Genomic DNA, 242,561 nt, shown 5'->3' with positions numbered 1-242,561 from the left:
CAACCTACTCCAAACCTATTTATACGTAGAACACAATTGAGGGTTCATTAACAGGCAATTACAGATCTAGAAGTACGCTTAGAGCGGTATTTACACTTTTCCCGAGGCTGGCCTGAGGCGCCAGAGTAGTTCGGGGCCCCCATCATGGGTACCCGTATTTTGCTCCCAGCTAGAGCCTTGTGCGCCTGTGCATTAGTACGGTCCTGTTAAACACTTGGAGAGAAAATGGATTACATGATCTGGTATTAACCAGATTTTCTATACTGGATTTTTGGTAGTTATCTCTGTATACCACCATTGAATCTGCAGAAAGAGTCGCCGATATTATTTATATTCCCAACTCTGCACCTTTGTAACTATCATCTGTCATATATCCTACGGATACTCACAGAATTTGATAAAATTTCCCCAAAACTAAAGTCTACCTTTAAGCAAATTGCTTTGGTAATAGACAAGTATCATGGGGATTTAGGGTTATGTTTGTTAATTGTAAATAATAGTTATTGGTTCCTTTCATCTAGTAACAATTTTAAGAGTAAATTTATTATTTAAAATTGTATGCATTTTATTATGTTATGTATCATATATGCAGATATATAAAACAATTATGAAACTGCTCGAATGAAAGTTAGACCATCAATAATAATTTTTAAGAAGGATCATTTAAGAAATCTTCATTGAGTTGGATAAAGCTATTATCAGCTAACAAAGTTGTTCGCTAGATGAATGGCATTCAGATAAATTCAAATAATATAATGGTCTTCACTCGTTCAATATTGTGCATTAATTAAGTTCCTGATGTCTGATGACATCACTTCCTTCAATCGCCATTCTCAGGTTGTGTTTTCGTATTTTTTTTAAAAGGGTAACTACTGAATTCTTAACACCCGTAGTTAAACGAAACTTTTTTTGTACAGGCGGTCCCCGGGTTATGAACGGGTTCCCGAGGCTTCCCCATAAGGATAATTAATAATTAAATAATTAAATTAATAATTCGGGAACTAGTTTCTTTCGCGCATGTAAACAAACCCGCACTTCGCCGCATTATTAAAGCAGCTCTTCCCGTTATTTGAAAGTCAAATTTAAGGGCATGGGTCACACTTGCCATGTTTGAAGATTGGTTCTTGAAATGCTGTGGAATGTTTTTGTTCGTAAAAGAAAATTCGCTTTAAAATTCTGCTTGCGCTGGACAATGCTCCTAGACATCCAACATCTTTAGATGACCTTCACCCCTAATGTAAAGGTCGTATTTTTACCACCCAACACTACATCGTTACTACAGCCAATGGACCAGGGGATCATTTCTGCATTTCGGGCTTATTACTTACGGCGTACATTCCCGCAAGCAGTCAGAGCTACGGAAGATGATGATGGGATGACCTTGAGAGAGTTCTGAAAGAATTATAGCGTCCATGATGCCGTCAAAAACATTGCCGATTCTTGGGAGGAAGTGAAGCAATCAACAATTGAAGGGGTGTGGAAGAAACTGTGCCCACAATTCTGTGATGATTTTCGTGGCTTCACAGATGACATTGGCGAAGTCAGAAATGCTGTGGCGGATAGTGGCAATGCACTGCAATTGGACATCCATGAAAATGATGTCATTGACTTACTAGAGTCTCATTCACAAGAATTAATTAACCAATGAAGACCTTATGGAGATAGAGAAGCAGCTGATAGAAACGCAAGAACACGAAGAATCAGAAGATCCAGAGCTAAGAAAGTTTACGACAAAAGAATTAACTGAAGCCTTTCGTCTCACTGAAGCAGGATTTGCTAAGCTTGAGGGGCAAGATCCTAACATCCAGCGGTTTACAAAGGTTTACCGTGCAGTTAGTGAGAACATTAGTTGCTATTAGTTGCTACAAGGCCATTTATGATGAAAACAAAAAAAGAAAAATGCTGTGCAAACAATCCTAGATACCTTTTTCAAAAAACCGACTTCAGTGGTAAGCTTACCTCATCCACAAACAAAATCAAATCCTGATTCTGCAGCACCATCTCCGTTCATCATCTTCCCATTAATATTAGCCTACAGTCTTGCCTCAGAAATTCCCATTCCAGTAAGCAAGACATAGATGAAACCTTAAATATTCTTGTTAGAAATTTCTCCTATCTACTATCTAAACTTTTTGTATAAGTTTGTTTTTATGTTCTGTTTGTTTGAATTAAAATAAAGAACACAATAGTTTCTGTAACTTATTATCACAGTACAGGGGTATTATTATTATTATTATTATTATTATTATTATTATTATTATTATTATTATTATTATTATTATTATTATTATTATTATTAGGAAGAGCAAAAACCAAGGCTTCCCACGACCTGCACCAGTCATAATTCGTCTTAAGCGCAAGTCCACAAGAGACAATCTCATAAAAGCCAGCAGGCAGAAAAAACCAGTTGCCAAGGACTTGAACGCACAGCAAGACAATACACCAATCTTCCTATCCGAATATTTAACACCATTCAACCAGAATCTGTTGTACCAAACAAGAAAAGCAAAAATGGAAAAAAATTACCAATTTTTGTGGACCAGAGATGCCAAGATATTCATAAGGAAGTCACAAACTTCAAAGCCGATACAAATTAAAAGCACAGAAGACATAGAAAGGCTGCCACTGTGAAGAAAAAAGCCTCCTAAATAGTTCAAAAAGAAGCCCACAATAAAAAAAGAACGTGAACCATCAAGACAGATGCAATAACACAGGATATATCGGCAATTTCACTTTGATTCGACCTTTCAGATCATTCATTTGACCTCCCAAAGATCTGCCTACTTCCAACACAGCAACCAAATCAATAACAAATATATGTATATATAACCAGTATCACCCATAGATAAGCTAATTACAAAGCTTCGAGGGTGGAGTTGAGTTACATCCCAGTAGTAGTATTTATCTAACATTATTCACTTAACATTCTGTAATGAATTCTAGTAGTAAACAGAAAATGTGATAGTAATACTTCAGTTATATATTTAAGTTTAAAATTATATATTTAATTTAAAATTTAAATTTAAAAAAATTATTATTATGTAAACTGCAACATAAGTAATATTGTTTAACTTGTGAGTCAATAATAAACACGATTACTATGATTATTATTAATGGTAATAATACACACTCTTTACTCTTGTGTCAATGAGAAATTCTGCAAATGATAATGATATTAAGAGTAATTATAATTCTTACTGAACCATTTTGCAAGAAAAAGATGCATTGTTGCCTAAACATTAGTATATTCATGTAATTATTTGAGAGATAATAAACTATAAAAAAAATTATTATTATTATTATTATTATTATTATTATTATTATTATTATTATTATTATTATTATTATTATTATTATTCTGTATACTCTGTATTCAAAAATTCTGTATAGTCATTATTGTATTATTGTTAATATTAGAAGACCGTGTGTTGTAAATACATAACATAGAAGCAAAAAAGTATTATTAAAAATTTTAATTAAAACCCAATGTAGAAAATGCAGCACTTAGTGCTGAATTCTGTCACTCAAGATGTTTATTGTATGTGTAAATATTTTAACAATCAATAAAAAAAAAAAAAATTATTATTATTACCGCATGTGCGCTGTTCATCAGGGATCCGAGTTATATACAAATCCGACTTAAAGACATTCTCAGGAACGTATCTCGGGGACTGCCTGTACTTGACATAGTACAAAAAACAGTGTAACTGTTGTGTTTAAAAATAATTATGATTTATTTACGACCTTCTATAACAGTGGTTCCCAACCAGTGGCGACCCGTACATAAGCACTGCGACACTGCAGCACCCCCAAGGAAAAAATGAAAAAATTAAATTTTGTTTGTGTTTATAAATAATAACAATGCTTACAACATTATATAAAGTCAATACAACATGTTAAAGGTTATAGCTTATGTTTCGACATTGATTCAATAGTGAATAATTTGAATTGTTCTATTAACGCTTTAGATTACGAAACAAAAGCACTGCGATCTAACGCCGATATTCGTTGGCGCTTGTCATTACACGTCACATCATTCCCACGCTGCCCAAACGGCAGTGTATTTTTAGTATCCTTACGGGCCTTATTTCTGTGAGATATGAAACGTTTATTATGTGCGTGTGTCTGGTGAACTATTTTTTGTAAATTTTATTTTATTTTGTTAAAATAACATATTTATTTATTATCGATACAAGGCTGAATTATGACGAGTGTCACTGTTGAAAATATGAAAAGAATTATATTTTTCCAATTATCGTTACACGAAACAAATGCACTGCGATCTAACGCCGATATTCGTTTGCACTTGTCATTGTTGTTGATACGAAATTTTTATTATTGGTGTTTGTTCGTGGTGAGGATGAAATAGTTTTAATAAAGCAATTTTAAGAGGGAGTTGAATTGAAGTATGGGGGGGGGGGGTGAAAGCATAAAAGACAAAAATTAGGTGCTGAAAAAAAAATTATCATTAAAAATTTTGATGATGTAACTGTTGTATAACGTAAGTAAAGGTTACAATGGTTGCTTTGTTTTTTAAGGAAATACAAAATGCAACTTACAGCCGATCGGCGTTGAAGTCCGACGACAGGTCTTAAGAAGCAGTGTTGGCGGGCGCGCTCTTTCAAGTGATCAGGATTTTACAAGTCCAGTACGCATCGGCAGGAACATGTGTATCTTATGACTTGTTCACTGTATATAATACTATAAATACGTGAGACGTATGAAATCATTTTTAGATTGTTTCTGTGACAAGTAGTTAGCGATCTGATGTAGTGCATAAACATTTTGGTGCATATTCGATACGTAGTTGGTACTTTACTTACATGGATTACACACGAAGGAAATTATTGTTGTTCCAATAAAACAGCAGGTTTCACGTGAGTATTTTTATACCTTTTCTTGTAAAAAATAATTTGATTTAGGTATGTGAGAAATTGCATTCTAGCAATTTTGTAAATTTAACTTTTTTTTACAGATAATATCATGGCTGAACCCAAGAAGAAATGTAGACAATAATATAATATCAAATATTTGAAATACGGCTTTATTTAGTCGCCTACAAACAAACATTACTAATGTGCCTGATTTGCCGAAAAGTTTTTCCAAATGCATCTATGAAGCCTTCAAGACTAGAATAACATTTGACAAAAGTTCATGCTGACAAAAAATATAAGGATTTATCATATTTTCAAGCACTTAAAGAAAAATTTTTGAAACAACCAACGTTGGCAGGTATGTTTTCAGCGGCATCCAAACTAGATGATGGGTTGCGCGCCACTTACATTTCCTTACTGATTACTAAATCGGAAAACCGCATAATGTTGATGAGGAACTAATCCCACCACCTGTTAGTGAGGTCATACGCACTGTACTGCACAAGCCAGCCTTTGATATTATCAAGAAAATTCCTTCGAGCAATAATCCAGTGCAACGAAGAATTGATGAAATCTCCCAGGATGTTGAAGACTCGTTATGTGAGTATTTATTTGAAATATCTACTGTTGAAATTTTTATTTGATATCAAAATATTTAATGTGATTTCATATCAAAATTATGAAAGATTTCTTGAGTCTACCAATCTAATAGTGTTAAATAGGACTTTTAGATGTTATGCTTAATTTCTTATTCCCACAGACGAGCGGCTGCAGGACCTATAGTCAATAAATGTCGTGAGATCAGATGTGAAAATCAAATTAATCTCTTGATATTCTTTAAGGATTGGAGGTTGCAGTACTTAGAGAACAGTGAATGAGGGAAAGCCTATTTCGGGGAGAAGACTGTTCCACATAAGGTAGATGGGATGAAAGATGACTGGGAGTTAGGCTTACAATGACATGAGCATCAACCTCCCAGCATCGTTTTACAGTTGAACTACTGACTCGCCGAACCTGTAGTTCAACTGTAAAACGATGCTGGGAGGTTGATGCTCATGTTATTGGAAGTCTAACAAAAAATGACGGCATGATCGATGCCAGTTTCGCTGCTGAATAGCCTCCAATTTAATATTTGGATTAGTAGGAAAATCTGAATAAAGAGCATCCTATCCTACGACAGTGGTGGCGAACCTATGGCACGCGTGCCAGAGGTGGCAAGCCCGAGATATTTGCTGGCACGTCAACGATTTACACGTGATATCCTTTTATATGCTTATAAATTATTCAACTTTTTTTAATTATTACAATACATACAAGTTAAATTTTGTTTTACAGGAGAGAGCAGCTATGAAGACATGAATTTGATTGGTGCGGTATTAACAAAAGATCACGCGACCGTTTAAAGACAAATCGAACCGACAATTTTTGAGTTCTCAAATGCTCATTCTCTTCAACCGAATTCCATAACATCTGCAACTGTCATAAAAACATTCACTATATATATTTCTTAGTTTTAACACATTCACGAAGGGTGTCGTTCATCGTTCCCACAGAACTCATTACTGGCGGGCTTAATTCACACAACGTTTCAACCCATTATTGGTTTTTATTGCCTTGTTTGCGTTTGAGCTGGAAGGGGAACTCACACAAGCATTATATGGCATGTTTCAATTCGTGGTAGAATTTTATTTGAAGTTAGCCTCTAATCTGTCATAATGACATCGAGAATTTCAAATGCAATCAAACAAACACTTATTTCACGTAATTGAAAAAGTGGACAAGAGTTTTAGTTAGATACTGTGTTTCCGGTGCAACATATGGTTTTGCTTGCCTATACAGTGTAGTTTCTGTGAGAGGGGAAATGCGATTCATTAGTTAGTCGCCGATTTTATTCCAGCTGTCTCTAATTGAATTATTTGTTGAGAAATATATTACACAGACTGCAAGAGCCTCTTCAGGGATACAATAAAACTTTTTTTTTCTTCTTGCATCTACAGTGTATAATGGCTGTTGGGGAGGGCGTGTTTTTTGTGTGGGAAGTATATATATATATATGCAAAATCTTTTAATGTCTTTTTTCGTAAAGTGAAATCAGGGGTGCCAGTTATACGCGAGGGCAAGTTATATTCGACGGTAAGCGTTCGCTGACAAGTCGACATCCTTCTGCTGCTTCCCCAGCTCCGCTGACTTCTATGGTGAGTTACAATGAATAAATATTTTTCTCACTACCGTTTTTTTTTTTTTCTCAAACCAACATCATTAAAATCAATTTAATAATGCAATAATCAATTTTAATACTGAATAATGTTATATAAATTTTTGGTGATCAGAATGGGATATGTCAATAAAACTTACCAGAAGTTAATTTAATGATGTTGGCCTGAGGAAACTACAATATTGTAGCATTAATCCTGTGATTGATAACTAATTTAAATGCGTACTTTTATATTTCTCAACACATGCTACACCGTATACATAAGTGTACTAATACTCTTCATGATTATTCCATAATTAATTATTAATACTTATTTACTAAAATAAATAGCTTCACATCGGCGATACAAAATTATATAAATTAAGTGGATATTAAATCCAACATTATTTCAAAGCCGACTACAGAAACTATAGACGTTTCTTGCGAAATTTGACCAGACATCTTACTGGAATACACTCGCCAAATTTCCCACGAAAATTCTATAGTTACTGTAGTCGGCTTTGAAATAATGTTGGATTTAATATCCACTTAATATTAATACTTATGTTAGTTTAATGTATGAACTTTAAAAAAACGGGAATGGTATTTACGAGTAAGTTTGTTGGAACTGAGCCCTCTAATACAGTAAGAATAAATAAAAATACAATCTAGAAAAAGAATTGAGAACGACTGATCCTTAGGATTCCCTTACTTTTCCCTTTTTAATCGTACATGCGTTCATTATGTATTTCGCACCGCGCATCTGCCAGTAGGCAGAAATATGCAGCGGCAAGTGGGAATTATAAAGATAATTTAATTTAGGCATATAATAAAATGTTGATTTTTTTGAAACTATAAAAAATGCATTTGATTTAAGTTGTGAATTATTTTGTTACAGTTCTACCGAACATGGCTGGCGAAAATAAAAAACGAAAATTATCACAGTCAAGCAGCAGAGAGTTCCAAAGATGGTGGACTAAAGAGTATGGCATGATTAATAAAGACAATAAAGCAATATGCGTTTTATGTTCCGGGACAGTTGTGTGCAGAACGTCGTCAGTAAAACAGCATTATGAGACAAACCATAAATTGTTCCTTGAGAAAAGCAAGGACGAAGAGAAAGAATTTATTGCTTGGGCAATTAAAAATAGGAATATCCAGTCAACAACCCTAATGAAATTTTTTATCGGTCGTTCAAATATAACTGCTGCTAGTTTTTTTTTTTTTTTTGCCTCAAATATAATTGTTAAACACGGGAAACCTTTTAGTGATGGGGAATATATAAAATATAAAAGAAGAATGGTTATAATGCGCACCAATTCTCTTTGAAGATTTTGAAAAACAAGGGGAAAATTATTCAAAGAATAAAAGATATGCCTTTGGCTAGAAACACGGTGAAAGATAGAATCATAGAAATGGCTAAAAAAAAAAAATATATATATATATATATATATATATATAACTCATCAGCAAAAAACAGATATAAAATCTTCTGATTTAATTTCTCTTTGTCTTGATGGGAGTACTGACATAACTGGATCAGCTGGTTTAGCAATTTTTATTCGTTATTGTGTTGGGAATAACATCAAAGAAAAACTGATAAGTTTAATATCAGTAGTAACAACAACAAAAGGAATAGATATTTGCAACGCAGTTGTAAATGCACTTGCTGAAAGAGATATAGATCCCTCCAAAATTGTATCAGTAACTGCTGATGGTGCTCGCAGTATGACTGGAGAGGAAAATGAGTTCGTCAATTTATTTACCAAATATATTGGACATTAAGTTCTGGGTTTTCATTGTATTATACATCAGCAGGTTTTATGCGCAAAGGCTAATTTCAAGACGATATTATTGAGCATTGTAACAAAATCGGTCATTCATTTAATTTTTAAATTTAATTCATTTAAATGAATTAAATGTTAAACTGCAAGGTGTTAACAAGACAATTATTGTCATGTTTGATTTAATCAAAGCATTCGAAGCTAAATTACCAATTTTTAATCGTGACGTCATTTCCAATACCTTCCGATATTTACCAAATACAAAAAAAAAAAAATTCTTTGCAGATCTAGAATCCCATGAAAAAACTGATCAAGTTAAACTGACAAAGGAGTTTTCTACAATTATTCAGTCGATAATCAACGAATTTTCAAGATTTACGCAGTTCAAGCAATTTGCAGAGACATCAAAATTTATTTTGCATCCGGACATCAACAGATAAACTTAATTTGGAGATTTTCGAGTGGCTGAATTTGGAAGATATAGAAATGCAACTAATCGATTTTCAATCTAGCTCTACATGGAAACAAAAGTTTGTCGATTTGAGAAATGACTTGGAAATAATGGAAAATGATCGATTATTGGGGGCAATTAAAAAGAATGCAGAAGAGGAAATATTGAGAACTTGTAATGCCATTCGGAACGTTTCGTAGTATAAAAAAACTAGCGATGGCTATATTATCAATTTTCTCCTCTACATATGTATGCTTGTGAGTCATTATTTTTCGAAATAAATTTTATAAAAGACAGTTTAAGAAATAGAATGACTGATGAATCTAGTTCCGCATGTGTATTACTAACAGTGACAAAATATGAACCTGATATAAAGCATTTGGCATCTAATGTACAACATCAAAAATCTCATTAATAAATTGATAATAGGTTAATATTGATTTGTATACGACAACGTGTATGTCAAATTATGTGTTCATTATTATGAAATTCTATATTAATTTTTAAACTTGTCTTAATAAAATTCTGCAATTAATTTGTATTAATTAATTTGTATTAATTAGTGTTGTATTAATTAGTTGCTGACGTGCCCGGCACGTCAGCAACTCGATTTGTAAACTTTTGGCACGCGGACATGAAAAGGTTCGCCACCACTGTCCTACGACGATCCATTGATATTTGAAGGAAATTAGTAATCCTGTAACAAAGGGAGGGAAATGCTGTGCCAATTGGCTGAGATACCCTCTACACCAAATCTTGTTAAATGCTTTGGAAACGCCATGTACAACAGCATAGATTTCTCCAAACCATTTCATGGTCAGTGTCCAGAATGTAAGCGAGATCTGCTGTGGATCTTAGTTGGTCGAATCCATAAGGTGGTCAGTGTTTAGTTGACAGTTTTCCAGGTGCTGAAGAAGTTTGATGAGTTTTTTCATTACTTTTAGACAGCACTGAAGTGACATTGGTCGATAGTTGATGATAGCATTTTTCATTTATTTTTATTTATTTATTGAAATTGGTCGTGTATGGGCTTGCTTCCTTGCTGTGGAGGTAGATGTCAGCTTAACATAATATGCTACAAAGACTAGGATTTAGTTCAGGAGTACATCTTTTGAGCACAGTTGGTCACATTTACTCGTTTCAAAATTAGGCCTGACTTTGTTAACGATTTTCAAGTGCTGCAAGATTCAGTAAGTTGTGAATGAAGCTCGAGTTTCTATCTCAAGCCACTGACGAATAAGCAGTTTGTTTTTTATTTTTATTTTTTATGTCAGTAGTTGATGGTGCACATAATTTAAGTTGGTGGTTATTCAACTAATGATAAAGCGGATGCGGAAAAGATTGTTTATAGTTTTCTGAGTTTTTAAATTTCTGGATGAGTTGTTGAGGGAAGTTTTTTTTTACTATTTTAATCGCACTGACACTATTTGGATATGAATATACTGTCATTTATTATTTCAGAGATTAAGAGCAGAGGGAACATATTGTGAGAGAAGACCTACTCAGACATGTTGCCTATTCAGAAACATCCAACTTCCCTCCAGGAATGACGTGAGTGTACGTGGCAGCGAGAACATGCGCTTAGGAAGGTGATTAGGAAGCCTCCTAAACACTTTACCGCTAGGTTTGGTCTCGAACACCATCTTACGGCCACCCTACAGAACTGCTATATCTTAAAATCCTGAAAGATGGGAGGTTGTGGCTCTCCACGGTATCTCTGGCATGTTTCTGAAGGATATTTCTTACAATTAATGTTAAAAACCTAATAACCGAAAAGACTACTTTAAGATCAAACACGCCAATTAGCAGGGTGGAGGATTTTACCATCCATTAGCTAGTAAATATACTAGATATACTTACTAGTATATCTAGTTGGCATTTCCTCCGGCTGAAAGATATCCTTTTACAGCAAGAAGACTCGCTGGCGGTCCACTGTCTGGTGAAAACGGACCACACCTTGAGAAGAAGGTTGACTTGACTTGAACAAAAAGACTGTAAATCGCCATCAATTCCACTAAGTAGTAATCCAAACTACTTGATGTGCACACCTCTCGGAGAGAGCGTACAGAACTCTTGAATTGCTCTACCTTACTGTGTATGCCACTAGGTTCTAGTCTTATCTTTTAAGCTTATACAGAAACTTAGTGCGTGGAAATCTGCTAGTCGGCAACATCTAGAATGATGAAGTTTAGACAGGTTCAATGCAGACTCCCTCAGAAGTGCATGAAGTGTGCATGCAATTGGATTGATGTATAAATCGAAGGCTTTTATTCAACGTAGAACCAGTATTTGTTAAACGGAAAGATTAACAAATACCACTGAATTTTATCTGATAAGCTCGCCATTAATTTGTTATGAAAATGATAAAATAGTTGGAATAGCTGCTTTTTTTTCAAGTTAGGATTTATTTCTTAAACTGGAAAAATGTTTGTGAAATGTTGGAAAAAGAATTCATCAAAGATTATTCCCTTCTTTTTTTTTTTATTTATTTTACAGGTATTACATTAGTTCTCAAAAACACATTATGGAGATATGAATATGATTTACGACTAAGACAGCATATCAAAAACCAACTGTACAACTCGATCCGATTGCCCGTTTTCGCCTAAAACGTAGAAATGTATTTTGCAGTTCCATAACTGAAAGGCTTTCAAAGCAGTAAATAATGACAGCTCAGTACTCAGTAAATGGCTCAGTCGAACACGTGACGAATTATTTATTTATTTTTTATTTATTTATTTTTTTTTTATTATCAGAAGCAACAATTTCAACTAAAAGCATCCAATACTGCAATAAACACAGAACAAGAATCCTCTAGCATGATGGGATGAGCATCGACTCAAAGGGCGAGCACGCACGCACACACACACACGCACAGAATGAAATTACCGTTAGTATACTGAGTGTATAATCCAGTGAGAACGTCTACCAATTAATTGGATGATGGAGTTTATGAATCAAAATCTCGGAGCCAGTGATATGAAGCTGGAATAGAAAAAGTTTAGACTGAGAAAGATAATTTTATCAAATTCTTCCTGGAGGCCTAAATTGGCTTAGAAAACTTCCATGTTTGGTCTTTTGAGCAGAATTTCCAGGCTACTCAACTCTCGGCATACCCACGACGCTAATGCACTATAGATTTGCAACCTTTAGGGTTGGATAATCATTCAAATAAAAAATAATGACAATTCTCCTTCATTGGACGATCTCTCGACAAAAAACGTGCGAAATGAATTTTCTAAATCCAATTTGGATTGTCAAAATCTGCATGATAAAATCTGAACTTCTCGCGGAGACTATCTCCGGATGGCATGGCCATGTTCTAAACCTCCACGGATGACCACCTTTCCAACTGGATATTAGCATTAAATTCCTTATGCGGGCATAAGGAAGTTGCGTATTTCAAAAAAAAATTAATTTCAACAATAAAATTATTTTTGCAATGGTTGCATTTGATTCTGTGCTGTGTATGCGTATACTCACTGCATAATGAAAAATAAATAAAAACTGACGATGGTGAAAATGAACACACACACACGAATTGTCAATGATTGATCCAGCACTCGAGGGGATGGATCCATTTAAAAAAAAAAAAACATCTTTGGCAGGAGCTCTTCCCTGAGACTCGTAATCTTCCCTAAGCTTTTGACCCCACTATTTATCACACTTGGGTAACTTGACGAGTAACTGAAGTGTTCAACGACTTCTGTGAAGAATGCAGCTCTGGATTAAAGTCCACATTTCGGTTGGAATCATAGTCCACATTTCTGTTGGAACGAAGGTCTGCGTTTCTACTGGAATTTTGCCAGTTTTGATAACTGGACACAGAGCTGTAGATGGAATTGACCCTTTCGTTTCCATTTGCATTTTCTAAATCATCCTTCGCTTCAAAATTCTTAGCATCTTGTTTCTTGTCGAAATGGTCCAAAAGTTCCTTAGCAGACCAAGATTGAACTGGACTGATCGTGGAGCCCTCTGGTGGCAGTGATTTTGTCACAGAAGACTGACTACCGCTTAATTTAGAGTTTGCGTCTGCATCTAAATTATTATGACTTTTATGAGATTTCTTTCTTTGCCTTGACATTATCAAGAACGCTATTGCAATGCTAATTAAAAGGAATGTAACCCCTATAATGATGCCCACAATCATTCCTATTTCAGAAGTACCTAATCCGGCGATAGCATCGCTAGTACCCCCGCCACTCTCAGAGCCATTGTTCCCAGGTGTGGTTGATGGCGAATCGATTGGGGAAGGAGGAATGGCATTAAAAACCTCGACGACATTGGAAGGGGAGTTTGGATTTCTTGTTGTCCGAACAGCAAAGTAAATGGTTTCATTGTCTCTGTCTTTGATTAGCGTTGTTATTCTTACGGTGCTACCAACATCTTTTGGCATCAAAGAGGGCCCTTGTATGTCTTCAAGTTGCACTCCCTTTTCAAAATTTTGTAGGGCATCCACTCGATTTTCAAACATTCGAATATCGTAATCTAAAACTGTTGAGAAAAGAAACAAATATATTTTAATGTTCATAATGATTACTTGTATATACTAAAATATTGCACTATTATATAAATCTATATTATACTGAAATATAATAAATTCTAATAACACACACAACACGAGTGTATATGGTTGGTCATTTAACTTATGTTCTTATTATTATCAACGTAAAGTGATTTTTTAACACAATATTCCGAGAAATAATCCTGTCTGACACAATACGTTGACTTTGTAATTAATATGTAAAGGACATGCACGACTAGGTGAGAAAATGCACGCTTCGTTGATCATCCAATACATAGTTAATGATTTCCTTACAAATAACATTGATTTAGTTATAGGGGAAAAAAAAAAACCATAGCTAGTAAACAAATTACTTCAGAGTTTTAAAAATTGTGGAGAACTTAACTTTTTTTTGTTCCAAATATCCGTTGTATGATTTATTTCATAATTAAACATTTCGTTCAGGACAGACTGCAGACGAAATATCACTGGGTTATGTTAATGTCAACCATTGCAAACAAATTCAAAAATGTTTGTTTACAATTACCTGTAACTGATTCATGAAATTTTAATTTAAACCTCACATACTAATTAGAAATAAAAGTTAATTTATATATATATATATATATATATATATATATATATATATATATATATATAAATTATTTTTGTCTTCAACTATTGACGTCTGTTAATTAGTTGGAATTTTCGTTCTAAACATCAATTAATATATTCCAGCACTAAATAACTTACTTTAGTAATGTGCGGCGCATGCGCACAAATATACAAAGATAAGAACGCACGCGCTTTCGTTTTCAATATTTTTTTTTTTTAAATAATTGCAAGCGTCAAAAATAAATCAAATAGCGGTGTAAGGTAGTTTCAATCTTAAAAAATAAAAACAATTTAATATATTCTATAAATGTTATGTATATTATAATATACTGCTAATTTATTTTTAAAAAATAGTCTTGTTAAGTTCTATAATTTAATAACACATTACGTACGTTTTTAAGAAATTTTACATGAAAATATAAATAGTGCCGTTTTTTACCCGATAGAAGTTTCCTATTATTATTATTATTCCTGACACCTCCAAGCAGTCGGAAGACTCATCGCGGGAGGACACCTACAACTGTCTCAACCACTACACCGAACCTCTACTACGAATCGTCTCTATCAACGCCATCTACCGCCCACCTCTACCACCACCACCACAACTAGTATTTTTTGTCTGTAAATTGCGTGTGTTCTGAAGGGCCGCTTTGTCTGTATGCGGGATGAAAAACCCAGTTTCCGGGAGAAAAAACCTGCTACCTCCGTATGAGATCGGCTAACTCGCCTTCGATTGAAATCGTCCAGATAAAGATTCCTCCCGTCGCGACGAGAATCGAACTTCGGCCTATTCCAATCGAAGGCCGCAATGTACCGTCGTTCTTCCAATTGTGCTACGGAGGCGCTTTTAGAGTTCACGAAATTAATATAAATTACCTGAAATGCAAATAAATATGTACTTACTGTCATTTGCGTCATAACCATCAGGAGTGGAAAATTCAAGCGTAAATGAACGACTGTCACGAAATGTAGCCCTGAGATCACATATTCTGCTAGGCGGTAAGTTATTTTCGGAAAGTATGTTAATCACGATGAAAGTTCCATAAGTGGCGATTCGATTAAAAGGTGGCGCTGATGTTGCATCACTGACTGGAACAGAGCTACCACAACAGTACTTTGCTAGAATATAAAAAAAAAAAGTTTCATTAATAGTTATTTTAACTTTCTTTGATGTAATTTCTACTTCGATCAAAGACGCGCCTTATACTTTATCGGGAAATAATATGAATGAAGTTCTCCCATTATTAAATGGAAACGATGAGTGTTTTGTAACGTTCTATGAAATTAGAAAAGAAGAGTTGACAAACTAACTTTGATATACCGTATGCCAGCCTACTAATATTCACGTAACAGAGTAGCATGAAAAACCTTTCGACGCTCATAAACTTTGCTAGCAAAGTTCTGAAGCGTTGAGAAGTAACAAACCTCGGGTATACGGCCCTCATAAATTGACCCGACCTTCTAAATTAGTAAATACACACTATGCAATTCCTCTAAACATCTGCTGCGATATTTACCTTTCGGTTAAGAAGGCCTAAATTCAAATTCCGTCTATGATTGGGCTGTTCTGAATTATGGCCGAAACAATTGAACCTATAAGCAGTGGCGTAGCTAGAGCTGTTGCCGTCCGGGGCGGTCCCTGAGTTTGTCGCCCCTCTCAATACACAACAAAAAGTCAAAACGACGTAGAGGGAAATAAATTAAAACACTGTTTATTTTTTAAGTAAAACTTTAATTTCAACATTCTAAAATGTTATTTTTCTTGCTTTTCTGTTAGCAAAATCGTCGGTGACATTGGCGAAGGCCATTTTATAGTAACGCAGGTAATTCTTAATCAAATTTTATTTAGAAAAACTCTTCTCACAACTAGCAACACTTACAGCAATTGTGAGGAAAATTCGCAGTAGTATTACAATATTTGAAACTGAGTTCTCGAGACTGTATTTTAGAATTAACTGCAAAAGTTCAAAAAGGTTCAAAGTGCCGCCCGGGGCGGACCTCCTCCTCCGCACCCCCCCCCCTAGCTACGCCACTGCCTATAAGGGTATTACAGAAATTAATTGAGTGTTCTTCTGACCAGTTTGTCTGTTTTGCGTAAGAAAAGAAAAAACAAATACGAGTTTCCAGAAGGAAATCCTACCACCACTACCGTATGACACTAGCTAAATGAACTTCAAATGAATAGTCTATATAAAGGTTCGCGTTTTTGACGGGACTGAACCTAGGTATTTCCAACCCAAGGGCATCGTCCTTACCACCCGAGCTACACAGGCACTCCTGTCAACTGAAGCGAGGAACTTTTATAACGCTTGCTCAACTGTCAGCGATTTAGAGATCGTACCCTAGAGTGAGCAGGATTTGTATTGTCTTCCTCTAAGACAATACAAACTTGCCGCAGAATACCGCAACTAGCAATGATAATACGCCTGTTCTCGTACTCTTGCTTCCGTTCTTTGATCGTAAATACGCCAATGACAATATGTGCAATCCAACTGTACCTGAGAAATATGTATTTATAAGAACTTTTCAGCTGAAGGTGAGTTATTCGGTTTTATGTGGTGGTGGAAAGGTTTTTTTGTCTAGAAATCTTGCAGTGAAAATGTCCGCAATTAAAAAATATAGGAGCCTTGTGCCCTGGTTCAGTTTTGTTTCTATATATAATAAGTTTGATACAAAACATGAAGTGAAAATTCAAGTTCCGGAATAGCATTTTAATCACTTTACCTAGATTAGATTGTTCATTTGGAGTCAATGCTTGCACAATAATTTGAGTTTCCGGTGTATGGGTGACTTTTATAGTGAGGAAGTAATAACCTTCTGTGCTGAAATCTCTGAAATATCTGGAATAGATACCGTCATTCTTTGTTATATCCGGATCTGAAAAAGAGCAAAGAGATTTTTAAAAAGTGTCTTCGTAATTATATAAAAAAAAAAAAGATTACAAAGATGAAATATGTTCTAGTGATAACTTCATTTGTTTACTATCCTCAATATCCTTAGCTTTTTTTTTTCCCCGAAGAGTAGCGAGTACTTACCTCCGACTCCGTTATCATATAGCAATAGCTGAGTCATCGCACGACTTTCTCTTGGGTGGTAAATAAAGGCGGTCACGTTAGCGTTAATCAAGGGACGATTTCCACTTAATACCCGAGCATATACCACAACAGGACGAGAAGCATCCACCTGTTGAGAAACATTTAAGAAATAGTGAAAACTTTCACGGAATCATTCATGTACTGTACGATACAAAACACTCACTTAGAAATTTGTCATATAACACTACAATATATTCCCTGCTTTCATATTTACTTACATCCTTATTGTTATCAGTGGGATCCGACGTGAGCCTAATCTCAAAACAAGTATGTGAATTTATCAGTTTATTTGTGGTGCACTGACAGTAATACAAATTACAACAAAGATAGCAAAGAATTGCACTCCTGAACACTCCTTGAGATACAAGTGGAATTTCGTAAAGAGAACGTAATTATTTGGTTTTGACACGGAAGTGAGAAATTTCTGAAGCAATAATCATTGTCACTTAAAATTGCATGTCTTTCTCTTAACATGTTAGGATTGATGGCCTGTCTCAACCAAGTGACCTGGATTCGTTTAAAATTAATGAATATCAAGATAGGGCCGTTAATCTACACAATGTAACTGCATTTAGCCTTCTTCGGTAGAATATTTTTTTAAAATATCCTTCGCCTTCTATGAATAAAAATTATAATTCGAAATATATCCAGGAAAAACCAAATGACTACTGCATGGGTAGTTGTTGGGCTTTTACTGTAGTCTAAACTTAACAGAAAGGGCTTGCAATTTATCTTAGACATTTTGAAAAGATTATTTCTTGTTGATTAAAATATTATATTTTCAATTAAATGAATACGTGCTATATATGTATAACACGATTTATTCATGTTATAGTTATATATGTATACAGTGAAGTCCTTTTTCGAGAATCAAAACTTTCTATAATAAATTCGGAAAAATATTAAATACAACAAATTTCGGCTATTTAAGTACAAGGCTGTATTAACTAGTTCAGATTAAGTCCTCAAGGTTGCCTGATATTAGTTATTCGAAGTAAACAGTAAATAATGAATGCAAAAACCTTGTTCTTAAATAACCTCCAGCATTTTCTTTTTCAAGAAAATTTCACACTTAATTTTTTCTTAAGTCACTTCTACCCCATGCAGGATTGCAAACCCATAGCAATTCATGAGCCCTGCTCTAGAAACCAAACATTCATTTTTTTTTAAGTCACCTCAAGCATGTCATAAGCAAGTCGGTGGTCTTCACCGGCCGATGAAAATCATCTATCACCTAAAGATATTTGCAAACATCTTTAGGTGTTACATGCAATGGGATTCGAACCCATAGTTTGTAGTCGGGGAGTGGATACAATCCCTAACTAAAAAGCCCTGGTTGAAGGAGATCTAGAAATCTGTTGAAAATAAGATTTTTCACGTGACTCCCATGAAGGGTTATAAACCTGTAGTGCGTTAGTACACCGTAGATTTAGAATAAATTCAGAATACTTTTTTTATTATTTTTTTTTAATTTCAAATCTGAAGAATTTCGCATAAATTCTTTACAAAAATTATTTACAAAATTAATTTAGTAATATTTGAAACACTTTTGATCTATATATGCATAATTTAAGCAACTGAGATTATCTATTAAGAAAAATTAATGAAAACGTTGAAGAAGGAAAATTTCGAATAAGGATTCAAAGTTCAAATTAAATGAAACTGTAAAGGTATGTTTTTGGAAACATACACACACCCCTACCAGAGAGAAACACAAGAAATTGATCACTATCAGATAGGTGGAACAAAAACACAATTATCTTGAAAAGTCACATGCCTATCATCTAATCGACCGAGTTAAAATAGTTTGTGTCACAGCCTTAATTTACCAGACCGATAATTCACTTATTAATCAGCGGAGAGAATTTTCAGTTTCATATAGATCTCTTTACCTTAAATATTTTTAGGTTATTAAAGCAAAACTATAACACGTTTTTCAAATTAATCATGAATATATGCTACATTAAACCCGCTATCTGTATTGAGTTCTAGTATATCACCACGATTATGGTTGCATTTTTCGATGGAGCTGCTATTGACGATTTTTAGTAAAATAATAATAATAATAATAATAATAATAATAACTTTTATTATTAGTAGTATTATCACTACTTATAGGGGGAAAGACTCTTTATAGCTGTTATCCAATGCATTTTATTCATTTCTTTTTTTAACAAAAATATCCGAGTGAAGTGATTAAATGGGAAGATACAGTCCCCAAAACAGATGCATAGTATCCTGATGGCGCATTAGTCTGGCCATAGAATAAAATACAGTTTACCCTTGAAGAACGCGGGTTTGAACAGCGCGGATCCACTTATACGCGGTTTTTTTTATGATTAAATATACTTTAAAATATTTTGGAGATTTACGACAATTTGAAAAAACTCGCAGACGAACCATGTAGCTTAGAAATACTGAAAAAAATAAAAATAAAATAAGAAAAAGTGAGGTATGTTATGAATGCATAAATATATGCAGATACTATCGTATTTTAGAGGCTCAGTCAGTACAGACAAAGCTTCTTTGGTCGGAAAGACCTGGGTTCGATTCCCATCGGTGACCTGAGGAACCTTTATCTGACGAAAGGTGAGTTAGCCGGTCTCCTATGGAGGTAGGTTTTTTCCGCCCAGAAACTTGGGTTTTTCGTTCCCCAAAACAGGCAAACCGGCCCCGTGAACAGAAGGATTACAGTCATGAATACGTCCCAGCCATATGCCGATCCCGAGCAGGGATAAAGTTGGGGGAGGGGGGGGGGGATTCGAGAAAGCAATGGCGAACTACCCTGTCAAAAATCTCACCAAGAACGTGGGCAATGCCTACAAAGTTACCTAGGATCGGAAACGACTGAAAGGTAAACATCACCACTAGTCTATTTTATCATTTACTACCATAAAGATACAGAAATCTATCATAAAAAGTTAAAATTCATCAAAATTTACGCACACAAACACTTACAGATCGTGTATGGTCATTTGCAGTCGAGAGAAATGTAAACGTAAGGATGCAGTGTTAAATCATAACTGCATAAAATTAACTGTTATTAATTAGTTAAATTAATTAGTATAAAATTTAAAAAATTATAACGAGTCATTGATTAACGTATAGGCCAGGCTACCGCGACGCAATCGTATCGATTTCACTGGGCTACCATAAAGCAATCATATTGCAGCTTTTTCGATATCAATGTAGGAATCGTTATACCTGAAATTCATAAATAAATATGAATTTCTTTTTCAGACTATCTTTTCATTTTTGGTGTCTAGTGTTAGTAATACGTATAACATGTACAGTGTTTTGTATCATATAAGAAAATATTGATGCAGGTACTGACAGATATGCGATTCATCTTGTAAACAGATGAATCGCATGTCTAGAAAAAAGACATTTTCTTTTTTCTAGCTTATTTTATTGTAAGAATGTAGTATATATAATACATGCATGCATACCATACAAAATACGTGTTAATCGACTGTTTATGTTATCGGTAAGGCTTCCGGTCAACAGCAAGCTATTAATAGTTATGTTTTGGGAATCAAAAGTTATACGCGGATTTTCGAACAACGCGGGAGGTTGGCGTCCCTAACCCCCCCCCCGCGTTGTTCATGGGTCAACTGTTGTTTTATTTGACTAACAGACAGATATTGATAGGACGAATATGTTTCCATGTCGATAATAGATTCTTCTTGCAGAGTAGTTATATTTCAAAATAGAATAGGTTATATTTTCAGTGTGTCCTTTTATTTATGTTGAGTCGACTGATATTATTTTGCCTTTTATCAAATTGCATTTTGTTACTATCATACTGCCTGTTAGAGCACACGCATGTCGATGTTCTAGTTTATAAATAACAGAACGCATATTTTATAATCCACATATTTCTTTAAACATTAATAGACTCTTGGTGATGGAAACAAAGCCCACAAAACATTTTAAATTAAATTAGAACTTCTGGGCTTGCTTTTAGTTTAAGAATCTCCGCTCTATTAATCTGTATGCCCGTGTTTTCGAAGCACACAGTTTTGAATATAAATCACGCTAAAAATATCATAACAGCGCCCTTTATTTATATAATAAACTTTTAACCAATTATGAGATAATAAATCAACCAGGTCATGCCGCTTCCCCATAAACTACATCTTAAGAGATGTGTTCTGCCTTTTAATGAAAATCACGTGACGGCCAAAAGCATTTACCATAATGGATGCGTAGTTACTTACAGAATATTAATTTTCTGTAACTAATCAATATCAGTAACCAGAAGATGAACAAAAATTCGAATATTACCTTATTATACGTTTTTGAATGGTGGTGTCTTGAGTTCATTGCAAAAGACGATTGAAAGAGTCAGAATATTGTAAAAATTAAATCTGCTTCCCAATCTTGCATGACTGAAATACGCCATGAATTGTTGTCTATCTGGTGTGGCACATCACCGAACATCTGAGTGACCAAACGGCATCTGTTGATGTCCAATGAATAGACGGATGGATGAATAGTTGTCTGTCTACCAAAAAGGCTTGGATTAATGATCAAATACCAGTGCACGTACACAATTTGTACATCGCCCACCGTTCCTTGACTATTTTTATATTCAGTCGTGTTTGAATTTCATTCCTCTAATCAGCTCGACCCCAAATTCAACCCTTTAAACACTTGCTTAGAAAATGAAGGAAAAGAACACAATATCCTTAATAGTGTTCCAAACAAATTAAACGAAGTTTTTTTAATAGGCACCTTCCATTATCAAATCTCAATTTCATTAATGCGAATAATTAATAGGACCTAGTGACCATGATAACCGGCTAATTGGAATTTTATTAACCATCCATAAACAGTCATATTTAGATGAAATTAAGATATCATACTTAGTGTACTCAGTCAAAGCTGCGAATGTACTCGCTATTACGTCTTAAAACGTCATCCTAAAGGACCGTATTTTGGTTTTTTATTAAATACTGTTTTTAGCACTTAATAAAAGTGCTAAAGCGGTGCTAATTTTCAGGTTATCTAATCTGTAGTAAACTCAGAGATTAACAATTAATAAACGTTTCCAATCCTTTGAATGAAATTATCAAAATAAATAAATAAATAATATATAGTGAATCAAATATAGTGGATAAAAAGTGAATCAAAATACAAAATCATCAAATTTCATTTGTACTTTAGAGAAAAAATAAACAACAATGAATGAAATAAACACGAAAATATTCGGTCTGATTTTACTGGATTTTAACGGAAAAAAATATTTAACAATGAAATAAACATGAAAAAAACTTACAATTTGATTTTCATTCGTTATCCAGCAACTAACTCTTATTGTATCACTCTGCGTTTTTCCTAAAACTTCTATATTTAGGTCCTCGTTATACTCACCTCTTTTAGTGAGATTAACTTGAAACTCACCCTAACAACAACAACAAAAAAGGGATGAATTAATAAACATCAATTAATTAAGATAAAATTAAAACTAAGTTAATAATTAAATAAACAGAATAGTAAACGTCGGTAATAACCCCACTAGATCGCGGAAAGTGTTCTGAGGTATTCTGGATCAAAAAGACAGAATAACATCCCAGGATTAAGGCACTGGCTTGATGGGCGGACGGTGCGTTTCACGTGATTTCACAAATATTCGATGGGATTTAAATCAGGGAAAAGCCAGGGGAGTAATGCTAGAAAATGCTCTTAGAACCGTGTTTAATAAAGTGAACCTTGTGACGAGGGACGTTGTCTTACTGGAAGAGTTCAGGTCTATCGGGCCATAGTCATCATGTAGAGCAATCCGCAAGTAAGAATTAGCGATCAAAGTGTGTTCGATGGGGATGAGAGGACTCAATGATGTCCATACGAACAATCTGTATACTAAGATACCGCGGCAACCGGCCGCGGTATCTTTGTGACAAAAAAAAAAAAAAAAAAGGACCGACACTGGGGTACACGACAGGAAACTATCCAAGAGTCAATCAATAGTATCCAAAATTGTGAAATGGATTCTTGAGGGATGGCAATTTTTTTCGCAACTTTTTTTTTTATACCTGTTCCCCAGTGTCGGTCCTTTTTTTTTTTTTTTTTTTTTGTCACAAAGCATCACAGTGCCTTAGATATACCCTACCCCATGATAATTTTAAGACGAATTCTATGTTGCAGGTATAGTAGCATGATAAAAATAATATACCAATCAAAATAATCGTATAATTATTTTTATGGGTGATATGTGATATAAATGCCAAAGCTAGCAAAAGAAATAATGAAGATGAAAGAATAATAAATAACGAATCTTGTGGTCGAAGAAATGAGAATGGTGATCTACTGGCAACATTTTCTGAAATGGGTAATCTCGTGATAGGAGGAAGCTTATGTAAACATAAAGAAAATACATAAAATGATCTGGATATCACCGGATATGTAAAAACAAAAGTTAAATTGATCTTAGTGCAATCAAAATCGGTTTTAAAAACTCACTCTTAGATGTTAAAGCATAGCGAAGAACTGATGTAGAAGGTGATCGTTACTTAGGGACAGCTAAACTTACGGATGTGTAGGAAGAAGTAAATTAACAATGAAAATGAAGCAATAAAGGAGAAATAATTAACATGATAGAGAAGATTAAAAAGCATGTGGCAATGATAACATAGTTGCAGAAATACTTAAGATAAGTAAAGAAATTGCTGCCGATATGTTGCAAATGATCTTCAGTAGGGATTGAAAAGATTCCCTTATTATTGCCGGCCTAGTGGTTAGCGTATCCGCTCTCCAGCCAAAAGGCTGCGGGTTCGAATCCCGCCGTGAGCATGGATGTTTGCGATTGCCTGTGGAAATAATAGTGGTGTTGGTCGGCGGTAGATGGCGTTGGCGTAGTTGTGGTTGGTAGAGAGTTGTAGAGTGGGTACCCTCCCTCGATGAGTCTTTGGACTCCCTGGTGGTGTTACGTAATAATAATACAGCAAACAACGTCAAAAAAAAACGGTTACAAAAGGTTTTAAGGAGAGGAATGAAATCGAATTTCAACTGGAAGAGCTGCATTAGACGAATGATAGCGTTAATATTATCAAAGCATATGGGTTTACAAATAAAATCAGAATCGCTGAAAAAGTTGGACTTAAAATAAATACGAATAAAACAAAAGTTCGTAAACCTATTAACAAATGCTCAATAGAAATTAAAATTGACCAACAAACAGTAGAAGTTACGAATTTTACATTCTTGGAAGCTAACGTTGATACTGAAGATGGAAATGACAAGGATGTAATAGAAACACTGACGAAAGCAAATAGTGCTCTGAGAAGATTGAATAGTATATATGGAATCCTTCGGACATCATAATAAAACAAAACAACAATCTTCACTAAAACAGTACTATAATCAACTATCAAAAAGCTAGATTGGGAGTCATTCTTAAATTATACATGTAGGTGGGAGGAGAGAGATTGCAATAGTATGATACACGGCACAAAAAACATTTCGTCAAAATTTGAATTGTTCAGATTAAAAATTCTGCGCCTTATCGCATTATAAAAATCATTTTCAATCAAAGATTCTTAAATAAAAACAAAAACCATTAATTATTGATAGCGAAATGCGATAGTACAACGTTAACTAAAAATAGCAAAAAATGCACGTCTTTTGCTAAAAGTTTTCTCCCAAAAATGGAGAAAAAAATGTAATACTTGGGAAAATTGGAGAGGAGAATCAAAAATGAGATGTGTGAATCGTTTAAAGAATATTCAGTATTCATAAAATAATAATAATAAATGAAAAAAAACTAATGGCTTTTACCGTGTCGCCGACGTCAAATATTAAAACGGAATTCACAAGATCTGATACCAGCGCATATGGCTGCTCGGTGTTATTTACTTGGAATGTAACATCACGCCTAAGAAATGGACTTCCCGTTAACAAAGAGCTTCCAAATATTGCAACGCTACTTCCCCGTAGTGTACGATCCAGAGAAAAAGACACGGTGCCGCCTCTTTCGTCCTTCTTCAAGATGGTCTGCTTCACCTTGGAGGAAAGACAACATACAGATCGATGTTAAACTCGAGCTTTAAAGTCTAATTCTGAATTATAAAGTTCTAGTTTTTAGTTTTAAGATTATTTTGAAATATTCTGTTAACGTAAATGTGAAGAACAAATACACGGGAGGCACATCTGCCTCCGATTCTGAGATTATATATATATATATATATATATATATATATATATATATATAAATAAATAAATAAATTTTTTTAATTAATTATTATTGTTGTTGGCCTTCAGACTAGAGTTTGTCTAGAATAGTGACGGCGTGCACTCCATAAATGATCCAAATTCATATTGATACCTGGATGTACAACTAAATATGTTTCAGTTCGGGTTTAAGATGGTGAAGAGAACACCAGAGTACCTGAAGGAAAACAATCCCACAGTCACAGTCCAATACGATACAGCCGATGAACGAAACATTGAATAATCACCATGTCTGGTTTGGCTAGTTTGTATCTATTCATTCATCTTCCTTCCTCGCATAAATTTTCTTGAATTTATTTATTATTGTTAGCACATATTTATATACAAACATATAGCAATAACGAAATATACAACATTAAGAAAAAAAAATTATTTTTTATTGACATATATTTAGGAATTTCAATTGCATGACTTTTCCATAGCATCGAACGTGTTCAAAATCAAAGCTAAGTGGAAAGTCAGAGGGATGACTAAGCTGGGTAACGTTAAAAATAAATAAATAACTACCTAACTCATAATGTACTACGAGTTACTAAATGTTTAAAAATTAAACTCGTTATTATTTTGACAATGAAACTAAAGTCGACTTATTTCATTCTCTTGAACTTGTTTTTAAAAATTTCAGATATCTCATTTATGGATTTGCTAAAACGTAACACAAAATTTAGAGTTACTTCTTGATTTTAAATTATATCCTTTGGCAAGGTACGCGCGGATATTTGAGATCATTTGAGAGAACTCGTGTGTTTATGTTAAAGTAACATGACGCCACTTTCGTCTCAAACAAACCATCAAAAAAAAACGTTTCCAGGTATAGACAAAAACTGACACTGACCTTTGCTGTACCAGAACACACACACAGGATAACGTCTTCAACTAACATTAAAACAGTGGATAGGTATCCATGAGAGGAAAAAAACTGCACGGACCACGAACAAAAAACCACACCACAGCAGAAGCCACCAAATGATAAACGCGAAGAATTTCACAGATCCACGATATGCTAGGGTAGCCGTAAGCTAATGGTTCCCGATCGGCATGAACAAATAGCTCAATATATAATTACATTTGGTGGCTGATGTCTAATATCTATGAAACTTATCTTCGTTTTCTGGTAATAAAACGCAATTAAATTCTTCTTTACATTTAGCTTATAGCTGGGAATGATTTTGACCGCTTTAACACAAAATATATTAATGAAATACTTACTCTTACTGGGAGAGTGCTCTCCCACGAGCGTCCTCTGATAGCCGAACTAAATAAATCCGACATGAGGGAAAATGCATTTATCGAGTCGCTAAGTTGCCGTCTCGGCACAAAAAGAAACTTCCCATAACTCGCTGCAGCCAACTGTTGCAGTGTTGTAGAAAATGGAACCGGAGTCTGCTCTGGATACCAAACAATAAAAAGCATCACTTTTTCTGCCACCAGTTTGTTTTGAAGATCTTGGACTTTTTCCTTCGAAATATCGACCTTAGTTACAAGGATGATAATTCCTCCAGAAGCACTTCCACCATCATTCTTCAGAACCTGGGAGCCAGAAATACAAACATTTTGGATTACATATTTCATTGAATAATATTAAAACGAATACTGAAGTATTTAGTATTAATACTAAATTATAGTAATGATATTGCCGCATTACTTTTCGAACTCTACACTTATGCAGCAAAATGCTTACCCTAATGCTTTCCGATATAGCACTAGCGAGATCAGGCTCAGGATGAGAATCCTCTTCTATCGGAAATTCCACCTGAATTTTGCCCATCACGTCTTTATTGGTTTCTTGTAGATATAAGGTATCATTTCTCTTACTATAGTTAACAATTCCAATCTTGCTTCCTTCAGGAAGTTCGAATTTAATGATTTTAGCCAAAGCTCTGCTTACAATATTGATCTTTTGGATGAAAAAATAAAATAAAATAAAAAATACATGAATAAATAAATACAAATTCTTTAAAAAAAGTTTTAGTCAGCGACCATTGCAATTACAGATTAAATCGATTCAATATTATTATATTTAACTATTAGATTCGATATACACGAAGATTAGTATAACATATACCCATAATTTCCCAACGTTAGCTGGGAAATGTTGGGAAATTGATAGGCCCATAGCAGACGAAACTCTTAGTTTCGTCTGCTATGGGCCTATCAATTTCCCAAGTCTTTTCCAATAGAAGATGGCATCTAGAGACGCAAGCTGAACACAAAAATGTAAATAATTCAAAAGTTAAAAAGATAATAAGCAGGGAAAGGTACTTTCCTAATGCTATATACATATTTGAAAATAAGACAAGCATCGTTGAAAATATGATCGACTTACATCTTTCATGCCATCGACAGCCACAACAATTCTCAGTTTGGACTCTTGCACATATCTGATATTCGTCGGGGGAGGTGACCTCGTCCATCTGTAATATAAAAATATATCATTAGAGTCACATCAGCCAGTTAACAGACAAAAATATGACTGTTTGGGTGAACTAAACACCAGAGTTTCTAGGTGGAAAAGCCCAGTTATCTCCATATGGGATTGGTTAAATCACCAGTTATTTCTCTGTTCATGACAAGAATGGAACTCAAGTCTTTTCCAATGGAAGATGGCAGTTTATTAGAAGTATCGTTTCGGTTTGGTTTTCTATGAAATTTCATAACAACAACGAATTTTTGATTTTAATAACAACATGGCTTTATTCCCAGTCTATGGTTTTTCTAGAACAGTGAGATTTACAATAAATACAGCGTTAACAGAATCGCTAATGGTCATGCTATTCAAGTTTGCAGCCGAGCGAGTATGTTAACCACTCGACCAACTAAATCAGCAAACTAGGTCTTCTTGTTGAGACCTAACCTTCATCTATATTCATGCTGTTTCGGATATCATCCATTAGAGGCAAACCTACCCGCACGACTGAAATCAAAGTTCAAGTCCACTTCTATCAATATCTATCACAGACAGAAGTAAAAGAGCATTGCTTTTATTTAATTATTTATTTGCTCTATGATTATCATGTGATATGTTTTCTTTCCCTTTATTTTTCAAGCTTCTTTATATACAAAATATTCAGGTAAGCATATATATTTGTGCGGTGTGTATGTTGGAATTTATCTGTATATTTAACTTTATGATGCTCTGATTATTATCGACTTAAAACATCATTTTTCTTCTATTTTATGTTTTATTTATCATCTTTATGTTTAAGACAGTATTCCAAGAAAAAACTTTACCTAAAATTGTCTCAACAAATGTTCTGTCCGACACACTTTGTCCTTGCAACTAATTTGAAAGGGGTATGCCCAAACTGAGTCTACAAATCGACAATCTTTTGATTAATAATCATGCCTACATGGTTAAGTTCTCTAACCTGGTTTGTGGAGTGGTTACTTCGTCCAACAGGCTGCAGATTCGAATCCCATTTTACCAAAAAAAAAAGAAGGAAAATAGGACTCCAGTTATCGACAGAAGTAATACCCTTGCTATTTTTACGAAATTTTCTTTGGATCGAAATCATGTAGTAAAACCATTAAGTAGCCTGTCTGGATGGCCAAGTGTATATTTTCTTTTCTAAAGATCTTTTCTAAAGATGTACAATGACCAAACTAGAGTGTAAAGGTTCTAGATCGCCATTTCTTCTTTTTCTCGATCATTCAAAAGTGCTCACCATTTAAAGTTTCAGCAAACAAACCTGGAACTTGAGGCCACAATATTAGATTACACAATTCTACCTACTAAAACGCTGTAACAATTCACTTAAAAAAATATATAAAACCTTCACAACTTTATATAACGCATAACGCTACTTTCAAGATGGGGGAAGCGAAAAAAAAATGCTTTTCATATTCCTCTTTGTCTGTAAAGGAAGTTATTTGGGAAAGGGAGTTTTGTGAGCTATGCGCTTGCCCTCTGGGGGAAGTTGCATTAGTTATGATCAGCTGGGAGTAGAATAGCCTTCGGTCTTCTGTATTTGTGGTACTCTGTTTCGTTGTAATTGACAGCTTGTACGATCAGCGGGTTTGAATGTGAACTTGATTTGATGACGAATTTTTCTGCGAAATCGCGAAGAAGGGAGGAGATGTATGGAATGCGGGTTTCTCGATGAATCTGTGAATTTCTGATAAACCATGGGCCATCTAGAGTCATCCTTAAGCACTTATTTTAGATTCTTTGTAATTTTGAGATGTTTGATGAGAAGTGTGACTCCATGCTGGTGAGGCGTAGGTAATAACTGGTCGTATAACCATCCGGTAATGTTAATTTGTTTTGTAGGTTCAGTTTACTCTTGCGGTTGATCATTGGGTAGAGGTAAGCTATTACCTTGGATATCTTGGAGCCAATGAGTTTGATGTGCTTGTTAAAAAGGAATTTTTTTATCCAGTAGTACCCCAAGATATTTGGTCTCTGATTGCCATGAGATCTTTTGACCGGAGAGCAGGATGTCTTCTTTAATGCAGACCTTTCTTCTATAGAATAACATGGCTGAGCTTTTGAGGGGGTTTACTTGAATCCTCCAGTTGGTGAACCATTTTTTAGTGCGCTGATACTTCCTTGGAGTCTACTGATTGCCAGGCGAGGGCTGAGAGACCTTACTAGAACAGCGGTGTCGTCGGCATAAAGGGCTGTAATGGTTGTTCTTGAATTTAGAGGGATGTCTGATACTTAAATTGAGAACAGTAGTGGGGCCAAAAGAGAGCCTTGAGGTACACCAGCTAGAATTTTGCGACTTGATGAAACAATTCCGTTAATCTTTACTTGCATATATCTTTCACTAAGGTATGAGTTGATAAGTTTTACTAGCGTAATTGGGATGTTGTTTTCTATAAGTCTGAAGATAAGGCCTTGATGCCAGACCTTATCAAAGGCCTTGGCAAAGTCCGAAATCACAGCAGCAGTGTGGAGGTGCCAGTTGAAACCATGGGTGATGTGTTCTGTTAATTGGTGTTGTTGCACTGTGCTATGAGCCTTGCGAAAACCAAATTGTTCATTAGGGATTATTTTATGTTTGTCCACTGCTAGTTGTAGCCTTGTTAGGATGAGTTTTTCTGTTACTTTATCGCGGCTGGAAAGAAGACTGATGAGCCTGTAGCTTTGGGGAGTTGTGGGTTATTACCAGGCTTTTTCAGATGGATGATGTCAATAATTTTCCAAGCTGAGGGAAAATACTGGAGTCATGACATGGAATTGGTTATATTAACTATAGATGAAGTATGGCCTGCCTTGGGAGATTTTATTATTCTATTGGTGATGCCGTCGGGGCCAGGAGCATTTTTATTCTTCAATTGGGATATAATGTTGATTATTTCTGTTGGAGTAGTGGGGTGATGAGATCTGAATTATCCTTAGGCTGTCTTAAGGCTTTTCTGACCTGACGATGAACTTCATATATATTTTTTTTTGGGAGGAGAGGGAGATGGACTGAGTCCTTGACTCTTTATCCCTTCATCTGATTGAAGAAAATCTGTGTGGATAGGGTGTTATTGAGCTATGAGCTTTGATCATGGCAGGAGCAATAGCCGAGCCTCAGTTAAAACTTCATTGGCTACAGAATTGCAATCCATTACCCTCGCTGGCTACCGATTTCAGTCGCCTCATACGATATGCATGGGCTGCAGTGGAGCTGGTATGTAAGTAGAGCGATCCCCCGGACCACTCCCTACAAGTGGCCAAAAGATCGTCCAACTTGGTTCCACTCAGTGACGGGCCCCTCCATCATATTCCAGGGAAAAGCATCCACCGACAAGGACCCTCACGGGCCACGCCAGAGAACATCCTTCCCAGAGACCCAAAATACTCTCGCAGGGCAAACCCCCCGAAATCTAAGCCCCCCCCCCCCCCTCACCAGGAGCAAAATTCAGGAAGAAACCTAAGAGAGCAAAACTCTCGAAATTCTGCGTCCCATTTTAGTCGCCTCTTACGACATGCAAGGGCCACAGTGGCGAGTTTTAAGTAAAGCCCTGTTTAAAAATTAGAACGATCCCTATACCATTTTGGCCAAAAGATCGTCCAACTCAGCATTGGCCCACTCAGTGACAGGCTCATCCTACTACTGAGCAGAGCCGCTCATATTCCAGGGAAAGGCATCCACCGACAAGGCCCACACAGGCCACGCTGGAAAACACCCTCCCAGAGACTTAAAATGCTCTCTCAGGGCAAACCCCCGAAATCTAAGCACCCCCCCCCTCATCGGGAGAAAAATTCCGGAAGAAACCTGAGAGAGCGAAACTTTGTATCCATTTTAGTCGTCTCTTACGAGATGCATGGGTTACAGCGGCGCTGTTGTTATCCGGCCACACGCGTGCTATGAACTTTATTTCAACTTCAACTTTACTGACTCCAAGGTTGAAGCAAGATGCTTTTCATATTCCACACTATCTGAATGGATACAGTGAAGAAAATTGTTTATGAGCAATATGCTCGCCCTGAGAGGGCAAGAGGATTTTAGACCATTTCTTGAAATCACGATGGCTTTAGGTCTTTTGTGTTTGTACCGATCCGTTTCATCATAGTCAGCAGCTTGTTGCACCAGTGGATTGGGATGTGCAGACGTTTTTAGGAAATACTTTGCTGCAAGAGACTGGAGGAAAGAGTATATATAGGGGTTGTCTGTGTCCTGATGAAGTCGAACAACTCTGACAAACCATGGGACGTTCAGAATCATATGAAGGCATTTGTTTTGCACTAGCTGCAATTTGAGGATTTTAGTATCAGCGGTGTGGCTCCATGCTGGCGAAGAATATATGATTATAGGACGAATCATCAGTTTGCAGAGGAGCAGTTCGATTCTGGTGTGTAATTTACTGTTTCTATTTATTAGGGGATAGAGCTGGGCGATGGCTTTTGATGCCTTTGTACACGAGTACTTGATGTGGTGGTTGAAGGTTAATCTTTTGTCCAGCAGTACATCAAGGTATCTGACTTCTGTTTTCCAAGGAATTTTGGTGTTAAACAGGAAGATGTCCCCTGTAGGAGATACTGTTCTTCTGGAGAAGAGCATGGCTATGCTCTTCAAGGGGTTTACTTGTAATCTCCAATTGGAGAACCATTTTTCTAATATTTGTAGGTTTTCTTGGAGATTTTTTGGTGACTAGGTGTGAGCAAAGAGATCTGGTTAGTATCGCTGTGTCATCAGCGTAGAGGGCCAAGGTAGATGATATTGGATTGTGTGGAATATCTGCCATAAATATCAAGAACAGAATTGGAGAACACCAGTAGTATGATTGGATCAACTGTACCATTTGTAGCGGGATGTTAAAGGCGATGAGCTTGTGGAGCAGACCATAATGCCACACCTTATCGAAGGCCTTAGCCATATCCAGAAAGACAGCTCCGGTAAGTTGATGCCAATTGTAGCCTGTGGTAATATAGTCAGTTAATCTATGGATCTGTTTAGTGGTGCAATGATGTTAACGGAATCCAAATTGTTCATTTGGGAGGATATTCAGCTTATTTACTTGGATTGGAGTCTGGTGAGGATGATCCTTTCGGCAATCTTTCCCAGGTTTGAAATCAGGCTAATGGGACGATAATTTTGCGGTAAATGTGGGGTCTTTGACTGGTTTATGAATGGGGGTTATATAAGCCGTTTTCCATGGGGAAGGGAAATATCAGAATCTAATAATCGCGTTGATTATGTTGGTAAGGTGCACAATGGCTCTGCGGGGTAGTAGTTTAATAACTTTATTGGTGATTCCATCTGGACCAGGAGCTTTTTTGTTGTTAACATTCTTAATGATCTCGTAGATTTCTGCTGGTGAAGTAGGGACGATTTGATTAGTACAGGCACCAGGAAGTTTTAGTACATGTCTCACATGACGATGAATTTTATGCAAGTGGTTGAAATTTAAGTTTTCATAAGCAGGTCGACACTGCCTTTCTAAATTTTTTGCAATGGTTTCTGCCTTCTTTGCATCCGTGTGCACAAGGCCCAGATCCGATTGTAGAGGAGGAGGAGATTTGTTTTTGTTTCTGAAATTCCTCAAGAGTCCCCAGATAGTGATCCGCAGGTGAGAAGGAAACCAACTTATCCTCCCTAGTCAATCCATGTGGGCATCTCTCACAGCTCCCCTTTAATCTGTTAAAGCTATCAACTTTTTTTTGCGTAGATGGACTGAGTCCTTGACTCTTTATCCTATCATCTGATTGAGAAAATCGATCAATGGGGTATTATTGAGCTATATAAGCTCTGATCATGTCAGGAGGGTAACAGCAATAGCTGAACTTCAGTTAAAACTTCATTGACTACAGCACTGCCATCCATTACCCTCCCTGGGTACCTATTTTAGTTGCCTCGTACGACATGCATGGGCTGCAGTGGAACTATTCTTATCCCGGCCACCACACGGGGATCATCAACTTTATAGTCCTTATCCTTATAAGGACTGGCTTAAAGGGGCGAAGCAAGAATGCTTTTCATCTTCCCCGTTATCTGTAGAGGACTGTGTAGGGATAAGGTGTTATTGAGCTATTAAAGCTCTGATCATGGCAGGAGGGTAACAGAAATACCCGAGCCTCAGAACTTCATTGGCTACAGCACTGCCATCCATTACCCTCCAAGGGTATTAATCACCGCATCTCATGGTCGATCTTGACTGTAATCAACTTTATATCTTTTTTTTCTCGATATATATATTTCAAGATAAAAAAATTAAAAAAGTGTACTGAATTTTTTAAGCAAATTATTTTGTTTCAAAAATATTTTTCACATTTAATAGCAAATTCTTTAAAATATTAAGGTTTAACACTTTCATTGCCAAGCTGAAAATTGGAATTTCGTGTGGTGGCCAAATTTTTTATATATTTTTATTTAGTTAGCGACGCCCACGCGATAACGCGTGATCGGCCGTTTGGTGAGAGCTCGCATCACGCGTATCGTTCATTGCCAAGCTGAAAATTGGAATTTCGTGTGGTGGCCAAATTTTTTTTATTTTTTTATTTAGTTAGCGACGTCAACGCGATAACGTGTGATCGGCCGTTTGGTGAGAACTCGCATCGTGCGATATCGCGTGATTGGCAATGAACATGTTAAAGTGAGTTTTATTGCTTATTGGTTTGAAAAACATAAAAAATTTATTAGCAATATGGTGAAATGAAAGAAACATGAATGAAAGATGTATGAATGCAAGACACAAGATAGAATTTTAATCATCTTTTTTTTTTTTTTTTTTTACTGTATCTGATTAAAATAAACGAACGTAAAGTAATGCTAGCCATTACATTTTTCCTTTTCTCCTGATTTCTGATTCTCCCTTTCAGTCGTTTTCGATTAGTACAGGCCGTAGGTGACTTTTTAGGCATTGCCCACAAAGTACTCCTAGTGAGATTTTTACAGGGTAGTTCACCATTGCTTTCCCCAAACCCCCAATTTTATCCAGGCTTAGGACTGGCATATGGCTGGGACGTATTAATGACTGTAATCCGTGTGTGTGTGTGTGTGTGTGTGTTCACGGGGCCGGTTTGCCTGCTCTTGGGGACGAAAAACCAGAGTTTTAGGGTGAAAAAATCCTCTACATCCGTATGAGTTAGCCGGTCTCATACGGATGTAGGGGATTTTTTCGAAAGAGACCACATAAAGTTCCTCATGTTACTGATGGGAATCGAACCCAGCTCTTTCCGACCAAAGAGCTTCGTCTATACTGGCTGAGTTACGAAGGCTCTTTTTTCCTTTTCACCCCTCAAATTTGGAAATGTCGTTTTGATAACCGATACAAACATTAAAAACAGCAAAACAAGAAGCAATGCGAAATCATTAAAGTTAAAAATTGACAAAGATCAGAAAAAAACAGCAGACGACATGACAAATTACCAACCTTCGAGGCAAATGATTAGAGATAAATCACACACAGAAAAGGTGAGTTTCATATCACTCAAGCAACATAATTTATTATCGCAAATGCATTTCTAAAGTACATAAAGCCAAAAGCTTTACGTACATTAGAAATTTTTTATGTGACTTCGACTTCTGAAAGGTTATAAACTTACAGCACATTAGTTGCATTCGATGTGCTCAGGGTTTTTGATTTTATTTATTTTAATTTCATTTACTTATTATTTATTTATTTATTTTATTTGTTTATTTTTATTTCACCCATTTGCTTGTTTGTTTGTTTATTTTAATTTTATTGATTGAGTTTTTTTTTTTTTTTCATAATCCATGGCCTTGCTGTTAACAGTTAAACTTGGAACTTTTTCTAACCATTTTGGCCGATTAATTCATCTACCATCTAAAGATAATCACAAATATGTATGAACGTTTCAGTCCTATATACATACTTAAATAATATTTTTAGACATATATAATTTTTACCTTGCTTTTACTAAATCTGGGTGTTTCTCCACGACATCCCATACACTTCTTTCCTTACATAAAACATTCTGTTTGTTAGGGGAGCGCTCATTGTGACTATACCCGTTGTAACCACAGAAGTATTTCATCTGAAAATACAATAAAAATCAGGTTTTTACGTGAAAGGTTTCAGTGATGGATGCTGAACGTTATATGTTAAAGATACCAAGAAATTTTATAAACTTGGTTTTAATCCTATTTTACCAAGTAAGCAAACAAGCAAATAAGCTAAGTTTGCGCCTGAAGTATTTTCAGGTCTGAGGCAACTGGTGGTAAAGGTGGACTAAGCTCTGATCACTGGTCTTAGTATCTCCTATAATGCAAAGCGCATCTCCTTGCGGACATGTATGATGCTATGCATTAAGGGAAGAGCCACTATCCAGAGCGGTTTCGACCTTTATTGAGGTGTGTTTAAGTAAACACATCTCTAAAAATTAGGCAATCCCTCAGACCACTCCCTACGAGTGACCGTCCAACTCAATGTTGTTCCACTCAGTGACAGGCTTACCCCCGTCTCCAAGAAGAACTTCTCAGCATTGGCTCTACCCAGTCGCAGGCACCCCACCACCAGACAGAGCTATAATCTCAGCGATGGTCCCACTCAGATACGGGCAAAAACCTACCCCAAGCAGAGCCTCTCATACCTCAAGGAAAAGGACCACTTCTGAGCAATGCATAAGTAAAGCGGTCTCTAAAAATTAGGTGATCCCCCATATCACTCCCTACAAGTGACTGAAAGATCGTCCAACTCAGCGTTGGATCCACTCAGTGACAGGTTCATCCCACTGCGGATGCTTTTCCAGGGAAAAGCATCCACAGAAATGCCTCTCACGGGCCACGCCGAAAACACCTTCCCTGGAGACTAAAATGCTCTTTCAGAGCAAACCCCCCGAAATCTAAGTTCTCCTCACTGGGAACTGGATTCGGAAGAAACCTGAGAGCAAAGCTCATATTCCTCCCAGGGAAAGCAACCACTTCTGTGCAAAAGTACATCAGCGGGAGCCAAACCCAGAGGTGAATACCAAGGTTGAAGTAATGCAGAACTCATATTTACCTATACGAGTTGCCACAAAGTGCTTTGACCTTATTAAATAAAAATCTCAGGATGAGAGAAAGATGTAGAAAGTTTTAATAAGCAAAGAGATAAGAAAGTCAGTTTGCGCCTGCACGTAGTGTAAGTCTTAGGCAACTCGTGATAAAGGTGGAGTAAGCTCCGATCACTTTTCTTAGTATTTTCCCCTAATGCAAAGCACATCCCATTACGGAGATGTATGCATTAAAGGCAACGGCCACTACCCAGACCGGTTTCGACCTTTATTGAAGTCTCGTCAGTGGGAGCCAGACCTAAAAAGCATCATACATCTCCGTAAGGGGATGTGCTTTGCATTAGGGGAAAATACTAAGAAAAGTGATCGGACCTTACTCCACCTTTACCACGAGTTGCCTAAGACTTGCACTACGTACAGGCGCAAACTTGACTTTCTTATATGTTTGCTTACTTGGGAAAAAGGATTAAAACCTAGCTGATAAAATTGCTTGGTATCTTTAACATAGTATAACATAGTATATACCCAAGGTGAAAAACTTTCCACATATGCAGACTTGGGGTATCATTTGGTATAACCGGCTCTGTAGTTTTTCAATAACACTTTATAAAATTGTCCACATTTTTTTTTTTAAAAAAAAGTCACTTGAGTGGGTTAAATTTTTTTTTCATCTAGTAACTGAAATACATTCATTTTAATTAATTAAATCTAAATGGCTTTAGGTTCCGTATTTCTAAATTTAGAATTACACTAAACACTTGATTTTTTATTGTGTATATTTGTTTCTAATCTTCTTCTTCTCCCGTAGTCCTAAATGGACCGTTGGGTCATTCATAGCTGGTAGATGATAGTCTTGGTTAGCCTCCACATCTCGGTCAGTTGAGAAAGGGAGGAATTTGTCCATATTTTGATGTTATCGGTCCATTTTAATCGAGATCGTCTCTTAACCCTTGGTCCTGGAACGATTCCTTCTAGTGCTTGCTTTGGAATGCCGTTAGCCCTCTCCACATGTCCGAACTATTTCATCTGTCTTCTTCGGATGACTGTCAGAATATTTTCCCTTTTCTCCCATCTATTGAGTCAATCAGTTTTCGGACATTTTCATTGGTTTCGTGAGCGGTATAGGGGGATTCTCAAAAGTCTTCTGTAAGTTTCATTTCAAAAGACAGGAGTCCCCTCCTTCCCTTCCTTCAATAACGTCCAGACCTCACAACCATATAAGAGGACAGAGTTCACCAAGGTATCAATTAGTCTTAGTCTGGTTCTGATTGCTATTCTGTTATCTCCCGGCAATGGTTTTAACTTTTGTAGGGCCACGGTTGCCTTGGCAATTCGGCATTTAATGTTAGTTTTCGAACGACCATCTTGACTCAACGTGCTTCCTAGATAAGTGAACTTGTTTACATTCTCAATTTGTTTATTGCCAATTTGTATCTTTAAGAATTTAATGTCTGATTGTTTTTTGTAGATTTATGTATAATCCGTATTTTTTGAATGTTCCGAAAACACGGCTGGTTATCTCTTGTAAATCTTCTTCACTTTCAGCCAGAAGATCGATATCATCTGCAAAACGTAAGTTATTTATTCTTAGTCCGCCAACTGCTATTCCAGTGTCATATTCATAAAGAGTTTCATCTATGACATATTCCAGAAAACAATTAAAAATAAGAGGGGACAAGATGCATCCCTGTCTTACCCCACGTTCTGCCCGGAATGATTCACTGCTGTAATTTTTAATTTCAATTCTCATATCAGATGAAGAATAAAGAGATTTAATAATCCTAATGATTTTGTTGTCAATACCATAATGTTCTAGAATCTTCCATAATGCCTCGTGCCATATTGAGTCAAAAGCTTTTTGAAGGTCTGAAAAGTTGTGACAGATTATTTTGTTATGTTCTATGTATTTTTCGCCTAGTATGTGTATTGTAAAGATAAGGTCGATTGTGCTTCTAAACTTCCGGAAACCTGCTTGTTCATCTGATAATCTGCTTTCTATTTTCTTTTCGATTCTTGACAATAGTATTTTTAACAGGATTTTGCTTGGATGACTAATAAGGCTTATTGTTCTATACTTGCTACATTTATTGCTAGGTTTTCCCTTTTTAGGAATAGGTACAAGGACAGAAGTTCGCCAATCAGAAGGCCAAGTCTCTGTGTTCCATACGTCCTGGAATAAATTTAGCAAGGTGCCTGTGATGGTGTCACCTCCTTCGCGTATCAGTTCCATTGTGACACCATCAATTCCTGGTGATTTTCCTATTTTTGAGGAGTTAACTGCTGTAATGACTTCTTCTTTTAATATCGGGTAATCTCCTTCCTCCGAACCTCCTGGCAAAATTCCGTCCAAAATATCATCAGTCAATTGAGGGTCCTTTTGAAAAATCTTGGTTGCATAACATTCCCATCTATCAACTATTTTCTGGTTATCCGTGATAGGAGTTCCATCTTCATATTCTATGCTCCAATTAGTTGTAGTAAAAGGTTTGGTTACCTTATTGATAATTTGAAAAGCACTTTTAGAATTATTTTTATTTAAGTCCTCTTCTATATTTTTTCATTCATCCAATATCCATAAGTTTCTAGCATGTTTGATTTCTTTTATAATAATCTTAGTAATATTTTTATACTGTTCTCTATTATCACTGCTATTAATATGTGATTTCAAATATCTTCTTTCGTTGCATAGGTCCAAAATATTTTTGGTTATCCATGATTTCTAATCTAGTAAGCGTAATATAGTCACTGATATAAATCCTGTCTACAACAGAAAATACTATATGAGTTTCATATTTACGTAATTCCACTATCAACTATCTTTGTAATCATTTGCTATTTGTGAAAATGATTATGGTTTGGACGAGGACTTGGAAACCGGAGGATCCCACAAGATTAAAAAAAATAAAATAAAATAAAAAAATAAAAAATACAACCCAAACTACCGATTTTAACAAACAAAACATATACAGTACTAAATATTAATTTGCAATGACATCTTAAGTATATCATAAAAGTGGAATTCAATTCAAAATGATAAGAATATACTAAACAAGAAATCGAATCTAAATTTAAACCGACATATCAAATGTATCATGATATATTTGTCATCGGTCTCAAGAAAAGTTTTGGTATTTTTTTTTTAATAAAAGATATTAATATTGAAAATTTGCTGAACAAATGATACTCCTAAAATGTTTAAAGTAGGAATGAAAAAGTCAAGTTATTTATGGTGATGAAGCATATCTTTTGTAACGACTAGGCCTAAAAGTTAAATTTAACAGAGTTTTAATCGCAGGATATTAATTTACATACTAGTGTAAAAATCTCGGTGGTAAAGATGGTAAATACTTGATAAAAAACTCGATTAGAACACAGACAGTGTGCATTTAAAAATGATGAGCACAAGACAGCGCCCACTCACAGAAAAATTTAACACAGAGAAGATGACTCACGCAAATTTTGGATTTGAAAGAACCGAGAATAAAAAAACAAGACAGGTGCTTTGTATACTGTCGAGAGCTGAAGATCTCTTTCATAATCTCGGTTTAAAGCAGTAACTGAAGATGAGTACTTGCAGGCGCTAATAAATTGTGAGAGTGAGTGATTTTGTTGTCAATACCATAATGTTCTAGAATCTTCCATAATGCCTCGTGCCATATTGAGTCAAAAGCTTTTTGAAGGTCTGAAAAGTTGTGATGACAGATTATTTTGTTATGTTCTATGTATTTTTCGCCTAGTATGTGTATTGTAAAGATATGGTCGATTGTGCTTCTAAACTTCCGGAAACTAAAAATATAGATTTGGTGTTAAATAGACATACTTGTATAGAGCCTCCGTAGCTCCGACAGTATAGACGAAGCCCGTTGGTCGGAAAGACATGGGTTCGATTCCCGTCAGTCGTGAGGAACTTTTATTTGGTTTTCTCTTTCGACTAAAGGTGAGTTAATCGGTCTCATAGGGAGGTGGGGAGTTTTTCTCCTGATAACCCGGGTTTTTCATCCTTCAAAACAGGCAAACCGTGAACACACACCGCTGCAGTCAAAAAATATACTACGGCAAGGAAGACAACGGGAAACCACCCTGCTCATTTCCCTAGTATGGTAGCATGTAGATACTCCCAACAGCCGTATGGCTGAGGGAATAGAATAGGATGGATATATCCATCCTATCCTATTCTATTCTATATATCCTATCCTATATATATATATATATATATATATATATATATATATATTTTCGAGAAATACAGTATTAGAAAGGCCTTTTCAGTTGAAGGTGAGTTGACTGGTCTCAAATGATGGTTTTATTTCTCGAAATTCCGATATTTAAAACAGAGAATACACGCAGTCAGAACATCAATGCACTCGTCCCATAGGCATTCGTTTCTGGGATGTTCATAAACAACAATAACATATGGAAAACTCCTTAAAAAATAAAAATAAATAAATGCTTCTCTTCTTCGAGACAAGCTTTATTCCCATTGTATATATAACTACTACACATGTATAAATGCAGGGAAATCAGATGGTTACTTCAAATAGTATCACAGACCAGAATCTCAGAAGGTAACTAGTTTTACTAGAGGTTATTTTTCGTAGACAACAGTACATAGTCATATATATATATAGGAGAGAAAAAATATTCATCAGATTAGTAGGGAAACTACAAATAATTCTCTTCGTGCGATTTAAAAACTAGAACAATTTTTCCACAATCAACTGCCGTATATAGCATATCCCAATTCTCCAAACCCCCCCCCCTTTATTTACACTAGTTAAACTGTAGCCGTAATGGTAATTAATCTCACATATTGTCCGCGCGGTTCTTATGGGCCCTTGAGAATTTTAGTTGGACCACTTGACATGTCGGCGGTGTGGTAGTTATACGTCCGACTATTAATACGGCCAGTCCCGACGAGAAGGGGAGAGGAGGGATAAGATTCCGAGTGTCTGCGATTTTTAAGGGGCCAGGCGTACGTTTTTTCTGTTTGTTTGTTTGTTTTTTCACTTCAGAGGGCACGGTAAATTCTTTTCCGAAGGACCTACTGGCCGCATATAATACTGTGCGGTATTATATCAGAGGCGTTGACAGTGGATTAAACTACGATCGTATATCAGTTATATTTATTGTTTGTTTGTTTTTCTGAAAAAGAGGGCTTCAAAGGAAAATTTTTCAAGCTTGTCTGCGTTTTATTTTGTTTGAAACTTACACGTTATTGTCGTAATGTGGATTAAATATTGGTATAAATGTAAAGATTCAATCCTGTTTTTCAAAATACAGTATTTCAATTGGCTTATTTCTCGATACACTAGACTTCAACTGGTCATATTTATCCGTAGGAATTATTCTATTTGATTCTTTTGCACTACAATAATGTGCTATCATGCTGTAACTCCGATCTATAATGAAATGAATTTATCAAGGATGAACTTGAGATGGAATGAAAAATGAAATATCTTAACATTAAGATTAAAAAAAAAAAGTTAAATTTATGTATTTAAGGTAATAAAAAGCATTCGTACTGTTTTCAATTCCTACTTACGGTAGGTAGAGCTGGTTGATACATGAAAGAGGACTGAATGTTCTCATTCTGGCTGGACGGCACGAAAAAGCAGGTGTTCTGTGGTAATCCTGCATAATTTATTTCAGGTTTACAACCGCTGGGACCTCTAAAATTAAAATGAAAAATATCACACAATTCTTGTTTATTCTCCAATTCACATATAAACAATTTATAAATTAGTTCTCTTGTCAAGACCTTTTATATATTAAAAAACACTAGGATTAAATAGCTACACATTTCGATTAATGTAATTAGTATGTTTTGCTATTTTTTGATATTTTAATCTTCTTCGATATCTCGATAAAAAATGTAATGTTTAATTGTCGGTTTACCCAGGAAGTGATGTCATATATTACATTTACACGATTTATCACTATAATTTAATTTATTTCTCTAGAAAACAATAAACAAAACTTTATTTTACTTAAAAAAATGCACGTTTTCATTTTGAATATTAAAAAATTCTAAAGTAATTCTAAAAACATAGCATACACCTTTAAAAGTTCCATATCGTATTATTTCAATTTGATTGTGCCCATTTTACTGAATGCTCGAATCGGTGGAGATGAATACTCTTGGAGGGTAATGAATGGCAATGCTGTAGCTAATGAAGTTCTAACTGAGGCTCGGCTATTGCTGTTACTCTCCTGCCATGATCAGAGCTTTAATAGCTCAATAACACCTTAACCCTACACTCTCCTCTACAGATAACGGGGAATATGAAAAGCATTCTTGCTTCGCCCCTTTAAGCCAGTCCTTATAAGGACTATAAGGACTACTGAATGCTCATGAGTGAAGTTGGGGAATCAATCAACCGTGAGATGCGGTGATGGTTGATGATGATGAGGGTAATGAATGGCAATGCTGTAGCAAATGAAGTTCTAACTGAGGCTCGGCTATTGCTGTTACTCTCCTACCATGATCAGAGCTTTAAATGAAGTTCTAACTGAGGCTCGGCTATTGCTGTTACTCTCCTGCCATGACCAGAGCTTTATATAGCTCAATGACCCTACCCTTAGATTAAGGGTAGGGTGTCATTGAGATAACGGGGAATATGAAAAGCATTTTTGCTTCGCCCAATCTAACCAGTGCTTTTTACCATGAATGCGAATAAATATAAACATGAATATACACACAGAAATGTTTCTGAAATAGACCTTCTCTGTCTATTATTCCGAAGGGCCGTATTTTTCATTTATTTTCCGTGAATGTAAATATTTTTATCTGAAGAGGAAATAAAATCTATTCAGATATTCATTTCACTATTGAAGAAACTAAAGAGACAATCGATGCTTGACGAAATTACCTGGAGGACCATCAAATTAGAAATTGGAACGTGATGAGATTGTTCACGTGGAAGTGCATTTAAGAGCGAAGTGACTGAAATGGATGTCGGCATCTCTTTAAATGATTTCACTCTCTTCAGGAAGAGAAAAGTTATTTAGTATTCATTTGGTTCTTTTGTCTAACTTGGAAAGGGAAGGAATAAACATAGACATTCTGTTTTCTTTATTTTTTTAAAACTCGAATTTTCATTAAACAGAAATTATATCCTTAACTTCAGTTTCCAACTAGAAAACGGTAAACTGCTCAGTTCGCATTTACACCATGAAAAAAAAAAAAAAAAAGAAAAAAGCTGATTGTTCTACTAAATTTTGATTACACTAAATCTAAGCTATGGTAATACCAGACGTGCAGCAAATTTACACTGCTGATTATATTGGTTCGTTTCGTTTTTTTCTTCCGCGCTTTTATTATGAGGATCTTTCTGTACCAGATACATCTGACCTTTTCATTCGAGTAGCTTTTACCAAATATTTTGTCTCTGCATTTAGAGAATTAGTATCGATTTCAAACAGCATTGGCTTCCTTCATTGAATTCCAGCTTGCAACTGAATTTCTGTTTTAGTCTCTCATTGATTCTTTTTCTCCTCTTTTTTTTTCTTTCGATTTACAATATTCCTTTCGTCTTTACTCTAAATGCAATTTTTCAAACTGCCATGGCGTTTCTCCTCCCGCAAAAAACAAAGTAAATAAAAAAGTAAAAACATAACAGCCTCATGATCATAACAGGCTCGTTATTCAGTTCCGTATTATACAGTGTCTGATTATTAGGTTACTGGCAAATTCATCGAAAAACAGTTAATCGAAAGACAATTCATCGAATGCAATTCATCGAACAGCAATTCATCGAACGACAATTTAACGAATGGCAATTCGTCGAAAAGGCAATTCATCGAATGACCAATTCATCGAACGACGATTCGTCAAAAATGTAATTCATCGAAAAAACAATTCACCGAAAATTTTTCGATGGATTCTTTCATAATTCATCGAAAAGTCATTTTTCTTTCAAACTATTGTTTAGAAAATGTTCAGTAACAACACGGAACGTTACTTATGATACAGTCCACAGATGGAAGGGGTCATTGAAACGTAATAATTATTTTCTTGAATTTTAGAACATTTAATGTAAGTGTGCATCCTGCTTCTTTGTGCAGATAGCGATTTATCTGTAAGAAGACATTTCGTTCTACCAAATTTTGTCACAATAAATCTGGTCCGATTGAAATTAAAAATTTCATCCAGGCAGAGAGCGGAATTGCAAATATCATTTCGGAACCTCTTTACGCAAATGTCATGATAAAAGTGATCCATTAGGAACTAAAACTGAACCGTGCAGACAGCTTCTTATACTGAAAACTTCTGCGAATTCTGCTAAGTCTGCGAGTTATTGTAATACATAATTTCGACACTTTTCTTTGTAGCCCCGAATATAGCTGAACTGAAAACTGGAACGGTTCGACAATTTTTTGTAAAAGTTGCAAATATGGAATCCGAGTAAAATTTGCCCATTAATAAATGTACGAGGCGCATAATTTTTATCAGTCCTCTTCAACTGAAGGTAAGTTAGTAGGCCTAATACGGAGATGACTAGGCTTTTCCTCCTGAAAATAGGCAAATCAATCCCATGAACAAACACATATATACAGACAGGAAACACTTATCGGACAAGAAAGACAATAAGAATCCATATTGTTCTGTAATTATTCCTTAGTAAAGTAGCATTGCTATACCAACCATCATTATATTGAGGAGGATGAGGGAAAATAGTATTAATCATTAATATCACTGCTACTACTACTAGTACTATTACTACTATTACTACTACTAATAATAATAATAAATTGATTCTTTGATGTAAATATTTTTCACAATATAATAATAAAATATACAGGAATTCAGAGTAACAATATTGGAACAATATTGAAAAATCATTCCTGAAGATTTTTCAACCATGTTTCACTTATTTACTCCTGTTTCTGTTATTCCTCAACGACAGGAGTGCCACATGCACTTGTCTCCCGAATAACCTCGAAAGCAAGTAATTGCAGTTAATAAGGGGAGGAATAGGCTAAGAATACTGATGAGTATATGCGCGGATATATTTCTGGGTTTTGAGGAGGTGATCGGTGCAGTTTGCTAAAAATAAAAGGTTAAAATATTCTCTAGGAAAATAATAAATATGATGAATAAAGATTCGTAAAAAAATAAACCTGTAAACCTTTTAGAAGCATACTCATCTGGTGTTATATTTAGATGAGCAGCGGTTAGAAGTCTTATTCGACTTCTGAAGGATGCCAGTGGTCGGCGGACCACAGTTAGAAAACACAGTGCTAAAGGAATTGGGTTGAGTTACTTTGAATTAAGGCCGAAGCAACTGGCCTTAAATCACTGCGTGTGTTTCCCTATTTGGTTCGCTTGTTTTTCGGCAAGAAAAAAAACAAGTTTCAGGGAGGGAAAACCTTCCATTCTCGTATGAGACAGACTAACTCACCTTCAGGTTAAACACCCTGATAAAGGCTCTTGAAATCCTTTTCAGCAGTTTCATTAAATGAGCTGTAGAATTTTTCTCTTCTCGGTTTCTGCAGTTTTGTAGAAAATAAGTTTAGGATGGAGGACTTTTTTTTATACATTCACACCAAGGTTTTTTTGTAGTCTTCCATTTTCTAGAGATGAGATGTTTCTTAAAGTTGATTTTTCTGTTTTGGAATTTTCGAGTTGGTTCGAAAATATGGCTCAACAATGCGATCATGCATGATCGCATTGTTGAGCCATATTTTCCATGAGGAGACGATTACGAGAGTGGCATACCTAAATATACTAGAGAAATTTGTGTTTCCCCAGATTGAGAATGTGTAGAGCCTCATTTTTCAACATGATGGAGCAATTCCACATTATGGCGACTGCGCAGAACAGGCTTGCTGATGTTGATCAGCCATATACGTCGCAAGTGATTAAATTAATTTCCTGACCACTTTTATGTTATCAAGTATTTCATGATCTAATAAATATACTGTTCGCTATTGCAATGAAATACCAGAAACATTTGTACATAAAAATTATTTCATTTAGAATTAGTGAATTATTTATAATAGTTATAATAATAATAATTATTAGTATTATATGACACCCTCTCAGGAGTACAAGTAATTGAGGAAGGGCCGTTGTTCTACAACTAACCGTCTCCACCATTTCATCCACCAACTACACAGAATGCGTGTACTTATTTTTGTCTGCATGCGGGATGAAAAACTCGAGTTTCCATGAGGAAAAACTCTGCAGCCAAGGTATGAGATGGACTAACTCAGCTTTAGTTGAAAAAGCTCATATAAAGTTCCTCTATCACGACGAGAATCGAACTCAGATCATTTCCTATCGAAAAGCGCAATTCCACCATGTTTATTATACGTATATTCAAGAATGTGTACATGCATAATACCTAGAAGAGAGTCGTCCGTTTTTACCAATGCGAAGTTAGATCATAAAACCCGTTTACTCACTGATAATTTTGTTTATACTTCTGCCTCTTTGAGAATCAAAAACTAATACCGTTTGTTTTTAAAGAAATGAAACTTGTAATAAAAAGATTCGAGATTCATTAGTGTGTTTGTTTTAGGAATTTGCTAACAGTTAGGATTCTACAACAACTAATTTAACTCGTAACAGTGTTCTCGGACCTTCCTTGTCAGCAACAGCATCTGGGTGGAAATTCAGACATTCACATAATAAATGGTGTTTAAATAGTACATGTAAATGAGGGAAAGAAAAGTGAAACGTTCATTGCTAATAAGTAAATAACACTTGTGTAAGGTAATGGAAGAAAAGTCAGTTTGCTGATAAAAGATTTCAAAAACTATATTTCCCCCACTTCTGAATAACGTCGATTAGGTGATAATAGTGCAGTCAACAGTAACAAAATTTCACAAAAAGCGGTTGTCTTTTTGTGAAACTCACTTAGATTTACTTCTCGATGTACTGTATCTGTTTAAATGCAAAACAAGCACCGTGAATTTTGGCAAACGCGATTGTTAAGTGCGAAGTACAAGCGTTCAGAAATGTATCGGTGGTATAGTTCGCCCACCGTTTGTAGGTCCCTGCTTCGCGTCTTTCCAAGAATAGTCGATTCATGCTGAAGGGGAGAAAGAAATAAAGGACGTCCGAATTGGTCGCCAACACGCGAAATCACGTGCTTTATAGGTAAAATTTTCCAACTGTTATACAAGCAACATAGTTAACTACAATAATCATAAAAGAGAAGTTAATTTTCCGACCGGTAATAATAAACAACTCATTCCACAATACGGACTGATTACCCTATTATCGGAATGGATTCTCCTTTTTCTGAGATGCGCAGAAGTGTCGAGGGACCTCTAATCGGTTGGCGAACTATAATTGATGCAATTTTCCTACAAGTTGTGTCAATATTAATTACAATTCACTCATATTAAATTCAAACTTTTACAAGTAAACATTGTCCATTCCATCAAACAGTTAAATTTTAAAAGCTAATATTGGAATTGTTTTTACTCATTCCATGTTTTGAAATGTATGCTTCTATCACTTTCAATCAAGAGACTAATTATATTTACTGGATTTACTCTACCACTACCGCCCACGGTTCTCTCCGTACAAACCATGTAGACATCTTGTACTTGTAATTCATATCTGAACTACAACCGTTCTTGAAGGTAATAAACAGTGTGCGCTGCCGTTTGCTTTTACAGCAGTGGCGTAGCTGTAAAAGCTACGCACCGGGGGGCACTTTGAACCTTTTTGAACTTTTACAGTTAATTCTAAAATGCAGTCTCAAGAATTCATTTGCAAATATTGTAAACTACGAATTTTCCTCACAATTGCTGTAAGTATTGCTGGTTATGAGAGGAGTTTTTCTAAATAAAACTGATTAGGAATTACGTACATTATTATGAAATGAAACAGACTTCGCCAATATCATCGACGATTTTGCTAACAGAAAAGCAAGAAATATAACATTTTGGAATGTTGAAATTAAAGTTTTACTTCAAAAATAAACATAGTGTTTTAATTTATTTCCCTGTACGTCGTTTTGACTTTTTGTAGTATTTTTGGTGTGTATTGAGAGGGGCGGCAAAAGCTCTAGCTACACCACTGTTTTACAGACCGCAAAGTAGGGGATATAATGTTTATTCTCATTATTTCAGGTAGCCGTAGTGTCATTCTCTTTGCTTCTAAGTTCCTAGCGGAACACTTCTGCGAATCACTTATCTGTTCGCAGTTTTTGCTTTCTTGAAATTCCGTTTTTTTTTTTTTTTTTTTTTTTTTTTTTTTTATTAGGTTACTTTTAAGTCAAATTAATTCTTGTTCTTCTTCGTATCATGGATTTTGGGCCAATTCGTCTTTTCCAGGTCAACCCATGTCATCGCTTTCTTTGTCTTTCCATTCTTCTTCTTTTTTTTTTTTTTTTTTTTACATTTATTTTATATCCGTATAGTATTTTTGGCAGTCTACTATTGTCCATTCGATTTATATGTTCTAATAATTTTTGTTTATATTTACTTATATAGAACTTAATTGAGTTCATATTCAGAGATTGAAAAATTTTCTTAATTTGTTTTATGGTCTCACTTGGTCTATCCAGCTCTTTTCTTGAGAAATTTCATTTGCGTTCTTTGAATCCGTTTTTTCATTCTTCTTTTATATGGTCTATGTTTCACTTCCATGTAATAAACTTGGCTTAGACAGAACATGATATAGTTCTGATTCTGGTGTGTTTTTTATCTCAAGGATGGCTTATAAAATATATTAATCAAGATACCGTTTACTTTAACGAAATGTCTATTTTTTTTTATGTTCATTCGCATCCCAGGTATCTGCACGTATTCACTTGCTCTAATATTTTCTTATCTATCACTATTTTAGTTCTTATTATTGGGTTTTCGCCTTTGAAAGCTATTATTTTTGTCTTTACTTGGATATTCCCATATTATACTGTTCTGAAATTTCATTTAATGATCATACTGAAAACTCTGTAGATCATCTTCTGATGTAGCTAATACAATTTGATTCTTTGAAGTCATTAGCCTCTATATACAAGTAGCTCAGACGTGAATTTATTTCACGCGCAAAACTTTGTGTTGCTTACTTGGGAAAAGGACTGAAACCAAGTATATAATTTCTTGGTATCTTTAACGTATAATAAACCCATGGTTAAAAAAATGGTTTAAAAAAAAATTTCTACATCTTACCTTTATCCAGAGATTTTTTTATTAATAAGATCAAGCACCTTTTGTCTACTTGTATATGAGATATATATGACTTCTGAATTACTTCAACCTTGGTATCTCTCCCCGGTCTGGCTCCCGCTGATAAGGCCTCAATAAAGGTCGAAACTGGTTGGTAGCTTGATTCCAGGGGAGCAGAGTTTTTGCTCTCTTAAGGTTTTTGCCTTGGCGAGCTTTGAGCATTCACGGATTTGGATCCATTGGGGTGGCCTGTATTAGGGCTTCCTTGGCTGATGCTTTTCTCTGGAATACGAGCTGTTCTGCTTGGTGGTAGGGTGAGCCCGTCACTGAGCAGAGGCACCGCCGAGTTAAATCATCCTTCAGGTCGCTTAAATAGGGAAACTGGTCTGAGTAGTGACCCTTTCCATTATGCACGCCCGAAAGGGGGGGGGGGTGCTTTGCATTATGGGATTCATACATACTAAGGCGAGTGATATGAAGTCATTAGCCTCTCTATACCAGTAGCTCAGACTTGAATATATTTCACGCACAAAACTTTGTTTTGATTACTTGGGAAAAGGATTAAAAACCAAGTATAGGGAAGTCATTGTTGCTCGCGTCCACAGCGATCCTTAAGGTATAAGTGTCCCCTGGGTGGTGCTAAATGAGCAACAGCAATAGGCAGCCAGTCCATCCTAAGGATCTCTTGGCCAAATTCATGATGTCTAGTGAATACATAAACTAAATATAAAATTTCTTGGCGTCTTTAACGTATAATAAACCCGTGGTAAAAAAAAAAAAAAATTCTATATATATATATATATATATTAAAAAGCAGAGGTGATAGGATACATTCTTCTCATACTCCTTTTGATATGTCTTTTTATTCTGATATTTGTTTTAATTTGACTGCTATTCTATTTCCTGTGTATATTTCGTGAATAAGCTGTAAGAGCTTTTTTAATATATTTAGATTGGCATCATCTTAAATAGGTTTTTGTATTAATTTTCTCAAATGGTTTTTCATAATCAATGAAAGCCACGTCTGTATTTCGTTTAGAAATTTTCTCTTCGCTTTTTCAATTAAGGTTTTTAGAGCGAAAATTGAGTCCGTGCAACATTGGTCTTCCGGAATCCATTCTGTTATTCTGGTAGTTTGATCTCTACAGTACTGGTTAACTTCACTTTTAATATTCCAGCATATAGCAGAATAATTCTACCGTACTTATAGCAGTCATATTTACTTCCTTTTTTTTTAAATAAACGGAATAACCAGTGTTTTTCTCTAAGAGTTTGGAGTTTTGTAGTTGCAAACAAACTAAGGTTCACATTGTATATAACGCATCACATTAAATGCATAGCAGGGGCGAATGCTGGTCTTGAAACTCACGCTTGCTCTTGTTAACATTCCGGGAGTGAGAGGTCTGATTGAAGTCTGATTAGCGGAATAATGAATTACTGACCATTTAAAACTATATATTTAGAAATTTATGTACATTTAATCAAACAAAGACAACATTTATTTTACAAATGATATTCTATCTTTTTCAATTTAGCTACTTGAATACAAATTCTACCCTATGGTTCTTCTTTATGAACTGGTCAATAACATCGTTCATAAAAAATTGGTTGTAACTTAATTTTCCCAAGCAACATGCACGCTTGTAAAGGCTGGCTGAAGGTCACTGGCTAGAGCTACTTTCACTGGGTATGGCATGTGTTTAAGACGACGTGAAGGGAGTGGAAATGGCTATGCGCGCGCATGAAATCACAGTGCTGCAGCTAGGACCTGGAAGCTCACACAACCAAACAAACCAAGGTAGCTTTGACCAGACTAGTAAACATCGGCCTTCGATACAGTGCAACGCTCAATTATTGCCGGGCAAGCTTAAGACGTCTTTTCTGTCTACAAAAATAAAAGCCTAAATGGAATGCTTATAAATGCATGCATTTATTAACAAATAAATATTACTTCTTTCTCAAGTAATGAGCTTGCGCAGCAAGCATGGAGAATTCGCCCCTGATGCATAGTATTTCATTTTTACAGACTATCTAATAAATAAATTAAATAAATAAATTTTAGCCTATTTTTTCTACCCACTACCGGGTGAAGGCCTCTCCCATTGTGGGAGGTTTTGGATCTACTGCTCCCATGGTGACCCAGTCCATATTGGGAGAGGACATAACAAACATCCATGCCTACGTGGGATTCGAACCCACAGCCTGTTGGGGAGAAGCGGAGATGCTAACCACTCGGCCAGCCTATCTATCTAATGCACAGGTATATATAAGAATTCGATACAGAATTTGCTGGGAATGATGAGCATAAAAATATCCTTGACAAATCACATCTACACCCTCCCAAACGGCCAATACGTCTATAGACGTCCAGCTAAATCTAGATTTAATATTAACCTCCCAAACGGCCAATACGTATATAGACGTCCAGCTAATTCTAGATATGATTCACCCCATCTGCTGAAAGGACAGGGATAAGAAGTGTAATTTGACCGTCATGTCCATTAGAAGATGTGATAAACCGCTCACCCCGAAGAGAACAGTTAATCGGATTATCTCACTTCATAGCTGCATCTCAGTTGCCTATAACAAGAAACGCAGTTCCTTGTTCTATCCTGGATAACTGAATCTTAGTTATATTGGATAGACTAAAAATATCGAAATTATTTATAATTTTGTTTTCTCTTTTTATTGTACAATACAATTTGAATGTCTGGACAAAATAAAGATCTTGCATAATTTCTTCACTTAAATATTGCCTTATCTTAGAGAACATATCATTTTTAATTTTTTTGCGCTAATTTTTTTCTAATCGCTTCCTCGACAAAACATTTTTCTTTGTTCTCGAAGAAATTAATTCACGGTAATTATAATTATTTGAAATATTCTTTTAAAAAAAAGAAAAGAAAACCGGCTGCCGACGTTCCAGATTATATATATATATATATATATATATATATATATATATATATATATATATATATATATATATATATATATATATATATATATATATATATATATATATATATACAGGGTGTTCGGGATAAATTTGACATATTTATAATTAATTATATTTTTCCGTAAGTTACATGTATTAACACACACTTCTCTTCATTTAAAAGTTTGGACCCTTCTTCATTCATATACAAGATGTCAGAAAGGATGGATAGCTGGAACCCACCTGAATCATGGAAGAGAATAACTTGTATCATGATGATTCGTGCCCGCCATCAAAATAAGGATATTACGACTGCTGCCCAATGCTCCCTGAATACAGTAAAAACAATCAGGCATGAACTAGAGACTTGCAATGGTGACTACGAGGATGTAGCAAGAAGAAAGATCCCTAGCAGACGATCTGATTGCGTTCGTACAGCAGAATTCCTCGCAAATCTGCAGGAACAGGTGTTGAAGAACCCTGGCATTGGAATTCGGGCTTTGTTCGTGGAGTTGCTAACAGTAGTCAAGCCCTGGATAACAAGGGTAGCCAATGGTAGGCCGTATGTATGGCAGCAGGATTCGGCCCCTTGCCACACCTCTGGGAAAAGTCAAAAATGGTTGTCTGAAAATTTCTACGACTTCACCAGTCCAAATGTTTGGCCTCCAAACTCCCCAGACCTTAACCCCATGGATTATTTTGTTTGGGGCGCAGTTGAAAAAGACACCAATCGCACTTCCAGTAATACAAAAGCCCAGTTAATGGATAAAATTAAAATAGTTTTTACGGCCCTTCCCAGGGAGACTGTAGCATCAGCTTGTTCGAGGTTCCGAAGCAGAATTGAAGCTGTGATCGATGCTAATGGTGGTTATTTTGAGTAAATCTTGTTGATAGTATTGTAATTAACTCTGCCTGTAATGTTTTTTTGTCAATTCATTAAATTTAATAGATACAAAGAAGATTTTCTTTTTCCTTACGAAACTGTCAAATTTATCCCGAACACCCTGTATATATATATATATATATATATATATATATATTTTTTTTTTTTTTTTTTTATTTTTTGTTCAAAATCATCGAAATCGAAGAATACTTCACAGATTTCCTTTTGGTCACGCTTGAGCAACTTTGCTTTATAGAGAATAACATGAAATTCTTTAATCATATCACTAAATTTTTTCTTTATATGGTAACCTACTGTTCTTTGTACTTTCACTTTCTAGGTTTCCTTGTGTAATTGGTCATTACAAAATGAAATTAACAGTTAATGATTTAAATTTATATGTATATATTTTCTGCATAATTCCGATATTTTATTCTCCAATTTTTAAAGTAAGCGATACATTTGCTTATTTTTATCATTCACACACCCGAAAACTGTTTGAAACATAGGTACAGTTTTTATTTAATTCGTTATTTTTCTCTAGTAATTGTTCTACGTAACTTTAATTTTTCAGAAAATATACATATTATTTCCTGATTATTATAAATCAGGAAATAATGTGATATTGGGTAATAAGAGAAATTAATATTTAAAATCACTGTCATCCTTCAAATGCAATATCAGAATAAAGAAAGATTGAAAAAACCAAACAAGAAATTTCTGCCTGTAAAATATTCAGATATTGCTTGAGGCTCTTTAGTGTGCTGCATGCTCTATTGTTCTGTTTCTCAGTGGGGGTTAGTAATCTTCGTTAGCTTAGAGCTGGGAAGAAAGGAATAATTAGTAAGTATGCCCAAGACACAATTCATTTATGATATGGCAAGCAGCAGCAGTAGCAGTAACATTTAGGGTAAGAAATGGAAACTTCGTGAGATGCAGAAAAGTTGGAGCCTTCGCCTATCGAGCAGCTCTTGATCTACCGATGAGGAGAGAAATCTTTCTAGCTCTGAAGATAGCGATTCTGCCTGTACTTTAGATATGTCTTCGTGCAGAAAATGGGTGATCGCCATTGAACGTACACCAGCTTGTCCACGGTTTCCCTTCATAGGTAAGCCAGGAATTACTGAAGACTTTGACTCCAGCAACATTTTAAGCTCTTTCCGTTTATTTTTAGATGATGATATTCTTTCCTTCATAGTGGAACAGACTAACTTTTATGCTTGCCAACAACATCAGTAAGTTGAGTACAGTCCGCATTCTCGCAGTAAACTTTGGAGCCCAATAGATATCAACATGCTCCTTACATTTATAGCACTCTTGATTGTGCAAGGTATCGTGAAAAAGCCCGCTCTCGAAATGTATTGGTCTACAGACTGGATTCTGAACACGCCAATGTTTCGTGATGTTATGACTGAAAAACAGTTCAGTCTCATCGTGAAGTATTTGCATTTTCAGAATAATGAGGAATGCGATCAGGCAACACATCCTTGCCCAGTCCTCAAAAAATTTATGATTTTCTGATGAAAAGCCGTAAGAAATGTAGATCACTCTACGTTCCTGAGAGAGACTTAAGTATCGATGAAAGCCTTATGCCATTCGAAGGTAGACTAAAATGTAAGCAGTGTATTCCCAAAAAGAAAGTGAAGTTTAAAAAAAGTTAAATTTTTTTATGCTTTGTGAATCGGAAAGTGGATATCCTTGGGATTTCAAGCCTTATACGGGAAAGCAAACTGTAATCGAGCATGATAAATACTCGGATCTCCCCTTGACGATGCGTGCAGTAATGCAGCTACTAGACCCTTTACTGGGGAAAGGTTACTGCATTACAGTGGATAATTACTATATGTGTCCTGAACTCACTGATTTGCTTTTTACACATAGTTATGGTACTGTAAATGCAAAAAGGCGAGACAAGCCTTCAGATCTGGCTTCGGGAAAGCTAACGAAGGGGGAAATCCGAGCTTATCAGCTAGGGAAAGTCTTTGCACTACGTTGGAAAGACATAAAAGATGTTTTTCTGCTGTCTTCCCTGCACAATCCATCAACGGAATCCGTAGAGAAGCATGGTTTGAAGAAAGAAAAACCCATTGCTGTGTGTGCATACAATGACACTATGGGTAGAGTCGACAGGTGCGATCAACAGCATTCATTCTACTCTGTAATGAGGAAACAGCATAAAAAATGTTACAAAAAAGTGTTTGGATATATATTGTATTTTGTTATTTGGAACAGTTTCCTCCTGCACAAGAAAAAATGTTTGTCTACCATAACATATCTAGAATACAGAATAGAAATTGCGAAAGCATTGCTGCAAGCACATGCGCCTTCTTCAGCAAGCAGAAAAACAGGCATGCCTGCCAGACATCTGTGGTTGAACGCTGCTAACTCCAACCATTATCCCGAAAATCTACCACCAACGGCTAATAAAAAAAAAACCTGCACGCAAATGTAATGTATGTAATAAAAAAAATATCAGAAAGGAAACAAAAATCTGGTGCCCTGAGTGTAAAACTGCTTTGTGTGTTTACCCTTGCTTTAGGGTGTTCCACACTGTTCAAGAATATTAAATTCTGAACAGTATGAAATAAAAAATGTTTCTTTTCAGGGCCATCAAAACAGTCCTTTTCAAGACTACAAATATTGATAGAGGGATACCTGAATGTACTGTTTCCTTTCATCTTAAAGGCGAATTTTTAAGTTATTTTTATAACACAATGATATTTTCGTATTTTCGAAGGTATAATATATAAGAGGAACTGAAATACTCTTTCCAGTTCCTCTTGAACTGGAAATAGTATTCCAGGTAAAGTATTTCACCAAAAAAATTTAAAAAAATAATATAATAAAATTAATAAATAAAAGATATATATAAATAATAAAGTGAAAATTTTCACCTTGCCAACACTCAACATTGATGTGATATGGGTTCCAAATTTCTTGTTTCGGAGATTGTAATATATGTATATATATTACAAAGTTTTGTAATAAAAATTTCTGCTACAATGAAGTTTGACAGAATCAACAATATTATTACTACCTTATTTCTGTTTCTCGTGTGGGAGAAAAACGGTAAAATGTCACTCTTATAATTATATCAATGTTATAATGGCAACAATAGTAAGAAAAAAATCATTTGCACTTTCTCTTCAAAACACAAAGAAAGAACATTGTAAATTCAGCCAGTGGAAAAGAAAATACTACATATTTTTTTCTTCTCTTATCTGATTTTTTTTTTCTTGTAGTACAAAGAAGAAATCACTGCATATAACATGGAGTATGCAGGAGGGAAAAAAATCTGGAAATTGGTTACAATATAACGAATAGAGAAATCATGTCAGAAAAAATTATTCACGTAAGATTCTAATATCATCAGACATAACATTTTCTTCTAGATTAGATATCTAAAGTAACTAAACCTTTGCTACTATTTTACACTAAAATGAATGGGTATGTTCCCCAAGTGATTTGCGTTTGTAACAGTTGTTTTGAGATCGATTTATGAAATAAATTCTCTGAAATATCTGCAGATTGAATAGGTCTATGCTCCCCCCCCCACCACAAAAATAAAGGTTATGAAACGCATATGCACCTTTTCTTTTAAAATAATTGACCTCTTTTTCAAGATAATTGTATGCAATAATTTCTAATTTTTCGATAATAAAAGTGAAGCTGATCATTATAAATTAAGAAATTATTTTGGCATAAATAATGTATCAACATGTAGAACAATTCACATATTTGGGAAGTAAACTGACATATGACTTGGACTGAAAAAAAAGAAATAAAGATCAGGATTGTAAAGGGAAGAACAAATCTGAAGGCCGTGGATAACATCTAGAAAAGTAAAGTGATCAGCCTGCAAACAATACTAAGAGTACTGGAAACATGCATCTTCAGCGGTGTACTGTACGGATCTGAAACGTGGGTAATAAATAAGGAATCAAGAAAAAGAATTTGGCATTTGAAAGAACTTGTTACAGGAAGATTCTAAGAATAGGATGGGTACAGAAAATCACCAGTGAAGAGCTCTATCAGAAGATACAACCAAAACATAATCTAATGCAGAAGATTATAAAACGGAAGCTGCAATTATTTGGACACATCTGTAGAATGAGTGAGGACCAGAAGATAAAAACATTTATGTTTGGTATTTTGGATGGTTTAAACAGAAGAGGTAGACCATTCAGAGAATGGATAGACGATATAAAAGACTGGTGTGGGATGGTTGTACAAAAACTGCGACACTTGCAGTGGACAAAGAAAGGTGGAAGAAGATAGTGAAACAGGCATCAGACATCAACGGGCAGTGAGACCATGGTTCGTGATGATGATGATGATGTAAAAGAAATGTCAGTATTTCTGTTAGGATATCTGCTAATCAACAATCGAAAAGGAAACAAGACATTCTTGATGTATTCTGCACTACAGTTTGAGGCACTTTAAGTGTTCTCTCTTGTTCTTTCTCAATAGCACTGAGAATAATAAGCCTTTAGCTTTTCCTCCAGCTAAGAGGATATTACCAAGTATTTCTAAGACGTAGATTATTTCAGAAATAGCAACCAACAGCAGAACTAGTAATATTTAGATTTTTTTAAAGAAAAACAGACAAAAATAATACTACTGAACTTTCTTTTGCATGGTATGCATATAAACAATTTTGCATGGCGAAAATATAGCATATTATTTCTAAAATTTCAAATTTCAAATAATTTCAGCAGACAGTAGAACAGCTGATTTTAGATTGCAAATAAATAGTACAGAATTAGAAGCTTCGCGGTATAATCTGATTGTCGTATATCTTTTGTCAAAACGGTAAAATGAAGTAATAGATTTTGAATACTGTCTGGAAAAGCTTTCAAAACTGTAGAAATTTATAGTTATGCAATTGAGTTCCAGGAGAGGATAAGGAGGGGGGGGGGGGGGGCATTAGAAAATCTTCAAAATGAGCAAAAATTTTGAATCATTCCGTATATGATATTTTTCAAATTATATTTTCAACATATCTACGAGGATATGCACTGGATATTATCGTAATGTGCATAATACAAATAAATAAATAAATAAAAGACGAAGGCGAAGAATCACTGCTAAAATATCATTGAATATAAATTTTTGATACAAAAAAGACTCACAATCGGAAACCGAGTAATGCAATTTAGCATTTTAACATTTTCTTATTTTTTGTCTTTATGAACAACAAAGAATCGTTTCTAAAACTGAAATGTGATGATTCATATAATGCTATTTGGCTAGGAACGAAAGCAAAAGGACATATTTATTTCAATAAATATTATTTAAAAATATAAATATTTGATATAATATTTTCAAAGCAAACATTTGAAAATTCTGAAATTCGAAAAAAAATTGTTTCTATATTATGAGTAAAGTGAAAGAACAATCAGTGCAACTCTTCCGGTGCACTGATTTGTAGAATAAAATACACCAAATTTACTATCGCTAAATAGATTCATTGCAAAGGCTGATCGGTGATCATTTCAGGATTGATTATTTTCGCACATGTGAAATTCGTTTCAATTTTTGGGAAGAGACACAATAAATCCTTTTAGAGGCAAAAAAGGTCAAATATCTTAGGACAGTAAAGGAAATTCTAAGCAACACAATAGATGTAAAGACAAGGGGACACAAAGGTCGCTCAGCAACAGTTAATCCACTAATGGCTATAGAATAGCCGTTTCGAGGTTAACAGCGGAGAAAGGTAAACGGCATGATTAAAGGTAGAATGCCAATGAAGTTATGATCCATGAAAAAAGCTAGGGAGAGCTGACTATTTCATCCACATCAGCCGGATGGGGGGGGGGTTAAGCTTAGGCCGTACAGCCTTTCCTGTGTTTGTATTCCTCTATAACACGTATGTATTCTCTTCATCAGTGGCGCACCCAGAGGGGGGACCAGGGGGGGGCCAAAGAAAAAGGAAAAACCACTAGAAAATTTTCCAAAAATCTTTTCCTAATTAAAGTTAATTTTTAAAAATTTATGTTGTGTCGTGTCTTCTATTTCTATACTACTTATGAATTAGCGATCATTGCAGATGCTCAGTCATAGGTTATATGCGATGCGTAGTGTGTATTCTCAATCATCTACTCAACTCCCCTGCCCCCAAGATTAAATCCTGAGTGCGCTACTGTGTCAATATATGTAAATATAAAAAGGAAAAAAACATTATGAGAATTTCTTTATTGTTTAACACAAAATATGAAGATTCAGATTTTTCCTAATACATTGAATTTTTTTTTTGTTTTGTTTTGAAATGAAATATTTTGCAGTAAATACGTTTAAATCTTTCAAAACTTGGTATAGGTCATCTGTGACAGATTTATGAGCATTGTCAAGCTGTATTCCCAGCGGCGTAGGAACATTTTGGCATTGGGGAAGTTTCCAAGGGCGCCAGTGACCTGCTGTGTTACCAAGTGCGTTACATTGCAACTGTCTAATTGTATATTACGAATAGTTATGAATTTGTCTAGACTCTAGAGAGATAAAAGTTTAGCTACGCTGCCGAGTGTTCCACACACACACTCAGATAATCTAATATAGCAAATACTGGAATGATTATTTCCGAATGAGTGGTAATCTCAGCTGTGCTGTGTAATGTTATTAATGGTTGAAGAGAATGGGAGGTGGGGGTAATGGTTAACACTTTGCTAAATTCAACTATGAAACGCAGTCGCGTTTTAATACAGTATCATAGGTTTCAGAAGTTAACTCTGCTATAACATAAAAGTGACCGGTATATTGATTATACAGACAGAGCTTACGAGAATACAATCTTCGGCATTGATCGAAGTTACCTTAGCTTCCTCTACTCAAAAGAACACTTAAAATAACTTGAGAGCTTATGGGGATTGTATTTTCGAAATCTCTCAGGTCAAATTTAGGAAACTTTCATAGTTTCTAGAAATATTCGTTTAGAACTCATTTTGTATCTTAAATAGCCACTATTTCTATGTAATTTATTATTATACAATTTCTTGGCTTGTGACATTTTTCATTTACCTTTGGAAAAGGCGCCATAATTCTAAATTTTTTATTTATTTTTTTATCCCAACGTATGATAGATCATATGGATTCATTCAAGTGCCAACAATCCGGAGCAATCCGCGACCATTTCAGCCGCAAGAAAGAAAAAAAAAAAGAAAAAAAAACTATTTTCCTATACTGATTACTGTGAATAACTTGCGTGTTTCTCATTATTAATGTAGTGCATCCATAGGCATGCTTTTAAAGCAGTATGCCCTAAAAATCAGCCATTGTTGAAGATTCATTTTATTCATCTGTTGCTATATGCAGGGATTATAAAAATTAAGATATTTCAGAAAGGAAGCGCATCGGTAGCATAGCATGATCATTGGAGCTTTTGAAAAATTCGTAGCTATGCTCCTTTTTTAAGTGTCCCATTTTCAATAAAATATCGTGTTAGTGGCACCCTTCTGACACCAGTCCAACCATTGCGTTTCTACCTCTGCATAACGATATATCTCTTAGCCTTAATGGGAAAACGTTTCTGTTATAACAGTCGAAGTTTCCCATGGTAGCATTTAGGCAAAATAGGCAATCGCCTAGGACACAAGCCATGAAGGGGGCAAAATTTCAAGCTATGTTTTATTCATACTTTACTAAAATATCAAAATTAATCTCACACATCACACTATTTAACTCTTGGTTCTTTTTTGTTTTACCTAAATGATTTAAACTTACCGCTATTTAAAATTCAGTTAAGATAAATATTTTAAAACGTTCACATTTTAAAATATTAAATTTCGGTATTTTATAACTTTTTTTTGTAAATGAATTATAACAGAGAATTTTCAAATTAATTAAAAAAGAAAATTAAAAAAAAGTCCTATTAATTTAACCCGAAAGACAATTTTATTTTGTTTAATGTCAATTAGAAACATTTTAGTTTATGAAATAAGGGGCGCACTTGTACACTTTGCCGAGGGCGCAAAATAACCTGGCACCGACAGTGGTAGTACGTGTGATATAACACAAGTTAACGAAATAATTTTGTTACGAAAGATGAACATTGATTTATTTGCCAAGCAACTTTCGTTTACAGTAGCTTGACTTTAGTTATTGTTGAATTAGAACTTCGTTTGAAAAAAGAAATCGGCAAACAACACTGATTAAGTCAGCATGGTGAATACATTTGCAGCGAAATGAATAACCGGTGTGAAGGAAGTTTGGTTTTACAATTTGAAGTGCCATGGCGTTTTTATAAAAGTGGAATGCTCAAAAAAACATAAGCTTATACCGAGAGGCATGGGGTGGGGAATAAAGAAAAAAGAAGACCATGTAATTGCTTGATGTGATAGCCAGAAAAAAGAAAACATCACAGAAATAAAGTGAACAGGAAGTTAGATAGCTCTAACATAATAACTGCCGATACTCCTGTGATTCATTTACCAAGTTATCATTTTAGTCACCTTTAAAATTATCGTGAATTTTTATTTATTTTATTTTTTCCCTCTAACTCTTTAGAATAGCAAAGTGGACACTATCATCTGCTTATTACACATACATACAGAGTATATATTTTAATTCTGACCATTTTGAATTGCATTGTCTTTTAAAATTTGAAATGCATTTTTTAAAATTTTTAATTTTTTTTATTTTATTTTCTGAAACAGTACAACAATTATTATTTATTATTTTATATTTTTTTGAATGGGAGGGGACTTAGAATTTTCCATTTTATTGAAAGGATTTAAGTTATGCACAGTTTAAGAAAACAACGTCTTTCCATTAGAAGCAGACTTAATGCAGCAAGTCAAACTACCGTTTTTGTTTATAGTTTGTTCTGATAAATATTTCTCCTTGCTTTGGGAATCTTCTAAACAGCTAACTTCTTTTGTTTGTTTGTAAGACATTATTGGCGAAAATATTATTTACTACTTTTTATTTATTATTTTTATGTTTTTTAAACTGATGTAACCAAAAAGCTTTAGTGATTATGTTTTAATTTAACGATAACGCGAGAAGCATTTACAGGCCCCAAGTTTAGGGATTTGGGGCCAATAATCCTTCAAACCAGTCTTATGACGTTTCGCTTTATGAAGATCCGTCTTAAACGACGCTTTTCGATTATAACCAGCGCCCATTTATACGATGGGGGGGGGGGAGTTCTGATGATCATCCACAAAAAAAATCAATTAATTTTATGTTTTCTTAGATTAAAATTTTCTTACATTTTAGATTAAAATTTTCTTAGATTAAAAGAAAAAGAACAAATTATCACAATTTGAAACATGCGGTTAAAGGATTTTAAGATATGGTCTTTCTTATAACAGTTACTTTAATATAATATCATTTTTTTTCTAGGTGATTATTAAAACATTCCAGCCTCCCCACCATACAATACAGCAGCAGCCCATAGATGGTTTTTTTTAACAACAATTTCTCCTGTGAACCAATCGCTGCGCGCTTCCGTGGCTGTTTTCAATTAAAACATTCATCGGTTGTTACCTGTAGCGCCCTCAGGATTTAATCTTGGGGGGGGGGGGAGTTGAGTAGGCGATTTGAGAATACACACTATGCATTGCATATACGACCGATGACTGAGCATCTTTCCTTTTTCTTTGGAGACAGCCCCCCCCCCCCCCCCGGGTGCGCCACTGCTTGTTACATCTCTTTAGGTTTGGGTGTTTCGAAAGAAGTCGCGTTACATGACGTACTAAGAATAAAATAATTAAATTTGCTGAGAATGGTGTATCGTAGAGAGGCCATAGGCTAAACTTACTTGGCACTACTGTTGTTAGATTTGTTAAAACAAAATATAAAGTTCTTAGTCAAGTGGGGGGGGGGGAAACACTGGTTAATATTACAGTTATCCGTAAACGTGATAATCTTTTTGACGAAATGAGAAAACTTTTAATGATGGAGATTGGTATGTAAACAGGTCGGCGTGTTCCTTTTAGCCCTGCGATTCAGAATAAGATTTACGTTTTCGAAAATTATTCTAAATAGTTCTTTTGCGTAACTGACGTAGACAAATGCTTTATTCACGTCGTTTACGCACATACATGACTATCTAAAACGTTATTTAGCCATTACATGCATTTTCTGCATTCTGATAAAAAAAAAAAAGGCAGTGGTTCACTATACGGAGGTGGTCTGGAACCTAACATGTCGTACGACCGGGTATGCGTGTGTTATTATTATTATTATTATTATTAGACCTCCCGGGAGTCAATGAATCATATCGGGAGGCCCTCTATTACATACAGCTCATCATATTGTGGCTTGAATGCATTCACTGTCTTCACACCCACTACACTTCCAGGCAACGCATTCCAACCACCCTCAAACTCAACATCATTTACGATCTTCTTATACAATGTCCTCTTGTTCTCCCCTGACTCCACCCATTCTATGAAAAATCTGATACTCATTATTCCGATAATTATCTTAGATATCTTATAAATAATTTAGATATCTCAATGACGTCCCCCCCATGTCCTTTATCCACTAGACTCTACAATGGCATTCCCTGAAGGTGTGTTCATGCTCAGCATTCCAGAGACTAGAAGCCACCATTAGTCAATCGTCTTTGAATCTTTTACAACATATCTTCATCCATTTGAAAATCAAGTAACAAAATCTTGGCATATTAACCCATATGCGGTCTGAATAAAACTTTATAGAATGGAGTCATGACAGCTTTCAGTGCCAGAATGCGCTGTGCAGTCCTCACAATTTTAGCAAAATATCTTCAACATTTCAAATCCTTATCCACTAACATCACCGATGTTGGTGGATAAGGATCTGAAATGTTGCATTTCCTCTAAGATATCTCCCCACCATTCTATATTCTGCTTCCCATCTGTGCCTCCCATACTATTAAATCTTGTGAGGGTGTGCGAAATATTTCTGATAACCACCGTGAGGGAATTGAGTTAGAACCTCGTAACTTACACATTATTCTACATATTCCTCGTGAACTGTTATACACTTGTTACAACGATGCTGCCATTTCGAATCCTCTATTAAAAAAGTCTTTCCCTTTTTGCGTAAACCAGTCCTCAGCTGCAGATATGAATTCATATTTGTATTTTTTTTAAAATTTATTTGGGAATAGGAAATAATCAGATGGGGCTAGGCAGGCCGACCCTACAGAAGGTTAAAAACTTGCATATGCACGGGGCGTCAAATTTTTGGGGGTGGCAAAATTGGCCTAAAGTATACGAAAAATAAATCATAAAAAAAGTCATTTATTCCTTCTCTGTTGAAACCAGACTTCAGGAAGTCGTTAGTTAAATTTTTACATAATAAAACTTCATTGTACTGTAGATATTTTTAAAAATCATAATAATTAAAAGAATGTAGTGTTAAACGGTTAATTCTCTCTTTCTCTCTCTCTCTGTAAAAAATATAGTTTATGACCATTTTTCATTAACTTATGAATTTTTATTAGCCAATGCTGCTATTCAAAATTTATGAATTAAAAGAGTTTTTTATTATTATTATTTTTAATGGGAAGTGGCGGCAAAATATGCTACTGAACAGGGCGACAAAATTTCTAGGGCTGGTCCTGGAGCCAGGTCTGCTGAATATGGTGTTTGAGGTAGACATTGAAATCCCAAGTTGTATATTGACTGTTGGATTTTATAAGCAGGTGCATTGTCCTGCAAAAGCAACACGCCTCTGCTTAGTTTCTCACAACATTTTTCCTTCAGTAACTCCTTCAATTCCTTCAGAGCTGCTGTAACAGTTTCACCTTTTTTGAGTTACTTGGTAAGGATTACACCATCCATATCCTAAAAGACAATGGCACGAACCTTCCCTGCTGACTTTTTAGTTCGAAACTTCTTTGGCCATGAAGAACCTTTGTGTCTCCACTCCATTGACTGTTGTATGTTCTCTGGGTCATAGTGACGAAGCCATGTTTCATCAACGGTCAGAATACGAGCTACAAAATTCGCACCAGATTTCTCAAAATGATCAAAAATCCCTTGAGATGACAGCACATGTTTTCTCTTTTGGTCGGCATTCAAACCTTTGGGGATACTTTGGAGAGTATCTGCATTTCCAGATTTTGTTACATAATGATAGCAACTCGTTCCCTGGATGTCTCCAGAGTCTTTGCGGTGTGTTTGGCTGGCATTTGTTCATCAAGGATCATGGCATGCACTGCGTGGAAGTTTTCAGGTGGATCGCTGTGGAAGGTCTCCAGTCCAGGATGCCCAGCTTTCAATTGTTGGTTATACTGGAAGGCACAGTCCCTTAAATTCTCACCCAATGTTTGGTGAATCTCAGTTGCAGACTTTTCTTGCAGCACGAAAAACCTGACGGCCCGCACCTGTGTGTCTTCGAATTTCTTCAAAACCACTAACATGTTTTCTTACATATCCTAAATGAAAAACAATAATTATTACGATTTCAGGAAACATAGGTGTTAAAGGGTTTTAGATATGGTCTTCCTTGTGGTTTATATCAGAATGCTTTAACATCATTTTGTTCTAGGTGTTTATCAGAACTTTTCAGCCCCCTCCCTCCCTCGTACAGCTTGTTACTTTCAACTGGTCTTTCACCACACAACTAGTGACTTTCTCTTCTGAGATATCGCAAAGACACATGTTGATATATCAACAAGTCCTACATGCTGATTGATATCGAGTTTACCGAATTCCTCATGTATACCTCCAACTCGCTTTCCATCAGTGTTCCTCCTCCCTCCCCACTGACCTCAAGTTCTGTACGATGTTATTTTCACGAGGATGAAATCATTTATGAAATGTTCATTTGACATCTCAACTATATCTGCCTCGGTGGATATCATTCACTGCAACCAGTATGCCCCGCAAAAAAATCGCCCTCACAAAACAATTAAAAAAAAAAATTGCACACACATCTTCACCCCACATGCCTTATAATTCATTTTTCGGTGAACTGTATTTTCGATGAATTGTTGTTTTTCATCAATTGCGTTTCGATGAATTGTGTTTTCGATTAACTGCTGATCGGTGAATTGCTTTTTCGGGGAATTGCCTTTCCGATTAATTTTTTTCGATGAAATGATTTTCGATGAATTGATTATTTGGTGAATTGCTTTTTCGATAAATTGTCGTTCGATGAATTGCGTTCGATGAATTGTCTTTCGGTTAACTGTTTTTCGATGAACTCTCCAGACACCGATTATTATAGCGTACAGACAACCTATGAAAACGGAAATGTCGTGTACTCTTTGGGTTAATTTTCTACAAACTAGCTTTTCCTGCGCGTATTGTAATCCTCCCATTGTCAAAAGTGACTTTCAAATGCAATGCATTGCCTGTCATTTATCCATTGACGTTTCATCCATCAGTGGAATGATGGTCCAAAATGTGCATTCAATTTCTATCTTTGAAACTGCACAAGCAATGGATACATTTTACGTAACTCACTCATGGAGTGGAAATGGTAGATGATTTTAATCGTCTGATCTGAGACCGCCATCCTTCTTATTCGCCATGATTAGTTAGCTGGTTTGGATTTTGTTGAACGCAAGGATAACTAAGATAGGGATAACGCCAATTTGGCATGGCGCCAGTTATCCTGGCGCCATACCAAAGGTTACAGCAATACCTGAGGTAAAAATAAAGAAAGAAAGAAATATAAAAATCTTACTTTCAAGCAAATAAAGTAAAAAGAGTTAAAACTGAAAGTTAAAGTTAATTATAAATATAAGATTCATTTCATTTCGATTACCTTTTCCTGTTTGGATTAAAAGTAGATTAATGTTCTCCATGTCAGGCGAATAGCCTGGCGATGGATAGGAGGAATAGGGTATACTGAAGGGGAAAGAGTAGATTATAGAGGGGAACATAGATATAGGGCAGAAATGGAAATACTCCACATAGCCTTCAAGTACTCTAATAGCATATGGGTCATAAAATAAAAAAAAAGTTGGCTGATAAGGCCTTATAGGAAAGATTAAAGTGAGTGGATCTTCCTCAAAGTAGGGGAAGAAGAGGATAGATCCAGGTGGGGGGGGGGGGGCATGGGAGTGCCACTTCCCTTACACTCAAGATAATTGCCCCTTATGACCCTGTTGGTCCATGAGTCCTTATTCAATATATTCGGACCATCCCATCATATCTGGTGGGCTCACCTGTCCGCTACCCAGGGGACGCACTCTCTAGAGGTCACGGGGTTCCCCGAAATGAATCTATGGAAAACGACCCTGGAATGAAAAAGATAAAATGAAAATGGAAACGACAAAATATAATACATATAGCAAACTGGAACGTAAGAGGAATAGCATATAAAGAAATAGAATTAGACCAAATATTAAATGAAAGAAATTTTAAAATAGCAGTAATCACTGAAACAAAAAAAAAAAAAAAGGGAAAGAAAAAAACTAAAAGGAACCATGAGAACAGAAACATTTAATGTAATATATTGTGGAGTGGACAGAGACCAAAGAGAACAACGAGGTGTTATGATTTGGATTCATAATTTCCTTTCAAAACAGTTAAAACACTATAAATTATGGAATGAACGAATAATAGAAGCTAGAATAAAAATAGATAGATAGAGATTATTTAACAATAATTGGTTTATATGCTCCAGAAGAGGGAAGGGAAGAGAAGAGGATAATATTGAATTTTATAATCAATTACAAACTATATATATAATAAAATAAATAAAAATATTATATAATATTAGCAGAAGACTTAAATGCAAGAATTGGAAACACGAAAATTAATAATAATATAGGAATATATGGAGAACATACTCTAAACAGGAATGGTAAAAAATTGATTGACTTTGTAGTTTATAATAATATAAAAATAAAAAGACCCCGGCCTTCTGCCTAAAATTATAAAGAAAAGAAGAGAACACAATTTAGAAACACATATTGCATTTATTGACTTCGAAAAAGCATTTGACAAAGTTAAAAGAAACATATTATTTAACATATTAAAAGAAAGACAAATAACAAATAATATCCTAAAAGCTATCACAAGTATATATTATTTAACATATTAAAAGAAAGACAAATAACAAATAATATCCTAAAAGCTATCACAAGTATATATGAAAATAATCAAATACAGATAAGATTAAATCACGAGCTATCATATACGAGAGAGAAGGGGTCCGACAGGGATGTCCCCTCTCAGCAACTCTTTTTAATATCTACTTAAATGAAATAATAATAAAATGGAATAAAAATTTACATCAAGGAATTAAACTTTCTCCCACAGTAAACTTAAACACTCTCCTCTTTGCCGACGACCAAATAATAATTACAAATTCTGAAGATAAACTACAGAAAGCTATTTTAGATATAAATGAGATATCCATAGATTATGGTATGATAATATCAACGGAAAAATCAAAAACGATGGCATTTAAAGGACAAGATCTAATAAGAACTAAAATAATAATAGATAACAAAATTTTAGAACAAGTGAATTCATTTAACTACCTAGGATATAGGAAAATGAAAAATATGTAAACGTAAAAATTGCGAAATATTTAAAAATAACAGGTGTAATTAACTCTATATTTAAACCAAACCTAGTTCAAAAACAAACCAGACTAAAAGTATATTCTATTCGATCACAAAAGAAATGAAGAAAGTATGAAAGAATTAATAGAAAAAATTAAAGAATATAAACATAACTGGATGAAACATGTAGGAAGAATGAAAACAGAAAGATTACCAAAACAAGCCTTAAATTACAAACCACTAGGAAAAAGAAAACTAGGACGTCCTCTAAAGAGATTCAGCGATGACTGCTATGGCCGGAATAGGCGACTCTAGGTCTAAATCCTTGACAAGCATGATAATGATAAATATAAGATATTTATATAATTAAATATGATCATACATATATCTCTTTATTAGAGATTAGAAGTCTCAAATGGCTTAGGAAAAAAAAAAAATTCGACGTTTGGTTTCTAAGAGAAAGGATTAACTCTTAGCTTACTCATGCTACTTACAACTTCTCGCGGTATGGTGTGGTTGGATTTGCCATAAAGAAGTACGGTTTGCATTGGCTGTTGCTGTTTTTTTTTTTTTTTTCTGTTGCGCAATTTAATGCACTCACGCATATGCGCATATTGTCAGATATTACGAGACGTGACGATGATAAAAAATATTCTTTGTTATATTGCTAACTAAAGAAATGTGACTTTACGCAAATAGTAACTTGTCATCTGGAAGTATAGTTCATCAAATATAAATGGTTTTTGATCAAATCTCGTATTGGAGATATTAGATCAACATATTTATTTAAATATCTTTTTTTTTTTTTTGAATACTCGGCATCGACTTAATTCTGACGTCCAGATTACGAAATCAAGCAATAGGTGCTTTTCTTTTCTTTTTTTTTTCTATAGATAAGATACGCGTGAGCAAAAACTAAACCATAGCTAATCTAGCTTGAACGGGAAATTTAGATTACGCATCCTGCTGATTTACAACCAGCACTAAAAAATAATTATCCGATTATAAAATTCCAACTCACCTCGTCTCGTAAACAATCTCATCATTAACACAATCGGTTACTAGGATTGAATCATTGCTGTTCTGAATTCTTCCAGGAATCCCATAGTACAAAGGATATCGCTCATCGCCAAGAAAACCATGTTCGTCGAAAACTCCATATCTGTAATGGGCCCATTCGTGAACCAAAACTTTACCTGTAATAACGGCACATATATGTTTATTAGATTTGAAAATAAATATTACAATTAAGAACTAAACTGTAAAAATGCTCAGAATGTCTTACTTTTCACATATTTTTATTAGCAATTAACATTGATCAAATTGACAGACTATAAAATGATAAGCTTGATTGTATATGGTTAGATGTTACGCCTCTGTCGAAATTATCAAGATTCACAGCAGTGACTCAAATCAAATAGTTAGCGAATTCGGAATTACTCTTCCTACAAGAATATCATTACGGCCAAAATTTGACCTGTTTAATTATAGTTTTAAGTTGAATATTAAAACGAGAAATGTATTTTAAGAGATAAAATAATTACCTTTATCATCAAACTCTTTAGCATCGTCCGTGAGAATAAAATCATCCGGGAAATAAATAAATAATCCCTGTTTTCCACAGCCATCATGTTGAAGAGTAAATGGAATGTCCCCGAATGCAGGATTGCTGGGCCCAATTTGGATGTCAGCCTTCTTGAAAATTTCCAGTTCAGCGGGATATACAGAATCGGAAACAGGTTCCCATTTCTCTAGCAGATTCCAGGATTCTGGTATTAGAAATATCACATTCTCGAACAAAAGTCTATTATCGGTAACTGTGAAAAGCACATTTGAAGCAGTTTCGAAAAGATTCTACAAAAAAAAAAAAAAAAAAAAAATATATATATATATATATATATATACTAGAAATAATATTACATGTATTCGATTCTGTTAACGGCAATTACTTTCACATCGAGTTATCATTTGTAATACAACAACCAGAGTTGTGTTACGTGCGTTGTGTGTTAAATTTCTGCCTAGTTTGTTCTTAAAAACGTTCGCATAGTTGCAATGTAAGTTGGAGTCGAATGCATAATATTCTCAAGTAATGGAAAGCATCTTACCACTGAGCAACCGAATCGCCTATTTCGTTCTTGACAGTATGCAGCAGAATCTATTATTGTTATGGAAACAGGAAAGCATAACGTTAAATCAGTCAGTCGGCAAATGAACAATTCTGTATTATATAGGTATTTTTCTTATTTAAGACTCAAGTCGGTGACTCCACGTACCGAAGAGAACTAATAACTGTTGTTATTACAAGAATCATTACAAAAAGACAGAGGATGTACAGAAGATTGTTGTTGTCGTTGTTTTGTTTTTGGACCGGCGGAAGCAACTAAAGTTATTTATGTCCATAAATTACGTGTGTTCTTCTGGTCTATTTGACTGTTTTGCGAGATTAACACCAGATAAATTCTGTGAAGAACTCTGTTCTTCCATACCAGCTAACTAAATTCTTTCGAGTCTTAGACGGGAGTTTTGAGGAATCAGGAGTTTGGTTGCAATTAAGAAGCGGCCACTTGGCTAACATCATTGTTTTAATGGTTAGGAATTCAATTACCCAATAAAATACTAACAAGATCATAATAGCAGCAGCAGCAACAACAACATTAATTATTAAAAATAAATGTCGCAACGCGTTACGGTTGACGAGGCATTGCCTACAAAGGCACAAACACCACGATATGTCTTAAAGATTTATATATGCTAATTCCATTATCAGTTCTCTTTAGCAGAGAACCTCGATTGTATACGAAATTTCGTTTAGTTATGGGAATCTCAAAATCCCACATGAAAACTTTATCTCCTTTATCTCTTTCGCCTGTAGTCGGTATAAATGCTCACGTATTTTTATCGTTTCGAAGTGCGCGATTGTGACCACCTGTTCCTATCATTTAATGTTACACTTCCTGTTGTCAGTCATATATACTCGCATTTGTGATTATGACTGATTGGAATTAAAGATGGTATGAAAGAATCTCGTCTAGTGAAGATGCAGTAGTGGGTTTTTGTTCATGGTGGATGCAAGCTCGGAAGTGTGTTTCTTGGGAAAAGATGGACGTGGTCATTCATATAATCTGTTCTCTCAATACAGAATTTTAATTTATAAATTATAGAGGTCCCTTCCAAAATTCATTCAAAAAATTGTCCACTCCAGTCTGAACATCGATAAAGAACAATTTTTGATCTGTTTTCGTAAATGAGTTTTATCAGTTACTTATGTGTAACACGGCACTGACGTTTAATCAGTAAGAATGGAAGACGCCTACGTATATTTTTTATACCACAGTATAAAAAAGATCCATGTAGTACAGTACGCTATCATAATGTAGTCTAGTGTGGTTGGTGCAGACAATAGCAAAAAGTCATGAGAAAAGGCAATGATATCACGAAGTTCGAAATGGGCATGATCGTTGGGGCAAGAACTGGTGCTGCCATCTCTGATATAACACTCTTTGTTGGCTGCACACGGCTTGCGTTGGTTGAGGTGTGCATAAAATGATTCAAAGCATCACGGAAAGTAGATACTCATTGTGGGCGAATTCAATGTCTCTCGTACGGGCTAGTTGATAGGCGACATTGCAATAGTTTTGATGCCCACAATATAACATGGAAGTGTAGAATAAAGTCCCAGAAGACGATCCATCACAATCCTATACCTATGGGCTTTACAAAAAAAACTGAATACCGACAAAATATTCTCTCGAAGAATGTTCTCTATTGAAAGCGGCTGCGGAATGCCGGCCGAAACCATCATGCACAAATTTAGACCAGTAGAATTACTGTTTTGATTGAGGCTCCCTTCGCTCCCTTGGCGCCTATTAACCAATGTATGAACGGAGCCTCAATCAGAACAGTAATTCTACTGGTCTAAATTTGAAGATATCACGGCTACATCCACAACGATGTCATTATACACATACCGGCCACTGAATTAGAAACCTTTATGCAAATATACGTAAACGTTGCTTACTCATGCACAATACTTGATCTCGTACGTCACCACGTGTTCTAGGCAACTATTTAAGAATGCTGTTGTCAGCAGTATTGATCGTAATGAGAAAAACATAGGATCTTTCAGAGTTCGATAAAGGGTTTATTGTCGATGCTCGTCTGGCTAGAGCCACGAATTTTGAAAACAGAAGAGCTGACTGGTTTCTCAAAAGGTGAGATATCCCGTGTGTTTAATTCTGTAAAAATAACCCACATTGTTTATCTAGGAGGCATAACTGTGGTATTAAGACAGTCTATCAGGAACGAGATCGCCGTCGTTTGAGAAGGCTTGTACGGACAAACAGAACTTCTTGTGTGCAGCAAATGACTGAAGCGTTTAATGAAGGCTGTTCCAGGCTCATATCTCACTGAACTATGAGCAGGGAATTGAAGAGAATCGGTACTGACAGTCGCGTGCCTATACGTAAAATAAGTTTCTAATTCGGTGGTCGGTATGGGTAGATCTAGTGAAATCAAGTTATAAAATTAAGACAGACCGTTATCAGCGCGAAGTGCAATCCAACAAGTAACCATAATTCAATGTTATATTAGTATATAATATCCTGAATAATAAAATGCATCTAAAATTGCAAACAAATTGAATAAAACAGGATTTAACTGAATTTAAAACAGATAATTATTAATTATAAAAATTTTAAATATTATCAAAAGCAAGACATAATGTAATTAACATTTCGGATAATTATATATAATTAGAAAATTGCTTTAAGATAGTGTATGAAAGGACTTTAAATCATAATCTATGATTTAAAGTTTCTGTGGAATCTTTCCAACCAAAGGGTGGGAAAGACTCAGATTCGAATCTTATCTCTGACGAGAGGGACTTTTATCAGGGGCTTTCAATCAAAAGGTGTTAGCTGGTCTCATACGGAGTTGAAAGTTTTTTTCTCCTAGAAACTCGAGTTTGTCTTCCCTCGAACATATATCTACAGACATAGGATACTAACTGCAAGATGGAAGAGATTAGAGCCTCACCATCTTGTCTTTCTATCGCACATTATGGATCTCGGGTGGAGATTCATATTAGTCAACCTCCTGGATGGAGATGACACTGGACAGGAGAGGATAGTGCAACTGGAAGAACTACATAGGACATTGCATCCTTTAGTGAAAATATCCGAGTTAATTTCTCGTTATGGTGACAGAAATCTTCATATGGGCATTTTTCAATTGACGATGAGTTAGCCGATCTCATACGGGAGTAGCAGGGCTTCCCTCCGAAGAAACTCGAGTATGTTATCACGCAGACAAACAAAATATTAGTTGGCGTAGTGTATGGCTGTGGTGTAAGAGCCCTCCAACAGTGAATCCTTGGATTCCTTGAAGATGTCATATGTGATGATAATACTAATAATAAACACTCATTTCCCTAGTGCTTCCTCATTATTCTACCTTTTTCTATCTTCATTCCTCTCTTCTCTCTACAATAACCATGCTCTTCAACAACGAATGAAGACTTCCAACTGTGATGCTTCTTTGAGCTAAAATACCCTTCTAAATGTACGGCATAGTGTGTGTTCGGGAGCTAATTTTAATAATTTTAGGAAATAATAACAAAAATTATTATTTCCTAAAATTATTGCATACTTTATAGATCTTAGGGAATTGTAACTTTACAGGAATTAATACAAATGTTTTGGAAGTTCATTAATTCATATATCACTTTGTTCAACGCCCTTTGAAACGTGTAGAAATAACTAAAATGAAACGTAAATTTTTCCTATTGAAAATGATTTTCTCAGTACTGAAGTATAAAATAACTTCCGGTTTCACTTTCTGTCTGAAAGATAATGATTTATGATAAATATTCATTCATATAAGGCTTTTCATATGATGTAATTAAAATATTCAGCTTATTACGCTCCTTATACTAAAGGCTTTCTTGCATAGGTACTTTTCTAAAACTAACTCCACAACCAACACTTTTGGTACAAGCAGTGACTAATTGTGTTTATTTTAGTTTAGTTTATTTCTCTTTTTTAAATGAGAAATGTTTTGTTTTGTGTAGCAGACAAAGGATTTTATTTCCGGTAATGTTATTATGAAAACACAAGTGAATATGACCTTCCATCCGAGAGAAAACGAAGAAGAAAAAAAAAAAAAAAAAGCGTTAGTCACAACCAGAACGAAGTATGAGCACGACTTAATTATGTTACGAAAGACCCCCCCAAGGTCCTTCAGAACTGTACCCAGCGAAACCGATCGTGTCCTTGTAGTTACGCGCAGGTACGAAGTTTAAAATTTTCTGTTTTGGACTCCCACTTTATGTCATAAAATGGTCTCCTTTTGGTGTCAGTAGATGCGCTGTAATGACCCATCAACGCTGTTCTACCTCTTATGTGCTTTCCTGTTCTACCGACTGGCAACCAGCCAGTAGAACTGGGAAGCAGTTAGTCAATAGTGCCTGCTACCTCTCAAATAGGAACGCCCATGATATGAAGAATAATAGTGCTAGTCGCTCTTAAAGTAGGCTTAGACTGAATGCTTGAATACGATATGTAAGTTATAATCAGTCCACATGAAATAGTCCTACTGTGCGAAACTAACTCAGGTAAATAGACTCATTTTAAAACAAGAGCAACACGCTAAATAACTTTGTATACGGCCGACACAAAGCAGTATAATAAATAAATACATCAAATTACATTACAAAAAATACCGATTATAATTTTTGTGAACTTCACTCAGAAGAATCAAACGCGGTTTTAGTTCCTAGTGCTAAGCAAACATGACACCGCTTACCGATAACATTGAATATTCATTTTAAAGGCTATCGAGTTTCTGATCTCACTGAGAGTAAATAGATACTGTTGATTACTTCACATAAATTCTTGAACATTTTTTTTTTAAAGGACAAGTATTAGTAATTAAATTAACCTGTACAGAATCATCTCGATACCGATTGTAAATATCGTTTGCAATGTAAGTAAAAACAATTCGACTGTGTAGTTTGATTTTCACTCACCAGTGTTTTAAAATGAGCATTGGTTTCGGAAAGGGAGAAACAGCATTAGACGAAATACTAATTGAAATATAAATTATATAAATTTATAGTAAGCTGATAATTATATTATACACCAGTACTATGCAAACATAAACTGATCAAATTATCTAAAACTCACCTTTGTATCGGAAAGTAAGTCACTCCAACGGCTTTCTATAATATCAGGTGAGAAAGCCACCACTATCCCTTTATAACCGTCGTCTGCTACGGTTATGAGATCGCCGTCAACACATACAACGAACAAAATCACTGGAAAATATTTCAATTGCATGTTTTTTTTTCGCAAACGAACTTAGTCTGCAGTTCAGATTTCTTGTAAGCATTAGCTGAGGTGTTATTTAGTGAGATGTTAATGCGCATGGTTGTTACTGATATATGTTTATCACGTTGCTAGGTTCTGTAGATAAAATGAAACAATATCTTACTGATAGTATACTACATAATATGGCTTTATGTGACAACTGGCTGACGTGTTGTGTTTCGGAGTTTAAATCGCATATGTGTTAGTTTAACAATTAAAGGAAGTAATGCATGACGACTGTAACAGCTTATTCTACAAAATGACCCGGCATTCCTTCTACTGACACCATGCTCAGTGTAAATAATTTTCTAGTGAATGGTACGATGTGAACCAATATCCACGTGACCTTAAATTCACCTCGTAAACCTGCGAAGTGTTTGTATTACAAACGAGGGGAGAAAATAAATATCTTAGGCACAAGCTGGCGCGTTGGTCAATGACGGATTACTCGCGCTGTCTAGCGAACCGTATTGGATTTTAATTTGGATAATATTATAAACAAACCCTGTTTATTTCCACTGTTTTGTAACTACGGGTATTGAATAAATAAACAAAAAAATTGAAATTAAAAAAATAAATTAAAGTTACAACATATGTTGTAATGTTTATCGCTTTTTTTTTCATGACTGTAAAAGTATGCTGAAATGGTTATAATCCAGGAATGTATACTACAAAAACCTGTTGTTGTATCATGGAATAAATTTGTCAATAAAGCCAGTGCGGATATTAATATTTTCTTGCTGTAGTTCCAGAACCAAAAGTAAACGGAAAAGCCAATTATCTGATATGAAATTACGTCATATCTCGAAAATTCCTCAACAAACACATACGAGAGTAAAAATAAAATAAAAATCAAGAAAAAAATAGATTTATCCATATATGACAATGGAAAGAAGGGAAGAAGAAGAGGAGTTGTGATAGGAAGGAGAAATTTAGTTTGTTGAAGTGTTGATATGTAGGATCAACATGAGGGGGTGTACTTGGTCAGTAACGAGGTTACCTAGGACACACCACTTCACCTTGGTCAACTGATATCAAGTAGTCCAAGGAAATGCCGGGGAAACATATCTTACTTTGCATAGTGGTCATGAAATTCGTGGCTTTGGCGTCCCGATATCTTTGTCCTTCTGACCGCATGAAATAATAGAAAATAATAATAGTCGAAATAATAGAAATAATAAAAAAATAATAATAGAAAATAATAGTCCCAAAATAATACGATGGGGCCTCTCCGGTATAGACATCTACAGAATACAGACAGATGATTTTTGCTATTACAGTCACTAAATAACTTTTTTTTTTAATTTATATTCGAAAAAATTCTGTACATTATGTAATAATGGAGACAAATTCATTATAGCTACATTTATGCATTTTTTTTTCAGAAGACGCTCTCCAAATTTTGTCCCCCCCCCCTCTCTCTCTTCCCTGGGATCTCCTTCACTGTGGTCCATTCCGCTACGTCACTGAATTCTCACACGATGCCCCGTTTCTTCAGCATTGTCGTGTCCATCCAATACTAATGTTCTCTCGTCCATCTTAGCCATAGCTGCTTTATTGGGACTGGTGGGTGCCCTTGATGTTTGCTATTTTATCACGTTCGGGACAATATCCAATGTCAGATACATCCCTTACAGATTGTACCACACAGTCATTTGACTTGACGATCCGATCTGTTTCATATACTTCTTGCACTGATCACCTGTCTCAGGCCACATGCCCCTGATTTCGACTTGAAGTCTTCTATCACAACATTCTGGGGACACAACATTCAGGTGGCCATCCTAGTAGGACAACGATTTCCGAGATGCACTTCTCGGCACCGTCTGACTCTCGCTTTTCTTCCCGTCGAAGTCGCTCAGTTCATAATCTATGGCCACCACACAGACATAAATGCACAATGACCTGGAGGCAATCGCGGTCACACACACACACATACACACACGTGTGTGTGTGTGTGTGTGACCGCGAAGAACCTTTATAAGGCGTCCCTATAAAGCTTTTCAACTAAAAGTGAGTTAGCCAGTTTCAATACGGAAGTTGCAGGATTTTTCCTTCCTAAATCTCGAGTGTTTCATCCTTCAAGACAAGTAGACAGGCCAGAACACATACCGACATAACAGATACTGCAGATTAACTGCCATATCGTAGCATTTGTTGTTTCAAGTTATTTGACTGTTACCCAACCCACCCATCACCCCCCCCCGACACACACACACACACACACACACACACACACACACACACACACACACACACACACACACACACACCGCAGAAGAATCTTCTGAAATTTGCCAAATTTGGAGCAATCCATGAAAACTTCAGGGGTTGATTCCTTGAATGATTTTAAGTTAAAAAAAAAAAGTTCGCATGAATTATATTTTATATATTAACATGAATTTTATTATATGATTTTAAGTAACAAAATTATATTAACATGAATTTTCTTAACATTAAAATTTATACCGGAATGACGGATATGGCAGCTATAAGAAAAACATATTATTTTATGACATAAATAACAATAAAGCTCTTATAATACTTCTGCAAACTATTTTCCTGTAAACGAAAACAAATATTTAATGTATATATATATATATATTAAATACATCCCCCCCCAACACACAAGCACACACTACGAACAGTTTTAGGAATTTCAAGGTATTCAGATATTCGCTGAGCACTTGTTGCATGATCGCGGTGTACTGGTCGAAGCACCTTATTCTGAATCTAATGATTAATGTCACGTTCCGATACAACATTAAATGATCTAGTTTCTTGCAGACGTTGGTGTGCATCAATAAAAATTTGCCGATTCCGAACAAATATGGTTGGAAAATCTCCATCAGTATTCCTCAACAGAGGCCGCGTGTCTGTCATAAAAACTAATGTGGATGTCACAATCAACATTTTTATAAGGATTTCTAGCAAATCTTTAGTGCATGATACTATATAGTAGTTTAAGGAAATTGGCAATGCTGACAATGCATTAAAATAACTATTTTTGACCATAATGGCATAAAAGACAGCTATATGGAAATAGAAATATTTTCTGGAGACTTACAAAAGAATCTCGGTGTTCATTCAACAAGAATTGCCAGTATGAATAAATTGACTTGGTAATGAAATAATTAAGTTGAATAAACATTTTTTTTTTACTTCTGCAGTTATTTTTTGTATAAATGCATAAACACTAATATCAGAAATTATACACTCATATAAAGAACTTGGAATTGAAGACGTAAGAGGACATTCAATTTAAGAATATGAAATATTCTTAAATTAAAAAATAATAAAATATAAATAATAAATATAATAATAATAATAATAATAATAATAATAATAATAATAAATAAAATAAAAAATAAAAAAATGCAACAAATAAATAAATCAGTTAACACCTGTTATTTCCTTATATGGAGTAGGCGAGGCCTTTATACCCTATCTAGCTTTTGGAGACCGAGTGGGCGGTTCAATCTCCACCGGTAGCCAATCAGAGATAGCTGGCCCATGTCTATCACTAATTATAACAGCCACCGATGAAGAGGCTGGCAAACAAGTGCTGCCATCTCTAACACTAACATGATATGTCACTGTCTGAAATAATGTGGGTACTTCGGTCGATTTTCTTGAGTTTACGAGATGAAAAACCCGAGTTTCCGGGAGGAAAAACCCACTTGCCTGTGCCAGAGATCGACTAACTCGGGAACTGATCGAAGAAAGGCTTAGAAAAAGTTCCTCCACTCGGCGACAACACTTGAACTTAAGTCAAACTTCTAGCGACAAAGCGCAGTGAACGCAAGCGTCACTTCCACTGAGCTACACAGGCCCTTAAAAAAAATGCAATATCTCACATATTTCCCAAATATTAACAATATGTGAAAATATTACATTAATAGTACAACTATCCATAATGATAAATTATAATCAGTTTTAGCTATTATGCATAAGCTTCGTTTTCCCTTGAAAATCAGACTGCTTGCTAAAGGATATCTGACATCAGTTCAATTTTCACGGTATTTCCCACACTGTTCATTGATGAAATCGCAGAGAGAATAGAATCGCAGCCTATCGGCGAAGTTATCAACCATCGCTATAATAAAAGGCAATATTCGCTCCAAATAGATGAATGGCGATTATAGTAGATCTTTTATGGCCCATAAATAGTATGACACCTATCCATAGTTCTCTTACAACATAACAAGATACTGAATGTAGAAATAATGACAAACTTTATTTATTAGATAGGGATAAAAAAAAGACAAATAAACACACAGGAATAATAAAATAAACTTTATTTTATTATCATGCAGTTAGACTTTTATCAGACTAATATCGCAGATTTTCAGAGTGCTTACAAATTCACGGATCAATAGGCATTGTGCAACTCAAGATTTCGCACAGCCAAAACAACAGGCAGGCTTTAGAAGCAACTTCAGTAAATGATCCATATTCCACTTGTACGACAGATTACTGAATGGTGTAATGAATACCAACTCCCATGACGTCTTGGTTTTATTAATAACGAGAAAACCTTTGATTCAGTAAAGACTTGTGCCATGCTTAACAGATACTACGAAATCGACACGTGGATGAACCATATGTTAGACCCATCAAATCAGCATACATCAATGCAATAACAGTTCATTTCAATGGAAACATTTCTTGTGGGGAAATACGAGACACGACAAGGTGACCAAATTCTTCAAACTATTCGTAGCTTGTTTTCAAAAGAAATATTCAAACTTCTTGATTGGGAAGAAAATTATCAGAAAATAAACAGAGAAAGATTTAAGCCACTTACATTGACATATGGTTGTGAAACATAGACATTAATTGTAAAGGAAACTTAAAAACTAAGAAAACTACATTTATTAATGAAAGATGCATATGCTTGGTATTAAGACTGGATCACAAAAGGAATTTTTGGATAAGAAGTCAAATCAAAGCCTATCACGTTTATGGAAAGAGCGAAACATCTACAGTTCCAATGGGTTGAGCATATCGACGACAACACCAATGCTGGATAAAAGAAATACAAGATTCAATTCAATGGAGAGAAAAAACTACAACGATGACCAAATTATGGTGGATTGATAAAATCATTAGATATGCATCTGTGTTTAACACAGGGAAAAAATACAATTGACAGTTTTAGTCAACTTGGAAAAGCCTTCATCCAGAAGTGGATCAATAATGATTGATGATGGTGATTAGACACTAGTGACACATTCCCTTGGTCCCCACATCCTGAAGCGGGCCCCCTACCTGTCACTCAGGTTAAGGACAACACATTGCTATACAGTCTACAGGGTTTAGGATCAATTAGTTTAAATGATAGCACAAAAGTAATATTTATTTAAAAAACTACCAACATCTTCATAATACAAACTAATAATAATCTTCAAAATTACTTCGTATATTTTCTAGCTTTTTACGACGCAAATTTATCAATAATGTCAGTAAAATCAACTTGCTTAGCCAAATAATTTTCGATGCACAAAATTGCTAAGTGATTAAGTCGTTCTTGGCTACTTGTGCTTCTTTGCCATGTTTTTAATGAATTTGCCATTCTGCTGAATGATCTCTCAGCTGAAGAAACAGTAACCGGTATTGTGCAAAATAGTTTAATGGCGAGGCAGATATTGGCAAATATACCTTGCAGGTTTTTGTCATAAATTGCGTTCAGAAGTCTCACCGGACTTGTTTCTGTGCCCAAAACTATCTTAAGAATACTTTTAAGTTGAAAAATTTCATTCAGTAATTCTGACTGGTCTTTTTCATACATATTCACAAGTTTTGCTGCTTTTGCGATAAGTTGACCATCGTCCAAGTTGTTGAAATTTAAAATAGGTGAGAATAATTCACATATATTATATGCTGCTTCAAATCTTGTTTAAATTATTCATAATGAAATCCAATACCGGATAAATTACGAAAATTTTGAAATCTTGTTCAGGTTCTACAGTAGTTTCTCGATTTTCGCAAAATTCAGTTGCACACCGATTTCTTCAGCAACTGCTTTCTTCTTGAACAACACTTTCCCACGAGTGACGTAAGTGTTGTATCTCTTGCACTAATTCTCTTATAAGTGCGGACTCGACACCTTAAGAGATATTCCTTTACTTTGTATAATAATGTTCATATTGTCAATGTTTGCTAATATTTTGTGCCAAAAGACTGCCATTAGCATACGTTTATAAGATCTGAAATATTTTTTCAAGCCTTTAATCGCGTTCAGTGTTGAAGGAGTTAATTCTGTGTCCATCTCTCTCCGAGAATGGCATCTAACACAGCAAGTACACCGGGATGTACTTGCTAAGATGGATAATGGGTTGGAAACGATTGCAAAAGCTAGTAGTCCCTCTCGGCACATATTCATTCATATTTTGTAAAGGTTCTTTTTGTCTTTTGTTAGTCTCACTTAACTTGCCGACGCGACAAGACGGGCCCTCTAATTTCGGGCCCCAGGCTACAGCCATGTCAGTCTCCCCCCCTTGTGGGGGGCCATGCACTTTCCACTCGAGAATCAACAAACATTAAAAGACTCGGGATATTTTGAGAACTATACTTAATGTAGTGAACACAATTCGAGCAAAACCGTTAGGCTATACTCGTTATTCCGTATACATCTGGCACAGCAGATTGGACAAATGAAAGCCTAGATGAAGTGAACCATAAAATTCGAAAATTAATAAGCATGAGGCATGCATTAAATCGGCCAGGTGATGCTGATCGACTTGCAAGAAGAATAGACAGACGTGGTCTACTGCAAGTGAAACAAACTGTTGAAAAAGAACGTCGAAAACAATACTGAGCAAATGTTCCAAGCACTTTCTCAAGGTCTTTTAAAAGCAACAGAAATAAATTCGAAAAAAAAAAAAACAACCAGCAAATTAAAGATGGGAGCACGGGAAAATAAGCACTTACATGGGCAATATCTGCGGGACACCAAAGAAAATATTGCCAAGTCTTGATCTAAAGAAAGAAATTGAATTTTGTTTTATCCGCTGAAGAATAGGCATTAAGAACTACTGCAATTAAAATAAACATTGAGAATATCAAGGCCAATTGAGATCAAGACCAATAAGACAAAATATACTATTGATTTCGCTATAGGCCGGAGATTTCCAGGCATGATCTGGAAAACATACAATAGCAAATTCGTACGAGTGCAGGTCGAGAGATGATTGCTTGAGGCAGAATGTGATGAAAGGAACTCTGGATGCCAGAGTATTAGACATGGTCATAGGATAAGAAGAGCTATTCATAACCAAAAATCACACATTGCCTCCGATTGGGGAAAATGACCATGCGATCTTGACTTGGGAGATTGCAAAATATGAGGAATATTCTGTCAAGAGGGAGTATATGCAGAACAACACGGAAGATGATTATGACAAGTTTAGGAGGAAGCTCGAAGCTGTTCATGACAAAAACCCCTGCAAGGGAAGTATGGTAGTAGTAGGAGATAATCTAGAGGGCATCTAGAGGATGCAATATTCAATTGTATGCGTAAGGTAAAGATATCTAATCCGGTAGTAGTTAGATGGATGAGTAATTTCATTAAGCATAAGCTGCAGAAGAAATATTGTAGAGGGTGTAAGGAGAAAGATGACCAGGAAATTCATGAACAGTACTAGGATCAGGCAAGAAAGGTGACCTTCTTGACCTAAGGAAGGCAAAATCAGATTACAAGAAGCTACCGAACAGGCTAAAAGTAATCCCAGAGTTCTTTCGTTAAATGGCAAGTAAAAATGGAAATGACTGTGGAAGAATAGCCCCTTAATGAGTGCTGATGGTGAAAAGATGACAAAAGCAAATAAAATAGTTCAGTTACTGAGTGACCACTTTGCAAGGATATATCATTTAAGAGGGGTTAATGCTGTGGCATATGTGACAGAGACTTATGGGAGAAAAAAGGTGGATTGGAGGTTCTAATGATACTGGGGAATCTTAATGTAGCAGCTGTGGGATTAGATGGGTATCATCTATCGTTTTGGAAGAATGCGGAAGGGAACTGGAAATGCCTCTGACTAGGTTCTTTAAGTTTCATCTCTGGCAGAGTTCCATGGGAGTAGAAAAAGAGTGCAAAATAATCCCCTTACATGGAAGTGGAAAGAGGGTAAAATTGTTTCACTGCATAAAGGTGGTGATAAGGCTGTAACTTCAAATTATAGGCCAATCTTTATATCTGGAGTTGTGGGGAAAAATACTACAAAGACTGGTGAGAAGGATGAAATGGGTTGATAACACCGCAGTAGCATATTATCAACCAATCAGTATCTCAGAAGTGGTGGTAAAAGTACTGAAAAATTGGTCAAAATAAGACTATAGATAAGAATATGATACTCTATTAGATATTAGAGGAAACATGACTTTGTGAAGGATTGGTCATGCTTTAGTAGCTTTTTTTTTTTTTTTTTTTTAGTTGGGCCCATATACGAGAGGTTGGCTGGTCAACCTTTAGTACTTTAGTACCGTATATGGGTAGTGGAATGGGAAAGGAGAAACTTGTTGACATTCGATTTGAAAGCCAGTATATTGTATTCCTTGGGAAATATATCTTGGGGAAGACTGTTCTACAGTACAGCAGCAGCAGCAGGGATGAAGGAGGAGGAAAAGAAACTTGTTCTGTGGGTTTCAAGGTGTACTGTGAAGGGATATTGGGCGGTGGCTGTACGTGTTCCAATGGGTTTAGTACAGAGTGGGGGAATTATTGATGCTGTTTCAGATGAGCATTTTCCATGAAAATATTTATAGAATATACAAATTGCAGAGACTAAAAGTCTATGTGAAAGTGGAGGGGGGGGGAAGTGAGTTGGTGAGAGATGGATCATTTATCAGTCTAATTGCTCTCCTCTGTATTGAGTCAAGCATTTTGAGGGAGCTTTTTGGACCCCACTCCAAATGTGAGAACAGTATTCGATAGATGGGCGGATTTGTGATTTGTATAAGGTTAAGCTGTTTTGAAGTGAAGTAACGTCTTGAGTGAAAGAGAAAGCCTAGTTTTTAGGAAGCTGAGGATACAATGGTTGTGGTGTGTTTATACCAGGAGAGGCCTGATGTCATGGTAATTCCGAGAAGAGAAATTTCATCTTGCCTGGGAATTTGAGTGTTATCAAATGTAATACTGGGGGAAAATGGTTCTTTTTTGTGGGAAATAAGACAGAACTAGGTTTTACTAGCGTAAGTTGATGAGGTTATCTGAGCCCCATCGGAGGATGTCTTGGAGGTCCGAATTAAGAGAAGTTGTGGTTGATGGTCTGTGAGTTGAAGTGAGTTGTGTAGGGTATGGTTTATCAAATGAAAGGGAGGAGTGCAATGTGCTGTCACCTGTAAAACTGTGTATTGGGTTGGAGGTTAACTGAAGTAGGTCATTGATGTACAGAAGGAAGAGGGTCGGTGAGAGAACTCAACCTTGTAAGACCCCAGCATTAGTTGGATGGTGGGAGGATAGGGAGTCATCTACCATCACACATAGTGTGCGTCCAGACAGGAAGCTGGCAATCCATCTGCAGAAGTCCTGAGACAGTCCAAATGATAGAAGTTTGCTGAGTAAGCCTTTGTGCCAGACCCGGTCAAAGGCTTTAGAGATATCAAGTGCAACTACTTGGAATTCGCCAAATTTTTCCATGGCATATGTCCAAAGATGGGTGATATATGAGAGCAGGTCACCTGTTGATCGGCATCGACGGAATCCATACTGGTGGCCGCTTAATAGCTGAGTACCTCTAGAGTAGGAGTTGAGAATTGATGATTTTCTCCATCACTTTAGATAGGATTATAAAAAGTTTACTAACTTTTTATAATAGAGTAACAGATGAGTTGGATAAAGGAAATGGCTACACGATGATTTTGCTGGATTTTACAAAGGCATTTGACTGAATACCATATGGAATTCTTAACCAAATTAGAAAAAAACGACAATGGATATGGTTGATAAGAGGGTTACTGCTGGACAGATATCAAAAAGCAGATATGGAGGAACAGAATCCAGGAGAAAGCAAGTGACTAATGATCTCCTGCAAGGTTCAGTGCTAGGACAAGTACTGTTTAATTTGTACATAAATGATATAGGAAATAACTTGAAAGGAAATATTCAGTTGTTTGCTGATGATACAAAATTAGATAAAGTAATAGAGAATCAAGGCAATGGGGACAGCTTGCAGGATGATTTAAATAGGCTATCAGTATGGGCAAAAGATAATGGGTATCAATTTAATGTGGAGAAAGGTAAAGTTATGCATTTTGGAATAAATAGATTACAACTTTGCACCATATTGATGGAAGTGTACTCCAGGAAATGAAGCTAGGGAGTTTAGGAGGCGGAGGGATGATTGACAGAGAGTTGAAGTTTAGAGAACATATTGCTAGGGTAGCTCGTAAGATTATTTGGCCATTGAAGAACACACTAACGAATAGAGATAGGGAACTTGTTATTCCTCTTTGTAAGTCCTTGATACATCCATATCTTTATTACTCTGCTCAGGTCTGGTCTCCTGGGTTTCTTGAGGATGAGGAAGTGGTGAAGAGGATTCAGAGGCGAGCGACCACGATAGTGAATTTTGTGGAATAATCTCGGAGGGTAGATCGAAGGTGTGCAAATTGTAGAAGTTGGTTAATAGGCGAAAAAGTATGTGATAGGGGATGTGATAGAAACATTAAGTTACTTAAAGAGTTTTATAGGATTGATATAGGGGAACGTTTCAGCACTTGGTTAGAGAGAGTAGAACAAGAAATCATCCTTGGAAGTTGAGTAAAGATGCAGTTGGTAGGGGTGTGAGAACTAGATTCTTCTCTTGGAGAGTTGCGAATGAATAGATTGGATTGCCAGATTATGGTAGATTGTGTGGATAGTTTGGGTCTCCCGCGATGAGTCTTCGGAATCCATGGAAGTGCCCATACGACAAGAACAACAATAATAATAATAACAAGAAATACAGATTATGCAACTAGATGAACCGATCGGTGATTGTAGCAAAATTGCTCAAACTGATTACAAACACTGCAATGATGAAACGCAAAGATAATTCATTGGTATTTATGCAAAAAAAAAAAAAAAACACGCTTTCCTCATCTCTGACAACTGATGGCAGCATAAAATCGACAAAAATATTAGAAAACGAAACTGAAAATTCTTTAGAATTTTCCTACATAAACTGATCAGCCTTTGACCCACAATAGGCCTGACATTACAGTTATTGAACATCGACGAATGTGGAATATTGACATCACTGTACCCAGTGATAACATCATCAATAACAAAAAACAAATTATCAAATTATGCGCAACAGTTAACACTTTCATTGCCAAGCTGAAAATTGGAATTTCGTGTGGTGGCCAATTTTTTTTAATTTTTTTATTTAGTTAGCGACGTCCACGCAATAACGCGTGATCGGCTGTTTGGTGAGAACTCGCATCGCGTGATCGCGTGATATCGTTCATTGCCAAGCTGAAAATTGGAATTTCGTGTGGTGGCCAACTTTTTTTATTTTTTTTATTTAGTTAACGACGTCCACGCGATAACGCGTGATCGGTCGTTTGGTGAGAGCTCGCATCGCGCGATATCGCGTGGTTGGCAATGAATATGTTAAACATGACAATTTAAATACAATATCATTAAAAAAAAAAAAAAAACTAGCATTACTTGGAAGAGTCCAAGCAAAGTCCCAACAACGATTCTTACATACTTGGGTAGAAATTGAAGTTATATCACTAAACTGTTATGATTATAATATATATTATTCTGGCTATGTTTTGATTGTGATAAATAAATAAATAAATAAATAAAATACGTTAATATAGTTCAGCTAAAATCCTAAATTCCTAATTTCATGAAAATCCTGCAGTCATATTCTCTAGTGTGCTAATAGATAGATCTCTCTGGTTTTTTTTTATTTTTATTTTATTTTACTGAGCCAGTTATTGAGAAAGAAGTTGTCTGCAGTGCTACTTGTTGGGCTTTGGCGATGGGGGAAAAATATTGCCATTGTAAAAAAATAAAACAACAATGTCAGCCAAGTAGCCGCTTCTAAATTTCAGTAAACATCTAGCTTTGTCTCAGTAATCTTCTCGCTTTTTTACATAAAATAATGTAAAAATGATATCTCACTTTAATGAGATATGATTTATTTCTTAAATGAAGTAAGTAAAAGCACTCAAGGAATAACTGGTCGATATTTATTGTATTATGAGAACTGGAGGTGTCTTTGGCATTTTACTTTTTTCTCCCTCTTTTATAAACTGATTTTTGTCTTACGTTGATGCAATTCTCATAATACAATAAATATCGACCAGTTATTCCTTGAGTGCTTTTACTTACTTCATTTAAGAAATAAATCATATCTCATTAAAGTGAGATATCATTTCGTTGAATATTGCAGAGGATAAAACTAGCGGCTCGATCATATTCCTTCTAGAAAGGTAGTTCTAGTCGAATTTTAGCTCTAATTCTTGAAATGAGAATAATTAATGACGACTCCACCGTAATTAACTTAAAAGGATCCCTGTTCATTCTTAACAGAGTTGCTAGATTGGCCATTTAGACGTTCCAAGAGAATGCAAGATTTTTGCTATTTAATAAAATTTATCATATTTATTATACTCGTTCAATTCTCAATTTCTAAGCTATAAGCCTCGGCATCATTCATTCATGTATACTTTCATTCTCTTCCTAGGTCTTTCTATATTTCATTTCCCTACATTTATATTTAATTACTTCTAAAAAATTTCATTTCAGCTGCTTATATTTTATTTCCATCTTTTTTTTCCCTCTCCATCCAACTTTCTAAACCATATAACACTGTTGGTATTGCCATAACTTTGTAAAACTTACGATGAGTAAATAATTCATTCGAGTACTGGAAAAAGCAACACTGAGAATGATACGAAAACATAAGGAGATGTGTAAGATGCTGCCGTAAAATGACTATGGCTCTATTAGTATAATCACTTACATAAATAATAAAACAATAAATACACCAGGACCGGCTCGTGCATAGGCACAGCGGAACTGCAGCAGCCCCAGTTTATCTCGATATATAAATACTGTATATTTATTTATTTTAATTATATTTGCTTGTAATATTTAATTTTATCATCAACAATCCCATACAACTCTCTTATTTTGTATAAAAAATAATAAAAATCCATCTTGTAACCCTTAGGAGGGCGAAGGACGCTAGCAGCGCTGTGTTTACCACAGTGTCATATTGCTACGCGCGCAAGCATATGCACGTCATAGTAAGATGCGAGCTATTAGCGTAATGCAGCACTGTCCGTCGCGCAGTTCCACTGTTGTTTATATGCAGTTTGCACCGGTAGTAGAGTGTTCGTAGTGCTTATCGTGTTTACTCCGTCTCTTTAAATATTTGGACATTACAATTAAAGAATTAAAATTTACCGGCCTGGTTGGCCGAGTGTTTAGCGTATCAGCTCTCCAGCCAAAAGACCCCGAGTTCGAATCCTGCCGTGGGCCTGGATGTTTGTGAGTGTCTGTGGAAGTGGTGGTCGGCGGTAGATGGTGTAGTTGCGATCAGTTAGTGGATTGTGCGGTTGAGACAGAGAGTTGTAGAGCAGGTGCCCTCCCCTCGATGAGTCTTTGAACTCCCTGGAGGTGTCAAATAATTGTAATGTCCAAAAATTGTAAGTCCATTCCTTTAATTACAATTAAAAGAATGGATTTTATTTTTAAGTAATTTTGAATTATACTAAACTGTATAATTTTATCGATAATAAACAATATTTTTTCATGTTTAATTTTTTTTCCATTTTTATCATAATTTTGATATTTTATCCAAAAATGTATACACTGTACTTACAGTGTGTATATATATTTCGAAAGTTGCAGCACCCCCACGATTTCAAGAGACGAGCCGTCACCGAAATACATTAAATATGGTACTCAGTGCCTGATGTGGAGTTCGTTCTAGAAGCTTCATCGTGGAAGCAGAAGGCTTGCAATGTAAAAGTATCACCTGTTTATTCACCATTATTTATTATTTATCTGAACAACTCCAACAGCTAATGAGTAAAAAAAAAAAAAGTTGGGTATGTATTTGAAAACAATCTCGAATGATATAGAGGACATCTGAGATGCTTCCTTTCCTTCGTAATATGGAAAATAAAAGATTTGATAAGGAATATGAAGACAGTCCTACTCTAAAGTTCGCAAAGCCAGTAACTGATTCTAAAATATATACTTCATTGATTTTAAATATGATTAAATATGAAATTATGGCAAATAAAGTAAATACTGGTAAGTGACTAAATAATAATTAAATAATAAATGCTAGTCAAATATTCTCTCTCTCATTTTTTTTTTTTTTTTTGCTGGTAGGGACAAGAGACAGCCATGTAAAAAAGTTTTATCTCATCTTTCCCTTAACCTATTAGCTTAGTAGCTAGTATTAGCTTAGTCCTAGTAACTGAAGCGGATGACACTCATAAAACTGGCTTCTATTATTATATATGAAGCCAAAACTTTAGCTCCATATACACTCTTTAGCCAAAACATTATGATCATCCAGCTTGTTTCCAGCAAATCAAACTGCACAAACGGAAACAGTGGTGCCGGATGTATGGGGGCTTAAGGCATCACTGGATCCTCTAATCGACAAGCACACCTGGACCGCTAATTCTCACCTGAGGAATGTTCCGGACCAGGTATTGCCTACATAACCATGTGGGCAATACCTCGCTCGGTTCGCTGAACGTTATTCTGTCTACTGTACGCCCCCCCACAGATACGAGACCCTTCGACACTTCTGCGCATGTCAGAAGCAGGAGAATCCATTCCGATAATAGGGTAATCAATCCGTCTTCTGGAATGAGTTGTTTATTATTACACGTCGGAAATTTAACTTTTTTTTAAAATGAACATTGTAGATTTTAAAGTGGTAACTATTTTGTTTGTATAAAAGTTGGAAAATTTTACGTATAAAGCACGTGATTTTGCGTGTTTGGTGACCAATTCGTACAGCAGCTTTTTTCTTTTTTCCCTTCAACATGAACTGACTCTTCTTGGCAAGTTGCCAGAATAGGATCTTGGATCTGTGGTCAGACAGTAGTTGGTTCAGAATAGCTCAGGACACCTTCCGTAGACTAGTAGAGTCAATGCCAAGACTCTACGCCAAAGCTGTTTTCTCTGGCAAAGGATGCCCAACACGATTATAGGTGGTCTGGATAGCCATACTGTTTTATCTCATCAGAGTAAATATATTATAATAACTTATTTTAATAATAAATATATTATTAAAATATAAATATATTATAATTTCCTTTGCGAAATCGCGACTCACTTAGTAGCGATTTCGCAAATGAAATTGAAGGATGTGGACATCTTGTATTTTTTGTCGTAAGAGAATTTACAAGAAAAGAAATATTAGCAACAAAATCGATTAAAAACACTGTTATTCTTTATTAAACGTGCATATTTCGATTTTACTACTTTACCTAAACATGTTCATGGCAGCAACTGAAGAAAATTCTAATTCGCAAATGTATATAAGCAACGAAAGATCAAGTAGCCGACTTTATTTTTTCAAGATCTCAAACCAACCAAGAACAGTAATTCTTTCGCTCTGTCTCTCTAAAATTCTCCAATACTTCAGAAGAGCATCGCAACAGCATTTTATTCCAAGAGTGTTCGATTAAATGAGTCCACTCGACTTTTAAATAAGCTACTTCACTAGCGTCATCATCAATTATGGATATATTGAGGAAGACAGATAGCAATAAACGGTCTCGCCTACTCCCTATAAAGGAATAAAAGGAGTTAGCAAATTTTTCGGATATATGAATATATTTTAGGATATATTTTGAAAAATAAAATATATCCAATATTATTTTCAAACAGGGTTACTCGAATTTTCACATAAAACCAAGCGCAAAAATCCTAATAAAGTACTTTGTTACTCATTAATCTATTACTCGCTGTCACCTATTGTCAAGACGTATCTGAGTAGTAGTTTGGTGTATTTTTTGTACACGTGTGTGTGTGTATTCGGGGGGGGGGGGTAACTGTTGATACCACGAGTTTATCATCTAGGAGCATGACCACAGATAAACTAGTGGAAATTACAAATCCTTGGATATTGGGAGCATATCAAATTATTTATCATTTCACAGTTCATTTTCGATTTGTCTCATCGACATTGTTATCTTGGTGCTATGAAAACAACAACAGCGATAACAGAAATTCTGCAGACAGAAAACCCTATAAAAACTGAAATAATAAAAAGCAATAAATAAAAATCCCTGGATTTTTATTTATTGCTTTTTACCTTAACATCTGGACCTTAACATCTTGCCCCTTCCATATTTCGATTTCACATATCAAGCCGAAACGAGATGCTGTCCAGTGCAATACCAGACAATCCCCATTCATTTGACAACACTTATTTATTTCTTAAAAGTTGTCTTTTAAGAGTATTATACACGTCGAATTCTCTCTAGGTTTTTGGCCATAACTTGAGCAAATTTAATCTGTTATAGAACGCCTTTTACTCGTATGTAAGCAGAGTGTTCCAGCTCATTTTTTCCATATCATTTTCCCATTCTCGCTATCTAACATGTTCTTCTATCGCATACTTTCCATAATACATGTTGTTTTCCGACTATTCCACTACAAATAAATAAATGAACGAATCCTATTAACTCTCTACGTTGCTGTATTTTTTATGTTGTTTGACTGATCAATGGTGAGCAAAATTAGAAAGTATAATGCTCATAGAGTAGTTTCGGATGATTTGAATAAATTTGCTATGCAAGGAGAAGAGTGAGAAACAAGGGGGGGGGGGGGTTCAACCTCAAAAAATGTAAGAGTTTTGCATTTTGGCAGCGTTATACTCAAGAAGCAAGGAATCTTGAGATAATATTTAGACAGGAATTTGAAATTCATGAGACACATTACAAAAGCGGAGAACTGACAAGTAAACAAGTTATAAAATGGAATGACAAGTTAAGGACCTGATTATCCCATTATATAAGCCTTATATAACATATTTAAGGTTAAAGATTACGAAATGATGGCAGTTTATCTGCCGTACTCTCTTCCTTAAGTGTCATTAAATATATATTCTGCACACAGTTGCAAGAACCGGAGCTGGCACAGTGCCAAGCAGAGTCAAATCATATTGAAGAGGAGGAAGGAATAAGGCGATGTACGAATCCGTCACCAACGCGGTCTATATATATATATATATTTTTTTTTTTTTTTTTATTGTGAACATAACAATCTTATATACAGGATTAACCGGTTTTTGGTTCTCTGCAGTCAGACAGAGAGGTTACATGCTCATACTCTTGTTGAGATATGTTACATCGAAGTCACTTATAAGGCTAATTACATTTTTTTTTTTAAATAAATTAAAGCCATTAAGAGTTATTTTAACATGATACTGTATAAGAACATAAATGTGGAAGAACATAGAAGTTACTCTTACACAATATTATCTATTAACATGAGAGTGCCAGCTGATTAATTTTCGCACTGTTAAGCACAACAATCCTTCTTTCTTCCCCCTTTCTTTGGGGGAGGAAGGTGTCACTTCTATGCTGGAAAGTGGATTATAATGCAGTCGCCCTGCTCAGCTGGGGGGGTGGGGGGGGGGGGGGGTGGGGGGGGGGGGGGGTGGGGGGGGGGGGGGGTGGGGGGGGGGGGGGGTGGGGGGGGGGGGGGGTGGGGGGGGGGGGGGGTGGGGGGGGGGGGGGGTGGGGGGGGGGGGGGGTGGGGGGGGGGGGGGGTGGGGGGGGGGGGGGGTGGGGGGGGGGGGGGGTGGGGGGGGGGGGGGGTGGGGGGGGGGGGGGGTGGGGGGGGGGGGGGGTGGGGGGGGGGGGGGGTGGGGGGGGGGGGGGGTGGGGGGGGGGGGGGGTGGGGGGGGGGGGGGGTGGGGGGGGGGGGGGGTGGGGGGGGGGGGGGGTGGGGGGGGGGGGGGGTGGGGGGGGGGGGGGGTGGGGGGGGGGGGGGGTGGGGGGGGGGGGGGGTGGGGGGGGGGGGGGGTGGGGGGGGGGGGGGGTGGGGGGGGGGGGGGGTGGGGGGGGGGGGGGGTGGGGGGGGGGGGGGGTGGGGGGGGGGGGGGGTGGGGGGGGGGGGTCCTGAAATATTGGAAGCGTATTAAAATTTATTTTAATGTATATTCTATTGTACATTGTAATTTCCTTAAGCTATTTAGTAAGAAATTATTTTTATTTTCTATTATTATTGTACAAAGCAATTTTAATACCTGGACAAAATAAAGATCCTTGCATAGTTTGTTCACTTCAATAGTGCCTTATCTTGGAGAACCAGTTTCATTTTTAATTTTCTGTGATTCAGATTTCCTGAAGGACGTTCTTGAGCGACTCTGCCTTTATAGAGAATAACATGAAATTCTTTAATGATATCACTAAATTTTTTCTCTTTATATTGTAATCTGCTGTTCTTTGCACTTTCACTTTCTTTGTTTCCCTTTATAATTGGTCATTACAAAATGAAATTAACAGTTATGATTTAAATTGATATGTATATATTTTCTGCTAGTTCAGATATGCTAACTGTATCAGATGTTATAATGCAAAAATAGTAAGAAAAAAATTATTTGTACTTTCTTTTCAAAACACAAAGAAAGAACATTGTAAGTTCACCCAATGAAAAAGAAAATACATATTTTTCTTGTGCTATCCGATTTTTTTCTTGTAGTACAAAGAAGTACTACAAGAAATGATTGATTACATTATAACTAATAGAGAAATCGTGTGAGAAAAAAAAAATATTTGTGTAAGAGTTCTAATATCTGCTGATGTGACAACTCATATATAAATAATTTTTTCTTCTAGTTTAGATACGTGGCATTGTTGAAGTAGCTAAACCTTTGCTACTATTTACACTGAAATGAATGGACATGTTTCCCCAAGTGATTTATGTTTGTAACAGTTGTCTTGCGAATGATTTATAAATTCTGAAATATCCACAGATTGAATAAGTCTAACCTCTCCCTCCCCCCCCAAAAATAAGATTATGCATATGCTTCTTTTCTTTCAAAAATAATTCAAATCCTCTTTTTCAAGATAATTGTATGAAATAATTTATAATGTTTCGATAATAAAAATGAAACTGATCATTACAAATTAAGAACTTATTTTAACATAAAACATTTGTGATGGGGAGGAAGTGGAGAGGATCCAGAGACGAGTGACCAGGATGATAGCAGGTCTGTGGAATGAACCTTATGAGAATAGGTTGAAGATTTGTGGGTTGCAGAGATTGGACGATAGGCAAAGGAGGGGTGATATGATTGAGACATTCATACTGAAGGATTTCTATAAGATTGATCCAGAAGATATTTTTGAAAATATGACTGGTGGTGGGAGGACTAGGGGGCCATGCATGGAAGCTGGGCAAGAGCGTGGTTGACAAGGGTGTTAGAGCTAGGTTTTTTACTTGGACAGTGGTGAATGAGTGGAATAAGCTTCCAGAATCTGTTGTGAGTGCTACGACCGTGAATGAGTTCAAGGCAAGGTATGACATACTGTGTCAATGTCGAATAGTTGTTCTTGACATAATGTTAGGGCCTCCCTCGATGAGTCTGTCGACTCCTTGGAGTTGCCCGGAACAACAATAATAATAATAAATACTGTATCGGCCTGTGAAAGAAATGTCTTCATATTTTCAATCTTTTTTCTATGTTAGGATGTCTACTAATCAACAATTGAAAACAAAACACGACATTCTTGATGTAATTTGCACTACGGCTTGAGGCATTTTAGTGTCCCTTCTGGCTAAGCGTTCTCTCTCTTCTTTCTCAATAGCACTGAGAGTAATCTAAGCCTTTACCCTTTTCCTCCATCTAAGAGGATTACTATCAAGTATTTCTAAGACGTAGATTACTTCAGAAATAGCAACCAGCAGCAGAAGTAGAAGTAAAAATATTTAGATTATTTTAAGAAAAAGAAACAAAAACAATACTACTGAACTTTCTTTTGTGTGGTATGCATATAAACAGTCTTACATGGTGAAAATATAGCATAGTATTTCTAAAATTTCATATAATTTCAGCAGACAGTAGTAGAACAGCTGATTTTAGATTGCAAAGAAAGAGTACAGAATTAGAAGCTTCACAGTACAACAATATTATTGTCTTATTTCTTTTGTCAAAATGGTAAAATGAAGTAATAGCTTTTGAGTACTATATGGAAACGTTTTGAAATCTGTAAAAATTTAGAGTAGTTATGTAATTAACTTCCAGGAGAGAATAAGGAGGGGGCGTAAACATTAGAAAATCTTCAAAATGAGCAGAAATTTTGAATCATTCTGTATATGATATCCTTCATATTGTATTTTCAACATATCTATGATGGTTACGCACTGGATATTATCGTAATGTGCGTCCTACAAAAAAAAAAAAAAGCAAAGAATCCCTGCTAAAATATCATTGGATATAAATTTTTGATACTAAAAAGACTCGCAATCGGAAACCGAGATATGCAATATAACCATGGTGGCCAAACTCTGGCTTGCGAGCCGCATGTGGCTCTTAAGTTTTATTGGCTCAACTAACCAATAAAAATATAATTTTTCTTAATTTTCTAGCAGACAGTTTTTCTGAATGATGATTGGCAATGTAGTTATTTATGTTACCTTGTCAGAAAATTTAAAAAGATACATTACTAAATTTTGTACTTCTTATAATAATAAAAAAGGTAATAATTTAAATATTAATATTTTAATTTTATTCTTCAGTTAATAACCAAATTAACTTCATGACAAAATTTACTGAAGAATTTAAATCTGTAATAGAGGCTAGTTTTAAAATATCATGGAGCATCGCATGTGCAAAATGGCCTTATACTGGAGGGGAATTTATTAGATATAGACCTTTGGAATGTGACTCTTAACAATTTCTGGTAGGTAACTATGGCTCTTGCTGCAAAAACTCTGGCCACTCCTGCAATATAATGTCATTTGTTGTTCATAAAACAAAACAAAAAAAAATAATAATTCGTTTCTAAAACTGAAATGTGATGATCCACATAATGGTATTTTGCTAGGAAAGAAAGCAAAAGCTCATATTTATTTCAATAAATATGTGACATGTTCAATGCACACATTTGAAAATTCGCGAAAATAATTGTTTCTCTATTGTGAGTAAAGTGTAAGAACAACCTGTGCAACTCTTCCGTTGCGCTTATTTGAAGAATAAAATACAGCTATTTTTGCACGTGTGAAATTCGTTTCAATTTGTGGGAAGAAACATGATAAATCATTTTAGAGGCAAAAAAACCAAATATCTCAGGACAGTAACCAAGCAAAACAGTGTGCATAAAGACAGGTGACACAAAAGTCAAGCACTAACAGTTAATCCACTAATAGCTCTAAAATAGCCATAAAGGGATTAACAGCGGAGGGAGGTAATGGCATGATAAAAGATAGAATGCCGATGAGGTTTTGATCCATGCAGAATGCTATGGCAGTCTGGATATTTCGTCCACCTCAGCCGGTAGGGAGGTTAATAAATAAATTGTTCCAGTTGTACCCTGCCCTATAGGAGAAAAATCTCTAGACCTTCTCAACTTCCATAGATGTCCTATCCTTACACTTCATGAAATGAAAAATTTCATCTACAGGTATCCTGTATGACTCAGAAATTTGTAGATGTATTGTATCAATCCTCTTGTTTGTTGGCATCTGCAGTCCACAAATTTTCAATCTTTCTTCATAATTATATTCCACAGTCCTGATATCATTTTATATTCTCAGTTGCACCCTCTCCTTGTATCTGCATCACTTTGGAAAACAGGATACTAGATCTGTGCACTATAGCCCAGATGAGGTCATACCAAAGTCTTGTAAAGAGGCAACATGATTTACTTACTCTTACGTGTCAGTGTTCATTTCAAAATTGTAATTATCCCTCTGAGTTTTATTTGCAGTCTTTGCTATATGGCTTATAAGCTTCATCTTCCTGTGTATTTAGAAGATTTCAGGATCCCTAGCCTGGTCAGTTTCATCTAGTATAATCCTGCCAATATAATATGCTATTGGATATCTCATTACAACAGGGTTCATAACATTACATTTACTAACATGGAACCAGCAGCCTTTTCACATACCCACAATTCCAGCTTATTCAAATCAGTCTACAAGTATTGCATATGTTGGTACATTGACATCATAATACAGTGGTGCCTCATACTTTGAACGCTTCTAACTTTGAGCGTTCCAGAGTTCAAACGCTTGAGAACACAAGAAATCTGATTTGCAGTTTGAACTATAGTCCAGGAACTCAGAGTCATGTAGCATTAGACAGTTTTGGCATGCTTCTCTGAAATTCTCCCACTCACTCCCCCGTGCCTGCGCAGTGTGTGTGTCTGTCTTGATTCGGATTTCGAATGGTTCATAGTTTAAATGGGTTTCTGGAACGAATTAAATACGAACTATGAGACACCACTGTATTTATAATCTAATATAATAAATCTTAATTATGCCAACATTTTGCTTAATTAATATACTGACTAAGCAAATAACATTGTATAAAAATAATGAGACAAAATTTATTTCCATAATTTTTTATATAATGAAGGATCACGATGTTCTCTATTTGGACAGGAAAATTGCGAGGGGGGGGGAACTTGTCATATCTTTCATCATCAAATTCCTGACATCTGCCCTCGAGGGGTGTACAAGATATTATGATAGTACTACGTGAAAAACTTACACCATTACTAACTTCCTATCAACAATTTTTCGGAGTACCGTATATTATCGCGTATAATGCGAACTAGAAATTTTGTTTGAAAACTAGCCCTAAAATGCCATGTCCACGTATAATGCTATCTGTTAATCTTGTTCCATAACATTATAAATAATACAATACAAATTAATGAAAGAAATATTTATTTTAAAACAAAATGTCAAAATCCTTTAAATTCTTCTTCATCTTTTGAGTCGTCAACCATTTCATTTATAAATTCATCTGTTGGGATTGCATCATCAGTGTAGCAGTTGTCGTCATCATCTTCATGCTCTCCAGTTTGTGCGTCATCCTTGCTTTCGTATATGACATGATCTTCGGATCCATCCATCGAATTACTTATTCCACATTTAAGAAATGAGCATTGAATCATTTCAGATGGTATCGAATCCCATGCTTCTTTAACCCAGCTGGTGACTAGGATGATCTCAGGCTACTGAAAATTCCCATCCTTTGTCACCAAACCGGATGACATCCATTCTCTCCATTTTTCACATAAGTGATCTTTAAATGGCTTATTCAAGCTGACATCAAGCGGCTGCAAAACGGAAGTTAGACCACCCGGTATGACTGCTAGGTCTGTACTTAGCTCACGTGCTTTCTCTTTACTTGCCTCTGTTAAATGCGCCCGGAACATATCTCAGACTAGCATGCTTTGTTGACATAACAAGCTACCTGGACATATGTTCCATATTTGATCCAGCCACAATTGTACACCTTCATCCATCCAACCTTTCTGATTGGCACGAACAATTACACCTGGTGGAAATTTCATATGCTTAGGAATTTTCTTCCTTTTAAATATCACTGTTGGCTTTAATTTGGTTGTCTGCCATGCATGCTAGAACAACAGTAAAATGTGTTTTTTCATGTCCCGTTGTTTTTATGAAGACACCCTTTTCATCAACTGAGTTTACTGTCCGATTCCCAGGCATATCACAGTACATCAGCGTCTCATCCATATTGCCAATTTGAGAAAGTTCATATCTGTGACACTTCCGTAATTTTATGATAAATTTATGGAAGGAATGCACTTTTTCTTCAAGCTGCTTTGGTAACTTCTGCACAATTTTTGTTCGGTGTCATAATGTTAATGCTTTGCGTTCCATAAATCTGTTGCACCACCCAGGCAAAGCAAGAAAGGATGAAGCACCTAGTGTGTCCTTGAATTTACCATTCTTGAGTTGTAGAGCTCGAAAACGAATTGCATTTCTTGTTAGTATAACGCCATCTTGTCGTTGCATCAAAATCCATTCATTTAGCTCTTCTTCGAGTTCTGGAAAGGATGCTACATCTCCACGACGGGCACGTTTCGTTTTGGGGATTTTTTTCAAGACTATCTTTTTGCTTACGCCAAAGTCTAATATTACTCTCTGCTACACCAAATTCTCTCATAACAACACTGTTATTATGTTTTTCTGCAAACTGCACGACACGCAATTTAAATCCTGCTTCAAAAGATGAACGTTTACGTTTCTGTTGGCTCATTTTCAGGCTAAGTTTGTTTAATGAATAATATTTAAAATGAACTGTGGTTAAACTGATATACCTAACTGTGCTCTATCATTCGGCGATGGAGAGTGCATCATATCTGCGCATAATGCCAGTAATGTAAGTAGCTTTATGTGCAGATATATGATGCGTGCTCGGTCGCCGAATGCGAGTGGGTCAAGTAGATTGGGTTGCATAGGCATTAGGTAGTATATATTTGTGTGCAAGTCTAATAAGATGTTATATTTTTTAGGATCCGCATTATATGCGGATCCCTAACTTTAAGTAGTATTTTTTACCATTAATTTTTGCATTATACAAGATAATATACGGTAATTACTCAATACATCGAGGATATCTTTTTCTCCAGTGTTCATGTCACCTTTATCATCTCTAACTCCTTTTACAGCACTCTTTCCTCCATTTCTGTGCTTTTTCAACAGCCTCCAGAATATTTTGTCACCTTCCTGATATTTATTTTCTAGGTTCTTACCAAAGTCTTCCCATGACTTTTTAGCTAGTATACATACAGTGTAGCTTTCTTACATTTGTCTCTGTGTTCTCTAAGAGCATAGGTTGACTTATTTACTAGAAACTTTTGATATGCTTTCTTTTCTTTCACTGCCTCTAACATCCTGTGTCTACCACGGAGTTCTGATTTTCCTATTTTTACAGACAACCTTACCACATGCCTCTCTGGCTGAATCAATGTTTTCTTCAGGATTTGCCACTGAATCTCCAAGGTTTGGAGATTCAGTGGCTTCAGGAGATTCTCAAACACTTTCATTTTTCTTGAATAATGTTTGTGTATTTTAGTTTAAAGTTCACATCTGAGAGCTGCTCAACTTGTATTTGCTTTAAAACTTTCTCGTGTCCTTTTTTTAATATGAAGTTCAGTTTTATCCTGCTCAAGATTAAATGGTGATCATTTGCAATTTCAGATCCTCTACACTCTAGTTTCTTGCATCAGTGAGAAAACATCACTATTAACAATAACATAGTCAATGGGACTTTTCTTATTCCTTGCCTCTTCTCTCCATGTGAATTTGTGCACATTTTTATGTTGGAACGTTGTTGTTAGTAATAACCAGCCCATGTCCTGAGCAGAAATCCAACAGATATTTGCCATTATTATTAGCTTTGCTCTTTTCTCCAAATTTTCCCAAAATATTTTTGTATGTCTCACAATCATTTCCTACTCTGCTATTTAGATCCCCAACAAGGACCAGCTTTTCATTGTGTCAGTTGCTTGCTCTAAAGCCTCAAATTCCTCCACTTCTACCTTCTGTGGGACAATTGGCAGAAACTAGTCTCATTGTCCAGTTACCCATTCTGATATTTGTCCACATCACTCTACTTGATATTCGCTGTCATTCAAAAAGATTATTCTCATATTTAGTGTTGAATTCCATAGCTATTCCTTCTTTTCCCTGATTGTTATTGCCTGAATATAGCATTTTGTATTTATTACTTAGAAATATTCACCAGTTTGTCTTTTGTTTCACTCAACTCTTATTATGTTGATCTGGTACTTATCCAATTCTTAGGCTAGTTCTATTTCTTTATTTCTTTGCCATTCAGGCATCTTATGTTGATAGTACTGATCTTAAACTCTGGTGATGTAAAATGGTCTTATATTTTTACGTCCTTTGTAAGAAAAAAATATCCCGTATCTGAAGAAAACAGTCCTGTATCAAGAAGTGAGGTTATGTCATTGGTTACTGGTGAAACTTGTATTTTGAAAAGCTGTAATTCCATAGTTTTCCTTTAATCATTAGTGGTTGGTGCATGTTATTTTGTTGTAAGTTGCGGTGATAGCTACCTTTGAAATGAGAGAGAGAGAGAGAGGACCACAAGCTGTGAGAACCTGTTAGTCCTATTTTGGCACTCTTGCTGGTCATCAATTTTTCCAAATTGCTTTTTTAATAACCTTAAAGCAAGACATGATGTATTATAAAAGGTGATGCTGATTAGCTTTGAAACATCAGTACAATTAAAATATTTTTTTATATCAGCATGCTTATTTATCTTCGTAAGCATTATAATACATATTGCGAATATGCAGTATTGCACTTTCTCACTTAAAAATTAACATCATTCATGAGAACAATTTCCACATAAATATTTTAAACTATTTGTTTTTTTCAGTTATTTTAAGTAATGTGAAGTTATTGTTATACAGAAATGTGTTCCCTTATAGTTGGATTGATTTTGTTATATTTTCTCCAGATTTATCAGTTTCTTAATGCAAAATGTGAAGCATCCCATATGATGAAGCGCAACCCTCGAAAAATTACATGGACTGTGCTCTACAGGAGAAAACACAAAAAAGGTATTGAAGAAGAAACAGCTAAGCGACGGACTCGCAGGACTACTAAATACCAGAGGGCTATTGTTGGAGCAAGTTTGAATGATATAATGGCAAAACGTAACCAAAAACCAGAAGTTAGAAAAGCACAGCGAGAGCAAGCAATAAGGTTAGTAAAACTAATGGAGTACTTGAATTTCATTTAATCTTGATCAAGTTTAAACATCTGGCTACAGTATTGAGCCTTATATGCAAATCAGAAACAAGGGTGCATTATTAAAAATTAAGTAGTTAGTTTTGTCCAAATAATTGAATGAGGAAGTTTTTTTATCTGAATCCCACCACCTTGAAAAGGGTGCATTATTAAAAATTAAGTAGTTAGTTTTGTCCAAATAATTGAATGAGGAAGTTTTTTTATCTGAATCCCACCACCTTGAAAACCTGTTGTACAGAGGGCCATACTTATGCACAGGTGTATGAGGCTCTAGCTTGGGACCCTAAAAAATAATGGCCAATTTAAGGGCCTCAAACAATGAGGGCAGGGACCCCGGAGTACTCCAGTACCTGCGGTCCTGCTCATCTCAGGAAGTGTAATTACAAACCTGGTTGTACATTAGTATTGTGAGCAGGCTTATCTTTTGTTGTCTGTAAATTATAAATATAGCAACACACAACACTAAATTATGGATACATGTGAGGTATGAAACATCAGTACTTTTTTAACATCATTATAATAGGAAGTTTCCTTGATGCTTCCCAATATGATGAAGCGCAATGCTCGAAAAATTACATGGACTGTGCTCTACAGGAGAAAACACAAAAAAGGTATTGATATCACCAAAGTGCTGTCAGAGCTGATAGCACTTTGTTAATATAAGAAATCTAAGGAAAAGGTTCTGAAATGTAATGTAGAAATAGTGATAAGAAATGCTGTTAATTTAATTTGAAGAGAAAGCACTGATATGTAGCCCTTTGTCAATACAGTAAATTGTTTGCTAGATACTAAAAAGCTACATTGTCAAACAGCTAGTTTTGTTTTTAATTCTATTTTGTTGCCATCTCATCTATGAACAGAAAATCAGCTGAGTTGTGTATTCAATGTTTTGTTGTATCAGTTGTGAGTCAACTCTAGCAGTGCAGGAATTAGATGCACTATGCATTCAATAGATTAGTACCATTTTACTAATTTCTATAGATCATCTTCTGATGTAGCTGATATATTTTGATCATCAGCAAATAATAACATATCTATCTTTAATTTAGAGTTTATTTGTATACCCAAATAGGTTATGCTGTTTCCAGATCATTTTTTATATACGAGGGTGGTTTGAAAAGTTCTCGGCCTCGACCATAGATGGCAACACTATCGGCAAGATTTTTTTTTTCTCTCTCTAAGTTGGTACATCTGTCATAAACATGTGAAATTGCAAGTCATTCTATCAAGTATTAATAGTTCATTTTATACAACTGTCTGAAGCAAAAGTGTTATCTGTATTCCTTGAAATGGATAAAATTGAGTATCATGTGGTTATAAAAATCTTTTGTAAAAGAAGGTTTAATGCCAAAAGAAACTCATTCGAAGTTCATAAAAGCCACTCCTTCATTTTCGACAATTAAGAAATTACCAATACCATAAAATGATCAGTTTAATTCAAAACCTCAATATACTCTTACATCTAAGATTCACTTAGCTAATTATCTGGCTGAACATGTGTTTTTATGTATTTCTTTGTTTAAATACTGAGTTCATTCTCGTATTATTATAAGTGACAGTCTCGTATATGGGTTCATTTTGATTATATATATGTTCACCAGATCTCCCTATTCTAGCATTTAAATCCCCTGGTAGTAGTAAATAGTCTGTTTTATCTATGATTTTCTGCAGTTCTTTGTGAAAATTTTTAATGTCTTCTGATGCATATGCCCTGATTACTGTTATGTGACTTGTATATAGTTATTTCTTTGGAACCCTTTGCTTTTTCTTTGTTTCTGTTACTATACCTATCTTTACATTGGCTTGGTTTAGGTGTTCATCAGTGTTTCGAGTCTAATTTCTATTAGTCTTTAAGTTCAGTAGTAGTTATAATATTGTTCTTCATAGATTTGTGTATCATTATGATTAGACTTTCTTTCTTTCTTTTTTTTTTTTTTTTTTATTGTACTATAGATTTGTATATAGTTGTTTCTTTGGTACTCTTTGCTTTTTCTTTGTTTCTGTTACTATACCTATCTTTACATTGGCTTGGTTTAGGTGTTCATCAGTGTTTCGAGTCTAATTTCTATTAGTCTTTAAGTTCAGTAGTAGTTATAATATTGTTCTTCATAGATTTGTGTATCATTATGATTAGACTTTCTTTCTTTCTTTTTTTTTTTTTTTTTTTTTATTGTACTATAGATTTGTATATAGTTGTTTCTTTGGTACTCTTTGCTTTTTCTTTGTTTCTGTTACTATACCTATCTTTACATTGGTTTGGTTTAGGTGTTCATCAAGTTCCTCTTCTTTGTATGCAATGCTGCTTACATTCCAAGTTGCAGTTTTCATTATGTTCCTTCTTTCAATTTCATTTACCTTGTCTGAATCATGGTCGTTTCCCTGATAATCCACCTGGCTTTCTTTTGCTGAAACTTGAATTTCCCCAGGACAGGTTAGGGTAAGTCCAGTGGTAGGGTTGCTATCTAATGCCTCTGGACAGGCAGTTCTAGCAGAATTGCTTTGCTAGGGTTATATTGCTCGTAGCTAGTGCCTTGTTTTGTACTTTTAGAACAGGGTTGACTATGCAAAGGTGAGGTTGGCACTTGGGAGGGAGAGGCTATGTATTGTACTTCACGCCCTGTAGTTGTGAATAATCCTGTACACAAAATGTGGCTTTATAATTATGAAATGTTTACATTACAAAGCTATTTGATCTACATTACTTCTTGTACTACTATTTTCTTGCTCTTAATCTTGGACCTCCATGAAATTAAATCACTTGTTCTTAATTATGTTCTTAGACACTTGCATATGTCATTAATGTTTTCCAAATAATTAAAAAAAAGTATTTAATGTTTTAAAATATCAGTTACCAGTATCATTGGCTGACTGGATAATATGCTTTACAATCCACTAGTCACAGGTTCACATCCCACTACAGGGTTGGAAATTGTTTTGCAAAAAATCTTATTTTTTAAAAATAAGATTTTTTTATAATTTAATAAAGAGCTGCTTTGAGAAAGGGATGGAAGATGCTTTCCTCCTTATAAAAGTTTTCATGCATGTTTGAATTATCATACAATTCTTTGCATTTGCAATGTTTTTATATATTGGTGATGAATAAATCAGATGTTATATGATCAATTAGATACATTTTTGATTACATTCATGAAAGAAAATTCTAAGTAACATTTGTCGTATATTTCTGTCTATAACATTCTAGCAATGTATTCACTGTACGTTGTTTCATTCCGCCCTTCTGAAAGTAAAGACATCGAAATGAATAAAAAAACCTGCTCATTTCAAAGTGCATAAAAATGAATCGATCTGTTTTTCAAAAAAAAAAAAAAAAAGGGAGCTAGAAATTGTCTTAATCATATAAGGGGGACTGGAAAGCAATCAATTTTTTGAACTACATTTTTAATATAAATTTTATTAAAGAAAAAATTAACATTATTCAATTATTTAATCATCATCATCATCAAATTCCTGCCATGTACCCTCAAGGGGTGCTATACAGGATATGACAGTACTATATGAAAAAATTACATCATTACTAACTTCCTATCTACAATTTTCCTCCAAATCAGTCTGTTACTTGTCAAGACTCCAACATTATCAGATCTTATATTTCTATCGTCTAGGGCACTTTGTACCGTATCAATCCACCTATATCTTGGTCTTCCTCTGGGTCGTTTTCCTGCCAACCTGGCAGAGAACACTTGTTTTGCTAATCTTTCCTCTCCCATTCTATTTAAGTGACCATACCATCTGAGATTAGCTCTGCTAACGCATTCCTGGATGCTGACAATGTCAAGTTCTTTCCTAATATCCTCATTTTTAATATGATATTGCCATTGATGCCATCTGTTCACGCCTCTAATCTTTCTCAGGACTCTCATATCTGCGGTCTCTAGTCTTTGGTCAAGTGTTTTACTTCTGACCCAGTTCTCAGATCCATAAGTTAAAACTGGTTTGAACACTGTCTTGTATATAACCAAAATAAAAAATGATGGTACAACAGTTTAGAATTCCTTTTTTCAAAAAAAGTTTTTTCTTTGGAGGCAAAAAATGATATCAAACTCCTTTGTACATCATCTTGCGAATGGAAGTTTTATTTCTTATGCTGTGTTCTAAGGACCTGAATAAGTGATAGTCACTAGGGGCAATATTTGGCGAATATGGAGGATGTGGTAGAAGTTCCCATCCTAACTGCCTAATTTTTTCTTGAGTCATTCTTGCGGAATGTGGTTTTGCATTATCTTCTGCAAAATTTCCCCTTTTCGATTGACAAGCACAGGACGTTTGATTAACAATGCTTGATGTAGTCGCTCTAATTGTTCACAGTAGATGGCTGCTGTGATAGTTTTACCTTGTTCCATGAGTTCGTAATGAATAATTCCATGAATATTCCACCAAATGCACAACAGAACCTTTTGTGGATGAAGTCCATCTTTAGGTGTTGGAATTGGAGTTAGATTTGGAGAAAGCCACTGTTTTTTTTTGCATTTAATTTTCTTATATATCACCCATTTTTTGTCACCAGTTACGACTCATTCCAAAAAGGGGACATTTTGTTGTCTGGTCAACAATGAATTGCAATTCGTCCGTCTCTGTGCTTTATTGTTGTCTGACAGTTCATGCAGTACCCATACCCTGTTTAGGAACCTTGCCATTCTTATATAAGTGCTCTTGGAGAGTTCACCATTATGAATTAAGTTTCTCTGCTAATTCTTGTATGGTTTGTTTTGGATCCGATTCAGCAAGAGTCTTAAGAGCATCGTCATCTAGAGTAAAAGGTCTTCCAGATCGAGGACAATCAGAGAGATAAAAAATTTTTTCTGCAAATCTCCTAAACCATCGCTGACATTTGTTAATCTTCAATAAGTTGAGCAAATGATTTTGGTAACCTCGGTAGCATTCTTTCCTTGGTGAAACAAAAACACCATACAATGACGTAAATGCTGCTTTTCAACTTTAAAGTCCGCCATATTAAAAAAATGATCTAAAATTTAAAAAAAAAATGATTTTTTAAATAAAAAAGTAATTCTAATATTTAAATAAAAATCAAATTTAATAATTTATGTTATTTTTTTTTAAAAAAAACAATCGGCTAAAAACGAACTATTAAAAATGATTGATTACTTTCTGGTCCCACCTTGTATTATGTGATCCTGAAAATAATGGATTGTTTTCCCTTCTACATAGCTTTGGTTTCAGTAACTGCTTGACAAAACATGAGCAATGTCTTGTATGTGTGTGTGTATACTTGGACAAGTACAACTATAAAACAAGTGTAAAATCGTGTATGGAAGGATTTTTATATAAAAATGCCTTATGTACTGATTTTATTGGTAAACGAAATTGCAGTCAATATATTTGTGATTAAATAGAAAAATTTGTTATGTTTAGTAATGTGGAAATAAAGTTTTGTAAATTACTAAATAATGTAACTGCCAAAAGTTATTGTGAAAGAACAAAGAAAGTTAAATGTAAAATAATTTGTGTCAAAACATATTTCCAGACGGATTATCTTATTAACTCATGACCTAGGACAATTGCAATCATGATGGTCAAATATGCACAGGGATTTCCCACCTTAATGCAACGTTTGGAAAAGGTGGTGGGTTCAAAACCACGAAACACCCAAGGGATTAAAACGTAGCAGAACCCAGGGTCAAGCGAGCCAGGTAAAAAGGGGTTGCTACGCCGACACAGGGTTCAGTGAGAATCATGAGGTCAAGGAGACAAGGTGTGGCGACACATAGAGTTACGGCGAGAGGATTACGGTGATGATGAAGGCTACGAAGTAAGTTACGGCAACGAAAGTCACGGGCTACAGAGTCGCAACGGAGCTTTGCCAATTGTCTTCAGGCAGAAGGAAAGGCAGATTAGATGTGTGTGTGTGTGTGGCAGAATAAGTTTGTTTTCAGTTTTGTTTTGGATTCAGGTTTGGAAAAGCTGCCCTGCATTCCAGCTAATAGATGCCAAAAGTGCGAGACAACTAATTTGAGTAGTTTTTAGCAAAAATTATTAGATACCAGATTTTCATGCCACCAAGTTCCTGATGTTTGCAGATAGTAAGAGAAGATCTCACAAATCCCAGAGAAGGTACCCATATGTGTTACCAAGATCAGAAGGTAATAGAAGAAAGTGATTTCAAGAATCTATCAGAGAGAACCAGACAACTGATTCAAAGTAAGATCTTTCTATTGTTTTGCTAGAGACAGAATTGTGATGGTGATTTGTTTAAGGTTTTTGTTTGTAATGATACTTAAGGACTATAGGCATCTAGCTAATCTTTGAATTGTCTTGTCCAGTTATATGTGAAAGAAAACTTAGCAGAATTTAAGGTGATATTTTGTGTGCTTAATATTAGCTAAGCCTGCAATTTGTTTATGAGTTGCCCTAAGTGTGGCTAAATGTTAACAAAAGTAATATCATAGACACGTGGTTTTACAAGAATTGATTACATAAGAGGAGTTATTGTAATTGTAATTTGTGTGTGTAGAGGCTTAAGTGCTGTGAGGACATCATGTTGGAGGCTTAATGGATTTTTTACAACACTCAAAAAGAATTAAAATAGAATTTAATACTTCCTATATTTCGTCCTAGTCACTAGGACACCTACTGGGATTACCAAGACAATTAATGTAACATGCACACAAAAATCTTACAATACTAAGCCCAACCATGTGGGTGACGCTAAAGTCCTATCTAGGTGGAGCGCCCTCTAAGGGCAGTAGTAGATGGCCTGGAATGTAAGGTGGGACCTGGTGATGAGTGTTTTCCAAATCTTCGGAAGCTTAATGCAACCGTATTTATTAAGATTTGGTTGGTTTCTGAGAGCTGCTGCTGCTTCTAAGAAAAGTCTTTCTTTCTTGAATTTGCTGTGGTGGAGCATAGTGATTTTCTTCCACCATGCTTTTTACAAAGTACCCTGTTCCTGTAAGCTGGCGTACTTTGGACAGACAGGTAGATCAGCATCCATCCGCCTGGAGGAACACAAGTCTTACATCTGTAAACACAACTATGGCCATTCAGGCTTGACTGACCATGTTTTCTTTCATGATACTCTGTGGATGGTGTCCAAAACATGGTCAGTCAAGCCTGAATGGCCATAGTTGTGTTTACAGATGTAAGACTTGTGTTCCACCACAAATAGGACTTTAGTGTCACCCACGTGGTTGGGCTTAGTATTGTAAGATTTTTGTGTGCATGTTACATTAATTGTCTTTGTAATCCCTGTAGATGTCCTAGTGACTAGGACGAAATATAGGAAGTATTAAATTCTATTTTAATTCTTTTGAGTGTTGTAAAAAATCCATTAAGCCTCTAACGTGATATTGTAATTGTACTTATGAGTTGCTATTGAAGTATAGAACCTGATTTACTTGAGTTTTTAGTATTGACCTTTTTGTACATTTCTTTGAACACGAATAAATTGTTTTCTTGTTTAAATAATTTGCCTGATTCCTGTTACCAATGTACTGCTCGTTAAATTTGAATCTGTGTGTCCTAGAATAGACATGACTGCAGTATAGAAGTTTTACATTGCTAGATTTAATCATAGGTAAGAGAGAAAAGTTCTGTAATTAACTGAGTGCTTTTCTTCAGAGGGATAATTTTCTCCTATCCATGAATTCTGGTGAAGCAGCTAGAAATCAAATAATTTTCCAAAATTTCAATTTAGAAAAACACCAGTTGTTCAGACAAAGAGATTAGCTCCAATCAGAGGCAATTTCTTGGATCTGAAGGTTTTGCACACGTGAACAATAATATTTGCGGCCTTGAGTAAGGTACTTAAGGGTCAAAGCTATAAAACTGAGAGGAGACCTCCACATAGCCTTTAAAGGAACATGGAGAACCGACCAGGACCTAATGCCCAATCCTCACCTTCGCATGGTGCACCCCGTTGGGTATCTACTTGGATACTGAACGAACGAGGATGGGCTGGCAATTGGGGATTTAGTCGACCAAATTGTATTCTTATTGGCTTAAACCAAAATACAAAAATGATGGTGCAACATGAAAAAATTTCATGCCGGCTGGGGCGTCACCTGGTTAAACAAGGCCCTCGTTGTTTTTCACAAGGAACCAGGGCGAACAGCGAAAAGTCAGCTACTGAAACAAATCTGAAAACACACCCAAACTCAACATCACCAGAGTTAAAGATCGGTACTATCAACATAAGAAGCCTGAATGGCAAATAAATGGAGCTAGCTGAGGAATTAGATAAGTACCAAATCGACATAATAGGGGTAACTGAAACAAAAAAGACAAAAACTGGTGAGATCTTTCTGAGCAATAAATACAAAATGTTATATTCAGGCAATGACAATCAAGGAAAAGAAGAAGTAGCCATAGTGTTCAACACTAAATACGAGGCTAATCTTCTTGAATGGCAGGCAGTCTCAAGTAGAGCGATGTGGGCAAATATGAGAATGGAGAACTGCACAATGAGACCTATTTGTCCTATGGTCCCACAGAAGGTTCTACAGTGGAGGAATTTTTTGATGCTTTAGAAAAAGCAACTGACACAATGAAATGGGAAAAGTTGGTCCTTGTTGGAGATCTAAATAGCAGAGTAGAAAATTATTGTCAGACGTACAAAAATATTTTGGGAAAATTTGGAAAAAAGAGCAAAGTTGATAATATTGGCAAATACCTCTTGGATTTCTGCTCATGACATGGACTGGTTATTATTAACACCATGTTCCAATAAAAATGTGCACAAATTCACATGGAGAGAAGAGGCAAGGAATAAGAAAAGTCTCATTGACTATATTATTGTTAATAGTGATGTTTTCTCTCTGTTGCAGGACACCAGAGTGTACAGAGGATTTGAAATTGGAAGTGATCACTATCTAGTCTTGAGCAAGATAAAATTGAATTTCATATTGAAAAGAATAACATGTATGAAAGTTTTAAAGCGAATAAAAGTTGAGCAGCTCTCAGATGTGAACTGTAGACTAAAATACACAAAGATTATTGAAGAAAAAATGAAAGAGTTTGAGAACAGGAACCAAACCTTGGGGATTCAGTGGCAAGCCTTGAAGAAAATCCTGATTGATTCAGCCAGAGAGGCAGAAAAATCAGACCTCCATGGGGGACACAGGAAGTTAAAGAGGCAGTAAAGGAAAAGAAGAAAGCATATCAAAAGTTCCTGGCAAATAAATCCGCTTGAGCTCTTAGAGAATACAGAGACAAATGTAAGATAGCTATAAACACTGAGTAAAACTAGCTAAACAAAAGTCATGGAAGGACTTTGGCAAGAACATAGAAAATAAATATCAAGAAGTGGTAAGATATTCTGGAGGATGTTGAAGAAGCTTAGAATGGAGGAAAGAGTGCTGTAAAAGGAGTTAGAGATGATAAAGGTGACATGAAAACAGGAGAAAAAGATATTCTTGAAGTATGGAGTAATTACTTCGAAAAATTGCTAAATGAAACAAGCAGTGATAGCACAGTGGTAAAAAACACTGACCAAGCAGGAATACATATCCATACTTGAAGTAGAAAAAGCCATCTTCTTCTACGCGTTATTCCCGCTTCCTATGCAGGGTCCGCGTGTTACTTAGATACGACTTCTTGTTAGTACTACTCCCAACCGACCCGTCGCCTGGTCTGCCGCTGGGGGGGGGGGATATATTTTTTTTGACTGTAGAGGCGTATGTTCACGAGGCCGGTTTGCCTGCTTGCGGGATGAAAAACGCCAGATAAACTGGCGGAAAAAACCCTACTGACCACGCCCAAGACCGGCTAACTTGGCTATGCCTGAGGAAGATCCTCAAATTCCTCATGTCTACAACGGGAATCGAACCTGGGACACTCCTTCCCCAGGCATATGGTTGCGAAGCGCAAAGCCCCTAGGCTAACCGCACGGTAAGTAGAAAAAGCCATCAAAGGCTTGAAATGTGTAAAGGCACAGGAGAGATGATATTCAACCAGAAATGCTGAAGTATGTTGGTATAAAAATCTTACAGTGGCTGCAGTGCTTAGTTCAAAAAGCCTGGACAGAGGGAAGAATCCCCGATGATTGGAGTATTGCTCTCGTAGTACCCATATATAAATAGGGAAATAAAACTGAATGTGAGAGTTACAGAGTATTTCCCTACTGAGTGTTCCTGGCAAGATTTATGCCAGTATACTTGAGAAACGGTTGAGAAGAATTGTGGAAGAAAAGCTTGGTGAAGAACAAGCTGGATTCAGACCAAACAGAGGCTGTCAGGATCAGATCTTCACTTTACGACAAGTAGTTGAGAAAGCATGGGAGTATAACAAAGATCTGTATTTAAGTTTTGTCAATTTGGAAAAGGCATATGACAAGGTGCCAAGAGAGAAGCTATTCAACACGCTACAGTTATATGGTGTCAATGGGGCATTGTATCAAGCAATACTTAGTCTTTGAGTTATAAGTCAGCAGTTAGAATTGAAGTACAGGAAGATGGTTTAATGTTAAAGGAAAGTGGTATTAAACATGATATCAGAATTGGATTTGTTAATGTCAGCTTTATGCGGACGATGTTATACTTCTGAATAAATCCGCTGCACATTTGCAAGATTCCCTGACTAAATTGAATAACTGTTGTAATAGATATGGTATGAAGATCAGCATTAAAAAGACAAAGACAACGAAAATAGGTAGAATTGTTGGAACTGTGGAACAAGTAAAACATTTCAGCTACTTAGGCACGATTTTTAGTGAAGATGATAAATTAAGTATGGAAATAGACAACAGAATCAACAAAACTGATATGGTAGGCAGTCAATTGAATAAATTCATATGGAATAAGAGAGAAATTTGTTGGAACATTAAATTAGCTGTATACAAGACAGTGTTCAAACCAGTTTTAACTTATGACATTGCTTTAACTTTATCAGTTTTAACTTATGTTATTGCCATTGATATGGCTTCAATGGCAATATCATATTAAAAATGATGATATTAGGAAAGAACTTGACATTGTCAGCATCCAGGAATGTGTTAGCAGAGCTAATCTCAGGTGATATGGTCAAACAGAATGGGCGAGGAAAGATTGGCAAAATAAGTGTTCTCTGTCAGGTTGGCAGGGAAATGACCCAGAGGAAGACCAAGATATAGGTGGATTGATATGGTACAGAGTGCCTTAGATGACAGAAATATAAGATCTGATGATGTTGGAGTCGTGACAAGTTACAGACTGACTTGGAGGAAAATTGTAGATAGGAAGTTAGTAATGATGTAAATTTTTCATGTAATACTAACATATCCTGTACACCCCTTGAGGATACATGTCAGGAATTTTATGATGATGAGATAAAAGTGAATTAAGTTGAGTGAGAGGAATGAAGGTTAAGAGATTAAAACAAGCAACGGATAATGTACTCGGAAATATGGCTGTTAAAATTAAAGATAAACAATAATATTTGCAGCCTTGAGATAAGTGAGAACTAATGAAAGTTAAGAGATTAAATCAAGCAATGGATAATATACTCGGAAATACAACTGTTAAGATTAAAGATAAAGTTAAAGATTGATTTGTGTTAAAATTAGGAATAAGTTTTGAAAAAGATAATACAGTAGTTTATATAAGATATAATAAGAGATTTAATATAATTAATTAATCACCAGAAAATTTAACACTAGTACATGACTCTTTGCATTGCATGAATGTGTTAATTGGCTCTTAAGATTATAAATAGAACTACCAACAATCAAATGCCTCCAAGAGAAATCTGATTTGTGAAACTGTGGTTGTCTGATGTCACATATTCAGTAATTTGAAATATAATAGCTATTCAGTTTACAAAATGTTTTGATACCTTGTTGAAAATTAAAAATGTAAAATTAACCATTGAAAATTCATATTAATAAATTATGGACACTACAACTGTTAAGAATTCCTGACATTTCGACCTTTATGCGTGTGTGTGTGTGTGTATATAAAGACAGTCTACATTACATTTCGAACAGTATGCCAAATTGAATGATTTGATCAGCTGTTATTCTGCTGGCCTGACCTCTAGTGGTGGGGAGGAGCCTGCATCAAAGATATATCTTATTTATAACATCGTCAGAGAACAAATTCATATTAATACTTTTAATACATCAATAGTGGTGGTCTAATAATATAGCATACGTGTTTGTTATGTTAAGTCTAATATCTGGATTACTGCAGTTGTGATTATAATTTATAATGAACTCTTAGAACAAAGTTATGTGGGGGTAGAATATCACTGTCCATATTCTTGTGAGTTTTAGACAATCACTGATAAGATTAGGGTGGTTGATTAGAATTTCACAGGCCTTTTTAAATATGCACTCCATGTTTTAGTGTGATGTAGTGAGTAGGTGCCTTTCCAGTCAAATGTTAAGTATTCATGGCATGATCAGAAAGGTCAGACTTACCATAGTTATTAAATTTAATATGTCATTCGTGTTCCTTTTTTTGGGTGGGAATTATGTATCCAGTTAAACCTATATAAGGCAAATTACAGGTGCACTGAATATGGTATGTTCCAGGGTGGGCCAGGGCAGGAGGTAGATCCTTGGAGGAATTGAATAAGTTCTTTAATTTTACAGGAGGTTTAAAGGAGACATTAAGGTTGTATTCTGCATATTTTATATGATATCTCTTTCATTTATAGAATGGCTAGTAATGAAGCAAAAAGGTATCCACTGAGAACTGAAGAAACGAGAAAGGGCTGGCAATTGGGACTTAGGTGAAGAAGAAAAATAAACCCAACATCAGAAGAATTGATGATACAAACCATCAATGTATTGAGGTACTAATGGAAAGGTAATTGAACTTGCAGGTGAATTGGGAAAGTATCATGTGGACATAATTGGCATTACTGAAACATGATGACATAAACGAGTGAGATCTTACTAAATAATAAGTATAGGATGTTATTCGACAATAATGAACAGGGAAAGGAAGGAGTAGCAATAGCATTCAACATCAAGCATGAAGATTGGAAGGAAGGAACTTCTTGATTGGAAGGCAGTTTCAAGTAGACATATATGGGCTAACTTCAAAATGGGGAAATGGACATTGAATCTTATTTGAACATATGGTCCTACAGAAGGTTCTCCCAAGGATGAAGTGGAGGAATTTTTTCAGACAGGTTGAGTAGACAGCTGACATAAAGAAAATGGAATAAATGGTCCTTGTAGATCTAAACAGCAGAGTTGGAAATGAATTCCAGCAGGTATACAGGAACATCTTGGGAAAATTTGGAGAAAAGGACAAAGCTTATAAAGAAAATTTTCTACATTGGGTACACTGCATAATTCAGATGGCCTAGTCAGAAGGTTGAATTCCAAATGATTAGAGTAAAGCTCTCATAGTTCCCATCTGTTTTAAATAAGATTAATTATCTCTTTATTTCAAGCAAATCGAAAAGGAACTTATATTGTCAAGAAGATACGAGCGAAGAATTATGTTCTTTCTTAAGAAAAGTTGTGCACAAATTACTTTTGCTTTCAAATTAAAATGGGTAAGCTAATTAGATTTCTATGGCTACTGTTAAGAGCAGAAGAAATTGTGCCATATACATTTTGAAGTTTGTGTATTCTCATCAGATCCTGTGATCTTGAAGAGAAGACAAGAAATCTTGTGTGGTGTTTATGTTCTTTAACTGTAAAGTTTGTGGGCCCATTTCTCTTTAGAAGATAAGTTTTTATTTATAATACAAATTTGTATATAGTGCTTGCAACACATTTTACACACACTATTAATGCAATACCATAAATTTAAAATAATATTAATTGTTTGTAAATATATTCTTTTTGTATTTTCTTTGTCTCTCATTCACTCTCTTTGGTTAACTTATAATAATGATATCCTGGATCCAAACCTGTGATATTAACTAAAAAGTTAATAAACCACTTAGGGCATTCTACACTGGCATATAATGACAACCAGTGGCTGGATGCAAATGGTGCAGCCACTGACAGGATAGATTATAATTTAATTTTAATTTTTCATAAGAAATTGAGTAAGAAAAGTTAAGAGCCTTTATTTTTTTGAAATACTCTGCAGAATTTCAGTGAGAATATAATGGGAGGTATTGAATATTTTTTTCCAGCCTCAGAAAAGATAACAGAGACTGGAAAATGGGCAGGTGAACAGTTGATTTTATAAAATCGAAGTAAGTTTCATGGAAAAGCAAATACTTTTCTTCACACTTCCAGAAGGCTTGGACTCCTAGAAAATTTTAGTTGCAGAATATTCTAAAAAGCTTGAGTGTGAACCAAATCTCTGGAAAGTATGTAAAGTGAGAATGAAACAGTATCAGAATTTGATGATAACTTGATTAATTTCATTCATACTTTTAGAATTGAAGAATGATGCAGACTACTGAAAAGAAATTGAGCAGTGATATGCAGAAGAATGATGCAGAATACTGAAAAGAAATTTCAATTTTGCAGTGATATTAAGCCTGATTTGTAAAGGACTGTATACAAAGGTGTTATTAATGTTACAGAAGCATTGGGGTTTCCCATTAAGCTTCCATCCTTAAAGCAGGGAAGCTTAATGGGAAGTTTGTAGAGCAGTCAAATTCTTAATTTCCTGTTAATCTCTCGAAACAAAGGAAGTACACAGAATGAGGACTGAATTAACTAAAGAGATGGATTTAAAGTTAAAATGTTTACTGTAACACAAGGAAAGATTTTTAAGATGGTTTCATAATTAAAAGCTGATCTCTCATAGGCAGTAAAAGAGTTTCTGGAAAATGAGACTGATCAGATGTTATGGATGCATTGGTTTGGACATGAAGAATTGTCTTGTGAATCTGTCCAACTAATCCAAACAATCAAAAATCACTTCTTCACAATCCTTCTCATCTCTCTTTAAATATAATGCAAAAAATAGACTAAGTAAAAGCCTTGTTCTCCAGAAGTTTTGTTCTAATCAATCTCAAAGCTTTCTGACTTCAAAAATTTTAACTTTTGCAGAAACCGAACTCAAATATGGTAAAAGGTTTTTGTTGCAAGTATTCCTTAAAATATTGTTTTATACAGGTGCTTTTACTTCAGTAGTGACATTGGAATTATTTTCCTTACTTAAGGATATCTGTCATGAGGTTAATATGCTGAATACAAGGTTAAAAGGGATTTTTTAGTCTGGAGATTAAACCAGAAATTGCCTTTTACTATAGATTTTAATATAAAGGTGTCTCATGGGATGTTAGTTTCTCCTTCCATATCCAGTAATAGTTTTATTATTTTGCTTGGAGAAGAATTCTTATGGATGCAACTATGAATCGGGTACTGCGGCTTTGTTAGGGATAGAATATCAAATGCCCTCATATTCTGCTATACAGTAAAACTCCGAAGTTACGCGGTAGGTGGGACCAACAAAAAGCGCGTAAGTCGAATTCGCGTAACTTGGGGTATAATTTTGCATGATTTATATATACAAATATACAAAATATTAGTTAATTGGGACCAAAGGTTTACAAAAACACCTATATTTTTTAAGAAAGAAATACTGTATAATCATTATTGTAGTTTATTGTACATAAAAAAAAAAAGAAAGTTATTTCGGTGTTGATGGTTTCATAAAATCTAATAGATTCATCTGACAGCATAATGTCTTTTTCTTGTCAACCAAAATTTCTTCATAGCAAGCCAATGATTTTTTTATTCCTTGCCTTGCGGCTACAATTCGTTCCTCGTTAGAATCCATGTCCTCCAAAATCTGTAAACCTTTCTTAATCAAGCTGAGACCTTCTGTTAATTTTGCAATTGTCATGTGCTTTTCTGATAGAACTGGGTCTGAGGTTTCGGTCTCTTCAGTAGCGCTTTGCTCATGCATCTCTATGAGCTTGCCGATTGTAAGCTCCTTGTTATGTGAGTCTAACAGCTCGCTGACATCTTCAATGTTAACTTCTAAATCTAATTGCCTGGCAAGGTTGACAACTTCTTCTATTGCCTCAGCAGCTTGATCGGTTTCTGGCAACATTTCCGTTTCACATTTAAAAAAGGATGGACAAAGTTTTTTCCAGACACTAGTCAAGATTTTTTGGGAAATTTCATCCCAAGAATCTCCGATAATCCTTACAGCATCTAAAACATTAAACTATTTCCAAACCTCTTTAACAGACAGTTGCTCATTTTGCCTCATAGCTTCATTCAGATTTGCAAACGAACGCCATGTGTAGTACGCTTTGAACGTTTTGATAACTCCTTGGTCCATCGGTTGAAGTAAGCTGGTTGTATTTGGAGGCAAGAAAACTACTTTTACACGTGGATCAAAATCAATTAAAGTTGCATGAGAGTGACCAGGTACATTATCAATAATGAGCATAACTTGAAACGGAATTTTTTTTTAAACTGGCAATAACGTTCAACTTCAGGTATGAAGTGATGACCAAACCAGTCTTCAAAAATAGATGTCACCCAAGCTTTAGAATTTGACTTCCAAATCACTGGCAAGCCATCTTTAGATTTTTTTTTAGAGCTCTTGGATTTTCAAAGCAATAAATTAAGAGAGGTTTTAGCTTGCAATCACCAGCTGCATTACTGTCAACCGGTCTTTGGAAGCCTTAAAGCCAGGAAACGTTTTTTCTTCACATATGATGAAAGTTCTCTTAGGCATATTTTTCCAGAACAAGCAGGTCTTGTCTACATTAAATATGGTTTAACTGTTATAGCTACCTTCCTCAGTGATAGCCTTAAGTGTCTCCGGAAACGAAGGCGTAGCCTCTTTATCAGCGCTTGCCACCTCTCCACTTTCTGTGATGCTGCGCCAGTTACAGCTATTTTTAAATTGGTTGAACCAACCATTACTGGCCACGAAATTTTCTTCTTTGGCAGCTTCTCCAGTTTCTACTTTTAACCTCCCAAAAATCAGCTTGGCTTGGCTACATGTTGTCGTTTGATCAACTGGACAATTTTTTACTCTCGCTTGATTATCACACCATAATTTGAGCATCATTTCCGTCTCGCCAATAATCCCATGACGTTTACAAATTATGCTTGAATTCAATAATTGGGCATTTTTCACAGCAGCGAGAATTTTTTCTTTATCTTTTATGATTGTTATTACTGTGGATTCCTGTAGATCGAAATTCTTTGCTAGCTCACAGATTTTCATTCCACCTTCAAAATCCTTAATAATGTTGAGTTTTGTTTCCAAAGTCAATGTTTTTCTTTTCTTGCTAGCTGTAGAAGAATCGGACCTGCTTCTTTTGGATGACATTATTATTTTTTATGTGATAAAATTTTTATCAAGAACATAACATTAAACAATCGCAAGGTTTGTAGACTATAAAAATCATATATGAATGGTGACCGTGCGAAACACATCAGTACTTGTTCACAGCATGTGTGACACTGGCGAATGCGGCTGGCGTAGGAAAGATATGACTAGTGGTGAAGCGGGTCGGGAATATGTACATGTAAGAAACCGCATAACTCCAGATTCACGTAAGTTGGGGTATTGCTGTACTTTCTAGAGTTCCTGATCCATTTTCCCTATTCCAGTGATTTGCTCTTTTGAAGTAGAAATAAGGAATCTTCAGAATTTAAGTGAGAATTCTATTCTATTTGAGTATTTGTTACACAAAATTCTTAATGGAGAAACATTAGAGAATAAGATGAAAGTAATGAAATGCATGAATACTTTGAAAAAGAAGTCTGGTGATTGTTTTTCAGAAGGAATACTAGGACTTTCTCAGACTGTAGAGCATTTGATCACAGTTAAGTCTGAAAAATGAGTATGTTAAGCAGTATCAAACGCCTCTTAAATATGTATTCAGACTGAAAAAGTTGTTACAATATCTGGATGTAGGAATTATAAAACCGTGATCTTAGATATGCTCTTGACCTTAAGGAAATAAGACTTTGTGTAGAATTTCTTGCACCTCAGGGATCCTAGTGAGCTGGAACTTTCCCCATTGGGTAGAAAAAGCAAGGCATTGTTGATCTTCCTCTTTTAAATGTATTTCATAGAAGCACTATTAAGACTAAGTTCTGAAAAGATTTTGGCACCACCTAATTGAGCCAAGAGTTTCCTATGTTATGCAGAGGGTAGTGAAGAGCATAGGAAACTCTTGGCTCAATTAGGTGGTGCCAAAATCTTTTCAGAACTTAGTCTTAATAGTGCTTCTATGAAATACATTTAAAAGAGGAAGATCAACAATGCCTTGCTTTTTCTACCCAATGGGGAAAGTTCCAGCTCACTAGGATCCCTGAGGTGCAAGAAATTCTACACAAAGTTTTCAGACACCTCAAAGTTTTGAAGAGAGTCATGAAAAAGTGTGAATGTGAATTTATCTTGAGTGAGATTTTATATCTAGGTCATCTCATCTCATTTCATTTGAAGGAATAAAACCTGACCCAGATAATCTAAAAACTATCTCTGCTTTCCCTGATCCTAAAACTGTAACATTCCCTCAAAGCACCTCATTTGTTTAACTTTTATCAAAAGTTTATTTCTCATTGTTCTCTTTATTTGAACATTCTCACTAACCTTACAGAGAGGAGTTAGGTTCAGTTGGACTGCCAAAGAATAAAGGGCATTTGCTCTCAAAGCAGTATTGACTAAACCTCCTGTACTGATGCACCAAGAGTTTGGAAATACTTTATATTTTTGCAAAAGCATCACAAGACTGTATTGCAGCTATTACAGAGCAGATGGATAAAGGGAATTTAAAGCCACTAGCTTATTTTATCACTTAGTAGGAAGCTTAATGCTGCAGAAAAGGATTTTTCTATTATAGAAATGGAGATCTCAGCAGTAATTTATTCCTTAAGGAAGATGAAATATTTATAGGTGGTAGGATATTCAAGTCAGATCTGATCACAAGCCATTATCTTTTCTGAACAATTTTAAGAATCAAAGGATTATCAAATGGGTATTGGAAGTACAAGAATTTAATTTAAAAATTTCTTATGTGTTTGGATCTAAAAATGTTGTAGCAGACTGTTTTTTCACTTAGTTATACTATAAATTAAAGATACCGAGAAATCCTTTATCCAAGTGTAAAGCAATTTGCACCTGAAGTATCAGGACTGCGGCAAAGGTGGACTGACTTTGCTCCATTTGTCTTAGTATCCCATAGTGCAAAGCACATCTCCTTGCAGATATGTATAATGCTATGCATTATGGAAGGGGTCACTACCCAGGCCAGTTTCACCCTTTATTGAGGTCTCTCCAGTGGGAGCCAGACCCCAGAGCTGATACTGAGGTTGAAGTAATGCAGAAGTCATATTTTCCTATACCAGTTGCCAAAAGCTGTCCCAATTTATTATTAAATTACTCTGGATTAGAGAAAAGTTGTTGGAAGTTTTTTCACTTGGTTATACTATAAATTAAAGATACCAAGAAATTATATATTTGATTTAACGCTTTATCCAAGTGTTTTCTCTAATCCAGAGTAATTTAATAATAAGGTGTGACATCTTTTGACAACTGGTATAAGAAAATATGACTTCTGCATTTCAACCTTGGTATCACCTCTGGGTATGGCTCCCACTTGAAGAGACCTCAATAAAGATTGAAACCAGTCTGGGTGGTGACCCTTCCCACAATGCATAGTATTATACATGTCTGCAAGGAGATGTAAGTCATATCACCTTTACCGTGAGTTGCTCCCATCCTGAAAATACTTTAGACGCAAACTTTATTTGCTTACACTTGGATAAAGGATTAAACCAAGTATATAATTTCTTGGTATCTTTAATTTATTTGTTGTAGCAGACTGTTTGTCTAGAGTTGCCACAACTGAAGATTCGATGGAAAATACAATTAACCCTGAGAAGGCTACTACTTCTAATGTACATAATAACTCTACTTCCTTTTAAATAACAAAAGTTTAATTCATTTGAAGAACCTAAAAAGCATGGTAATTTAATTGGGGTCAAAAGTATAATCATAAGCATCATGATAAAAGAAATCATAGTTGCAATTTACAAAGCTTTGAGAGCAATTCTAATAAAGATTATGATTTATAACTTTTCATTGATGAGCTGAAGTACAGTATGATATAAAAAAAAAAGTACTGAATAACTACAATGATATATGTTATGGAGTAAACAGGTTTATTAATAAAGAAATATATGTTTATGCATGATATGTACACCCACAACTGTTTGTGGAATCTTGGTCAAATAAAGCATTAGTGATGGTAGACTACATGCTCAAAATAGGCACCTTGTCTTTCAAGACAAGGCGGGGACTACCCATTTCGTAGTGCATTGTAAGGTTTGAGAGCAAGGGTTGGGACATCATGTGATTTTATCCCTTAGTTCCTCAAGGTTTGAAGGCAGGTCATGGTCAAATACCCATTCCTTCAAGGTGTGCAAATCCTAGGTGAACAGAACCAGTTGATGTAATGTTTGCTATTGAAGATCACAGTTACACCACCCTCTTCGATGAGGTAGGGGCCCAATTATGCCATGGCCAGACACTGCACACAATGCAGTGACCTTCTCACTGAAGAGGTTTCTCTTGGACAAATTTAAGAAACTCAAGAAACCTATAGGTTAAGTCTGTTTACATGACCACCTAATTGGAAATGTGCTTCATTTGAGAGCCATATAAATTCATAGATGTTGGCTAGCACACATGCACAGCATTCTCACCATGCAGCATAATCTGCTGCATTGCTGTTAAATACTGACCCACCTGAATGAAGGCGCCCAGCTCCTTAAGGATTCTCTGTTGTGACTGCTTCGCTGTCAAAAATGAATTTCATTGTCTGTTTTTCCATTTTGAAGTTTGCCTTCATAACTTGAAATTGTTTTCCAATCAAGAAGTTTATCTCCATGATTGGTGTTGAATGCTATTGCTACTACCTCCTTTTCCTTGATCGTTATTGCCTGAATAAAAGAAGTATGATCTTTTGGTTTTGTCTTCTGTCTCAGTAACCCTAAGTATGTCCATTTGGTACATTTTCAGTTCATCTGCAGGATCTTTCCATTAATATTACTTGTATTGATGTTTTTTCTCATCTTCAGTTCTTCTAGATGTTGAGTTGGGGTTTATGTTGATTCATATTATAATTTAGCATGATGTGAAATTATGAAAATTTAATAGCAGAAAGAAGTAAAAATAGTAAGCAAGAAAGAAACAGTAAATTAAACTGACAACAGGCAACTGATTCATCTTCACTACATGTTCCACATTAAGACTTTAGAACACTTTTATTAATGAAAGTGTAATGTTTGCCTGCCATGTAAGCATTGTTTCTCCATCTGAATTTCTTCCTAAAGGATGCTTATGCATGTTGCATCCTTTACCAACCTTGAAACTTTTTCACTTTGTATATTTGGCTGGAATGCATTTCCAAAATAGACCTGTTCCATTTAGTTGAATATATGCTTGTGAACTTTTGATGAAAAATTGTGGACTATGTCTTTGAGATTCTGGAACTATCAGAGACTAGTGTTAATATTCCTTGAGATCATCGCTTTTAAAGTGACATAAATGTTTCAGGCAAAAATCTTGAATCAGTTGAGTAGAAAGGAATGTTTCTTTATCCTGATGCTCATTTCATCAATCTAGCATCCTTTCTATTTTTTCCATAACTGCCATTGAATAACAAACTGAAGCCGGTTTTTTTTTTTTTTTTTTTTTTTTTTTTTTTTTTTTTTTCCAGCACTGCCTCTGGTATGAATTTTATATCTTTTATTTTATTTTTATCCCTGCTCCATGTCTTCTCACAGTAGCAAACCCTTCTTTTAAGTTTTATTAAAATTTATATTCCATGGTTCACTGACTTGGGAGGGAGCTACTAACTACAAAACAGGTAAATTAAAATTTATAACAAGCTTCAGTATGTGTGTGTGTGCGCGCCAATCAAAACTAAAATTCCTAAAATATCACAAAATAACATTGATGTGAAATCATATAAGTCAAACATGTGACTCAGGATATTGTAGTGTCTTCTAAAAACACAATGTTTAGAATTTAGGATCATAACAGCTCAAGACATTGTAGGATACTATCCTTAACCAGTGAAAAGTTATAGTAAACGTGTTAGTACTGAGGTGGTAGATAATACAGTAAGATAAACTGCTCCAGAAATTAAACATTTTTATGCCATTTCAGATCTCCACTGTATGGAGAGCAGGTGAAGGAGGACTAAAACTGCTTGGTAGATGTGTTTTTAGATTTCCAAAGTTGGTACAAGTTTTACAAACATCTAGTTTGTGATTGTGAAATTAAAATTTGTGAAGTGCGTAGTATATGAAAAAGATGTTTTCATTTGATAGAAACACTGTAAGAGTGCTGTTTTGTAATTGTTTAAGTGTGCAGTAATAAACTTACATAAGTGGTATAGTTAGACAGTTGAAGACATTGTTTAGTAATTGTGTTAGTCGTGGCTGACCTGTTACATGCAAGAAGGAAGGACTTATTCATTGTAACCATATACTAATATTATATATATGCCAGTTGCTTTATATAATTTTGTTTATGCGAATAGACAAATGTGACAGTGTTTCTAACATTCTGGGTTTTTTGATAATTGAGCGAGTAAGATGCTTACTGTTACTACTTTCATGTTCTGTGTTTGAAGCCAACTTATACTACAAAAAAAAATTTTTTTTTGAATTAAGCGAAACAAAATAAGTAATGTTTTAGAGCTACATGTGCCAGTGACTAATAATACTTTTTTGTAAGCAATGCTAAAACTAGGTATTAAAATCAGTGCATGTATTTCAGAGCTGCTAAGGAGAAGCAGAGAGCCATTAAAGCACAGAAGAAAGCAACACAGGTGCCTCTGAAGGTAAGATACATGTTCTTTGCACTTATGTAATAGTTCACAATAGCAAGCATATAACATTGCATGAGTGTGTTTATTATAATAGACAAGAAATTATATTCTTGTTTTAATTCTATATCTAAACATAATCAAGCATAGTAGTTTGTGCATAAAGTATCTTCATGATTAGGCTGCTTGTATAGAGTTGGCTTCACATTTGTCGCCTTAGTATCATGCATATAGTATATTATTGTTGTGCAGCCTCCTCTACGGAATTGGACCCATCTGTGGATGGCTTCTTCCGGGTCACATTGACTAAAATACCTGTCATCTCTTTAAGAACATTTACTGAGAGTATACTCACAACAGCCACTGGTAGTCTGTTCCACACACACGCAACACATAGTGCAATAAGAACCAGGACCTGGCATTCTTCTTAACCACCCATACTCTTCAGGAGATAAACCTAAGTTCTCCCCTTACTGTCATGAGCAGTAAAATCTCACTTCTCTCTGTAATGTAACATCCACTTACCAACATATGTGCAGTTCCATAACCAGGTATTTAGTTATTCCTTTCTGCTGAATCTTTTCAATTTTCTCCATTAAACCAAAGTGACCATTTTATGCATGTGTGTGTGTGTATTTCTAACTTTTTTAGTTATTTATTTTTATATTTTTTGTTATATATTAACAAAATTTAGCAACTCTGCTCTAGAAATCAAGCATGGAACTTTTATTAGGTCACTTTGCTTCCAATAAGTGAGGCAAGAAGTCTTACACTATGGGATGAAATTCATCTTCCATTTAAAGATATTCATAACCATCCATATTCAGCAGAATCTGCAGACTGTTGGTTGGGCAGTGGATATGTTAACCACTCTACCAGGAAGGCTGGCATAGTCTCATGAAGTAATATCCAAGGACTATAGTCTGTGTGCTTACAAAGCATCGCACAGCTAGAGAAACTTCTTATTCCTCCAAGTTAGTGTTTTTTTCAGCATTGCAGTTGTTTTCAAAGGTGGTCAGTATGTGTGTTTATGGTAGAGTTCAGCTATAGTTCAATGTCCAATGTTGAAAGCCACTTTGAAGCCTCCTTTGACACTTCACGTTCCTGACTAGATTTAGAAAAGTCAAGTTATGGCTGATAGCCATCTCTCTCTCTCTTCTATTGTTGTCCAGGAGCTCATTAATTCTTTAGCCACTAATAGGTGGTCAATGCCATCACATCAATGTGCTCTGTAAGTCTTAACTTTCCTAAATCTCCAGCTTCATTACTTGCTTGTAGCAAATTGTCATTAGTATAATAGTTTGTCTGCAGTTAACAAATAATAGTATTATAAATATATAATTCAGATATAATACAACTAGATTCAGGGATCTATTAACATCTGTCTTGAAGAACATAGGAATACATAAACGATTATCAGTATAAAAAAATCTGGTGATTCAAGTATCTCCATGCAGTGGATTAAACAGAAAAATTGCAGTATATGTAGAGGCCATTACGGGTCCAAAAGACTAATTCTGTAGGTTAACATCAGGATATGTAGGATATCTGCTGTCAGATTATCTTACTTTTTTTTCTTTTTTTTTTTTTAAGCGATGGCTGATTTTATATATATAAATGTATAGAAAAAATGCATTGTTTTTGTAATTGGAAATTTCTTTACTAATGTTTACAATGGCCTGTTCTAAACTGTTTAATTACAATATTTATTAGTAAAAGGTCTCACTTCAAATTAAGTTTTTATTTCTGTAACTTAAACTTGAGAGAAGAAAATATTAAAGTGTTCATGCTATTATAGAGCATATGTATCGCTGCCATTTTACTTACTATATCAGCCAGTTGCATGCTTATGCAAAGTTTGTATTTCCAAATAGGAATTGAATATAGCGAGTGAAAAATAGAATAGTTCTTTTGTTGATCAAAACACAATATATATTCTGAAAGTTGGGGAGAAATGGTTTAAAACGAAAGGATGTTTCTTAAGCCAAAAAAAGTGGAAAAGAGCATTATGAGAGAAAACAGTTATTCCAAAATTAACAAATGAATTTCTTTTAAATGAAGCTAAGTTGGAGTGGATGGATGGTTCCTTTTGGATATGTTAGAGCAGCAAACTTAATTTAGCTAAACATTGTGAACTCAAATGAGTTCACAATGCTTAGCTGAATTAAGTTTGAACTTTTTTTTGTTTGAGGATAAGGAAGTTTCTAGAAGAAAGATAGGAACTTTAAAATTATCTTTATTAAAAATACAAACTGTTAGAGAAGACATGAAAAAGAAACATTATTTTATTCAAGAAAGGTTGCATTCAAATTATTTTTTGTTTTCAAATAAAAGCAGATGAGTTAATTAGATTTCAGTGGCTACTGCCAAGAGAGGAAGAAACTGTACTTTGAAGTTAACTCCCTTTGTGTATTCTCATCAAATCCTGTGATCTTGAAGAGAAGAAAAAATAAATCTTTTTATAATGTTTCTTTATGTATCGTATTAAGTGTGTGGGTCTTTTTCTCTTTAGAACATACGTTTTGGTTGTAATCTGATTTGGATATAACACTTACAAAACAAACATCTTGCACACTATTATGTCCATACAAAGGGTTAAAGCTGTATAACTGAGAGGAGATCTCCACATAGCCTTTAAAAGAATGAGGAGTACCGACCAGGACTTCTGATCTAATGTTCAATCCTCACCTTCTCGTGGTGCACCCTGTTGGGTATCTAGTTGGATACTGAACGAACGAGAATGGGCTGGCAATTTGGGATTTACCCGATCAAATTGTATTCTTATTGGTTAAACCAAAATATAGAATGATGGTACAACATGACAAATTTTCATGCCGGCTGGGGACATCGCCCGGTTAAACAAGGCCTCCGTTGTTTTCGTCAGGGAACAGGGCGAACAGCGAAGAGCCAGCTACTGGAACAAATCTGAAAACACACCCCAACTCAACATCACCAGAGTTAAAGATCGGTTCAACATAAGAAGCCTGAATGCCAAAGAAATGAAGCTAGCGGAGGAATTAGATAAGTACCAAATCAACATAATTGGGGTGACTGAAACAAAAAAGATAAAAACTGGTGAGATCTTTTTGAGCAATAAATACAAAATGTTATATTCAGGAAATGACAATCAAGGAAAAGAAGGAGTAGCCATAGTATTTAACACAAAATACGATGCTCATCTTCTTGAATGGCAGGCAGTGTCAAGTAGAGTGATTTGGGCAAATATCAGAATGGGGAACTGGACAATGAGACTTATTTGTGCCTATGGTCCCCCAGAAGGCTCTACAAAGCCCTGATTGATTCAGCTAGAGAGGCATGTGGTGAAGTTGTCTGCAAGGATAGAAAAATCAGAACTCCATAGTGGACACAGAAAGTTAGAGGCGATGAAGGAAAAGAAGGAAGCATATCAAAAGTTCCTGGCAAATAAGTCAGCTCGTGCTCTTAGAGAATACAGAGACAAATGCAAGAATGCTAAACGAAAGTCATGGGAGTACTTTGGCAAGAATATTATTATTATTACTATTATTACGGGCAACTCCAGGGAGTCATTAGACTCATCGAGGGAGGCCCCAAATCATATTCATCACAACTATTTGACATTCATACAGTATCTATCATACCTCGCCTTAAACTCATTCACTTTCACAGCATCCACCACAGACTCAGGGAGCGCATTCCACTCATTCACTACTCTAAAAGTAAAGAACCCAGCTCTAACACCTTTACTAACCACACTTTTGCCCAGTTTCCATGGATGTCCCCTAGTCCTCCCACAACCAGCCCTGTTCTCAAAAATATCTTCTGAATTAATTTTATAGAAACCCTTCAGTAATTTGAATGTCTCAATCATATCTCCCCTCCTCTGCCTATCAACCAATTTTTGCAACCCACAAATCTTCAACCTGTTCTCATACGGTTCATTCCACAGACCTGCTATCATCTTGGTCACTCGTCTCTGGATCCTCTCCACCTCCTCCCCATCAAGAAGAAACCTAGGTGACCAAATCTGAGCACAGTAGTCTAGATGGGGTCTTATCAAGGCTCGATACAGAGGAACAATAACCTGCTTGTCTCTGCTTGTCAACGTATTCTTCAGCAACCAAGTGATTTGATGAGCTGTTTTGGCCACTTTTGCAATGTGTCCCCTAAATTTCAATTCCTTATCTACTAACACTCCTAAATCTCGTGCCTCATCAATTTCCTGGAGCACGGTTCCACCAATGCAGTAAACTGCCGCCAATCTTTTCACCCCAAAATGCATAACCTTACATTTTGCCACATTAAACTGACATCCATTCTCCTTAGCCCAGACCTCCAATCTATCCAAATCATCCTGCAAAATTTTGACGTCATCTGCATTCACTATTGCCCTACCCAACTTTGCATCATCCGCAAACAAATGAACTGTTCCTCTCAGATCATATCCTATATCATTTATGAACAAATTAAACAGCAGTGGTCCAAGAACAGATCCTTGTGGCACACCACTAGTCACAGGCCGTCTTGTGGACTCTACTCCCGAGTAAACAACTCTCTGATATCTCTCCGTCAACTACCCTCCTATCCATCTCACCAACCCTATGTCCATTCCCATATGCTGCAATTTACTGATTAGAATTCCATGTGGAATCCTGGAATATAGAAAATAAATATCAAGAATGTGGCAAAATATTCTGGAGGTTGTTGAAGAAGCTTAGGAATGGAGGAAAGAGTGATGTAAAAGGAGTTAGAGATGATCAAGGTGACATGAAAATAGGAGAAAAAGATATCCTTGAAGTATGGAGTAATTACTTTGAAAAACTACTAAATGAAACAAGCAGTGATGACAGCACCACAGTGATAAAAAAACACTGCCCAGACATGCAGTCAGGAATACATTGAAGTAGAAAAAGCCATCAAAGTCTTGAAATGTGGAAAGGCAGCAGGAGTAGATGATATTCAACCAGAAATGCTGAAATATGGTGGTATAAAAGTTATGGCTGCACTGCATAATTCAGAAGCCTGGACAGAGGGACGAATTCCCGATAATTGGAGTAGAGCTCTAATAGTACCCATATATAAAAAGGGAAATAAAACTGAATGTGAGAATTAGAGAGGTATTTCCCTACTGAGTGTTCCTGGCAAGATCTATGCAAGTATACTTGAGAAACGGTTGAGAAGAATTGTGGAAGAAAAGGTGGGTGAAGAACAAGCTGGATTCAGGCCAAATAGAGGCTGAATTCATGATCAGATCTACACTTGACCAAAGACTAGCGACCACAGATATTGAGAGTCCTGAGAAAGATTATAGGCGGAACAGATGGCATCAATGGCAATATCATATTAAAAACAAGAATATTAGGATAGAACTTGACATTGTCAGCATCCAGGAATGCGTTAGCAGAGCTAATCTCAGGTGGTATGGTCACTTAAACAGAATGGGCGAAGAAAAATTAGCAAAACGACCCAGGGGAAGACCAAGATATAGGTGGATTGATACGGTGCAAAGTGCCTTAGACGATAGAAATATTAGATCCGATAATGTTGGAGTCTTGACAAGTAACAGACTGATTTGGAGGAAAATAGATAGGAAGTTAGTAATGATGTAATTTTTTTCATGTAGTACTATCATATCATGTACACCCCTTGAGGGTACATGGCAGTAATTTGATGATGATAATTTAATTCATAAGTGAGTTAAGGTGTATTTATTAATCACTAGTCAGTGTCTTTTGTTGTATGCTTATCAAAAAAAAATTTAGTCAAAAAATATATATCAGCATCACTTTTCAGTCAAACAAAGAATTACAAATTACAACTATTACAAATTCTTTGTAATATTTCTTTGTTCATTGAGAATTAAACTTTGCTGTAAACTTATATATTCATTACTGAGCTCACTGCAAACTCATTCTAACAACATGGTCAACCCTTTGCATTGAGCACTAGTGACAGTCTTGCTACTTTTCAAATTAGCAAGGCTAAATTATGGAAGTTCAGTGATAAGTGAACCAAAACTACTTTAGGAAAGTTTGAATTAACTAGGCATAGAACCATTAAGGATGTGGAAACTTGAGAATTTGTATGCTTAAAAGGAAGCAATACTTATTGATATAATCTTGAAATAAATAGTGTATGTTACAGCATTTCCTCTTAATCTCAGATCCACTTGAAACATCTAGACAGAAAAACTTCATCCTAGAGAACATACAAATCACTCGTTTTAGGCTGCTAAAAGTTCTATAACTGTCACGGACACTACAACTAAATAGTTTTTTATGGAATTTGTTATAAACTTCTATATAGGAACCTGTTCCAGGGACCAGATCGTTTCAAGCTCTTTCAGAACTCCAATAAGTAAAGTAATGGTCTCACTGGCTGTCAAAATTTATCTATCACTTTACATTTGCTTGATCATCATCATCAAATTCCTGCCATGTACCCTCAAGGGATGTACAGGATATGATAGTACTACATGAAAAAAATTACATCATTATTAATTTCCTATCTACAATTTTCTTCCAAATCAGTCTGTTACTTGTCAAGACTCCAACATTATCAGATCTTATACTTCTATCGTCTAAGGCACTTTGTACTGTATCAATCCACCTATATCTTGGTCTTCCTCTGGGTCGTTTTCCTGCCAACCTGGCAGAGAACACTTGTTTTGCTAATCTTTCCTCGCCCATTCTGTTTAAGTGACTATACCACCTGAGATTAGCTCTGCTAACGCATTCCTGGATGCTGACAATGTCAAGTTCTTTCCTAATATCCTCATTTTTAGTATGATATTGCCATTGATTCCATCTGTTCATGCCTCTAATCTTTCTTAGGGACTCTCATATCTGTGGTCTCTAGTCTTTGGTCAAGTGTTTTACTTCTGACCCAGCTCTCAGATCCATAAGTTAAAACTGTTTTGATGGGGGGGGGGGGGGGTGGGGGGGGGGGGGGGTGGGGGGGGGGGGGGGTGGGGGGGGGGGGGGGTGGGGGGGGGGGGGGGTGGGGGGGGGGGGGGGTGGGGGGGGGGGGGGGTGGGGGGGGGGGGGGGTGGGGGGGGGGGGGGGTGGGGGGGGGGGGGGGTGGGGGGGGGGGGGGGTGGGGGGGGGGGGGGGTGGGGGGGGGGGGGGGTGGGGGGGGGGGGGGGTGGGGGGGGGGGGGGGTGGGGGGGGGGGGGGGTGGGGGGGGGGGGGGGTGGGGGGGGGGGGGGGTGGGGGGGGGGGGGGGTGGGGGGGGGGGGGGGTGGGGGGGGGGGGGGGTGGGGGGGGGGGGGGGTGGGGGGGGGGGGGGGTGGGGGGGGGGGGGGGTGGGGGGGGGGGGGGGTGGGGGGGGGGGGGGGTGGGGGGGGGGGGGGGTGGGGGGGGGGGGGGGTGGGGGGGGGGGGGGGTGGGGGGGGGGGGGGGTGGGGGGGGGGGGGGGTGGGGGCAAATTGTAGAAGTTGGTTAATAGGCGAAAAAGTATGTGATAGGGGATGTGATAGAAACATTAAGTTACTTAAAGAGTTTTATAGGATTGATATAGGGGAACGTTTCAGCACTTGGTTAGAGAGAGTAGAACAAGAAATCATCCTTGGAAGTTGAGTAAAGATGCAGTTGGTAGGGGTGTGAGAACTAGATTCTTCTCTTGGAGAGTTGCGAATGAATAGATTGGATTGCCAGATTATGGTAGATTGTGTGGATAGTTTGGGTCTCCCGCGATGAGTCTTCGGAATCCATGGAAGTGCCCATACGACAAGAACAACAATAATAATAATAACAAGAAATACAGATTATGCAACTAGATGAACCGATCGGTGATTGTAGCAAAATTGCTCAAACTGATTACAAACACTGCAATGATGAAACGCAAAGATAATTCATTGGTATTTATGCAAAAAAAAAAAAAAACACGCTTTCCTCATCTCTGACAACTGATGGCAGCATAAAATCGACAAAAATATTAGAAAACGAAACTGAAAATTCTTTAGAATTTTCCTACATAAACTGATCAGCCTTTGACCCACAATAGGCCTGACATTACAGTTATTGAACATCGACGAATGTGGAATATTGACATCACTGTACCCAGTGATAACATCATCAATAACAAAAAACAAATTATCAAATTATGCGCAACAGTTAACACTTTCATTGCCAAGCTGAAAATTGGAATTTCGTGTGGTGGCCAATTTTTTTTAATTTTTTTATTTAGTTAGCGACGTCCACGCAATAACGCGTGATCGGCTGTTTGGTGAGAACTCGCATCGCGTGATCGCGTGATATCGTTCATTGCCAAGCTGAAAATTGGAATTTCGTGTGGTGGCCAACTTTTTTTATTTTTTTTATTTAGTTAACGACGTCCACGCGATAACGCGTGATCGGTCGTTTGGTGAGAGCTCGCATCGCGCGATATCGCGTGGTTGGCAATGAATATGTTAAACATGACAATTTAAATACAATATCATTAAAAAAAAAAAAAAACTAGCATTACTTGGAAGAGTCCAAGCAAAGTCCCAACAACGATTCTTACATACTTGGGTAGAAATTGAAGTTATATCACTAAACTGTTATGATTATAATATATATTATTCTGGCTATGTTTTGATTGTGATAAATAAATAAATAAATAAATAAAATACGTTAATATAGTTCAGCTAAAATCCTAAATTCCTAATTTCATGAAAATCCTGCAGTCATATTCTCTAGTGTGCTAATAGATAGATCTCTCTGGTTTTTTTTTATTTTTATTTTATTTTACTGAGCCAGTTATTGAGAAAGAAGTTGTCTGCAGTGCTACTTGTTGGGCTTTGGCGATGGGGAAAAATATTGCCATTGTAAAAAAATAAAACAACAATGTCAGCCAAGTAGCCGCTTCTAAATTTCAGTAAACATCTAGCTTTGTCTCAGTAATCTTCTCGCTTTTTTACATAAAATAATGTAAAAATGATATCTCACTTTAATGAGATATGATTTATTTCTTAAATGAAGTAAGTAAAAGCACTCAAGGAATAACTGGTCGATATTTATTGTATTATGAGAACTGGAGGTGTCTTTGGCATTTTACTTTTTTCTCCCTCTTTTATAAACTGATTTTTGTCTTACGTTGATGCAATTCTCATAATACAATAAATATCGACCAGTTATTCCTTGAGTGCTTTTACTTACTTCATTTAAGAAATAAATCATATCTCATTAAAGTGAGATATCATTTCGTTGAATATTGCAGAGGATAAAACTAGCGGCTCGATCATATTCCTTCTAGAAAGGTAGTTCTAGTCGAATTTTAGCTCTAATTCTTGAAATGAGAATAATTAATGACGACTCCACCGTAATTAACTTAAAAGGATCCCTGTTCATTCTTAACAGAGTTGCTAGATTGGCCATTTAGACGTTCCAAGAGAATGCAAGATTTTTGCTATTTAATAAAATTTATCATATTTATTATACTCGTTCAATTCTCAATTTCTAAGCTATAAGCCTCGGCATCATTCATTCATGTATACTTTCATTCTCTTCCTAGGTCTTTCTATATTTCATTTCCCTACATTTATATTTAATTACTTCTAAAAAATTTCATTTCAGCTGCTTATATTTTATTTCCATCTTTTTTTTCCCTCTCCATCCAACTTTCTAAACCATATAACACTGTTGGTATTGCCATAACTTTGTAAAACTTACGATGAGTAAATAATTCATTCGAGTACTGGAAAAAGCAACACTGAGAATGATACGAAAACATAAGGAGATGTGTAAGATGCTGCCGTAAAATGACTATGGCTCTATTAGTATAATCACTTACATAAATAATAAAACAATAAATACACCAGGACCGGCTCGTGCATAGGCACAGCGGAACTGCAGCAGCCCCAGTTTATCTCGATATATAAATACTGTATATTTATTTATTTTAATTATATTTGCTTGTAATATTTAATTTTATCATCAACAATCCCATACAACTCTCTTATTTTGTATAAAAAATAATAAAAATCCATCTTGTAACCCTTAGGAGGGCGAAGGACGCTAGCAGCGCTGTGTTTACCACAGTGTCATATTGCTACGCGCGCAAGCATATGCACGTCATAGTAAGATGCGAGCTATTAGCGTAATGCAGCACTGTCCGTCGCGCAGTTCCACTGTTGTTTATATGCAGTTTGCACCGGTAGTAGAGTGTTCGTAGTGCTTATCGTGTTTACTCCGTCTCTTTAAATATTTGGACATTACAATTAAAGAATTAAAATTTACCGGCCTGGTTGGCCGAGTGTTTAGCGTATCAGCTCTCCAGCCAAAAGACCCCGAGTTCGAATCCTGCCGTGGGCCTGGATGTTTGTGAGTGTCTGTGGAAGTGGTGGTCGGCGGTAGATGGTGTAGTTGCGATCAGTTAGTGGATTGTGCGGTTGAGACAGAGAGTTGTAGAGCAGGTGCCCTCCCCTCGATGAGTCTTTGAACTCCCTGGAGGTGTCAAATAATTGTAATGTCCAAAAATTGTAAGTCCATTCCTTTAATTACAATTAAAAGAATGGATTTTATTTTTAAGTAATTTTGAATTATACTAAACTGTATAATTTTATCGATAATAAACAATATTTTTTCATGTTTAATTTTTTTTCCATTTTTATCATAATTTTGATATTTTATCCAAAAATGTATACACTGTACTTACAGTGTGTATATATATTTCGAAAGTTGCAGCACCCCCACGATTTCAAGAGACGAGCCGTCACCGAAATACATTAAATATGGTACTCAGTGCCTGATGTGGAGTTCGTTCTAGAAGCTTCATCGTGGAAGCAGAAGGCTTGCAATGTAAAAGTATCACCTGTTTATTCACCATTATTTATTATTTATCTGAACAACTCCAACAGCTAATGAGTAAAAAAAAAAAAAAGTTGGGTATGTATTTGAAAACAATCTCGAATGATATAGAGGACATCTGAGATGCTTCCTTTCCTTCGTAATATGGAAAATAAAAGATTTGATAAGGAATATGAAGACAGTCCTACTCTAAAGTTCGCAAAGCCAGTAACTGATTCTAAAATATATACTTCATTGATTTTAAATATGATTAAATATGAAATTATGGCAAATAAAGTAAATACTGGTAAGTGACTAAATAATAATTAAATAATAAATGCTAGTCAAATATTCTCTCTCTCATTTTTTTTTTTTTTTTTGCTGGTAGGGACAAGAGACAGCCATGTAAAAAAGTTTTATCTCATCTTTCCCTTAACCTATTAGCTTAGTAGCTAGTATTAGCTTAGTCCTAGTAACTGAAGCGGATGACACTCATAAAACTGGCTTCTATTATTATATATGAAGCCAAAACTTTAGCTCCATATACACTCTTTAGCCAAAACATTATGATCATCCAGCTTGTTTCCAGCAAATCAAACTGCACAAACGGAAACAGTGGTGCCGGATGTATGGGGGCTTAAGGCATCACTGGATCCTCTAATCGACAAGCACACCTGGACCGCTAATTCTCACCTGAGGAATGTTCCGGACCAGGTATTGCCTACATAACCATGTGGGCAATACCTCGCTCGGTTCGCTGAACGTTATTCTGTCTACTGTACGCCCCCCACAGATACGAGACCCTTCGACACTTCTGCGCATGTCAGAAGCAGGAGAATCCATTCCGATAATAGGGTAATCAATCCGTCTTCTGGAATGAGTTGTTTATTATTACACGTCGGAAATTTAACTTTTTTTTAAAATGAACATTGTAGATTTTAAAGTGGTAACTATTTTGTTTGTATAAAAGTTGGAAAATTTTACGTATAAAGCACGTGATTTTGCGTGTTTGGTGACCAATTCGTACAGCAGCTTTTTTCTTTTTTCCCTTCAACATGAACTGACTCTTCTTGGCAAGTTGCCAGAATAGGATCTTGGATCTGTGGTCAGACAGTAGTTGGTTCAGAATAGCTCAGGACACCTTCCGTAGACTAGTAGAGTCAATGCCAAGACTCTACGCCAAAGCTGTTTTCTCTGGCAAAGGATGCCCAACACGATTATAGGTGGTCTGGATAGCCATACTGTTTTATCTCATCAGAGTAAATATATTATAATAACTTATTTTAATAATAAATATATTATTAAAATATAAATATATTATAATTTCCTTTGCGAAATCGCGACTCACTTAGTAGCGATTTCGCAAATGAAATTGAAGGATGTGGACATCTTGTATTTTTTGTCGTAAGAGAATTTACAAGAAAAGAAATATTAGCAACAAAATCGATTAAAAACACTGTTATTCTTTATTAAACGTGCATATTTCGATTTTACTACTTTACCTAAACATGTTCATGGCAGCAACTGAAGAAAATTCTAATTCGCAAATGTATATAAGCAACGAAAGATCAAGTAGCCGACTTTATTTTTTCAAGATCTCAAACCAACCAAGAACAGTAATTCTTTCGCTCTGTCTCTCTAAAATTCTCCAATACTTCAGAAGAGCATCGCAACAGCATTTTATTCCAAGAGTGTTCGATTAAATGAGTCCACTCGACTTTTAAATAAGCTACTTCACTAGCGTCATCATCAATTATGGATATATTGGGAAGACAGATAGCAATAAACGGTCTCGCCTACTCCCTATAAAGGAATAAAAGGAGTTAGCAAATTTTTCGGATATATGAATATATTTTAGGATATATTTTGAAAAATAAAATATATCCAATATTATTTTCAAACAGGGTTACTCGAATTTTCACATAAAACCAAGCGCAAAAATCCTAATAAAGTACTTTGTTACTCATTAATCTATTACTCGCTGTCACCTATTGTCAAGACGTATCTGAGTAGTAGTTTGGTGTATTTTTTGTACACGTGTGTGTGTGTATTCGGGGGGGGGGGGTAACTGTTGATACCACGAGTTTATCATCTAGGAGCATGACCACAGATAAACTAGTGGAAATTACAAATCCTTGGATATTGGGAGCATATCAAATTATTTATCATTTCACAGTTCATTTTCGATTTGTCTCATCGACATTGTTATCTTGGTGCTATGAAAACAACAACAGCGATAACAGAAATTCTGCAGACAGAAAACCCTATAAAAACTGAAATAATAAAAGCAATAAATAAAAATCCCTGGATTTTTATTTATTGCTTTTACCTTAACATCTGGACCTTAACATCTTGCCCCTTCCATATTTCGATTTCACATATCAAGCCGAAACGAGATGCTGTCCAGTGCAATACCAGACAATCCCCATTCATTTGACAACACTTATTTATTTCTTAAAAGTTGTCTTTTAAGAGTATTATACACGTCGAATTCTCTCTAGGTTTTTGGCCATAACTTGAGCAAATTTAATCTGTTATAGAACGCCTTTTACTCGTATGTAAGCAGAGTGTTCCAGCTCATTTTTTCCATATCATTTTCCCATTCTCGCTATCTAACATGTTCTTCTATCGCATACTTTCCATAATACATGTTGTTTTCCGACTATTCCACTACAAATAAATAAATGAACGAATCCTATTAACTCTCTACGTTGCTGTATTTTTTATGTTGTTTGACTGATCAATGGTGAGCAAAATTAGAAAGTATAATGCTCATAGAGTAGTTTCGGATGATTTGAATAAATTTGCTATGCAAGGAGAAGAGTGAGAAACAAGGGGGGGGGGGGGTTCAACCTCAAAAAATGTAAGAGTTTTGCATTTTGGCAGCGTTATACTCAAGAAGCAAGGAATCTTGAGATAATATTTAGACAGGAATTTGAAATTCATGAGACACATTACAAAAGCGGAGAACTGACAAGTAAACAAGTTATAAAATGGAATGACAAGTTAAGGACCTGATTATCCCATTATATAAGCCTTATATAACATATTTAAGGTTAAAGATTACGAAATGATGGCAGTTTATCTGCCGTACTCTCTTCCTTAAGTGTCATTAAATATATATTCTGCACACAGTTGCAAGAACCGGAGCTGGCACAGTGCCAAGCAGAGTCAAATCATATTGAAGAGGAGGAAGGAATAAGGCGATGTACGAATCCGTCACCAACGCGGTCTATATATATATATATATTTTTTTTTTTTTTTTTATTGTGAACATAACAATCTTATATACAGGATTAACCGGTTTTTGGTTCTCTGCAGTCAGACAGAGAGGTTACATGCTCATACTCTTGTTGAGATATGTTACATCGAAGTCACTTATAAGGCTAATTACATTTTTTTTTTAAATAAATTAAAGCCATTAAGAGTTATTTTAACATGATACTGTATAAGAACATAAATGTGGAAGAACATAGAAGTTACTCTTACACAATATTATCTATTAACATGAGAGTGCCAGCTGATTAATTTTCGCACTGTTAAGCACAACAATCCTTCTTTCTTCCCCCTTTCTTTGGGGGAGGAAGGTGTCACTTCTATGCTGGAAAGTGGATTATAATGCAGTCGCCCTGCTCAGCCAGGAGTTTATTCCGTGGATTCCATTCTTGGTGGAAAAGATCTAAGGTGTTGTTTTGCCTATGGTGGTGATGCTCGTGTAGGATCCGACTTCTCACCTTTTGTTGGAAGGCTGCAGTCAGTTGGTCAGTTGCCTCTCTCTGTGAAGTTGCTGTGCTGTCTGAGGTAGAAGTTGTATATTACCGCTTTCGCGGTGATGAAAAGGTAATTGCAGAATGAATGGTTATTTGACTCCACATGGACGAGATTGAAATATTCCTCTTCTGTATGAAGATTACCACAGGTAAGAGCTGCCGTTTACCGAGTCAAACTGATTAATTTAGTGTTGACTGGGCATTCCAAGTAGATATGCCGGACCGTTCCTAATTGGTAGCAGAAGAGGCAGTTATCTGAGACGTTTGAGCTAAATTTTCGTAATATAGTAGGAGTAGGTAATATATTATGCCACATTCTCCACTGAATATCTGCGTCAGGTTTGATGGCTCTTGTGCGATATGGTAGATCCCATTGAAATAGTGTTTGATCAGATGATGCAGGATTTTCCAACAAACTGCTTTGGTTCGACTGTTGTGTTAGTGTGCTGTAGATCTTGTTGGTGTTGCTGGGTGTAAGTTTCTCCCATGAGTTATTGGTTTTTATCAGAAAGATAGGCGCCAAAACTTCTGAGTTTGGAGGGCTAAGCCCCACTTCTGTTATGCTATCAGGCATAGCGGCTTGAAAAGCGGCCTTTACGGTGTCTATCTGCTCAGACTCATTCCCATATTCCAGGTTTTCGAGCGAATTTGGAAAGTGCCAGGTGAGGCTTGGAGAAAGAATGTCACCCAAGATCCTCACGTTTCGCCAGCTCCATGGAGGAAAGAAAAATTCTTTCTGAGTGATCGGGCTTCTTACCATCGTGTTGTGAAAGATGGGTTCCATGAGGATTTCAGGTAGGGATGCTGTCTTCACTGTGTGCTGGAGGTTTAGCTTCTTCCATCGTCGAAGGGCATCTTTGTAGAAGTTTGTTAAATTTACAGGTACTTGAGCTGTTGTTATTCTTAAGGTGGTGGAGAGAGAGAGAGACCTCTAGTGGCAGAAGTGAAAATATACTCAGTGGTGCATTTGTGTGATATTTCCTGTTGTAGGGCATTTATGAGAAATCGAGCGCGGAACGTTGTTATCCTGTTGTCATTGGAGACCAACTTTTGTCCTCCATCTTTGAGAGAAGTACATAGCTGGGAGTAGGAAAGCCAGTTTGTTTTATTCCATATGAATCGATATATGGTTGACTTTATTTGTTTGATTGCACTGGTGGCGTAAGAATCTTTAGTGTATGCCAAAGGACACTGGTGGCTATTTGGTTAACGATTATTGTTCTCCCTCTTGTGGAGGCAGAGGCTCGTATTGCTGCCCACTTTCCTAGAACTTGCTTGAAACGCTTGTTTAGTGTTTCCCAGTTCTTATCCACATAAGAGGGTGTGTTTCCTAGGTAAATCCCCAGGTATTTGTTTCCCTCTGTGGACCAGGTACCAGACATTGGGGAATCGGTTCGGTTTTTCCATTTGCCACACCACAGTCCTATGGTTTTATGTGTGTTTAGTTTGGCTCCTGAGGCTGCCTGATATTGTTGGTATGCCATTTGTATGTTATGAAAGTCCTCTTCTTTGCGGGCTATGATTGTAACATCATCAGCATATGCTGTCAGGGTTATGGTTTGGTAGGGAAGTTTAGGGCGGCATGCTTTGAGCAGCATGCTGAGTCTACACAAAAAGGGTTCGATGGCAATTGTGTAAAGAGGACCGGAGAGTGGACAGCCTTGTTTAATACCTCTGCTGCATGGTGCAGTTATGGTAAGCCTGTTGTTTATTTTCATGCAAAACTGTGCCTTGGCATACAACATTTTAATAGAGTGAATGATGCCTCAGCCAAAGCCAAATTCTTTCACGCAGTTGAAGAGGTAAAGGTGTTCAACGCGGTCGAAAGCTTTTTCTTGGTCTAGTGTTACAAGAACCATTGTTTCACTGTTGTTGTTCGCTATGCTTATGAGATCCCTTATGAGGTGTAAGTTTTCGTGGATAGATCTTCCAGGGATGGAATAGCTCTGATGCCTATTTATTATTTCGCTCAGAGCGGGTTTAAGTTTGTTGGCAATGGCTTTGGATATAATTTTGCAGTCGGTGTTTGTGATAGAGATGGGTCTCCAGTTTTCTAGTTTCGTCGCGTCTCCTGTCTTTGGAATGAGTTTGATAACTGATGTTGTCATATTGAGTGGAAAGCCATTGGTATTCGCTTCGACAAATACTCTGTAGAGGATAGGGCCAAGCTGTTCCCAGAAGGACTGATAAAATTCAGTGGTGAGCCCGTCTATGCCAGGAGATTTATCTTTAGGTAAGGAGGTGCAGGCAGTTTTCAGATCGTGTAACGTGATGGGGAGTTCTGTGTTACTCCTTGTTGTTGGTGAGAGTCTTTTCACATCGGAGAGAATTATATTCGTGGCCTCCATAGATGTTGGGTTGGCTTGGTACAAATTTTTGTAGTACTGCAAGGTATATAAGAGGATTTCGTCATGATTTTCTATGATGTTTCCATTATCTGTTTTAATAGCAGATATAGTGGTGCACTCTTGTTGGCGTTTTTCTAGTGAAAAGAAATACTTTGTAGGGGCATCTGCGAAGTTAATATGTTTGCGTCGTGCTCTTATTAGTGCTCCTCTTGCAGAGTACTCTAGGTGTGAGCGTATGGTGGCTTCTAGGAACTGGTATTCCTCAGATTCTGGATGATGCAGTTGCTGTTGTTGTTGCAAATTTTTAAGGGCTGAATGCTTATTCAAATTTCTTCGGTGACTATATTTTTGGGTGAATACCTTAACTTTGGATTTAAAAAGTGACCACCACTCGGAAATTGATTGTGAAGTAGGTATATCTCTGATGAGAGTTTCGATATAGATTTTAGAGGTTCTGAGATATTCTGTATCCTTTAGTAGGCTGTTGTTAAATATCCAGTATGCTCCTCCTTTGTATCTGGTGTGTCCAGGAAAGCAAATGTTAAGAAGGATGGAATCATGGTCTGATGCATGAGATGGATGGTATGTGACTCTCCTGATGTATTGTGTGCATCAATGTGTAGTATCTGTCGAGCAGTGTCTGGTATAGGACACTGGTAGGACCACCTTTGGTTCTCCAGGAGAACATTTTCTCATGTGGGTGCAAGTGTCTGAAGGTGTCAGTCAGCTCGAAGTCATTTATTACATCCTGGAGAAGCTGAGCTAGTGAGTGTCGATGTTCTTGGCATTGCTGTCTGTCCATTGCAGGATCCAGAGTGCACTTGAAATCCCCTGCCAGTATGATGTGGTCATTGACCTTGCTGAGGTGGTTTCACACAAACTCTAGTACCTGCACTGCAAGCTGGTCATTTTGTGGGATGTATATGTTATTGATATATATTTTCTTTCCTGTCTGAGTTGTAATGAGTGCATATATTGCACACCCAGGAAAGGTATCGATTATTTCTACTTTTAGAGCGCTGTTTTTGGTGAATTCCAATGCTGACTCCAGATCCATGAAGTTGTATGGCAGGACAGTAGTGCATGGTATAAGGCCAGTACTTCCAGTGTTGATATGAAGCTTTGCTGTTGCAATGGAAGTTTGTTTCTTTCCTGCAGCATAACTATTTCTGGCTGGTGGGCAAGGATATGCTGCTGGACCAGCCTGTTTCACAGTGGTGTGGCACATCCTCTAGCGTTTAGTGAGAGAAGGTTTATTGAGGTGCTCATTACTTTTATGGTTTTGTTTTATTTGGTGTGGTAATCCTCACATCCTTTACGGGTAGTTACGCTGCCGCTGGGATTCAAGCCCGTTTATCAGGTAGTATATCCTTTTCCTGAGATTTGTGGTTTTTCTCCCTCTTTTTCCTGCCAGAATAATTCTTAATTCTTCCAGCTGGGTGATAAGGCCACTGATGTCAGCGGTGTAGTCACAGGCTGTCAGCAGTTTTTGTGAAGAGCCTCGAACTTTTTTAAGAAAGCTCTGAAGCTGCTCACTTGTAAGTGGGCCTTCAGTGTGAGGAAGACCTGCATTTCCAGTTTCCTCTTCATCATCTGAGGACTCAAGAAGCTCGATCTCTTCATCCCCCCTCTACGGGCTATTGGGAGGGTTCCAGAATGCTTGAAGGCAAAGGTTCCCTGCTGCAGCTGCGCTGGTTTGTCTTTGGCTTTTTTTCCGTTTTTGTTTCTTGCTCCTCTTCGTTATTTGTATCTTTATCAGAGTTAGTTAGTTGTCTGTGTTCCGTTTCCTTTTCTCTAGGATTGCTTTTAATCGATGTTGGTGGAGGTTCTTTCAAAAGTTGGGTTTCTTTGGTGCTACCACTTGATTTTGTCTCCTCGGTACTGGACTGAGAGCTGTTTCCTTGAGATCTTTGTTGTTTGTTAAGGATGCTCTGTTTTTTGGGGTTGGCTGCTTGTTGCTTCTGATTCTCTGATCCGCTAGGGTTGGTAGTATTGTTAACCGGTTTCTCATTTCTGGGTATATACGGGCATAACTTCCTTACATGGCCTCCTTCGTGGCAGTAAAAGCACTGAGCAGCAACAGTAATATAAAAGGTGTGGGGTACTGCGTCTATTTCTGTGTTGATTATTTTGGGTATGGAGCCGATTGTATTGTCGCCAAAGTGCATTAGAGCCTGTCTTCTAAAGCTCTTGATGTGAGCGAATTCAGGCCTAGTTGTAGAGGCGCGTAGCGTTCGGATTTTACCTGTCACTGCGCCGTATTTTGATAGTAATCCGCGAAGCATTTGATGGCTTATTTCCGGTGGGACATTTGACACTGTTACTTTTGTGGGAGCAATTGCGATTGGTGAGACATTCACGTGGCATGCTCCGATGTCTATTCCCTTTTCAATTAATGTCTCAGACCAAGATGCGTTGTTAAAGTACAATTGAACGGTTCCAGCATCTCTTGAAATGTGAGTTATATTTTTTGGGGGAACATGTTGAGCTACTGTGTCTAGATACTTTTCCAGTGGGGTATTTTCGATTGCGAAAATTACAATTCCGTTATCTCGGGAAAAGCAGTTGGCTGGGTGAACGTTTGTGCGCGCGGTGGTCATTGTTGCAGTAGTATTAATTCGCGCGGAAGTATTAGCTACAATGTTAGCATAGGAGACAGAGAGTACTGACCTTTGTCCGTTGTTGTCTGGGGGGGATGAGACTGATGTCTTTTCCTTCTCTGGGGCTGTGGCTGGCGTCTTTTCCTTGATCGGAATTCTGCAACCTTTGACCGATTCCTGCTGAGCTCGGGCGTGGACCGGCTGCTGCTGGTGGTGATATGCTGTGGTTTATACTGGCCATTGCTTCGGGCGAATAAGGGGAAACGCAAGCTATCACAAATTCCCGGTACTCGAAGGCATACCGTTGTAACAATAAGCACACGAACAAAGATTTTAAAATTTAAAATTTAATATAACTTTTCCTAGCTTCACAAATTTAGAAAACTAATTTTTTAACGCGATAGATTAGGTGCTTACGATTATGTAGGTATAAATCTTGAAGTTGATTGACGTATTCGACCGCACAAAATACAACTTTAGGCAAGAGCGACCTTGGACACGTCTGCACACTTCAGCGTCATAGATAGATATAGATAAATAGATAGATAGATCGCCCGAAGAAAGGGCTTCGTGATTCGATTCTAGTCGCCGACTAGAGGAACCTTTTCTAATCTTTTTCTACCGGTTCCAGAGTTAGTCGATCTTTGGTACGAATAAGTGGGTTTTTTTCTCGGAAACTCAAGAAAATCGACCGTAGAACTCACATTATTTTCAGACATTAAAAATATCGTGTTAGGGTTAGGTAGCACGAGATGGCGCACTTGTAAGCCGTCTCATCATTGCATGCCTCTTAATTAGTGATAGCCTTGGGCAAGTTATTTCTGATTGGTTGCCAGTGGAGATTGAACAGCCCACTCAGTCTCCAAAAGTCAGATTGGGCTAAAACGGCCTCGCCTATTCCCTATAAGGGAATAAGAAACATTAGCTGATTTCTCTCTAAGGCATTGACTCCACCAGATGTCGAAGGTCATTCCAGCCATGTCTGCATGGTTAGCTTAGTGACTATTCGCTTCACAACCATTTGCCTGGGGAAGGAGTGTCCTAGGTTCGATTCTTCTCTACGATGACGTGAGGAGCTTAAGGATCTTTCTCAGCCACAGCCAAGTTAGTTGGTCCTGGGCGTGGACAACAGGGTTATCCCCTCCAGTTTACCTGTTTTTTTTTTCATACCAGAAGCAGGAAAACCGGCCCCGTGAACACACAGGCTACATTCATAGGATATAGTACTCAAGCCCTCAGTAAGAGGGGCTCAATCGGTCCTAAGGGGCAGTCGAGGAACGGGGGGAACCTCACACGAATAAATATATAAATTCCAGCTATGCCTCTTGCAGCATTGTCCACAACTGCGCCTTAGACGTCGGTCCCAGATACATGGACCTCATGTCTTGCTCTATGGCATCCCAGAGAGATTGGATCGGATTTTAATCCGGGGAACCTTGGGGAACAGTGGATAGTCCCAAACTCAGATGAATATTCCTCGAGCAATGCCTAGGTGGTTGTGGACTGGTGGGGTGGAACCTTGTCCTGATGCAACAGACCATCAGCTGCATGATGTGCAAAGGCCATGAAAGTATGTAGGTGATCAGCTAGCTCGTAGCATTTAAAGACCTCTCCAGGTACACTAAGTGACCTAATGTGTCACATGAGAAGGCTCCCCAAACCATCACAGAGTCGATCTGCCACGACGGGCCATGGCCATACTGCCAAAGCTACACCCGAATCCCTCCAGTCGTGTAATCTGATGAATCCGGTTATCAGTCGCTCGGTGCGACTGATAACCGGATTCATCAGATTCCACGACTCTGGACCAGTCTGCAGTGGTCCAGTTTTAATGGCCCCGACACCAAGCAAGGCGCAATGCACGACGATAAGCTGTGAACAGTGGTACACGATTAGGGTGTCATCTTTCTTAGCCTATGGTATGCAGGGTATGCCTTAGCGTTTGTAAGCTGATGCTGCTTGGACCTCCGACATGTGATTTGCGCTGCCGTTGTCCTGCGGTTGGTCTCTACGAGCCTGGACAGTCTACGTGGACCCCGGTCAGTAATGGCGTGTGCCGGACATCACTTGCTCGCTTTGCGCTGGTACATCCGTTGATGGTATACTCGCGGTAGACTCTTGAGAACCTAGAGTCTAACGCGATAGAATGATCCATCTGTCTTGCGCCGATAATACGTCCATGATCAAAGTCGCTAAGATCGCCACATTTACGCTGCTGGGAATATGCGATATATGCGATACGCTGTTGGGAATCCCCGATGTCTACCTATTTACCCTCTATGTTCAGTTGGGGTACGTTTCACTCTGTGCGGGGAATGCCAGCGTCAACTTTCCATCATCCCTATTTCTAATATTTTGTCCATAGGAGTTTTCATAGGACAAAAGTAGACAGAATTACAGAGGGCCAGAAGCTGGTTTGGTAGTTTTGTGAATAGATGTTGACCAATGTTTAGAGCTTAGAGGAAAGTGGAGGAAATGATAGTAGTTGGTTCAGTAAAGATCACCCATGAAATGCATACAGAAAACATATCAGGTGGAAACAGAATGTGATGGGAGTGAGTTCGTGAAAGAAAGTTCATCTAAAACAGTTTGCAGGTGGGGAAGGAATGTGTTGTTCACCGTAAAAGACAACTAAGAATTTTTATATACTGGGAAGAAGCCTCTGTATGAGATACTTGAAATATCCTCATAATATCGACGCAGTACTTGCAGTTGAAGGACATAGCAGACCGTGTAGAAAGGATTAGCTGCAGTACTATGGCATTGTGTTGCTCTGAGACCATGCTATTTGGATATGCCCTAAGTCATGGTTATCCAAAGCACCACCCGCAGTGCGATTTTGTGCGGCCCGCCGGGTTTTTGATTTTCACGAGCGCATAAATAAAATAACAATTTGAATCGAATGCGCATTAGATATTTTAATTCTATCACTAATTGATAATCTCGATGTCGATAATTTTATTTGGTGTTTTTACATCAGTATATACCCACGTGTTTTTCAAATATTCAAAGAAGCGTTCTTACACTGTTTTGTTCCAACGCGCATGCTCCGGGCGCTCACGGGGAACGTGAGCGCGCGATTTGTGTTGCTCGTTTATTCAGCTTTCGAGGTTGTGTCGCTGCTACTCACCAAATTATTAGATTCGCATTGTGATGCGGCCCTCGGATATTTTTTTTTCTAATGCGGCCCTCGGATTACCTAAGGTTGGATAGCCCTGGCCCAAGTTATATTCCATTTTGAAATCTAATACATTTTCAAAAATGTTAGGGAAAGGTAGGCGCAAATGTTGTGCAGAGAAAAACACGCTCATTCTTTACATAAAGTATTTTTATTCTGATTTTAACTTATTTTAATTTTAATTTTAATTTTAACTTATCTCGTTTTTTTTTAAATATCTATATATCTATGCTTTTATTTTAAACTTAAATAGCCATGCTTTTTATTAAAACATCTATGCTTTTTTATTTCTTTTGTGTACGATTTAATGATTTATTTGTATGTTACAAAATTAAATGCCATTTAATTTAACTAAATAACATACATAGGATAACTAAAGGTAACTAAAGCGCCTCCGTAGCGCAATTGGAAGAACGACAGTACATTGCGCTCTTCGATTGGAATAGGCCTAAGTTCGATTCTCGTCGCGACGGGAGGAATCTTTATCTGGACGATTTTCAATCGAAGGTGAGTTAGCCGATCTCATACGGAGGTAGCAGGGTTTTTTCTCCCAGCAACTCGGGTTTTTCATCCCGCATACAGACAAATCGGCCCTTCAGAACACACGCAATTTACAGACATAGAATACTAGTTGTAGTGGTGGTGGAGGTGGGCGGTAGATGGCGTTGATGGAGAGGATTCGTAGTAGAGGTTCGGTGTAGTGGTTGAGACAGTTGTAGACGTCCTCCGCGATGAGTCTTCGGACTCCTTGGAGGTGTCAGGAATAATAATAATAATTTTGCGTTGCTTTTATGATAAGGGATAGGAGTAAGTTTACAACTTTTTCATTACAAAACAGGATGTCATTTAATTTAATTTAAAATAAAATTTATTTTACTGTGGTATACGTGTTATTCTATAGTTAAAAGAGGATGTTGTTAAGAAATTTGGAAACTAATATATCAAGGAAAAGACGAGATCAGTGAAAAATCTCTCATCTCCTTGGATGATCCTTCCAAACTATTTCCAGACATATCACACTTTAAACCTTTGAATAAATTAATTTTAATTGTAATTCTTTCCATGTGTATGTCTAAGTTGGAGTCTAATAATAGAAAAGAAAAGAAAAAAAAAACAGTTTCTTTGAAAAACTTCTGGTGTCTTTTTAAATATGCGGTTCGCTTTATCAGAGGCCCTTTATAACATAGTAACAGAAATGGTGGATGAAGGAAATGCATACACTGTAATTTTTCTTGATTTTCCAAAAGCATTTGATAGATTGCTACATCAGATTTAAAATTTTAAATATCAGGCCAGTGGACCGAACGGGCTGCTTGACAGATATCAGAGAGTTATGGAGAGCAGCATCAGGAAGAAGGAAAGGTCACAAGTGAGGTTCCACGGGGCTTAGTATCTGGATTGTCAGTGTACTGATTCTGTCTGATATTATTTCTAAAATTATGAAATATTTCTGATTCGTTAGCAACATCGCTTCTGCTTGTGAAACTGCTTACATTATTCTGCAGTCCTTTAAATTCGATATTGCGCCATTTAAAGCTTCTTCTTCTATTTAATACATAAATATATGAGAACCAACAATTCGAAACAGTGGCTAGCGAAATTTTTAGTTTCAATGGCTACTATTACTAATATAAATAAATAAATTTTTTTTTTTAAAATAAATAAACCGAATAGGCAAGCTCTTAGTTAAAGTTCGTGTTTTTAAGTAGTGCAACTTATGCCAAAGGGTGCATTTTTTATATGCTCTCAGAATCTTTCCGAAACGTTTCATATTTCATATGAAAATAATTTTCTCGTTTCGCTATAAAATTATAAAATTTATAATAATTTCTCTTCCTTTCTTCTTGATAATATTCTCAATAACATGATTAATTCAATTCTATATTTTTAATTTAATTTATTTAATATATTTTTATTTATTTATTTTATCTGTATTTATTTTGCAAAGGGATTATGCGAGAATTCTTATAATATTATTTCTAAAAGTATGTAACGTGTTACAATAATAATAATAATAACAAAGAAAACTTTATATTGAATTAAAGTGATAATCAATAACTACTATATATATTTCAACACGAAAAAAACATTTATTTTGACTTTAAAAAAAAATCAAAAGATATTACAAACCTATTAGCATATTAAGAAAGTGAAAATTGACGCATAAACGAATAGTGGCGCAGAAATTCTCAACTCTTAAGGTGAAGTTCATGAAAGCCTTCAATTTTTAGAGAACGAGATAAAGCATATTGTTACAATTCTCTTTAAGTCAAAGACTCATTGAAGAAGAAATACATTTAACACAAACTATAAACTACATCTCTTTTAAAAAAAAGTAAAAAGTAACTATAATTTTAAATCGTGTGTCTTAAAGCATTTACTTTGAAACATTTGTTCTTTAATAATGACAAATGTTTCTAATAGAACCGCAATTACCTTAAAAGAATTTGTAGACTAGCATCTTGACTACTTGTGGCCCTCTATATTTGCAGTACTCGTAACAAATATTATTATTATTATTATTATTATTATTATTCCTGATACCTCCAAGGAGTCCGAAGACTCATCGCGGGAGGACATCTTCAACGATCTCTACACCTTACCTCTACTACGAATCAACGCCATCTACCGCCCACCTCCAACACCACCACAACTAGTAATTGTTGTCTGTAAATTGCGTGTGTTCTGAAGGGCCGATTTGTATGTATGCGGGATGAAAAACCCGAGTTTCCGGGAGAAAAAACCCTGCTACCTCCGTATGAGATCGGCTAACTCACCATCGACTGAAATCGACCAGATAAAGATTCCTCCCGTCGCGACGAGAATCGAACTTAAGCCTATTCCACTCGAAGGGCGCAATGTACCGTCGTTCTTCCAATTGCGCTACGGAGGCGCTATTAGAAAATTAAATACTACGCATAAATAAATAAGCACTTATCTCAAAATCTCAGTAAAAATTTTACTGAGATTTTGAATTTTATTTATAATATGAGATAAAACTAACACGCAGACCTCTTTTTTATCGGACAGCTGTAATTCCAAACGAAGAACATACATACGCATTCCAAATAAATGTTACCCTTACGTTACCGAAGTAAACAAAGATCGTGTGAAATAGTACTATTACTACTTTCTACTTTCGACAGTAGTTACCAAAAAGAGAGATCAGGAAATGAATAATTTCGTGTAGTTCTAAGAATTTTCGTCTTATTAGAGTTCATAACTCATGAAATTCGGAATATATCAACAAGGAGGAAAAAAATAAAAGACTGATAATAACAAAACATCTGACTCGATGATATTAAACTATATTTCTCTATAACATTTTCGTAGAATGACGGGCCTTGCACTCTTTGATGACTGAGATTCGATTCTAGTCATAATGGCAAGGATCTATTTTCATGGATTGCAGTTGAAGGTGAAGTAGCCAATCTCATATGGATGTGTAGAACGGATTTTCTCCCACCAAACAGGTAAACCCACGTAATTAATAGAAAATACTGTGTAGTAACAGACGATGGATCATGTAGGGTTGTGTAGAGAGTACCCTTACAACATGAGTCATGAGACCCAAAGAGGTGTCATGTAATAATAATATTGGAGAGCTGACCTTGTATCAGTTCATGGTTAAAAATTCTACTAAAAATTAATACTTATCCATTACCACAATCATATAATTTACTTCTTTGTAGGTTCCTTTGGGTCTTTGGCCTCACATTGTACAGTATCACAGTTTGGTAGTCACTTTTCTGTGATTAGGGACATTCAGGTCATCCTAACGTGTTTAGATCCTGAAAGGGTTTTTTTTTTTTTGATATTCTCACTTTGCACATGCATAGAGACAGTGGAATGCGATCATGCTCCCCCCCTCCTCCTTTCACCATAAAGAAAAAAAACTGTGATTTTTTTTTTGTGAAATGCTAAAAAACTATCCATAATTGCACTATAAAAGATTACCACACTGTAGAACTTATGCAACATTCTGTAAATGGCCAAAAAAAAAAAAAAAAATTTAACAGACAAAACTACTATACTAATATAGTAGATGACCTAGTGGTGGTTATGTAATACAGACAGTGGGAATGAATGAAGATAGGCCTTCTGGTGTGTATCGAGAGGGGCGGCAAACTCAAGGACCACTCCATGTGGCAAAAGCTCTAGCTACACCATTGATGGAGGTGTCACGAAATAACAATAATAATCTGCTTAGAGCAATCTCCCTAATAGTATAAGTACCATATCGCGAAACCATGCAATGCCAGGCCCGAAAGTAGGAGATCCTATTATGAAACAGGCAAATAAAACCCACCTTATCTGAAGTGCATTTATAAAGTTGTAAGGATCGTATCTAAAGCTGTCAAGGGTCTACTGACACTGGATGAGAAATAGTAATTTTATTATTTCAGGGAGGACAGCTGTTTCTCCCTGAAAGTTGACTAAAACATTCTCATTGCAAAACAGACAAAGGGTCCGAAGAACAAAGAGACCATTAATCTTCCAATCCTAATAAAAATTGGGCCTTTGTTTGTACAGACCATCGGGCCTTAGCAGAGGATGAGATGAAGTACAGTTTTTATTGAGAGTTTCCTTCAAAACTATTCAACCGGTACCGCACTCTTTTCCAAAATTTTGGCAACTTTCATTCTTCAGAACTCTGCTTAGATACTGGTTTAACCTTTAAAAAAAGCCCATAGTTGTGCAGTTAATGCATACTATTATACCGAAATCAAAATACTGATTTCATTCAAAAAGTAAAGTATTAATGCATTTAGTCCAATCCTCTGCAAATTCAGATGTTTGGAGAGTTTATAATATATTAAACACACAGTATATCTACGTATAATAATTTGCTCTGCTTTAACACACTATTACTAATAATCGGTTTTTATCTACCCTCCTGATTCGCATCGCTTCAAGCCAGCAGATTCGTTGAACTTTCAATCTCCCTTCACGAAGCTGTCTTACCCTATTTTTAAAAGTGGACAATCCCGCATTCTTCCGGCTACTTGTAAGACCGCTCCGTTTCCTGTGCTGTTCGGAATGCGCATCGACTTGAATGCACATTCAAGCGGGGTGACTGTTTCTAACTGATCATTTTATTTATATAAAGTAGTTCGAAAAATAGATTCTTTCTTCTCTGCTAAACATTTGGCACGCTTTATCAAAGGTAAGCATGTGTAGTTTGTAAAGTAAGTAAAATAACTAAAAATAAGATCGAAATAGAATCAAATCTCTCTTGAACCTCTACTGTCACTCCATACTTTTTAAGGTACTTAGGAGTTATGTTTTCACAATAAATCGACACCATTATTAGTTGTAACTGTAAAATATAATAATATAACGTATAATATACATTTAAATTTGTAAAATATAGGTGAAGATTGAACTTCTGTTTTATATCCTTTACTAATTGGTCTGTACCGCATTCTGCTTGACTTGACCTGGAGCGATTTTGGCGTTAGCGTCGTGACTCCGACTACTCTCCTAGCCAATCAAAATAGAGATGACGCACAACCCACGCGCCCATGAAGAATGATTGCTTGATATACTAACGGTTTGCTGCAAAGCTCTTAATTATTTCTTTTATTTTTTATTTATTTATAACTAATTACTACGTAGTTGTAATGAAAGAAAAGCTGTATTTCTCTTTTCTGCGGGGTAGGGAAGGGTAATTCCATTTCTTATAAAAGTTTTCTTGAATTATATTGAAATATAAATAACATTTCAGACAACATAATGTGCTATTGTTGTCAGTCTTTCGTGGAATTTAGACCCTTTCTGTTGGAATACTTTAAAAAAAATTTGTATCGGTGAATGTATTGTGGAACAGCGATTTCTAATTTTCATCGACGTGTGCTTGACTGTGTATGAACATTTTGCATACAGATCACTTCCAGTAAAATAGGCTATCGGGTTTGAAATTCAGCTACAGTATTTTCTTTAAAGTAAATGAAAGGAAAATGTTACAGGTTAAGAGTTCGAAAAGTCGACAACCCCCGCATACACCTTTACCATTCGGTCTGTGAAAGTCTCTGGTGTGTCGGTTATTTAACTTTTTGCTAATCTTACTGGTATATAAAATTACTCTACGAAAGCAGAATGGACTACCAGGAATACAAGGGTAGGGTCTGAAAGTGAACGCGAAGATAGTTCGTCATGAAATTGATGAATTGTCCCACTTTGCCAAATTTAAAGTTAAATATTTAGTGTAATAAAATGTATGGAGCAACAGAATTTATTAATAGTTGATATAATGTGACATAAAAATTTAGACATATTGAAAATAAATATACGTTATACATAAGTATTATATTGCAAATTATGAATGCATATTATGAATTTATTATTTTTATAAAAAAACATAGCGGAGAGGTCCACTGACATTTAAAGTTTTTGGTGGTAAATGAATAAATATCGACAGAATGCTATACATAAGACATCAAAATGTATAATAGTAAAAAAAAAAAAAAAAAAAAAACTTTTTTTTTTTACATGAAACGTTTCTATGTTTTCTGAATCATTTAGCTGTGATTATCCTAATAACGCTTACAATAAGCAAAATCAAGCATCGCAACCTCTGCAGAAATTATATTTACATCATTGAAAAAAAATTGTATGGAACAGTTAATTGCACTACTAGGGTGATAAATGAGAATTCTGATTGACAAGACTAAATCAGAAGTATTATATAATTCATTATCATAGTTTCTCTGTCAGTGTGCTTCAGTGGACTTTATTTTTGTACAAATCTATTCTTGGAATTAATGTGTTATACTTAAAAAAATCCAGAATACTGAAAACTCTCCTAGGGGGAAAAAAGCCATGTCCATACATAAGACAAAACGTTTCTACACTACGTCTGTCCATACATAAGACAAAACGTTTCTGTCATTAAAATCGGAAGATTTTAATGACAGAAAACTTTTTTTATTCAGTTGTATAGCTCAAGATTTTTTTTTTTTTTCACTTTAATATCATCCAACATTTGTATTTGTTCTATTATATTTTAGGTTGCAATGGGACACAAAATGAAAACAAGTTTTGATAGAATCCCTGGAAGTTGCAAAAAGGGAGTGGTGAGTAAAAGGGTAAGAAGTAAGTTTTTTGCATGGAGAGTAGGAGCATGAAATGCATTGCCTGAGAGGGTGGTGAATGTGTAAACAGTGGATGAGTTTAAGGAGTGGTGTGATAGACTTTGTATTGGCCTCCCATTATGAGTCTTGTGACTCCATGGAAGTTGAGAAATAATAACAATTTCAGCCTTGTTTGGAGATGCACACTATTGAATTATATGGATGAGATATATTTCATATATCCAGAACCAGAGTCAAAAGACAATTCATTATACGAAATTCTGAGGTAGAATTGTGAATGGCCTGGGAATTTGAAAGGGACCATGTAATACTAAATTAAAAAAAAAAAAAAAATCAATCTGTCATTAAAATCGGAAGATTTTAATGACAGATTGATTGAAAAGATTTTTTGTATATTAACAAAGAAACTGAATTTCAAAAAGAAGTAGTGAAAGGTGAAAATATGGATAAATAAACTTTTTCCAATAAATATTTCCTTTTTGCCATGCACACTCCACTCATGAACCAGAGTCAAAAGACAATTCATTATACGAAATTCTGAGGTAGAATTGTGAATGGCCTGGGAATTTGAAAGGGACCATGTAATACTAAATTAAAAAAAAAAAAAAAAAAGCTTCAGGTTTTCTGAGAGCTGATGAATGGACCTGAACCCCACATGGTAGCGGATTAATATAAAATGCAGTATTGCAAATTTCATCCTTTTTAGATGAACATTCAATTTTGTGTGTTACCATAACAGAAAAGACTAAATGCTATCTTCTTTTTTTTAAATTTGGCTGCTTTTCACTGATTATAAATACATTAAATTGTTCATCAGCTGCCTTAGGTGTTATTCTGTAAACTTCCACTCTTTTTAATTGCTTTTTTCTTTAAGTATGCCTATCTCTTGACATTTTTTTTTTTGTTTGACTTTACTCAAGGTTCTCTTTCAAATGTCAGAGTAACCGTTCGCATCTAGCTTTCATACAGCAAAAATATATATTTTGCTCCCACTTACGAGACCTTAATAAAGATCAAAACCAGTATGGGTAATGCCCCCCTCCCCTTAATGCATAGCAGTATACATGTCTGCAAGGAGATGTGCTATGCATTATGGGAGATACTGGGACAAGGAGTTGAGAGCTTGATCCACCTTTGCTGCGAGTTGCACTACCTTACCTCAGTCCTGAAGATATTTTCAGGCGTAAACTTTGTTTGCTCACACTGGATCAAGGATTAAACTAAATTTATTATAGTCTAACCAAGTGAAAAATAAACTTTCAATATATATTTTTGTTGTTTTATATATTTCGGAATGTAGGACATTCTGAGTTAACAGTTAAAACTTAACTCCATTGCTAAGCTTTCAGAAAAGCTGTAAATGAACTGCTGAAAAAGTGCTTATTTTATTCAGTTGTATAGCTCAAGATTTTTTTTTTTTTTCACTTTAATATCATCCAACATTTGTATTTGTTCTATTATATTTTAGGTTGCAATGGGACACAAAATGAAAACAAGTTTTGATAGAATCCCTGGAAGTTGCAAAAAGGGAGTGGTGAGTAAAAGGGTAAGAAGTAAGTTTTTTGCATGGAGAGTAGGAGCATGAAATGCATTGCCTGAGAGGGTGGTGAATGTGTAAACAGTGGATGAGTTTAAGGAGTGGTGTGATAGACTTTGTATTGGCCTCCCATTATGAGTCTTGTGACTCCATGGAAGTTGAGAAATAATAACAATTTCAGCCTTGTTTGGAGATGCACACTATTGAATTATATGGATGAGATATATTTCATATACTGGAAATGATGCAGTTTTTGAAAGAAAGATTGGAATAAGGTTTCTGAAACCATGCTGTAAAGATTGTGGATATCCATAGTTTTCACATTACATGTCATCAAAAACTTGCACTCTTTTCATCCCTGAATTTTTTTATATATATTGTTGAAATTGTAATGGTTTGATCAATACAAAAAAAAGGAAAAGAGAGAATTACATACATGACTGTAAAGTATGTGTGCCTGTTACAACACCTCTCTGTGTCGCCAGCAATATCAATTTCCTGATGTGTACCCTCAAGAGGTGTTCGGGCTACTATGACAGCACTACATGATTTAGTTGGCATTATTATTAAGCCCTTATCAACAGTTTTCCTCCAAATTAGTCTGACTTGCAAGCATTTCAATATTGTCATATCTAAGTAACTTCTGATTGAATCAATTCACCTAGACCTTGGTCTTCCTCTGGGTCCCTTTCCTGCCATCTTAGCATGAAACACCTGTTTTGATAACCTTTCCTCACCCATGCTATTTAATTAGCCATACCACCTTAGGTTAGCTCTGCTGACACATTCTTGAAAGCTAATAATGTCGAGTTCCTTTCTAATATCTTCATTTTTAATATGATTCTGTCATTGATGCCATCAGCTCACTCCTCTCATTTTTCTCAGAACTCTCATATCTATAGTCTCTAGTCTTTGATCCAAGGGCTTTATTTCTAACCCAACTCTCAGATGCATAATTTAAAACTGGTTTTTACACTGACATGTATACTGTTAGTTTTGTGTTTAGGTTAATCTCTCTCTTATTCCATATAAATTTATTCAGCTGACTCCCACCACACAGCTTTGTTTATTCTGTTGTCTATTTCAAAAATTTAATTTTCCATCTTCACTAAAAACTGTGCTTAAATAGCTGAAATATTTTACTTGTTCTATTAAGTTCTCCATAGAATGCAGCTAAAGTTTTCTGTATTCTGCCTATTTTCATAGTTTTTGTCTTTTTAGTACTGATTTTCATGCCAAATTTGTTACAGCTATTATATAATTTAGTTAGGGAATCCTGAAGACTTGCACTGGATGTGTTTTAGGAGTACAGCATTATCTGCATAAAGCAAAGAGATAAGTTTGATATCATGTTTAATGCCACTTTTTTTCATAATGTGATTCCTATATATATGATGAATAAAAGTGGAGATAATGTGCATCCTGTCTTACACTTGATTTTAAATCAAACCATTGTCCTGTATTTCCTACAATTCTAACTGCTGATTGACAGTTACATATAGACTGTATATTGCTTTGTATAATGTTCCATTTATTATTATTATTCAGACCTCCATGGAGTCAAAAGACTCATCGTGGGAGGTCCCCCCCCCCCCAAGAAACACAAAGTCTATCATACTATTCCTTAAACTCATTGACCGTTCTCGCTCTCACCACTCCATCAGGCAATGTATTCCACGGTTCAACCACCCTCCATGCAAAGAAACCACTCCTTACCCTCTTGCTCACAGTTTCCTTTCATAACTTCCAGGGATGGCCTCTTGTCATCACTCCTTCCCGCTATTCAACCAAGCGAAATAACTTTCCAGTGTCAACCCTGTAACCACCTCTCAACAGTTTAAAAGTCTCAATCATATCACCTCTCCTTCTATCCACCAAACTGTGCGGTCCACATTCCCTCAGCCGATCCTCATAACCAAAATTGTACAGTCCTGAAACCATCTTTGTCATCCATTTTTGTACCCTTTCCAGGGTTAATTTATCCCCTTCGAATCCTGGAGACCAAATCTGAGAACAATAGTCTAAGTGTGGTCTGATTAGAGACTATTGTTCTCAGATTTGGTTATTGATAACCGTTTTATCTCTGCAGGTCAGTGTCCTTCTCATAATTGCAGCAATCCTCTGTGTTACCTTCACCACCTTTGCAATATGTCCCCTAAATTTCAGGTTTCTATCAATCATCAACCCTAGATCTCTTGTCTCCCCTACTTCCTCCAGTATAACTCCTCCCATAGAGTATGCAGCATCCCATCGATGTTTCCCAAACCTCAAGACCGTACATTTTGCTGCATTAAACTGATACCCCCCATTCATTTGCCCATCTATCTAACTTATTCAAATCCTCTTGCAGGGCTGCAGCATCTGCATTATTACTAATAATCCTTCCCAGCTTCGCATCATCTGCAAACAACTGAATATCCCCTTGCAATCCACTGGCAATGTCATTGATATAAAGGTTAAACAATATAGGTCCTAGTACTGAGCCCTGTGGGACCCCACTTGTAACCCTCTGCCTCCTTGAAACTGCTCCACCATACACAACTCTCTAATACCTATCAGACAGCCAATCCGGAATCCAGTTGACCAATCTGACATCCAGACCCATGTGCTGCAACTTAAATATCAGCTTATCTAAAGTCTAAGAAAATTGCATTATATGCCTTTCCCTCATCTAATGTTCTTGTAACTTTATTATAAAAGGCTAGCATATTGCTAAAACAAGAGCACCCTTTCACAAATCCATGTTGACTCTCACAGGTAGCATTATCCTCATCTTCTCAATGCTGTATACGGTCCCTCACTACTTTCTCCAAGATCTTAACAACTACTGATGACACACAAACTGGCCTATAATTAGACACTTCCAGTCTGTTACCACCCTTATGTAATGGCACTATCTTACCTTCCGTCCATTCCCTGGGCACCTTTCCCGCCACCTGACTTTCATTGAAAAGCCAGGTTAAAGGTACTTCAATTCCCTAGCACATTCTCTCAAAACTCGTGGTGAAATACTATCCAGTCCCAAAGCTTTACTGACATCCAGAGTACTCAGTATCTGAAACACACTCTCCTCCTGTACCTCGAACCTGCCCTATCCCTCTAGCATTAAAACTGACTCCTCTAGGATGAAATACTCCAATAAAGTGTTCATTGAACAATTCCACTATGTCCTCTGCATCAGTCACTCTATTCCCATTTTTATCCCACAATATCATTCTTCCACAGTCATTTCTCCTCTTACTGGCCACATAGCTAAAAAATTCCCTAGGATTTTCTTTGGATCTTAGGGCCAATCTCCTCTCATATTCCAGTTTCGCTTTCCTTACCACACTAGTCACTCTTCTGGCCTGTGTCTTATATTCTTCATGCATCTTCTCTTCACCTGTCTCTTTATATCTCTTCCATAGCCTCTTTTTTGCATGCAATTCCTGTTTAATATTGTTTGTCATCCACTTTACTCCAAATTGTGTCCTCTTCTTCACTCATGGTATACAACTTACCATTGCTGCTAACAAATATTCTTTCACAATTTCCCATGCACTAATGATATCCTGGCCTTCCAATTCCTCCCTCCATGAAACTTCCTGAAGTTGACGTCTAAGACTATTATAATCACCTGCTTTATAATTCCACATAAGTTCCCGTCTCTTTGATACTCCTGCATGTCTATTCATTTTCCAAGTCAAAACCATATGATCACTCTCTCCAACTGGTGGGAGAGATGTCATCTCAGTTATTATCAACTCTTCTGATGCTATAACCAAGTCCAAAACTCTTGAACCTCTTGTTCCTTCTGTTACATGTTGCCTAAGACATTTGTCCCTCAAGAATTCTAGAAATTCCATTCTCCTATTGCTACATGCATCTTCCTCTCTCCAATTTATATTACTGTAGTTAAAATCTCCCATAACAATCATTCTTCTTGCACTTGCCAAACTTAACTGTCTAAACATCTCCTGGTCCCCATCCTCTGTGCTCCTGGGTCTGTAGCAACACCCCACTAAATATCCTGTCTTGCCCACCTCTATCTCACACCATATGCTCTCAAAATCATTTGTCTCACTGCCTTCCAAAGCCTCCACTCTTAGAGGACATAGGTCATCACTTATCATAAGCAGTACTCCACCACCACGCTTTCCCCTCCTATCCTGCCGAAAAATGCTGTATACCTAGCGACTTCTATTCCTGTTATTATATATATATATATATACAATGGCATTCATAACCCCTCTATTTCTGCATGTCAGGGTCCTCTCTGCATCATTGACATTATTCGATGTGACATCTTCACAACTTGTGCATTGTGGGCCCTGAATTTCAGGTCCTTGCCCACCATCACTCCTAGATCTCTCATCTGTCTACTTCCTTTAAAGTTTCCCAACCAAGTGTATACTTTGCATCCCATCATTGCTTACCAAATCTCAAAAACCTTGTACTTTTCACCATCGAACTGATAGTTCCACTTACTTGCCCATTCATGCAATTTATTCAAGTCCTCTTGCAAGGCTACAACATCTGCTTGACTGCATTGCCCTCTCCAGTTTTGCATCATCTGCAAACCGCTGCATATCACTAGTTAAACCCATCCCGATGTCATTAACATGCAAATTGAACAACAATGATAACAAAAATTATATTCCACCAATGAATGGTGATTATCAGAGTCTTGAAACTATATTCAGATTTTTTCAGTAACAATCTTATACTTCATGCTGAAGAGAGAATGACATAGCAAAAAAAGTAGTAGGAGCATAATATTCATTTAGAATATAAGCAGGATAGAAAAAGCTTAGAGATGTATTGTGAACATCATGCTTACAAAAACATGTTACTGTTGATCCTGAGGATGTGATCTCCTCTCCTTTTTTATAGTTAAGCATTTAGATGGGGAAAATCTGAATAATAAAACGTTTACAGGCACATAGCACTCATTGGGAATGTCACCACATATAATTCAAATTCATACCAAACAGTTTTATCAGAAGCATGGATTACTCTTGAAAATAAATATTACTACTATCACTGGATGCAACATATAATCGTTCTATTCTTATTCTGAAATGAAATAAGTCTCAGGAATTTTCTTGATAAAGAGAAGGTACTAATAGGATTTCAGGTCTCTAGGATTCTTTGTTTACTGAGAAATGGACAAACAAGTTTGAAAGAGCCCAAAAAAGTTATTGGCTTGCCCAAAAAAAAGAATTTTATAGTAAGATGTGTTTTCATTCATGTTATTTATCATCTTCAGAATTTCAACTTCGAAAATAAATCATACTTGTTATTCTAAATGATGAGTGCCTTTGCAATGTATCCTGCAAAGTTGCAATAATAGCACACCATTTGCTCTTCATCTGGAAAGAACAAATTGGATTTCATCTAAGATGTGAGCAACTTCTATGAGGCTATTCACTGGAAGGTAGCTACTGTTTTCATATGAAATGGCAAAAAAGAATTTTTTTCTCTCTTTTATCTCTGAAAACTTTGTTTTTTTTTCATCTCACAAAACAAACTGGCCAGATAACATACACAATGTATGGTTTACAGATGTAATTGTAACTAAAAAAAGTTATTTTTCTGTTATTATCTTAATAATGATTATATTTCTATAAAAAATAAGTCACTTGGAAGTAGAAAGTTTTCTTCACTTGGTTCCAAAGTAAATTATATTCTTGTTTAATCCTTTACCCAAGTGTAAGCAAACAGAGTTAGCATGTGAAGTATCTTCACAACTAGGCCACTTGTATATAGAGGCTGAAGTCTAAGATTCTACATGCCCAAAGTTGTTTCCTTACATTTGGGTAAAAGATTAAACAAGAATATAATTTCTTGGTAAGTATAAGTCACGTGGTATCTGGTTGTTTGATTGGCTATATATCTATCATTGATCAATCAGTAAAAGCTCAGCAGAACTGACCGTTTTTAAAATCAGTTTTCAAGACATACTTCAGAATCTCTTTCTTTTTTTCAGGAGAAATTTTTCAGAGGATAGAGAAAGGGACAAGAACAAGAGGCTATCTCTGGAAGTTCAGCAAAAGAGCAAGAAGTAGGTTTTTTATTAATGAGTGCCTTGTCCAAGAGAAAGTTGTAAGAGTGCAGATATAAATTAATTTAAAGAAGGTACAATAGACTTTGACTGAAATTAACATAGTCTTAATTTTGCATGGCCTGTGTTCTACAGAATTGATTCATTTTGATACTATAATTATATACACTGATGCCATGTCCTTAGAAGATGTATCATCAGTGTTGGCAAAATGAGTTAGGTAATTAAACTTTTATAACTATTCCACATAATGTTCGTGCAGTTCATGAAGAAAAGTGAAATATGTTAAATGGCTAAAGCAAGTTTAGTTTTGGAGATGCAATCCACTGATTCACCAAATTTAGGGTTTTCATTAAAATTTTAACATTTTTAATTGATCCATTTAAACAAAATAAAACTATCACCATAGTATATATGCCAGAAACAATTCTAGTTTGTCATTTTAATAACAAATGGTAATACTGTACAAGAATACTTTGTGAAATAACCTTTTTTTTTTTTTTTTTATGACTGCAATTATTTCCCATTTCTTAAGCTTAAGAAAAGTAAAATAAACAGACGGCTTATCTATCAGCATTCTGGATGTCAATAGGCAAACCACTTGTTAGACGGTAAGAGTGGCTGTTGAACTGGTGTCAGAAAATAGTATGTTATCACAATTTTTCTTAGCCTCTTTTAAAGTATTCTTGCATAAATTTTACATGGAATGCTCAGCAAGAAAATTTATAATTCTCACATTCAGTTTTTTTATTATTATTGTTTTTCCGGGCAACTCCAAGGAGTCGACAGACTTATCGAGGGAGGCCCTAACATCATGTTAAGAACAACTATTCGACATTGACACAGTATCTATCATACTTTGCCTTGAACTCATTCACGGTCGTAGCACCCACAACAGACTCTGGAAGCTTATTCCACTCATTCACCACTCTCCAAGTAAAAAACCTAGCTCTAACACCCTTGTCAACCACGCTCTTGCCCAGCTTCCATGCATGGCCCCTAGTCCTCCCACCACCAGTCATATTTTCAAAAATATCTTCTGGATCAATCTTATAGAAACCCTTCAGTAATTTGAATGTCTCAATCATATCACCCCCTTCCTTTGCCTATCGTCCAATCTCTGCAACCCACAAATCTTCAACCTATTCTCATAAGGTTCATTCCACAGACCTTCTTATCATCTTGGTCACTCATCTCTGGATCCTCTCCACTTCCTCCCCATCTCGAAGAAACCCTGGTGCCCATAACTGGGCCCAGTAGTCCAGATCCTTCCCTTTTCATCTCGTAGATGTTTCTACGAGAGCTTTACCTCCACTCATCTGGAATTTGACTTTCTGACCATGCCTTCTGAATTATGCAGTGTAGCCACTATAAAACGTTTTTTCTTATATCTCCATGTTTGAGCATTTCTAGTTGAATATCATCAACTCCATCTGCCTTTCCACATTTTTGGTTTATGATGACTTATTTTTTATATCTTAGTATTGATATGTACTCCTGATTTCATCCCTCATACTGTTTTGTTACTGCTTGTTTGATTTTACAGTCTTGCAAAATAATTATGCAAGAGGACATCCAGAATATCTTCAGTTTTATATCACCTTTATTGTCTCATTCTTTCTTTACAGTATTCTTTCCTTCATTCCTAAGCTTTTCAATAACTTCCAGAAATTCGCATCCTGATATTTACCTTCTGTATCTTACTGATCTTCCCATGAACTTTTGTTTAGTTACTTTTGCACATAGCTTAGCATCTATATGTTTTTCCCCGTATTCTCTCAGAGCACATGCTGTGATGGACAAGGAAGGAATTCAAGGTTGAGCCATAGCTTCCATCTGAGTGTGAAGTTATTAAGCTGAATAAATCACATCTGATTTCTGTGCTGCACAGGTAGTAAACCCAAATTGGAGACAGAGGACTTGAACATACAATGATGAACATTTGTTGAGAAGTTAATATTATAAATTGTAGATTAAGAGTTGCCCAGTCCTGAAATTATTATTATTTGTCACCTCCAGGGAGTCCAAAGACTCATCGAGGGAGAGTGTGCCAACAGCATCGAACGATTGGTCCCCTTCCAACTACTAACTGCGCTCAAACTTACTTAACTGAGCCATTAGTAGCAGAGGCTCTACCAATCGATCAGGTGCAAACCTTGTTTGCTTACACTTGGATAAAGGATTAAACCAAGAATATAATAATTTCTTGGCATCTTTAATTTATAGTATAACCAAGTGGAAAAACTTCCAACATAACTTAATATTAGGACTGCAGAATGTTATGGCAGTAGCAAAAATACCATACACAGAATTTAATATTTATTTGTACATAAATTTAAGAAGGGTAGTGAGATGATACGATGCATGAACCATCGTAATAAAAACCAAGATCTGATGTTAAATCAACTCTGGGCAGCAATACATAATTAATCTATGGATTGATGAATTAGACTATGCAACCAAGTATGCTATATCCAACAGTGACCATGCTCATGATATCTCATTCCAGCATTTACATTGTCATTTCTGTTGAATGAATTAAGAGTTTTATTTAGAAATCTCCTTATCATCATCATCATCATCAAATTCCTGCCATGTACCCTCAAGGGGTGTACAGGATATGACAGTACTACATGAAAAAATTACATCATTACTAACTTCCTATCTACAATTTTCCTCCAAATCAGTCTGTTACTTGTCAAGACTCCAACATTATCAGATCTTATATTTCTATCATCTAAGGCACTTTGTACCATATCAATCCACCTATATCTTGGTCTTCCTCTGGGTCGTTTTCCTGCCAACCTGGCAGAGAACACTTGTTTTGCTAATCTTTCCTCTCCCATTCTATTTAAGTGACCATACCATCTGAGATTAGCTCTGCTAATGCATTCCTGGATGCTGACAATGTCAAGTTCTTTTCTAATATCCTCATTTTTAATATGATATTGCCATTGATGCCATCTGTTCACGCCTCTAATCTTTCTCAGGACTCTCATATCTGCGGTCTCTAGTCTTTGGTCAAGTGTTTTACTTCTGACCCAGCTCTCAGATCCATAAGTTAAAATTGGTTTGAACACAGTCTTGTATACAGCTAATTTAGTGTTCCGACTAATTTCTTTCTTATTCCATATGAATTTATTCAATTGACTTCCCACGATACCAGCTTTGCTGATTCTGTTGTCTATTTCTATATTTAGTTTACCATCTTCAGTAAAAATTGTGCCTAGGTAGCTGAAATGGTTTACTTGTTCCACTCCATTCACAACACAGTTGACATTTTCAATGATTCTGCCTATTTTCATTATCTTTGTCTTTTTATTGCTGACCTTCATACCATATCTATTACAACAGCTATTCAATTTAGTCAGAGAATCTTGCAGACTTGTAGCGGATTTATTTAGAAGTATAACATCATCCGCATAAAGCAAAGAGCTGACATTAACATCTCCAATTTTGATATCAGGTTTAATACCACATTCCTTCATAATGTGATCCATATAGATAATGAATAACAGAGGGGATAATGTACATCCTTGTCTCACACCAGATTTAACATTAAACCATCTTCCTGTACTTCCTTCAATTCTAACTGCTGACTCACAACTCAAATAAAGACTAAGTATTGCTTGATATAATGCCCCATTGACACCATATAACTGCAGCGTATTGAATAGCTTCTCTCTTGGCACCTTGTCATATGCCTTTTCCAAATCGACAAAACTTAAATACAGATCTTTGTTATATTCCCATGCTTTCTCGACTATTTGTCGTAAAGTGAAGATCTGATCCTGACAGCCTCTATTTGGCCTGAATCCAGCTTGTTCTTCACCAAGCTTTTCTTCCACAATTCTTCTCAACCGTTTCTCAAGTATACTTGCATAGATCTTGCCAGGAACACTCAGTAGGGAAATACCTCTGTAATTCTCACATTCAGTTTTATTTCCCTTTTTATATATGGGTACTATGAGAGCTCTACTCCAATCATCGGGAATTTGTCCCTCTGTCCAGGCTTTCTGAACTATGCAGTGCAGCCACTGTAAGACTCTTATACCACCATACTTCAGCATTTCTGGTCGAATATCATCTACTCCTGCTGCCTTTCCACATTTCAAGCCTTTGATGGCTTTTTCTACTTCAAGTATGGATATGTATTCCTCACTGCATGCCTGGTCAGTGTTTTTTATCACTGTGCTGTCATCACTGCTTGTTTCATTTAGCAGTTTTTCAAAGTAATTACTCCATACTTCAAGGATATCTTTTTCTCCTGTTTTCATTACACCTTTATCATCTCTAATTCCTTTTACGGCACTCTTTCCTCCATTCCTAAGCTTCTTCAACAACCTCCAGAATATTTTGCCACCTTCTTGATATTTATTTTCTATATTCTTGCCAAAGTCCTCCCATGACTTTTGTTTAGCTAGTTTTACACACTGTTTAGCTTTCTTACATTTGTCTCTGTATTCTGTAAGAGTAAAAGCTGACTTATTTGCCAGGAACTTTTGATATGCTTTCTTCTTTTCCTTCACTGCCTCTTTAACTTCCTGTGTCCACCAGGGAGTTCTGATTTTTCTATCCTTGCACACAACCTCACCACATGCCTCTCTGGCAGAATCAATCAATGTTTCCTTCAGAGTTTGCCACTGAATCTCCAAGGTTTGATTCCTGTTCTCAAACTCTTTCATTTTCTTTTCAATAATATTTCTGTATTTTAGTCTACAGTTCACATCTGAGAGCTGCTCAACTTTTATTCGCTTTAAAACTTTCTTACATGTTATTCTTTTCAATATGAAATTCAATTTTATCCTGCTCAAGACTAAATAGTGATCACTTCCAATTTCAAATCCTCTGTACACTCTGGTGTCCTGCACCAGGGAGAAAACATCACTATCAACAATAACATAGTCAATGAGACTTTTCTTATTCCTAGCCTCTTCTCTCCATGTGAATTTGTGCACATTTTTATGTTGGAACATGGTGTTAGTAATAACCAGTCCATGTCCTGAGCAGAAATCCAACAGATATTTGCCATTATTATTAGCTTTGCTCTTTTCTCCAAATTTTCCCAAAATATTTTTGTATGTCTCACAATCATTTCCTACTCTACTATTTAGATCCCCAACAAGGATCAACTTTTCCTTTTTCATCGTGTCAGTTGCTTTTTCTAAAGCCTCAAAAAATTCCTCCACTTCTACCTTAGTAGAACCTTCTGTGGGACCATAGGCACAAATATGTCTCATTGTCCAGTTCCCCATTCTCATATTTGCCCACATTACTCTACTTGAGACTGACTGCCATTCAAGAAGATTAGCCTCGTATTTTGTGTTGAATACTATGGCTACTCCTTCTTTTCCTTGATTGTCATTGCCTGAATATAACATTTTGTATTTATTGCTCAGAAAGATCTCACCAGTTTTGGTCTTTTTTGTTTCAGTCACCCCTATTATGTCGATCTGGTACTTATCTAATTCCTCAGCTAGCTCCATTTCTTTGCCATTCAGGCTTCTTACGTTGATAGTACCGATCTTTAACTCTGGTGATGTTGAGTTGGGGTTTGTTTTCAGATTTGTTCCAGTAGCTGACTTTTCGCTGTTCGCCCTGGTTCCCTGGCGAAAACAACAGGGGCCTTGTTTAACCGGGCGACGCCCCAGCCGGCATGAAATTTTGTCATGTTGTACCATCATTTTTTATTTTGGTTTAACCAATATGAATACAATTTGGTCGGCTAAATCCCAAATTGCCAGCCCATCCTCGTTCATTCAGTATCAAAGTAGATACCCAACAGGGTGCACCACGAGAAGGTGAGGATTGGACATTAGGTCAGAAGCCCTGGTCGGTTCTCCGCATTCCTTTAAAGGCTATGTGGAGGTCTCCTCTCAGTTATACAGCTTTGACCCTTAAGCACCCCCCAGGGTGGACTAAGAGTTAGATAATCAGATTCCCTTCTCTAGAAGCCAAATAGCTACTTCACGCCTCCAATGACTATGAGCTCCAAATGAAGGCTGTAGTTAATGATTGCAATAATACCTAAAAAAAGTGATATTTTATGCTAGTTTTTGGTACTGATATACTGGTAATTTTATTAGTAGAATATCAGTATTTTGGCTTTCTAGTCTTAGTTTCTAGAATTAAAAGTCGATTTTTCAATTTGGATATACCCATAAACACAGACTGTTTAAATATACACGTTGCCTGTGTATCACAGTTGAAGTATTTTGGCACTATTTGCTAACTACAAGTGCAGCTATACAGTTTATGATGAAATCACTTACTGAACAAAAAATGCTGCATTAAAATTTCAAGCAGGACAAAAACTAACTGATTTAAAAAGTATTTCTTTATACTATCATAATCACTGAGAGGCCAAAGAAAATTGGAATCACTGAAATAACTATTGGAAGAATTACTTATGCTTTAGTTCAAAGACTTTCTGAAATAGCAGAATATCAAGAATGCAGTATTGAAGCTGAACTCCAGCTCTTCATTTTTATATATGCATGTGATCAAACTAAAGAAGACAAAGATGAACTAAAAATAATGAGCGTGTATTTTCTTGATCACAGAACTAATATAAATAACTATTTGGGAACATTGATCAAGTGTAAACAGATAAGTATTTTAATACTGACTAGTTTCACCAAACTTAAGCTCTTGGCATCGCCAGGGTACAAGCACACTGAGGTTTAAACATATCACAAAATAGATCTTAACTGTAAATTCTAAAAATTATAGTTACAAACTAAAATAGCATTGAATGTGAATAATACACGTATCGCATGTACATGATTTACTAGTTGTTGCTAAGGAACGTTCTATAGCTAGCAGCATTAAAGTTCATTTCTTGTGTATTCAGAGATCTAATTAAGGTTTTCCATATCTCTGAAAGTATTAAACCTTGGTTCCTGTTAAGGTTATCTGTAGTGCGTGCAACTGTGGCTGCTTCTTTAAACATTCGAGAGTGGTAGTCTTCTTCTATGTAAGGGGTACAACTTTTGTCCCACTCAATGATATGGTTTGTTGTGGAGAAATGTGATGACAGGCCTGATATGTCTTGTCTGTTATTTTTAGCATAACCAATGTGTTCCTTCTGCCTAATCTTGAGGCTTCTCGAAGTCTGGCCGATGTAACTTGAACCACATGAGCATGGGATATTATAGACTCCAGCATACTTATAGAAAGGATGGGTATCTTTTGGAGATCGTAGTAGTTTACGAATTGTTTCTATAGGTTTGAATGTACTCTTATTTTGTGTGGTTTGAGGAGATTAGCGAGCTTGTTAGAGATACTGCTCACATACAGAATGGCGATTGTTGTAATATATTGAGTGCCTTCTTGTTCTCTTTGTGGTGGCTCAGAGAAAAGGATTTTGTTGACAAGTCTTCATGGATAGCCATTCAAGACGAGGTTATTAGATATTAATGTTAATTCATCTTGGAGGTCCTTTTCATCTGTTGTAATGTGGAAGCTCTTTTCTTTAGCATGTGTACTATGCTGAGTTTGTGAGAAATGTGGTGTGAGGCGTTAAAATGTAGATAACGTCCTGTATTCGTAGGCTTCCTGTAGACTGATAGGTTCAAAAGGCCATTAACTTGCTTCTTAATTAAGATGTCCAAGAATGGTAGTTGTTTGTCTTTTTCAAGTTCTAGAGAAAATTTAATAGAATGGTGAAAGGAGTTGATTTTATTGAGAAAATCAATTACGTCATCTTTGTTGTGGTTCCATACAATGAAGATATCATCTACATATCTCCACCAAATTATTGGTTTAGGATTTATTTGAGATAGAATTTTATTTTCGAGATCCTCCATAAATAGGTCAGTCAATTGTTGGTAAATAGTTTTCATCCAAGAAAAATAGTTTGAATTTAGGCAATGATTGTACAGTGAGGTTATATCTTGTGGGAATAAATGTTTTCAATGCAACTAAAACAATTTCAGTCCCTACATAAAAACAAAGAGTTGTTAAAAAAAATCTCAAAATTATCAAACAAAAAGATGATTATTTGAAGAGGAGAAAATTACAGAATTGGAAATATTCAGAATTGGCATATCAATGCTTCTTCCTCCAACAAATGTTTTTTGAAATGAGCTTTCTCTGCTATGGGTGGGTGACGTTTGCACAAAAATTCACTCATGACTCAGTCGTGAAATCATTAATGCACTTTGTTTAAAAAAAAAAGTGATCTCAGAATAAAACAAAGGTATGAAATAAAATAGTTTTTTTTTTACCATAGTCTGTTTTTAATAGATATATATTTTTTTTTCACCTATATATATATATATATATATATATATATATTAATGAACATGTTAATTTCTGTCAGAATAAAAATTTACATGTTTATGTATTTTTTATCCAAAATATTTTATTTCAGCTTGATTTTGTTATGCAAAATATTGGTACACAGTGCTATGCCACCCTATGAAAGACCGATATTGGTTCAAGTCTAGTAATCAACTAGAGGAACTCTTTTTCTAGGCCTTTCTTAGGTTTGTTCCCAAGTTAGTCGACCTTTGGCACAGAAAAATAGTCCCCCCCCCTTCAGAAAATCAGATAATCTGCTCTGGCAATAGCCAAGTAGAGCAGTATGCAGGGGACACTGTCAACTGGTAAGGCACTCCGTTACCTCAGCTGAATGTCCTTACTCATTTGAGTTTCCCTTCTCTAGAAGCCAAATAGCTACTTCATGCCTCCAATGCACTTTGGAGCATTGGAGCTCCAAATGAAGGCTGTAGTTAATGATTGCAATAATATCTAAAAAAAGTGATATTTTATGCTAATTTTTGGTAGAGCAGTATGCAGGGGACATTGTCAACTGGTAAGGCACTCCCTTACCTCAGCTGAATGTCCCTACTCATTTGAGTTTCCTGCACCAACTCTAGAATGAAAGATAACCAAGTAGAGGAGGACTCAACTTTTCCATGCCGAAGATTTTATTCTACAGGTCTCTGTTTCTTTGGAACAGTCTTCCATAAATAATTTTTCTCCAAAGAGTACAATGGGATTTCAATTCTTCTTCTTCTTCAGCTTCTCCCACTTAAGTGGGGCCACTGTTGATGATGAGTCTCCTCCACATCCTCCTGTCTTGAGCTGTCACCACATCCAAGTTCTTCATCCTCAAGCCCTCTTCTACCAGCTCCCTCCATCTCTTCTTTGGCCGCCCACGCTTCCTCCTTCCTTGCACATCCATTTGCATGACCCTTCTTCCCACATATTCGTCCTCCCTCCTCATCACATGACCAAACCATCTCAATCTTGCCTCCTGTATCTTCGCTCCTAAGTTCGTAACTTTCACTGTTTCCCTCACATAGTCATTTCTCATACGATCCTTTCTGGTCACACCACATATCCACCTAAGCATTCTCATCTCTGCTACTTCCATCCTGCTGATGTTATTTTTCCTCAGGGCCACAGTTTCTATAGCATACATCATAGCTAGCCTCACTACTGTCCTATAGATTTTGCCTTTCAGATTGATCAGCACCCTCTTATCACATAACACTCCAGTTCCTCCAACCCGCTTGTATCCGGCATCCCACTTCCTTCTCAGCTCCTCCATCTTCTTCCACTGTTGAACCTAAGTATCTAAAGTCCCTCACCTTCCTGATGACATTTCTTTCCAACTCCAGATCTGTCTCCTGGCCGCCGCCAACTGTGCAACGCATATATTCTGTCTTACTTCTGCTCAGTCTCATACCTCTCTCTTCCAGTACTTTTCTCCATCTTTCCAGTTTAGTTCCCACTTCTTCTCTTGAATCTGCACACAGCAATATGTCATCTGCATACAACATTGTCCGAGGCGCATCTTCTCTCACCTCCTCCGTCACCACCTCAATCACAATGTTTAACAGAAACGGACTTAATGCTGACCCTTGGTGCAAGCCAACTGTTACTTGAAAACTTTCTGTCTGTCCCAGACAGGTCCGAACACTTGTCTTCACATTTCTGTACATCTCCAGCACCAACCTGACATATTTCTCTGCAACCTTCTTCTCCCTCTGACACCTCCAGACTTCTTGCCTTGGCACTCTATCGTATGCTTTCTCCAGATCAATAAATGCCAGATGTAGCTCCCGTTCTTTCTCTCGAAACTTTTCCATCATCTGCCGTAACCCAAAGATAGCATCTGTTGTTGATCTACCAGGCATGAAACCAAATTGTTCCTTTGCAATCTCCACCTCCTTCCTCAATCTTCCATCAAGAACCCTTTCTAGGATTTTCATTGTGTAGGACATCAACTTTATTCTTCTGTAATTTTTACACTCTTATGCATCTCCTTTACCCTTGTAGATGGGAACAAGAGTACTCTCCCTCCATTCCTTGGGTATATTTTCCTGTTGGCAAACTTTCATGAACAGGTCCCACAGCAGGTCAATTCCCTCTTCCCCCGGAGCCTTCCATGCCTCCACTGGAACCTTGTTGGGGGCCCACCGATTTTCCATTCCTCATCCTCTTCATGGTCTCCGTCACTTCCACTCTACTGATGTTCTGCACCATCCCCTCAGAAGGCTGCCCATCTCTGTGAGTCCTTGCATTTTCCTCATTCAAAAGTCCCTCAAAGTATATTCTCCATCTGTTTCTTATGTCCACATCCCTCCATAATACTCTTCCTTCAGCGTCTTTGATCTGCCTCACATATAAGATGTCCTTTGCTGCGTTATTTCTACATTTCGCTAGTTGGTAAATTTTTCTCTGTCCTTCCTTTGTTTCTAATTGATCATACAGATCTTGATATGCCATGGCCTTCGCCTGTGCCACAACTCTCTTGGCTTCTTGCTTTCTCTCTCTGTACACCTCTCTGTCCTCTTCCACTCTTGACTCATCCCACTTCTGTTTTGCCTTCCTCTTAGCTGTCACTGCCACTTGTACATCATTATTCCACCACCAACCCTCCTTCTGCTCTCTAATCTTTCCAGATGTCTCACCAAGCACCTCGATTGCACAGCTCAGGATTACTTTTGGATTATGTTTCCACTAATCTTGTACACTTTCCAGTCCATCCGAAATCCTCTCTAACACCCTCTCCCTAAAACGATTCCTCACACTCTCTTCTTTTAAGCAAAACCACTTAATTTTCTTCCTCCCATGGCTTCGAAAAGTTCTTATCTTCGATCTTATTTTAAAGTCTGTGCACAGCAGTCGGTGTTGCTGTGCCACTTGATCTGTTGGAATTACTTTACAATTTGTCACAACCTTAAGATGTTTTCTTCTAGTCAAAATGTAGTCAATTTGTGAACTGTTGTTATCACTCCTAAGTGGTAACAACAATGGGATATCAATATGACAGTAAAAAAAAATATATATTTATCATCATCATCAAATTCTTGTCATGTACCCTCAAGGGGGTCTACAGGATATGATAGTACTACATGAAAATTTTACATCATTACTAACTTCCTATCTACAATTTTCCTCCAAATCAGTCTTCTACTTGTCAAGACTCCAACATTATCAGATCATATATTTCTATTGTCTAAGGCACTTTGTACCGTATCAATCCACCTATATCTTGGTCTTCCTCTGGGTCATTTTCCTGCCAACCTGGCAGAGAACACTTGTTTTGCTTATCTTTCCTTGCCCATTCTGTTTGACCATACCACCTGAGATTAGCTCTGCTAATGCATTCCTGGATGCTGACAATGTCAAGTTCTTTCCTAATATCCTCGTTTTTAATATGATATTGCCATTGATGCCATATCAATGGCAATATCCTAAGTTAAAACTGGTAAAGTTAAAGTAATGTCATAAGTTAAAACTGGTTTGAACACTGTCTTGTATACAGCTAATTTAGTGTTCTGACTAATTTCTCTCTTATTCCATATGAATTTATTCAGTTGACTTCCCACCATACCAGCTTTGCTGATTCTGTTGTCTATTTCCATATTTAATTTACCATCTTCACTAAAAATCATGCCTAAGTAGCTGAAATGTTTTACTTGTTCCACAGGTTCTCCGTTCATATTTTTAACGATTCTGTCTATTTTCATTGTCTTTGTCTTTTTATTGCTGACCTTCAATGCCATATTACAACAGTTATTCAATTTAGTCAGAGAATCTTGCAGACTTCTAGTGGATTTATTTAGAAGTATAACATCGTCCGCATAAAGCAAAGGGCTGACATTAACATCTCCAATTTTGATATGTTTAATACTACTTTTCTTCATAATGTGATCCATATAGATAATGAATAACAGAGGGGATAATGTACATCCTTGTCTCACACTAGATTTAACATTAAACCATCTTCCTGTTCTTCCTTCAATTCTAACTGCTGACTTACAATTCAAATAAAGACTAAGTATTGCTTGATATAATGTCCCATTGACACCATATAACTGTAGCATATTGAATAGCTTCGCTCTCTCTTGCCACCTTGTCATATGCCTTTTCCAGATCGATGAAACTTAAATACAGATCTTTGTTATATTCCCATGATTTCTCAGCTATTTGTTGTAAAGTGAAGATCTGATCCTGACAACCTCTATTTGGCCTAAATCCAGCTTGTTCTTCACCAAGCTTTTCTTCCACAATTCTTCTCAATAGTTTCTCAAATACACTTGCATAAATCCTACCAGGGACACTCAGTAGGGAAATACCTCTGTAAATCTCACATTCAGTTTTATTTCCCTTTTTATATATGGGTACTATGAGAGCTCTACTCCAATCATCTGGAATTCATCCCTCTGTCCAGGCCTTCTGAACTATGCAGTGCAGCCACTGTAAGACTTTTATACCACCATACATCAGCATTTCTGATCTAATATCATCTACTCCTGCTGCCTTTCCACATTTCAAGCCTTTGATGGCTTCTACTTCAAGTATTTATTTATACCGAAATAAATACCAATTTTTCGTTTTGCTGTCATATTGCAATCCCATTGTACTCTTTGGAGCAAAATTATTTATGGAAGACTGTTCCAAAGAAACAGAGATAGGTAGCATGAGATTTTTGGTAGGAAAAAGTAGTCACACACACCTCCAGAAAATTGGATAATCTGCTGGTAATAATCCTGCTTCTACTTGCTAGTCACACCTGGAGAGAGAGACCAAGTAGAGAAATGCAGGGAACACTGTCAAGGCTGCACTTGGATTGGTGTCTGGGCACTCCTTCACCTCAGCTGAATGTCCCCACTCATTTGAGTTTTTGCACTAATTCTAAAATGAAAGATAACCAAGAGATGTTCTGTAGAAAAAATAGTGAAATAAATACCATTTTTTTTTTTGTTTTGTTTTGCTGTGATATTGCAATCCCATTGTACTCCTTGGAGAAAAATTATTAAAGGAAGAGTTCTGTTTTTCTGAAACAGAGATAGGTAGAATGAAAGAGGATGATGAGAATTTGGTCTGGTAGGTTTCAAGCTGGACAGTAAATGCATGTTGATGAGCAGTCGCTTATGGGTTTATAGCATTGGAGAAAGTGGAGGAATGATGGAAGACATTTCAGCAGAACAGCACTCAAAAAAAAAAAAAAACTGTTGAAGAGGCATGAGGCAGAATGTCTGTGAGAAAAGTAGCTGGTGAGAGAAACAGTAGGGAGACATTGGTTAACTGGATTGTCTTCTGGATAGTATATCAGTAGTAAGTTTTCTGGTGTACTACTTCAGATATAAGAAGAATATTCCAAGGTAGGGTAGCTTCCTTTTGGATTTATAGTGTTAGAAGTTAAATATATGCAGAAGAAATTTTTCAGTGCCTGGCAAGGAGCGTGGAATCTCTCCTTGTTCTTTTCCCTTCACTAGACTTTCCATATGATTGTTTTTATTAAAGATGCAAGGGCTTTTTTTTTAAAATGTTGTACAAGTGAAATGAATTGTCGAAGTTATTAAGTGCATTCAGGCCCGGCTGGTGGCATGTGCAATATACACAGGTGCCGCAGAAGATAAGGTGCCTAAAAGATGGCAAAAAATATGAGATAAGAGTTTAAACGAATAACGAATGATACATATAATTATGAATGTATGTCGTCTTCCGTTACGGAAGACGACGTACATTCCGTTGTTAATTCGACTAAAATCCATTCCGTTGTTACGGAATGGATTTTAGCAGGAGTATGATAGCCATTATGTGAATATTAGTGTGGACTTTCTGTTAGTCTTAGGCCTTTATAAAACTGTCCAGATGATGATAATGCAATATAATTCAAGCTTCATTATTAATTTAATTAACAGTTCATTTCAAATTGTTCTATTGTTGTTGAGGTTTGAATCTGATCAAGCCTTGCCTTTCTGTCTTTTAAAAAAAGTTTAATACTTCTTTTTAATTCATATATAATAATGTAGTGCATTTGCATTTTAATACCAGTCTAGTTTTTTGAATTATGTTACATATTTTGACATGCTGTATCATGCTTCTTGAAATTCCACTCTGCTACAAGTTATTGCTTACTTGAAATATGTAAGAGAGGCATCCCCCAACTACTACATTTTTTTTTTACAAGGAAATGGCTTAGCTAGTGATACTACAATCCCAAGGATATAAAACATATGCATAATTAATGCTGAGTGCCACCATCAGTTTAAAAATCAAAGGTGAACATTTTATTTCCTCATCCGTCTAGGACGGGTTGAGTCCCCTCCTAATGAGGGGTTTACTGGCGTATTAATGCAGCCGGTTTGCCACTCCTCTGCTGCATCCCCTAGGGCAATATATTTCTCGCTGTATCTGTGTGTGTTCACGGTGCCGGTTTATGTGCTTGCGGGATGAAAAACCCCAGATAAACTAGGGAAAAAACCCTGCTGTCCATGCCCAAGGCCAGCTAACTTTGGCTATGGCTGAGAAAGAACCTTGAGGTCCTCACGTCTCTGACGGGAATCGAACCTAGGACACTCCTTCCCCAGGCATATGGTTGCGAAGTGCATTGCCACTAGGCTAACCGCACGGACGAACATTTTATTTACTTACTATTAAATAGCATTATTGGGAGAATAGGAAGATTGTAGAAGTCTATAAATAAATAAATAAATTCATAGCTTTATATATACTGATTAAACTTGTTTTTTTTACTATTAATGACTTATTGCATTGCAGTATTATTACACAGAAAATAAATTAGGAAAATGGGCATGTATAATGCAGACAATCTATAAATATTCATTCTATACATGTGAATATTCATTCTATAAATATTATAGAATGAATATTCACAAGTATAGTTTCACTGAAGTAACTGTATGATTTCTGCATCATCATCAGCCAAAGAAACAAAATATCATCGGGTGTATATAACAAAAGAAAAACAGCAATAAACAAAGCATAAAACTGTACTCAAAGATCCTTTCTTTTAAAGTGATAAAATGGTGATCGGTACTCATTCATTATTTGCAGATCTACTACTACATGTACTCTTTTGTAAGGAAATGCTTAGCTGGTAATACTACAATCCTAAGGATATAAAATATATGAGTAACTAGGATTACTGTTGCTGCTGAGTGCCACCATCCAGTTTAAAAATCAAGGTGAGCATTTTACTTATTGTTAAATAGCATTATTGAGAGAAGCGTAGCCTAGATAAGGCTTGAATTCTTTTCAGAATTCAAGTTAGTTATCCCAGATTTAAAAAGTTATCATATTTTGCCTACAGTTTTGTTGTTTGAGGGGAAGGAAACAGGACTAAGTACTGACTTACTGACTTCACATTCTGAAGGTTAAGCATTACCTGTATATGTTGTTAGTTGCTTACATACAGTAACTCTTGATGTTTCTAATGCTATTAACTTCAGTACTAATATGGTAATATATGCATGTATAATAGCCAATGTCTTATCATTTATGTTATTATCAACTATATATCTCCATGAAGCGAAGTCCCAAGACTAATGAGTAAATCAAACGTGTTGTTGTTTATGAGCGCAATATCAGTGAATAAGTTTAAGTAGAGGTCTAATAGGCATTGTGTGAATAACAATTAGCATGGATCTTTCACAATAGTCAGTAGTTCTATTTACGCGTAATTTTTAGGAACGTATCTATTGCGTAAAAAGAGGTTTAGGTGTATGTAAAATTTATTTCTAAAGGCATTGCACAAAAATGTGACAAAATAATACAAACTGATAAGTCATGTAAACTATGATAGCAGCACAGCTTTGTGAAAGAGAGATATTGATTTAGTAATTCAGATACGTTCCTAAAAATTACGCGTAAATAGAATTTGCGTAAAAAGAACTACTGACTCCATAGAAAAAGTGAAGATTGGTTCCAAACCTGAAATATAAGCAAAATAATGAAAAAAACAAACATTAAATTCGTTAGGATCATAAGATTTTTATTTACATTTCATGGAGAACACACATATATATAAAGAATTTTAATAACTTTAAAAAAACATATTTCAATTGTTTGCTAACGAATGTATAAAAACATTATGTTATTCACTATCAGTTTCTGACAATAAACGCGAAAGTTTTCGTGAGACTGTAATATCACTAGAACTACTAGATATGGTATTATCGTCATCGACTTCTGCCTCAACTTGTGGAATTCTTCTTGTCATGTCTTGAACAAAAGTACCATTGGTTGTTTCAGTAGTTTTAGGCATGAAGTCAGTTATTAATCGCTGTGTTGATGCTTTAGATAAGTCGCAATATAATTCTCTGTATGAAGACATTAACAACTTAAGCTTACGTGAAAACTTCCCAGCACATTCTTCATTTGGATCATGTCGGGCAAAATAATTGCCTAAATTACTGGCCAGTTTAAGACCTCCTTTAATAATATCAGCAATAAAAGTAGGATTATCTTGATCATTATCATTAACTTCTTCGCTTTCAGGAGTCTCAGAAACAATCTCCACTATTTCGTCTTTGCTAAGAGGTTTATCAATTAACAATTCTTCGATATCTGCCGAAGTAAGATCATTGAATCCTTCTCCGCCAATTTCACATGCCAAACTTATTATATTGGGGAATTCTGCAGTATGATTGAAGGGAACAGGAGCATTCTCTTTAACACATGTGGGCCAAATAGCTTTCCAGCATGCATTCATAGTTTCTGGTCTCAATTCAGATAACGATAATCGAATCTGATCAATACAATCCATAATTGAAAATTTTTTTCAATTATGGATTGTATTATCATATCAATGGCAATATCATAAGTTAAAACTGGTAAAGTTAAAGTAATGTCATAAGTTAAAACTGGTTTGAACACTGTCTTGTATACAGCTAATTTAGCGTTCAGACTAATTTCTCTGTAATTCCATATGAATTTATTCAATTGACTTCCCACCATACCAGCAGCTTTGCTGATTCTGTTGTCTATTTCTATATTGAATTTACCATCTTCACTAAACATCATGCCTAAGTAGCTGAAATGTTTTACTTGTTCCACAGGTTCTCCATTCACAACACAGTTGACATTTTCAATGATTCTGCCTATTATCATTGTCTTTGTCTTTTTACTGCTGACCTTCATACCATATCTATTACAACAGTTATTCAATTTAGTCAGAGAATCTTGCAGACTTGTAGCAGATTTACATCTCCAGTTTTATATATATATATATTTTTTTTTTTTTTTTTTTTTTTTTCTCATAAACCTACTTACAAAAGTTGTAAATGTACCCTTATATTACTATTGTAGGGAGCTAAGGATTACATTGTCATCCACAACCAGTAGGCTGTTTCAAATCCCGGCGTGGGTGTTTGTTAATGTCTTTATATGGTAGGTGAATTTCCTTGCATGGCAGATGAGATAATTCAGAAAATATCTAACCTTTGTGGTACCTATGATACTAAAGTAATGTAAGGCCTTTTGTGAATGGAATTCACTTGAAAGGTACTAGAGTGCCACTTAGTGAAAGGTCATCATAAGTTACTGCTGAAAAAAATAATTTTATTTTTGAAGCAAAGTAGTGATTTGAATTTGCATTTTGGTATGGTTTTATTATTTTTCATAGCTTACATAACCGAGTGATTGTGGAGATATAACAAGGTGCCGAGAGAAAAGGTATTCGGAACACTACACTGGTATGGAGTCAATGGAACATTATATCAAGCAATACTTAGTCTTTATTTGAGTTGTAAGTCAGCAGTTAGAATTGAAGGAAGTTTAATGTTAAATCTGGTGTCAGACAAGGATGTATATTATCCCCCCTGTTATTCATTATCTATATGGATCACATTATGAAGGAAAGTGGTATTAAACCTGATATCAAGATTGGAAATGTTAATCTCAGCTCTTTGCTTTATGCAGATGATGTTACACTTCTAAATAAATCCGCTACAAGTCTGTAAGATTTGTAGTGGATTTATTTAGAAGTGTAACATCATCTGCATAAAGCAAAGAGCTGAGATTAACATTTCCAATCTTGATATCAGGTTTAATACCACTTTCCTTCATAATGTGATCCATATAGATAATGAATAACAGGGGGGATAATATACATCCTTGTCTGACACCAGATTTAACATTAAACTTCCTTCAATTCTAACTGCTGACTTACAACTCAAATAAAGACTAAGTATTGGTTGATATAATGTTTCATTGACACCATACAACTGTAGTTGTATGGTCAATGGAAGATTCCCAGACTAAATTGAATAAACTATTGTAATAGATATGGTATTGAAGGTCAGCAATAATAAGACAATGAAAATGGGCAAAAGCATTGAAAATATCAACTGCATTGTGAATGGAGAACCTACAGAACAAGTAAAACAATTCAGCTACTTAGGCACGATTTTTAGTGAAGATGGTAAATTAAATATGGAAACAGGCAACAGAATCAACAAAGTTGATATGGTAGGAAGTCAACCGAATAAATTTATATGGAATAAGAGAGAAATTAGTCAAAACACTAAATTAGCTGTATACAAGACATTGTTCAAAACAATTTTAATTTATGGAGCTGAAAGCTGGGTTAGAAGTAATACACTTGACCAAAGACTGGAGACCATAGGTATGAGAGTTCTAAGAAAGATTAGGGATGTGAACAGATGGCAATATCATATTAAAAACGAGGATATTAGGAAGGAAATTGACATTGTTAGCAGAGTTAATCTCATGTGGTATGGTCACTTAAACAGAATGGGAGAGGAAAGATTAGCAAAACAAGTGTTTTCTGTCAGGTTGGCAGCAAAAAGACCCAGAGGAAGACCAAGATATAGGTGGATTGATATGGTAAAAAGTGCCTTAGAAGATAGAAATATATGCTCAGATAATGTTGGAGTCTTGACAGGTAACAGATTGATATGGAGGAAAATTGTAGATAGGAAGTTAGTAATGGTGTAAATTTTTCATTTAGTACTATCATATCCTGTACATATATAATACCCCTCCCATGCGAGGCACCTGTTCGTGGTGGAGGGGGACCTCTCAGTGGTACTGGCCCTTTTCATTCTTCCTCTTTTTCTTTGCTTTTCTTCCCGTATTCTTTACTCTACTTCTCCTGAGTCTCTTTCACTATCGTTTTTTCCAGATCACCATCACTGGGATCCAATACCCTGCTGCCGTGTGGTGTGATCCAGAAAGGAGGATCCTAGTAGTCTTGCACTACTTTGGCCCCTGCTTCGGCAAGACAGGTGATCCTGATGGCCCAGCCAGAATCATTCGGCTAGTGAGCTTGCCTGCAAAGGTCAACGATGTTGCAGTAAGAGTCTCACCCCATGGTCCAGGATCAGGATCCTAGGCTTGCTGTAGTGCCAGTATAGCGTCCGGGGTAGCCCTGGCGTTCCACTCCTGAGCGCAGTCATTACTTGCCAGGAAGTGGGCGTTCATGTGCGGGTGGGGAGCTCTGGTGCCAAACCAAAAGCTTCTTGAGCATGAATCCTTCATCTTCAAATGTTTCAAGGGCCCTAACAAAGTCCCTACCAAGTACTGATACTGTAGATACAGCATATGGAAACAGAAGTAAGAAACAAAAGACATATGATGCTAACAGAAATGTACCAAGATTTTTAATCATTCATGCTACAGATGAAAAACCAATAGGGAAAATGCCACCCTTCTTTATTCAAAAAGGTTTAGAAGGACTGGCAGGACCTCCCAAAACTGTTAAGAAATTGTGTTCTGGTGTTGTCCTTGTGGAAACATTGTGTCAGCAACATTCTGAGAAACTACTGAGAGCAACAACAATGAGTAGAATAGAAATTACAATAACATCTCATAAAACACTTAACTCCAGTAGAGGAGTAATATCAGAATGGGATCTCCTTGATGTTCCTAATGAAGAGATATGTTCAGAACTTAAAGATCAAGGAGTTACAGGTATGAGATGCATCCTGATATGTAGGGATATTCACCTAGTTCCAACCAAGAACACCATCCTTACTTTTGATACACCTAAGCCTCCAACATCTGTAAAAGCAGGGTATCCCAGCTGTCCTGTTAGAATGTACATCCCTAACCCACTGAGATGCTTTAAATCAGAGATCTTGCTGTGCAAAAAAAGCTAAATGTGTCAACTGTCAGGGAGATCATCCAGCTTACTCTCATGCATGTCAGAAATGGGAAGATGAAATAGAAATACAAAGAATTAAAACAGAGCAAAACATAACATACCAGGATGCAAAAAGAAAGCTAGCCACTATCACACCTGCTCTGAGATCCTCTTATGCTGAGAGGGTAACAATTAAGAAAGTGACAGTAGCAAATCAAGCTTGTATGTCTGTTCCACCATCTGATAATTTCACCATACCTGCACCTTATGATCACAAGTACTTCTCTGTTGAGCGCATCAATCACATGATCTATGGCATTACTCCAGAGACAACTCCAAAAATGATCCTACTCAATGAAAACCCACTTGTGAAAAAAATTATGGCAAAGATATCACTTAAACCACCAGATACTCCCACAGAAAAATGGATACTTCAGTACCCAGTGAAAGTAAACTAAACTTAACAACTGACCCTAGCACATCAGACATATTGAATACTCTACCAGAGGAAGAGATGGACACTAGCCATCCATACTTCCCCAAAAAATTGATAAATATAAATATGACAAAGGTAAGCCTGCAACCTCCCAAAAACCAGACAAGTCTGTAAAACCAAAACAATAGGAAAATTTGTACAATGGAACTGTCGTGGATTTTGCCAGAATATCGATGACATCAAGATTTTGTTGTAGAAACACAAACCTTTCTGTTTCTGTCTACAGGAAACATACTTACGACCCAATATGGACCCTATCTTTAAGAATTTCACTGTTGTACACAAGGACTGAACTGGAGGTGGTCTGCACATGGAGGAGTAGCTACCCTAGTGGGTAGTCATATTCCTTTCCATCAGGTCCAACTTAATACTTCTCTGGAAGCAGTAGCGATTTGCTTCTTCTCGGGGTTTCTTATTACAGTATGTTCAGTTTATTTACCACCAAGCGTTAAATGAAATTGATCTTGATTACCTTATCTCACAACTGCCTGAACCCATACTTTTGATGGGTGACTTTAATGGTCATAATACTCTATGGGGTAGTGCCAACACTAATAGACGAGGTCAAATCATTGAAAGAATTCTTGATAATAACAACCTCTCCCTTTTTAAATAATAAACTCAATACTTTCTTCCATATGCCTGCCCATTCATATTCTGCAATTGATCTTACAATATGCTCCCCCTTCATTCTTCCACTGCTCACATGGGACGTTGAAGAGAACATATATGGAAGTGATCACTTTCTTGTTCTCGGCACAATGTCTTCACAGGAACCATGTTCACCACGGATACCTATATGGAAAATGGACCAGGCTGACTGGAACACTTTCTCTCATCTTGCAAAATTTAATGCTTATGCCATCAGTCAAACACCTATCAATGAAGCAGTAAAATATATAACAGAGTGCATTGTCCAGGCAGCAACGGCCTCCATCCCAAAAATATCATCTCTGTTTCCACTCTATCCAAAGCCTTGGTGTAACCCAGAATGTCAGACAGCCAAAAAAGATCAACACAGAGCATGGGATATACTTCGTAGATATCCCACCACATCAAACCTTATAGCTTTCAAGTGTGCTCGAGCCAAAGCACACTATGTGAGGCGTCAGAGTCAAAAACAATCGTGGATCCAATTTACTACATCAATTAATCAAATGACCAGTCCAAAAATTGTATGGGATAAAATCTGGAAAATGAAAGGTAGATATAGAACACATTGTTTGTCTACCTTAGACCATAATGGAAGTGTTATTGCTGATCCCAAAGCCATTGTAGACACTCTGGGAGAAACTTTTGCCAGAATCTCAGCAACAGCTTCATATCCTCCTGAGTTTTTAATTCTGAAAGAACAGCAAGAGAAACAAAGGCTAAATTTTTCTACCAATGTTCTTGAACCATACAATCAGCCATTTGTTAAGGAGGAACTAAAAAGAGCTCTTCTACTATCTCACCCTAGTGCAGTAGGGCCTGATGACATCCATTATGAAATGATGAAACATCTACCATCATCTTCTATGGATCTCCTTCTCTTACTATACAATAGAATACTTGCAGAGGAAGAGTTTCCAAATTCTTGGCATGTCAATTGTCATTGCTATCCTAAAACCAGGAAAAGATCCAACACAAGTAAATAATTATCGACCCATTGCTCTGACCAGCTGTCTTTGTAAGATACTAGAGAAAATGGGCCAAACTTCTCTGGTATTTAGAAAGCAACAATCTTCTCTCCAATACACAGTGTGGGTCCTGTAGACATCACTCAACTTTAGACACATTTGGTTTGTTTAGAAACTTGTATAAAAGATGCATTTCTGAAGCAAGAACACCTTGTTTCAGTTTTTTTTTGACATGGAAAAAGCTTATGACACAGCCTAGAGATATGGCATATTAAAAGACCTCTATAACATGGGTCTTAAAGGACACCTTCCTGTATTAAAAACTTTCTTTCCAGGTGAATTTTCCAAGTCAGAGTGGGAAATACATTATCTTGATCATATCATCAAGAACAGGGTGTTCCCCAAGGCTCTGTCTTAAGTGTGACACTTTTTGCTGTTAAAATTAACTCAAGCACCGAACCGCTTCCTTCCACTGTAGACAATTTTCTATGTGTTGATGACTTCATGATTTACTGCCACTCCCGTAACACGGGGGTAATTGAAAGACAACTTCAGCAAGCAATTGATCATGTTTCTCTATGGGCTCTTAGTAATGGGTTTAGGTTTTTAACAGAAAAAGTATCTGTGTACACTTTTGTTGAAAATGCACTCTTCACTCAGTTCCTGAATTAAGAATGGGATTCACTATTATTTCAGTAGCTACAGAAGCTTGGGACTGATCTTTGACAGTAAACTTACATTTCTAGCACGCATTCGTCAACTAAGAGAAAAGTGCAAGAACGTTGAACCTTCTTCACACTCTATCCTCTACTGAGTGGGGTGCTGATTGAGTTTGATTGCTCCATCTTTATCATGCACTTATACGTTAAAAGCTGGATTATGGATCTCGAGTCTATGGTTCTGCAACACAGAGTAACCTGCGATAGTTGGATTCCATCCATCAGGGTATACGGATAGCTACTGGTGACTTTTGCACATCACCCACTCAGAGTCTTTATGTTGAAGCAAATGAACCAGCTCTATCACTTCGACGGAAACAGTTGTCTCTTAATTATGCCCTAAAGATAAAGTCTCTCACAGATCATCCAACATGGACTAGTCTCTTTTCTCTGCACTGGGAAGCTCGATACCACAGACTTCAAATTGCTATACATCCTTTTGGTATGCGTATTAAAGAGACTATGCAGGTTCTTGGTATAAATGTTGACAGCATTGCCTACACTAAACATAACAGCATCCCTCCATGGCAGGTTTGCACACCATCCTGCAACCATTCACTTTGTCTGCTACAGAAATCTCATACTCCATCTGTATACCTCCAATTGTTTAATGCACACAGAGCAGCACACTCTGATTTCTTGCCTATCTATATTGATGGTTCAAGAACTAATACCTCTTTGGCTGTGCTGCTGTGTTTCCTGACATTATTATCTCCAACCAGATCCCACCTGATTGCAGTAATTATAAAGCAGAGTTACATGCCATTCAGCTTGCACTTGTTCATATAAAAGAAAACTACTATCCAAAGTGTATAATTTATAGACTCAATGAGCTCTTTACAGGCTATCTCCTCTCCTATGCATAATCCACATCCAGTACTTTGAGGTGCTACACCTGTTTCACAAAATGAAATCCTTAATTTTGATGTTCAGTAGTGCTGGATTCCCAGCCACATTGAAATTAAGGGAAATGGGGCTGCAGATGCAGCTGCTAAATCAGCTCAAACTTTCTCCATGTACTGTTTGACAGTACCATATACAGACTACAGACAGTTTATACGATCAAAGCTAATTGCTCAATGGCAGGAAGCATTAACAAACAAATTATATGACATTAAACCTGAAATCAAGCATTGGCATTCTAGGTCAACGAATAAAGAGAAGAGGGGAAGTTGTTCTCACTAGGCTCCGCATAGGTCACAGTCATCTTGCACATTCTTATTTACTGAGAGCTAATGACCCTTCCATGTGTGAAAAATGCAATACACATCTCACTATTTATCATATACTGGTAGAGTACCAGCACTTTGCACGAGAGAGAGGAATCAAATTTGTGTCTATCTGGCCAGACCATATACACTCAGGCAGATGCTGACCGTAGATTGCACGATGTTTTTAATTTTTTACAAAGAATTAATTTATACAAACGCATTTGACTGTAATTTTGTTTATATGTAAATACTGTATTGCTTCACTTAACTTTTTTTACGTATATATATATATATATTAAAATGTAATGTTTTGTGATGTATATATGCAAGAGTTGAGTACTAATGTATATATTATTCATTAGGTTAATTTCTGACCAATCATGTATTTCTGTAGCCTTGTGTTACCTTGTTGTAATTTTGTTAATATGTAAATACCACACTTCTAAACTTAATTTTTATATATACATAATGTATAATAATTCCTCTTTAACTCTGTGTATTGGTGTAATAACATTTGTTATAATCTTATATGTAGATACTGCATTCCTTGGCTTGGTGTTGTACATGCATTTTGTTTATTAACTTATATTGTTGTCTAATTATGTACTGTCTTAAATAGTGCAGTATTTTTGTTTATATGTAGATACTGCATTGCCCAGCTTAACTTTTGTGCATACATATTATTTACTAATTTTTTGGACTAATTATGTATTGCTGTAGGACACCTTGTATATTTGTGTAACCTTCTTCTAATTTTGTTTATATGCAGATACCACATTGCCAAATTTTATTTTTATGCAATACACATTGTATAATAATTCCTTTTTGCCTATTTATGTATGACTGTAAAAACATCTGTTATAATTTTAACTACATGTAGATACTGCATTCCTTGGCTTGGTGTCTTGTACACGCATTTTGTTTATTTAACTTGTATTATTGAGAATTTTTGTACTACTTGAACCTTGTGTGTTGCTGTGCCCTCTGCAGCAATTCTGTTTCTATGTAGATGCTGCTTTGTGGAACCTAATTTTTGTACAGGCATATTGTTTACAATTTTCTTTAACTGCTTATGTATAGTTGTAACCTTAGTATGGCACAGTATGACCTTTGTAGTTTGGAAGAGGAGGATGAGGCTCCTTCAACTACAATACTGTTTCCTGTTGTAACTATGGGCAAAAAAGTTATAAATTTCTTAAATTGTATATTAAAAATTTGTCTCTATTATATATAAAAACTTGCCTACCACGTAGTTCACACTTCATTCACACAAAACAGATGAAACTCAGTAAACAAAAACAGCAACTCATGACAAATGACAGCATCCAATTGGATTGGTTGACACAATAACCAATCATAGCCTCTAGAGGCTGTGAACTACTAGAACACTAAGAATTTGACTTGCTGCACCATCTGTACATCTTTTCAAAGGGCTCAAATCTGTATGTATTTTGGATGCACACCTGGGCTATTAACGAGAATGTGATGCATTGTTTATGCATCTAAAAGTATCCTCTTCATGAAGCATTAGTATATTGTGTTTACTTTTAGAAAATCACACGAAGTCTGGAAACAGTTATGGAAGTCTTTAATGGAAATAAATGCAAAAATATATCAGTGATATTGCCATTTGGTGATTGAGCACCACACACCCTGAATATTCACCCCTGATTTTATATATATAAGCTTTTTTGCCAAATCTAAGTATACCACTGTACATGTATGTATGTATGTACAATGACATGCTTAGATTTGGCAAAAGCTTTTGATGACTGTCACATGACAAGCTGTTTAAATAAACCGAAAGATGGGATTGGATAACAGACTAGTGAGCTGGAATGGTGACTTTCTGTTAAAGATGGATATCAGAAAGTTGTATATGGGGGGGGGGGGGGGCAGCATCATGAAAGAGGAACGTCGCTAGTGGTGTGTTGTAGAAGTCTGTATTTGGGCTGTTGTTTAATTTATATATCAATGATATTGGGATAGGTTTAACTGGTGAATAAGCAGATTATGCAAAATTGGGGAGAATAATGCAGTGTCAAGCAGATGTTATGGCCTTACAGGAGGACATGAATAGATTGTATGAATGGGCAGGTAAATGTAACTGTCAGTTCAATATTGCAAAGTGGTAAGGTTTAGAAATTTGGTAAGCAACAATGGGATGCAAAATATACACTTGGTGGGGAAACTTTAAAGGAGGTAGAAGATATGAGGGATTTAGGAGTGGTGGTGGACAAGACGGGAAAATCAGGAGCCACATTGCACAAGTTGTGAAGTCATCAAATCGGATAATGGCAATGATGTGTGCAGAAATAAAGAAGTTATGATTTCACTGTATAAAGCATAGGTGGCGAACCTATGGCAGGCATGCCAGAGGTGGCACGTCAACAATTTACAGGTGATATCCTTTTATACATTTATAAATGATTCAACTTTTTTTTAATTGTTACAATACATAAAAGTTAAATTTTGTTTTACACCAGAGAGCAGCTATGAAGATGCTCATATGATTGGTGCAGTATTAACAAAAGGTCGTGCGACCCAAAGGCAACCCACAATTGTTGAGTTGAAATGCTAATTCTCTTCAACCGAATTCCATAACATGTGAAACTGTCATAACAACATTCACTATATATTTCTTAGTTTTAACACATTCACGACGGGATGTCGTTTATCATTCTGATGGAACTTCTCTTTATCGGTGGGCTCAACTCGCACAAAGTTTCAACCTTTGGTTGAATTTTATTGCTGCTTGTTTGCATTTGAGCTCGCACAGGAACTACACATGTATTATATGGCATATTTCAATTCGTGGTAGAATTTTATTTGAAGTTAGTCTTTGTGATCTGTCATGATGACATCGAGAATTTCAAATGCAATAAAACAAACACTTAGTTCATGTAATTGAAAAATTGGACAAAAGTTTTTAGTTTGATACTGTATTTCCGGTGCAACATATGGTTTTGCTTGAGTCTATACAGCATAGTTTCTGTAAAAGGGGACATGTGATTCATTAGTTAGCGCCGTTTTTATTCCAGCTATCTCTAATTGCACTATTTGTTGAGAAATATATTACACAGACTGCAAAAGCCTCTGTACCTTAATCAGGGATACAGTAAAACTACTTGTTTTTCTTGCATCTGCAGTATAATGGCTTGGGGAGGGCATGTTGTTAACCACAGGGAGTGAGTTATCACCTCGATGTGAACATGTTTAAACATTTTTCATGTGGGAGGTATATGCAGCACTTTTTAATGTCTTTTTTTGTAAAGTAAAATCAGGGGTACCAGTTAAAGGCGAGAGCGAGTTATTTTTGAGTAAATATGGTAAGCTTTTCGCTGACGAGTTGATATGCTTCTGCTGTTTCCCTTGCTCAGCTAACTTCGATGGTCAGTTACAATGCATAAATATTTTTCTCACTACCGTTTTTTTTTTCCAAACCAATAACAAAAATCAATTGAATAATACAATAATCAATCTTACACTGAATAAAATTATAAATTAAATAAAATATTTAAAAATATTATAAATAAATACATATATATATTATAAATTTATAAATAAGTTAGATTAATTTTCTATTAATTTTTCCCGTATTAAAACTGCCCGGCAGCAAATTGATTGGTAAATTTTTGGCACGCGCACATAAAAAGGTTTGCCACCACTAGTATAAGGCCTTGATCAGACCTCATGTGGATTATTGTGTACAGATTTGGTCATTGGGTTTTCAGGGTGATAGGAATGTGTTAGAAGAGTCCAGAGAAAATTTACAAAGGTGGTCTTTGGAATGTGGAGTATGAAGACAGATTGAAAGGATGTAAATTGCAAAGCTTTGTGAAATAGGAGGAGAGATATGATTGAGAAATAAGTTTAGTCAGGGATTGTTATCAGGTGGGTATGGGAGAAATTTTTCATATAATGATAGAGGTGGGTAGAACAAGAGGCCATTCCTGTTGCAAACTGTATAAGGACAGTAGTGTGAGCAGAGGTGTGAGGAACAGGTTCTTTGTATGGAAAGTTGTTGGTGATTGCAATGTGAATGTAGATACATTAAATCAATTGAAGGCACAGCTGGATGAGCTTTGTGTGTGAGAGTGTGTACCTCCCCCATGATGAGTCTCTAGACTCCATGAAGGTCAGATGTTAATGATACAAAACTGAAACCACATTTTAAAAACCAAACATCAAGCTTATACATTCCATTCCAGGTCTCCAGTAAATAGGGTGGTGTGATAGTCTCATGTTGAGTAATTAATCACCTAGAGGCATTCACAAATGTCCATGATCCCAGAATCCAATTCACTTTAGAAAAAAGAAAACAACAGTTTGCCCTTCTTAGTCAATTTGACTACATTGCCATCCTGATGGATTTTTGGTTCTGTTTAAAACTCACACAAGTAGATACTCACCAACAAGTTGCATTCCCCTCCCTTCACAACAGTCTGGAATTATGAAAACTTTGATTAACTGGACAAAATTGATTTTATCTGATAACAGTGCTCTCACTACTGAACTTAGCTGCATAACACCTTCTTAACCAATGACTACAATCCTCACCAAATCAGAAAAATATTAACACCAAAACATGCCTTATCCCTCCAAAACATAGACTACACTAGATCCATTACTATCTCATATTTGTGGCACATCTGAAAAGCTGGCAAAGATTTTATAAATATATAGCCTTGTGACCACCAATAGACCATATAAAAATTGGTTGTTATCTTCTCCCCCACCAAAGATCAGCTACAGTTCCTAGATCTATCAGGTGATTACAAAGTACCCTTCTACATTGTAATATCCATCCTAAAAATACAAGCATGAATAATCAACATATAAGTCGCATCACCAGATCCAGTATGAAAACAGATGACAGAACAAATCTGATATGGTGAATTATTTGCATTATTTTTATGGAATAAGATAAAGTAGCCTAACACCCTAATTAGCAGTATATAATACTGTTTTCAAAAAAATTTTACTATATGAATCTGAGGGCTAGAATGGAAATAAAACATGAATCGAATGCTGTAGATTACTGTGATTATGTAAGTTCTGAAAAATAAGTAGATGGGTGGTGGTTCAAATGAAGATATGGTTTCAGGTTAATTATTCATTTTATATATTCTTACTCAGGTTAAAAAAAAATTAAACAAAAGGGAAGATGAAAGATTTGCAAAACATATATTTGAAGCAAAAAAAAAAGACCACAGGAGGACTAATAGGTGGGTTGATGGCAGTAACTCTTTTAGTTTGATATTCTTACTGCCCTGGAAGTCATACAGATTACAGAACCATTTGAAGAAAAACTTATGAAAGCACATGGTTAAATCTTAATTATATTGTGTAATCATTGCAATATGTATGTATACCTTGAGGATACATTCCAGGAAATAGCATGATCCCAAAACTATTCATGCACTAGTGCAGAAAATTTATTATAAAGAAAATAGTAACATGCGTCTACTTTGGCTTAAAATTGATTGTTTGAAAAATGCTTTTGATCATTTCACATTATTGAGTGATTAGTTTGATTACATGTTTCCTTATTGTAGTTATCCCAACAGTAAATGAATGTAGCTCTCTCCTGATGTGCCTTTCATAGCAGTCTTTAGAGCAGTGTCTCAAGAAAGGAGGGTAACCAGTGGCATCCTCCAGGATTCTGTTCTTGGTTCCTTGCTGTTTAACTTGTTTGTAAACAGTATATCATGTGGACTGACTGGGGAACTTCAGTTGTTTGCTGATGAGGCAAAGTTGGGGAGAATTATAAGTACCATGGCTGATGTTAATTCCCTTCAGGAAGATTTAATAATAATAATATTAATAATAATAGTAGTGCAGGGAGGGTGAACATGTCATTTGTGTTTGAAAGACCTTGTAAAGTTCAGTCTGACACATTAGTAAAACTTTTCAATTGAAGGTGATTTTCAGTTTCCAGGCAGGATATTCCATGTCTGAAAACTTTAGTCCCCTCCTCTCCAAAACAGGTTGAAGAATGCAGACAATGAAGCTACATTGTCAAAAGTATGGGAATGATAAAAATCAAAATATCTTTTTTATATCTTTTTTTTTTTATAAAGTGTAGGCTTACCTTTGGCCTGCATCACAGCATTTAGTATATAATAAATGTTCTATGTATGTAACAAGTTTCATGAGGAAATTAACCTTCTTTCTTCATGAAGGACTGTCTTGAATTAAGGGATGTTGACTTCTGGAGATAATTCTTCTCATCATTCCACTTCATTGCATAAGTCTTTAGCCAATTTGAGGGCAAAAAAAAGTCTTAATTGACTAGTCCATAACCACAGCCAGCCTAGTTGGCCGAGTGGTTAGCATATCCGTTCTCCAGCTAAAAGGCTGTGGGTTCAAATCCCGCGTGGGCATGGATGTTTGTGAAAATACTAGTGGTGGACAGTAGACATGTCTGGATGGATGAAGTTGAGTGATGGAGACGGAGAGTTGTAGCATAGGTGCCCTTCCTCGATGAGTCTTGGACTCCCTGGAGGTGTCAGATAATAAGAAGACATTGTTATTCTCAAATTAGGCCATAGTAGACCTTGCAGAATCTAGTATCATCTTTGCTGCAAAATTCCATAAGCAGGAAGAGCAGTATTATTCAAAATATGGAAGCACGTCTCTCCATTTATGGTAGTATCGATAAAAACCAGTAAACCAATCCGTATTGCAAAAACATCACTATGCTTTACTGTTGGAACAGTGCATCCCTTCCCTAATCATAGTGCTTGCAGGGCTGCTATCAGATCCAGGTTCTCTCATCTAATTCACTGCTCCAAAATACCATATTTATTCAAATATAACTCACTTTTTTCCTCAAAATGAAAGCTAAAAAAAGCAGGGTGCAAGATATATGTGGGGATTTTCGGAAACTAAAGTTTTCAAGAAGAAACTGAAAATGAGTATGACTTACCAAGAATTTCCTATTCGCTGTTGCTATTTCTTGCCTAGAGAGTGGTTTCCCTGTGTGCATCCTACCCAAATAGTCTCATCTTCTTTCTCATTATTTCATTTCAAGCAAAAGTTGCCAGTAATTTACAAGACTTGAGATAATGAACAATCCGTCACAAATGACTAATCAGAAGTGAAAGCAGAACGTGAAACAGACAGCACTGGTAGGCCAATAGAGATAGAGCAGCTGTGAAGAAGTGCATATGATTGATGCGGTATTAACAAAAGATCGCACGACCAAAAGATAAAAGTAAGCCAACAATTGAGTTGAAATGCTAATTCTCTTCAACCTAATTCCATAATATCTGAAACTGCCATAACAACATTCACTATATATATTAGTTTTAACACGTTCGGTTGAATTTTATTGCTGCTTTGCATTTGAGCTGGTGGGCAAAGTAGATATTGTGTTTTCCAGTGCAACATATGGTTTTGCTTAAGTCTATACAGCATAATTTCTGTAGGAGGGGACATGTGATTCATTAGTTAGTGTTGTTTTTATTCCAGTTGTCTCTAATTGCACTATTTGTTGAGAAATATATTACACAGATTGCAAATGTCTCTGTACCTTATTCAGCGATACAATAAAAATACTTGTTTTTCTTGCATCTGCAGTATAGTGGCTATTGGGGAGGGCAAGTTACTATCGCCCCGACGTGAATGTGTTTAAGCTTTTTTTCATGTGTGAGGTATATTCGAAACTTTTTTTCATAAATTAAAATCAGGGGTGCGAGTTATATTTGAGTAAATATGGTACTTGTCTTCCAATTATCTGGAGTCTAGTTTTTCCAGTTTAAGCATACTTGCACCATATGAGCATGAACTCTTGTTAATCAAAGTTGTTAAGCTCCTCTCCATATACTATTTTAGTTCACACCTAACATGGTGCTTAACAATATCTCCTTTATAAGCATCTTCCTAGAATGCCATCTCATCATTTTCAGAGACTTTATTTTCTTGTTCTTTGATGTGTTCATCTGCTGGAATGTTCAAATACTTTTAGCAACACAGTGCATAATAAATATGGCTCGTGGTTCTTAGTTACCATATTAAAATAACCACAAACTGATCTTGTAATAACCACAAACTGATCTTGATCGTGTTGCAAGTTATTTATCTGTATTTAATGGTATTTTGCAATGCCATGGCATTAAATAATAACTAATATATTTACTTAACTAATAACTCATTAGTATTTTGCTGGATTTTAAATCAGCATCATCAGAGCACAAAATGCTCTGATGATGCTGATTATTCTCATAGTACACAAACAATAATAAGTATAGGAAAGAATGCCATGGACTTTTGTAATGGACAAAAGACTCCAAATCCTAACTTGGCATCCTCTAATACTGAATGAATAAAATTTTTACAGTTGTTGGGTTGTTCTTAAAATGACTTTCCTAAATTTTAGGTAAATTAATTCAGCCATACATATTTGTTGAGATTAGTGTTTCATTTCTATTACTGGTCTATAGCTATCTTTGATACTCCTTCACATGGGATTAATTTTCTTCCATTTAATCCCATGTGAAGGAGTATCAAAATCATCGTCTCCCAGTCCTTACATGCCATTATGATGATAGTAGATGTAATCGTCATGTTCTCTAAAGCAAACGTTAACAGATAATTATACCTGTTTGTAATAGGCTGTTACGGTCAGAAGGTACTTCATATGCTCATATGAAGTTCATATCCTGTAGTATTCTGATCAATTGGGGAACAGCTGAGGAAATTCTGAAGCTTCATTTCTTGAAATGTATTGTTCACCAGATTGCTGTTGTATCATCATGCCAAAACATAGATGTATCTCCATAGAATTCTTTTAGTATAAGTATAACAGAATATCAGTGTACAACACAACATTGGCAGTGAGGACAATAGTGCTCTTCCAAGCACAATTGTTGTGAAGACAAACAACAATGGACACAAATAGGAAGGTGTGATTCTTATGTGAGATGTCTAAGCATTAGTTTCCCATATCTTGGAGAGTCTCTCACAACCATATTTATTTCAGTTAGGTTGTTTTTTAAAAGCAGCTACAGATTCTAAAAAAAATTGTCCTGTTTAAACTTATTACAATAAAGCGTAGTAACTTTCTTCCATTTTATTCTATGGAATAGTAGTCAAGACCATGGTCTGCTAGACTTGACTGTCCATAGTTGTGGCAACTGTGTATTTCTTATGTCCTTTCAAATGGATGTTAGCTGATCTTTCCATAATAGAGTAACTCATAGGAGCAGGGAAACCTTATTATAACAAATTTCAAAGTCAGACTCACCTCAAACTCATTCAGAACACATTGTACCATTCTGCTCACCCACCATTCATCAGATTTAAAAAAAATATATATATATATGACTCTCTTCAGAGTTTATATATAAAATGACAATGAAAACTAGGTGACCAGACTTGGCTATATATAGTAGTCCAGGTATGAATTGGCCAATCCTTTATACACTGGCACAAAAAACCTCCTTAATTAAACATTCACATGTGTGCCATAGTAAAAAATATAATATTTATTTTACAAATGTTTTGTCTTACATATCATATCTTATGGATATGATATGTAAGACATATCATATCCATAAGACATTAGTAACAGCAAAGAATATGGTAAGGAATTTGAGTGCATGTGCCAAATTTGAATCCCTCTGTACAAGTTGCACATTTGTTAAAACTATTGGACTGAAATTATAAATTAATTATTATTATGATACGATGTATTTTACACAATTGGGTATAATAATTTCCCAAACTTTTGGGATCATAAGGCAATCATTGCAATTAAGGTTTGGTGTATGAAGTAGAGCTTCAGTACTTTCTTTGAATAGCCTTTCATGTCTGTACATAGATTTTTGTAAAAGTTTTGTATTTTCTCATTGAATCCTATGGTTTGCATTTTGAATTCCATGCTGAGCCAAGCCCAATTTCTGCAGTTTGATGAGCTGGATGTGGTCTTGATGTTCAAAAATACGTTTGTAGACTGATCTTCCTGTTTGTTGAGGTAGAGGAAGAATGTATCTAATGTGTCTGGGACATGAGAACAAGCTATGATTTTTAAACATGTCCTCTTAACCAGATAGGTTTAAGAGGGCATGTTTAAAAATCATGCCTTCACTGGCTTTGTTGGCCAAGAGGATAGTATCTCTGCTCTCCATCCAGTAGGTGATGGGGTTAGATCCCAGCACAGGCATGGATGTTTGTGAATGTCTTTAGATAGAAGATGAATTTCATTATCCAGCATAAGGCTACCACTCTTCTTATTGGAAATCTGAAGTTGGCTTGAAAATATTGTGTGGGCTCTAGAGCAGGGTGTCTGGATATTGTAAAAAATAATAAGGAAAAAAATAAAGTTTTTTAAAATTCTCTATGTAGAAATTGGCCATGGAAAGAGAAGTTAAAGAACCTGTAAAAACAAATTATACAATCCACATGGATGACAAAAGTATAGATTCATGATGCCAGAGGAGAAATGTTTTTTCAATATATGATATCATACAGGAAGATACTTACAAAAAAAAATGTTAAAACTGAATCATAATATTAGAATTACATATAATTCCTTAAAATTAAATTTTCAGTAAAAGTCTCATAATGGGTGGAATTTTTGATGCAATAAAATGTACGGCCAGTAAGTGATGTTATGTAGTAATATTAATGATATGGTGTTACAAAAAACTCTCTCTCTATAGAGCTATCAGTCTGTTACAAGAAACTGGGTTTTAATATTTTGTTAAAGAGCAATGTCTTTAATAAAATATAAAAAACGTAGTGAAACTGACTAGTTTCACCACCAAAGGATGGATGGCTTCTTCAAGGTAAATAAACCTAAAGGTGATAAGTGAAAAAATACAAATTTTCTTTAAAAAAAAAAAAAACAGAGAGAAATCATTATAGTTAATGCTGTCTCTCAGCTTTTTATAATTTTTCATTTTTAACAATTGAAGCATGAGGAACAGTGAAATATTGCATGCATCATCTGTTTTCTGATTCTTTGGAGACAATTCAATGAAAAGTTGAAATCAGGTATGTTAAGCGAACTGATCAATGATTTTCAAATATCATTTAGCATAAGTTCTAGGTTTCTATTGAGAGAACCATGTGATTTTTTTTAATCTGACATTTTTAGAAAAACAAAGTTTTCTTTTAAGATATGGCATAGTGACTTTGTCCTCTTTGATATCTTGATGGGTGTTGGAAGAGTGGTAAACTAGTCCTGATTTTTCTCCCTGTTATATAAGCAATATTGCTTATATTTATTTCAAAACTTCTGCAAGTCTGATCTATGTAGGGAAGACCACACAAACAAGGGATTTTGTGGATCCTTTGATGTTTGCAGAAGGGATTACTGTTCTTCGAAGAATGAAGAAAGCCGCATATGGTAATAATAGATGTAAAGGCTACTTTGATGTTAAAATTCATATCAAATAACATCTTCAAGTTTGTATCCAGAGTGACTACTAATTACTGCATGCATCGGTACGCAGTTATTCCACAGCTACTAATCACATGTTAAACCACTTCCTTTGCTCAACAAGTCTTCACATGTGTGTGCATGCACACACACATGAATGTTTACATTAGAACTCCAAGGTACCATCTTGATGAAATAAGAGAGAAAAATATGCTTCTTCATTGGCTCTTTCATTTGTTTCATTCACAAGTCACATCATAACATTCAGCAAATCAAACATATTGTAACTTGCAAATGTAATATTTCCCATTTTTCATGTATGAACATGTAGAAACTTAAGCTTGAATTCCATCTACGAGGGTGGTCTGAAAAGTTCTCGGCCTCGGCCATAGATGGCAACACTATCGGCAAGATTTTTTTTTTCTAAGTTGGTACATCTGTCATAAACATTTATGTGAAATTGCAAGTTCATTCTGTCAAATAGTTTGTTTTATACAGCTGTCTGAAGCAAAAGTGTTGTCTGTATCCCTTGAAATGGATAAAATTGAGCATTATGTGGTTATAAAATTCTTTGTAAAAGAATGTTTAATGTCAAAAGAAATTCATTCGAAGTTCATAAAAGTATGGGCACTCTTCTCCTTCATTTTCAACAATTAAGAAATGGGCTGCCGAGTTTAAAAGTGGCCATACCAGCCTTGAAGATGATCTACATGAAGGACGTCCAAAAAGTGTAACACCACCAGAAATCATTGATCAAGTGCACAATATGGTATTTAATGACCGGCGAGTCAAAGTGCATAAAATTGCAGAGATTATAGGCATTTCAAAACAATGTATAGGATATATTTTGCATGAAGAATTGCAAATGAAAAAACTTTGTGCAAGATGGGTGCCGCGCTTGCTCACAGCAGATCAAAAACACACTCGCATGAAAATCTCTGAACAGTGCTTGGAGCATTTTAACAAGAATAAAACTAATTTTGTGCATCAATTTATTACTATGGATGAAAATTGGATTCACCATTGCACACCAGAAGCCAGTTGTTCAGCACCAAAGAAGACAAAGTCAGTTCCATCAGCAGGAAAGGTCATGGCATCGTTGTTTTGGGATGCTAAAAGCATTTTGTTTATTAATTATCTTGAAAAGGGTAAAATAATAACCAGGGAATATTATTCCAATCTTTTAACCAGACTACATGAAAAAATTTGTGAGAAAAGACCTGGTTTGCAGAAGAAAATCATCTTTCATCAGGACAATGCACTTGCCCACAAAAGTGTTTTGGCAATGGGAAAATTAAGGGATCTGCACTATGAATTGTTGGAACATCCATCCTATTCCCCAGATTTGGCTCCCTCTAACTTCTATCTCTTTCCAAAACTAAAACTGTTCCTCTCTGGCCAGCATTTTTTTTTTTTTTAATCGAGAGATGATTGCAGCTGTGGAGGGGTATTTTGCAATCTTACTGAGAACCGCTACAGAGATGGGATAATGACGCTGCAGCATGGCTGGAATAAATATATTAGTCTTAAGGGAGATTATATTGAAAAATTAAAATAATTTTGGAATCCGTTTTTTTCATTGTTAGACCGGGAACTTTTCAGACCATCCTCGTAGAATGCCAAGAACCTTTTATTAAGGCTTTTCAATTGGGTTTATCTCATGCAGAGGTGATGATAGGCTTTCCCCCTCATAGAAAGCTTTCATCCTACAAACTGGCTAGAGAATATGCATTGTTACACATATAATATGCTGTCTCCTAGATGTAGTTGCTTCAGCTATAATCCATCCCAACCAGTCACATTGTAAACTATATGTATGAGTGAAAGACCATAATATAATATATTGTGGTCATATTTCACTCATATATATATTATCTTTGCAACCAAAAAAAAAAAAAAAGTGAATGCTTTGATATTTTAGAGTTATTATACTTTTTTTAAAAAATAAAGTTTATTTTAAAGTTTAAAGATAATATTTATTTATCTTTAGATTTAGAAGAAGTAAAAGAAATTCAGATGTCTCATCCTCCAAATAGACCTCTGTGGTCATGTGAAGAAACTATTGCTCTGATCTCCATTTGGGAAGAAAAAGAGATTCAAGGTGCTTTAAATAATACCGTAAGAAATTACTACATCTATGATTTAATAGCTAGTAAATTAAAAGAAAAAGGCTTCAGTCGCACACCAACACAGTGTCGGATCAAAGTAAAAAATTTAAAAGCAGAATACAAAGCTGCCAAAAATCAGAATCTTAACTTCAAAGATCTTCGAAGGCAATCTAAATATTTGCATTTGTTGGAAAATATTCTGGGACCAAGTACTGAAATTGCCAATCCATCTTCACCACTTTCCTATTTTGATCTTTATAAATATAATGGGACCCCATCAAACATTAGCCATTCTCAAACAGAAAGTAACACTAACTTTCCAGATGCAAATGATATTCAGTTAGTTAATGTCTTTCATCTTAATACTCCACAATATTCAGATGTTTCATGGAGCTCAAATCTAACTGTTCCCTCTTCTGACTCCTTTCAAACAAATTTCACAAATAAAAATGCTGATTATTCATCTTCAACTTCTCTTCCACCTAAAAAAGAAAAGAAAAATGAAAGCTGTCTGGAAGAAACCCCAGAATATAGTCGAGGACCACCAAAGCGCAAACAATCATTCAAAATACCTAAAGAATTTCAAGCACTTAAAAATGTTATGCTTTCTGTGACAAATCAGTTTTTACAATACCAAGAGGCTGCAGAACAAAGGTTTTATAACTTTGAAATAGAACAGATGCAGTATGAGGCTGAAATGGAAAAAAGGAGATTAGAATTTTTTAGGGAAGAAAGTGAAAGGCAAAGCCAAGAAGAGGAACGTAAAGAGCAAAAGATTATGCAAGTATTAGACCATTTGCTTTCTAAGTACCAGAATGTTTCTCATAATGACTCTGACATTGTTGACCATGATATGTGTGTTGTAGAAATTCATGAGGATTCTTAAGTCATCGGTACACAACATCTCTGTAAGAAACACAAGAACTATGTTTAAATGCCATAAGGGTAGAATTATGGTTTGTTTCTACTTTCTTAGTTATCATTCTTAATGTATAATGATGTTGCTTTGTGGCATATATTAAATCACAATGAGTGATAGACCACAGAAGGATCTTCATCAGTCTGTTTATTACGAAATATTATTGTAATAATTATTTAGAAAAATCTAAAAAATTGGAATGCTTAAAAAAGCATTCAGTTTTTTAGAGAAGTAAGACTAGCTAAACTTATGCAATAGAATGGAGATGCCCTTAAAATATCAACAATAAGCTATGTATTAATGTTTTATTTTCTAATTAGGTTGTCATTAGTTGAAATTTTGAGTATATATTATAAAGAATACAAATTTAAACATGCCTCCTGGATATCTTGGTTGGGATTGTTTTAGTATATAGTACTGAAGTTTAAAATTTAGCCTAAAATTAGAGATTGAAAAAATTTTAAAACATTTTAAAAGACTTCTTGGAAGTATGAAATGGGAAGAATGAAACATAAATAAATGGAATGAATTAAAAAAGTCAAATCTAAATTTTTAAAATGTAAGAAATAGAAAGAAAAAAAATACTAAAAATCTGAAATCAACATAACAAACCATCAGTGTGAATAACATTGTACATGACATTGCCCAGAAATCATAAGATAGAAGGTGAAAACTCATAAGTCAGCTGCATGGTTCACAAGATAAATATGCTAAGTGGGAGTTGGTCAGTTTGATAATAAGGGGGAAGTAATTGATCTTATTCAGTTGTTATGAGGGTAAGTTTAGATATGGTCTTTCTTGCCATATCTATGGCAGTTAAATGAGATAAATTTCTCTTCTTACTCTGATGATTTCTGTAAAACAGTCATCCACACTACAGGTATTTAGTTTATTTCTTACTTTTTCAAAATTCAGTTTTGATTATTTTATATTTTAGTTTGTTCCATTTATTTGTTTTGTTCCTCTCATTTTACACTTCCATGCAAATATTTTGTCTTCATGTATTCAGCTCAATTTTATACTCAGTACTATGTACTGAAATCTCTACCTCCCAACATTTAAATATGTTCAGATTTGTACTCTGTAATACACTTAAAATTTCATTAATGATAAATTAATTAGAAAATAAGACATTAATATGTAGCCTCCTGTCAGTCTTTCAAAGGTAGCTATATTCTATTTCATAAGCTTAGCTCGTCATATTTCTCTATCAAACTTTTTAGACGCTATAGGATATATTATATTATCATCATCATCAAATTCCTGACATGTACAATCAAGGAGTATACAGGATATGATAGTACCACATGACAAATTTACATCATTACTAACTTCCTATCTACAATTTTCCTCCAAATCAGTCTGTTACTTGTCAAGACTCCAACATTATCAGATCTTATATTTCTATCGTCTAAGGCACTTTGTACCATATCAATCCACCTATATCTTGGTCTTCCTCTGGGTCATTTTCCTGCCAACCTGGCAGAGAACAATTGTTTTGCTAATCTTTCCTCACCCATTTTGTTTAAGTGACCATACCACCTGAGATTAGCTCTGTTAATGCATTCCTGGATGCTGACAATGTCAAGTTCTTTCCTAATATCTTCGTTTTTAATATGATATTGCCTTTGATGCCATCTGTTCATGCCTCTAATCTTTCTGAGGACTCTCATATTTGTTATCATATCATCTCTAGTCTTTGGTTAAGTGCTTTACGTCTGACCCAGCTCTCAGATCCATAAGTAAAAAACTGGTTTGAACACTGTCTTGTATACAGCTAATTTAGTGTTCTGACTAATTTCTCTCTTATTCCATATGAATTTATTCAATTGACTTCCTACCATACCAGCTTTGTTGATTCTGTTGTCTATTTCCATATTTAATTTACCATCTTCACTAAAAATCGGCCTAAGAAGCTGAAATGTTTTACTTGTTCCACAGGTTCTCCATTCACAACGCAGTTGACATTTTCAACGATTCTGCCTATTTTCATTGTCTTTGTCTTTTTATTGCTGACCTTCATACCATATCTATTACAACAGTTATTCAATTTAGTCAGGGAATCCTGCAGACTTGTAGCAGATTCATTTAGAAGTATGACATCGTCTGCATAAAGCAAAGAGCTGACATTAACATCTCCAATTTTGATATCAGGTTTAATACCACTTTCCTTCATAATGTGATCCATATAGATAATGAATAACAGAGGGGATAATGTACATCCTTGTCTCACACCAGATTTAACATTAAACCATCTTCCTGTACTTACTTCAATCCTAACTGCTGATTTACAACTCAATGGGGCATTATATCAATTGCTTGATATAATGCCCCATTGACACCATATAACTGTAGCGTATTGAATAGCTTCTTTTTTGGCACCTTGTCATATGCCTTTTCCAGATCAGCAAAACTTAAATTCAGATCTTTGTTATATTCCCATGATTGCTCGACTATTTGTCGTAAAGTGAAGATCTGATCCTGACAGCCTCTATTTGGCCTGAATCCAGCTTGTTCTTCACCAAGCTTTTCTTCCACAATTCTTTTCAACCGTTTCTCAAGTATACTAGCATAAATCTTTCATTGTGTCAGTAGCTTTCTCTAGAGCCTCAAAAAAATTCTTCCACTTCTATCTTAGTAGAGCCTTCTGTGGGACCATAGGCACAAATAATTTTCATTGTCCAGTTCCCCATTCTGATATTTGCCCAAATCACTCTACTCGAGACTGCCTGCCATTCAAGAAGATTAGCCTCTTATTTAGTGTTGAATACTATGACTACTCCTTTTCCTTGATGGTCGTTGCCTGAATATAACATTTTGTATTTATTGCTTAGAAAGATCTCACCAGTTTTTGTCTTTTTTGTTTCAGTCACCCCTATTATGTCAATCTGGTACTTATCTAATTCCTCAGCTAGCTCCATTTCTTTGCCATTCAGGCTTCTTATGTTGATAGTACCAATCTTGAACTCTGGTGATTTTGAGTTGGGGTGTATTTTCAGATTTGTTCCAGTCGCTGACTTTTCGCTGTTCACCCTGGTTCCCTGGCAAAAACAACAGGGGCCTTGTTTAACTGGCGACATCCCAGCTGGCATGAAATTTTGTCAAGTTGTACCATCATTTTGTATTTAGGTGTAAGCCAATAAAAATACAATTTGGTCGGCTAAATCCCAAATTGCCAGCCCATCCTCTTTCATTCAGTATCCAGGTAGATACCCAACAGGGTGCACCACGAGAAATTGAGGATTGGACATTAGGTCAGAAACCCTGGTCGGTTCCTCACATTCCTTTAAAGGCTATGTGGAGGTCTCCTCTCAGTTATACAGCTTTGACCCTTATCTTTGGGAGTTTTTCTTCTTTTTTTTTTAATTCTGTGCTATTGTTTCATTTCTCATTTTTTTCCAGTTTCTACAATACTGATACACTTATTTCATTAAATTTTGACTTTCTTGTAATCTGATGCTTTAGCTTAGCCTTCAGTTTCATTTGGCTTGCAAATGGGCTTGACCATTAAGTTTTCCAGGTTGATGTTTGGCTGTTAACTTTTCTCTTTCAAATTTTATATTACTTTTCAGTTTGTATCTCACATATCTCATATCTGTGATCATTTATGTTTTGAATTGATTAAGTATGGGAACATCTTGTACTGTTATCTACCAGTCAAGTTAGCATTATAATAAATTTGTCAAGCACAGTTTACTAAGAACAAACAGACTAAGACTAATAGACAGACTTATGTTAAGTCCTGATGCATATTACCAAACTTTTTTTTTGTTTGGTAATATACATCATCAATCAAACACTTTCAGAGTACATCAATTGTTAATTTTGAATGATATTTTTTGCATTCAAAAAATATATAGAGTAATCCCTTAATTTCCATTTCCAATACCTTTTTTTTAGTTTTCTGTTAATCAGAAATCCTACTCCTGGATTACTTCCATTTTCAGTTTCCTTGTAATAGAATGTGACTACTTTTCACTTCAGTTTGTCCTTCCTTTTGTTAGACTTTTGCTAGTCCAATTAAATCCCACTTATATTTGGCTAGTTTCTCGTCTTCTAATTCTGAGAGGTTATCTTTTGGTGGGAAAAGTTTTATAGCAAGATGTTTCTAGGTTCATCTATGCTTGGCTGTCTAGATCCTTAGCCAGAAGATTCTTAGTACACATACTGCTTCCTTCTTGTACCTCTCTGCCTTGACCTGAGGAACCCTCACCTCCAAATGCCAATCCACGTCAACTTTCCCCAAGTACACCACTACATTCACAATGCATCCACTCTGCTTTTGCATAAAAGAAGTGTTTTTAGACCCCATTTGATTGGCTCTGATATTTTTTGTTTTTCATGTGGAAAAGTTAGGCCCTAACTCATCATGCTGTAAGCAGTAGGTGTAGTGATTGGCAAGACCAGGTAAAAGGAGCAGTTGCCTATTTGATGGTAGCTACTGTGAGAAGGTATATTTTGTGTGTGTGTGTGTGTGTGTGTGTGTGTGTGTGTGTGTGTGTGTAGATAGGCTGGTCACACTTTGTCTGGCTCTCTATCCACTGACTAATCTTGCTAGGGTGGACCTATAAAGAGTTTTACTCTTTGAACCTTGGATTCCCCAACAGTTCTCAGTCACTCTAGAACAGTGCTTCCCAAACTTCTGGATGTCAGGGCCCCCTTTGCAAAAATTAAAATATTTCGCGGCCCCCCTCGAAAAAAAATCGTAATAGAGAGATATATTATTATAATATTTATTGTATTTATATTCAATACAAAACATTCACAGCGAATTTTGCAAAAATCAAATGCATATATTACATTTTTTGCCTCTTACCGTTTGGTTCTGAAGACGCTGCGGGCTGTTCTGGTAAAATATGATGAGTCTGTTTCTGCTTTTTCTGATTGTTCGTGGGATTTTTATTAAATTTTTTATCAGCCACTTTCCATCTCAGGGTTAAATTTTTTAACGTAGAATAGATCAAATAATATCACCACTTACCGATACTGGCACACCGCAGACTGATAACATGAAATTAATGAATATTAATTTCATGTTATATCTGAATAAGATATAACATGAAATTAATCTGAATAAGAGAATTATATCTGAATAAGAGAATCCCCGGACCAAGAACATTTTTCTCTTTTGTGACTTTTCTCCCTTTACGGTAATTAAGCCTAACGCGAAACAGACAGCAAAGGCAGGTTTTTAAAACGTGCATATGATTGGTGCGGTATTAACAAAGGATCGCACAGCCGAAAGATAAAAGCATAGCTGACAATTGAGTTGAAATGCTAACTCTCTTCAACCGAATTCCATATGTGAAACTGCCATAACGTTCATTATATATATATTACTTAGTTTTAACACTTTTACGAATTTTAACACGTTCGGTTGAATTTTATTGCTGCCTTGGGAAATCGAACTCACACACATCTAATTAATAACAATAGTTTTTAGTTAAGATACTGTTTTTGCCCATGCAACATATGGTTTTGTTTCAGTCTATATAGCATAGTTTCTGTATGAGGGGACATGTGATTCACTAATTAGTGTGTTTTTATCCCAGTTGTCTCTAATTGCACTATTTGTTGAGAAATATATTACACAGACTGCTCATACCTTATTCACTGGCATAATAAAAGTACTTGTTTTTATTGCCTCTGCAGTATAGTGGCTTTTAGGGTGCGGGTGTTGTTTACCACTGCAAGCGAGTAACTATGTCCCCACATGAACTTGTTTAAGCTTTTTTTCATGTGTGAAGTATATGCGAAACTTTTATTGGTAACAGAAAACTAGCTCGGATGACAACGATAATATAAAACGAGTTTTGATATGTATATAAAGTCAATATCAGCAGTCCCTGATTGATGAAAGGGACAGGAAGATTTGGAGCTTCCCTGGAGAGCTTTCGAAGTAAATACAATTAACCACTACTTTGAAATGAAACATATGAATAAGCAATATTTACTAATATTCATTAAGCGCCGAAATATGCAGGAAGCAAAGTTTGTGAACCAACACCAATGTGGGAATTTTTCCATTAAAATATAAAAAATAACAAAAAAAAAATAATAAGCTTCTCACGTCGTCGACGGGAATCGAACCTGGAACACTCCTTCCCCAGGCATATGGTCGCGAAGTGCATAGCCACTAGGCTAACTGCGCAGACAATAACACAATGACAATACTGGATGGGTGCAATCACAACTATACTATCTCTAAATGAATACAGGCTGGATACATTATATATATATATAATTTAATTCTGGGATTCCTTAAATGGTGCCATAAAAAGAAATTTTATTATATATATAATCGATCAAAATGCTGTCCCGTTGATTAGCTGCTCTTGTGCGGTGAACAACCTGCTGCAGTGACCCTGCTCATACTGCCATAGGAGAAAGTACATGTTTCACAAATATTTCTTCACTACTTCTTTACTTACTTATATCTCATCACATGATCATAAATGGAAGATTCAAAACCAAGTGCCTGCAAAGTTCATATTTTACATTGATTACAAAAAAAAAAGTCTTCACACAGTGAATTTTAAAATTCAGTTATATTTCACAGCATTTGTTGTGAACATTCAAATGCAGAACCATAATTTAAATTTGTTCAAAAAACCTTATCACTTGTTATGCCATTTGAGCTCAGGGAGTTGTCATGTGAGGTCACCTTACCAACTCAATTCTAATCTACTAATTAATCATTAAATACTTTATTTATTAATTGTGGGTGTCCTCAGGCCAGCTTTTTTGTTTGTTTGTTTGTTTGTTTTATGGGATGAAAGCTTAGGTTTCCAAGATTTAAATACATATTGCTTGAGACTGGTTAATTTGCCTTAAGTTGAAGAGAAGCTCTTATAAATGTTCCCGTCTGGATGAGATTTAAATCCAGGATTTTTTTTTTTCAACCAAAAGATGCATAGCATGTTGTTCATCCAGGGGTACTTACTAAATTGAATCAACATGCTATCACTTTAAAACATCATTAGTAATCATGTGCCCAATTAGGTTGGGTGTGCTGTCATGTGGCTTATGCAACCTGTGCTACAAAATTCACATCAATTTGACTGTATGATTGTATTTTTATTGATGTATGAAAGTTTTAAGAGTGCATAGTGCTGATGTGCTATGCTGATATATCGAAAAGTGTCCTCTTCATGAAGCATTTGAATATAATGTTTAATTTTAGGAATTGTGAAGCCAGGAAACAATGAAAGGAGTTTTTATAACAGGAATAAATGCAAAATTATAATAATGGTGATATTGCTATTCCACAGGTGTGCACACTGCACACATCTATCACACCCGGAATATACACCCCTGAAATAATCCCCTACAAAGTTTTTACATATCTCTGGGGCTCACTAAACTTTTCCATATCTTTCCCCAGCATGGAAAAATTGAACCTATATTTAACCATTTTTGCCAAGATTCTCTTCAGAACTCAAGTGTTTTTTTTTTATTCTGCAAAACAGGCAAACCAGCCAGAACACATGATAGGCTGACCTCATTTTCATTTACTTGGCCATAATTCCAATATCACTCATGTTTCTCTGCTCTTTCTGTTTGTCTAAATTTTCCCAAAAAGTGTGCTTCTTATTTTAAGTAATTAGCATTTTATAAACTCAATCGAGTTAAAAAAAAAAAAAATATGCTAAGCTAACATTTTTTGCATATCTGCACACATCTGTCTAATAAATAAATGTTTTTGTTTTTATAGATAACAGTAATTCAAGTGATACTTGTACAATTCCAATTTCATTTATCACAAACAGATTTAAATACAATTCAGATATAAACAAACAATACTATGGATGCCTTACATAAAAAAATTTTAAGAGTGTTATAAAATTTTCTCCCATGTTGTATAGGCATCCTCAGTATGAAATGAATCAAACAGAATACAGAAGTACACACTTACAGAATAATGGCTATTTTTGCCCATGTTTCATGGGTATCCACAGTATATCCTCAGTGTGAAATGAATCAGAGTTACGCATATGTGCATAACAGAAAAATTCCACATTTCGACACGTTTTAGTAAGGGCAACAACTGTTAATTATTACTAGTTTCAAAATATATAAATAAACAAATAAAAATTAGTAATCACAAGCATAGTTGAGGGATAAACATATCATCATATCTGTTGATAATAATGCCTCACAACTTTCTTTGTAAAGCATTTCCATAAGGATACTCCGTAGCTCAGTTGGTATCATCGATGACCTTTACAAAGAACTGGGTTTGAATCCCATCTAGGACATAAAGCCCCTTCGTAAGGATATTTCAATTGAAAGTGATTTAACCAGTGTCACATGGAGGTGGTAGAATTTTCCTTTGAAAACTTATTTATCATCCCACAAAACAAACCAGCCAGAAAAATACACGAAAATTGACAGACATAATAGTCTTATAGACATATAGCCTTAGTTGCTTTAACTTGAAATAGCCTTTCCATCAGAAATCTGCTTTTGTGTAGGACTCTAGTTTTCTCTGAAAGGATCCTTTTTTATAAGAGATAGCATGTTCCACAAAGACAGATTGCTATATCCATCCATGCACAGTCTTGCCATCATCTGTTTGTCAAAGAATTATTGCTATGAAAACCTTCATCCATTATGTGCATACTCTGTGCTCTACTGAATTCTTATTACATATGAACTAAAATATGCTAAATCTACATTTTTGGTTAATGGTTGAGCAGTCAGAATTAACAGGATTCATTCTTCCTATCAAGAAGAAATTAATTGTATTTTCATCCCTTACATCAAAGGGATGTAAGGGATGAAATATCTGAATGTATCTCTAAAATTCTTAGGTAGCATTTTGTCCTGTCCTCAAAATTTCCTTTCTTCCATCAACCAAAGATATGTTCTCCTCTCCCCCCCCCCCCTTGAACTTTCAGGTGTCAACCTGATTCCTTGTTATATTGGTCTGTCATGTTTTGGTACATGACAGACCTGTTGCTATTTGTTCTTTCAAATGGGAGGAGGATGGGATTGGTTTAATTTTTTTTTTTTTTTTTTTTTTTGATATAGCGAGGATTGTAACATTGGCTAAGAAGGTATTGCAAATGTGGTCAAGTTCAGTAGTGAGGTCACTTATCAGAGCTAATGAATTTTGCTCTGCTATATATGGTTTTAATAATCTCATACTGTTGGGAGGGGGTGGGGATGAATGTGTCTACCAGTGTGTGTGTGTGTAGGTTTTCTGTAAATTTAGAATGCAGGGATCCATGAGACTGGCATATAATTGAAGTGGTTAGGAAGGAGATTTGTTGTTTCCTAATGTGATCTGGATCCTGGCCCAACATTTTTTTAACACATCCAAACAACTTAACATCCCAGGAGATGTTGGTTGTTTAGGTGTTTTAAAAAAAAAATGTTGAGCACATCCAGGCCATAATGATCAAATGGAAAACACATCATCTGCATAGCATATCCAAATAGTGGGCCTATGTGGGGCAGAGTTAAAGGCTTTCCTTTTCAAAAGTATCCAAGAAGTAGTAAGCTTGGAGATGGAGAGAAAGCAGAGGGCACGGGTGTTCCCTTTGTTTGTAGAATTTTCCCTGCCAAATGAAATAGCCAGAGTTAAAGTGAACTTAAATAGGGCTGAGATATCAGGAGAAAATTAAACTTTGATAAGGTTTAAGGTGTCTTTAAGTAGGTAAATAGAGAGAGACATCATAACTGACCATTGTGGCAGTGTTTTGGAATGTGAATTTTCTATACTAGCTTTCAAGTGGAACGAGTTTTTTTTTTTTCATGTGTGAAGGGATATTATTGGTATATTGGGAGAGCACTTTGGCTAAGTTGGACATTATGGCATATTTTGTTTGTGGATTTTTGGTAGCCCATATATCCTGTGTTTAGTGGGGGGGGGGGGATGATCTAGAATTGTATGGTTTTAATTTATTAGTAATTTCAACAAGCCATGAGGTATGTGTAGATCTGTGTATCAGTTGGATATAGTCAAAGGAAAAGTAGGTTGAGCAGTCTTTTAGCAAAGAGGCAAGTTTATGTGTGTAATCATGGAGGTTTAGAACTACAGTAGCATTTCCCTTATCCTCTTTCATAATTACTATTCCATTGTTTTTCTTCACTACCAATAATATTGCATATTCTTGCAGGAGAGGTTACTCTTTTTGATGGTTTTATATATTGGCAACATTCAGTCTGATATTGTTAGCAGTATCAACTAGGAAGGCTGAGAATCCCCCATTCAAACTGAATCATAATTTTTCTGTAGGAATGTTTTTTTTTTAGGTGTTAGTATGCAGTTATGGTCATGAGCAAGTGTGCTAATTGCTTTTGGCTTGAGGATGATAAGTTTACTAAGATTTTTCCAAATGCTGTTGGTAAGTTAGACTACAGTCAAGTGTGACACCAAGGTAACAAGTGCTACTTTCATGGATTAGAGTCTGATTGCAGAAGTCTATTTTTAATTTTCTATAAGGGTGGGGGGTGGGGGGAACCAAGTGAAGGTGAGGATAAGTGGAATTTGACTCGACTGGGCCATTTGGACTTGACCAAAATTCCCATGATCACAGGTGAATATCAGTTCCATCTGCATTTTTGATATGATATGCATCTTAAAAGCCCAGTGAGCCTCCACCTCCCACTTGTTAGGTACTGATGGATAATGCACCTAGTCAGCAGTATCTTAAATGGTAAGTTGTTTTCCTTGCAATATTTTTTAACCTAATGCACAAAATAAAATAATAGAGAAACCAATCATGACAAATTTCTAGAATCATCTATGCTTTTTGTTTGGATTTCCATAAAACATGCCTTTGAAATAGTTTTGAATCTTTGGGGACCTTTTCTATGTTAAGCTAACAATCATTTTATTCTGCAGTCTCCGGCATCATTTTTCAACAAAAAATGTCAGTCTTTCCTTTAATATCTTAAATCGTGGCATAATATTTTCTTCTTCTTGTGATGTGTAAGAACGATCTGGCATTTTTTTTTCTCAAAAGAAACTAGTCTCAATCCATATTAAAAAATGGCTGTAGTAGGCAATTCTAATTTTTGATGATTTCTGCCAAAGTTTTTAAGAACTTCATAGTTGTTGCTGCTGTGTCTGCACCAGCAGCCTTGCTTTTCACTTTGATGTTATGTAGTTTAGCACTTCCCTTAAATCTTTGAAACCATCTATGGCTTGAAATGAATGTATTCCTGATGACATTTTCACCATGTTTGCTTTAGCTCTTAAAAAAGTCTCAAGGCTGCTTTCTCTTGTATAAGCATAAGACTTATTGGCATTAGTTGTTGTTGCATGTCTTCAATCCAGATCAATAATTTTTTTCATTTCTTCTATTAATATACTTTTTTTAAAAAAATGATCGTAGATTGCATTACCACAGAACTTTTCACGTGTCATGTTGCATAATCTGAACTTCATCTTCTATGACAGTTCTCAGTTCAATGCATTCATTTCATAAGCACATGCAATTTATACAAACTTATTACCATTCTTGTGTCATTTAATCATTTTTACTTTGTTTCTATAGTTATCATCTCTTTTTACCACTGTGAAGACATGTATCCTCAGCACTGTTTCTCAGACATATTTAGGGTTTTATTGCTTACAATAAGTACTACATAGGTTCACTAACAAGACACAGCTTCTGCTCACGATAGAAATAAACTGAATGATGACTATCACCCTGACATTAACTAGACACTAAATGCCATTTGTTATGTATGTTCAAAGTGGTGCTTAATAGATGAATCAGCATAACTTGAATCCATGTAAGTCAAGTACTTATTTACTTAGTTTGCAGTTCAATATGAGATGTGATGCTTCCATTGACCAAGACCTTCAAGGCTACAGGAGATGGCTGCTTGTGACCTGTCTGCTCTTCACCTTAACGGTGGGGGAAGGTTGATAACCATTGCTGTACTTGTTAATCCTATGCTGTAGGGACATTGGTAGTTAAGGGTAGCAAGCAGAACAATAGATATATATAGTCTCACTCAGTTGTATTTAAGAGAGGGCAGAATAAAAAAAAAAACAGCCACACCCAGAACTACAAAAGTGGAGGATCAAATTACTCACTACTAGAAATAACACTATACAAGCTATCAGTATGGTCCAAATTCATCTAGTTTTCTTATTCAAAACCACACAAAAACAGCCCCTAAAAAGAAGAGGCATATCTTTTCACATTTGAGTACATTGCTTTTGTGGGAGGGGGGGGGTAAATACTGCAGCTAAACTATGAGAATGCAAACATCACATTTGACTAAACGATTCCAAACATTCACTATCATTATTTCATTCTGATATAGAGATCAAGCTCTGGACATACCCACACAGAATAAGATAAAGGAGAACTAGTATCCTGCAGAGAAGCAAATAAGAAGTAAATAAAATGTACTTTTTAAAAAATTAGTATTCAGGCTCATGTCATATCTCTATAACTATGACTGGATTTTAGTTTATTTATTTATTATGGTTGTTTCCTTCTCACATTTTATTGCATGTATTGTTATCAAACCATATTTTGTGTCTGAATATGTTGTGACAACAGTAATGTATTGCTGTAATTTTTTTTTTTAATTAATATAGCCCACATGCTTTATTTTTACAATTTTAAGCTTCAAGTTGACTCTTTACTATAAAATAGTTATATTATAAATCAAATCATAATACAGTAATATATTTCTTCATTTTTTTCTCTCAGAAGCTCAGGTTTTTCATCCCTGAAAATAACCAAACTAGCTGGAAGAACACACACAATATATAGACATAGGACACCTCAGGAATAAGGATTAGCCAACCTGTTATGTCAAATATATGGTTTCAAACATTGTATATTTGTATATATATTTCAAACACATATATGAAGTGTGGGTCTCTATCCATCAGCATAAATCAGGAGGAGGAGGAATCTCAGCTTGCATTTTATTTCACTGTAACTACTTAATTTCACACTTTTCTTTTTTTTTTTTAAGAGAAGATTTTAGATAAAATCCTGCCTTGTAATCCTTGGTGTATATAGCTCTTGCATCTATTAAATAATTAAATTTGATAAAACAGTATTGTCAAATTTCAGAAATGAAATTGAAAGAGATTATTAACATCTCTTCATACAATTTATTAACACCTTCAGGTGTATGTTAGAGAAAACTTATTTCTTCCTGTTCCTTGTCTCACTAAATAGACTTCACCATAAATATCTGATAAAATATGCATCTGTACATTTCTAGCTTCCTTTTTCTCTTCTTCTTTCTGAATGAATCAGAGCAGTGAAAAATAACGTATCAACTGGTTAAGAATACTTTCATTTTTCCCTTGTGTGTGCACATCAGGTTCAGTGGCTTGTCATGGCTTCTTTGAAATTTTGAATACAATGCTTTGAAAAGGTGGTTAATCTTATCTACATAGTGTATTATAGCTGCTAGTTGCATGTTTTCTTCTGGCTAGTTTACCTGTTTTGTGGGATGAAAAACCAGAGTTTCCAGATAGAGCAGAGGGAAAAACCTGCCATCTCCATAAGGCCAGCCAACTCACCTTCAATTTAAAAGCTCTCATAAAAGTTCTTCGTATCATAGACAGGATTTGAACCCATGGCTTTCCAACCAAAGGTCATTGTTGAAGCAGATTATGCATTTATGTTTCAAAGATAACATCCTTAAGGTGCAAGATAATTCAATATGTTTTTAGCACCTAATTAAAGGAAATGATTACTTCATACACAGTACTGTCAATAGAGGCAGCCTGCCTAATGGTGCGGCTTAATAAGGGTGCTCATTCAGCCATATTGCAGTAGGCGGCGGCGCTGCACTAACAATTCCTGTTAGCATAGTAAGTGTGGAAAGAAGTTCTTCCAAGCCTAAACTGATTAAAAATTATTTGCGAATAGCAATGACCCAAGAAAGATTGGCTGGTCTAGCAACTATATCGATAGAGGCAGACATAGCTTATAATTTAAATTTAGAACAGCTTATCAACAGTTTCATTGTGCATATCCCCGTAGAGCAAACATTTAATTAATATTATTAATTAAATAATAATATAATATAAGACAAAAATTTTCTTATATTTTTGTCTTATATTATACCATCAGGGATGATATTTAATTGTTTGCCTCAGGGTGCGATCTAATCTAGTGACAGCCCTGTTCATCCATATAATTAATATCTATACTAACATTTCACTGATTAACCCAATGCATTCTGCTGAAGGGATTGCATATAGACATTAGCTACTTTTGGTAATAAGGCTGCCCTTGCCTCTGTCTAGTTAGATTAAAACATTATTCAAATGAATGATACTCTCTAGTAATAAAAAGACACCCAAATCTTATAAATTCCTCATTAACATTTATTATTTACAAATTATCCTAGAAATATATAATAAAAACATGCAAATGGTGGATTAGATTAGGTGTTTGGTACAGCTAAAGCAACTAAGGTTGTGAGACCAGTGTATTATGTCTGTTAATTGTGTATCTTCTGGCTGTGTTGCAAGATGAAAACCCAAGTTCCTGCATAGATAGACCATTTGGCTTGTGTGTGAGATCAGCTATTAGTCTATATCTTGATGTAATGAAATATTTGAGCACACATTCTGCATACTCATATACTTCAGATATATTTTTTTAAAAAATTCTGATCATGCTGCCACTCTTCACTATTTTGATCCAGTATTAGTAGCATACTTGTTGCATACCATTGTGAAGCTTTTTTGTCACTATATTAAAACATATATTAAAAATAAAAATAGATATATATATATATTATTATTATTATTATTCGTGACACCTCCAAGGAGTCCGAAGACTCATCGTGGGAGGACACCTACTATTATACAACTGTCTTCACCGAACCTCTACTACCAATCATCTCCATCTACCTGTATGTGGGATGAAAAACAGGTTTCCGGGAGAAAAAACCCTGCCACCTCTGTATGAGATCGGCTAACTCACCTTCGATTGAAAATCGTCCACATAAAGATTCCTCAACTATACCTAGGGTATAGGTATATTAGACGGAATTAACTTTCATTTGCTTCACACTAGATGTAAAAAGGATAAGTCTTACTGGGTTACAACTTCTGCACGTTAATTTAACTTAGGCACATTATCAAAATTCCTGCTAACTAATTACCGTGGGGAAACACAATTCAAAGAAATCTTCACTATGTTAACTGAAATATTAAACTATTTTAGTTAACAAATAGTCAAAAATATTAAACTATTTCAGTATAATATTTTAATATTAAAATATACTAAACTAAAAAATATGAAATATTAAAAGGATAAGTCTTACTGGGTTACAACTTCTGCACATTAAATTCATTTAGGCATATTATCAAAATTCCTGCTAACTAATTACCGTGAGGAAACACAATTCAAAGAAATCTTCACTATGTTAACTGAAATATTAAACACAGAGCTACATAAGTGTTGACACATTAGATTTATGTCATGTACTAATTCCTTATCTTCCACTATGTATTGACTTCAGCTCAGCAGCTTTCTTCCTCTAATCATTAGGAATCTATCGTAATATCAGAATTCCATAGAGGTAGTTTTTAATGCCTATTTATTCCCAGTCCTTTCCTTGTCGATTTTTCCATATATCTCAACTCGCCTTTCGTTACACACAACCAGTCTCTTCGCTGTCCCTAAGCTTTCTCCCCCCTCTTTACTTTCATTTTCCAATTAATTCCATTTATTCTTCCCGCCAAAATCCGGCTCTAGCCAATTCAGCTTATATCTACAGGCTTCTCTCCATATCATAGCTGTTCACATTCTAAGCACGCGTTAACTAAAAGCAACTCTGTTTCTCCTTTACTAGCCAATCAAATTCAATCAGAAGAATTACATAAAATCATATCAGCAGAATTCCACATATTTAGATTCTCTTTCAGAAATAACAAATTAGGTAATAATCCATAGTTCACAGAAAATACATTTAAATATGATAAATACAAATTCTTATAATATATATGCACAGCTTCTTACAACATTAACACAGGAATAAATAAAATAAATTGAATGACATTTTGATACAGAGTCTTTTCATTACCAATACAAATCCCAAAATTATATAATTAAACAATAAGAAAAAAACTCAAAGTAATTATATGAATAATAATTTGCGAGCAAGAGATTAACATCAAATAATATTTACAAGTGTTGCTTAAGTTATGGCAGATTATGTTAAATGTGAATGAAGTATTATAATTCTCAAATATCTTCATTCACAATTTAACATTAGTCAATCAAGCTAAAGATAAATCAGTATAGTTAGATAGATGCATCCCAGCACAAAAAAAGTGGAAAACAAAGACTATATCCAAAGTAATATTGGGTGCCCTTAATACATATTATTATTATTATGATTCAGGACCTCCATGGAGTCATAGGATTCGTCATGGGAGGCCCACCCTATAAAACAAAGTCTATCATACCACTCCTTGAACCCATTCACTGCTCATGCTTTCACCATCATCAGACAATGCATTCCATGGTTCAACCACCTACCATGCAAAGAAACTCTTAGCTATATTTATAAACCTCAGATAACAGGGAAAAAAGAAGGGGAGGAAGAGAACTGCTGATGCGTAAAGTATTTAGAAACAGCATGCATGCTTGACACATGGATGGTTCTTGTTCATGACTTCCTTTCACAACTTCCAGAGATGGTCCCTTGTCCTCGCTCCTTCCACGATTCCGCAAAATGAAAGAACTCCCCAGTGTCAATCCTGTAACTACCTCTCAACAGTTTAAATGTTTCAATCATTTTGCCCATTGCCCAAACTTTTGCATTCCACATTCCCTCAGCCTATCCTCATAACTAACATTGTACAGTCCTGATATCATCTTTGTTATCTACTTCTACACTCTTTCCAAGGTTAATTTATCCCCTTCAAATCCTGTGGACCAAATTTGAGTACAATAGTCCAGGTGTGATCTGATCAGGGCTTTATACAATGGAATGACAACTCTTATCTCTGCTGGTCATTGTCCTTCTCAGTATTGCAGCAATCCTCTGGGTTACCTTCACCACCTTTGCAATATGTGCCCTGAATTTCAGGTTTCTATCAATCATCACCCCCAGATTCCTTGCCTCCCCCACTTCCTCCAGTACAGTGCCTCCAACAGAGTATGCAGTCTCCCATTGATATATCCCAAACTTCAAGACTTTACAGTTAGCTGAATTAAACTGATCCTCATTGCCCATCTGTCCATTTATTCACATCTTGCAGGGCTACAACTATTGCTAATAAACCTTCCTAGCTTTATATCATCTGCAAACAACTGAATATCCCCCCCTGCCCTCCTGCAATCCATTGACAATGCCATTGATATAAAGGTTAAATAATACAGGTCTCAGTACTGAGCCTTCTGGGACCCCACTTGTAACCTTCTGCTTCCTCGATACTGCTCTGCCATACAACTCTCTGATACCTATCAGATAGCCAATCCTGAATCCAGTTCACTAACCTGACATCCAAACCCATGTGCTACAACTTAAATATCAACTTATGTGGTACCCTGTCAAATGCCTTTGTAAAATTAAAAAAAATGGCAGAACATGCCTTTCACTTATCAACTGCTCTTGTCAATCTATTATAAAAGGCAATCAGATTACCAAAACAAGAGCGCCCCTTAACAAATCCATGTGAATCTCACAGATAGCATTACCCTCATCTGCCAATGCTGTAAATGATCTCTCACTAATTTCTCAAAAATCTTAACTGCTGATGAAATACAAACTGGTCTATAGTTTGATACCTCAGGTCTGTTATGCTATCTTACCCTCTTTCCCATGGCCAGACTTTCATTGAAAAGCCAGGTCCACAGAGCTGTCAGCTCTTTAGTACATTCTCTCAAAACCTGTGGCAAAATCACATCCTGTCCCATTGCTTTATTGACATCCAGAGTATTCAGCATTTGAAACATGCTTTCTTCTTGCATTTCTAAATCTTAAACCTCCTACATCCCTCTAGTATTAAAACCTACTTCTCCAGGATGAAATACCCCAATAAAATATTGATCAAACAACTCCACTATGTCCTTTGCATCAGTCACTGTATTTCCATTTTTATCCAACAGTGCCATTCTTCCACAATCATTTATCCTCCAATGAAAAAATTTCTTAGGATTTTCTTTGAATCTCACAGCCAATCTCGTCTCATTTTCTAGTTTTGAATTCCTTACCATTCTATTCAGTCTCTTGGCCTGAGTCTTATATTTCATGCATCTGCTCTCCACCCCTCTTCTTATATCTCTTCTATAACCTCTTTTTTTTTACTGCAGTTTCCATTTGATATTGTTTGTCATCTACTTTACACCAAATTGTGTTCTCTTCTTCACTCATGATATACAACTTGCTATTGCTGCTAATAAATATTTCTTCACAGGTTCCAAAGCACTGATGACATCTCGTCCTTCCAATTCCTTCATCCATAGAACTGCTGCAAGCTGATTTCTAAGATTATTATAATCGCCTGCCTTATAATTCTTTGATACTCCTGCATGTCTATTCATCTTTCAAATCAAAACCACATAAGTCACTCTCTCCAACTGAGGGCATAGATGCCATCTCAGTTATAATCTGATCTTCTGATGCTATGACCAAATCTAAAACTCTTGAATCTCTTGTTTCTTCTACTGTATGTTGCCTAAGACATTTATCTCTCAAGAATTCTAGAAATTCCATTCCCTTACTACTACATGCAGTTTCCTCTTCCCAAGTTATATTGCTGTAGTTAAAAGTGACCATAACAATCATTCTTTTTGCACTTGCCAACTCCACTGCCTAAACATTTGATCTTCACTCTCTACTTTCCCTGGCTTATAGCAACACCCCACTAAATATCCTGCCCTGCTCATCTCTACCTTACTCCATATGCTCTCAAAACCATTAGTGCCATTGCTCTCCAAATCCTCTACTCTGAGAAGACATAACTCATCACTTATCATAAGCAGTACTCCACCACTACATTTGCCCTTCCTATCCTGCCAAAAAATGTTATACCCGGCTACTTCTGTTCTTGTCAGTATATCATTTTCCATCAACCATGTTTCAGAGATCCAAATAATCTTTGAACTGGCTTATTAGATGTTATAAGCACCAGCAATTCATCTCCTTTATTCTGGATACTCCTAGCATTAGTATAAAGAATCAAGGCATCGTCACTGTTTCTATGTGGTTGGTAGCAGGATGCCACCCCTGCTATCATTGACACACTGATTTCTTCGGAGAACAACATTCTCTTCAGATGCCTGTGTTCTTCCTCATTCAGATGCAAGCTGTCTCTTGCATACCGTTCCTTTCTGTCCTCAAATGTCTTCCAAGTAATCCTTTATTGGGTAGTCTTAGTTGGGCTTTATTGAGGTGGAAAATTGCTTCAATGTGAAAGTAGATTCTAATCAAATTTGCTACTTAAAAATATCTAATAGTAACATTCCAATATTAAATAGTAAGGTTTTCCTGTAATTTGATTATCTAGAATTATTAATTTAAGAAAAAAATATTGCTGGGTAATTGTTGATTGCATCAATATCTGTAGTATTGCACTTTTATTTTATACTGTAAATTAAATTTTAGCCTAAAATAGAACGTGTTTTCTCTTGTTGGCAATTTTGTTTGAAATAAATGAACATGTCTTCATGGCATTAAAATATATCTTTCCATCAGTGTGTTGCATCCCTAGCCATTAAATTATTTTTATATAGATTATGTCTGTATTCTCTTTTACAGTATTAAAGGAATTAAAAATAAAAAATAAGCAATAATATCAACATAGATTCACTAATTTATCCTCCCAGTTATCAAAGATAACTGGGAGGACACTTCCACATGGTCTGTAAGGAATGTGGAGAACCAACTGGAATTTCTAACAAAATGTCCAGTCCTTGCTCTTTTTTATAGTGCATGCAATTACATGAATCCTGGATACTGAACAAGAAAAAAAAAAAAAAAGATGGGCTAACAATTATGGATTTAGTCAAATAAATTGAACTCTGTATTGGCTTAAATCAATTAATTCAATGAATTCATGCCAGCTGACATGTTACATAGTTAAATAAGGCCCACACTGTTTTTGTCAAGGAGCCAGGACAAGCAGCAAAAAGTCAGTTACTGGAACAAACAAAATTGATGTCCATCTTCAATTCATTAACAGAATTGAAGATGGACACCATTGACATAAGTATTAATGGCAGGGGAAAAAAGTTAAAATTGGCAGTCAGCATAATTGATGTTACCTAGACAAGAAGACTAAAACAGGTTATAATCTGGTAAATAATAAATAAGATGTTATTCATGCAGTAGTGATTGGGGAAAGGAAAGAGTAGTATAGCATTCATTCAACATTGAACAAGATAAACTTCTTGAATGGTAGGTAATTTCAAGTAGTTATGTGTACATTCAGAGTGGACAAAAGTCCTATTGGACAATGACTTTTGTCCTTTCTTTCAGAGTTACATGGTGATCATTTTACCATAATGAAGACTTCTTTGTGCACGTGGTCTCAAAGAAAGTTCTACTAAAAGAAGCAGAGGAATTTATCAAATCATTAAATAAGGCAGCTGGCATATGGAAAAGAAAGCAGATGCTTACTGCTATCATTATTCATTTCTAATAAGAATGAGTAATGGTAAGTGTCTGCTGGCTTTCTGTTCATGACATGATTTAGCCATCTTCTGAATGAGCTTCCAATGAGGATAACTTGCAAGCAGTCTATCCTCTGTGGAATTCATTATAGTATATTTTCAGAGCATAATCAGAAGGGACATCAGAAGAACAATGGTTATTTGTTCTGATGTCCTTTGGGTATAGGAATTGGCAACTTAACAGGACATTTTGGAGTGACTAAGTAAGGTATTCTTCAGGAACTTTTTTTTCTTCTTAACAAAGAGAGGCAAAAAATTATAAATAGTATGGGCTATATCTTTTAATTCTGGAATAATTTCCATATTTGATAGATTTTTATAAATAACTGTAAATAGATATTCATTAGGAATGCAATTTGCATTATTAATGTTAATAAATAAAATATTGTATATACTTCATGTTTATCTTCAGTGAACATCTCATCTTCGTGAGTTGTCATAGCTAGTTTTATGTCATTATTAAACTGCGGTGCAATTTTATAGTAATGAAAAATTTATACCACAACCATCTAAATCCGACCACCACTAATTCTCTTCAGTACATCCAAGAATAAATGATACAATTTAATAATGGCATAGACAATCCATCCCACTGATAATCACTTGATCTCAGGAAGCTGATTCATCATTGAAAACATTTAATTTAAATACACAAGATGGTAAGATTGTTTAAATTAATCTTGCTTAGTTGTATGTAGCTTTCTTGGATTTCACAGTGAAGTAAACTCAGTACTGAACTGTGTGCATTTCATATAAACTGGAATTTTAAAGGTTTAAACTTTATTACTGTCTTCTAATTGAACTTAAATTCTAGAAGATGTACTGATTAATAGATAAGATAAGCAAAATTATATAAAGAATCTTGCTACTCATGTTAAACTAAAAATTCATTTCCTTTGATCAGAGTATCATTCTGCTTGTGTCAATAAAAATATGTATACTGTTGCTTTGGAACATAACCATCATTTGAATTTTTACATATGCTGTATTATTTAAATAAAACATATATATTATATGCTTGTGCTCCTTGATTTAAAATTACTGTATACCAGCATTAAATTAACATAATATCTTTATTTTATCTTACACCAGAAAGATTTTTATAAATCTGATTGGTAATTTATTATATGAACACTCTCCTTTTCATGTTTCATAAAATTGATTTTGTTTAAATGACAGTTTTTGAAGATATTTGTTTTGTTTTGTGATTGTTTTTTAATTTTTTTACAAGATAATTTCAGCGAGTATTCATCTTCCTACTGTAAAGAATAATAAAATAGTAAAATACTAATCCTACCGAATTTCAAAACAGCTGTCAGGTCAGCGAAACCTAACGTAAGCACTAATAAAGGGCGAACATACAAACTCATGGGTAGAGCTTGTCTTTTAAGTAGTGCAAACCAAGTTAATGGATGCCAATGTTCTCATAAGCTCTATGGAAATTTTCAAAACTTTTTAAAGTTTCTTTCTATGGCTATAAAATATAGGTGGATCCATATCTTTCATTTTTACATCTTACTATGCCAAATTGAAGCCTTCAGGTCTAGATTTCTGTAATTATAATTTTAATATTTTTATTTTAGCTTTCAAATGAATCAATCTGAAGTTTGGAAACACTTTAAGAAATAAAATGAAGCACCAATGAAATTAATGTCCAAAGCAGATTTCATAAAAGGAATTGAGTAATATTAGACGAATAAGGCATTTAGAAGAACAATGTACATTAATCATGTTTTAAAACAAGGGGGCTGAGGAAAATACAGAACTTTGAAATAGTTCAAAAGAATTAAGGCTGATAAGTCAATTTTAAACTTTTGTAAATCATAAAAATTAAATGAGATCTTAAATAGATTGGCCTCCCAAAGATGGAATCTCAGTTCAAACAATTGCCAATAGTTTTTTTTGATATGCAAATCAGTTTGAAAGTAGAATTATGTATTACCAAAGAACCAGTCAGATATCTTAATATTGGATATTTATATGAGAACATGAAGAAGAGCAAATATCAAAATTAAATAATTAGCAGCATCAGATCATTGTTTTAATCTTACTTTGAATGAGTGGACCAGTATTGGAAATATCTTTCAGTACTGTTCATTCAGAAGATGCAAAAATTTTTAATTTAGGATTAGTTCATATATACTTGGAAAAATGTGCATCGGTTGCTATTCAAAATATTGTGGACTTATAAATGAAAGCATTTGTAATAATTCTGTAAAACATGGCTGTAGCAACAAATGGTTGCAGAAATTTGGATGTTAAAGCTTTGAAAATTTACTCTGGCTAATCTTGCAATTGATGATGCATTTATTAGCTAATGTGCACTAGCAGTTTGTTATGTAAAAAATATAAAAAAATTGAATACTTTTAAAAATATATACTGAAAATTTAAATGGCTATTATTAAAAATTAAATATTTGAATATATTTAAAATCAATGTTCATGAGCAAAATGTATAATACAGGGACTTGGAAAAAAAAAAAAAAAAGAAAAGAAACGTCTCGAGTCCCAGGAACAGAAAAATAGATGAAACTCAGTCAAACTCTGCATTCCTTAAAAGGTTATGTGGAAGTCTCCTTGCAGTTATCTAACTTTGACTCTTAAGCAAAGAATAAGAATTAACCTTTGTGTTAATTCTATGTATAGTATATTAACACAATGGGTAAGCTAAAGCTCAGATAATTGAGAACAATTTTTCCAGCCACTTCTTAGTCTCCTGAGCAGGGTGGTGGTTTCATAATTGGCAATAAAAACAATGAAAATAATAATCAAACAAAGTTTGCTTACACTTGGATGAAGGATTAAACCAAGAATATAATTTCTTGGAATCTTTAATTTATAATATAACCTAGTAGAAAAACCTCCAACAAATGAAAATCATCTACCACCTAAAGACATTCCACAAACATTCATGCCATATTGGGATTTGAACCACCAGCATTTTTATTGTTATTATACCCCCCCCCCCCCCTTCAGTAGTTATTTCACAGTTGGTCATATCACCCTGCCAGGGTGGTACTCATTTTATGGTAAAAACCAGTATACATAATAGTGGGGGGGGGATGTACTATTCCTATGAAGTTGCTTATGTACATGAGCAAGGGATATGATCTGATGGACTTTGAAAAAAGGTGATTGTAAGGTACCAGCTGAAGAATAGTGTGTAAAAAACCACTAGATATTGTGAACTGTTCACAGGTTACTGTAATTAAGGTATTCTAACAAGGAAACCTGGAAAGAGGAATCATCCCAATATTATGGTCTGCTGGACCATGATATCCAGATGCAATAACAACCAAAATTCTCTTCCAGCCTGCCACAGATTCTCAGTTGAGTTCAGTTCTGTGAGTGGCAAATAAGATATGGTCACATCACCTCTTGTGCTTTTAGAATTATTCTTGCATGACAGGGCCTTGTGACACGATACATTATCCTAACGAAATTAACCATTACTGCATGGATAAATTGTGCACATGAAGGTTACACCTGATTGGCATCAATGTTCAAGTAGGCTATAGGATTCAGACATTACCATACTGGAGTTTGGGGGAGGGGAGGAGTTGAAATCATCTGCTGCTATGTCTCTCCTTGACAGGATCTGGTATAAGACTTTAATATGCTCCTTTGTAGACTAATATTGAATTGGATTGCCTTTTTATTACTTGTAGTCTAATGTTCTAATTACAGTTATTTTACCTCTTTGTCAGGCTCTCATATAAGCAAGCTGTCTCTGGCTATAGGAATGTTGTTGCCTACACTTTTTTAACATAAATTCCACCCTCTAAACCTATCATATACATTAGTATCATCGTTTAGATAATCTAGAGACCAAACCTGGCTCTTTTTCAAGTGCCATGTTTAGTCTCTAGATTATCACTTCAAGTCTCCAATATGGGCTTTTAGGAACACTGGGCAAGCAACTGAGATGTGTTTTAAAGTTGCCGCTTCCTTTAGAGGTAATGCAAGCCCTGCAGATGAGGGCCTCTCTGGAGGTCATTAATCTTTTGAATAGGAAGGAGATAGACTTAAAAATATATAACAGAATAAAAAAAATTAAATTTTTTTTTTTTATTTACAAATTATTTCTCACTTTTTCCAATCCAGTAGGATGAAACTATGAATTTATATAGTGTTAATAATCAAAAGAGCGAAAGTACGATAGACAACTGTCGCCATCTCGTAATCTTAAATTAATTTTGTTGTCTCAAACAATGTGAGCACTGTGGTTTCATTTTCTGAGAGAAATAACCCCCACATGCCTAGACTGTATTTCTAGGTTGGTGAATTTTTAGGCTCTAAATGAACCTCTAGTTCATTTAGAGCATACATTATGAATTCATTTTTAATCCTTAATGTGTTACAGTTAATTAATAGTAACCCTTCTCATAATGCATCGCATTATATATATGTCTAGGAGATGTGCTTTGCATTATGGGATATTAAGGCAAGTGATGTGAAGTCATTAGCCTCTCTCTATATATATATATACACACACACACACACGAGTTATCCCGGTCCTGAAAACTGAAAATAGTTCAGGCGCAAACTTGTTTGCTTACACAAAGATTAAACCAAGTATATAATTTCTTGGTATCTTTAATTTATAATTAACGATTGTGTATTGCACCTGAGCCTCCATAGTTCAGTTGATTTGGGCAATGGCCTTTGGTTGGAAAAATGGATTCGAATCCCATGCAGTACGCGAAAAACTTATCAGAATTTTTCATCTGAAGGTAAGTTAGCCAGTCGCATATATCAGAATTTTTCATCTGAAGGTAAGTTAGCTGGTCGCATATAGAAGTGGCAAGATGTTTTCCTCCTAGACGTTCAGGGTTTTCATGCAGCAAACAGACAAAAGCAGCCAGTACATTACATGTGCTGGCTGCTTTTGTATGGGCATATGAGAATAAGGATTAACCATCGTCTTCTGCCGTATCTGGTTTTGCAAGCCTGCCAGGTATATGGTGTAGGTCTATGCAAGTGCAAACATAACATAGGAAGGAAGGCAGGTATTGTAATTAATACCTTAATTACACATACCGACCGCTGAATTAGAAATCTCTATTAAAACAAACCTTTATATAGATATACAAAATGCACTCATGCAGTGTATATTCAAAATACTTGGTTGTGTCACCAAGTGTTCCAGGCAACTATTTAAGAATACTGCTGGTCAGTAATCGCTAACAGTGTTGATCACAATGGGAAAAACAAAGGATCCTTCGGAATCCGATAAAGAGATTATTGTGGATGTCTGTCTGGCTGAAGCCACAGTTTTGAAAATAGCAAAGCTCACTGGTTTCTCAAAAGGTAAGATATCTCTAGTGTTTAACCAGTGGAAAAATTACCCACATTGCTTGTCTAAAAGAGGTGCAACTCTGATCTTAAGACAGTATGTCAGGAACGAGATTGCCATCATCTGAGAAGGCTTGTAAGGACAAACAGAACTTCTTGTATACAGTAAGTGACCAAAAAAAAAAAGTGACTAAGTGACCAAAGCATTTAATGAAATCTGTTCCCACTGACATCTCACTGAACTATGCCCAGGGAATTGAAGAGGATTGGTATTGGTAGTCACATACCTATATGAAACCACTGATTTCTGTGAAGAACCAGAAAGTTTGTCTACAGCAGTGTCAGGAACACTGACTGGCCACTGGAAAAAAAAAATCACTTAATTCGACAAGTCAGGGTACACCTGTACCAGTAGCAGGCAGAGTGGGGGGCCCCCAATCAGCAGTAAACTCAGCTTGCCTTGTAAACACAACTCAAGGTTCTGGTGGTGGTGACATGGTGTGTGACATGCTCTGTTGACATGGAACAGGTCCCCTGATATTGCTGGAAGGTCAAGTGTCCTCCAAGAAATATCTGAACATTGTTGCCGATAAAGTCCAACCTGCAGTGTTCACTTTTTATCCAGCAGGTGATGGTTGTTTCATAGACAACAGTGCTACTGTCCATTGTACAATTGTTCAGCAGTAGTTTTCAGTGAGAATGACAGTAACTTCCAACATTTTCCCTGGCCACCACAAAGCCTGGATCTGAACCCTATTGAGAATGTATGGGGCATGTTAGAAAAACAGATCTGACTGCAAAGTCCGCTTCTGTGAATTCTGAGAAAGTTATAGAACTGTCTGGTGAACGTTTGGTGTGTTGTGTTGTAGACGTAGTTGAAAGATAACACATTGTGGCATCTATGCCAAACTGCATATGGGCTGTAATTCGGGCTAAAGGAAGTCAACAAGGTATTCAATACAGGTTTCTAATTCAGTTGCTGGTATGTGTAAAGATTGATCTTTAATTTTTAGTTTCTGAAATGTTCATAACATTCCAGTGTGTCAAAAAATGTTGAAAATACTTTTTTGATTTATTCTTGTACAATGACCAAAGAGAATGGAAGAGAGATCATGATCCCCAAAAATTTGAGCTGGTGGATCATGAAGAAGATGTTAAAAATTAAAGGAAATAGTGTAATTGCTGCTTTTTAAATAACGAAACAAATAGATCTTTATAGAATTTTATAACCTTGGTTTTAATCCTTTTTCCCAAGTAAGCAAACAGACAAGTAAGTCAAACTTTACCATCTTAATCCATCTTTACCACGAGTTGCCTTGGTGTCGCACCACCACCATAAGTCTTGAACCACATTCAGGTGCAAACTTGACTTGTCTGTTTGCTTACTTGGGAAAAAGGATTAAAACCAAGGTTATAAAATTACTTGGTATCTTTAACATATATATACATATGTAGAAAGTTTTTTACCTTGGGTATACTACACATTCAAGATACCAAGCAATTTTATAAACTTGGTTTTAATCCTTTTTCCCAAGTAAGCAAACAGACAAGTCAAGTTTGCACCTGAACTATGTTCAGGTCAAAGGCAACTCATGGTAAAGGTGATATAAGCTCTGATCACTTTTCCCTTAGTATCTCCCCTATATAAACTTGGTTATTTTATAAAACCAAGTTTGCAAAATTGCTTGGTATCTTGAACGTATAGTATATAGTATGCTTGGTATCTTGAATGTATAGTATATAGTATACCCAAGGTAAAAAACTTTCTACATCTTTCTCTCATCCTGAGATTTTTATTTAAAAAGGTCAAAAGCACCTTGTGGCAACTTGTATAGGTAAAATTTATAACCTCTGCATTCTTCAACCTTGGCATTTCTGGGTCTGGCTCCCACTGATGAGACCTCAAAGGTCGAAATCGGTCTGGGTAGTAGCCCTTTCCTTTAATGCATAGCATTATACATCTCCACATGGGGATGTGCTTTGCATTAGGGGAGATACTAAGGGAAAGTGATCAGAGCTTACTCCACCTTTACCACGAGTTGCCTCAGACCTGAACATAGTTCAAATGCAAACTTGATTTGTCTGTTTGCTTACTTGGGAAAAAGGATTAAAACCAAGTTTATAAAATTGCTTGGTATCTTGAACATATATATAAATATATATAAATATATACATATAATATTTATTTATTTAAATTAAAGATATTTTGATCTCATGAAAGGCTTTTATTTATAGATATAGATTTCATTTTAGTCGCCAAGTGGATGAGTTTTTTCTAGGTCTTGCTTTCAGCTGGTTCTCGAAATAGTTGATCTCTGGCACAGAAATCTATCTCTCTCCCAGAAATTCAGGTTTTTAACCCCTCAACTCAAAAAATGACTGTAGAATACACTATTACAGACAATAATACAGGTGTTAATTTGAGGATCATCAGATGACAGTAAATGTCTGTCCTACCCTATCTCCAATGCTTGTAAAGTCATCGATAATCACGGGATGTTTTCGATGGCAGCTAAGGGTGAAGGCCGACCACCTCAATTTCTAAAACGTTAAAATATGAATAGAAGAATATTTAGTTTTCACTTAAAAGAATTCCACCTACTCTCCTGAATGAATTAAAGGTGATAGATTATTTATTTAATCCTGTAAAGCTCGTTTATTTTATAATACCCCTCCTCATTTCTGTCAGATATCTAGAGCAGCGTTTCTCAAGCTTTCTAAGCCCAAGGACCAGTAAAATGCCTAAAACAATTCTACAGACCACTAACTTACAGAGCATAGCTGGGAGGGGGGGGAGATCCGCCCTAGGTGGCACTTTTTTGGCATTTAAGAAATCTTGCCATACTGTCTATAAAGCAGCAACTGAGTGATGAAATAGACTTCGACGATTTCGCGAACAGAAAAGCAAGAAAAATAATATTTTAGAATGTTGGAATTAAAGTTTTACTTCAAAAATAAATAGTGTTTTTAATTTATTTCCCTATACGTCATTTTGACTTTTTGAAATTTTTTTTTAAAAACCTATGTAGGAATTACCAACATTTCTGAAAAACTGTGCCATTTATAACATAATAAATAATAAATCTAAAAGAATGGTTTGAATACATATGGAAACAATTAAATTGGAAGTAAAAGATTAAAAGTGTATCATCATTGAACAATGTTTTAATTTTTATTAAACAAATAAATAATATGATCTAATTATGTTAGTACTTACTTTTAATGAGATGGTTGAGCTTCTCGGCCTTTGCAGAGTTGCTGGATATCTGGCTCAATATTGGTCAACTTTAGTCGAAGATCGGCACACACACCAAGACGATTTTAATATTTTGTTTTTATTTGAAGGAGCGATGAAAATCCTTTCTCACAAAGATAGGTTTTAGAAAACTGCATGACGATTTTCAATGCTTCTTCAGAAAATTCGGGAAATTCACTTCTCACCGAAGGCGAGATCCAAAATCGAGCAAATCCAAGATCATGGAATTGCATTTTAAGTCCACTGTCACTTGAAAGCTCAATTAAATTAACTTATTTTTTTCGATAACGAAAGGTCGTTCTCATGACTGCAAGCCTGAAATGGATTGCGAACCCACAGAAATTTCTGATAAAAGTTATTTGGAAAATATGTTTCAAAATTCCGTTTCAGATGTTTGAGGTGGTCACAAATCTTTTCCAGAAACTCAGAATCAACAAAATATCTTTTTCCACTAAAAAGGATTCCAATGTTGGAAAAGGTACAAATTGTCTGTCTTTTACATATTTAAAATTTTTTCTTTAATACCCTTATTTTGTCATAGGCATCAATAACAGTTAAAGAATTTCCCTGAAGGGAGAGATTTAGTTCATTTAATTTCGAAAAAATGCTGAAAGATAGGATAGTGTTGATAACCATGCTTCATCAACAAGGAGTGGTGCAAAATCAGAATTACGTTCAGTTACAAATGATAAAACTTCGTGCCTTAATTGAAATAACTTTGTTAGTACTTTGCCCCTGGGAAGCCAGCGAATTTCAGAATAAAGCAAAAGTTGTATATATTCACTGCCCATTTCATCACAGAGTACTGAAAATAACCTGCTATTTAAAGGTCGAGCTTTAATAAAATTAACTAGCTTTACAAAGTTGTATAGCACAGTTTTAAATTCTGGTGGCATTTAAATCTGTGCTATGCAACGCTTTCGTCAAGGAAGTAGCTCTGGATATGAATTGGGTACAATGTACCCAATTCGTATCCGGAGCTACTTCCTTGACCATAGAAACAACCCCACTGCCTGCCTGTAAGGGCACGAGCTCCATCCGAACAGAAGCCCATGCATTTTTCCCACTGGATCCCTTTGTGTATTATGTAATTATTGAGAATGTGAAATATTTCTTCTCCAGTTATTCGGAATGGCAAAGTTCTACAAAGGAGAATATCATCATGAATGTTGTTATCATGCACATATCTTACGTAGCATATTAACTGCACATCATTTGTAACATCAGTATTCTCGTCTATTTGTAACGCATAATAAGGGCTCTTCTTAACTCTTTCGATTACCTGAGATTCTCCGTCACCTGCCATATCATTAATTCTGCTACCGACAGTGTCATTTGAAAGAGGAATCAAATCAACATCTTTTAGTCACTTGTTGCCAAATATAGTTTTAACCACATCTTTTATAGCTGGAAGTAGCAAATTTTCTCCGATAGAATGAGGTTTCCCTGTTTTCCCTATGCGCAAACTTAAAAGATAGGATGCTTCCAGTGCCTTCCTATTAATGGAACCCATGACCAAAACTATATCTTTCCCATGAATTAATGTCCCTAAGCGTCGCTGAAAAAATTCACTTGGCTTATTTTTCACATCACAATGTTTAGTTTCTAAATGTCGTCGGAGTTTTGCAGGTTTCATACGCTCTTTTGGCAACACTTCATAACACAAAACACATTGAGGTTCACTTTCATCTCCACACCAAGTAAACCCGAATTCCAAATATGAACTGTTATATTTCCTATTATGAACTATTATATGTGGATAACATGTTCACTTCAAATCTGACAAAACAGCAAGGAAAGACGGAAGCAATAAAACTGTATTGTTGTTCACCTCACCCCTCTTTTATTATTCTTCATTCTGTCGCTAAATTTGTAGCAGCAGAGTAGCGCCAGAATGACAAATAATAAACGAAGGGTGAAGTGAACAACAATACAGTTTTATTGCTTCCCCTTTGAACATTCTGAAGCTATTTTTTTTTTAAATTATTCAATTTTAATTTTTTTTTGTTTGGATAATTAAAAAATATATATTTATTTATTTAATTTAAGTCTGCCTGCGGACCACCTGTTCCATCGTCGTGGGCCACAGGGTTGAGAAACACTGATCTAGAGCAGCGATTTTAAACCGGTGTGCCGCGAGAGGTCTTCAGGTGTACCGCGAGATTTATGAAAACAAATTAATTGAAAGAAATAATAATAATTATTATTATTATTATTATTTTAACGGTGTCTCCATGGAGTCAAAAGACTCATCGCGGGAGACCCGACATTGACACACTAACCATTATTTACACAATACCTGTCATACCTCTCCTTAAATTCATTCACAGTTGAAGCATTCACAACCAGTTCTGGCAAAGCATTCCACCCATTCACAACCCTCCAAGTAAAAAATCTAGTCCTAACACCCTTGTTAACCACACTCTTACACAATCTCCAGGGATGACCCCTCGTTCTCTCACATCCTGCATTGGTCTTAAGAATATCATCAGTATCAATCCTGTAAAATCCCTTTAACAATTTAAATACCTCTATCATATCTCCTCTCCTACGTCTATCAGCTAGTTTTTGGAGCCCACAGATCATCAATCTATCCTCATAGGGAACATCCCACAGACCTGCAACAATCTTTGTAACCCTCCTCTGAATCCTTTCTACCACTTCCGCATCACCAAGAAATCCTGGCGACCAGATCTGTGCACAATAGTCCAAATGCGGCCTTATTAATGCCTTATAGAGTGGAATAATAACTTCCCTATCCCTGCTTGTTAGTGTGTTCCTCAACAACCATGTAATTTGATGTGATGTTTTGGCAATCTTAGCAATATGCCCTTTAAACTTAAGTTCTCTGTCCACAATAACTCCCAAGTCTCTTATCTCATCAACTTCCTGCAGTTCAGTTCCGTTAATATAGTAAACAGCATGCGATTTCATCCTCCCGAAGTGCATCACCTTACACTTAGCCACGTTGAACTGACAGCCATTTACCTCAGTCCATAGCGTCAGCCTATTTAAGTCATCCTGTAAAATATCCACATCATTTGAATTGATTATCGCTCTTCCCAATTTTGCATCATCAGCAAACAAGTGGATATTTCCATTCAAGGTATTTCCAATATCATTGATGTACAAATTAAACAATAGAGGACCAAGAACTGAGCCCTGAGGTACACCACTAGTCACTTGCCTTTTCCTGGACTCAGCTCCTCCGTAAACCACTCTTTGATATCTGTCCGCCAGCCATCCTTTAATCCAAATCACCATCTTCGGATCCAAACCCATTTGCTCTAATTTATGTAACAGAGTTCCATGTGGAATCCTGTCAAAAGCCTTTGCAAAGTCAAGCAGTATCACTGAGTAAGGATTTCCTTTATCCAACTCCACTGTTACTTTATTATAGAACGTAAGCAAATTACTTAGGCAAGACCTACCTTTCACAAAACCATGTTGCCCCTTATAAAGTATCATATTGCTGTCCACCCAGTCCTGAATTCTAATTTTAACTAATTTCTCCAAAATCTTAACCACCACTCCAGATATATTGATTGGTCTATAATTTGCAACATCAGTCTTAGAGCCTCCCTTGTGCAATGGAACTATTTTCCCCTCTTTCCACTCTATTGGCACTTTACCAGAACTGAGGCTTAAATTAAACATCCTGGTTAGAGGAGTTGCTAATTCTCTTGCACATTCTCGTAACACATGGGCCGATATGCCATCTAACCCAATGGCAGTGTTAGCATTAAGGTTCTTTAATATATTAAGCACCTCAATTTCATCTATCTCTATACTCTCATCTGTCAATGGCACATCTGACACTGCACTATCACTACGAAGATGGTACACTTTTGCGAAATGATCACTAAGCAACTCAACTATTTGATTAGCTTCAGTAATTTCCTTACCATCAACACTTTTTAAAGTAATCTTTCCATGGATATTCTTCCTTTTACTAGCCACATAGCGAAAGAACTCTTTAGGGTTTCTTTTGGATTCATCAGCTAGTTTCCTCTCATAATTAGCTTTGGCTTTCCTTACCATACAGGTTACTCTCTTTGCCTGTACCTTATATTGCTCATTGGAACGCTCATCACCTTTTTCTTTATATGTCTTCCACAATTTTCTTTATCTGCAACTCTTGTTTAATAGTATTAGTCATCCATTTTACTCCTACTTGATTTCTCCTTCTGACTCTGGGAATACAGTCTGATACAGTTTTCTTCAAATACTCCTTGAGAATCTCCCACGCACCATCAACATCTCTCCCCTTGAATTTCTCATGCCATAATACAGCTGAAAGCTGACTTCTCAGCTTGCCATAATCACCAGCCTTGTAATTCCACATATACCCATTCTTATTAGAATATTCAGTACGTCTTTCAATCTCCCAGGTCAAGACCACATGATCGCTTTCCCCAAGTGGAGACAATGTAACTAAATTACTTATTGATATGTTCTCCGATGTTATGACCAGATCTAACACTCTAGAATCTCTTGTCCCTTCCATCACATGCTGTCTCAGGTAATTATCTCTTAACAAATGTATAAACTCCATTTCCGTTGTTCCTTGTGACCATTCCTTCCCCCAATCTATGTCCCCAAAGTTAAAATCCCCCATAATAATATCATAATGTCATAATTTGCGCATTTATTTATTAGTCTGGTCTTCCCTCTTCTTGTGTGTGTGTAAATCAATCGAAATTATGCCTATTTTTTGCCAGATCATCAAAAAAAAATTAAAATAATATATTTTTAGTGTGCCGTATTATGGAAAAGGTTGAAAATCATCTAGAGCAGTGCTTCCCAAACTGTGGACCGCGGCCCCCTTTGGGGCCGTTAGTTTTGTTGAGGGGGGGCCGTGAAATAAAACAAATTTAAAATGTTTTAAGACTAAGTAGATTTTTTTTAATCTTAAAAGAAACGTATTTAAGTTTTATTATTTCTTTTTTGTTATTTTTTATATTTTAATGGAAAAAATCACACCTTGGTGTTGGTTCACAAATTTTGCTTCCTGCGTATTTCGGCGCTTAATGAATATTAGTAAATATATGCTTATTCATATAAGTTTCATTTCAAAGGTATTGATAAGAAGCACAAAAAAAGTCTACGAATACAAAATATTACACTCATTTAAAACGGCCAAATTTTTCGTGCTTTAAATTAATGTTTCATTGCTAGTGTACACAGATGCGAGCGATGCGCGGGTAAGAAATACGCTTGGGGTACAGGGTGACTGCGCTGATCACATGCATCAGAACTATAAACGCTGGGGATTCCTTTATTCACGTAATTCACTAATTTCATCTTGTTAGTCTGTGGTGTGCGGGTATCGGAAAGTGGTGCTATTATTTGATCTTTTCTACGTCAAAAATTTAACCCTGAGATGGATACGTTTCATGTGCTTGTACTGCAAATGTACAATAATATATTTATGTATATAAAAATAAGATAATGTGCCATGTCAAATATGTATGTAAGATGCTAAAAATGTAGTGTTTGCATTTGATTTTTGCACTATTCGCTGTGTATGTTTTGTAGTGAATATAAATACAATAAATATTATAATAATATATGTCTGTTTACGATTTTTTTTTCGATGAGGGGGGGGGGCAATGAAATATTTTAATTTTTCCAAAGAGGCATTTACATCCATAAGTTTGGGAAACACTGATCTAGAGAATTCAGCTTTTCCTTTAGGTGGCTTATCTTTAGCGCAGACAGTGGTTTCAACGTTCTTTGGTTAGAATATTTACGAGTAACTCCGACCGATAAAGCTTGCTGTGCAGTTTTGGGAGCAGATGCTCGCGAACAGGCTCACTTTATTTCCTCACAAATAATTTTTTTTTTTTTTACATTTTCCTCTCCTTACCTTTTCTTTTTAAAACTTTTGCTCGGTACCATTGATCACTTCCTCATGTACGAAGAGTTTATTTAAGCATAAACTTACTCCATTAGATACAAGTACTAGGAAGCATGAAACAGGGATGTGTGTTTGTGTGTCCATTGAAATTATAACCCAGACAAAAAAATGAAAACTTGACAAGAAACACAAGTTAAAAATTAGTTTGAAAGGATATTCAAGGGCCATACTTTTGTAGGCAAATTATTAAAATATGAATAGAAGAATATTTAGTTTTCATCTATTTAAAAGAAAAAAAATGAAAAGCCACTGATTGTTTAGCATACGCAAGCGTACTAAAATTTGTCTCGCTATCGCATTACTTAAAAGACACGGTCTTCAATGACCATATTTTTCCATTCAATGATTATCTCAATTAATCAAGAACTGTTGCAGGTATTCCAACTTCCTATCTAATCAATAGCCGCGATGAACTTGAATTTTATTCTAAGCGGTTAAGATATGAATAAAATTCGAATCTTTTGACAAGATGTAAGCAGTGATTGAGCCAGGCTTATTTTTGGGAGGGGAGGAATAACAAATATTAGGTTAGAGAGCTATTTAAAAAAGATGCATATTTAAGTTTTTTATTTTTGTTTTTCGAATATAATTATCGTTTGCTAATAATAATACTACTAGTAACTTTTTTGTTGTTGTTGTGTTTCTTGCTACTTAATTCGCAATATATTCCACCAAAGAAAACAAAATCTAGAATACCAATAAAGTACGCGAAAGTATTTTTGTGGATCCCCGATGTTTCCAATAAATCATTGCAAATAAGAAAAGCAAAAATAGATAGTTTTAGCACTTTTTTTTTTTAACACTAGGTGTCATTTTGTGATAGAGTATGAGCTAGCCAGTATCCTACGTGGTACACATCGCAGTATTTAAAATGAAAAATAATAGAAATTCTATTAATGTATTTTAATAAAATTATTTTTCAGTCGATATCCCTGCTATCTCTACCTTTCCTGAACTTAAAGCCTAGATCTCTTCCTGTATTTACGTATATCAATGCGATACCTAAATATTTCCTCATTTCAAAACTAGTTTTATATTAGTTATACTATATAACTTAAATAAAGGGCCAATAGGCTTTACTTCGGCGATGTAACATTATTTAAATTAAGGGGATATTAAATCCCACATTGTTTCAAAACCGAATGAGAAACTCAAAAATCGGAATCAAAGAGTTTCATACCGAATATAGTAGACTATACAAGTATCGGCGGATACTGGTGTAAACTAAAGCACGTAGTACAAACTAGGACAACTCGTAGCAAAGGTGAGTAAAGCTCTGATCACTATTCTTAGTATTTCCCATAATGTAAAACACATCTCCTGGGAGATGTATGATGTTATACATTATGGTGAAAGGTCGCTACCCAGACCGGTTTCAACCTTTATTGAGGTCTCATCAGTGAGTAGGTAGACCAAATCAATACTGAGAGTATAGCGAAAAGAACTTACATACTTTGCTATACGAGCTGTCAGGACGGTGCACCCATTAAATTACTTAAATAAAGAGTGGTCTACTCACTGATGAGACCTCAATAAAGGTTGAAACCGGTCTGGATAGTGACTTTCCACCATAATGTATAACATCATACATCTCCCAGGAGGTGTTTTACATTATGGGAAATATTAAGAATAGTGATCAGAACTTTACCCACCTTTGCTACGAGTTGCCCTAGTTTGTACTATGTGCTTTAGCTTACGTTACAATCCGCCGATACTTTTATATAGTCTACTGTATTTGGTATGAAACTCTTTGATTCCGATCTTTGAGTTTCTTATTCAGTTTTGAAACAATATGGGATTTAATATCCCCTTAATTTAAATACTATATAACTCCTATACTATATAAAATTCCACACATTAGTTTTTTTGTTTTTTTTTAAATGTATTCTCCCTCTTGACTAAGTTCGGGAAAGTTTTTAAATTATATTTTGCTACACTCAACAAGAAGGTAATCCCTTCCACTGGATAAATTTATGTTCTTGTCTGTCAGTGCCAGCCGTTGTTCCTTGAACTAATGACCTTCCCGGTGCATCTCTACACACCCTATCATCCTCATCCGACAACACACCCCTCCGCAACCCGAACAATGAGTACTACCAACAGTTTACTTACTGCCTGGCAGTGACGAAGGCCAGATGTTGTTTGCGACATGAGGTTAATCCCCGGCGCGAGGATACAAGCACTTACAACTTGGCTTTGCCCTACTATCGTCCTTGTATGACCCCGCTTGGCCTTGTTCCTGTAAAACCATTGTACCGGCGTCCTTGTGTCAATCGAAATAACCTCGAATTGAAAAGATCTAGGTCACAAAAGAAGTTTCAGTAGTGACCTTTGTCTCCGTCACACATCGCTTGTTAGCCCCTGTACATGTACCTGGAAAACGATAAATGTACAGAGAAAGATAAATAGGAAATAGGAGAAAACAATTCACTTAGGTTTCCAAATATAGAGAACGAAGCTTGGTTAACTCGGTGAGGAATTTCTCATTTGGCAGAAGAACGATACTGATGTTTACTAAACTGTGTTTTGCTCTTACTGTAAACAAAGACAGAGAATATGACACAATAAATTTAGTTAAAAAAGCATTCACTTTTATTGTTGGTTTCCGTTGGTGCACTAAGGAAACATAAAATCCACTACTGAGTAAATTGCAAGTTTATAAAAGCAATAAAAGATGTAATATATTTTTTTATTTAATTATTAGCTTAAAGTGTCAAAACAGCTAGATTAACATCATAAAGAAATGGATAACCATATCTTATGATTATAAAATATGGCTGACTGGTACACTAAAACTGATAAAGATAATCTTGAATTATCACTGTTGTATATTAAAATACAGTAATACAGTACACGTATACAAAGTAAACAAAGCAATTCTTTTCCCTCTCTATTTATTTTTATATAAAGGAAAAACGTTACAGAAATGAATTTAGAATAAAACTAGCAGGTTTAAAATTTGAGGAAAGGATAGCATTACATGCTTTTAGAAAAGATGAATCTTTATGTGGGCTTTTTCGATTGAATACGGATTAGCCGATCTCATACGGAGGTAACAGGTTTTTTTTTTCCTCCCAGAAACTCGGGTGTTTCATCCCGCATACAAGGAAATCGTCATGAGAACACACACAATTAAACAGACAATATATACTAGGGCGGTGGTCAGTAGATGGCGCTGTGTGTTGATTAGTAGTTGGAGGATCAAGTAATGGAGACGGTGAGTTATGGAGTAGTGTGCCCTCCCACAATGAGTCCTTGAAGGTGTCACTTAATAATAATAATAATGATATTTGAATATGAATTTTTATGGTTAATTTTCTTTAGGAGTACCCCTTGTATGTCATTGGCTTTTAACTCAATTTTTAGAACATTACTGATGTTTTAAAGACAGGTGGATGAAGAATATAAGGAAGGAATAATTTTGGACATCCCTTTGTAGGATGTTCCTGGTTGTCTTCTTATTGAGCAGGATCTGGCATATGGAGATAAGCATTTATATTACTCTTGAAGTATGACTGAAAGGAAGAGGGGGGGTTGGAAATGTGGAGATAGAGAGATATGGGAGAATATGGGTAAGACAAAAAGGTATGTGAATTTCAGTGGCGGCCCGTACATAAGCACTGCGACACTGCAGCACCCCCAAGGAAAAAATTAAAAAATTAAATTTTGTTTGTGTTTATAAATAATAACAATGCTTACAACATTATATAAATGCAATACAACATGTTAAAGGTTACAGCTTATGTTTTGACATTGATTGAATAGTTAATAATTGGAATTGTTCGATTAACACTTTAGATTACGACACAAATGCACTGCGATCTAACGCCGATATTAGTTTGCTCTTGTCATTGCACGTTAAGCAATTCCCAACTGCAACTGCTCAAACGGCAGTGTATTTTTAATAAGCTTATGCACCGTATTTCTGTGAGATATGAAACGTTTATTATTGGCGCGTGTTCGTGGTGAACTATTTTTTTTTTGTAAATCTTATTCTATTTTATTAAAATAACATATAATTATTTATTTATTATAGATACAAGGCTGAATTATGACGAGTGTCACTGTTGAAAATATGAAAAGAATTATTTTTTTTCAATTATCGTTACACGAAACAAATGCACTGCGATCTAACGCTGATCTTCGTTTGCAGTTGTCATTGCTATTGATACGAAACATTTATTATTGGTTTTTATTCGTGGTGAGGATGAAATATTTTTAATAAAGCAATTTTTAATATGTAAATTTATTTATTAATAAATTCGTTACTGATTAGAAAAAAAAGTTTTTTTTTTTTTTTTTTTTTTTTTTTTTTTGTATATGCAGCACCCCCACTTAAAAATTTCACCGGCCGCCACTGGTGAATTTAAAACCATGATTTCAAAAGTGGGCTGTGAATTCTTTTTGGGAAGAAGGTGAAAGATATATTTTTTTTTTGGGGGGGGGGGATAGAAAATGATGAAACAACATTATGAGAAAAAATTTCTTGCAAAATGTAATGCTCACGAATATTAGGTTTCAGTTTGAACAAACGTAGAAATATAAACAGGTAAAATGAATATAGGATATGTGAAGTTTATCCCATATTCATTTTACCTGTTTCATGAATTCTTCTTTCTTGAAGAACTATGTGCAATTAGTTATCGTAAAAAATCGATCTGATTAGCTCCTAACTACTACTACATAATGTGAATAAAACTCATGAAATGCGCATCGTGTAATCCTGGCGTCACAATCATGACAGCGGGATTTTAATTACCTTGTATCATTTTACAATGTTCAAATTAATTGCGGAGGCACATTATTATTTTTTAATGTAGCTTCCACCCACAAAAAAGATTTTTGTAAACTCATGGTGCAATGGGATGGGCTAAGGATTTTTGAAACTTCTTTATTGGTTTTATTTTTAAATAGTCCGGAAACCCTGCTCTATAGACCAAAATGGAATTTTTTTTCAA

At 35.8% G+C, this 242,561-nt stretch overlaps 2 protein-coding genes and 1 long non-coding RNA gene across 3 annotated transcripts; 2 read left to right on the top strand and 1 right to left on the bottom strand.

Moving 5' to 3' along the window:
• Positions 1-11,764: 11,764 nt before the first annotated feature.
• LOC150096266 (calcium-activated chloride channel regulator 2-like) lies at positions 11,765-76,936 on the bottom strand. Its single transcript, XM_090408830.1, has 14 exons — positions 76,726-76,936; positions 71,086-71,395; positions 70,563-70,737; positions 42,681-42,807; positions 36,054-36,181; positions 28,076-28,163; positions 27,431-27,646; positions 26,959-27,279; positions 25,297-25,521; positions 22,799-22,924; positions 17,458-17,605; positions 17,147-17,299; positions 15,326-15,541; positions 11,765-13,797 (listed from the first exon to the last, which is right to left on the bottom strand). Exons 1-14 carry the CDS (start codon positions 76,876-76,878, stop codon positions 12,965-12,967), a joined length of 3,219 nt encoding a protein of 1,072 aa, XP_090264956.1. The 5' UTR covers positions 76,879-76,936; the 3' UTR covers positions 11,765-12,964.
• A 14,093-nt stretch (positions 76,937-91,029) lies between these two features.
• LOC150096265 (large ribosomal subunit protein eL24-like) lies at positions 91,030-152,745 on the top strand. Its single transcript, XM_090409016.1, has 4 exons — positions 91,030-91,171; positions 103,336-103,612; positions 126,298-126,361; positions 152,683-152,745. The coding sequence occupies exons 1-4, from the start codon at positions 91,030-91,032 to the stop codon at positions 152,743-152,745; spliced, it is 546 nt and encodes a 181-aa protein (XP_090265142.1).
• Positions 152,746-163,588: 10,843 nt separating this feature from the next.
• LOC150096264 (uncharacterized) lies at positions 163,589-214,984 on the top strand. The gene is made up of 4 exons (XR_016549925.1): positions 163,589-163,664; positions 178,989-179,119; positions 201,463-201,573; positions 214,788-214,984. It is a non-coding gene; the product is annotated as an uncharacterized LOC150096264 (long non-coding RNA).
• Positions 214,985-242,561: the final 27,577 nt, after the last annotated feature.

This window comes from Typopeltis vanoorti, chromosome 19 (assembly GCF_054136105.1).
Source record: "Typopeltis vanoorti isolate ZY-2024b chromosome 19, IOZ_Tvanoo_1.0, whole genome shotgun sequence".
NCBI classification, from domain to species: Eukaryota; Metazoa; Arthropoda; class Arachnida; order Uropygi; family Thelyphonidae; genus Typopeltis; species Typopeltis vanoorti.
Note: the sequence above shows the minus strand (reverse complement) of the source record. Positions and strands in the feature narration are given on the sequence as shown.

What these genes read in the sequence shown, in the direction of transcription:
- LOC150096265 (XM_090409016.1), top strand. Translation starts at nt 91,030, where the DNA reads ATGGAAAATAAAAGATTTGATAAGGAATATGAAGACAGTCCTACTCTA. An exon ending in GGCAAATAAAGTAAATACTG is followed by an intron (nt 91,172 to 103,335) that starts GTAAGTGACTAA and finishes GTTCCCTTATAG; the next exon opens with TTGGATTGATTTTGTTATAT. An exon ending in CAGCGAGAGCAAGCAATAAG is followed by an intron (nt 103,613 to 126,297) that starts GTTAGTAAAACT and finishes CATGTATTTCAG; the next exon opens with AGCTGCTAAGGAGAAGCAGA.
- LOC150096266 (XM_090408830.1), bottom strand. Translation starts at nt 76,878, where the DNA reads ATGCAATTGAAATATTTTCCAGTGATTTTGTTCGTTGTATGTGTTGAC. An exon ending in TAAAGAGTTTGATGATAAAG is followed by an intron (nt 70,738 to 71,085) that starts GTAATTATTTTA and finishes CCGTTATTACAG; the next exon opens with GTAAAGTTTTGGTTCACGAA. An exon ending in TAACGAATGAAAATCAAATT is followed by an intron (nt 17,606 to 22,798) that starts GTAAGTTTTTTT and finishes GTTTCTCAACAG; the next exon opens with GTGGATGCTTCTCGTCCTGT.